At 40.1% G+C, this 236986-nt stretch overlaps 1 protein-coding gene across 2 annotated transcripts; it reads left to right on the top strand.

Annotated features, from left to right (window-relative positions):
* The first annotated feature begins 110357 nt into the window (after window positions 1–110357).
* PRKG2 (protein kinase cGMP-dependent 2) lies at window positions 110358–236352 on the top strand. 2 transcript variants are annotated; one of them, XM_025289840.3, is made up of 19 exons: window positions 110358–110577; window positions 122754–123227; window positions 150780–150946; window positions 156882–156995; window positions 158422–158527; window positions 162108–162171; window positions 170240–170317; window positions 172675–172769; window positions 175729–175797; window positions 179327–179425; window positions 180903–181056; window positions 182951–183087; window positions 185960–186049; window positions 188544–188685; window positions 213407–213570; window positions 219546–219668; window positions 220378–220440; window positions 231091–231157; window positions 233346–236345. In XM_025289840.3, exons 2-19 carry the CDS (start codon window positions 122767–122769, stop codon window positions 233439–233441), a joined length of 2289 nt encoding a protein of 762 aa, XP_025145625.1. In that variant the 5' UTR covers window positions 110358–110577; window positions 122754–122766; the 3' UTR covers window positions 233442–236345. The 2 variants fall into 2 exon arrangements, with proteins under 2 accessions (XP_025145625.1, XP_006068243.1); XM_006068181.4 differs by lacking the exons at window positions 110358–110577; window positions 122754–123227; window positions 150780–150946; ... (5 more) ...; window positions 175729–175797; window positions 179327–179425 and having other exon boundaries at window positions 180903–181033; window positions 233346–236352.
* Window positions 236353–236986: the final 634 nt, after the last annotated feature.

A 236986-nucleotide genomic window follows, 5' to 3' on the forward strand; every position in this document is an offset into this window, starting at 1 on the left:
GTGTCTCATTATGATGGTTATGGTTGCTCTGTACCTACATTTATTTCTAGGTTTAGGTTTATGGCTCAGACTGTAAAGAATCTGCCTGCAATGCTGGAGATCCAGATTTGATCCCTGGGTCGTGAAGATCCCCTGGAGAAGGCAATGGTTACCCACTCCAGTATTCTTGCCTGGAGAGTTCTGTGGACAGAGGTTACAGTCCATGGGGTCCCAAAGAGTCAGACACAACTGAGCAACTAACAATTTAGGCTTATTTACTCATCAAAATTAAATTTTGAAGTGCTGATGAGCTGCAAACTCCAGGAATATTACTGTGGTCCTTGAATTCAAACAACAAGGTTTAAATGCTTAATCAAAGTTTTAACTAAACTGTTACTTTGGAAAGAACTATCTTCATTAAGCCATCTAAACCTCACCAAGAGTGAGCAAGCATTAAGAATGAAGTTTGAGGATAACTTTGAAAGAAACCAAGTGGAGGGTATGGCTTCTTAACTTCTTCCATTTATTTTCAGTTTTTCTCTTTGAATGAATTCTAACTGCATTATTATGCACAAATGTTTACCAAAAAGTTATTCTATGGTTGACTGTGTTTGTCCAATATGAAATTCAACTCTTCCCAGGTTTTGGGCCAGTTTCCCAGATTTGGGGATATTTTTGTAACAGAGTGACTTTAGGATTTTTTTTCCCTCTCTCACATCTCACTGATTGTTTTTTCAAATTTAACTCTCTGCTGCCAGAAACACACATGCACACTTATATAAAATATTATTTTCATTGTATTACATAATTTAATACTAATATTATATAATAATATATATGTACTCTACATAAGTATGCCTTTTAAAAATAAGTTTTAAAAACATACTAGTGACAACATATGTGTTCAGCAGTGAAGTTTCTTTATGATGCATTAAACATCTATTGCTCAGTCGCTCAGTTTTGTCTGACTCTTTGTGACCTTATGGACTGTAGCCCACCAGGCTCCTCTGCCCATGGAAATTTCTAGGCAAGAATACTGGAGTTGGTTGCAATCTCTTCCTATAGGGAATCTTCCTGACCCAGGGACTGAATCCATATCTCTTGCATTTCCTGCATTGGCAGGCAGATTCTTTACCACTAGGGCCACCTGAGAAGCCCAAAACATCTATCATGAGGATAATTAAATAAAAAATATCATACTTAAACAAAGGTGTGACTCCAGAAGAAAGTAAAGAAATCCAGTTGTCATAGTTTACATTCTAGTTTCAAGTTCCAAGTGTTTGAACTAGTTTAGAGAGGCCTCTGATGTTAGGCTCTGATGGTAGGCTGATGTTACCTCTGATGGTAGGCTGCAGTCCATGGGGTCGCTAAGAGTCGGACATGACTGAGCGACTTCACTTCACCTTCGTGTTTCACCTGGCGGCAGCAGCGAGGTCCGAGGGCCTCTCCTGGAAGTGGGCTTGGGGCGGGACTCCCGGGGAGCACGTGGGTGGGGGGAGCGCACCGGGAGCGCGCCAGGGGCGGGGCGAACCCGGACGGCGTGCCTCGGGGCTCGGGTCGGGTCGGGTCGGGGTGAGGTGTCCCAGTTGTGCTCTCGGGGGTCACCATTGCGGCTGGGAAGTTGGAGAAGGCAATGGCAACCTACTCCAGTACTCTTGCCTGGAAGATCCCAGGGACGGAGGAGCCTGGTAGGCTGCAGTCCGTGGGGTCGCTAAGAGTCGGGCACATCTGAGCGACTTCACTTCACTTCACTTCACTTCTGATGTTTTCAGTTTCAGGTGACCTTTTAAAAATAATCTGAACCACGATGACCTTGCAGGACACTGTACCCTGACACAGCTGACAGCATTTTAGGATTTAGGAAGGCGTGTTGACTTCTGCAAAATAGATAAAATCTCCCATTGAGAGAAAGGGACTGCTAATCCTGCACATCAGTGTCCACCCCTTGGCTCACATGCCCTCCCCGTCCTGCTAAGGAATGGCATCAGCAAGAGGTCGAGGCCACCCACAGGGCAGGGCTGAGTCCAGAGCGGATTTGAGGCTCAGTGATGTTATGGAGGCCAATGGCCAGTCTTCTCACACTTGGTGTCTCAGGAGGGGACCTTGCATGTGCCCATGTCTACCCAGAGGTGTTTGAACTGAAACTCAGCCCTGTGATTCTGTGGTCCCAGACGATGTCTGTGAAACGACTGGTGCAAAATTGCTCTGAAAAGTCTGAAGTCCTATGCATTCTGATCCTTCTTGCGTTTAGTTAGGAGTAGGCAGATCAGAGACTTTCCCTTCTGCCCCTCCTCATCAGATTTCAGCATTCTATTTCTCATTTAACATTTTCCTCCATTCCTCAGATTCACTGGGGCTTTGATCAGTGGCCCTCTGCCTGCAGGGAAAACCACGCTAGCTCTGCAGGAAGCCCGTCCCTCACTCTGCACCTGGGTGCCCAGAGCTCAACTAGGACACCTGAACACTGCTTTGTATTATTTTGGGGGACCTAAAAATTTTTTTATTTAAAAATTTTTTGATTAATTTTTATTGGGGTATAGTTGCTTCACAATGTTGTATTAGTCTACCACACAGCAAAGTGAATCAGCTAGATGCGTATATATATATGTGTGTGTATATACATATATATATATCCCCTACTTTTTGAGTTTCCCACCCCTTTAGGTCACCACAGAGCCCTGGGTAGAGTTCCCTGTGCTTTACAGTAGGTTCTCACACACTGGTTTGTGATAACACTAATTAGTGGGTTTATTAACTAGTTCCATGACCTTCAAGTCTGTTTCTGAGAATTCTTCAGCCTTTTCTTCCTGAATGGCCCCCTTTCATCTTTCTTGGGGTTTTCAGTCTCCACCCTTGCCTGGAAACCGAAGCTGTTTTCCCATCACACTGTCGCCTTGGATTTGTTCCATGATCAGAGCTGCCTTCACGGGCATGTGACAATCACACACCACTGTGTGCTCAAAGAGCCCCTTTCTTGGTTTAAGGCCTTGCTGTCACTATCCTGAAATTCTTAATAATTTCTGAACAAGGATCCTGGGTTTTTGTTTTGCACAAGATTCCACAAACTGTGTAGTGTGTCTCGTCCATGACACGTGGCTGTGAGCCTACCTGACTCATTCCCTTGGTTTCTTTCCCCTGATTCGCTAGCCCCGCTTGAGGCTCTGTGCAGAGAGAGGTCCAACCAATGGGGATGAGGCGCAGTAGTTCTCTCCTTGACTGAATGGATCCAACTGTACCCCCAGCTAGAGGGACTCTGTGACACCAGCTGAGGTTGCCATGGGTAAGCCAGGATTTGAGAGCGTATTTAATAAGCTAATTTGAATGTGGATGTTGGAAGCTAGGACTGACTTAACCTTTCCTTCTCCCAGACAATATTTAATCTCACTTTCACTCTCACAAAGAGCAGAAAGAAGCAGCCAGTGCCCCTCCTTCACCTCCCAATCTTGCAAAACAGGTGGCTCAGTGGTAAAGAATCCTCCTGCTAATTCAGGAGACGCAAGAGATATTGGTTTGATCCCTGGGTTGTGAAGGTCCCCTGGAGGAGGAAATGGAAATCCGTTCCAGTATCCTTGTCTGGAAAATCTCATGGGCAGAGGAGCCTGGTGGGCTACAGTCCATGAGGTCACAAAGGGTCAGACTGAGCATGCACCACCAAAGGAGACTTAGTATTGTGGAGATTTAAATTGAATGTGAGTTTGGAGTTATGCGGTTATTACGTAACATTAACATTTTACTTATTTAATTGTGACTTACTATTTAATAGTAACCAGGGAAGCTGTGAGACCAGGTCAGCATTTATTCATGGACAGAGAAAGAACAAGTTGAGGAAGTGGGTTCTAAGAGTGAGGGGGAAAAAGAAAAAAAAAATGCATTTTGCTTGTACTCTGTGGAATCCAGCTTATTTAATAAGCTAGACATAAGAGCCTTATTGCCTTAAGGCCAGTGGGAGAATGAGCAAGTGAATCATAAGGACATAACTTATATTAAACCACAAGTCCTGTTCTTTTTATTCACGAGGCTGGCCCCTCATTGCAGGTGGATTAATGCAGGACTCATCTAGTCCCTACTAAAATAATAACTACCAAATTTTTGGTGTTTACTATGTGCCAAGCAAAGTAATAAGCATATTTTATGTATTATATAATTTCTACCTCACAATGAGGTCTTTTAATAACCACATTACATAAATGAGGAAATTGTATGTTAGAAAGATGACAGTCCCTAAGTCATACAGTGGGTAAGTAAAGAAGCCAGCATTTGATGGCACCCTGTATGACTCCAAAGCTCATGCTTTAACCACTAATTTATTCTGTTCTTAATGGAGCTAAAAAACTGAGTTATTCAGATTTTTTTTTAGTATGCCTTTCTGGACAGTCTTTTCTCCAGAAACTCATATATAGCAGCCTTTGAAATAGCATCATTTTCAACCAAACAAAAGCAATGTAATTCCTTTCTCACCCCCTTTCCCTATTCTCTTGCTCTTTTATATTTGTACATATAAACCATAAAACAAGCAAGAATACCTAAGTTGTTTAATTACGCTAGCATTACCATTCATCCATTTGTATAGCTTTTGTAAGTCCTGCTAAAATTAAAACCAGAATCAAACAAACAAACCCAGATCTTATCCTGATTTCTTGTCAATATCAAGCTTCAGATGATGAAGAAAACAATGAGAATCATTGTTCTAGATCAAAATCTGATCAACAAAATAGAGGACCTGAGTGCCCAAGAAGAGGAAGCTGAGCATGGTCAGCTGTATCCTCAGAGCTCAGCGAAACAGCATCAGGTGAGGGGCGTAGAGTTAGGATCTCGGATTTGCAAATGCCTGTGAAGATAAGAGGACAAATATAGCTGTACAGAATTCTTTCTAAAATCTTGGTTTACATAAAATCAGGAATAAAATGGAAGGGACTTCCCTGTTGGTCTAGTGGCTAAGAATTCCTCGCTCTTAATGCAGGAAGCTGGGATTTGATCCCTGGTCAGGGAACCTGTGAAAGTGTTAGTCGCTCAGTCGTGTCTGACTCTTTGTGACCCCATGATCTGTAGTCCACCAGTCTCCTCTGTCCATGGAATTCTCCAGGCAAGAATATTGGTGTGGATTGCTATTTCCTCCTCCAGGGAATCTTCCCCGCCCAGGGATCAAAGCCTCGTCTCTGGCATTGCAGGCAGATTCTTTACCATTTGAGGTACCAGGGAAGCTTCTCAAATGGTGCTGGTGGTAAAGAACCTTCTTGCCAATGCAGGAGACATAAGAAACATGAGTTTGATCCCAGGGTCAGGAAGACTCGCTGGAGGAGGAAATGGCAACCCAATCTAATAGTCTTGCCTGGAGAATCCCAAGGACGGAGGAGCCTGGTAGGTTACAGTCCATAGGATCAAAAAGGGTCAGACATAACTGAAGTCATCTAGCATGCATGCAGGGAACTAGGTCCTGCATGCCACAACTGAGATCAAAACTCCTAGGTGCTGAGACTAAGACCAGATGGAGCCAAAGTACATAAATAGTTTAAAATAAATAAACATATATTTTTAAAAAGTAATAAGATTGAAAAGGAAGAATATGCTTGTACAAGGAGTTATATGAACCTGAAACAGCAGTAAGAAATAGGCCACTATTCAGAATAAACAAAGGTTTATGGAACCACAGTGTATTAAAAAGCAGAGACATTTCTTTGCCACCAAAGCTTTGTATGGTCAAAGCTATGGTTTTTCCATTAGCCATGTACGAATAAGAGAGTTAGATTGTAAAAAAGGCTGAGTGCAAAAGAACTGATGCTTTTGAACTGTGGTGCTAGAGAAGACTCTTGAGAGTCCCTTGGACTGCAAGGAGACCAAACCAGTCAATTTTAAAGAAAATCAACTCTGAATATTCATTGGAAGGACTGATGCTGAAGCTGAAGCTCCAATACTTTGGCTACCTGATGTGACGAGCTGACTCATTGAAAAAGACCCTGATGTTGAGAAAAATTGTAGGCAAAAGGATAAGGGGCCAGCAGAGGATGAGATGGTTAGATAGCATCACTGACTCAATGGACATGAGTTTAAGCCAACTCTGGGAGATAGTGAAGGACAGGGAAGCCTGGAGTGCTGCAGTCCATGGGGTCACAAAGAATCAGACATGACTGAGCCACTGAACAACAACAATGGAACCACTCCCTAATCCTGGTTCAAGTAACTTTCACATCTCAACAAAAATATTTAAAGGACTCTATCTCCATCCTGGGACTGGGGTTGGAGAAAAGGCTACAGACTTTTGGAGGAGGGAGAGACCTGACTTACCTTCCCTGAACTGTGAATGGCAAGGATAGCAGGGCACCGTTCCCCTGCTAGGAACCTTGACTGGGTCCTTTGATATTTCTCCTACTACCTTCAGGTCCTCTGGGCCAGAGAAGGCAACACTTTCTACACAGATAGGATTTTAATAGCTTTTTTTTAACTGTTAGAAAAAGAAGTCTATTTCCCTCCACCCACATCCTTTGTTCTACAGCATGTGGCAGAAAAAACTGTATTTATCAGAATTTCCTTCTAGCAGAGAATGTGATCCTCAGAGAAAATCTTTAATGAGCCCATTTCAAGAAGATGAGATCCCAGAGGACCTGCCAGTGGGGATCTGAGCCGTCCTTACCTAGAGGACTGCTGTGAAGCATGAGATGTTAAGTCTTATAAAGCACTGAAGGTGATGCCTGGCATATGGCAACTGTAATATCGTGATTTTTTAATTACTATCTTTTCTAGAATCTTGCTCCAGATGAATCTCAAGATAAACAGTCTTTTATTAGTATCTGCCATAACTAGCTTCTTTCTTTTTTAAAAAGAGGATGACATTGGCAGATGTCTCTTCTCTCTGTTTTTTCCCTAGAAGACCACCCACCGTCCTGTAGGTATTCCATGCTCTTTTCAAGCAGGAGGATACAATGTATGGGGGCCAAGGGGATTTGCACAGCCATTTACAATCTCCTCCCCTTTTTTGGATTTTGCTCCAATAATTAGCCCTTTCACTGATAGAGAAACATAAGGGGAATGGGCAATTGGTTGTTATTTAAAATTTTTTTTTTTTAAATTGGGGTATAGTTGCTTTATAATGTTGTGTTAGTTTCTGCTGTACAATGAAGTGAATCAGCTATATGTATCAATATATCCCCTCCCTGTTGGACTCCCTCCCTTCCAATCCCATCCATCTAGGTCACCACAGAGCACAGAGCTGAGCTCCCAGCTGTATACAGTAGGTCCCACTAGCTATCTATTTTTACACATGGAAGTGCACATACATCAACCCCAATCCCCCAATTGATCTCATATTATCTATCTCCAGGGACTAGACCTATGTTTTCCTTACTCTTGTTCCTTCTCCGATATTTAACACTTTCACAGCTCTTAACGTCTTGTACAAAGCTGGCTAAGCTATACCTTTTCTGTCTGTCACTCCACTCCACCCCTTACCTCCCATGGTGGGGGCAGCATGGGCTTCTGCAAGTCTGAATTTGGGCAATGACACTGCATACTCATGCAGAAAGGTGTTTCCTTTGAGCAACAAGATAGGGAGGGAATAATACGAAGAGTTAAAGGAAGAGTCTCCCCTGGCTACGATTCCAAGACTAGTCCCTTCCTCAAACCCTACCTCTGTTTCTGTACTGCCTGAGCTTTCGCCCCCTACTGGAAGTGAGAGACATCCTGTGATGATGTAACAGGTGAATCATGGGTGAAAGACTGAAATACACAGAGGAAAGGAGATTTGTGAAAATCAAATGTAGAATGTGTGAAGGTATAAGCTATAGGAATACCAAACACACTGTTGTTGTTCAGTCACTCGGCTGTGTCCAACTCTTTGCGACCCCATAGACTGCAGCACCCTGCTTATTTAACTTATATTCAGAGTACATCATGAGAAATGCTGGGTTGGATGAAGCACAAGCTGGAATCAAGATTGCCGGGAGAAATATCAACAACCTCAGATATGCAGATGACACCACCCTTATGGCAGAAAGTGAAGAGGAACTAAAAAGCCCCTTGATGAAGGTGAAAGAGGAGAGTGAAAAAGTTGGCTTAAAACTCAACATTTAGAAAACTAAGATCATGGCATCTGATCCCATCAGTTCAGGGCAAATAGATGGGGAAACAGTGGGAACAGTGACAGACTTTATTTTTTGGGGCTCCAAAATCACTGCAGATGGTGACTGCAGCCATGAAATTAAAAGATGCTTGCTCCTTGGAAGAAAAGCTATGACCAACCTCAATATCATATTGAAAGTAGAGACATTACTTTGCCAACAAAGGTCCATCCAGTCAAAGCTATGGTTTTTCCAGTAGTCATATATGGATGTGAGAGTTGGACCATAAAGAAAGCTGAGCGCTGAAGAATTGATGATTTTGAACTTGGTGTTGGAGAAGACTCTTGAGAGTCCCTTGGACTGCAAGGAGATTCAACCAGTCTATCCTAAAGGAAATCAATCCTGAAAAATCATTGAAAGGACTGATGCTGAAGCTGAAGCTCCAATATTTTGGCCACCTGACGTGAAGAACTGACTCATTGGAAAAGATCCTGATGCTGGGAAAGATTGAAGGGGGCAGGAGAAGGGGAAGACAGAGGATGAGATGGTTGGATGACATCACTGAGACTCAATGGGTATGAGTTTGAGTAAACTCCGGGAGTTGGTGATGGAGACGGAGGCCTGGTGTGCTGTGGTTCATGGGGTTGCAAAGAGTGGGACACAACTGAGTGACTGAACTGAACCAACTGCAGCACACCTGGCTTCTCTGTCCTTCACCATCTCCCTGAGTTTGCTCAATTCATGTCCATTGAATAGGTGATCCCATCCAACCATCTCATCCTCTGTCGTTCTCTTCTCCTCCTGCCTGCAATCTTTCTCAGCATCAGAGTCTTTTCCAATGAGTGGGCTCTTTGCATCAGGTGGCCAAAGTATTAGAGCTTCAGCTTCAGCATCAGCCCTTCCAATGAATATTCAGGGTTGATATCCTTTAGGATTGACTGGTTTGATCTTGCTATCCAAGGGACTCTCAAGAGTCTTTGCCAATACCACAGTTTGAAAGCATTTGTTCTTCAGTGCTTAGCCTTGTTTATGGTCCAACTTTCACATCTGTATACGATTGCTGGAAAGACCATAGCTTTGACTCTTTGTTGGCAAAGTAATGTCTCTGCTTTTTAAAAGTTCTGTCTAGGTTTGTCAAACACATACACATTAAAACTTATTGAACATAAAGGAAATTCCCTAAGATCTTATTGGATAATGCAAATTTAGCCTAACAGCCAACTGAAAGTGACCACTTTTCCTGGGCTTGTCCTGTTCTCATCTCATTAACCTTGTCATAAGAACATTCATGTTTTACATGTTGAAAAAAGTTTCTGGAGCTCATTTCTTAATATCATTAGTGGGGTTGGAAGGTATTTGTTGATTTATGGATTATTTAATTTTGTGGCCATGCAGTAATATTCCTACATCAATACTGTACTTTCCCTAATGTAATACCTTCTAAGTAATATGTTTACATTTACAGATTGTCTTTCCCAAGGACCTCAGAATATACATAGTGGGATGAAGTGAAGGGGGAAAGCATGTTGCTATGAATTGGCACCTGGGTTCTGTAGTATGATTGGTTCATAGACAGTTGTATGATCATGGAAAAGAAATGCAAAAAAAGCAAAATGGCTGTCTGGGGAGGCCTTACAAACAGGTGTGAAAAGAAGAGAAACAAAAAGCAAAGGAAAAAAGTAGATATAAGCATCTGAATGCAGAGTTCCAAAGAATAGCAAGAAGAGATAAAAAAGCCTTCCTCAGCGATCAATGCAAAGAAATAGAGGAAAACAACAGAATGGGAAAGACTAGCAATCTCTTCAAGAAAATTAGAGATACCAAAGGAACATTTCATGCAAAGATGGGCTCTATAAAGGACAGAAATGGTATGGACCTAACAGAAGCAGAAGATATTAAGAAGAGGTGGCAAGAATACGCAGAAGAACTGTACAAAAAAGATCTTCATGAACAAGAAAACCACGATGATGTGATCTCTCACCTAGAGCCAGACATCTTGGAATGTGAAGTCAAGTGGGCCTTAGAAAGCACCACTACGAACAAAGCTAGTGGAGGTGATGGAATTCCAGTTGAGCTATTTCAAATCCTGAAAGATGATGCTGTCAAAGTGCTGCACTCAATATGCCAGCAAATTTGGAAAACTCAGCAGTGGCCACAGGACTGGAAGAGGTCAGTTTTCATTCCAATCCCAAAGAAAGGCAATGCCAAAGAATGCTCAAACTACTGCACAATTGCACTGATCTCACACACTAGTAAAGTAATACTCAAAATTCTCCAAGCCAGGCTTCAGCAATACGTGAACCGTGAACTTCCAGAAGTTCAAGCTGGTTTTAGGAAAGGCAGAGGAACCAGAGATCAAATTGCCAACATCCGCTGGATCAATGAAAAAGCAAGAGAGTTCCAGAAAAACATCTATTTCTGCTTTATTGACTATGCCAAAGCCTTTGACTGGGTGGATCACAATAAACTGTGGAAAGTTCTGAAAGAGATGGGAATACCAGACCACCTGACCTGCCTCTTGAGAAATCTGTATGCAGATCAGGAAGCAACAGTTAGAACTGGACATGGAACAATAGACTGGTTCCAAATAGGAAAAGGAGTACGTCAAGGCTGTATATTGTCACCCTGCTTATTTAACTTATACACAGAGTACATCATGAGAAACGCTGGGCTGGAAGAAGCACAAGCCGGAATCCAGATTGCTGGGAGAAATATCAGTAACCTCAGATATGCAGATGACACCACCCTTATGGCAGAAAGTGAAGAGAAACTAAAAACCCTCTTGATGCAAGTGAAAGAGGAGAGTGAAAAAGTTGGCTTAAAGCTCAACATTCAGAAAATGAAGATCATGGCATGTGGTCCCATCACTTCATGGGAAATAGATGGGGAAACAGTGGAAACAGTGTCAGACTTTATTTTTCTGGGCTCCAAAATCACTGCAGATGGTGATTGCAGCCATGAAATTAAAAGACGCTTACTCCTTGGAAGGAAAGTTATGACCAACCTAGATAGCATATTCAAAAGCAGAGACATTACTTTGCCAACAAAGCTTCATCTAGTCAAGGCTATGGTTTTTCCAGTGGTCATGTATGGATGTGAAAGTTGGACTGTGAAGAAAGCTGAGCGCCCAAGAATTGATGCTTTTGAACTGTGGTGTTGGAGAAGACTCTTGAGAATCCTTTGGACTGCAAGGAGATCCAACCAGTGCATTCTAAAGGAGATCAGTCCTGGGTGTTCTTTGGAAGGACTGATGCTAAAGCTGAAACTCCAATACTTTGGCCACCTCATGCGAAGAGTTGACTCATTGGAAAAGACTGTGGTGCTGGGAGGGATTGGGGGCAGGAGGAGAAGGGGATGACAGAGAATGAAATGGCTGGATAGCATCACTGACTTGATGGACATGAGTTTGGGTGAACTCCGGGAATTGGTGATGGACAGGGAGGCCTGGTGTGCTGCGATTCATGGGGTCGCAAAAAGTAGGACACGACTGAGCGACTGAACTGAACTGAACTGAACTGTGTGGTCTTGGATCAGTCAAATAATCTTTCTGAGTTTCTCTATACTTCATGCTTGTGCTTAGTTGCTCAGTTGTGTCTGAGTGTGTGTCTATAGTCTACCAGGCTCCTCTGTCCATGGAATTCTCAAGGCAAGAATACTGGAGTAGGTTGCCATTCCCTTCTCCAGGGGATTTTCCTGACCCAGGTATTGAACCCAGGTCTCCTGTACTGCAGATGGATTATTTACCATCTGAGCTACCTGGGAAGTCCTCTCTATGCTTACCTGTAAAATAAGAGGATTAAAGTACGATCTAAGATTCTTTAACTACAGTCATTTCATTGCAATGGCTATGTCCTTTCCCCCCATTTACATATATACCTTGATATAGGAATTCACAAACTTCACATTTTATGGCACTGGTTATAACTAATTAAAGAATCTTCTCACTTGATTCCACTCTTTCACATATCTCTTTCCTCTTGGAGGAAAGCTGATAGCAGCATTTATAAGGTCGTGTCCAACTCTTTGCTACCTCATGGACTGTGGCCCTCTGGAATCCTCTGTCCATGGAGTTCTCCAGGCACGAAGACTGGAGTGGATAGCCATTCCCTTCTCCAGGGGATCTTCTTGACCCAGATATCAAACCTGGGTCTCCTGCATTACAGGCAGATTCTTTACCGTCTAAGCCACTAGGGAAGCCCATTTATAAGGAAACAGATGATTTAATGTTATTCACATCCTGATGCATACATTATGCTTACATCATTGACTTTCAAACTATTTTATGGGTATATATGCACAGAAAACTGGATGTCTATGCACAGCATTTGGAAAACTCAGCAGTGGCTACAGGACTGGAAATGGTCCGTTTTCATTCCAATCCCCAAGAAAGGCAATGCCAAAGAATGCTCAAACTACCACACAACTGCACTCATCTCTCATGCTAGTAAAGTAATGCTCAAAATTCTTCAAGCCAGGCTTCAACAGAATGTGAACCGTGAACTTCCAGATGTTCAAGCTGGTTTCAGGAAAGGCAGAGGAACCAGAGATCAAATTGTAGGCATCTGATGGATCATCGAAAAAACAAGAGAGTTCCAGAAAAACATCTATTTCTGCTTTATTGACTATGCCAAAGCCTTTGATTGTGTGGACCACAACAAACTGTGGAAAATTCTGAAAGAGATGGGAATACCAGACCACCTGACCTGCCTCTTGAGAAATCTATATGCAGGTCAGGAAGCAGCAGTTAGAACTGGACATGAAACAACAGATTGGTTCCAAATAGAGAAAGGAGTACATCAAGGCTGTATATTGTCACCCTGCTTATTTAACTTATATTCAGAGTACATTATGAGAAATGGTGGGCTGGATGAAGCACAAGCTGGAATCAAGATTGTTGGGAGAAATATCAATAACCTCAGATATGCAGATGACACCACCCTTATGGCAGAAAATGAAGAAGAACTAAAGAGCCTCTTGATGAAAGTGAAAGAGGAGAGTGAAAAAGTTGGCTTAAAGCTCAACATTCAGAAAAGAAAGATTGTGGCATCCGGTCTCATCACTTCATTGCAAATAGATGGAGAAACGGTGGAAACAATGGCAGACTTCATTTTGGGGGGCTCCAAAATCACTGCAGATGGTGACTGCATCCATGAAATTAAGGAGATCAGTCCTAAGTGTTTATTGGAAAGACTGATGTTGAAGCTGAAACTCCAATACTTGGGCCACCTGATGTGAAGAGCTGACTCATTTGAAAAGACCCTGATGCTGGAAAAGGTTGAAAGCAGGAGGAGAAGGGGATGAGATTGTTGGATGGCATCACCGACTCAATGGACATGAGTCTGGGTAAACTCCAGGAGCTGATGTGATGGACAGGGAGGCCTGGCATGCTGCAGTCCATGGGGTCGCAAAGAGTCAGACATGACTGAGTGACTGAACTGAACTCCTTGGGAGAAAAGTCATGACCAACCTGGACAGACAGCATATTAAAAAGCAGAGAAATTACTTTGCCAACAAAGGTCCGTCTTGTCAAGGCTATGGTTTTTCCAGTAGTCATGTATAGATGTGAGAGTTGGACTATAAAGAAAGCTGAGCACTGAAGAACTGATGCTCTTGAACTGTGGTGTTGGAGAAGACTCTTGAGAGTCCCTTGGACTGCAAGGAGATACAACCAGTCCATAATAAAGGGAATCAATCCTGAATATTCATTGGAAAGACTGATGCTGAAGCTGAAACTCCAATCCTTTGTCCACCTGATGCCAAGAACTGACTTATTTGAAAAGACCCTGATGCTGGGAAAGAGAAGGCAGGAGGAGAAGGGGACGACAGAGGATGAGATGGTTGGATGGCATCACTGACTCAATGGACATGAGTTTGAGCAAACTCCGGGGATTGATGATGGACAGGGAGGCCTGGTGTGCTGTGGTCCATGGGGTCACAAAGAGTTGGACATGACTGAATGACTGAACTGACTGACTATGCACAGAAAGAGTTAACACTGCAGGCCCGATTCCTGGCTTAGCTGGCATTAGAGAACTTATATTTTGGGAGGGATCATGTTATTCTAACTAGTAAGGATGGCTTTCTGTTTCTCAACTGTATAAACAATTTGATTTATGTTGAACACCTGCTTACTTCTTGAAGTCTAGAATTTTGGTGTTAGGCGTGCATGTGTGCTCAGTCACTCAGTTGTGTGTGACTCTGTGGCCCAATGGACTGTAGCCCATATGCCCCTCTGTCCATGGGTTTTCCCAGGCAAGAACAAGAGTGGACTGACATTTCCTCCTCCATGGGGTCTTCCTGACCCAGGGATAGAACCAGTATTTCTTGCATTGACAGGCAAATTCTTTACCACTGAGCCACCTGGAAAGCCCAAGTGCTAGGCTGAGGATGTCTGTTTGCCCATCTGCCAACAAATCCGCTGGACACTGAGTTTCTAATGAGCTTTCTTAATAGAGAACATTTCACATATGCTGTCACAGCCTATAGCTGTGTGAGTCCTTTAGGAATGGACACTATTTTAAAATTTTGTTTTATTTTTTGGCTTCACCACATAGTATGTGGGATCTTAGTTCCTTGACCAGGGGTTGAACCTTTGCTCCCTGCATTGGAATTTCAGAGTCTTAATGGCTGGACTGGCAGGGGAGTCCTGGAAGAGGACTCTTAAAAGCCTGCTCCTGGTTTCCTCCAAGCTCTAATACATGGGCCTTTATCCTTCATTGATTTTGCCTTGTATCTTTTAGCTGTAATCATTATAACCATAAGTATTTCTATGTGCAGATCCTGTGAGTCCTCATAGGGAATCATCAATCCTGAGGATGGTCTTGAGAACCTCCAACCCAGTGTCCTTGAAATGTTTCCATTTCTCTGTGTCATTTCAGGGACTAGTGCATTTCAGAGACATTTCTGGTAGGAGAAGTCCTAAGTTATATACCAGTTTCCAACCCTGCATAGACAAAATGAATGTGGTAGCCATGTTAAGTGACTTGGGATGTAAAAATCCTGTTGCCTTTTTATTCAAGTGTTCTCATGAACTTAAGTATTCCAGAAAAGATTTTAAAACTTAACTTTTCAGTCGTAAAGTCTTTTGTGTATGAAAATATCTTATGGGGAAACCAGCATGTGCAACATTTGAAAATAAGGGTGTTCTGACTGGGAAAGTTCTCAAAGCCTTGACTGCTTGCTCTTGTCCCCCCTTCCTGACATCAAGCTAGGAAATGTGACTTGGAGGTTACTTTTTAATTTTTATAGCCTACATCATGCATGCGTATGTGTTCAGTCACTTAAGTCATGTCTGACTCTTTGTAACCCTATGGACTGCAGCCTGCCAGGCTCCTCTGTCTATGGGATTCTCCAGGCAAGAATACTGGAGTGGGTTGCTGTGCCCTTCTCCACGGGATCTTCCCGACCCAGGGATCAAACCTGAGTCTCCTGTGTTACAGGCAAATTCTTTACCGCTGAGCCACCGGGAAAGTCCGATACATACCATAAGTGTAAGTATTCCAAAAGTTTACTTCCTCGCAGAGGGAAGTAACTTGATGATAAAGCAGGTGCATATTTACCAGTGAAATCACTAAGTGGAATGACAAAATTAGGTTATGACAGCATCATGTTTATCTCTCCAATCCAAAAACAGTACCTGAGCACTGGGGGAGTCAGAGATGTCATAACTAAAGGCACAGCTGAAGTCCCACTTCTGTACTTGACTGTTTTCCCTCAGTATATCAAAGAGTAGAAAAGTGTAACTATTTTTTAAACCCTCTATCATGAACACGTGTTTGTGGGAAGTCACTTCAGTCATGTCTGATACATTGCAACCCTGTCAATCGGAGCCCATCAGGCTCCTCTGTCCATGGGATTCTCCAGGCAAGAATGCTGGAGTGCATTGCCATGCTCTCCTCCATGGGATCTTCCTGACCCAGGGGTTGAACCCATGTCTCTTAAGTCTCCTGCATTGGTGGACGGGTTCTTTACCACTCGTGCCACCTGGAAAGCATCATGAACATGCTACATATTATTCCATTTCATTTTTATAAAACCATTAGAGGCACTTTCTGTCCTTTTTACCAGCTAGAAAGCAAAGTCTCACACTGGTGGAGGGCTGGGATTTGAATCTACCACTGACTCTTTTGGGGTTCTCAGGTGGGACAGTAGTAAAGACTCTGCTTCCCATTACAAGAGATGCAGGAGACACAGATTCAATCCCTGGGTGGGGAAGATCCCCTGGCAGAGGAAAAGGCTACCCACTCCAGTATTTTTGCCTGGAAAATCTTGTGGACAGAGGAGCCTTGGGGGCTACAATCCACAGGGTTGTAAAGAATCAGACACGACTGAGTGACTGAGCTGACTCTTCTTGCGGAAGCACATTGCATTCCTAGGTGTCAGCCTGTTAGGTTGTCTACCCTCTGGCCCAATGCCACAGCTCACTAGCCTCATGTGCTGTGTTCTTTTCTCTTGTGACTGCTAAAGTCCTTTTACCTGAATGAGGGGTAGCTGCAAGGACCTCATTCTGTATGCCCTGTGAAATAGACAGGAAGATTAGGGGACAGCCATGTGGTCATCCTGCTCAGAGAGGCTATGTTGAAATCTGCATGAGCATGTACCAAAAATACCCTCAATGGTCCAGCAGTCCTTGCTAAACTGAGCACACAGGAAATATCCTTTAATTACCACTGGCCACAGTGCTCTGAAAGATATTTTGCTGTTTGTGATATTTTGCCAGCCTGATGCCGTGTTCCTGATAGCCACCTGTCAGCCTGAATGTCCTATTTGTCTCCAGTCTTTCTGTTTCTTGAAGCTGCGCTTCAGTGAATCTGGAAAGTGTTTCCTCTTCCTTCCCGGCTCGTGATTATCCCTCTTCAGCTTGCCATACGACAGCTGTCTGGAATCCAGCTGTCACCCTCCAATGCATGTGAGCAGTCCAGCAGAACATTACTCTGTATCCTGGCTTCACCCCAAGACTGTGGGAGGACATCGCTCCCCACAGAGGATGGAGAATTGAAGAACCAAGGAAGTTACAACAAAACACAGGGTTGGCAACACTCCATCAGTCAGCAAGGTATGGTTCCAGCAGGTGATACAGATTTAATCCTGAGAGATAACATGCATCCTTATTTTTATTCCATCTCTGCCCCAAGGTTTAAAGACAACATTGAAGTAAGGTATGCTTCTCAACACTGCCTAAGAAGCTGAAGGGAATAATGGGATCCAGCTCTAGGTAGCAAGTGGGGCACTAGAAAACCAACCTGTACGGCACAAAGGACGGGATTATAGGCAGCAGAAAGAAGTTCACCACTCACTGGCAAAGGATGAAATAATGCCATTTGCAGCAACATGGATGGATCTGGAGATTCTCACACTGAATAAAGAAAGTCAGACAGAGAAAGACAAATATCAGATGGTATACTTACATGTGGAATCTACACAAATGATACAAATGAGCTTATTTACAAAACAGAAATAGGCTCACAGACATAGAAAACAAACTTAATGGTTACCAAAAGGAAAAGGGCGGGGGGATGAATTAAAATTTGGTAATTAACAGATATACACTACTGTACATAAAAGAGCTAAACAATGAGTGTTCACTGTATAGAGTGAAGAACCCTATTCGATATTTTGTAATAATCTATAAAGGAAAAAAATCTGAAAAGAATACTTGAGTATGTATTAATATATGTATAACTTAATCAATATATACCTGAAACATCAAAAATCAGTTATACTTCAACAACAACAACAACAAAACCACAGGGAAAAAACCCACATTAACTAAATTTAAAAAAAGACCAAGCAGGAGCAAAACAGATTCGGTTTGGGTTCAGATTGGACTTAGGGAGGTCTGTGGAAAGATTGCTAAAAGCGTTATGAATTTAGTTACTATGGTACATTTTAATCCTTACAATTTAAGATGTATGTATGTAAGTATGTATATATGTATCATCAATTCTGTTTTGTAAATGAGACAGTCACAGCTTTGTGGGTTTAAGAAATGTGCCCAAGGTTAGTATCATTAGTTCATGGCAGAGCCAGGATATGAACCTGCTTCAGCTGAAGTGAAGCCCAGTGCCTATCAACTATGCCACAGTGGATTCAAACCAAGGCAGCAGTCCTATTACAGTGAAATGCCAAAGGTAAGCTCTTCATCTTCTCCCAGAGATGGGTCCTCCTTTGTTCATCCTCAACCTTGGTTAATGGCACCAAGATTCATGAACTTCCCGGGTCCGAAACTCCAGATTGATTTTAGTACCTGTGCATCTCTCACTCTTCAAGACTCAGTTCATAGGTCTTCTCCTGTATAGAAGAAGGTTTTCTCCTTCTTCCTTGACCTCTTCCAGGATCAACACTTCCTCTGCTCCATGCGCACCCCAGCCCTAGCATCCTGTAACATAATATGTGCCTGTCTTCTTCCTCCACTATAAATGAGCATCTACAGAGGGAAGGGACTGTATTCCACTCATCTTTATATGCCCAGTGCACAGCAAATGCCTGTCACATAGTTAGTACTTTGAATGAATAATAGAATGAATGAAGACCAGAATATCAAGAAAAGTATTTTTCTCTTTATCAGTCACATTTCTCCCTAACTGGTAGAGAATTTTCCACCCAGGAGTGTTGAATACCACAGCTGACCTTGTCTTTGGTGGCACTTTTACAAGATATGCAGGAGGGAAATGGCCAGTGTGCAATATGTTTGTGGTTTTAATGATCACTAATTAAGCACTTTGGATGGACACCAAATCTTATTAAAGAAAATGGCTTCTCCAAGTTAATTCATCAAGCATTCAGTTACAGAAGGCTATTTGGGCATTAAAACAGGATGAGAAGATTTACACTGATCATCTTTTAGAGGTAGTGTTCGTTCATCTATCTTTATCTATCTATCCGCCTGACACTGGATAAATGTTCATCCAGGCTCCTTTCCCTTCATTCGTACATAGCTTAGCAGAAGTCACCTGGCAAGTCTAGAGCTAACTGTGAGGTTGATCAGCTCCCCCATTAGAGCACTGTCTTATACCCAAGTCCCATGTAGTTGTTACTACTTGTCTCACAAGCCTGGGGAATAAAGATGGTCAAATCTTACATTTTTCCCCAGTAGTCATCTGAGAAGACCATTTTTCTTACTCATAAGAAGTCCAGCATCACTCTTTTAATTCTTTCCATATCTTACTAAATTGTCCGGCAACCTTGAGGGTTTAATGAATTTGGGACAGGATTCTGGGATTAACCCTGCTTCCAAATGTGAGCCACAAGGACAATTGGAGAAGTGGATCAGTCCGTGGCTGCCATTACTTCTGGCCGCTACAATTGTAGTGTCTGATGGTTGTGGAGTGACTTGCTCTCTGTTCACGGGCTCATTGGAGCCCTCTACTTAGAATGCTAGGCTAAGGCTCTTTTCCACTCATACCCACACAATCAGTCGTTGTTATTGTTGTTGTTCGGTCACTCAGTCGTGTACCCCATGAACTGCTGCAAGCTAGGCTTCCCTGTCCTTCCCTATCTCCCGGAGTTTGATCAAACTCATGTTCATTGAGTCAGTGATGCCATCCAACCATCTCATCCTGTCGCCCCCTTCTCCTCCTTCTCTCAGTCTTTTCCAGCAGCAGGGTCTTTCCCCATGAGTCGGCTCATTGCTTCAGGTGGCCAAAGCACTGGGGCTTCAGCTTCAGCATCAGTCCTTCCAATGAATATTCAGGGTTGATTTCCTTTAGGACTGACTGGTTTGATCTCCCCACAGTCCAACAGACTCTCGAGAAGTCTTCTCTAGCACCACAATACAAAAGCATCAGTTCTTCAGTGCTCAGCCTTCTTTATGGTCCGACTCTCACATCCCTACATGACTACTGGAAAAACCATAACTTTGACTCTATGGCCCTTTGTCAGCAAGTGATGTCTCTGCTTTTTAATATGCTGTCTAGGTTTGTCATACTTTTTTTCCAAGGAGCAAGCGACTTTTAATTTCATGGCTGCAGTCACCATCTGCAGCGATTTTGGCATCCAAGAAAATAAAATCTGTCACTGGTCAGAGAATGAGTGGCACCAAGGCCTGAGGATAGAATGAATCATGATTTTGTAATTGCTGCTGTTGCTGCTGCTAAGTCGGTTCAGTCGTCCAACTCTATGTGATCCTATGGACAGCAGCCCACCAGGCTCCTCTGTCCACAGGATTCTCTAGGCAAGAATACTGGAGTGGGTTGCCATTTCCTTCTCCATTTGTAATTGCTAGAGAAGCCTATTAAGCTGATTAAACTACAGGTCTACTGTTGATGAGCTGAGTATTCATGAGCAGAATATTTGTATGTGGTACAAACTTACTTTTCTTCAACTAGTTAGTGTTTATCTTACGAACACTATGAATGGAACATTTAATTGTATTCTTCTGGGCTTGAAAATTCAGAACTAAACAGATAGGACCTTGGGTATGCACATATTTATTCTAATACTCCCCTGATTTATCAAAAATAGTTTACCTATGCTTCCATATTAACTCTGCTTTCTTTATTCTGAGTGAATACATTTCCATAGTGTACCTTTCAACTTCTAAACATAATTGGATAGAGATTATGTTTAAAAACTGAGGAAGGATTTGTGGTATCTTCTTTTTTTTCAAGGGTAATTGTTAGTATTATCTAGATCAGATGCTATTTAGAAAAATTGTTATTGTTGTTCAGTTTCTAAGTCATCTCTGATTTAAATAATCAGTGTGATTTACACCCTGTGCCAGTTCTTAGTATATAATGTAATAATAAATCCTAATGGACAAAATCCCATTGACAAGATAATAACCCTATTTACATCTCTGAGGAATGCAGACAAGGCCATTTGAATTTAAATATAGAAATATCTTTTGCATTCACTAAAGAATATATTTTTAGGCTATTTAAAATATGCATTCATCAGAAGATGACAACTGATATGTAATGAAGTTCATTTGCTTAAGCACTTCCTAGAACTGGTCATGAAGTCATCTCTGTGTAGACAAAATTAAGAACCATTTAACTTTTAGAATTCTTCTCTCACATGCCCTATTAGGGACCTGTCTTGGACTATTAATTGAGATGTTAATTAACTAGTTAAAGGAATAAAAAGACCCTTGGTATTCTATCTGCTACTATTCAAGCACTGTTAAATAAAGAATTGAGAAGTTGCCAAAAAATTCAGTACAAATTTCCCTCCTAGTTCAAATGCTAAACACTGGTTGGGCTTGTCTCATAGCTCAGTCGGTAAAGAATCTGCCTGCAATGCAGGAGACCCAGGTTCGATTCCTGGGTTGGGAAGATCCTCTGGAGAAGGAAATGGGAACCCACTCTGATATTCACGCCTGGAGAATCCCGTGGACAGAGGAGCCTGGCAGGCTACAGTCCATGGGATTGCGAGAGTTGGACATGACTTAGTGACTAAACTAAACACTGGTTAATTCACTTCCTTAGAATATGGTGCATTTAATATCAAAACCAAACTCCGTAACTTCCAGGGCCAGATGACTGTATGGAAAGAAACAGCCACAGACTGTGTGCACAGAGCCAGTAAATGTCCAGGGCTGGAAGACACAAAGTACAAGTAAGGCAGACTCAGAGCTCATGGTGTAGGCCTGTGTTTGCGGGGTCATATTGTTACTGAGTCCAAGCTTGTTCTGGTTGCCACATGATAGGCCAATGAATCCAAGAGACAAGGTATTGAGGCAAGGAAAAGACTTTAATTGGGGAGCCAGCAGACCGAGAAGATGGAAGGCTAGTGCCTCAAAATAACCTTCTTATTAGGGTCTGGATCATCTTTTATTGATCAGAGATAAAGAAGCAATGAGGAACTAAAGTCAAAAGGCAAAATAGAGAGGGAGATGCAGTGGGGAAGTAAAGTGAAAGGGCCTTCAGCCTTCAGCAAAACATCTCCAAGGGAATGTCCAGTCTTTAAAAAGGGTATGTTAATGTCTTCTATTCATGAGCAGGCAGGGACAAACTCTCTCTCCATGAGCTGAGCAAAGGCACTTTAGTTTACCATCAGGCAGAGGGGCAGGGTCCTCCAGGTAAGCCACGGAGTATGATTATAATAATAAAACCAAATCAAAGAAACAGTTTCCAACATGGAGCCAGAATTGGCTTCCTCCCTGCAACAATATTTCAAAGACAGAATGGTTGTTCACTGGCCTCTTCACTTAAGTGCACAACCAAGAACCAGAGGCCCTATCCTATATGTGAACCGCTGTACCGCAGACTTTACGTACATTGTCTTATTCATTTATGAACTCAGAGCTGAACTAGGAAGAAGACTAGAGGCCAGGGTATAAAGAACAGTGCAAACTATAGGAACTATTGCAACTTCTTCTTGTGCTTATCAGAGTTCTTGTTACCTTTGCAATAGCTTCAGTTTCCTAAAAATGACAAGATCCTGTTTCTTTTTAGGGGCACAAGAAACTTTTGGAAGATTTGTGTGGAACAGAGTTCAGGGTTAGGGAGGTTGGTGGAAGCAATAAGGGACTCCCTGAGGCAGTGGTGAGATACTAAATGTTTTAAAGCTGACTGGGCAGCCCTGAGTTGCAACATTTGCTGGTTTGTTGGTTCCCCTGGTGTAAATTTTCTCACCACTGTCAATCAATAAATGTCATGGTGTCACTGAACATAGAATTGGGGAGAGAAACATACACCTTGCTTTGTGAGCTGGTTGAGAGCCAGTTCCAGCATTCTCCCAAAAAGAGAAGTGCTGGGAGTTCCCCTGGGCCCAGAGATTGGAGCCACCTGAGGCCCATTTTATGTTCCTGTCTTAGCTTCATGCTTCTTAAAGCTAAGACTGTGACTTATGATCTTTATGTCCTTAAGTTCTAGCACAGCATCTGACACATAGCGTACTCATGCAGGGTCTGAAAAGCAAGAGCCCAGATCCCAAATTTGACCTCTATTACTGTTAGAGTTTGTTTGTCCTAGAGGATGTCACTTAAACCTCATTTTCCTTATGTGAAATATTGGAATTTTAAATAATTCTGTTCCCATGTCATTTCTGGCTCTGAGATAGTATGAAAAAGTTATTAGTTTTCTTCAATTAAGATTCATGTAAAATCACTACTGGGCTTCCCTGGTGGCTCAGCTGGTAAAGAATCCTCCACCTGCAATGTGGGAGACCTGGGTTCAATCCCTGGGTTGGGAAGATCCCCTGGAGAAGGGACCAGCTACCCACTCCAGTATTCTGGCCTGGAGAATTCCATGGACTGTATAGTCCACAGGGTTGCAAAGGGTCAGACACGACTGAGTGATTTTCACTTGCACTTTCAAACTCACTACTGTATATATATATATATATATATATATATATATGATAGGTAACCAAAAAGGGTCTACTGTATAGCACAGGGAACTATGCTCAATATTGTATAATAATCTATAAAGAAAAAGAATCTGAAAAAGTATGCATACATATAAAGAATAATATATAAGAATATATTATATTCTGAATACATATATATCTCTCTATATATCTATCTATCTATATATATCTGAATCACTCTGTTGTACACCTGCAACTAACACAACATTATAAATCAACTATACTTCAGTTTTTTTTTTTAAGTTGCATGTGTACAGTGTTTCCCTGATTACTCAGATTTTTTTTTCGAATTGAGAACAGTGGTTAGTTTGATAGAAATTATAATTTGTAGACTCATGTGGGCTCTGGAGTGATGAATGCTTTCTTTTCTAGTGCTTAAAGGACACTGGATGTTTTTTCAGGTAGGGATTTTATCAGCCACATCTTTGTTGTACAAAAATAGCACATTTGTCTTTAAAAACTAAGCTGCACTTCATTCTTAAACTCCCATTCTTAAACTCTCTCTAAAAACAGATGTAACTGTACAAAATCAAAGAAAACTCCACTGAATTCTGCAATTTCCCAAGCAATTCAGGGCATTTCTCTCATTTTGGCTCATCCAGGTTTGTGAACTCTCATTTTCACTTCTGCAAGTGGAGGATTCAGAATTCATAGGAGCAGCATCAATTTGCTCTGAAGGCTGTTTGCAAACACATATGGGAATGGAACAGATTATCCTGAAATGACTAAGTTAGCAACTCCTGTCATCTCTCCGAGAAGAGACCCTGGGCCTTGGTCACATGTCAGGCTGAAACTGATGGGGGCTTCCTAGACTCCGGTTAGCAGCCTGTGTCTCTCCACATGGATGAGGTTGCTCTTGGAGAGGGCAGTGTCCCTTGTCTGCCCCGAGGACCTTCTGCAAGGATTTATATTTGGAGCAGGAGCCTCACACAGGATGTAGTCAGACAGAGCGGACTCAAATAGAACCAGCTCCTCCTGACTAGGAGAAGAGACAACATGGAAATTTCTAAAGTGCTCCCTAGGGCTTAGGATCAACCTCAAGGAGGAAAGAAAGAGAAAGAAAGCCTGAGAGAGTCTTTCTGAATCATCATAAACCTGGATGGGAAAAGGGCTGAGCTTCATACAGCTTAACTTAGGAACAAGTAGATTTTCTTTTCCTTTTTTGGCTGCACAGTGTGGCATATGCGATCTTAGTTTCCTCAACCAAGAATCAGTGGTGAGAACACAGAGCCCTAACCACTGGACAGCCAGAGAATCCCCTTACATTGTTTTCCTTATCGTCTAGAATTGTGGCTGATTGCCAGGAATCAACCTGGATTACTGAGTTGGTAATTCTTACTTGATGAAATAATCATTTATTTTAGCATTTTGTTAGAAATTTTCACTGAATATGTCTAGTTCCTCTTTTTTTGAAGTGGCCAACTTTTCCACGTCTAGATTCTCAATATTGCCTCTGTTTTCTGCAATTATGCAATGGTTACAAAAATGAGCAATAGTCACATTTGCAGTTCTCAGTTCTTTGGGAAGGAATTCATCTCTCTGGAGATTTGTGTTTATTTAAAGCCACTAAGAGCTTTATTGCCAAGGGCTTTCTATGTATCCTGAGTTTCCATTCCTTTGCCCTCATGTTGTCAAGCCTTTCCAGCTTGAAGATGACTGCTCCTTGTGGATTATGATGCCCTTTATACTGAATGAGCTTCTCTGGTGGCTCAGATGGTAAAGAATCTGCCTTCAATGCAAGAAACTTGGGCTTAGTCACTGAGCCAGGAAGATCCTCTGGAGAAGGAATGGTCACCCACTCCTGTATTCTTGCCTGGAGTATTCCATGGACAAAGGAGCCTGGTGAGCAATAATAGTCCATGGGGCCCCAAAGAGTCAGACATGACGAGCCACTAACACTTTCATACTTTATACTGAATAAATAGATAACATTAACACAGTTAGCATGAGCTGTGATTGATAAATAAAGAGTTATAATTAAATGAAGTCCTGTAGATCATACAACCCAAGCGAAGTGGGAAATTAATATAAATATGAAAATGAACTTGACCAAGAACACTTAAGTTGGTCTGGGTTTCATAGTTTTGCAGCTTCAATTATTTGGATACACTAAGTGCTCTGGTTTGTCCCTTTACAGTTCAATGTAGATGTTTGTCTGCAAAGAAAAGACAGTGTGGTCAGATCCTTAGACAGAATTTTGATTCCCTGCTAACTGGCCAAAAAAGTCCAAATCAAAGAATTACAGGAAGCTTTTATTTTTTTTTCTATTTGGATTTTTATGTATTAAGGACAAACTTCATAGGTTCTAATGTTTAAAAATGTACAGAGTGAATTCTAAAATTTTTTTCTATTATAAAAGTAATACATGCTCATTATAAAAAATTGATACAAGTATAAAGTGTTAAGAAAAGCAGTTTCCCAACAAGGTCCTCCTCTATAGCACAGGTAACTCTGCTCAATGTTATGTGGCAGCCTGGATGGGAAGGGAGCTGAGGGGAGGATGGACACATGTATATGTATGGCTGAATCCCTTCTTTGTTCACCTGAAACTATTCCAACATTGTTTGTTAATCTGCTATATCCCAATAAAAAATAAAAATTAAAAAAAAACATTTAATTAAACATTTGCTGCACTGATACTTCCAGAAACAAATAAACGAAATATTAATTTAAAATAAAGAAAGAAGATAGTCCCCCTACTAACCCTTAGTGGATAAAAATGGCTCTGACAGTCTGTACTGCCTTCTCTAAAGTTTGTCAGAGGGTTTCAGTTAGGTTTTTTAGCATCAAATCTCCAGCTAGAAACCAATATGATCATCCTTACAGAATATAAATACAAATTGTTGTCAATTGTCAATGGACAATACTGCAGCCATTTAAAATAATTTTGCCTTTATTTTCTAGTCACAAATACTTTCCACAAAGAATTACAGAAACTTTTGAAGTCCTAATAAATTTTCAATCTTCCTGCACACTCCTCCCTACAACCCTTTTCAAGAGGACAGAAGTAGTTCACCAGGATGCTGGGAAAGCTTAAACTTCAAGGTCTTGGAGGAGTCCAAGCAATGTCTTCCTACAGACACGTGTTTTTGTAAATTTCACAAAAGGATAGCATTTAACTGTAATCTTCCCAGACCATTGAGTCGTTTCTCTCTGACCTTCTCTGTTCATATTTATTCTCCTGTCAGGAGGCCTTGGAGTGTCTGTGAACATTTTGGGGATCTTGAGATGAGAGCAGATGTAGGTTGGTACTGTTGTCCATGAGCTTTCAGTTCAGATCAGTTCAGTCGCTCAGTCGTGTCTGACTCTTTGCGACCCCATGAATCGCAGCACGCCAGGCCTCCCTGTCTATCAACAACTCCCAGAGTTCACCCAGACTCACGTCCATCGAGCCAGTGATGCCATCCAGCCATCTCATCCTCTGTCATTCCCTTCTCCTCCTGCCCCCAGTCCCTCATGAGCCTTACAATCAGTTAAATGATAGCTGGCTTTGCTATGTGTGTGACAGGCACGGTGTGTGACACGAAGGTGCAGTTTTGCAGGCGTGTTGTGACACACCAGCACTTAGCACAGGAAGCAGGTGGGTCCTAAGGAGAAACATGGCTTGAAATTACAGACTCACAAGCTAATTTGTGGAAGATTATTTCCATCATTGAATGTGTACAGTTTTAAGCAGAGAACTTCATTCTTGTTGATTCCTCCGTCAAAGTAGAAGTTCTTATAGGTCCAGAATAGACTCAATAAAACAACATATACAATTATCAACCTACCATACATTTGATAGGAGCTACTGAAGTAGAATTTGTCAGAATTAATCTGCATTTACTGGACAAAAAGCTGCAGTCATTTTACAAACAGGAAGAAAGCCTGTGGCGGGGGCACAGGGGTGGTGATGGTTTATTCCTCTCAGTCATTAATTAAAGAAAACATTTCAACAGGTCTTATTAGAAGAATGAATTATCTCTTTTTTTTCTATGGATTGCTATTTTTGAAAATTATCAACATATAAAAAGCTGATAAAGGAACATGCAACCAAAAAATGTAGAGAAAAACTATTACAGAACTATGTTAGTAGTTATTTCCAAAAATCTTTTTGCTATTTTCTGGATTTTTGCAACCTCCTAGGTATTTTTCAGGTTCTGATAATTTGTAATTTATGGTGATTTATTTTCTCATTCTGAACAAATATTCACTTTGTTACCTAACTTTGGTATTGCGATCTTTTATTCTTTTTCTTAAAAACATCTCCCACAAACCCAAATCTCTCTTCAAAACCCACCGTATTTCTCACTGGGGCATTCTTTATTATTTTCACAGAAGAATGCATATCAAGTATTATTTTTTGAGAAGTTATGATGTACAAAAGTGTTTCATAGCTCTGGTTTGACTTGGGGAAATTTGCTCAGATTCCCAGAGCTGAAGATTATCTACAAAAGAAAGCACAGTTTGGCTCATAGCACTGCTTTCCAGATTCAGTGAGGTTAACTGATGCACATGGGAATATGTTCTAATCAACTGCTGTTTAAATAGTTGACCTGGCATATAGGCCACCATGAGAATGGACCACCCTCTGTTATGTTCTGGCTCTGTCTTAGTAATGACACTTTCTTGGATCTACTCATTTCTTCACTTGTAAAAAGGGAGAAAATGTATCCAATTCATAGGACTCTTTGTTATCAGCATTAAGTGGGTAATTGACATTGCTATTATTATTAATATTATTGAATTGGCGCTCTTACTAATTATCAAAATCAATGCCAAATAATGCCTCTAAAGAACTTCAGGGAATTATAGAGCCCTTTCAAAATCAGTGTATTGCTTTTTATTAAAATGTATTAATTATCATTTCTGTACTTTTCATTTGTATGAGATTCACTTATTTTTTCAGCCATGAATATTCTACCAGCTTTTAGTTTTGTAATTGATGGTGTTCTGACTTTTTAGCTTCAGCAATATGAATAAGAAATATAGTAATACAGCATGTAGCAAAGTCGTAAATATTTTGTCACATCACTTATATTGTGAAGACATATCAGGTCAAAGAGACAATAGCAGGCGCTATTAAGTATCCAGGGCCTTGTAGGCATCAAAACTTTTTGTGCATGATTTGGCAAGTCAAATTAATAAAGCATCTTTCTTTTCTACCAAAATTTTTTAAATGTTTTTTCTTATTTTTTCATACTTATTTCAAAATAATAGAATTCAAAAGTAACCTTTATAAAGAGAGGTTTCCAAACTTAGGCTCTTTTTCTTTCTTACCCTGTAGAAGAGATTTCTCCAACTGTCAATTAAAATTCTCCCCACTGATAGATATATTTCATATATAGTTAACCAGGGAAATTGTCTGAGAGCTATCTTTGGGGTGTCTAGTGTAGCATCAGCGATCAGACAACAAGATAGAGGCAGAGGATTAGGAGAAGATGAAAACATTTGCTAGTACTAAAAAAAATAAGGATAGGAGATGCTGTGTGTTTGTACACTAAGCACTTGAGTCTGGTTTCCTGGTAACAGCATCCCTCCATGCTTCTCCTTCGTACAGTATGTTTCTTTTTTGCAGTGAATTTCCACTTCTATGGTTTCATGTTAAATGTTCCAGTTACTACTACTGGAAAGCAAAGCACGTCTAATTCAGTGGTATAGAACTACTGTTTTATGCCTACAGGTTCTGGAGGCCAGGAGAGATATTTTATCTGCTCCATAGATTTAAGGCCTTCATTGGGAAGAGTGGAACAGCTAGTGATGATCTGCATGGTTGAGAGGAGGAGTCATCTGGAAGCTTGTTCACTCACATGTCAACTTCTGGGCTGGAGGAATTCAAGTTTGGCTTCACCTGGAACCACTGACCAGAAAGTGTTTCTGGCCTCTGCATATGGCAGGAGGGGTCTCCTCTTAACAAGGGTGCCACGAGAATTCAGGACCCCAAAAAGTGTTCTCTGGGGAGTAAGGTGAAAGATGTGAGGACTTTTATGACCAAACTCAGAAGTGACATGGTGTCACTTCTGTCATACTCGATTGGTCAAAGCAGTTATAAGCCCACCCAGATGCCAAGAAAGAAACATAGACCCCATTTCTCAATTGAAAATGTGTCAAAAATTTTCAGCTATTTTTTTAAAAACTGCCTCAGGGTACAGCTTCACTTTAACAACCAAGGATCAGGGGTAAATGCACACAATTGGCTTTCCTGGGCCACACATCTCAAGAGAGAAATCTTGGTGAGATATGTAAGATGTGATCTCTTAAATTATTTACTTATTTTTATTTTTTATTTTTTGGTTGGGCTGTGCAGCATGTGAGATTTTAGCTATCTGACCAAGGATTGAACCTGTATCCTCCGCATTGGAAGCATGGAGTCTTAAACGCTGGACCGCCAGGGATCTGATGCAATCTAAGAGAGGCAATACTCTGTACTAGAAAGGGCTTTGTGTGGAAGGGACTGAGGAGTCAAAACTTGTATTTTATGCTTGATGTTTTGCCTTGAAGGATCTTTTCTCTGGTCGGGGTTAATAAAACGTGTTAATATCCATGGTTGGCATGAAGGTCCACTGAGACAATGTGAAAACCAATGTGTGGCTTTTATTAGCATGCCTGATCTCCAAGGCAAATCTAAGGCAGAAAAAAATCAAAATTCAATAGTCCCTGAATATCCAGTCTGAGTTTAGGTTAATTAATCATAGATTACACCCAGAAGGGAAATGATGACAATCTGATGGACATTAAAAATTCAGCTTTAGGGGAAGCTTTGTTTCTGGCAGCTGGGGGTATGATCTAAGATCTAAGTTACCCTTTAGGCCTGCCATGCATTATGACCACATACCAGATTGATCAGTGACATAAAGGCATAATAACACAAAAAAAAATTTTATTAAGAGCTTTCGTGTTCCAAGTATCATGCTAAATACTTAACAACAGATTTAATCCTAATAACTGTATTATTAATATCTATGTGTTAGAATGGAGAAACAGATTTATGGGAATTATGTATTTGATGAAGTTCTGGAAGCATGTAAGATATGGAGATAGAATTTGAACCCAAATAGCATATATTGCACTGGCCAATGATTGGCTTCCCTAAAGAATCCACCTGCAAAGCAGGAGTCCTGGATTCAATCCCTGGTTCGATCCCAGAAGATGTGCTGGAGAAGGAAATGGCAACTTACTCCAGTATTCTTGTCTGGAGAATCCCATGGACAGAGGAGCCTGGCAGACTACAGTCCATGGGGTCGCAAGCGTCAGACACGACTGAGCGACTAAACCACCAACATACTGACTAAAGTGAAAGTAAAAGTCTCTCAGTCATGTTGGACTCTGCAATCCCACTGACTGTAGCCCTCCTTTGTCCCAGGGATCTTCCTGACTCAGGGATTGAAGCCAGGTCTCTTTTATTGGCAGGCAGATTCTTTACCATCTGAGCCACCAGGGAAGCCCAATGATACAAAGTCTTATTTATTTGATAGCCCTTTTTGAAATATCCCAATATGATATTCAATTAGGTTCTGATTCAATCTAATTAACTTAATTCAATAAATATTTATTGGTAAAATATCTTTTTTAAAGTTTAAGATGTGTAACAGAATGATTTTTAAGACAGATATAATTGAACTATAAAATTTTACAACTTGTTGATCTGATACCTATATGCTACAATATAATTACCATTTTTGTGTTAGCTAACACTCCATTATCACATAATTATCATTTTTATTTGGGGAGGACATTTTGTGATACAGTCTCTTAGCAACTTTGAATATACAACACAGTCTTGCTAACTCTAACCTCCATGCTGTGCCCTAGATATCCAGAACTTAGGCATCTTGTCAGTTTTCACCCCTGGACCAACAAACAATATAAGAAACAATATTCTTAAATGCTTCCTGTAAAAATGACTTCAGACACCAAGATACCCATCTTGTATTTTGACTGCTCCAAAATGATTAACTTTTAATTTTTTTCAAATAGAAAATAATTTACATTAACTTCCTTGATAGCTCAGTTGGTAAAGAATTCGCCTGCAATGCAGGAGACCCTGGTTCAATTCCTGGGTCGGGAAGATCCACTGGAGAAGGGATAGGCTACCCACTCCAGTATTCTTGGTCTTTTCTTGTGGCTCAGCCGGTAAAGAGTCTGCCTGCAGTGCAGGAGACCTGGGCTCAATCTCTGGGTTGGGAAAATCCCCTGGAGAAGGGGAAGGCTACCCAATACAGTATTCTGGTCTGGAGAATTCCATGGACTGTATAGTCCATGGGGTCACAAAGAGTCAGACACAACTGAGCGACTTTCACTTTCATTTTACTTTATGTTTGTAGCTAATGATGATTTAAAAAAATTACTTGTAAATGTATGTCCCTTAAAATTTACAGGCAAATGTTTACTATGGTGAGTACTTACAATTCCACAAGCCATCTTCATCTGCATTTGATTCTAGAATTTGATGTTGAAAGTATTTTCTCGGAATTTACAAGGCACTTGGCCTTTGTCATCAAGAAGTTCATGTTGCTATTGGGGTGTTTGCTTTCTTTCTTTTTTAAAAAATAATTAATTGATTAATTTGTTTTGGTTGCATTAGTCTCCTTCCTGCCTGCGCTTTTTCTAGTTTGTGGTGAGTGGGGGCGCCTCTCTAGTTGTGCTCAGGCTTCTCTTGTTGTGGAACTTGGGCTCTAGGTGCGTGGGTTTCAGTAATTGTGGCACGTGGGCTCTAGAACGCAGCCTCAATGTTTGTGGTGCATGGGCTTAGTTGCTCCACAGCATGCGGAATCTTTCCAGACCAGGGATTGAACCTGTGTCTCCTGCATTCGAAGATGGATTCTTATCCACTGTACCATCAGGGAAGTCCTTGGGATGTCTGCTTTCTTATCTTTGTTTTTGATCTCCTTTTCCTCTCTGGAAATGTTTTGAATTTCCTTTTTATTCCTGATGTTCTAAAATTTCAAAATAATTTTGCTTTGTGTGTTTATTTTCAACTCAACGTGCTGGGCATTCACTAAATCTTTCATTTTCCTTTAGCTTTGTTACAAGAGTTTCTTGACTTTATCAGCCAACCATGTTATTTACTGTTATTAAATTTCAAGAACCATATTTTTAAGTTTCTGAAATGTGTTTCCAAACCACTTTGTTTTAAATGTACCATATCAGCACTGAGTGGATTTTAGTTAATATCCAGAATGAGAATTTTTTTGTTATTAGAGCTGACTTTGAACCATTTGTTCATTGATGAGACATATATATTCTGGTCCTAAATTTACCCTTTTATTTAATGTTACTCTCTTTGCTTTTCATTTATTTTGCTAGGTATTTGATGGGATTCTTAAGGCTGAAAATCAGAGTGTCATGGGCAAAACAGCATGACATTGGAGTTTGTTAATTTCATAACCTAAGGACTAAATCATCCTTTATTTCTCTACACATTTCCCATCAATCCTACAGTTGTAGAATAATGCTGAGTTTATGTTATGTATTAATAGATATTGTTTATTTGACATTTCACAGTTGGTTATTATATAGAGCCTGTCAGGGACCAAATTTATTTAATTCTCTCCAGTGCTTAGTGTTATTAGGCTTTATAAAATATTTTATTGAATGAATAAGTGGTAAGAGTAACCCATTCAGAGAATAGTTTTTTAAAAAATAACGTGTTTTCTCCAAATTAATTTTTATTTGTGCACTATATGGTGCAAATACAGTAGAAAACTCAAATATAATCTACAGAATAGGAGAAAGACAGCAGCAAGCACTTCTTGGGTTATAGACCTTTTATGTATTACACTACTATTTTTCTCTGGGAGTCCTCCAATTTGTGATAGAAATCAGTAAGGGAAATTTTCCTTATAGAAACTTACTCTATGATCTCAATTGAGCCCATGTGTTCCATAAATAACAAAATGCCTATAAAAAAATAACATAAATGTCTGTTACACAATTCTCATACTTATCACATTATTAGATCTCTTTTAAACACTTGGGACTTCCCAGGTGGTGGTTCTGGAAAGAATCCACCTGCCAATGCAGTGATGCAAGAGACGCGAGTTTGATCCCTGGGTCAGGAAGATCTCCTGGAGGAAGAAATGGCAACCCAATCCAGTATTCTTGCCCAGAAAAATTCCATGGACAAAGGAGCCTGGCGGATTATAGTCCATGGGGTCACATGACTGAGCACATTCGTATCATATCTATTACACGATTTTCATACTTACCACATTATTAAATCTCTTTTAAACAAGACAGGTATTTAAATAGTTAAATGACACAGCTTAGAGTATAACCTAAGATTTTCCCAACTTAACCCCACTTCTTTTTTTTTTTTTTCTGTCTCCCTTTAATTAGCCTGGTGGAGTGAGTTGAAGATCTTAAGTCCCCTGTGAGCCTTGACCAAGCTCCTGGCTCATTAATGTTGAAGTCTATCCAAGTTTCTCACAATTTATCCTTAAATGTAATGCATATCAAACTCTTTAGAAAGGAGAGATCTAAGATTATTCAGATCTGGCTTTTCATGAATCCAAAATAATATGCTCTATAGAGTTTATTAACACTTCTTATGTGAAAGTTGATTAGCGCTTGTCACTAGACAGTTTCTGGGCAAAGTCCCACTCCATTGGCTCAGGTTCACTCTAGAGAGTTCTCTCTCTCCCCACTCCCTCTCCTTAATCTCTTGTTTCCTTCTTTCACATTTTATTCCTTCATGTTTAGATGAGAAGGAACAAATTCACCCCTGTGTTAGTTCTTGACAATACTTCCATTAGCCTTTCCTGGGTCTCCTGGGTATCTGATGAGCAGTAGAGAGGCAGGGAAGTTGGCTAGGAGGTAAGAGTGAAGAGAGTGGGGTACGTGTGTGCCAGTCCTTAAAAGACATCAATAGCCTGTGCCAAGCCTGGCATAATGTATTAGTCATTTAAGTGGACATTTCAGTCATGGGATCACCATTTGGCTCTAACAATAGACTAAAAGAGCTCTGAGAAGATCACATAGCTGGTTGCCCTGTCTGCTTCCTTCTTTCTCTTGCACCACCACTCTGTGCCAGACACCACCCTGGTGAACAAAACACACGGGAGGAGACTGTCAAAGAAACAATATACACACTAGATAATTTACTTATCTCAGATCCCTGGTGGCTCAGACTGTAAATAACTTACCTGCAATGCAGGAAACCCAAGTTCAACCCCTGGATCAGGAAGATCCCCTGGAGAAGGGAATGGCCACCTACTCCAGTAGTCTTCCCTGGGAAATCCCACTGACAGAGAAGCCTGGTGGGCTACAGTCCATGGGGTTGTAAAGAGTCAAACATAACTAAGCGACTAACACTTTCACTTTCTGGATCTTAAAAGGGGCTAAGTGCCAGGAAGAAAAGTTAAAGCAGGGAAGGCGACAAGGAGTGCTAAAAAAAAGAGGAGAAAAATTATAGACTTTACCCAAACCTACTGAATTAGAATATCCAAGGGTGGGAGGAGCAGGTATCTGAATTATGAACAAGCTCCCTACAGGTTCATGCTGCATTCCAAACTTTGAGCATCACTAATCTAAATAAAGCCATTTCATTCTAAAGGAGATCAGTCCTGGGTGTTCATTGGAAGGACTGATACGGAAGCTGAAACTCCAATACGTTGGCCACCTCATGCAAAAAGTTGACTTATTGGAAAAGACTCTGATGCTGAGAGGGATTAGGGGCAGGAGGAGAAGGGGATGACAGAGGATGAGATGGCTGGATGGCATCACTGACTCGATGGACATGAGTTTGAGTGAACTCCGGGAGTTGGTGATGGACAGGGAGGCCTGGTGTGCTGCGATTCATGGGGTTGCAAAGAGTTGGACACGACTGAGTGACTGAACTGAACTGAACTGATCTAAACAAAATTCTTTGTGTTGCACGATATGTTGTAAGAAAGAATAAATATAAACATTCTTCTCCAAAGGTTTCATAGATTTTGTAGTTTTTTGGAACTTTTTTTTGGTTTTGGCTGCTCTGGGTCTTTGTTGCAGTGCATGGGCTTAGTTGCCCCCTCTGAATGTGGGATCATAGTTCCCTGACCAAGGATTGAACCCACATCCCTGTACTGGGAGGTGGATTGTTAGCCACCAGGGAAGTCCCCACTGAAGCTTTCTTCATTTGCTTTTCTGCTGAACAATTTTTGAAAATTACAGCATCCTCGTGATCTTTTCCATGGGTCTCCTGAAGGTTGGTTTTCAGAGGAAATGGTGAAGGCAAGAATACTAGAAATCTGTATCAATAAGTAAGATATCCGGTCCCATTACTTCATGGCAAGTAGATGGGGAAAAGTGGGGAAAAAGTGGAAACAGTGACAGATTTTCTTGGGCTACAAAAAACTGCAGGTGGTGAATGCAGACATGAAATTAAAATATGCTTGCTCCTTGGAAGGAAAGCTATGACAAACCTAGACAATGTATTAAAAAGCAGAGACATCACTTAGCTGACAAAGGCCGTATAGTCAAAGCTATGGTTTTTCCAGTAGTGACATATGGATTTAAGAGTTGAACCATAAAGAAGGCTGAGGGTGAAAAATTAAAGCTTTTGAACTGTGATGCTAGAGAAGATTCTGAGGAGTCCCTTGAACAGCAAAGAGATCAAACCAGTCAATCCTAAAGGAAATCAATCCTGAATATTCATTGGAAGGAGTGATGCTGAAGCTGAAACTCCAGTACTTTGGCCACCTGATGGGAAGAGCCCAGTCATTGGAAAAGACCCTGATGATGGGAAAGATTGAGCCCAGGAGGAGAAGAGAGTGACAGAGGATTAGATGATTGTATGGCATCATGGACTCAATGGACATGAGTTTGAACAATCTCTGGGAAATGGTGAAGGACAGGGAAGCCTGTCATGCTGCATTCCATGAGGTTGCAAAGAGTCGGACACAACCTAATTACTGAACAACAATGTAAGACACACTGATTGGTTTTGATAAAATAACCCAGATAAGATGATACTTAGACAACAATGAGTTATCATAACAAAATAATTAACTGTCATATTACTTTATTCAATTACATAGAAGTGCTTTTCTTTGGACTCGAGGATGCAATTCAATTTCCTTTTGCTAAAAGCACGGGTGGTCATAAATTTTTATTATCTTTATCTATGGAAACAGACTACTCTGGATAATTCTAACATCATATGACCCATTGACTAAACATTTGGACAGCCCAGTAAATCTTGATGAACTTTGTCCAGTGTTCTTATTAGTGAAAGATTAAAAACTGAGATATACAGCGAATGATTTAATAAGTAACCCCTGCTCTTTGGAGACAGTGGGGTTAGGGCTTGCTGTAGGGAAACACAGAGGAAACATAATTCTTTTCTTTCAGCTGCCCTTAGCAACCTCAGGTTTCTGTCTTAGTGGAGCCTAGCATCTTCATATGAGCTGGATGTTTGTGCAGGACACGAGGAAGCATTTTCTCCTGACCTCTATCTGAGCCATGGGAAATAAGATAAAATGAAGACAGGAAATGAGTAGGACATTTTCCACTAGTTTTACAGTAAGAGTGGGTTGTCAGTTTAACTCTTTGCTTAAAAAATTACTGAACACCAACAATATTTTTAGATTTTAAGCATACAACTTGAATATACTCTGTTTTAACTTTGGTTCCAAGCAAAAAGGGCAGACTGGGATTTTAACTGATGAAATAAATATATTCTCTTTTCTGTCTAGAGAATCTGGCCTTTTAGTGAATGATTCTTACCTTTGAATTTGCTGGTATTTTGTTATAGAACTTGGGACACTAAATAAGTGAGAGGTATTTTGATAGTTGAAAAAAATCCTGATTAGAAAACCTGAGTTTGAAGTGATATTACTACCAATTACTTCTGTAGCGTTCATTTTTCATTGGCAAAACCTGGAGTAATATCTAAGTCCTAGAACTATTGGGAGGATTAAATAAAATAATATGCAAAGGCAGTTGGCATAGTAGCTAGCATATAGAAGAAGCTCAGCTGATGCTAGTTCATAAAATATGATATGACATGGCATGAAGTTTCATCCAATAACCAATGCATATTATTCAGTTGGTGAAGCTTTCTATACCTACCTGTAGGAGGACTTTCATATGGGAAATAAGGGGAATTTATTACCAACGATTTTAACAGAGATTTTATATTTACCTGTAACTTTTGAAAGCTGCAATTGCTGGACATAACCATACGAACTAAATACAAAGACCTCTGGGGCAACATGTCACAAAATGGCATCCATGCATTTTAATAATGCTCTTCGTAAAGGGAAAATCTGCTTCAAAAGACAAACCCAACACTCTGTATGCTTGATTCTACTAGTTCCCAAGAGAAAAGAAAATGCTGGTCAGCGTGTGCGCGTAGGTAGCAGATGAGGCTGGTGTGTATGTGTGTGTGTGTAGGGGTGGAGTGTTAATCAAGACTCTGGGTTTAAAGGTTTATAAATGTGCGGATAACAAGAGCAAGGTCACAATGTTGACCATTAGAAAGTAATTGCTTCGTGTTAACTCACCTTTTCAAGTCTGGGAGACTGTTAGCAACTCAGGGCCCTGCCCTAGAGAATGGGAGGATTGCTGCCATTAGATCTTTTTAGTTTCTGGCTGCCAGGGTACACATGCCAGCAGCAATGAAGTTTATCCCTTCCAGACAACGTAGAATAGACATGCGCCCTGGCTTTTCCTCATTGTTTGGTAATATACTTGATCCTGTGATAGAATATTTGTTTGCCTGTGAGGCAGAAAAATGAAATGCTCACCTTCCAGACCAACAGGACCTTCGTGTCACTGTGACTATCCAGCTGTGATGCGTGCCCTTCCAGGCTACAGATTGCTAAGCTTGGCACCTCACATTAGACTAAGAAGACAGAGTTTGGAGGATGAGATCAATTTTCAGACTGTCTCCTTGTAAAAAAAAAAACAATCTTGGAGGGTCTTTTATAAAACACAATTTCTTTTTTAAAAGTCTTATGTTGATATAGAATTGAGCCTGCAAACCTCTTTTAAAATCAGCCTTTACATTGATGTATGGCAAAACCAATACAATATTGTAAAGTAATTAGCCTCCAATTAAAATAAATAAATTTATATTAAAAATCAGCCTTTACTTATTAAATATTTCATAGCTCTTTCCAATGTGAGGATATAAACTTTAAAAGATTAGAAGTGGAAAATGAAGGAGTTCAGTTCTAACACAGTAACATTATTTCCAAATCAGATCATTTTTAAGACATCACTATTGTCTTTAGCCCATTAGTAAGACTGTTTTGTCCATTCCAATTTGGTTTTTAATTGCTCTTCAGGAGAAAAGTTTGTTAGATTTGGACTGTTTTATGAAAAATTTACCCTTGTCTACAGTATAGACTCCTAGTGTCAAAGAATCAGTTTGTCTTAAGGCATTTTTCCCTATAAAGGAATATGGATCTATTCAGTGAAGTGATTTAATTCAAGGCAATTCACTCAAATTGTACACAGGATAAGACACTGTGGGAGGGATGATGATGAAGAGGGGTAGACAAAATAATCCAAGGTCTTCTCCATAATTGACAGGCTCTCAGACTTATTGAAGAAGGTAATGGGTAAACAGCATAGAGTTAAATGGCTAAATCTCCACACTGCCAAAGCAGGGGCCCGGGTTCCATCTCTGGTCACGGAAGTAGATTCCACATGCTGCAACTAAGAGTTTGCATGCTGCAAATATTAATAAAAAGATCCTGCATGCCGAATGAGGATCAACGATCCAGAGTGCTGCACTAAGACCCAGTGTAGCCAAATAAATAAATAAATAAAAATTGTAAAATGGTAAAGCAATGCAACACTGTAGGATTCTGTGCCAGATGAGTTGTGCAGGCAGAAAGCATTCTAGGAATGGAAGTCCAGCCAGCCAGGTCAGGTTCCTGGGATAAGCAAAGTTTATATTACTCTCCCTGAGGCCTTTGGACATTGCTTAAAAGGAAAGAAGGATGGACTGAAGCAGGTGGAAAGTGGTGTGAGTTTTATAGACTTGAACTTGGCATAGCAACAGCTCTAGGGCTTGTAGATCCAAAATGCCATGGTGGAAGTTTTTCTTCTGTTGGGCTTAACAGTCCTGAGTCTCCCAGTTATCTGATACAATCCCTCCATCTACCTAAGTGGGGATCTTTTTTCTTTAGGAAAAGTCAAATTGGTATCAGTGATGAACAGAATAGCCCAGTGATTGTTTCTCTGCCCCATATTATTAATGTTTGCATGCTTAGTCGCTTCAGTCCTGTCCGCATCTTTGAGCTCTCATGGACTGTAGCCTGCCAGGCTCCTCTGTCCGTGGGATTTCCAAGGCAAGAATACTGGTGTGGGTTGCCATTTCCTTCTCTACATATTATTAATAGGGTGAAATTTAGTCTGAGTTGTCATAAAGATAAGCCATTTCAGGTCAGACAGGCTTTATTTACTGTCCCAGTAAGGATTTTGGATGTAATGTAGGCTCTGTCACTGATGACCATCCATATTCTCTCTTTCCACAGATGATGCTTATTGCTGGGACCAAAGCACATACTGGAGACTTGTGTCTGGCCCTCATTAGAACAAAGTATTACAGGGTTTGGGGTGGATGTGGGCTTACAGCTAAGGATGGCTTGAGTTAAAAGGGATTCTCAGAGCAAGCAGGGCAAACAAAATCTTCAGTCTCAACCCTTTTCACTAATGTTCTCTTCACCTGTAAGATTTCTCTTTCAGAAACAACGTGTAATTAAAAAATATGAAAATGATTCTTCGGCATGTTCCTCCTGTGCCAGCCATCTGGCAATGCTATATTCTTGGTAACAGAAGCATGTTTTTGCTATTATTTGTTAATGTTGTGGCCACATGTCACTATCTTCCAGCATTTTGGGGGGATTCAAGAGTGAAACAGGACTGAGTTTCTTTTCCTCCCATCTCAGGCCTAAAAGCAAGTATGTGAAACCATGAAGGGCAGGAGGATGCAAACATGGCAAAGTCAGGCTCTGGGAGAGTCCTTTAAAATAAATCAATCAACCCAAAAGACTCTCAAGGTAAAAAGGAAACTTCTCTCACTTCTTCTTTTGTTCAAAGAAGTTTCTGCAACCAAATCTGGAAGAAATGTGTCATTTCTTCAACTCCACATCAGAAAAAACAAAGATCTTTGGTTAGATCCATTTCATTATTAGAAGTTAAAACAAATGGATAAGGCATGTAGGATCTAAACAAAGTCAAGAATCCGAGGTTGGAACACCTGTGGTTCTTAGAAGACGCTTCTGCACACGCCCTTTCAGCAGGGGAGCATCTGCTGTTTATGCTGTTGAAACTTCATTCCTTTTGGTATCTGCACCTCAGGGCACAGCGAGAAAGCCAGAGGCCCCAAGTGCTCGGTCAGCTGGAGTCAGGTGGTTATGTATAGGGTTCCCTGACACCAGGTGCCAGAGTATTGCTTTCCCCTGTGATTCAGTCATGCACAACACAGTGGTTGGGGATCTGAAGAGGTATCACTTCTATTTTGGCCCTCCTGACTCTTCCTTATCACCAGCTCTGCGCATAGCCTGGCGCTCCACCACTTGGCTGGCCATCTTGCCTGGTGTTGTTGATAATATTACTAGAATTTATTATTTAAATGCCATCTAATACAAAACATTTTCTGAGATGATTTTGTGACTCTAGATCCTTATAAAGATGGCTTCTGCTGAAAGGAATGGGCAAGAGTCCTTTTTTCCTAACCTTAGAGTGCTTGCCTTCACCTCAACTCAGGAAAAGGCCACAGGTTTTGTTTTGTTTTTTTTTAATAATGTAGGGGAATGTGCTGCAAATGTCATTCTGGAATGACAAAACAAGGTGACAATGCTCCTAGTCACTCAATAGCAACTGAAATGAAGGAAGAGTCACTTTAAATAGCTACTTGCTGCATGAATGTGAGCTCAGTCGCTTCAGTCATGTTCAACTCTTTATGACTCCATGGACTGTAGCCCACCAGGCTCCTCTGTCCATGGGATTCCCCAGGAAAGACTACTGGAGTGGGTTGCCAAGCCCTCCTCCAGAGGATCTTCCTGACCCGGGGATCGAACCTGCATATCCTGTGTCTCCGGCATTGCCGACAGATTCTTTAAGCACTGAGCCACCTGGGAAGCCCAAGCTACCTTCTACAGTAGAGTAAAACTTTTAAACAGAGAAGTCACTATCCCCCTAACAGAGTCTGAAATGCTCTGCAGTAGTTTTGCATTCAGAACTTTTATTTAAATTCTTCTTTTGTTAGACATGGCTTCTTTTAAAAAAATTAATTTACTTATTTTTATCCTTGGATGCACTGAGTCTTCGTTGCTGCACTTGGGCTTTCTCTAGTTGTGTCAAGCAGAGGCCGCTCTAGTTGTGGTGTGCAGACTTCTCATTGTGATGCCTTCTCTTGTTGCAGAGCACAGGCTCTACGTATGTGGGCTTCTGTAGCTACAGTGCAGGAGCTTAATTGCCCCATGACATCTGGGATCTTCTTGGACCGAGGATTGAACTTGTGTGTCTTGCATTGGCAAGCAGATTCTTAACCATTGGATGACCAGGGAAGTCCCTAGACATGATTTCTATTAGAACACAGGCCACTCTGATTTACATTCATATAAAACTTAGTCCAGAGTTTAGTAAAGAAAATACTTTACTTTCTTATGTTTAAATGAAGAGATTTTCCCCCAAAGAAAGCTGAATAGAATTCAGCGTTCTGTCTGATAGAAATTTAAACATACATATATGTATTTTATACATATGTGTAGAAATTTTTAATATATATATATGTATTAGAATTTAGAAAGTGGTTTCCTGCAACTACATTCCAGGCCAAGTTCTAAATATTTTATTTTGCTCACAAGATTTTTGGATTCTTTCACCTTAAGATATTTGAAAAAAGCAAAAACAAAGAAGGGAGAGAGAGAGAGAAATGTCATTCAGTAAACTGTTGAAAGAAAAATCCGTATTTCACATCTAGTTATGTGAAGAAAACACCGAATTTCCCCCGTGGCCCATTGAAACAAATGGTTGGGAACAGGACCTTGCTTTTGTATGCAGAAAATATATATTTCACACTTGAGGTAGAAGCTGAACATGATAAACAACGTGTCTGGGGAAGAAGTGGGAAAGATTTTGCTGCTTCAGTAAGAAAGGCATGCATGCCCACAGAACAGATTGGGAGTGGGAGGAGGGAAGTATTGATACAAAAAGAAAGGAATTCCCTTAATAGGAGGAGTGAGACAGGCCCACAGGGTCAGAGGCATTCCCTGGATTTCTCTCTAAAGACATTTATTAACACATATAGTGATGAGGACATGCTGACTCTGAGCTATGCTTCCTAGTGAGCTCAGTGAATGAACCTTTTTTTAGTGTGCATTTGCCTGTAAACTTCTGGAAAGTTTACATCCAGACTTTGATGATATGTCACATAATCTGTCAGACCAATGCATTTGTCTTTTAGAGACCTGCTAGATGATCCTGATTGAAGTCATTTGTCTAAAAATCCTATTCAAAGCCCCAGGCTGACAACAAAGACAACCACTGCACCCCCAAATGGCTTCATTGGTAGCCTCCAAAGAGAAGCCCGGTAAGACCCCTTTCTCTGTCTTTGCTTTCCTCCACTGGTATCTCTAAGTGCTCTTTCCAGGCCTTCCAAGGACTGATTCTCTCTCACACTAATACACAGTCCAACAGACGGTGGATATCCAAGGCGGTGTGATATCTCAAACACTTACCTGTCATTTTATATTAATAACATTAGAATTACTGGTAATTCTATATTATTAGCAATGTTAGTCATTACTAATATTATTAATAACTTTAGTATGTTAAAATTAAAGGGAGCAGCCATGTTAGTGTTAGTAGCTCAGTCGTGTCCAGCTCTTTGCGACCCCATGGACAGTAGCCAGGCTCCTGTGGCATGTTAGATTTATTAGTAATATATTATCAATATAAAAATATATAGTATAAAATATTTATTTTAGTGAATATATTATATTTACTGAATGAATGACTAATCTATTACTAATAAGTCATGTCCAACTCTTTGAGACTCCATGCCCACCAGGCTCCTCTGTCCATGGGATTTCCCAGGCAAGAATACTGGAGTGGGTGGGCATTCCCTTCTCCAGGATATCTTCTTGACTTAGGGATTGAACCCAGGTCTCCTGCATTGCAGGCAGATTCTTCACAGTCTGAGCCATCAGGGAAGCCCAATATAACCAACCAAGATAGCATATTGAAAAGCAGGGACATTACTTTGCCAACAAAGTTCTGTCTAGTCAAGGCTATGGTTTTTCCAGTAGTCATACATGGATGTGAGAGTTGGACTGTGAGGAAGGCTGAGCGCCGAAGAATTGATGCTTTTGAACCGTGGTGTTGGAGAAGACTCTTGAGAGTCCCTTGGACTGCAAGGAGATCCAACCAGTCCATTCTGAAGGAGATCAGCCCTGGGATTTCTTTGGAAGGAATGATGCTAAAGCTGAAACTCCAGGACTTTGGCCACCTCATGCGAAGAGTTGACTCATTGGAAAAGACTCTGATGCTGGGAAGGATTAGGGGCAGGAGGAGAAGGGGACAACAGAGTATGAGATGGCTGGATAACATCACTGACTCGATGGACCTGAGCTTGCGTGAACTCCGGGAGTTGGTGATGGACAGGGAGGCCTGGCGTGCTGCAATTCATGGGGTTGCAAAGAGTCGGACACGACTGAGCGACTGAACTGAACTGAACTAAACTAAACTGAATATATAAAATAAAAATATTAGTAATGGATTTGTTTTTTGTTCAGTAAACAATTTTTGAATATTCATTTGGCAGACATTCTTTTAGATCTGTGAACAAACTGTTAATAAAACAGTTACACACTATGGATGCAGAAGGTTTCATTTTACTGCAGGAAAACGAAATGAACAATAACCATAATACATAAGTATATTAAGTGTCGATGACTGTGATGGAAAAATAAAAATTGCAGCAGGACAAGGGAAATCAGTAGCCCTGGGGGGATGAGGGGCAGGGTGCAATTTTAAATGAAGCAAGCAACATTGCAAAGTTGATGCTGAGCAAGGCTTGAAGGAGAAGAGGAAATAACTGGCAGACAATAGATCCAGGAGGTGGAAGCATCCGGTGCAAAAGGGCAGAAGGCAAAGAGCTAGCTAGCGTCTTCACCAAACAGCAAAGAGGCTACTGCAGCTGGCACAGAGGAACCAGGGAAGAGGAAAAGAAGATGAGGTCAGGACTTCCCTGGTGGTTCAGTGGTTAAGACTCCAAGCTCCCCAGGTAAGTGGCTCAGGTTCAATCCCTCGTCAGGGAACCAGATCCCATGTGCTGCAACTAAGACCCAGCCCAGCTAAATGAAAAAAAAAATATATTAAAAAAAGAGGAACAAGATGAGATTAAGAACCAGCAAACAAGGGGTGCAGAGTAGTCAAGCTGATCATAGTGCCCCATAGGATGTTACAAGCATTGGGGGTCTTATTGTGAGTGAAATTGGAAGCTACAATAGGGTTTTAGTAAAGGGGGTCATGGTCTCATTTATGTTTTAAAAGAATTGCTCTGGCTAATGGTGACAGAGTATAACAGGGAGAGTAGAGAGACTGAAAAAGCAGTCAGGAGGCTGCTCCCATCATCGGGTACAGGATGAGGTGGCCTGAACTTGGTGGCAGCAGTGATGGTGAGAGCAATTCTGAAGTGACTGCTAATAGGATCTCCGCATGAATTTGATTACATCAAATCCTGTAGGACTCCTGAATGGCCTCCTTTGGGGACCACTCCTCTAGTGCTATTTGGTTTGGGGAATGTCTGTCTGTGGACTTCCTCGGTGGCTCAATGGTAAAGAATCCACCTGCAGTGCAGGAGTCGCAGGAGATGTAGGTTTGATACCTGGGTCAGGAAGATCCCCCTGGAGGAGGAAGTGGCAACCCACTCCCATGGACCGAGGAGCCGGGCAGGCTACGGTCCAGGGGGCAACAAAAGAGTCAGACAGGACTTAGCAACTGAACACCAACAATTGAGTGCTTACTAAATGCCAGGCATTGTGTTAAACACTTTTATACAGATCATCCTATTAGACCCTCTCAACAACCATGTGAAGCTACTCTTATTATCCCTTCTTACCAGATGAGGATATTGAGGCTTAATAAAAGGGGAATTACCTACCTAAGGTTATCTCATAAGCAGCAGAGCAGGGAGTCAAGCCCAAGTTTGTCTGGAGCTCTCAAGTACTTTGCTTTCCATTTAATCCTCACTCCCCATCCCCCAGTTGTGGTGTTGGAGAAGACTCTTGAGAGTGCACTGGACAGCAAGGAAATCAAGCCAGTCAATCCTAAAGGAAATCCACCTTGAAGATTCATTGGAAGGCCTGGTGCTGAAGCTCCAATACTTTTGGCCACCTGGTGCAAAGAGTTGGAAAAAACCCTGATGCTGAGAAAGATTGAAGACAGGAGAAGAAGAAGGCGGCAGAGAATGAGATGGTTAGATACCATCCCTGACTCAAGGGACATGAACTTGAGCAAAGTGGGAGATAGTGAAGGATAGGGGAACCTGGCATGCTGCAGTTTATGGGGGCCCAAAGAGTCAGACAGCTTAGAGGCTGAACAACAACAACCCCATCCCCAAATGGCTGTGAGGAAAGAATTATTGTCTCCATGTAAGTTTAACAGCTTTCCATTCAATTTGCTGTTATTTTTTTATCGCTAGTATGTGTGTGTGTGTACTTGCATGTAGAAAAATTGAGTGTATGCCATAGCATCAAGTATGATGCCATGAGCATAACTGGGGTTGAATAAATACAAGTTGATTGATTTTGTGCTGTGCTGCTTCATGATGTCATCTTACACCATATTCAGGGTCAGATTCTACTGCTCGATGCCCGCAGAGTACCCATTGTATAGTGTGTGCTCCAGAAATCTTAACATTTGTTAATCTATTTCTATCTTTGTGATTCTGCTATGACTCTTTAAGTTCTCACCCAGACCCAGCTATTTTGTCTGCTGTGACTCTTAGGAGAAGAAGCAAACATTATTTTTTGTCTAGAACATTTTTATTGTATTCCTAGCTGGGAGGATAAAAATGAATCTGACATCAGGGTTCAAACAACAGCAGTGTTCACATGGACTTACTTTCCTTATCTTCAGCAATCCCATGAGATTTGTAAATGTATAGTACCCTCAGCAGCTTCAACAGGTCCTGCATGGGAATTGTAAAGAGCAATTTGAGCTAGATCAAGGAAACAAGGCCAGGGGTTAGTGGGTAATGTAAATAAGAGACATAAGCCTAGCTGCTAATCTAGGGGTCAGAAGCACAGGTTGGACTTCTCAAGAACATAGGAGATCTTGTAAAGAGTTATATGTCAATTACACACTGCTGCTGCTGCTGCTAAGTCACTTCAGTCATGTCTGACTCTGTGCGACCCCATAGATGGCAGCCCACCAGGCTCCCCCGTCCCTGGGATTCTCAAGGCAAGAACACTGGAGTGGGTTGCCATTTCCTTCTCCAATGCATGAAAGTGAAAAGTGAAAGTGAAGTTGTTCAGTCGTGTCCAACTCTTAGTGACCCCATGGACTGCAGCCTACTAGGCTCCTCCATCCATGGGAGTTTCCAGGCAAGAGTACTGGAGTGGGGTGCCATTGCCTTCTCCTCAATTACAAACTAGCTTCTTGCTTTTTATTGAATAATCTACTCTTGGACCATACAGAGAGCTCTACTTCTGAAAAACAAACAAGTAAACAATAAGAGCAAGAAGACACTGAAAAGCACATTCACCTACTATCAGTATTCTTCCCTTATCCTAATTTAAAAATGTTGATTTTCTTCACCCATGATAGAGTCTGTATTAGTCAACTCAGGCTGCCATAACAAATGCCATCGACTGGGTGGTTTAAACAGTAGAAATGTATCTCTTACATTTCTGGAGGCTGGAAGTCAAGATGAAGGTGCTGGCTGATTCAGTTCTTAATGAGGACTCTCTTCCTGGTTTACAGTCTTGCTATGTGTTCACAGGCAGAGAGAGAGAGAGAGAGAAAAAGAAAGAGAGAATCTGAACCTGAATTTCTCTCTTCCTCTTCTTACAAGGACACCAGTCCTATTTAATCAGGGCCCTAACCATATGAGATCATTTAATCTTACTTATTTCAGTGAAGGTTCTATCTCCAAATACAGTATCATTGAGACCTTGAGCCTCAACATACGAATTTTGGATGACCAGAATTCAGTCCATAGTAGTCTATCTTTGTTATTTATCTTAAGACTGGGGTCTATTTAATGAATAGTTAAATATAAATTTTCTTTATCTATAGAATAGTACTCTCACTAGTGATTGTTTAGGAGCAATAGATCTATTTCTGAAATGGCAGAGAATTGTATTATTCCTATTTTAAGATGATACGGACAATAATTTTAACAGTGAAAGCAAATGTTTAAAACCGGCCTTGGGAGCCTGAATGCTACTGTTATTATTGAGTCGTCCCTAAAATGATGAGAGATCTGAAGGATAGGGAAACCTGGAGTGCTGCAGTTCATGGAGTCGCAAAGAGTCAGACACAACTTAGCAACTGAACAATGACAAAAATGATGAGACACATCTATTCTCCTATTAGCTCTGGGATACAGACCATCTTTTTCAGGTATACTAATTTCCTTCATTGATCACTGATCATAAAGTAATAATATTCCACGCTAGCTTTTAATATCCATATTATTAAAAAAACCACTATATCCTTGGCTTTATACTGTAGTCAAAATAAAATCATGTCATCAAATCAGCAATGACAGGAGGAAAAAGAATTCTCTTGATCCTTGTTTAGGCACTAACTTACTAAAGCCATCTTCATCTTACTAAAGCCATTCTCACCCCAAAGATGTCTTCACTTAATCCTATGTCTAAATGACTTTCTAAACATCAGACAGGTTTAGGGAAATAGCTGGTCAATATAATCAGAGAGAAAATGAGAGCAGTCAAATTCATTTTTTGGATCACATATATGTAGTCACGATTGTAGTATATATTATCCCACTTGAGTCAAACATACAAATTGTGGTTTTTAAAGGCACTTTTGGAATACAGGCTGCCAAGTTTGGATTCTTTTGAAACAACTTTGAAAAAAAAAAAAAAAGAAGAAGCTTTTTAAAAGAGGTTTTTCCAGCTCAGCCTCTTTTTGGTGTCTGAAACAATTATTGCAGAAGGAAGGTAAAAATAAGAAAGAACCCACATTCTGCAGGATCTGGACTAGAATGAGATGCTAAGTTTTATCGTGTTATTTCAAGCTTCTCACCAATATCACCCCACTCTAGGTTTAGATTATTTTTGAAATATACTTCATATTCTTTCTCTACCCAATAAAACATTCCTCCACCAGTGATACTGGAAACTTTTGCTGATGAGAGTTTGAGATTCATAAATAGAGTAAGTCCCCTACATATTAAGCTTCAAGATGTGAACTTTCAAAGATGTGAACGGGCATGCCAGCCCCTGTGTGCCAGCTATTGTACTGAACTTTTCAAGGTACTGTACTGTAAGATTAAAAATGATTTTTTTGTTTCTTTGTTTTTATGTGTGTATTATTAGTCTGAAAATACAGTATAGTACTATTACACTACAGTACAATGTAGCCAATGGTGTTAGTTGGGTACCTAGGTTAACTTTGTTGGATTTTCAAACAAATTGGACTTAAGAACAAGCTTTTGGAAATGGAACCTTCCATAGGTAGGGGGACTTACTGTATTCTAAAAAGAGTATGAGAATTTGCTTTTACTTGATTTACTAAGAACTGTGTGGGCAAAATGTTTGAAATTGCTACATTCAGTTTTTTTCTCTTATAAACTTACAGCTTTTTTTAAAATTTATAATTTGTTGGGGAGGGGGGTTAAAGAATGTTCCTAAGCATCTTAAGTTTTTAGGTATTAGTTCCATTCCTCCATCACAACTATTTTGCTTTATGTTCCTTTCTTGAAATTGTGAAGCTGCATTTCCCTCACTCACTAGCCCAGAAGAATCTGTCTCTAACTAGATTTAGTGATTGCTGTCGTTGAGAAAATCACACGTGCCTCTGCGTGTACCTTCAAAAGGAATTGCTGAGCTGTCACTATTTGTTTTGAAGGCTCTAGAAACCCGAAAATATATCTGCATGCTGCTGCTGCTGCTGCTAAATTGCTTCAGTCGCGTCCGACTCTGTGCGACCCCATAGACGGCAGCCCACCAGGCTCCCCCGTCCCTGGGATTCTCCAGGCAAGAACACTGAAGTGGGTTGCCATTTCCTTCTCCAATGCATGAAAGTGAAAAGTGAAAGTGAAGTTGTTCAGTCGTGTCCGACTCTTAGCGACCCCATGGACTGCAGCCCACCAGGCTCCTCCATCCATGGGATTTTCCAGGCGAGAGTACTGGAGTGGGGTGCCATTGCCTTCTCTGATATCATATTTTAAAAAACATTGCAATCATTTCCAATTCCAAGTTACATGTGATGTTAAACAGCTCAGATGTTTCAAAAATGGGGCAGATGTATTAGAAAACATGTGTATGTGAAAGACTTAAATTTAGTATTGAGTTTTGATAAATAGCATGAGATCTTCAGAGAGTCTGAATATTTTTCCAATGTGTGATAAACTGAGGGTGCTGTCATATTTATGTGGCTGTTTGGTCAAACTCAAGCATGAGAAATAGCTTGGTTTTCTCATGCAAAGTGAGCACAGTCAGATCATTGTATTGTTGAACTGAATTAAGATATGGTAGATACTATATATATATACATACACACACATGTATATACATGGGTTTCCCAGGTGGCTCAGTGGTAAAGAATGCCCCTGTCAATGCAGGAGACCTGGCTTTGATCCCTGGGTTGGGAAGATCCCTTGGAGAAGGGATCAAGCTTGCGATTTCAGCACTAATAGGCCCAAGAAACACGAGTGTGGCAGTCACAGGCACATCACAGAGGCTCCAAGCTGACTTTACTGAGGATGAAAATTCACTTTCCAAATCAAATTGCAGAGGAACAGATGAGTTAACATTGTTTTATGGGCATTTGACGTTCTGACATTTGAGTCAGAAAGGAGAAAACAGCCAGCCTCTACTTTATATGTTATTTTCTCCCTTTTATCTGAGAACCACAATATTCCTTCTTCAGTCAGTAGGGATTTCAGAATGTGCAAACTGCTCCCTGGGCTATTGGGTACTTTTCGAAACAGCATTTAGGTTATTATAGTAAAACACAATGAGACTTAAAAGACAACAACAACAAATGGATGTGCTTTATAAGTAACTGTCAAAAAATTACTTTCTTTTTAAGATGTAAATTAGACATCTTGGACTGTTTTCAAGATTTTTTCTATAGAGTACTTTGAAAGATACAACAAAAACAACTCAAAACCCTTTCAGTAATTTCCAGATAAATGCCTCCAATAAAGTGTGTGTTTAGGTCTTTCAGGCTATGTTATTAAACTGGCAACTCGGGTTTTATTTCTCTGTCTCTCTCCGACTCTCCCTGATCTCTTCCTCCCACTCCTTACCTTAACATTTCAGAGTGAAGCAAGAGATACCTTTATGCCTTTTAGGTATTCAAAAGGCATATATTGTTTCTTTCCCTAGGAAGATACATTTTGTTTTTACTGATTAACATTTCCCTGGAAGAAGTTGTTGGGAAGGAGAAAATTTACCTCTTGAGTAATGATAAAATCGACCCAAGACAGACTAATAGGAGAAAAAGAAACAAATTTTATTTCATGGGAGTATAAATCTCAAAAAAAAAAATGGCACCTAAAAATTGGCAGGGGCTTCCCTAGTGGCTCAGAGGTAAAGAATCTGCCTGAAGTGCGAGAGACCTTCTGCAACAAATGGAACTCCATTTCGATGCCTGGGTCAGGAAGATCCCCTGAAGAAGGAAAAGGCAACCCACCCCAGTATCCTTGCCTGAGAAATATGGACAGAGGAGCCTGGTGGGCTACAGTCCATGGGGTTGTAAAGAGTCTGACATGACTTAGTGACTAAACAACCATCACCAAGGAGTGGCCAAAGTAAGCAGCTTTTATATTTTTTTGACAAAAAAATAAAAAAAAATTTGTCAGAAACTGACAAGACAAAGAATTGCAGGGTTTGAGTGCTCAATTAATGAAAAATCTAAACAGAGTTTGTGCTTGAGGTAATAAATCTTAAAAGTAACAATGCTTATATAAACATTTATGTATAGCCTTTAATGTGGATATATGTTTTATATCGGGATCGCAAGAGTCAGACACTACTTAGCCACTAATCAATAACAACAAAGGTTTTTAATACACATGTACACATGAAGTAAAAGTAGGTCCTTGAATTGTTGGTCATATGGTAAGGTTATGTTTAAATTTAGGGGGAACTGACAGATTGTTTTCAAAAGTCACTGCCACTGCCACTATTTTAAAATACTACCAATTAAACTGACTTCAGTAGTTGATGTTCTGCTGTGTCTGACTCTGCGACCCAAGAGACTGCAGCATGCCAGGCTTCTCTGTCCTTTACTATCTCCTGGAATTTGCTCAAATTCATGTTCATTGAGTCGATGATGCCATCCAACCACCTCATCCACTGTCACCCCCTTCTCCTCCGGCTCTCAATCTTTCCCAGCATCAGGGTCTTTTCCAATGAGTCAGCTCTTTGCACTAGGTGGCCAAAGTATTGGAGCTTCAACTTCAGCATCAGCCCTTCCAATGAACATTCTGGGTTAATTTCCTTTAGGATTGACTGGTTTGATCTCCCTGTTGTCCAAGGGACTCTCAAGAGTCTTGACCGGCACCACAGTTTGAAAGCATCAGTTCTTTGGTGCTAGCCTTCTTTATGGTCCAACTCTTATATCGGTACATGTCTACTGGAAAAACCATGGCTTTGACTGGATGGATATTTGTCAGCAAAGTGATGTCTCTGTTTTTGAATATGCTGCCTAGGTTTGTCATAGCTTTTCTTCCAAGGAACAAGCGTCTTTTAATTTCATGATTACAAAGTCACCTTCTACAGTGATTTTGGAGCCCAAGAAAAATAAAAAGTCTGTTACTGCTTCCATTTGTTCCCCATCTATTTGCCATGAAGTGATAGGACCAGATGCCATGATTTTAGTTTTTTGAATTAGATAAGCAGCCTTGATGAAATATACAATGTACAGCCTTGATGAAAATAGAAAATGAATTCATATAATTTCAGTCAGTTCAGTTCAGTCGCTCAGTTGTGTCTTTGCAACCCCATGAACTGCAGCACTCCAGGCCTCCCTGTTCATCACCAACTCCCAGAGTTGACCCAACTCATGTCCATTGTGTCGGTGATGCCATCCACCATTTCATCCTCTGTCATCCCTTCTCCTCCTGCCTTCAATCTTTCCCAGCATCAGGGTCTTTTCAAATGTGTCAGCCCTTCACATTAGGTGGCCAAAGTATCGAGTTTCAGCTTCAACATCAGTCCTTCCAAAATACAAAAGTAAATTAGAATAGTACCAACTATGAATGAGGCTTTATAATTTCTCTAAATTCATTCCAAATTTTGTTTTTTAAATATTTTAGCCTTTGTACTGGATGTGATGTGTGTAAAATTTTAGTCTTGATTGTGTTCCTTGAACAACTAATGACATTGGTCTTTTGTATACTTTCTTTGCAAGAAATGTCTTCTTACATGCTATGTCCATTTTCAATTGTATTATTTGTCTTTGTATTGTTTTTTTTTTACTGAAATATAATGCTTTATGCATTATCTGTAATATCTAAAGAGTAAAAAAACCAAAATATTCATCAATCAATGAATAGATAAGCAATTATTCATTGAAATATTACTCAAAAATAAAAAGGAATGAGTAATGATACATGCTAAATATGGATAACTTTTTTTTTAATTTTATTTTATTTTAAACTTTACATAATTGTATTAGTTTTGACAAATATCAAAATGAATCCGCCACAGGTATACATGTGTTCCCCATCCTGAACCCTCCTCCCTCCTCCCTCCCCATTCCATCCCTCTGGGTCATCCCAGTGCACCAGCCCCAAGCATCCAGTATCGTGCATCGAACCTGGACTGGCAACTCATTTCATACACGATATTTTACATGTTTCAATGCCTTTCTCCCAAATCTTCCCACCCTCTCCCTCTCTCACAAAGTCCATAAGACTGTTCTATACATCAGTGTCTCTTTTGCTGTCTCGTACACAGGGTTATTGTTACCATCTTTCTAAATTCCATATATGCGTTAGTATACTGTATTGGTGTTTTTCTTTCTGGCTTACTTCACTCTGTATAATAGGCTCCAGTTTCATCCACCTCATTAGAACTGATTCAAATGTATTCTTTTTAATGGCTGAGTAATACTCCATTGTGTATATGTACCATAGCTTTCTTATCCATTCATCTGCTGATGGACATCTATAAATATGGATAACTCTTGAAAGCAGTATGCTATGCGAAAGAAGCCAGTCACAAAATACCAGATATTGTATGACACCATTCATATTAAATGTTAACATGAATGTTAACGGGCAAATTCATTGAGACAGAAAACAGATTAGTAGTCACCAGAGGCTTAGAAGAAGGGAGAAAGGAGGAGCTGTTAATGGGTACAGTGCTTATTTTGGGGGTGGTAGAAATGTTTCAAAATAATGGTGATGGCTGCACACGTTGGTAAGTACAGTTGACCCTAGAACAACATGGATTCCAATTTCACGGGTTCTGAGTTGGGAAGATGCCCTGGAGGAGAGCATGGCAACCCACTCCAGTTTTCTTGCCTGGAGAATCCCATGGACAGAGAAGCCTGACGGGCTACAGTCCATAGGATTTCAAAGAGTTCTACCCGACTGAAGTGACTTAGCACACACGCAGTTATACTTGGATGTTTTTTGGTGGTACGAAAGAACTACATGATCCGTAATTAGTTGAATCCACAGGTGCAGGGCTGTGGACACAAAGGATAACTGTGAAGTTATATCTGTATTTTCAGTGGCAGTGGGTCGACTTCCCTAACCATTGCATTGTTTAAGGACCAACTGGATATGAAAAGTCACTGAACTATACAATTTTAAAAGGTGAACTTTGTGGTATGTGAATTACATCTCAATGAAGCTATTATTTAAAAAGTTAAAAAAGTAACAATGTTTATTTATCTAGACTTCTTAGACCTAACTCCCTATCTCTGGCAATTAAGGGTGACCTTCAAGACTTCTCTGGCAGCCCAGTGGTTGAGACTCCGTGTCTCTACTGCAAGGGGCACAAGTTCGATCTCCACATGCCACGCAGTGTGGCAAAAAAATAAAAGTGTCCTTCTACCTCCAGATGTGGAGGATGCCCCTTTCATTTGGGAGATTTACTTCCTGTTTCAGGAAAACAGAAAGGAAGGTTAAAGTGTGCCTTTTGCTTTGGCCATTTCTTAACCTACTTTAATTTAAAATAATCAATATGCCATTGTGGCACATTTTGGGGTGACCTGCCCAAAGCGCCAATAAAGTCTTGGAGGGAGGCAAGGTTAGGTGGACATTTGTACTTTAACTATTGGCCGAAATGTAATAGTTGATGTGAATCAACGGTGCTATCTTTCTAAAGTCGTAGGACACATAAAATCATTTATCCCATCAGCATAAAAAAAAAATGTGAAACAACAGTCTTTAAGTTATGAAGAAATAGGAATTCAGAGGTTTTGCATATCAGACTTAGAAAATCCGATTACTTGATGTTTAAGAGCACTAAAGTGCTTTGTGATTAAAATCGATAGGAAGAGAAAAATACTTGTATGTACTTCAGTGGTTCAAATACTTTGCCTCTTTGATTGATTACCAAATGGTTACTGCAACTGAGTGAGTTAAATTGAATAACTTTTCAGGGAAACAGCAACAGTCAATGTTCAAAGTGGTTGTGTGGATGTGTGCTCAGTCAGTAAGTCATGTCCAGCTCTTTGTGACCACATAGACTGTAGCCTGCCAGATTCCTCAGTCCATGGGATTTTTCTGGCAAGAATACTGGAAGTGAGTTGCCATTTCCTCCTCCACCGTATCTTCCTGACCCAGGGATCAAACACATGTCTCCTGCATTGCAGGTGGGTTGTCTACCACCAAGCCACCAGCGGGGCCCTTCAAAGTGGTTGAAAGTGAAAGCGAAGTTGCTCAGTTGTGTCCAACTCTTTGTGACCCCATGGACTGTTCACGGAATTCTCCAGGCCAGAATACTGGAGTGGGTAGCCTTTCCCTTCTCCAGGGGATCTTTCCAACCCAGGAATTGAACCCAGGTCTCCCACATTGCAGGCAGATTCTTTACCAGGAGCCACAAGGGAGGTCCCTCAAAGTGGTTTATTGCTGCCAAAATTTATTAAAATATATATGCTTATGAAGAAACTACATTTCTATTAGCTGACCTCCATGTGATATCTAACTGCATCCCAAACTCCTAACGGCATCCAACAGGGGTAGAAAAGAGACTCACCAGACCTATGCAACAATGCAGGTAAGTTTGCCTGAACGATCAGGTAGACAAGTGAGCCCGGCTCTTCTAGAAAGAGATACTCAGTGAACTAGAAGAACTAGAGGGATCTGGAAAAGAGCCCACATACAAAAGGAAGGTGAAAAAGGAAGCTGTCAGGAAAGACAAATTGACTTTTGTAGTAAACAACTTACCATTTCCACACGCCCAGTCCTAATTTCTAACTGTTGGCAGCAGCCTCCTGTGTGGGGTTTCTGACTGACAGGTGAGGCTGGAAGTCAAGGGGAATTAATTGTCCCTAAGAAAGGGGAGTTATTGCCCTCAACCAATCACTGATGGGAGTTTGTGGACAAAACACCCAGCTCCCTACAAGGATAACTCTGAGGATCACCCTGCACTAAGTCCTAGACCTCCCAGTGGGGTAAGAGCCTTTTGCTTGCAGTGGTAATGGGCTACATCTTTTCCTCTTCACTGACTTCCTTCTCCTGGTTCTCTTCTCTGCACTCTGCAGGGTTTCCTGGCACCATCTCCTAGCTAAACTACTTACACTGGACTCTTGTTTCAGGGATTGCCTCAGGAAGAACCCAAACAAAGACAACTCAGCCCAGCAAAGGACTTGGAGAAGAGGAGGATGCTTCTTGTCAGAAGGAAAATGGCAATGTTTATACATTTCCTTCTTTCTCTCCATAAAGGATGCCTATGAATACAGATTGTTGTTTTTCAGCCACTAAGTAGTGTCCAACTCTTTGCGACCCCATGGACTGCAGCACACCAGGCTTCCCCATCCTTCACTGTCTCCCGGAGTTTGCTCAAACTCATGTCCATTGAGTCAGTGATGCCATCCAACCATCTCATCCTCTGTCATCCCCTTCTCTTCCTGTCCTCAATCTTTCCCAGCATCAGGGTCTTTTCCAAAGAGTCGGCTCTTTGCATCAGGTGGCCAAAATATTGGAGCTTCAGCTTCAGCATCAGTCCTTCCAATGAATATTCAGGGTTGATTTCCTTTAGGATTGACTGGTTGGATCTCCTTGCTGTCCAAGGGACTCTCAGGGTCTCTTCAAATATTGCAGTCACAAGGTTGCTGTCATCTGAAGGCTTGACTGGGGCTATTGGATCCCTTCTAAGCCTAGTCATATGACTCTTGGCTGGAGGTCTCAGTTTCTTGCCACCTGGACCTTTCCATAGGATGGCTCATAACTGCTTATGGCTTCCTCCACAAGCAGTCATCCAAGAGGGACAAAGAAAAAGCAGAGAGCTGCATGGTAGCTTTTATGTTGTTTCCATTTTCAACAGTTATAAAATAGGCTGCGATGAACATCTATACAATTATGTATTTTATACTTTCATAGTTTCTTTAACATATAGTTTTAGAAGTAAAATTGTGTTCACATTGTCATCATGAGCCAAATTTCATCTCCTCTGAGGGGCCTACAGCAACCAGTCTCAAGTGGACCACTCTGCTGTCACTCTTCATCCGATTGTTCTATTTTATGTTCTATAAGATTATTTTTGTCTCAAAGTACTTTAATCATTTATAAATTTCTTCTGATGAAATGTAAGCTCCATGAGGATAAAGACTTTGCTTGATTCAATGGTTACTTTACTGTATTTCTGGCATTCGGAATAGTACTTGGCATATGTAACCTGTTCAATAAATTTCTGATACTTAAATCAACTCATGTGTTTCTTGTTTTCCTGCCATCTGTTTATTATATCGTTAAGAAAAAATCTTCAAAAAAGTAGAAACTGATATCTTCCTGATAGTAGCTTTTATGTCTTTGATCAATGTTTAGGTTGAAGCTTTTTTTAAAAAAATATGTTGACTCATGGCTGTAGTTCTAATTTTAAAAATTGTTCTTTCATATTCTTTTCCTAGCTCAAAACATGGAGGCATTGTTTCATTTTCTATTGATCTTTTCCAACTGATTCTTTTCCATTTCTTTATATTTTGACTCTTTGCCTGCCATTCATTTTGCCAGGGAAAATTGTTCCAAATTAATTTCTCTAGGCAGGTAAGATCACTGGCAGGCATTGACTTTTCAATTCCAAGATGCCAGTGACAGAGACTGATAGTTCAAATCAGAATGGCTGAAACAGCGCATCCTGTTTTTGGAAGGGCAGTTACAGCTGCTATTTGCAGAGTCAGAGCCTTTTGCTCACTTGGAGTTTCGTGCGTGAGCCTGAGGTCTTTAAAATTACTTCCCCATCTGACCAACATGACAGCGCTGGGCCTCATCATTTGAAGCTGTGCTTCAGGGAATCCTTAAAATAGTCCTCCTGCCCCATCCTGCTGGTGGCTGTCCTACTTTAACTCACAATTATGAAAGTTCCTTGAGTGTCTGGTGGTCATCTGTTTCCCAAACGGGGTCAGTTCCATAAAGCTGTGCCAAGATGCATGTCACTGTACCGCTGGAGTCCCTGGCAGGCCATTTCCTGTTCAATAGGCTCACAGGGAATTCCACTGGAAATGCTCATGCAAGAAGAGGCTTCTGAAGTCAGTATACCTCCCAATAAGTTCAGAGTTGGGCTCTAAGTCTTGAAGTCACACTCTGTCTGCTGGCATCTCAAAGGACTTAGCCTTCTTTGTTCAGGCTTCTTCTTCATCAATCTGTGCAATATTGGACTGACAACTTGCTGACACATCCTGGAGATTGATTTTCCCTCTGCATGGCTGAAGAAACTCTTTAAAATATGAGTATATTCTTCTGAGGCAGTTTCAGTTCAGTTCAGTCGCTCAGTCATGTTTGACTCTTTGTGACCCCATGGACTATAGCACGCCAGCCCTCCCTGTCCATCGCCAACTCCCAGAGTTTACTCAAACTCATGTCCATGGAGTCGGTGGTGCCATCCAACAATTTCATCCTCTGTCGTCCCTTCTCCTGCCTTCAGTCTTTCCCAGCATCAGGGTCTTTTCAAATGAGTCAGTTCTTCGTATTAGGTAGCCAAAGTATTGGAGTTTCAGCTTCAGCATCAGTCCTTCCAATGAATACTCAGGACTGATTTCCTTTAGGATGGACTGGTTGGATCTCCTTGCAGTCCAACAGTTCTTGCAGTCTGAGGCAGTTTAGCCTATCTTGATCTGCTCTATTTATCTCTTCCTCTCCCTTCCCTCTTTCTTTCTCTGAAGAAAAGGAGAATGGATTATGACAAGTGGAAAAATGCAAGTAAATATGGTCCAGTAACTCTGACCTATTCTTTAGGTGATGAGGAGTTATGGATAAGGAAATGGCAACCCAGTACAGTATTCTTGCCTGGAAAATCCCATGAATAGAAGAGCCTGGCAGGCTACAGTCCATGGTGTTGCAGAGTCGGACTGAAGCATATTAGCAGCAGCAGAATGGATTTGAAATAAAACCATCACAACAGTTCTTCTTTGAGTTAAAAAAAAAAAGCAGGAAAGTAGTAAGACGTTTAAACTTCAGCTCCATGCTAATCTTCCAGTTATTATAAAATGGGATAATTGGAGTTGGGCAAGGATGGACCAGGAAGTAAACAAAGATCTTCATGTTGCTGTTTAGTTGGGCTGACCTCATGATGCTCACTGAACTTTATAAGGGCATAAGTGGAATGTGTAAATGCAGCATTTCAAAATCAAAGTGAGTCTTCTATAAAAGTTCTGTGTAAAACTTCAAAAACTCTTCACTATGCTTTTATTTTTATTGACTTGGCCTTGGTTTAACTATAATTGAATCAGGCCAGTGATAGGCTCTTCTACTTATAGAAGATTGCCAAATTGTTCTCCTTGAATTGTTAATGCAGGTGTGAAATTGAGGTCAAGCCATTAATTCTCTTTTTGTTTTTGATTGAAAACAATATGGTTTTTGGTGTTTCTAAGAAAAAGCAGTATGAGCCATAATCCTTTGGTTTCCTTTTCTCAGAGAGTACCTTAACTGGGGCCATGGTCATGGTTATTTTCAACTCCACTTGGGCTACAGCTGAGAACCTGAATGGATGTAGAGCATAACTTCACCACATCAGACTCTTTTGGGACCCCATGGACCATAGCCCACCAGCCTCCTCTGTTCCTGGGATTCTCCAGGCAAGAATACTGAATGGGTTGCCATTTCTTCCTGCAGGGGATCTTCCTGACCCAGGGATCAAACCTGTGTCTCTTGCATCTCCTGCATTGGCAGCCAGATTCTTTACCACTAGCACCACCTGGGAAGCCCATAACTTCAGAGGTCCTGGTAGAAATCTTGTGTGGGAAATTACTGGCTATAAAGGATGCCTGGGCTTCTGTGGTTTACTGCTAGTATACCCCTTCATCAGCCTGAGGGAAACAACTTCTGTTTTAGAAAATGAACTGTACTAACTTTTTGACTCTGATCTTTTCTCCTTTGCAGAGAGCAAAGAGCTGTGCCTCCAAGTGTAGCTGAGGAGCTGATACCCCGCAGTGATAAGCTACCCCACTGTAGCTTATCTATCAAAAGACCTATGCTTTAAGACGTCCTGCAGTAGGGGCCATTACGGCAAGAATCTAAAACCAGTGCGGCTATGGTACTGTCTTCTTAAAAATGGGATTGTTGTGACTTTCCTGGTGGTTCAGTGGTTAAGCCTCTCAGCACTCCCAGGGCAGGGGACTTGGGTTCTATCCCTGGTCATGGAATGAAGATCCCACATGACACTGGGAACGGCTAGAGGAAATAATGAAAGAAATGGGATTGTTACCTACCATGCCACAGACAATTAGCTCCTTCATCTAGGAAGACTTCTTTGAAAAGCTGATAGTTTTCATGTCATTCTTGGTTGTACTTGAGTACTACAATTATTCTTTCTATGCGATTTGGAATTTTTGCAGGAAGGGCATTTAATATAAAGTGGAATGTAACAGCACAGCAGCATTTTAATTGGACCAGTGGTGCAGATTGCATGGCTCTTACCATCATACCACTTCAGCAGTGACCTGGAGATGACTTACACTGCCTTCTGAGAGCTAATTTGCTCTTCCCAACCCTACATTCAGTGGTGTTATGTTGGTAGCTTGAAATTAACCACAGTGGTGAGTCAGGTGTGATCGTGGTAGTGCTCAGTTGCTGAGTCATGTCTGACTCGTGTCGAACCCATGGACTGTAGCCCACCAGTTCCCTCTGTCCATGGGGTTCTCCAGGCAAGAATACTGGAGTAGGGGGGATCGTCCTGACCCAGGGATCAAACCCACAACTCTTGTGTCTCCTGCATTGGCAGGAGGGTTCTTTAGCACTGAGTCACCTGGGAAGAAGTAATACTCTCCCCTTCCCCCACCACAAGAGACCCAGTGGTTAAACATTTCTCAGCATATCTCCATTTCTGGTTCACAGATGAAAGCAGGAGGACAAAGGTAAATCGTGGAAATCCACCACCGGAAGCCTTCATGATGGGGAAAATGATGCAACTTTTTGCATTTGATGCAACATGATGCAACAGCTGCTTCAGTGATGCCACAGCTGCTTCAGAGATGGCCACAACCCATGGAAGCTGAGATACAAGGGCTGAGCACTGCTGTTGAACAAGCACAACAAAACAGGCAGATCTAACTGGGTTTCTTTGCAAAATTGCTACAGTGAAAAATGATGCATTTGTGCGCCTAGTTGTCACCACTCATATTAGTCCTGAAGCCTCTTGAAATCAGTTCTAGATAAATGTTTATGAAGCACATACACATTTTATTATTTCATAGTCTGAGACATACGTAAGATGCAAAATGCTAAAATATCTCAGTCCTCACCACACTCTGACATGTGGCTGGTGACATCAGCTGGCATTCCTCCATGAACTCCTGGGTTCCTATGCTGCTGGAGTTCCCAGCCAGACTGCCAACGTTCCACTATCCTCGCTTGAGTGGCATTGAGAAGATGAGCCAGCTCGGTTCCCAATCATATACGTAACCAAAAAATGAATCATCCGTCTCCACTTGCAGCAGTCTCCCAAAACCTCATCAGAATTCCTGTGGGGCTGCCCTTCACGGGATCCAGGGAGGAGAAGTCCTCTCTGCCCAGTAGGGGGCGCTGAAGGGAACACATGGTTTCTTTTCTTAACACTCGGTGCTCCCCTAAGAGATGAAGTCTTTCTGGTTCCTATTTCTCCTATTCCACAGTTGAGGGGTGAGTAGAGGGTGAGCAGAAATGCCTTGTCTTAACACCTCAGGCCTTGGAGAGGTAATTGGATCCGGCTTCTCACAGTTCTCTAAGGAACTTAGCACTTCTTTTCTCAGCCAGGGCCAGAACTGTTTTAAAAAAACCAGTCTCTTCAAGCACCTAATACCAAGAATCCTGTTGCAAAAATAGTTTGTTTTTTTCTTTCTTTCTTCTTTTTTTTTTTTTTACAGCTTTTATGCTTGGAAATCCAGTGTGTGAAAGGAATGGAAGCAATGCAACACATTAGATTTTTAAATGCTACAACAGGAGAGTAAGTGGTGAGGTAGGGGGGGTGGGGGTGTATGTACAAGCTTGCACATAGAGGCATCAGGACTTTTTTCAGCAGCTCTCAAAAGTCTCCTCAGGGCTGCTTGTGTTACTGTTCATTCATTGTTTGATCTATGATTTTATCATCTACTCCCTAATCTTTTGAGGGAGATCTATGATTTTGTCTACTATGTTTCATCGAATATGTTTAATCTATGATTTGATCTATTCCCTAATCTCTATCATATTTTACACCCTTCTCTCTTAGCAGTCTTCTGGCACTTGGGAAGTAAATGTGGAAGTTCAAGAAGAGAAGAAAAGCTTTGAGAAACTGTATGGTAAGGAACATCGGCTCATTTTTATCCTGTTGGGAGAATCACATTCATATAATGGCTGCCACTGATCCAAAACAGATGGACACAGTTTTAGAAAAATGGCAGGAATGTTAGAAATTTGGTTCTTATCACAATTTCCCTCTCTCTGTGGGGTCAGTGTCGGCATCTGAGGTGCCAGAAGCATTTCACTAAGAACTGGCTTGAACTGAGGGATGAGATCAGAGTTTCACTCTAGTAGAAAGACTAGAGTCAGGAAAGACTGGGAAAGAAGGGAGACAGAACTCCAGAGGATGGCAGTGGTGAAAGCAAGGGCAGGAGAGATGGACTTCAGGCTGACCTGGATTAAAAGGCAGGATGGGTGGAAAAAAGGGCACTGTTGGGAGGAAGATATCTAATTAAACCGAGTTCTACCGTAGCCAGCCCCTGGGAAGGGCTGACCCAGACTCCAAAATGATTGGCTTGGGGATGCAAACCACTGCATAAATTATATTCAATGAATAACACATGGGAAAGGTCTTAGATGCATACCTGATGCATAATGGAAATTCAACTGGTATTAGTTTTCCTTCCCTTCCTGCTCTTGATGATGCTACCAGGTGGCATAGAAAACACATTATGTGAGTCTGGGTCAAGGCATCACTGTGACAATATTGTCTCAGCAGCATTTCTAATGCAGGTAAAAGTTGAGCTCAACGTGTGAAATGCCGTGTGAGAAAAATAGCAGTCGTGTGTCAGGAGAGAAATAAAACCACAGCCTCAGCTGGAGCTGAGAAAGAAGTAATAGGGGTCTAGTTTCCCCTGGGGGAAGTGGGACGATCTAATATCCCTAAGGGCTCATCCATGCCCTCATGATCATGACTCTGAGTGGCAAGCCAAGCCTGGGGAAGAATGTTGGGAAGCCATAAAAAAAATCAGGTGATGTGGGAGTCCACAGATAAGGAATCTTAGCATTTGGAGACAATCAGAAATTAAATCCAGTTTCTTGCTAAGGAGGCAAGGATTCACAGGGCAATGAAAGGGGCAGAGATAGGAAGCTGCCTGCTTCTAGGTGCCCTCTGAGTAGGGTTTAGAAGTACTGAGGTTAGGCTCTTGGAATCTTCTGCTACCTCACGGGGTCTAGAGTGTCTCAATTGTTTGTGTTGCCTTTTTAGGGTTCTTTCCAATAAGGAAATTTACACTTACCTGAGAAAAAAAGCTTAAAATGAAACTTTCCTTTTTACTATTTAACCACCCACTCAATCTATATTTAGATATTTAGATACACCCCCCCCCCAAATCCTGATGCTGGGAAAGACTGAAGTAAAAGGAGAAGAGGGTGGTGGAGGATGAGATGGTTAGATAGCACCATGGACTCAATGGACATGAACTTGAGCAAACTCCAGGAGATAGTAGAGACAGGGAAGCCTGGTGTGCTGCAGTCCATGGGGTCGTAAAGAGCCAGACACGACTGAGCAACTGAACAACAAATTAAGTTCTTAATTTCCCACTACCTTGAAAACCCTTCATACCTACTTGATCAGATGTCACTTTATGAAGCCTTCTCTGACTCTTGCCCATAGGATAGTTAAGCTTTCATCATGCACTGAAACATTTTAACATTTAGACTTCAGAAAACTGGTTTGCATAATGGACCTGCAACACACTTTTGAAATAATGTTGAATCAATTTTCTTTGTATTCATTTGCAGAATAGTTGTTATTTTCTGCCACTCACAATCCACTCTTTTTTTTATAACGATGCCTTATTTAATTTGGAGACAATTCTCTCTTCCTTTGTGTATGCTATCATTTAGGGATGCCAGTCAACATGTCCTGCCACCTTCTAGTCGCGAGGTGGGTGTGTGAACCATGATGGCCAAGTAGACACTAATGGAATGCTCTCTAGCTATTGAAGCAGAAGATTTATTACAGAGAACCAGCCTTCCAGGAAGTACTGCCAGTATAAGACTGGAGTGAAGAAAGAATGTCTCCCACCAGGAAGCTGAGGAATTAGGAAGCCGCCGTGCCAACTTCTGGTGCCCACTGCCACTGTGAGCTCCAGGAATACGCCTCCTTAGCTGTGACTTGCCAGAATAGAAGCCACTGCCAGAGTTGTTGGTTCCAGAGCCATGACACCTGCTGGGATTGCACCAGCAATCCAGAGGGACCATGCCTCTCAACACTTAATAAGCTGTGGTTGGATATTGGGACCCTGGCCAGGGCTATTGCAGAAGAATCAAACCCCTTGATATTCACTCTCTGGAGTAGAAATTGCAGAAGCTGCACAATTGTGGGCTCCACCTCACTTCCGCCTTTCCAGGCACACACAAGTGTATGTGACTGGCTGAGTAATAATTATCCTCTGGAACACTGGCTGCAAGAGAGACTGCAGAATAGAGTTTTTAGCATTCTAGCCTCTACTATGAATAAAGGGACCTTGAAATGGGGCAGAATGAATAGCGAACATCGATCCATCATGTGAGCAATGTTCCGCCCTTCACGCTTGGACTCTGGAGCCTAGTGACTAAAGGACAGAAGAAAAATGCTTGGAGCCAATTACAGCCAGTGCAGGATCCTGGAGATCTGCCACTTAGATCCCCCCAAGACTCAGGTTCTTGTCTTTCCAGGCTTCTGCTTCTTTAGGTTTCCCCTTGGGAGCCCCACCCTGACCTCAGTATCATTTCCCTTTTATCTACAGTGACCCAAACATGAGTTCTGGTACTTATATTTTCAAGGCTGGGCCCCAAAGAATTTGATGCTTTCTAACTGTGGTGCTGGACAAGACTCTCTAGATTCCCCTGGACAGCAAAGAGTCCAAACCAGTCAATCCTAAAGGAAATCGACCCTGGATATTCATTGGAAGGATTGATGCTGAAGGTGAAGCTCCAATACCTTGGTTACCTAATCAAAGAGCCGACTCATTGGAAAAGACCCTGATGCTGAGAAAGATTGAAGGCAAAAGGAGAAGAAGGTGGCAGAGGATGAGATGGTTGGATGGCACTATTGATTCAGTGCATATGAGTTTGAGCAAACTCTGGGAGATAGTGAAGGACAGGGAAGCCTGGTGTGCTGTAGTCCATGGGGTTGCAAAGAGTCGGACACAATTGAACAACTGAACAACAAAAAATTTATAATCAAAGACCTTAACTGATACATGATTGGACATTGTTTTGCAGCATCTGCTGCTGCTGCTGCTGCTGCTAAGTCGCTTCAGTCATGTCCAACTCTGTGCAACCCTATAGACGGCAGCCCACCAGGCTCCCCTGTCCCTGGGATTCTCCAGGCAAGAACACTGGAGTGGGTTGCCATTTCCTTTTCCCATGCATGAAAGTGAAAAGTGAAAGTGAAGACGCTAGTCGTGTCTGACTCTTAGTGACCCCATGGACTGCAGCCTACCAGGCTCCTCCATTCATGGGATTTTCCAGGCAAGAGTCAACAATCCCCAAATTCTTGCTGAATGCATGTGTTAAACTCTGCATTTAGATCTGGCTCTTGGAATTCTAGTGTCCTAGAATTCAAAAGGCAAAGAAGTCCTCAGTGATAAGCTTATTCAAACTTTTTTGTTAAGAGATGAATTTGAAGTACACAGAGCAGCTTAGCAGACACAGTCCTTTATTATTAACATTATAAGGATTCTTCCCAAAATATTTTATCTCTATAACAACACAGCCTTAATTTTAATAACATAGAAATATCCTTGGAAGAAAAAGGTAGATAAACAACACTTTTAACAAAATTTAAAGTAACATAGGCTTTGGTTTGTTCTTGTCATTAGCTAATAATTTTATTATAAGATTTGTAGCCAGACTTGTGAAAATCTATAAACATCTTACAGAAGTTTCTTTGATAAAGAAAACCATGCTCAGTGGAAAGCTTTTGGGGTTTTTAATCCTCAGTGGGAAGGCTTTTGGGGTTTTTAATGCAGCCATTGATCTCCTATTCTTAAATTTGAAAACTACAAGGAGTCCATGTGTCAAAACCTACTGTAATATAAACTTTGCAAATGGTCCAGCCACAATCTTACATCCCATGAAGATTGCAAAACAGGCTCCATGTCCTCCCTGCAAAAATACTTTTGGATGAAAAATGTTTAACCAGGTTTTTTATAGTAGTGGCCCAAAGACTTTGAAAAACATCCTCAAGAAGCTACTACAGGAACTTCCAATTTAATGAATTTTAACAGCTGTTCTGCCACCAGACTTCCAAGTGGAATTTGATTTCCCTCGAGGAAATTCTATTAATTTGTTTTTATTATTTTAGGATAGCTAATACGGGTTAGCTGGCTGGGTTCTGACACTAGGTACGGTGTGGGTGGCAAGGCAATTCTGGTACTAATCAGTACTCCTCTGAGTCCTTCCCCACAAGACCACCCAGATGGTGGACTGTGCTAGGCTGCAGCATGAGCAGTGCCAAGTTGCCCTGTCTGGTACCAAGGAGTGTAGCAGTTCTGCCAAGCACTCTGGAGAGGTACTCAGGAAGATGGGATACTCAGCAGTGTCAGGAGATGATGGTGCCGCTGCTGCTGCTGCTGCTAAGTCGCTTCAGTCGTGTCCGACTCTGTGCAACCCCATAGACAGCAGCCCACCAGGCCCCACCGTGCCTGGGATTCTCCAGGAAAGAACACTGGAGTGGGTTGCCATTTCCTCCTCCATTGCATGAAAGTGAAAAGTGAAAGTGAAGTCGCCCAGTCGTGCCTGACTCTTAGTGACCCCATGGACTGCAGTCTACCAGGCTCCTCCATCCATGGGATTTTCCAGGCAAGAGTACTGGAGTGGGTTGCCATTGCCTTCTCCGAGATGATGGTGGAGGAATATTATTTCCTCTCTGCTTCTAAGGTGCCCGCCATCCCTCAAGCGTTCAAGCTTGACCTGTTGCAGTGTGCTTGTAACACAAGGTCCATAGAGCTGTGCTTGAATCCAACTCGGCTTAAGAGGACTGAACTGTGGCTTCCGAGTCTGTATCAGAAAATTAAGGATAATGATAATTGCCCTTCTGATTCTCAGTGCTATTGTATATGTAAGAAATAAAGGTGAACACATTTTTATCTTTTAAATTCATTCATTCAGTTTTTTGAGGGCCAACACTTTATTTATATATTTTTATGAGCTTTCCTCAATGCTCAGTCGGTTAAGAATCTCCCTGCAATGCAAGAGACCTGGGTTCGATTCCTGAGTCTGGAAGATTCCCTGGAGAGGGAAATGGCAACCCACTCCAGTATTATTGCCTGGAGAATCCCATGGGCAGAGAAGCCTGGCAGGCTACAGTCCATGTGGTCGCAAGAGTCAGACACGACTCAGTGACTAAACCAACCTACCATTTTTAATTGGAGGATAATTGCTTTATAATGTTGTGTTGGTTTCTGCAGTACAACAACGTGAATCAGCCATAAGTATATTTATATATTCCCTGCCTCTTGAGCCACCCTTCCTCCCACTGCCCCACCCCTACCCCATCCAACCCCACTAAGTCATCACAGAGTGTGGGGCTGGGCTCCCTGTCTTATATAGCAGCTTCCCACTAGCTATCTATTTTACACATGGCACTGTATATACATTAGTGCTACTCTCTCAGTTCATCCCAGCCACTCATTCCCCCACTGTGTCTGCAAGTCCTTTCTCTTTGTCTGCATCTCTATTCTTGCTCTGCAAATATGGTGAATACATTTTTAAAAGAAATGCTTCTATACACTTCACAAAAGTTTTCCTTAAGCAGGGATCTAATTTGAAGATTACCTAAGAACTTTGTGTCTTAAAGATCACTTCCTTTTCCATACAATAAGGTTGAGATCTAGTTTCTTAATTTTTTTTTTTCTTTTTTAACAATGTCATCACCAAAGGTGAAAGGGAAAGAAGTTAGGATATTTGGATATTTTCTCCTTTTTTTCTTTCTCTGCTGCATCACAAGGTTTGCAGAATCTTAGTTCCCTGACCAGGGATAGAACCCATGACCCCCTGCAGTGGAAGCAAAGAGTCCTAGCCACTGGACTACCAGGGAAGTCCCAGAATATTTCCTTGCAGAATCTGAACAGTTTGGTCAATAGGAATTCTCAGGGTGACTAATTTAATACTCTTAGTTCATTAAAAAAGTCTTTACATGATGGTATAAAGCATAGTTTAGTTTTCTTAGCCAAATTTACCTGTTAGCTTCTAACACAATCAAAGTAAGAATGATGAATGTGAATTGTTAACTAAATGTTCAAATGGTTGAAATAATGCATTTTGGCATAATAACATGGGCTTTGTATGTAAAATACATGCATACATGAGAGTATGTAAAGAAAGAATCATATTGTGCAATTGAACTGGCTCCTTGAGTTCGTGTTGGGTTACATCTCTATCACAACAAGTCATCTCTTAGGTTTGTCAGACTCAGCATCAAGCTTTACTCTACAATTAATTGAATTGTAAATGATTTCTCGGTGAGTAAGACAACTCTGATATTTTTGTTTTTATCGCCCTCTTTGTAAACCCAACGAAGAAGGCAATGGCACCCGACTCCAGTACTCTTGCCTGGGAAATCCCATGGATGGAGGAGCCTCGTAGGCTACAGTCCATGGGGTCGCTAAGAGTCTTATTTGATTATTGTTGCTTATTTTTGGAGTAGAGAGTTCTGAAAAGATATGGATGTAGCTGGACATTTTTAAACACATATTTTTTTAACTTTTTAATAAAAAGAGTGTTTTTTAATTTTAATTTCAAAAAGTGTGTTTATTTACTATAAAAAATTTCAAAAAATGTGTATATTTAATTTCAAAAAGTGTGTATATTTGCTATACACATTTTTTAATTTCAAAAAGTGTGTATATTTACTATAAAAAATTTCAAAAAATGTGTATATTTAATTTCAAAAAGTGTGTATATTTGCTATACACATTTTTTAATTTCAAAAAGTGTGTATATTTACTATAAAAAAAAAGTAAAAAATTCAGCAAAGCATCATCAAGGAAGTAGAAATCAGCCAAAATAGTACTATTCAGAGCCAGCCATTTCTAACATTCTGGTATAATTTTTTTTCTTTTTATTTCCTTGTATAAATACATTTTTCATTTTTAAAATATGTACTACTTTGTGACATGTCATCATTAAACTATATTTACCAGTCAATCCTAAAGGAAATCAACCCTGAATATTCATTAGAAGGACTGATGCTGAAGCTGAAGCTCCAATATTATGGCCACCTGACACGAAGAGCCATCTCACTGGAAAAGACCCTGATGCTGGGAAAGACTGAAAGCAAAAGGAGAAAAGGGCTGCAGAAGATGAGATAGTTAAACATCACTGACTCAGTGGACATGAGTTTAGGCAAACTCCCGGATATAGTGAAGGAAAGGGAAGCCTGGCATACTGCAGTCAATGGGGTTGCAAAGAGTTGGACACAACTGAGTGGCTGAACAACAAATAAGGATCAAGGGGAACAAGACAAGGAAGAGAAAGAAGCCAAGCAGGAATTCGGGCAAAATCTGACAAAAGGTAGCTTCAGCTTGCTACTTCAGGGGACTCAGGAGTGTGTTTGACCTCAGAGATGGCCTGAGTTGAAGAGCTGGGTTTTCATGCTCATACACTGGTCAGTGAGAGTCAGAGTGATGCCCTGAGGATGGGGTTGGGAGCTGAGGCAGGGCATAAACTCCCAAGCTCTCTGACCTCTTCCCCTTTATGCACAATGGCTCCAGTAGTTTCAGGAAAGTCCTCTGAAGTCATGGGTCAGTTCAGTTCAGTTCAGTTGCTCAGTCGTGTCCGACTCTTTGCGACCTCATGAATCGCAGCCCGCCAGGCCTCCCTGTCCATCACCAACTTCCGGAGTTCACTGAGACTCACGTCTACCGAGTAGGTGATGCCATCCAGCCATCTCATCCTCTGTTGTCCCCTTCTCCTCCTGCCCCCAATCCCTCCCAGCATCAGAGCCTTTTCCAATGAGTCAACTCTTCACATGAGGTGGTCACAGTATTGGAGTTTCAGCTTTAGCATCAGTCCTTCCAAAGAACACCCAAGACTGATCTCCTTTAGAATGGACTGGTTGGATCTCCTTGCAGTCCAAGGGACTCTAAGGAGTCTTCTTCAACACCACAGTTCAAAAGCAGCAATTCTTCAGTGCTCAGCTTTCTTCACAGTCCAACTCTCACATCCATACATAACCACTGGATAAACCATAGCCTTGACTAGATGGATCTTTGTTGGCGAAGTAATGTCTCTGCTTTTGAATATGCTATCTAGGTTGGTCATAACTTTCCTTCCAAGGAGTAAGCGTCTTTTAATTTCTTGGCTGCAATCACCATCTGCAATGATTTTGGAGCCCCCCAAAATAAAGTCTGACACTGGTTCCCCATCTATTTCCCATGAAGTGATGGGACCAGATGCCATGATCTTAGGGTACAGGCTATTAATTAGAAGCAAAAGCTGAGAGGCACACAGAAGCAGTAAAAGGGGCCTGAGAGGCTCTGGGTGGAATATTGATGGTATTCACTATAGTGTTAGACATCCAAAAGAAAGATGTAAAGTTTCAACAGATTTGGAAATAAGGAAGAACATTCTAGACCTGTGCTGTTCTATGTATCAGCCTTTAGTCACAGGTGGCTAGTGGCTACTGTACTGGTTCATGTACATACAGAATATTTTTACGAACAGAAAAAGTTCTATTGGACTGTACTGTATCTAGAATGAGAATAGTATGAATGAAATCATGGAAACATACATAAGCAACTAGTTTAACAGGGTCATAATGAAGACAGATGACTGCAATACAGGCTGTGGTCAAATTTTAAAAAGCTTTGGAAGTATTGATCCTATATCACCTCCATACCTGGCATTATGCTAGATCTCTTTGTGCCCCTAGCTGAAAATTTGGTCTCTAATTTGGTTTCTCTTTTCCTTTGGCTCCTTCTCCAACCATTTATCCATCATCACTTGTGCTACTGCCTCCTTTCAGCTCCAGGCTTGAATCTTAAATCATGATTCAATGGTTTAGACTTTTTATCTAGCATTTTAAATTTCCTTCCCTCTCATATAAACTACTTCCTAATTAGCTCCAATTTATATATAAAGCCAGACAATTTGTATATAAAACTATATATATATATGTGTATATATATATAAAACTAGGAAAGATAGGAGGTATGTGTGTATGCTCAGTCACTCAGTCATCCATGTGGTCACAAAAATAGGAGGTAAACTGAATCAAATCAGGTGAAAGGATTCAGGAATCCCAAGCATGTTGGATAGACTGTGTGAAAGACGCTCTTGAATTGGAAGAATTAGTAGTGTTAAAGTGGCCATACTCCCTAAAGCAATCTACAGATTTAATGCAAAGATTTAATGCAATACTTCTCAAAATCCCCATGACATTTTTTCACAGAAATAGAACAAATAATCCTAAAATTTATATGAAGCTAATAAAAGACCCAGAATTGCCAAAGCAATCCTGAGGGAAAGGAACAGAGCAGGTTTACCCTCCTAGACTCCAGACAATATTACAAAGCTACAGGAGTCAAAACAGCATAGTATTGGCATGAAAACTGGCATATGAATCAATGGACAGAATAGAAAACTCAGAAATAAACTCACACACCTATGGACAATTAATCTTTGATAAATGAGGAGAGAATGTATACAGTTGGGAAAAGACAGTCTCTTTAGCAAGTGGTGTTGGGAAGGTTGGACCTCTGCATGGAAATCAATGAAGCTAGAACACATCCTCACACCATATAAAAAAATTAACCCAAAATGGCTTAAAAAACTGAAGTATAAGACATGACAGAAGACACAATTCTCTGACATAAATCATACCAACATTTTCTGAGGTCAGTCTCCCAAGGCAATGCATGTAAAAGCAAAAATAAACAAATGGGACCTAATTAAACTTATAAGCTTTTGCACAGCAATGGAAACCATAAAGAAAATGAAAAGACAATATATGGAATAGGAGAAAATATTTGCAAATAATGTGACTGGCAAGGGCTTTATTTTCAAAGTATACAAACAGCTCCTACAGCTCAATAACAAAGCAAGACAGAACAAAAACAACCGAACTGAAGAATGGGTAGCAGTCCTAAGTACACATTTTCCAAAGGAGACACACAGAAGGTCAATAGGCACATGAAAAGATGCTCATCATTGCCAACCATTAGAGCAATGCAAATCAAAACAACAATGAAGTACTACCTCATACCTGTCAGAATGATCATCATTAAAAAGTCTACAAATAGTAAGTGCTGGAGGGGATGCGGAGGAAAGAGAACACTCTTACACTGTTGATGGGAATGTAAACTGGTGCAGCCACTATGGAAAACAGTGTGGAGGTTCCTCAAAAACTAAAAATAGAGCTTCCATATGATCCAGCAATCCCACTCCTTAACATATACCCAGATAAAACTAACTTGAAAAGATACATGTACCCCAACGTTCACAGCAGCACTATTTACAATAACTAAGACGTGGAAACAACCTATGCTCAGTTGTTCAATCGTGTCTGACTCTTCACGACCACATGGACTGCAGACCACCAGGCTCCTCCGTCCATGAGATTTTTCAGGCAAGAATACTGGAGTGGGTTGCATTTCCTTTTCCAGGGCATCTTCCCGACACAGGGATCAATCTGCCATCTCCTGTATCTCCTGCATTGCAGGTGGATTCTTTACCACTGAGCCACCAGGGAAGTCAATAAGTAAGACATGGAAACAACCGAAATGTCTATCAATAGATGGCACAGTAGTAAAGAATCTGCCTCTAATGCAGGAGACACACAAGAGATGCACTTTCAATCTCTGGGTCGGGAAGATCCCCTGAGCAGGAATGGCAACCCACTCCAGTATTCTTGCCTGGAAAATTCAATGGACAGAGAAGCCTGGAAATCTTCAGTCCATAAGGGCGCGAAGAGTCAGAGATGACTGAGCACAGCACAGTAGATGAATGGATGAAAATTTGGTATATGCATACACACACACACAAGATGGAATATTACTCAGCCACAAAAAGAAAGAAATAATGTCATTTGCAGCAGCATGGATGAACCTAGAGATTATCATACTAAGTTAAGTGAGGAGGAAAAAGATAAATATCATAAGATATCACTTAAATGTGAAATCTAAAATATGACACAAATGAACTTATCTATGAAACATAAACAATCTCATGGACAAAGGGAACAGATTTATAATTGCCAAGAGTAGGTAGGGGAGTGAGGGAGGGATGGATTGGGATTTTAGAATTAGTAAATGCAAACCATTATATATATAATGGAAAACAATGAGCTTCTACTATATAGCATAGGCAACTAATTTCAATATCCTGTGACAAATGAAAATGAAAAAGAATACAAAAAAGAATATATATGTATAACTGAGTCACTTGGCTGTACAGCAGAAATTAAACACAGTATTGTAAATCAACTATATCTCAACAAAATTTAAAAAATGAATCAGTGGGGATGGAGAAATGAAAGAAACAAATCAGACAGGATATAATTAATGGAAAAAGAAAACTTTAGGGAAAACAATCTCTTCCTTAATTTCTAGTAGATTTATTTCCTCTCAACACTATCCACATTAAAGGAGACCAAGGCTACTGTATTACTAAGTTCTTGTTGTTCCATATGCTTCCTGTAGAGTAAAATCTTAACTCCATGTTTTCCTCAACCTACATTTTTTTCTACATGTGAATTTATACGAGAGAAAATGACAAGACAACAAACTTCAATCATGGAATATTCTATCTTTAAAGATTTGATTGTGATAATATGCATGTAGCAAAATATACAGTCCTGACCATTTTTAAGTGTAACTATGGTTCAATATGTCATTTACATTGTTGTGCATAATTTTTCATCTGGCAAAATGGAAACTCTGTACCAAGTAAACAGCAATTTCCAATCAAACCCCGCCCCTACTCCTGGAAATCACTCTCCTTTTAGTAAAATTGACTGTGTACTCTCAGTATCTCATGTAAATAGAAGCACATAGTATTTGTCTTTTTGTGACTGGCTTATTTCACTTAGATTAGTGTCTTCACAGTTCATCCATATTGTAGCCTATGACAGAATTTTCTTCCTTTTTAAGGCTAGATAAAATTCCACTGGATGAATAAGCTGAGTAATATTTCATTGTATGTATATATCACATTTTGTTTATCCAATTATCTGTCAATAGATATTAATACATGGTTTGCATCCATATTCCAGCTATTATGAATTAAACTTCTATATTCCTAAATCATGGATTTTTTTACAAATAGATCTTTGAGAATATAGCCTTAGCTTGGTACCAGTGGGGCTTCTCTGAGAGCTCAGTTGGTAAAGAATCCGCCTGCAGTGCAGGAGATCTGGGTTCAATCCCTCTGTTGGGAAGATCCCCTGGAGAAGGGAAAAGCTACCCACTCCAGTATTCTGGCCTGGAGAATTCCATGAACTGTATAGTCCATGGGGTCACAAAGAGTAGGACACAACTGAGAGACTTTCACTTTCACTTTTTCACTTGATACCAGTAACCATCTTCTTTAACATCACTCAAAATATATATACTAATAATCATAATGGTTGGGCTTCCCTGATCGCTCAGTGGGTAAAGAATCCACCTGCAATGCAGGAGACTCAGGAGATTCAGGTTCGATCTCTGGATCAGGAAGATACCATGGAGGAGGAAAATGGCAACCCACTCCAGTATTCTTGCCTGAAATATCCCAGGGATGGAGGAGCCTGGTGGGTTACGGTCCATGGGGTTGCAGAGTCAGACATGACTGAGTGACTAAGCATACAGTCATTATGGTAACCTAAAAGCTGGCCAAGATATTTAAAGCTATTAACAGCATTGTCTTGAAGGTCAGATTCCTTATTCAGATATTTCTGTTTTTGTGTTAAATTTCCAAGGCCCTACATTCATAGTGATTACAAACTCAAAGGGCTATTTTAAAGATATTTAATAGCTTACTCTCTTTTAGGTTACCAATTTTAAAGAAATAATGAAATTATGTTCAGTACACTATGAGTTCCAAAGCAGAGAACACTAGTTTAACATGCTATGTGATTCTCAGGAAATAAGCATTTAAATAAAAATTGATTATGGGTAACATTTTATCTTACCAGAACATTCACTTAATCAGAACGTAGTAAGTATGCCAATGCTTATTGACAATACTGCAACCGTGAAGACTTGTGCTTCAAAGGATGTGAACCCTTGTTTTAATCAAATGTTGAAAGACTAAAAATGGCATTTGAGTGTGGTTAATTATGTCCTCAGCCACATGCAAGAGCAACATAATTTCAAATAGGTCCTTTCAGGACTGAACTTAATACAGGGGAAGAATCTTTTTAGAAAGATGAAGCATTCCTCAGCCAATTCAGCCAAGTTTCACCAACCGTAATTTTTACTGTTATGAATGCCTTCTCTCAGGATTTTTGTTCCTTTTTTTGGACTCTGTGAAATTGCATGGCAAGGTCTTTTTTGCACCACACACTCACTTGTGGTCCCAAGCCAACCAAAGGCCTTGCAGTGCATCTGTGTGGCTGATAAACAAGCTCACGGCACAGTCACAGGGGACAACAGAAAGCCCTGACTTTCTAAATGACAGTGTTCTCTTCAGCGTGGATGAAGGAATGTTTGATAGTGAATGAAACAGAAAATATCCAGGCATGTAAATGCATCATTTGGGGGGAAAAAAAATTTAGTCCATCTGTTAGTTTCATTGAACAAAAGTGAATCACAGTACAGCTTGATTCACAATCTTGTTTTTTCAGTCCTTTTTGGCTTGTCAAGGTATTTATATTCGACCTGTAAATCCCCCATAAATTTTTATCCATCAAGGAGTAAGTGCTTATTATCATATCCTGATCTTCTACCTCTCTGTTTAAACTTCTCAGTGTGAGAATCAGCAGGGCTGCCTTCCTGGATAAAAAAGACTTGATTTTATATTTTCTGTATCTCAGCATTCTTTAAAAAGAGGCATGACAGATACAAGGGACCAAGATGCAAAAATTGGAGCCTGCTGGCGAAACTTGTGCTCCTGGCCAGCAAGCGTCCATGATTTCCTACTAAACCCATCTCTGAGTGGGTAATATCTGTTCTCTTTCATTCCAGTTCCTTTCCAAGGCATATAATTTTGTCACATGGGCACTGTCCACTAAACCAGCCTGAACAGACGGTGAGTTGTACAGCTGTGTACCTGGGCAAGGGCCTTGGGAGGAATTTGAGGCTGTGGTACACAGTGACCCCAAATCGGGAGGGATTTCCTGGAAACTGAACTTTAGCTGAAACCCAGGAGTTTAAAAAAGGTAAGAAAGTAAATGTCAGCTTATACCACTGGAATAAGTTATTGACAGTGGATTAGGGGGGAAAAATCATAGTAATTATCTACATATCCCTATCAACTATGTCTTTTTTGTAATTTAATAATATTTCCACTGGGTTTTTAAATGGTTTCTCAATGTTCACATTTGTGTGTGTATGAAAACAGAATGTATTTTAAAAAATAAGTGAAAACATAAAATATAAAATGTTTAGTTGTCTGTCCAGTTTATTTTCCTGCTTACTTTTTTTGGGTTCACAAATCTCAATGGGAACTCTGTAGACTAATTAGTCACATGATTCTTACTGACTTGAAAACTGCAAAGGAAAGATATTTGCAAAAGATGAAGCATGTCATTGTGTTCCTTTTTTCTTTTCTCTACTCTGAAGCCATCTACGTGCTTTTAGAAAAGACTTTCTTTCCTTCACTTTGGCCAGTGTAACATATAGGGTAGGTGTGTGTATAACTCTGGGTCTACAACGTCTTAAATTTTTTTCCCTGAGAACATTCAGAAGAAAGTAGGGGAAATATGAAAAACTATCATAGATGCCTGTACTCAGAAGATCTGGATTCTAGTTCTGGCTCAATTACTCAGCAGCCCTGTGATCTTGAGTCCGTATTCTAAGAATAAAACTACCTGCCTCACAAAGTTATTTTCTGGATTAAGTGAGATGGTAGATGTGAAGCACTGAGTAAGCTGAAACATACCACACAAATGTCAGACATTATCAATAAAAGTTCTGGGCTCTTTTTGTGTGTGTTAGTCACTCAGTTGAGTACAACTCTTTGTGACCCCATGGGCTGTAGCCCACCAGGCTTCTCTGTCCATGGAATTCTCCAGGCAAGAATAGTGGAGTGGGTTGCCATTTCCTTCTCCAAGATCTGGGTAGGCAGGCTCAAAGGACACCAAGCCAAAGAATTCATATTCTGGACTTAAAAGTACTGCACTGAAATGATGAAAACACACACACATATATACAAATATACACACACATATTAATAATTTCTTGAATAGATACTATTCAAATCATGACTTGATTAATCTCATCTATAATCCTGCAAGGTAGTCACTATTATCCTATTATAAAGATATGGAAAAATGCTTGATTGGGTTCAGTTCAGTTCAGTTCAGTCGCTCTTTCATGTCTGACTCTTTGCGACCCCATGAATAGCAGCACACCAGGCCTCCCTGTCCATCACCAGCTCCCGGAGTTCACCCAAACTCATGTCCATCGAGTCGGTGATAGCATTCAGCCATCTCATCCTCTGTCATCCCCTTCTCCTCCTGCCCCCAATCCCTCCCAGCATCAGGGTCTTTTCCAATGAGTCAACTCTTCGCATGAGGTGGCCAAAGTACTGGAGTTTCAGCATCAGTCCTTCCAATGAACACCCAGGACTGGTCTCCTTTAGGATGGACTGGTTGGATCTCCTTGCAGTCCAAGGGACTCTCAAGAGTCTTCTCCAACACCACAGTTCAAAAGCATCAATTCTTCGGTGCTCAGCTTTCTTCATAGTCCAACTCTCACATCCATACATGACCACTGGAAAAACCATAGCCTTGACTAGATGGACCTTTGTTGGCAAAGTAATATCTCTGCTTTTCAATATGCTATCTAGATTGGTCATAACTTTCCTTCCAAGGAGTAAGCGTCTTTTAATTTCATGGCTGTAGTCACCATCTGCAATGATTTTGGAGCCCAAAAAAATGAAGTCTGACACTGTTTCCACTGTTTTCCCATCTATTTCCCACGAAGGGATGGGACCAGATGCCATGATCTTACTTTTCTGAATGTTGAGCTTTAAGCCAACTTTTTCACTCTCCTCTTTCACTTTCATCAAGAGGCTTTTTAGTTCCTCTTCATTTTCGGTAATAAGGGTGGTGTCATCTGCATATCTGAGGTTATTGATATTTCTCCCGGCAATCTTGATTCCAGCTTGTGCTTCTTCCAGCCAAAGATGGAGAAGCTCTATACAGTCAGCAAAGACAAGACCAGGATCTGACTATGGCTCAGATCATGAAGTCCTTATTGCCAAATTTAGACTTAAATTGAAGAAAGTAGGGAAAACCACTAGACCATTCAGGTATGACCTGAATCACTGATTTAATATTGATTTAATATAATCAACCTTATGATTATACAGTGGAAATGAGAAATCGCTTTAAGGGACTAGATCTGATAGAGTGCTTAATGAACTATGGACGGAGGTTCGTGACGTTGTACAGGAAACAGGGATCAAGATCATCCCCATGGAAAAGAAACGCAAAAAAGCAAACTGGCTGTCTGAGGAGGCCTTACAAATAGCTGTGAAAAGAAGAGAAGCAAAAAGCAAAGGAGAAAAGGAAAGATATTCCCATTTGAATGCAGAGTTCCAAAGAATAGCAAGGAGAGATAAGAAAGCCTTCCTCAGCAATCAACGCAAAGAAATAGAGGAAAACAACAGAATGGGAAAGACTAGAGATCTCTTCAAGAAAATTAGAGATACCAAGGGAACATTTCATGCAAAGATGGGCTTGATAAAGGACAGAACTGGTATGGACCTAACAGAAGCAGAAGATATTAAGAAGAGGTGGCAAGTATACACAGAAGACCTGTACAAAAAAGATTTTCACGACGAGATAATCACGATAGTGTGATCACTCACCTAGAGCCAGACATCCTGGAATGTGAAGTCAAGTGGGCCTTAGAAAGCATCACTATGAACAAAGCTAGTGGAGATGATGGAATTCCAGTTTTGCTCTTTCAAATCCTGAAAGATGATGCTGTGAAAGTGTTGCACTCAATATGCCAGCAAATTTGGAAAACTCAGCAGTGGCCACAGGACTGGAAAAGGTCAGTGTTCATTCCAATCCCAAAGAAAGGCTATGCCAAAGAATGTTCAAACTACTGCACAATTGCACTCATCTCACACGCTAGTTAAGTAATGCTCAAAATTCTCCAAGCCAGGCTTCAGCAATACATGAACTGTGAACTTCCAGATGTTCAAGCTGGTTTTAGAAAAGGCAGAGGAACCAGAGATCAAATTGCCAGCACCCACTGGATCATGGAAAAAGCAAGAGAATTCCAGAAAAACATCTATTTCTGCTTTATTGACTATGCCAAAGCCTTTGACTGTATGGATCACAATAAACTGGAAAATTCTTCAAGAGATGGGAATACCAGACCACCTGACCTGCTTCTTGAGAAACGTGTATGCAGGTCAGGAAGCAACAGTTAGAACTGGACATGGAACAACAGACTGGTTCCAGAAAGGAAAAGGAATATGTCAAGGCTGTATATTTTCACCCTGCTTATTTAACTTATATTGACTGGGTTAACTTGGTTGGGTTACCTTCCTTTTCTTTTATGTTTTTGGCCACACAGCACAGCAGGCAAGATGGATCCCCGACCAGGGATTGAATCCGAGCCTCCACCACAGGGGCGGAAGCACAGATTATTATTATTTTTTTAACTTTTTATTTTGCATTGGAATATAGCCAATTAACAATGTGATGATTTCAGGTGGACAGCAAAGGGACTCAGCCTTACATACACATGTATCTGTTCTCCCCACAAATTCACCTCCTCTTCAGGCTGCAAATAACATCGAGCAGAATTCCATGTGTTATACAGTATGTCTTTTCTGGTTATCCATTTTAACTATGGCAGTGTGTACATGTCTATCTCAAACTCCCCAACTATCCCTTCTACTCTGGAAACCATAGCTTTTTTCTCTTAAGTCTGTGAGTCTGTTTCTGTTCTGTAAATAAGTTCATTTGTATCATTTCTTTTTAAATTTCCCATATAAAGGATGTCATATGATATTTCTCCTTCTCTGACTTACTATGCTCAGAATAACAATCTCTAGGTCCAGCCATGTTGCTCACCACAGGAACAAGGGCACTGGCAGTGTTGATTCTTAACCACTAGACCACCATGGAAGTTCCTGTATTTCTAATCAGTGGTAGAAGGAGGATTCAACCACTGGTCTTGATGGCCTGCTGCCTAGGGCTTTCTACCAGCTATGTTATGATACTGACTGTGTTCCCAAGAACTCTATGAAATATTTTAAGAAAACTCCAGAAACAGTCTAATGATACTACCATAGATTCTGATGGCTCATGTTTGTGACAGATGTTCATAGGATTTTTGAGATTCGGAGCAGAAGATAATCAGGGGGCATTTGAGTACTTACTGTAAGCCAGATACAGCTCTAAATAACATTTACATATTGCTCATTTAATTCTTTTAACCCAACAAGGTAAGCTGTTTTTTAAGTCTATTCGCACTGTACTAAGGGCTGAGCTTCCCAGGTGGCTCAATGGTAAAGAATCTGCCTCTCAATGCCAGGTGACGCCAGAGACGTGGATTCTATCCCTGGGTCGGGAAGACCCCTGGAGAAGGAAATGGCAACCCACTCCAGTAGTCTTGCCTGGAGAATCCCATGGACAGAGAGCAGATTCTGAGGGTGAAAGCATTTTTTTACCTTATACTTAAAACACATAGACACACCAAATTTATGTGAATTTCTGAGGATATCTGAAGCCTAAACAGATTTTCAAGCCATTTTCAAATATAAGTGATCTTCAAGTTTCTAGTGATACAGGCAGTCACAAGATGGCATTTGATGCCCCAAAGAGTGGCCTCAGGACAAAACCTACCGTAAGATTATTCTGACCCTCACAATGACTGATTAGTTTAGCTGACATAAGTTACATTTATCATTATAACTGTCAAAATCATGCATTTGAATTAATGTTCTATGTCTCAGCCCCTGGAATCCTAGTGTTCACAGACTGATAAAGCTATTTTCCAAATAACAAACCAGGGAAAGGTAAAAGTACAATTCTGGCTGCTGTTACTGAATGTACATTTTATTTGTTTTTAGACAAACTGATATTTCTAGACAGAGAAACATTTCTCTCCAAATTTCTGGAAAATCTGTTGAGTGGGAAAGAAGTATTTTCTGAACAGGAAAGACTGCTAGGACTCTTTAAAGAGGGGGCGATTTTTTTTAAGAATATAGACATCAAAGTCTCTTCAACCTAGAACGCTCTGGAGAAAAAAATTGTCTAATATGGTCTGGCACCTAGACTTTCTGCTCAGGAAGGATGGCATCAAGCAATGCTTCCTTGTTGGTTCTGGCAAAAATCAAGGAAATTAGATAAGAAAGAGACCCCTGAGGGAGCAAGAGCATTTCCAGAATAAGGATGAAAGTAAAATGAAACTGGAGAAACTCTCAAGTCCTCTAATGCACAAAGATAAAAAGAAACTTCAGAAAAAGAAGAAGAAAAAGATAGAGCAGTTATTACACTACCAGGGATGAAAGACAGAAACGGTCCCAGTCAAAGTGATGGTTATATGCCAAAGCAACATTCCTCAGCTACAGACTGTTAAGACTAAAGGTCAAAGCACAAGAGAATTTCTGGGCAGCCTGATGCTGAAGGTAAGGCTCTTATCTGATATAGTCAATTGGTGAGCATAGATGAAATTATCTAAGGTTACTCTACGTCCATAAACCAGATAAACATTGTATATTAACAAACTGAATTAGAGTCAGGTAGAAAGCAGCGGGCTTCCTGGAACATAGGAAATAGCAGACACCCAGTGAAAGCCAATCAAGGAAGGAAAGCCATGTAACCCTCAAGGAGTGGCAAAACCTAGCCAAGTCCCCAGACAGCTGCAATGGGAAAATGTTGATCCTTTGAATCTGAACGGGCTTCCCTGGTGGCTCAGACAGTAAAGAATCAACCTACAATTCAGAAGACCGGGGTTTGATTCCTAGGTTGGGAAGATCCCCTGGAGAAGGGCATGGCTACCCACTCCAGTATTCTTGCCTTGAGAATTCCATGGACAGAGGAGCCTGGCGGGCTACAGGCCATGGGGTTGCAAAGAGTTGGACACGACTCAGCAGCTATTACTTTCATTTTCTTGAAGCTGAACAGTTACTAGCCCTCAACAGAGTGAGAAACTGTGGTGGTGGGAACACAATAGTACCTTTGAGAGCAGGAGTGTCTATGATTTTTCGGTAGAGAATCCCCAAGAAACTAAATTTTTGCAAAAATACTTTCAAAATAAAAATTAAGTGGCATATATCATTGACTCAGTTTAAATTGCATGTTAGGGCATGAGTAATGCTCCTTTGACAGCAAAAACATCTCAAGTCTCAACATTTCCCACATATGTGAGTGAGACTAATCCAGTTTAAATCAGAATCACAAAGGATCAGTTTCCAGCATGAGAGTAGTAAGGTTTCTTAACCAAGTACAACTTTAAAAACTTTTCTTGGTCACATTTTTAGCTATGCTTAAATATGTAGGAAATATTAAAACAGGAAAATACAGAACTCTAAGTAAGGGCAAATTAACTAGAAAAACTTCCTCCTGGGTGAAGAAACTGCCCTTCAAAGCAACAGTTGGCTGGGAGATTCACAAGAGCTTTGAGATATTGCCAAAAACATTAGGATACCCTGGAGAATACTAGGTCAAATTTGATGCCCAAACACATTTAACACTCTCTGTCAAAAAGTAGAATTGCTCATTTCAATATTTACTCAGTTGGGGAAACATTTCTGACATGCATGAAATTTAATTTCAGAAGACTGAGTTTCCTCTGGCGAAAATATTGGTATTTAGAGATGAACATAACACATAAAATTAAATAAAACATGCTTTCCACCTATGTAAGGTTGCTGTGAGGTGTGCTTGATGTGATTTTAAAGAAAATAAGCCCCGTCTTATCCCGTGTGGATAAGAACACACCTTGAAGAACATACTTTTGGCAGAGATATTGATTGGAAACTACTAAATCTGGGTTTTAAGTGATCACTGATATTGGAGCTCCCAAAGGAAAAACCTGAAAGAAAAACTTAAATAGTTGTGGTAGTTGTATCACGCTTGCCATATTCTATTGAGCAAAACAGAGCCAGTGCAGATTCAACAGTTAAGAAAACAGACTCTACTTCTTCGTGCGAGGAGATACAGGGTATTGTGGTCATGTTTGCCATCTATCATCATAGCCATCTGACATTATGGCACCAAAGCTTCCCACAGATCAGATGTGTGGGTCAACATTATGTTCCAATATCAATTCTGGAAACGTCTTGCACAGAACTGTCCATCAAAATTATATTGAGGCCAATGTCCAAAAAATAAGGACTAGGTCGTTAAACATCATAGATGCTTTTCAGTACATTCTATCCCTATAAACAAAGTTTGTTTCAAGTAGATGCTAATGTACAAGGCTGGATTCCATGATTGAAAAAACAAAGAAAATGAAATCTCTATTCAACAGTCTAGTTATATCTTAATTTTTACATATAGAATTAAGCAATTAGAGTAGCACTGACAATATATGCACTACCTTGTGTAAACTAGATAGCTATTGGGAGCTGCTGGAGAGCACAGGGAGCTCATATCTGTGCTCTGTGGTGACCCAGATGGGGGGATGGAGGGGTTGGAGGGAAGCTCAAGAGGGCAGTGAATATATGCATGCTGCTGCTGCTGCTAAGTCGCTTCAGTTGTGTCTGACTCTGTGTGACCCCATAGACGGCAGCTCACCAGGCTCCCCCGTCCCTGGGATTCTCCAGGCAAGAACACTGGAGTGGGTTGCCATTTCCTTCTCCAATGCATGAAAGTGAAAAGTGAAAGTGAAGTTGCTCAGTCGTGTCCGACTCTTAGTGACCCCATGGACTGCAGCCCACCAGGCTCCTCCATCCATGGGATTTTCCAGGCAAGAGTATTGGAGTGGGGTGCCATTGCCTTCTCCTGAATATATGCATACATAAGGCTAATTCATGCTGTTGAAGCAGAAACTAACACAATACTGTAAAACAATTATATTCCAATAAAAATAAAAGAAGCAATTAAAGAGTTATAGTAAGTCATTGGATTTCCCACGTGGTACTAGTGGTAAAGAATCTGCCTGCCAATGCAGGAGACACAAGAAATGTAGGTTTGATCCCTGGGATGGGAAGCTCTCCTAGAGGAGGGTATGGTGACCCACTCCAGTACTCTTGACTGAAGGATCCCATGGACAGAGGAGCTTGGCGGGCTATAGTCCCTGGGGTCTCAAAGAGTTGGACATGTCTGAAGTGACTTAGCGTGCATGTGGTAAGTCATTACTTGTTGAAACTTGCCTTTCCCAAGTTCAGATTATTGAAAGCAGAGTTTATCTGCCTTTTTTTTTTAACACAACAGACTGTCTGGACCCCTTAATATTGCCTTCTTAAAGTGTCCTCCATTGATTGCTGATTCTTTAATGCATTTACTTATTATATAAAAAACAGTAAGGGTCTTATTACTTGCAGGCTCCCAGTAACACATCAGTGAACAAAATGACCTTGATCTTTGCTCTTGTAGAACTTTAGTAAAGAAGAACAAAGTAAGTCAATAAAAGAACACATACAAATATAATTAAACTTGTAAAATTTTATATGAATATTACATAAAGTGTGTAATAAAGGATTACTCATTCAATAAATATATGTCTAGTGGCTTATTAGCCAGTTAATGTGCCAGGCACAGGGAATACCAAAGTGAATGAGTCAGAGATGCCTCTTTAAAAAAAAAAAATTTATTTTTTTAATTGGTGGAAAATTGCTTTATAATTTTGTGTTGGTTTCTGCTGTACAACTATGCAAATCAGTCAATTATGCATCTTTGCTCAGTTGCCCAGTTGTGTCCAACTCTTTGACACCCCATGGACTGTAGCCCAGCAGACTTCTCTATCCAAGTTCATTCTTAACTAGGTTTTACCATTTTTCTAGATTCCATATACATACATTAATACATGATACTTGATTTTCTCTTTCTGACTTACTTCACTTTGTGTAAGAGGCTCTAGGTTCATCCAACTCACTATAACTGACTCAAATTCATTCCTTTTTATGGCTGAGTAATATTCCATTGTATAAATGTATCACGACGTCTTTATCCATTCATCTATCAATGGACATCTAGGTTGCTTCCATGCCCTGGCTGTTGTAAATATTGCTTCAGTGAATATTGAGGTACCTGTGTATTTTAATAGTTACGGTTTTCTCAGGGTATGTACTCAGTAGTGGGATTGCTAGTTCCTATGGTAGATTTATTCCTAGCTTTTTAAGGAAAGAGATGCATCTTTTTTAAATGGAGCTCACTTTCTAGTATGAGAGATAGCCCCAAAGACCAATTATTTAATTAATTACGAATGAACAAAGACTTAACAGTAACTTGTGATGCATGTTGTAGGAAATCAAAGAAGGGGAAAAAAGTGAGGACATCTTTAGAGGCTGTGAGCTGATAAGATTTCCAAGAGAAGGTGATATTTAAGCTGAGATCTGAGAAGCTGTCATTTTAGGAAGAGGTAGAAAATGTTCAAGCAGAGAAAACAGGAAGTGCAAAGTCCCCAGGGTGAAAGATCATGACAGGATGAAGCAGGAGTCTTAGTGGAAATCTAATGACCAATACTGTTGAGGGCAGGGCAGGAGCCGGGTCATGGTGCTTTCATGGGACAGCGAGAGAAGTGTGGATTTTATTCTGAAGAAGTGGAAAGCCACTGAGGATTTTTAAGTAGAGACTGATCTGACCTATTCTGAGAATCGTCTGCTGCTGTGTGGAGGACGGACTGAAAAGACTCGAAGTAGGAGGAGTGATACCAGTGATGAAGCTGCTGCAGTAGTCTAGGTAAAGGATGATGGAGCCCAGAACTGGGCCACGGAATGCAGGAATAGAGGAGCAAGTGGGACACTAACAGGAAGGAGTGATATAGAGTACGAGAGTCAAGAAGTCATTCCTAAGGAAGGTAAACGGAAGAGGAAACACACAGGTGAAAGGTTGGGATACACCTCCCTTCACACAGTGAAGGCAAGATTAAATTAAGACCTAAGGAAGACTTAAATTCTAAAAAGGCTACTGTTATCCTCTTCCCTAAGAAATATGTAATGCTGATATAATTCAAGAGCAAAACAGAAGTAAACCACAAAATAGGTGGAAGTAATTCTACCAGACTCAAAGATTTCCCACCATGACTATGGGCTTTCCAGGTGTGCCAGTGGTAAAGAACCCACCTGCCAATACCGGAGACATAAGAGATGTGGCTTTGATCCCTGGGTCTGGAAGATCCCTTGGAGGATAGCATGGCAACTCACCCCAGTATTCTTGCCTGGAGATTCCCAAGAACAGAAGAATCTGGCAGGCTACAATCCATAGGATCTCAAAGAGTCAGACACAACTGAAGTGACTTAGCACACCCATGATTATGTTGGTGCTTTCACTTTTAAAATTTTAAGTGTCAACTAATTTCAAGGTAGCTTTGTTGATTGAGATCTGCTGTGTCTTTTTGTTTAATCTATCCTTTAACAAAGACCTTGGGAAGAACAGTTTTTTGGACTCTGTGGGAGAAGGCAAGGGTGGGATGATTTGAGAGAATAGCATTGAAATATGTATATTATCATATGTGAAACAGATCGGCAGTCCAGGTTTGATACATGAGACAGGGTGCTCAGGGCTGGTGCACTGGGATGACCCTGAGGGATGGGATGGGGAGGAAGGTAGGAGGGGGGTTCAGTATGGGGAACACATGTACACCCATGGCTGATTCATGTCAATGTATGGCAAAAAACACTACAATATTGTAATTAGCCTTCAATTAAAATTAATTAATTAATTAAATTTTTAAAAAAGACCTTGGGAAGGGTAAGTGCTTGGAGTGATTTTGACTGAAAGTAGGCTGCCTCCAGAGAAAGGCAATGCCAAAGAATGCTAAAAAATACCACAAAATTGCACTCATCTCACATGCTAGCAGAATAATGCTCAAAATTCTCCAAGCCAAGCTTTAACAGTATGTGAACTGTGACATCCAGATCTTCAAGCTGGATTTAGAAAAGGCAGAGGAACCAGAGATCAAATGGCCAACATCCATTGGATCACTGAAAAAGTGAGAGAGTTCCAGAAAAACATCTATTTCTGCTTTATTGACTATGCCAAAGCCTTTGACTGTGTGGATCACAACAAACTGTGGAAAATTCTTAAAGAGATGGGAATGCCAGACCACCTGACCTCCCTCCTGACAAAGCTGTATGCAGGTCAAGAAGCAACAGTTAGAACTGGATGTGGAACAACAGGCTGGTTCCAAATCTGGAAAGGAGTATGTCAAGGCTGTATATTGTCACCCTGCTTATTTAACTTATAGGCAGAGTACATCATGAGAAATGCTGGACTGGATGAGGCACAAGCTGGAATCAAGATTGTAGGGAGAAATATCAATAACCTCAGATAAAAAAATGAAACCAAGCTTATGGCAGAAAGCGAAGAAGAACATTCAGAAAACTAAGATCATGGCATCTGGTCCCATCACTTCATGGCCAATAGATGGGGAAACAGTGGAAACAGTGGCAGACTTTATTTTGGGAGGCTCCAAAATCACTGCAGATGGTGATTGCAGCCATGAAATTAAAAGACACTTACTCCTTGGAAGAAAAGCTATGACCAACCTAGACAGCATATTAAAAAGCAGAGACGTTACTTTGCCAACAAAGGTCCGTCTAGTCAAGGCTATGGTTTTTCCAATAGTCATGTATGGATGTGAGAGTTGGACTATAAAGAAAGCTGAGCACCAAAGAATTGATGCTTTTGATCTATGGTGTTGGAAAAGACTCTTGAGAGTCCCTTGGACTACAAGGAGATCCAACTAGTCCATTCTAAAGGAGATCAGTCCTGGGTGTTCTTTGGAAGGAATGATGCTGAAGCTGAAACTCCAGTACTTTGGCCACCTGATGCAAAGGGTTGACTCATTGGAAAAGACTCTGATGCTGGGAGGGATTGAGGGCAGGAGGAAAAGGGGACGACAGAGGATGAGATGGCTGGATGGCGTCACTGACTTGATGGACATGAGTTTGAGTGAACTCTGGGAGTTGGTGATGGACACGGAGGCCTGGCGTGCTGTGATTCATGGGGTCACAAAAAGTCAGTCATGACTGAGCGACTGAACTGAACTGAACTGAACTGTGGTGTTAGAGAAGACTCTTGAGAGTCCCTTGGACTGCAAGGAGGTGCAAGCAGTCCATCCTAAAGGAGATCAGTCCTGGGTGTTCATTGGAAGGACTGATGCTGAAGCTGAAACGCCAATACTTTGGCCGCCTCATGAGAAGAGTTGCCTCATTGGAAAAGACCCTGATGCTGGGAGGGATTGGGGGCAGGAAGAGAAGGGGACAACAGAGGATGAGATGGCTGGATGGCATCACCGACTCGATGCACATTAGTTTGGGTAAACTCTGGGAGTTGGTGATGGACAGGGAGGCCTGACGTGCTGCAGTCCATGGGGTTGCAAAGAGTTGGACATGACTGAGCGACTGAACTGAACTGAACTGAGGCTGTCTCCTCCTGAAGGAGGGATAACAGCCTAGGTAGACCATGCAGTGACCTGCAGGTTAAATTGGATACTAGAATTTAAGAACAAAAAAGGAGGAGGTGATTCACTGTGGGGTTCTGAACCAGGCTAACAGCAGGATGGAGATGACCTTGGAGCAGCACCCAGAGAATGCAATGAAGGAGCCATCAACTGCTGAAGTCCTGTGAACAGGCTCACAGGGATTCAGTTTGGGCTGCCTGGGACCCTGTAAGATGAGCATGCCACGTGATACCTGTTCTAGCCCAGCCAGCGGCTAAACTAACCTCAGATTTCAATGGTATTCCGGTGGTATGTGAGAATTAGGGAACATTGTGATGCAGAACACAATGGCCATATGGTGACAGAGCACAAAATGCCCTCTTGATGTCTCTCATCCCTTCCCCAGCAGCCTGTCATAGGGACCCAATCATACCTTGTGTTAATTATCTTATAGAACTATTAAGAGTTCCAGCAGTTGGGCCAATCATGGAATATGCATTCGATACTTTTCCATTAATTTTAGAGTAACCTGCTTTTTGACTATGGATTGACTTATCAAAATATTAGTTAAGAAAAGATCATGTTTTGAAGGTTCAGGTCATGTTGTAAAGAGAATTTTGTTACATTTAATAAATTTGGTTAGCGACCCCATGGACTATAGCCCACCAGGCTCCTCTGTTCATGGGAATTTCCAGGCAAGAACATTGGAGTGGGTTGCCATTTCCCTCTCCAGGGGATCTTCCTGACCCAGAGATTGAGCCCATGTCTCTTGCATTGGCAGGCAGATTCTTTACCACTATACTACCTGGGAAGCCCCCAACACACAAGAGGAGGGGCCATAAGAACATAGAAGGCTTCTAGACAGCAAGAGAGAAGCAGGAGTTCAGCCTGGACATGACTGCTCTGATCTCTAATCCCTGGTTGGGGGGCAAGGGTGTGGCTGGATTACAGGGGCTGATGGTAGTGGAACAAAGTTTTCCATCAGTTGGAAGGCAGGTCAGAGGATTCTGAAGGCCAGTTCTAATAAGAAAATGAATACCCTACCTACTCTACTATTTTTGAAAATGCATTTGTTTTTCTACCATTTCTTTATTTCGTCTGGAGCAAAGCAGGGTTGTGAGTTACTTTAGCTGGTGTGAATAAAATGTCAGAGGCAATGTATCGGTCTAGTGACTTCTTCAAAAGAACTGGAAAATGTCATTTTTATATTTGGAAATTCTTTCCTCACTTTGTTCAGTTTTTATCTGTATGGTTTGCTTTAAAGATAATACCGTAGCTACCCTGGCTTGTATGGCTTGCCATGGCTTTTAACCAAACCTGTTAAAAATTCCTACCTGTAATGATTCAGTTTTGATCATACCAGCTTTTTTTTTTTTTTTTTTTTTTTTACATTTTTATTTTCCTTTACTCTCCTATGAGGCTATAAGCTCCTTTTCAATATTTGAACTATCCAATTCTTTGGCCCACAGGTTTCAGAAACTTGGAGTGAGGAACCCGTTTGTCTTTGTAGCTTGAGCTAAAGCACAATGCATGTAACAAAACAGATGCCCAGTCTGCTAATGGAATGTAATTTGGACAGTCCTGCTCACAGGGAGATTTGGGGTGACTTGGGGAGTCAGCTGCATTGAAAATGACATACATGGGACTCCCTTGTTGGTCCAGTGGTTAAGACGCCAAGCTTCCAATGAAAGGGGCTCAGGTTCGATCCCTGATGGGGCAATTAAGAAACTACATGCTAGGAGGCCAAAACAAACAAACAAACAACACACAGTGTTGTTGTAAGTGGAACAGGGGAAGTATGTGATGATACAGAAGTAGGAGAGAGAAAGAGAGGAAGATGATTTATGTTTGAAAGTGTCAGGGAGAGTATGAAAAAGGAGGTGATTCCAGGGGAGCCAGTGGGGAAGGACTCCCGGGTGGAGGAAACACCATCCAAAGAAGAAGCAAGAAGTGTTCAGAGATTTTAATTCCACAATTCTTGAATAGGCTAAAAAATACTGAGAAGGAGCTATAAGAGGAGACAAAGTTGATATGCAGGAGCAAAAACATCCAACACTTTGTAGGTCATGTGACAGAGTTTGGACTTTGTCTGGCAGGCTGTGAGGCAAGGGGCAGGGAAAGCTCTTAGTGTGGATAAGCTAAGTCTCAGTAATATGAGCCTGCTAAGTCTCAGAGTGATACGATCAGACTTGCATTCTGCCAAGAGCACTTTGGCAGTTATGGCTGGAGTGAGTTCAAGTGCACTGGTGGATTGACTTAGGAAGGTGCGATGATAATAAAGTAGATGGGAGAAGTCTACGACTTTCAGCAAAGCAGAGGCCATAGAAATGAAGAGGCCAGGTTGATTCAAGAGATTTATAAGATGGAGTGGGCAAGATCTGATGACTAGATATGAGGATCTGGAGAGAAGGACTCATGGAAAAAGGGAAAGATTCATGGCTTAAAAGACAGGTGAAGATGGTCCTGCCCACCCAGGTAGGGAATACAGGACTGGTTGTGGGAGGATGAGCAAGCTGATAGTAGAGGGGACCAGCTGATCCTTTGGGCCTTTTAGAAAAAATAGGAATATTTTTCCATTCAGAATCGTCTCATTTCTTCTTTTTTGTTAATTTATGTTTATTTACTAAATTTATTTGTTTTTGGCCACACCTTGCAGCAGCACTTGGGATCTTAGTTCCCCGGCCAGGAATCAAACTTGTGCCCCTTGCATTGGAAACACAGAGTCTTAACCACTGGACCTATAGGGAAGTCCCTCTTTGGGACATTTTGAGCGTGCAGTAAGTAGAAGACAGTGCACCTCAGTGTCTGTGTATAACTGTCCAGACCAAGGGCAGTTTTTCATAAATATATTTCATAACATTCATGCCTTTGTTATCCCTGTATAGCATCCTCTATGCTGCTGCTGCTGCTGCTAAGTCACTTCAGTCGTGTCCGACTCTGTGAGACCCCATGGACAGCAGCCCACCAGTCTCCCCCGTCCCTGGGATTCTCCAGGCAAGAACACTGGAGTGGGTTGCCATTTCCTTCTCCAATGCATGAAAGTGAAAAGTGAAAGTGAAGTTGCTCAGTCGTGTCCAACTCTTATCGACCCCATGGACTGGAGCCTACCAGGCTCCTCCGTCCATGAGATTTTCCAGGCAAGAGTACTGGAGTGGGTTGCCATTTCCTTCTCCAAGCATCCTGTATAGTGCATTGTTATTCACATCACCTCTGAGAAAATCTACATTTTTTCCTGTGCTTTCCACACCCATTAATGGTGACTTGGTCTCCCCACTTAGCCAAGCTCATCCCCTCAGAGTCAACCTCAAGTCTTCTTTCTCACTAGTCACATCCAACAGGTCACTCAGAATGTCCTGATCACTCCCGCCTCTCCTCTTTCTGGCCACTTCTTGGTCCAGCATATCCGTCCACTGCCATAGACACCATATCCCCAGGCAGCCTCTTTCTCTAGACTCTTACAGTGATTTTCTAATTACTATTTCTGCCTTTAATTTTTGCCCTGGACCATTCACTACTCATACTATCACCAGAGCAACCTTTTTATAACACAAATCTTATCACTTTGTTACTTAGAAACATCAGTAACTGCTCAATTCCTAAATGGTTATGTGCAAATACCTTGATAGCTCAGAGTTGGGCTCAAATTTGTTTTCTAGACAGAGAAAATTAGTTCTCACTTCACAAATGATACCTAAATTGACTTTAAACATTGTGAGTAAAAAGCACTCTGATATATGGGTTTTATGACTCTGCATTATTTTAGGTAGGTATTGGCTGGGTGAAAGAGGGACTCTGCACTTATACGACATACCTAGAATAGTCAAATTCGTAGAGTCAGAAGGTACCTTGGAAGATGCCAGGGACCAGGGGTAGGGAGAGGGCTTGGAGAGTTAGTGTGTAATGGGGACATAGTTTCAGTTTAGGAAGGTGACAAATTTGGGAGATGGATGATGGTGAGGTTGCACAGCAGTGTGAATGTACTTAGTGCCATTGAGATATATGGTTAAATGTAGTTAAAATAGTATGTTTTATATTATCTAACTTTTACCACAATAAAAAGTATTTAAAGAAGAAAAAAAAAAAAAGAGGGACTCTGTCTCACTCCTCCCACCACCACCACCAACACACACTGTTAGATTTGGTTCCCCAATTAATTCATAATTAATTATGGGTTGAATTGTATCCCACCAAAAATATATATTGAAGTCCTAATCCCTGGTACCTGGGAATGTGACTGTACCTGGAAATTGGTCTTTGCCAATGGGATCAAGTTAAGATGAGGCCATTAGGGTGGGTTCTAGTCCAATATAACTTAAGTCCTTTTCAAAAGGGAAAATTTGGACAAGAGTCACAAAGGGAGAATGCTACCTCTTGATGGAGACACTGTAGCTACAAGACAAGGAATGCCAAGGATCAACGGCAACCCAAGAGGTAAAGAAGGATGGGACAAGTCAGTTCAGTCACTCAGTCGTGTCCGACTCTTTGCAACCCTATGGACTGCAGCATGTCAGGCTTCCCTGTCCATCACCAACTCCCGGAGCCTGTTCCAACTCATGTCCTTTGAGTTGGTGATGCCATCCAACCATCTCATCCTCTGTCATCCCCTTCTCCTCCTGCCTTCAATCTTTCCCAGCATCAGGGTCTTTTCCAATGAGTCAGTTCTTTGCATCAGGCGGCCACAGTACTGTAGCTTCAACTTTGGCATCCGTCCTTCCAGTGAATATTCAGGACTGATTTTGTGGGATAATAGAGTTCTCTTCTTTTAACCACCTGGTCTGTGGAGTTTTTAAAGGCAGCCCTGGGGAGCTAATACAGATACCAGATTTCATGGGAAGCAAAGTGGCCACAGAGTCCAGCTTCTCCCAGCCACTAGCATTTCTGGTGGGGACAGCCGCTCTCGTGGCTCTGTCCCTGCTTGGCAAAGGTGCCTTGGATCTAGAAAAATGCCACCACTGCACTTTCATGTGTAAACTGACAGCACCAACCCTGAAGAATTTACAATCTCTGTCTTCTGTTTAAGAGAATGTTTACAAATGTGACGTTCAGGCTTTTTTCTGTTTCCCTCCCCCCACCCCCCAGCTGCAAGGCTTGTGCAATCTTAGTTCCCAGTACAGGGATGGGACCCATGTTCCCTGCACTGGAAGTGCAGAGTTTTCACCACTGGATCTCCAGGGAAGCCCTCTTCTGGTTCTTGATCCAAACTCAACATTGACAAAGCCACGGCCTCCTTCATGGGGAGAAATGACAGTAAGTGTCAGGAATCTCTGAGTCACATCTTTACCCCCAGCTCACTGGAAAGCCCACTTCCATGCAGACTCACTTTTTGATTAAAAACTGTGAAATGTTACCCAGACTTATTCTCAGAAAGCTGCTCCTGTCTTTTTTCATCATCTTGATTTACTTCACCAAAGGCTTTTATATTTTTATTTGTGGTTGGTGCAAGGGATGATATTTATGAACGAATGCAAGAAATGAAAATCCTGCTCTTACCTCAATAAGGACCTGTGGTCCTTTTACTTGACCAACTTTATCAATTTTATTTCATTTGTTTCCAGGACACACTAGCTTTTGCATGTGTATTTTTCCTTATCCAGAATGTGTTTCTGATTCATTTCCACCTAAACAAAGTCTTCATTTCCCTAACTATGATGATCAACACTGTCCTGGGTATTACACAGACATGATCCCCTTAGTTTCACAACCTTGGGATTTAGGCTGAGAGAGGTTAGAATGACATGGAAGTAGCACTGGAACCTGGTTCTTTCAGATCACAGAATCAATGTTCCTGTTTCTTGGCCTTTTGTCAAGTCAGAAATCTTCCTTAACTTCCCTAGCCAAATATTCACTTTCTCCTCCAAGTTCCTATGGAGTCTTACACTGATTTTTATTATGATAAGTCACAATATTTTACATTTTAATTACTTATGTGGGTTTGCAGTCCCAGTTGATTGAATTTCCAAGACAGGAAATGACTCTTTTTCCCACCTGCTTCAATTATGGCATCTAGTAAGTGCCCCCCAAATAGTTGTTGAATGGATTAGAGCATGCTGAATAAAAACACACATGAATTATAAAGTCACAGCATTTTCTATTTGACCGTGAACTTCTAGACGATAGAGACCTGGCCTTTTTAAAATTTTGAGTCTCTGGAGTTGAATGAAAGTCTGTTGGCTGAATGATTTAGTCAGGGAATGATTTGGCTGAATGAATGATTAGAGCTGCCTGGAAGCCCAGCATGTGGCAGTTTTCCCTCCATATTTTATAAGATTTAGGAGCAAGTGATAAAAGAGCATACAAAAAGGCAAAAATCTGTCTAATCTCTATTAAACTCAGATTGATTGCAGCTAATCCAGCTTTGGGCTTCTCCAATGGCTCCAAGGTAAAGAATCTGCCTGACACTGCAGGAGATGTGGGTTTGATCCCTGGGTTGAGAACATCCCTTGGAGAAGGAAATGGCAACCCACTCCAGTATTCTTGCCTGGGAAATTCCATGGACAGAGGAGCCTGGTGGGCTACAGTTCATGGGGTCACAAAGAGTTGGACACGACTTAGTGACTAAACAATAACAACAAAATCCAGCTTCATGATGGGGACTGCAATCTAATGTCAAGATCAAGAAAATTAAAGTACTAAAATTGAGGAAGAGTTTCATTATTTCATTCGTGTATTCATTCATTCACTTACTTATACTTGGACATTGAGATAGCACCCCAGAGCTGAGTAATTCACAGGTCTGGTTTTTTTTTTTTCCCCACCCAGTTATTTTAAGCCTGTGCTTGGGAAGTCAAAGGCAACCACTGTGGTAAGATGCCTTTAAAACTATCCATGACATATAAAAGAGCATGGGGATTAGGAATTAGAATTGTGGTTCTCAAAGTGTGGCCTGGAGACCAATGGGAGTTCCCAAGAGCTTTTCAAGGAGTCACAGATCAGAAATGTTATTATGAAAATATGGAGCCATTATTTGCCTTTCTCATTCCCATCCAGTGCACTTTCCTAGGCACTACACAGTATGCTGTGGAATAACAGGTTGAATGCAGAAGTGGATATGCAAATCCAGCTATCTTCTATTAAGCCAAATATAAAGAAGATTAACAAAACCATAAAACAATGCTTCTCTTCACTATTTCTTTTATAAGTAGTTATTTCTCAAAAAATGATGTAATTTGTGTTAATATTTAATGACTGCATAGTAGTTATTTTAAGACAAATGCTTATAACCATTTCTCAGTTTTAATTTTGAATATGATAAATATTGATAGATATAACCCACATAAACAAAAATATGCTGGGAGCCTCAATAATTTTAAGACTGTTAAAGTCTTCTGAGACCAAAAATGTAAGAACCACTGACTTAGATAAAACATGGACTCAGAAGAAGTTTCAGACCCACTGCCCTCTCACTGCTAGAGAACTACCCTCTGGCTAGTGTGTAGGCTGGGTGCAGAGGCAGAAGGTGAACCATTTATATGGATCTGGACATCAGCCCCCTTCTCTACTTCATTCCTCTAAACCTCTTTTCTCAACAAGGGCAACGCTACTTCTGCTTTGCCAGGAATCTGCAACTGGAACTGGATATTGACTTTCTGGCCTGAGGCCAAACTCTGACGTCCATTCTTCCTCCTGTGAGTCTCTCAAAGCCTTCTTCTCCCAGCACCAGGGAGCCTCAACTCCTACGGAAAATCTGTTCAAGGGCGAGTCATTACAATCATCTCCTGGAGAGTGTGCTAATTATGTACTTTCTGAAATGTTCCCTCAATAAAGGAGCCATTCAGTGATGGAGAAAAAGAAAATAACTCTTCATCACAGTTGCAGAATTTCTAATAAAAATCTATAGTTAAAAAAGAAATTGATCCCCAAACATTTTCACTTTTATTAAATTGCCAAAAACAAAGTTGCATTCACCTCTGGTCTTACGTGTAAGTAGCCTAGCAACATGTATACATCCACTCAAGAACTAATTATCAGGACTTCCCTGCTGGTCCACTGGTTAAGACTTCGCCTTCCAATGCAGTGGGGTGTGGGTTTGATTTTTAGTTGGGAAACTAACATCCCACATGCCTTGGGGCCAAAAAACAAAAACAAAAAACAGAAGCAATGTTGTAGCAAATTCAATAAAGGCTTTAAAATGGTCCACATCAACATTAAAAAAAAAAAAAGAAGAAGAACTTATTATTAACCACCCACTCTGTGTTAGAGACTCTAGGAATGTTTGTGAGTACCTGGCTTAGAAGATACTGTGCATCCTCTGGTGAGCCTCTGATAAATAGTTAACAGACTCTTGGCCTTTATAAAATGAAGCAGAAATAAGAACAAATATAAGACCTGTGGCGGATTCATTTTGATATTTGGCAAAACTAAAACAGTTATGTAAAGTTTAAAAAAAAAAATAAAATTAAATTAAAAAAAAAAAGATTGTAATAACATAAAAAAAAAATAAAAAAAAATAAATGGACCACAGTGACCATTAAATTGGTGGTTTACTCCCAATTCGAGCCTCTAAAGGTAAACTACACATGTAAATTGCCAAGTCAGTAACAAATAGCGTGGGCAGAGACAAGGAGAGGGTGACATAGCTTAGGTTTATCTGTGGTGATCCCCATCGGCCAGATCATAATAAACAGTGACATCTGACAATGTGCTAAGACAGAAGACTATGTAGTCTTATTTTACTGGCTTCTTCATGCAACATGCTGGCTTAATACAGGCCTGAAGATGATTTATTATTTGCTGTCTTTGAGCAGATGGTTCTACCTGGCCTGATGGCGTCAAATGAGCTCACTTATTGGTAACTGTTTACACAGATCTGAAAAACAGTTTGACCCATTGAAGTACTGAAACAGGATTCTCAATTCCCCTTATTTCAGGGAAATATTATTGCTGACAGATTAAATGAAACCTTTCATGTCTGGAGGACTTTCTGAGAGGAAGTATCAGTTACAGACAGTCTGAGTTTGGGAAAAAGGACAACTTTATATCTCTACTGAAGTCCTAATGGATTTGGTTCCTCTTGAATGGTTATGTGGAAAGATAAATATAGTTCAAGCCGGGTTTCTGCTGTTTAAATGACAGGGTGAGCAAATAATAGCCCATATCCAATGGCACAATACTCTAAAAGAGCCAAGTGAAAAGCAATAATAACATTCAAGTTATCTTCATCTATCTTTAATTACTTTGGAAGCAAAGTAGTCACCACTTCTAAAACAGTTAGTGTATAACAGCATAGTAAAGAACAAATGAAAGAAACCAAAACAAAACTTGGATGTTATTAACAAACAGCTTATGCTATCCTGGCTATTGCTAGATAAGCATGGGTGTTCTTTTTTTAATTTATAGCTAGGACTGCCATTTATAGAATTGTTGCTATGTGTTATTTCCATTTGTTGGGTGTATGGCATCTGAGTCCAAAACAGCTAGCCCATCTCTAGTTACTGTACCCAAGGTTGTCCTATGGGATTGAATTATTTCCCAACAATCCAGAACAGTGTCGCCTTCTGGCTAGAAGTAATGCCTAAAAGGGTATTTAATGTTACTCTTTTATGAGTGGACTTCCACCCAATGGTTACATGAAGAGCTCATCTGGGCCACATAGAAGTTTACAGTTTAATCTTAAAACAGGTTTATAAACATAAGATGACACAGGCAAAGCCTCAACAAGATTCTAATGTTAGGGAAACAGGCTTAGGGGCAAACCCAGGGCTGTGTGGGTGTCCAGAGGACAAGCACAGACCAAGGTAAGTGTATTTGCTCCTCCTGTATTCCTTCCCTCGCACTCAGCTCCAACACAGCATATAGGAAAGCATCATGGTCTCTCATCTTTGAATCTTTAAAATCATCTTCTTCCACAAAAGTTTTCCATCAGGCTATAAGCATGTCTTAGCCCTTGAATCTCCAAACCAATTACCCTTCAGAGGTCTGAGTAAGAGAAATAATAGTATTACTAGAGTGGCCACCAAAGGAGGGCAGGGCTGCGCCCAGGAGTCTTGCCACTCTAAGTGGGGTTCACGGACCAACAGCTGTGCTATCACCTAGGAGTTTATGAAAAATGCCATGCAGCATCTCAGGCCCCTCCCACACCTGCTGAGTCAGAACCTGCATTAATAAGCTCCTCAGGTGATCAGATGCTGTGGTCTAGGGCTGCCTAAGAAGCCAGTGTATTCCTCCAATATGGATATCTCCCAAGGCAAGCTACAAAATACAGCCTGACCTGCTGCAAAGCCATGTTAAAGATTTGGGACTTTAAGGTAAGAGCAGGGGGAAGGACTTGGGGATAATGTTTTGGGATTTTTATAGGCCCTATTCACTCTGACTTTTAGATGCTCCACGTTCAGAGCATATTAAGTCAATATATTGGCATCTGATTCAAAAGGCAGATATTTTTGGAAAAAAAATATTAAAAATTTAGTGATTTTTAAAGTTGAGTTTTGGGGCTTGTTCAGTGGTAAAGAATCTGCCTGCCAATGCAGGAGATGTGAGTTTGATCCCTGATCCGAGAAGATCCCTCATGACACAGAACATCTAAGCCTGTGGGCCACAACTATTGAACCTGTGCTCTGGAGCCTGAGAGCCACCACCCCTGAAGCCCACGTACCCTAGAACCCGTGCTCCGCAATAGGAGAAGCCACTGCAATGAGAAACCCTCACCACGCAACTAGAGAGTGAGCCCCTGCCTGCAGCAACTAGAGAGAAGCCTGAGAACAGCAGCAAAGACCCAGCTCAGCCAAAAATAAATAAATATTTTTTCCTTTTTTTAAAGAATCTATCTGCCATCGCAGAGTTACAGGTTCAATCCCTGGTCTGGGAAGATTACACACACGTTGGGGCAACTAAGTTCATGGGCCACAAGTACTAAAGGCTGTGCTCCCTAGAGCAACATAATGAAGAGTAGCCTCTGCTCTTCACAACTAGAGAAAAGCCCACACAGTCAGGAAGACCCAGCACAGTCAAAAATAAATAATTAAACAAACAAATGGATAAATATAATTATATATTAAAAATTAAGTTGAGCTTTTATATGGCTAAATTACTCCTTTTGTTTTCTAACTTAAAATTGATTATACATTTATATGCATATACATATAAATATACACATATATTCACACATACTCTTGAGTTGCTAGTTAGCATAATGTCATGTTTTGTAGATATTTAATTCAACATTCTGTATTTTCCTCTTTTGTAGCATGTCAGGGAGGGGCGGGGGGGGGGGCAATGATTTTTTTTTTTCAGGTCCCATACAATTCCACAGGTCCTTGCTCACGTATGGCCCTAAGCACTGTGGCTGTATGCTTATTAGATTAATGGGCTTTGAGCAGAGAAGTGACAAAATCTGCTTTATGTTCTAAAAAGATCACTTCAACAGCAGTGCAGGGGATGGGCTGGGGGCTGGTGTGGGAGCAGGAATGGCCACTCGGAGATGATGAGGTGCCTTCCACGGCAACTTAGGCAAGAGAAGATGCTGATGGTGTTAATGGAGGGAGCCTCCTAACCTCAGAGAGCGGTGTGTGGCAGAACTGTCAGGACCTCATGATAAATCTTTTATGAAGAGTGAGAGAGAGACAGAGACAGGGATGACTCCCTGAATTTCAAACTAAGAAATCTAACTGGAAAATGGCTTATTCATAAAACAGACACTAAAGGAGTCATTAGTTCTTGGGGATGAGATGTTCCTTTACTTTTGGGCATGTTGATATTGGGTGACTAGTATCTGGGTGGAAGTATCATAAAGGCAGCTAAACAATCTGTTCTGGCTCACAGAAGAGAAGTGGGAACTGGAAATGTGGATTCGGGAGTCATCAGCAGGCAGAAGGGGATGGAAATGAGGGGCTCTCTTCACTTCTCTCCATCTTCACTGCAGAACTGAAAGGGGGCACTATTTTTAAGAAGTCAGTCACCCACAAAGAGGAAAGACAACCTTGCTAAGGGCAGCAAGTACTTTCAATATTTATGGTTAGAGACCGAGTTGTTGGCAAGGGAGACTAGGAAGGAGAGTCTTCTCTTGTGAAGAAGGAGAGAAACTCCAGAGAAAATGTCTTCCTGGAGGCCACTGCTGTGAGAAATACCTGCACCCAATGCCGCTGAGACGTCAACTAAGACACACACATTTCTAAGGAAAATAGAAACTGGTGACTTCAGGAAAAGTACATTCGGAAGGGTTGTGGGAAGCAAGATTACTGAGTGTGGTACACAAAAGAACAGCTCTCCCAAAAGTTCATATTCTAGAACCTGGGAAGGACTTTGCAGATGTGACTAAGGTAAGGATCTCAAGATGAGGAGGTTATCTGGATTACCTGGGTGAGTTGCATGTAATGACAAGGGCCCTTATAAGTGAAAGAGGGAGTCAGGAGAGTCAGAGTCAGAGACAGCTTTAAAGATGCTAAGCTACTGGCTTTGAAGATGGAGGGGACCATGAGCCAAGAACTGTGGAAACTTCCAAAAGCCTCAAGAGGGAAGGGCAACAGTTTCTCCCCCACAACCTCCAGAAAGAACACAATCTTGATAATACCTGATTTTGGCCTAGTGAGACCTATTTCAGAGTTCTGACTTCAAGAACTGTAAGAAAATAAGTGTGTGTTGTTACTTGGTTTAAACCACTAACTTTGTGATAATTTGTTACAGCAGCTTTAAGAAACGGATACACTGAGGGTCAAAGAAATAACTGAGGGAATTTAAGGAGGAGCTGTATGTAATATAGGGCTTCCCTGGTGGCTCAGACTGTAAAGAATCTGCCTGCAGTTCAGGAGACTGGGGTTTGATCCCTGGGTGGGGAAGATCCCCTGGAAAATAGAATGGCTACCCACTCTAGTATTCTGGCCTGGAGAACTCCATTGAAAGAGGAGTCTGACAGGCTACAGTCCATGGAGTTGCAAAGAGTCGGACACAGCATATGATATAATGGAAGAAGTCCTTGCTTAAGGTGAGAGAAATTACTAGCCATAAGGTGAGAGAGACTTTAGTTCCAAGCACCAAAGAAATGATGCTTTCGAATTGTGGTGCTGGAGAAGACTCTTGAGAGTCCCTTGGACTGCAAGGAGATTAAACCAGTCAATCCTAAATGAAATCAACCCTGAATATTCATTGGAAGGACAGATGCTGAAGCTGAGGCTCTGATACTTTGACCACTTGATTAGAAGAAACAACTGGAAAAGACCCTGATGCGGGGAAAGACTGAAGGCAAAAGGAGGAAAGGGTGGCAGAGAATGAAATGGTTAGATAGAATCACCAACTCAATGAACACGAGTTTGTGTAAACTTCGGGAGACAGGGAAGCCTGGCGTCTTCAGTCCATGGGGTTGCAAAGAGCTGGACGTGACTTAGCGACTGAACAACAACAGAAGTAGAATTGCAGGTGGGCTGTACATAATCATAATTTGAAGAAATTGTGAAAGACAGCCCTCTGGAATGGTTTTACCAGTCTAATATCCTACCATTGCCCCAGAATTTAAGTTCCATGAGAGCAGGGCTTGCTCCACGGTGGGTGTTCACTGTCCAAGTACAAGAAAGAGGAGGTGAGAAGAGGGCTTCCTCCAGAAGGGGGCTTCATCTGGCCATTTTAGGGTACCACCTTGGGGAGAAGTACCAAGAGTGTGAAATAACGGACTGCACGCTAAACTGAGTAAGAAGCAGGGTAAAGACAGGGCAAAAGGAAATTGAGAGTCAGAGAACTAGAGGTCACTTTAAGGTTAAATGCACATGAAGAGAAAATAACTGAGCAAATAAGCTTGAAGGGTGGAAAGTTGGGGTCACAGAGTATAAGAGCTTATCTTAGCCTGGGTTCTCTAGGAAACAGAGCCTGAGGTGATGCTCACATGCTAATTCGTAATAATGGGGTGTAATCCTAAGGGCACAGGAGTGAGAAAGAGAAATCAGGGAGAGAAGGAGAAAAAGCAGATTTAAGGTGATGTATTACCAGTCTGTTCACAGCCTCTCTAGAAAATGAAGCTGGTTGCTGAGTCATGCTTGGGAAGCCAGAAGTACAGAATCACAGCATCTCTGAACAGCTCCTGGGTGGGCAGGAAGGGTCAGCAATTACCTGTGGGCTTCTTCCTGGCTCCTGTCTCTCAGTGGTCAGAATCGGCTCCACGGGACATTCATCCTAGGGTGTGTTTGGGGCCCCTCCAGGCAGCTGCCAGGGCAGCCAGAACTTCTGTGGGTCCAGTTGTTAGGGGAAGCACACTGAGGGAAACTGCCCACCCTGGCCAGGCACCACACTAACCATTCGCATGAGATATTTTATGACAGGAGATCCTGATAAGGAACACGAAACTAATAAACCACCCCGCAACTGGAAGACTTCAGAAAAGGTCAAAAGGAGATGCCAGGTGTGCGACCACCTCCCAGAATCCTTCTCGCTGGCATCCATCTTGGCTGAGCACAGGGAAGGACCCTGAGTCAGAACGACTGGCCAAAGACAACCTGGAAATTAATCCTATCGCCATTAAACCTGAGACTTCAAGCTGTGTGGCAGAGCAGTTCTCCTGGGTTCCCCTACCCTCCTGTTCTCCGCCCGGCGCCCCTTCCCAATAAAGTCTCTTGCTTTGTCTGCATGTGTGTCTCTTTGGACAATTCGTTCCTGAGTGTTAGACAAAAGCCCACTTTAGAGCCCTGGAAGGGGTTCCCCTGCCTGCAATACAGTCAGCTCAGACCTGGGAGCTGGAGCCACAGAGGCACCCTGAGGTGGGTGTTAGGGTGGCCATGCTGGTCTGGTCTCCCTCCAGAGGAGACTGAGGTCCACGGCAGTGTTCACCGGGGCCTTACAACCAGAGGAATGGCATGAGACACTGCTGAAGCCACTGTGTCTGAGAAGACAGGCGAAGAGCTAAAGCCTTGGGGGCAGAGAGGGCCAGCTGATCTGAGGTGCATATTGTACCTCCATGATTTTAGAGGAGATTCCAGGTCTAACTGTGGCAGTGAATGCCTGAAGTTGAGCGGACACAAAGGTTATTAGAGGGAAAAAAGTGATGGATAAATATTCCCCATGGATTTTGAAATAGCACAGGACGTGGGATGCCAAACAGTGTGAGCCTGGTGCCTAGTTAGTGCACTGGTGACATCCATAACTAGAAAAAAAAATCACTACTGAGGAGCGTCAGTGCACGTGGGACTGAAACTCAGAACATGCAGATAAAAACAGAACATTGAATGCATTCATATGTTGGTCTTTTGTAGTAAAATTCATCATTACCTGTTTGTTAATTATGTAGGTCATTGATTTCTAAATTGTGCTATTTTTCCAAACAACTATCTTTATTCCAGAAGGAAAATCAAGAACACATTTCAAATTCTTTCTATAGAATTTCAGAACCTCAAGTACAATTCTGCTAGGTAATAAGTCACAACGCTCTCTATCCCTAGGATTTGGACTTTCAGCGAGTGCTGTGAGAGACTCAGCAGAGACAATCAGATGTGAACCATGCCCTCCAGGTGTTTACAGTCAAGTAGGAGAGATAAGAAACGCAGATAGACAACTGCAACCGAAAGCAGAAAGAGATACTTTGGCCACCTGATGTGAAGAGCCAACTCACTGGAAAAGACCCTGGGAAAGATTGAAGCCAATCCAGGTTCGATGCACAATACTGGATGCTTGGGGCTGGTGCACTGGGACGACCCAGAGGGATGGAATGGGGAGGGAGGAGGGAGGAGGGTTCAGGATGGGGAACACATGTATACCTGTGGTGGATTCATTTTGATATTTGGCAAAACTAATACAATTATGTAAAGTTTAAAAAAAAAAAGATTGAAGGTGGGAAGAGAAAGGGGTGTTAGAGGATGAGAGGGCTGTATGGCATCACTGACTCAATGGACATGAGTTTGAGCAAACTCTGGGAGATAGTGAAGGACAAGGAAGCCTGGTGTGCTACAGTCCACGGGGTCGCAAAACATCGGACACGACTGAGGGACTGAACAAGAAGAAAGGGATAAGTAGCCCTAGAAGGGCTGAGATAAAGTGCAGTTCTGAAGAAAGGATTCCCACCTGAGAAGGGGAAGTGGGATCACTTCCCCTGAGAAGTGATCATTGAAGCTACAAGAAGAGAGAGAGAGTAAAGAAGGAAGGGATGGAGGGAGCGAGGGAAGAAAGGAAGGAAGAAGGGGCTAAGGACAGAATCCGGGGAAAGCTCAGGATGAGTGGGACTAGGTAAAGGAGGAAGGGCTTTCAAGGAGGGCATGAGCAAGAGACTGGTCAGTTCAAACAGGGGAACACATGTAGGCTCTGGCTGCTGTCTGGAGGGGCCTGGAAATTGCCCTAATGCATGTGAGTCAACAGGCACGAGGCTCATCCGCCTCCCCACTGGCAATCAGCAGGGAGGCATCTGGCCAATTTGAAGCCATGGTCCTCTTGCAGAGGTGCACCAGGCCTGATTGTGTGATGTGAGTAATAGGTTCCCACAGGGTTCTTTCTCAAGTCTGTGTGTGTGTGTGTTAGTTGCTCAGTCGTGCCTGGCTCTTTGCAACCCCATGGACTGCAACTCACCAGTCTCCTCCATCCATGGGATTTTCCAGGCAAGGATACTGGAGTGGGTTGCCATTTCCTTCTCCAACTAGTTTTTGTGTTTTATTTTTTGTTGTTTTTTAATAAAGACTTATTTATTTATTTACTGGCTGTGGTGGCTCTTTGTGGCTGCTCAGGCTTTCACTAGTTGCAGACGGTGGGGACTACTCTTTGCTGCAGTGCTCGGGCTTCTCATTGCGGTGGCTTCTCTCGTTGCGGACCATGGGCTCTAGAGCTTGGCCTGAGTAGTTGCAGCTCCAGGGCTCTGGAGTGCAAGCTTAGTAGTTGTGGTGCACGGGGTTAGTTGTTCCATGGCATGTGGGATCTTCCCGGACCAGGGATCGAACCAGTGACTCTTGCATTGCAAGGCAAATTCTTAACCACTGGACCACCAGGGAAGACTTTTGTTTGTTTTTTAAGAAAACTGAGATAGTAGATTAAAGAGTAGAATTTGCGAGGTGGGGTGGGGGGTGGTGTTGCTTTTTGCTTTATGAAAAGACTTGAGCTATGTATATTCCAAAGATACAAGAGTTAACATAGAAAGTCCCTGCTCTGATGTTCAAGAAAGGAGAGAGACAAGCGGACAAGTCTTTACCACTTGGGGCAACACACTGCTGTGGTCATATACCCACTATTCTGCAGAATTAGAGCAAATTCTCAGACAGAAGGGCTTCCCTGGTGGATCAGCTGGTAAAGAATCTGCCTGCAATGCAGGAGGCCTGGGTTTGATCCCTAGGTTGGGAAGATCCCCTGGAGAAGCAATACTGGAGTGGGTAGCCACTCCAGTATTCTGGCCTGAAGAATTCCATGGACTGTATCATTCACGGGGTCGTGTCCATCCATGGGACGCAACTGAGTGACTTACACTTTCACTCGGAAGGAATAAACAGCTTTGAGGTGAAGAAAGGGATTGTGAGCTGCAGGGAGGTTTGCAGAAACACGATGTTGGAATCAACTGGCCCCGTTTCATAAACAGATCAAGGATGCTGGCCCCCGGAGAGCAAGAATGTCAATGGCAAATAGTATTTTTCTTGGGTTAAGCTTTGGCAATGCTGCAGTGAAAGAAGGGCACAGTGACCTAAGGTTCTGGCTTCTGTAACTGAAATGATTGCTCACGAGGTCAGTGTGGTGAGACATGCAATCATGCAGATGATTGAAAGAAGACGGAAGGGAGCAGAACCAAAGAGACAGGGAGAAATGAGCGGGAACCAAGATGGTGGCTGTACTCCCCTCATGTCCTCAGAAGGGCTTCATCTGGTGGCACATAGGAGAGAGCTCAGCTTGCACCAAGGGATGCTCTAAATTGAGCTCAAATATTGTGATCTGATGCGGTGGTCAAGTGCCAGGGCAACTACAGAGTCTCCAGTGAGGATATTTATCCCAAGAGAATAGGCCACTGGCTAGATGAACCTGTGTGCAGAGCCTTGGGAGTCTGAGTTCAGGAGAAGTAATCTGTTCCCAGCTCAGTTCCCTGGATGCAAGTCCATGAAAGAAAAAGAAAGTAGGAGAAACCGATTTCTCTAAAACACCGAAGCTGGTGAAGAGCTTCTCTGCATGTAACACAAAGATGGGCATTTTACCCTACCACACCTCAAGCCACCTCCAAGCTTTGACACCCTAGCACTCTGGTGACAGAGCTTGGCATGGACCGTGACAGCCTGCGGAGCAGAGGTACACTCAGGACTGGAGGGTTTATTCGTGAACACGTATTCTGTACTAACCAGTGGGCCCAGAGGAAACTTGCCAGAGGCAATCTGGAGCGGGTGCTGCTCCTCAGTCAATGGCAGGGTAAAGGCAAGTGGATTCTGGCATTTCATTGTCTCCATAGAGGCAGAAATCAAGATTTTAGGCTCTGGAAAAGGCAAGTGGATTCTGGAGTCTCATTGTCTCCATAACAGCAGAAATCAAGATTTTAGGCTCTTGAATCAGATCAGTTGGCTCTGAGATGTCTGAACTCTGTAAACTTGATCATGTTATTTAGCTGTTTGAGCTGGCTTCCACAGGTACACTTAATTTTTAGGGTTCACGTAGCAAATGAGAAATTGCATGTATACCTGTAACACGTGGCACAGTCACACTGCACGCAGGATTTCCATCTGCCTGAAGTTGTGTCCTCCTCACTCCTGGCTGACTCTTACTCATCTTCAGTTTTAAATGTCTTTTTTTTTTTCCTGAGACATCATTCCTGAGCTCCTGTAGCCGACTCTAGATTGGCTCCCCAACATCCATTGCCACGTTCTCCTTTTTATTTAGGTATCCTCAAAGAAGGCAGTCCTGAAAAGTTCAAGGGCACATCCTGAAGAGCCTCAACCAATCACAGTAATGTCCCCTCCACCCCCGGCCCTCTTCCCAGCATTCACACGTGGGTATGTGATTTAGTTTGGACTGATGACGAGTGAGAAGTCGGTTAGAAGCTTCTGAGAAAGATTTTCCCACTCTTGAAAAAATAATACTGTTACCATGGGGTACTGTGAGGACTGTCTGTCTTAGCAAGAGCTGTTCCGCCTTCCTGGGACCATAGGTGGGGCAACCCCAAGTACCAGGCTGCCAAGTTGGAGGTGGCAGCAGGGAATAACCCAAGAGGGCCTGGGGCCTTCCTGACAGCACTGAGCTGAACTTATCACAGAGCCTCTTGACCTTGGGACTTCTTGCCATGTGAAACAAATTTCCTTATCATTGAAGACCTTTTAAATTGGTTTAATTATTAATTGTAGCCTCCCACGTCTAACTTATGACCTCATCATTTTTACTCTCATATTTTCCTACCTAGCATGTATCACATATATAGCTAATCCAATGTTTATTTGTTTGACGTCTGGTTCCCTTTCTGGATTCTCAAGTGCTGAGGTTGCATGATGACTTTGTTCATCATTGAGTTCTCAGATTTTTGCACTGGACTGGAGTCATAGAAACTGCTCAAGCACATTTGGGGGAAGAATGAATAAAGAGCTCAAACATGGTCCCTTTTCTCCTCCTCTTCCTTACCCTCTGCCTTGTTCTCTACAATTCAGCATTGTTGACAGAGCCCAGGCTCACCAGGAAGGAACCTAAGCTCTCCCTCAGACTCAGGCCCTGGGCAGCAGCCTGCATTCCAACAGTACCTTTCAAGTTTTATCTCAAGGAACAGTAATAAAATACATATTACAGGGCTGAACCAGTACACACACACATTTACATATCTAACTAAAACTAAAGGTTTATAGAGCACATTTACTTGTACTGTGTATAATGTCCCTGATATTTTTATCCTATTCTAGTTCATTAAGAAAATGCAAGTTCTGGCCCCAAACACCAATTTTTAGACCCATTAACTAGCTACACAGCGCACCCGCCCCCCAGCCTCTCCCAAGAACTAAATTAAATGCAAGGACTTTGAAAATCTCTGATTTTCTCTTTTTTTGTTTAACTGTTCATAAAAATCCAGGCCATTGATTTAAATGGCCATTATTACAGTGACTTAATTCATTATTTTCTTTCTTCCTGTGGAATTCTTTTCCATCCCCGTGTGCTCCAGTTGGGCTATTTCGAGGACCTGCGTGAAATGGAAAGACTCTGGCTTATGTTCCTGAAAAACTACTCTGTACTTTGGCTGATTTTTTTTTTTTTTTTTCCAGTTAGCGGCACATAACACACACACACACAAACCAGGACTACATCTTCCCTTCTTTGAAATGTAATGGCCCAATTCAACATATTTTATGTGGGCCCAATTTCTCTATAAGTTTATGTATGTTCTAGTGCAGACCGGGGTTCCATGATTCCCACTGCCCTCACTGTGGTTTAAAGCCCAAGGGAGCTGGGTTCCAACATTCTCTAGAGGCGCAGTGAATAGACCCTCACTGTACTTCCCTTCCCTGCGCAAAGAAACTGCCCTTGTCTTCCGCGGATTTCACCAGTGAAATTCCTCTGGAGGCAGGAGCAAAGGGCACAAGCTACACAGAGATCTCACAACTCCAGGGCACAGCAAATAATGCGGTGGGGGCTATATATATATATATATATATATATATATATATATATAACCATAATGTGAGCCTCAGGGGGAAACAAAACAAAACAAAACATGTAATCGAAAGGCGACGGGGAGAGCATTACCAGCTTGGGTGATCAAGAGAGCTCCCTGCCAGGAGACCTACAGATTCCGAAGGTCCCTGGAAACTCGGTGCAAACCTCTGCCCCCTCCTCGCATCATGTAAACGGGCAAACTACAGGCAAGTTATATGGCTCCAGAGTCCGGAAAAGAGCGCGTGGCCAGTCTGCTCCGGGGTCACATGTCTTCTAGAAGGGCACTCGTGTGACAGCGGAGAAGAGCACGTCCAGGGTACGTGCGCCTGTTTGTGCTCTGGGAGCAAAGGCGAGGTGGGAGACAGCTTGCAGAGAAAACAGACCTGGGGATGGGGCTGAGGGGGCTGGTATGGGGCTGGGGGTGGGGAGGAGAGAGGGAGGAGAAGGAAAAGATGAACACCTCCCTGAACTTTCCTCTCCCCTCGTCCCACACACTTGAAATAGAAATAATAATAACAACATGAAATTTTTTTTTTTTTTTTTTTTTGCTTACAACCGCGATGTTATCTCCCTCCTTTAGTTGCCCCACTCTGGAGGGGATGGGTATAAAGTGCAGACTGCAGCTGTCGCTGCTGGCGTGTCTCGAGAGTAAAGGTTGGGCCGGTGCGGGTGCGCGCGCGGGTGACCCCACCTCCAGGGAAGCCGGCTCCCTGCTCTTGCCCGCCACCGCCCCGACTGACCCCCACCCCCTCCTTCTCCTCCTCTCCTCCCTCTTTCCCTCCCTCTCTCTCCCTCCCCGCGCGTCTCCTCTGCACCGGCCCCCGCGGTGGAGCCAGGAGGCAGCACCCGAGACGCCGCAGCTCCCGCCCGCAGAGCGCTCGCCGGCCACCCGGCTCCCACGTAGTCCGAGTGGCGGCGCCGGCAGCCCCGGGCCCGCGCCCCGCGCCCCGCGCCCGGCCGGGGCTGGCTACACTGACCCGCGACCGGCGGGGGCGCCGCGGGCGGCTGGGGAGGCAGGGCGGCGAGGGAGCGGACGCCGAGACGCAGGGGCGGCGACGGCGCCGAGGGGACCAGCTGCGCACCTGGAAAGTTACCCGGCTGTCTGGTGAGGCTGGCGGGCGGGGGGCTTGGGCCGCCGGGGGGCGCCGGGGGGGCAAGGGTCCGGGTGCGCGCGGGTGCCGCCTGGGCGCGCGGTGCGCCTGGGTTCCACACCCAGCGCTCCCGCGCCTGAGCTGCTGGCGTGTGGACGTGTGCACGCGGTGCGTTGGCTCCGGTGTGGCAGCCGGCCGCGAGCTCCCGGAGGCAGAGGGAGGCTACTGAATTTCCAGAAGCTCGACTGGGGAAGGGAGGGGCGCGCTCAGCCCGGGTCGGGAGTCTTCGGGTTCTCACGCCTTTAGCCCGGGGCGGCCGGCGAGACTGCTGCTCGGGGCTGGGGGCTTGGAGAGGCCGTCAGGGCGGGCGCTCCCGGCTCCGCTTCTCCAAGCTCCGGGGAGCGGCTGGGAGGTGAGGACTTGGGCGAGGACTTGTAAACTTGTGTGGGTGTCCTGTGTCACTCTCGGCACCTTGAGGCGCTTTCACATTTTTTTTTTTTTCGCTCTGTTTTTCCTGGTGAAGAAACAAGAGCGAACAAAAACGAATCTGTCGCTTTGGAGATGAGGAAAAAGCAAGGGGCTCAAGTTTGAGAAGAACTAGGGTACAGATGCATAGCAGTTGACCCTGGCTGAAAATACAAAGAAACCACGCAGGCAGAATGAACAGGTAGAAAGGATGACGCTCTGTTCATCTCGTCGCCTAAGTTCCCAGGGGCCTCTTTATGAAGGAAGCCAGCGGCAGACACCTACCTGCCTGCGCTCCCCTTCCCCCAACGGTTCCTCAGAAATCGTCTCTTTTCTTTGCAAGTTACTATTTAACTCTTGGAGAAGGCGAGCATCCCACATAACGTACAGCGGCTGTTGTCAGTACTACTGCTTAGCTTTTACACAGGAGGGTAGAAGATCATATGGTAGATAATTCTCTTTGTAGAATTAGATCGAGGCTACCTTTCCCATTGGAACATTGCGCAACTAAAGGAAAGGACATAAAAAGATGGTACAGAGAGATCTTTCTCTTTTACCTGAAATGCTGCATTTCACTCCTCTGAAATCCTTACAAGTAAGGGCTAATCCACCTCCCAGTGCAGGCATATGTTGTCTGGATGCTGCCCAAGTCTTTTGATCCCATATTGTCTTGCTTCCTCTAGGCTATTTTCCCTATCAATTATCTCATCTCTTCTGTTTTCATTTTCTCTGTATTCACTGGTTCATTATTTTGGTCTTACAGGTACTCTCAAGTTTTCACTTTTCTAAAAATCCACTGCATGAACCATGGTACCATTTTGAAGTCCCTACTCTCAGTGTCAGCTCTTTCCAGGGTTCTTGGTAATCTGGTTTCTATCCCAGGTCTTCTGTGAAAGACTAAATTCAGTATATTTCCTTCTGATCTCATTTGCTGTGATAGGTCTGTGGGTTGTCAACTGCAGCCTGTTCACCTCTTGGAAATCTTCTCTTTATGGCTTTATCTTATCTTTCTGGATTTCTTATTGTACAACTGTTCCTTCTCTGTCTTTATTTGCATCTCCTTCTCCTCTTCTATAAATATTATTCATGCTGCTGCTGCTAAGCTTCAGTCGTGTCCAACTCTGTGTGACCCCATAGACGGCAGCCCACCAGGCTCCTCTGTCCATGGGATTCTCCAGGCAAGAACACTGGAGTGGGTTGCCATTTCCTCCTCCAGCGCATGAAAGTGAAAAGTCAAAGTGAAGTCGCTCAGTCGTGTCTGACTCCTATGGACTGCAGCCTGCCAGGCTCCTCCGTCCATGGGATTTTCCAGGCAAGAGTACTGGAGTGGGGTGCCATAACAACAGAGGCATTTTCCCCCTTTTCCCTTAGTGATCTCATTTATTAATACTCGTGGGACTTCAGTTCTTCTACCAAGTATTCTTTTGCCTTGATCTTTCTTCTTTTTTTCTGCTCTCTGCTAGACATTTCCACCTTGATGACCCACAGGCACTTCAACAAACTCAACAAATGTATATATGGACTCATCTCCTTCCCCTTATAGCATGCTTGTTCTCTTGGCTGTGGTCAGTGTCACAGTGCCTAGCCCATAGATGGTGCTCTACTCGTTTTTAATGAATGAATGAGTTCATAGTACTGCCTTCCTTCCAGCCTGCCAAGATCAAAACATTGGAATCTTTTTTTGACTCCCGTCTTGTGTGCACCCATTTAATTACTACATGCTTCCCTGGTGGCTCAGACAGTAAAGAATCTGCTTGACCTGGATTCTATCCCTGGGTTGGGAAGACCCCCTGGAGAAAGGAATGGCTACCTACTCCGGTATTCTTGCCTGGAGAATCCCATGGACAGAGAAGACCGGTAGGCTGCAGTCCATGGATCCCAAAGAGTTGGACATGACTGAGCAACCAATACTTTATACTACTTTTATTTTAGAAATTCTGTCCCTGCAGTATTACTTCAACCATCTTTTACAGTTAATCCCTCTGCAACCTCTCCCTAACACAATAGTTTCTTCTTACCATGTCTAGTTTTCCTCTCATACTCCATATAGACCTAAACATTCTTCCTCTTTTCATTGCCTATCTTTTTGGCACCTTTATCTACTTCTTCAGCTTCAGCCTCTACTTATGATTGCTAAGTATTTTCAGCTCCCCTTTTTGAGTTGCTAGTTCCTCATTTCTTACCACCTACTGAACTTCTTTTTTTTTAAATTTTATTTTATTTTTAAACTTAACATAACTGTATTAGATTTGCCAAATATCAAAATGAATCCGCCACAGGTATACATGTGTTCCCCATCCTGAACCCTCCTCCCTCCTCCCTCCCCATTCCATCCCTCTGGGTCATCCCAGTGCACCAGCCCCAAGCATCCAGTATCGTGCATCGAACCTGGACTGGCAACTCGTTTCATACATGATATTTTACATGTTTCAATGCCATTCTCCCAAATCTTCCCACCCTCTCCCTCTCCCACAGAGTCCATAAGACTGTTCTATACATCAGTGTCTGTTTTGCTGTCTCGTACACAGGGTTATTGTTACCATCTTTCTAAATTCCATATATATGCGTTAGTATACTGTATTGGTGTTTTTCTTTCTGGCTTACTTCACTCTGTATAATAGGCTCCAGTTTCATCCACCTCATTAGAACTGATTCAAATGTATTCTTTTTAATGGCTGAGTAATACTCCATTGTGTATATGTACCACAGCTTTCTTATCCATTCATCTGCTGATGGACATCTAGGTTGCTTCCATGTCCTGGCTATTATAAACAGTGCTGCGATGAACATTGGGGTACTCGTGTCTCTTTCCCTTCTGGTTTTCTCAGTGTGTATGCCCAGCAGTGGGATTGCTGGATCATAAGGCATGTCTATTTCCAGTTTTTTAAGGAATCTCCACACTGTTCTCCATAGTGGCTGTACTAGTTTGCATTCCCACCAACAGTGTAAGAGGGTTCCCTTTTCTCCACACCCTCTCCAGCATTTATTACTTGTAGACTTTTGGATCGCAGCCATTCTGACTGGTGTGAAATGGTACCTCATAGTGGTTTTGATTTGCATTTCTCTGATAATGAGTGATGTTGAGCATCTTACCACCTACTGAACTTCTTGACCTTAAAGTTTCCACAGGTTCCACAAACTGTCCAAAATCACATTCATTGTCATATCCCTCAAATCTGCCCCCTCATTTTGCTTAATAACATCCTCTCTTACCCAGTTGCTGCAATGGGAACTACTAAATCTTTCTTCTTCTTCTTGTGCGTGTATAGGAAGTCGCTTCAGTTGTGTCTGACTTTTTGCGACCCTATGGATTGTAGCCCACCATGGTCCTCTGTCCATGGCATTTTCCAGGCAAGAAATACTGGAGCGGGTTTACCATGCCCTCCTCCAGGAGATCTTTCCGACCCAGGGATTGAACCTGTGTCTCTTATGTCTCCTGCATTGGCAGCCAGGTTCTTTACCACTGGTGCCACATAGGAAACCTATTGTTCTTATCATTGCTCAGATTCCATCAGCTACCATCTCTGGATCTACACCTATAAAATTGCATTTCTGTGTATTTACCTACTTACCTGAGACTGTGGCACCCCAAAAATAGCTGAATGGAATGCCACAACATATGGGATATGTCGTGTTTATACGATTCACTGTAAACATTCTGAGGGGTGTTTACATGGTGAGTGAGGTGGTTTGGGGCACTGCAAGATATAGCCTCAGGAGTAGCTGAAACTTTGGCACAGTAAGAAGCTCATATGACTGCCTGACAAGAGAAAGTAACTCCCCAATTTAAGATGCCATGCCCAAAGAAAACAAGCAGTAGATTCAAAACTGAGCCCAAGCTTAATAGTCACAAGGTCAGGTGCTTTTAATTGTGTAACTGATATGAAATTGCACTGTTTCTCACAAGGGCAACCCTTTGTGTTTGCTTCTGGCAGGAGCAGCAGGGTTTATATACTCAACTATGTTTAATTATTTTCTAAAAGACATTTGGTGAGACAAGTTGAGAGGAACACCGGATGCATCGGTTTCATATCTACTTAAAAAACTATCTGGAGAAGCCTGCATAATTCATGTGACTTCAGGCTAACCTGCCCATTTCATGAAAAAGAACCTTTTCTACTTTTCATGATTTATTGAAAGGAAGGCAATTGCAGAGTTTTTGCCTTTAGCCATATCTTTGGCCAAATACTCTATGATAGTGTTTTTCTCTTTTGGCTACCATGGAAATGGTCCATTTTTTCTTGAGTTCAAGATATTAGGATAGGGTTGACATTCTTCCTGATATTTTATCATCCCCTTTTTCTTGGATTGATGCAGTAGCCTGATTTTGCCTTTTTTCCTCTAAGCTCTTTTCAGTCTGTTTCATATTAATTGCCAGAAAATCTATTTATTTTTCTAAAGAACAAACCTGACCATATTACTTGAAAAAAGCTGCTGCTGCTACTGCTGCTAAGTTGCTTCAGTCGTGTCCGACTCTGTGTGACCCCATGGACTGCAGCCTACCAGGCTTCTCTGTCCATGGGATTCTCCAGGCAAGAACACTGGAGTGGGTTGCCATTTCCTTCGCTAGACCTACACTAAAATCCAGATACCATAAATGGCATATGACAATTTTCAGTATTTTATTCTGGTTTCTTACTTTTTCAACATTACTTCTCATCACTCTCCTTCACCATCATACATTTCAGCCTGGTCCCTGAATATGTTACTAACGTCCTTGCATTCACTCCTAGTACCTGTTTTGTTTTTTAATTAATAGAATTTCTTTTTTTTTAGAGCAGTTTTAGGTTTACAGAAAAATAAGGTAAAAAACATGGAGAGGTTCCATAATCTTCCCTCCCCTTCCCTATTTTTAACATCTTGGATCAGTGTGATAATTTTTTTTTTTTTACAACTGATGAGCAAATATGGAAAATTAACTGAAGTCCATAGTTTACATTAGAGTTCGCTCTTTTTGTTGTTCAGTTCTGTAGGCTTGGACAAATATATAATGACATGTATCCACCATAACAATATTATACAGAATAGTTGTGCCCAATAATTCCCCTAGACTCCATCTATTCATTCCTGTCTTCCTCTCTCCAGTCTCCTGGAAACCACTTCTTTTTACTGTCTCCAGATTCCATCTTTTCCTAGAATGTCATACAAGAGTTAACATCATACAGGTTTTATAGATTGACTTCTTTCGCTTTGCAATCTGCCTTTAAAATTCCTCCATGACTTTTCAGGGCTTGATAGTTATTACTTTTCACCACGGAATAATAGTCCGTGGTCTGTATACATCATAGTTTGTTCATCCATCCACTGAAGGACATTTAATTGCTTGCAAGCTTTGACAACTATGAGTAAAACGGCTGTAAACATCTGTGTACTGGTTTTGGTGAGGGCTTGTATTTTCATATTGGTTGGATAAATACCAGGGAGCATGGGTATCTCATTGTTTTAATTTGAGATTCTCTAATGATATTTGGTATTGAGCATCATTTCATATCCTTATATGCTACATGTGATATGTGTTTGTTTAAATCTTTTGCCCATTTTCCAGCTGGATTGTTTGCTTTCCTATTGTTGAATATAAAGAATTCCTCATGTATTTTGGATAGTAGTTCTTTATTAGATATGTGTTTTCTAAATTCTTTCTCCTAGTCTGTGGCTTTTTTGTTTCTTTCTTTCTGTTTTTTTTTTTTTTTTTTGCAGAGCAGAAGTTATTAATTTTAATCAAGTCCAACTTGTCAATTTTCCTCATCATAAATTGTGCTTTTGGTGTTTTATCTCAAAAGTCATCACTAAATTCAAGATCACTTCCATATTTTCCTATTGTCTACTAGGAGTTTTATAGTTTGTGTTTCACAAATTTTGAGGATTTTGATCCATTTTGAACTAATTTTTGTGGAAGATAAATCTTTTTCTAGATTCTTTGTTTTGGCATATGGATTTCCAGTTGTTCCAATACAATTTATTTAAAGAGACTATTCTTTCCCCATTGAATTATCTTTGCTCCTTTATAAAAGATCAGTTGACTAAATTTTTGTCAGTCTGTTTCTGGGCTCTCTATTCTGTACCATTGATCTATTTGTTTACCAATATGTTTTCTTGATTATTGCAGCCTTATGTAAGTCTTGAAGTCTGGTAGTACTAGCTCTCTGACTTTGTTCTCCTATGATGTCTTGTTGCTTTAGTATGTATTTGTTGATCGATAAGTTTTTCCACTAAAATGAGTTATTTTATTGGGTGAATAATGTTAACAGTAATAACAATAGTAATATTTAATGCTTATCAAGCACTCACTATATATCAAGCACTGTGCTAAATTCTTATCATGATTTATCTCATTTAACCCTCTAATGACTGTAAATGATATGCAGCATTATTTTATCTGTCCATCTGTCTATGTGTCTGTCTGTCTCTTCCATCATTCACACTCATGCCCAATATCATGGCCAAGGGCATATGAATACTGATTGAAAGTGCTTACACTGGGACTCTGACTCAATAACATTAGCGAGCACTGCGCCATCTCCTGTATTTACAGATATATATGTCAGAATCCAGATGGATAGAGAGAAACATAGATACTATCTCGATCAGAGCTGAGATTTTGGTTTCAAACTACTTTAGAGCTGGAGGGAAAACAGACAACAGAGGCTAATTCCTACCACGCTGGCTGTCAGGTGTTAATCTGCCTGCAGGAGCCTCCACAGTTGGTTTTCCTTTTCCTGTGTTTCTTCTAATTACCTCTGCTGCGTGGCATTTCCTACATCGCGATTAAATTAATGTAATAATAATTTATAACTTTATATAATTTTCCTCTCTTTTGCTAAATGCCACTGCTCATTATATTCCTCATTCCTGTCCCTGGCTGCAGAAGAATATCTCCTTCAAAGTGAACTACATTTTTTTGTTGTTATTGTTGTTGTTGTTGCCTTCAAAGACATTTAGATGGGCCCTTTTGGTTTAAGGTTTTCAGTGCAACTTGTGTAAATAGATAGAGGCTACATGAAGGAATTGCAGAGGAGGAGTCCTTGCCATATTAGAACCTGGGCTGGGACATTCATGAAGCTTTCTATTCTCCATCTTTCCGTGGGGCTTCTCTTTACTGGGAGGGTATCCCAGGATGTTTGTTCCAGAATGACTTTTTTCCTTAATCCAGACAGAGTAAGCACACCCCTCTCTCTCATCCCAATAATTTTCATCTTTAAAACCCTCTTGTCTGGAAGACATCCAGTCTACTAGAGTTCTTTCCCATTCAGTAATGATGCCCTCTGGACATTTCCTCATACCAAGTCACCAAGTTCCTTGCTAGTCACATCCTATAAAAGCTACTTGGTGCCTACTACACACCAGATAGGGCTTCCCTCACAGCTCAGTCGGTAAAGAATCAGCCTGCAATACTGGAGATCTGGGTTCGATTCCTGGGTGAGGAAGATCCCCTGGAGAAGGAAATGGCAACCCACTCCAGTATTCTTGCCTTGAGAATCCCATGAACAGAGGAGCCTGGTGGGCTCCAGTTCATTGGGTTGTAAAAATCTGACATGACTTAGCACCTAAACCACCACACACAAGATAATGCACAGGATACCTTACAAGCATAATCTTCATAATAAATCTATAAGATGAATATATCCACTTTCTAGATTAGAAAATTGAGAAATTGAAGTAATTTATAGAAGGTTACCCAGCTGGGAAAAGGCAGGTTGTTTTCTTACCCTGGCTGGCTTGATTCCATTGCTTATGTTAAATCCTAATCTTTGTCTCCATGCTTATTTCTTATACTTTGAAAACAAACAAACAAACTCATAGAAAAAGAGATCAGATTTGTGGTTACCAGAGGTGGGCAGGGGGTAGGATGCAGGCAATCAAAAGGTACAGACATCCAGTTGTAAGATAATTAAGTATTAGGGGTGTCATACACAATATGATAAATATAATTAACACTGCAGTGTTATATATGTTATATATGAAAAGCCGTTAAGAAATCCCAAGAGATCTCATCACAAGGAAAATTTTTTCTATTTCTTTAATTTTGTATCTGTGTGAGATGATGGATGTTCATTAAAATTCTTGTGGTAATCATTTTCTGATATGTATAAGTCAAATCATTATGCTGTAAACCTTACATTTATACAGTGCTGTATGTCAATTGTATTTCAATAAAGCTGGGAGGAAAAAATTCCTGATCTTTATCTCCAAGGTCATTTCTTCTTACTTTAACTGCTGTTCTCTGATTATAAGAATGATCTAAGAACCTATAGTTGCTAGATAGAACAACATCCTGTGGTTCAATTGTGACTAGTAATACATATTTGAGAAATGGCTTTTCTCTCTTAATGACTGAGACAGACAGGAAACAAAATGAGTCTAATTAGGTTTTATGAAGCCAGACACTCGAAGCTTTGGATTGAGAGACACCAAAATTGAAATAGGTGAACTAAGAAATCAGACTTAGTATTTATTGAGTCCTTTGGTAGCTTCCTTACATATCTTAAATTAGTGACCTGGAAGATGGGTTAGTTATTTCACTTTATTTCATCCCTCTTTGGAATTCTAAACTGCTCCAGAGATTTATTCAGTTTGCAAACTGATGTCTTTAAAGCCACAGAGTAGCTGGATATTTAAAATGGATAACCAACAAGGACCTACTGTATAGCATATGGAACTCTGCTCAGTGTTATGTGGCAGTCTGGATGAGAGGGGAGTTTGGGGAGGATGGATACATGTATTTATATATGTATGGCTGAGTCCCTTTGCTGTCCACCTGAAACGATTACAACATTGTTTGTTAATCCACTATACCCCAATACAAAATAAAAAGTTTAAAAACAAGCAAACAAAAACCAGAGAATAGCTGGTCTTTTGGGAGGATTTAACCACCTATACCTAATTGTAGTTCGAATTTGCAAAATTATTGAATTGGTACAGAATGTTTTGACTACCATACCTAGAGCAAAAATGATCCTAAGGCTTTTCATATTTAGAATGCTAGAACTCGTCTCTGTGTCAAATTTGACTTCAAATTCTTGGAACTGTGCCCCTGGTACAGAACATGACAGTTAGGTCTTAGGAAGCAATTGTTTCTATAAATAAAGAATGAGTTGTTAGTTTAGTTTAATATTAGGTTTAAAAGTTTTTGTGCTTACTTTTGTTCTTTATAAGACAATTTCTTTCCCCCCACCCATTCTTCTGCCTTTATCCTGCCTTGGATTAGAAATGCTTGTCCATGAATCAGAAAAGCACGTCTAGAAAATATTTCACTGCTGCATGTTAAAAACGTGCACACATTCATTTAAGGTCCCTTTGGGGCACCCTTCTTATGCTTGTCATTCAGAATCTCATTCAAGTTTATTCTCAAGTCCCAATCTAACATTTTCTTAATTGCTTATTCAGGTTACCTTGGTGTCCAGGGCCACATCTTTGAGTTCTAGTCTTAACCTTTTTATATATTCCTAATATATAAGAACAGTAAATGCTGCCAAGTCAACAGAAGCTTAAAGGTTAAACCTGCCACATCTCTGCAACATATTAAGGCAAGTCTTAGGAGGCTGATGTTTATTAATGCCTACTTTGAACCTGAGTTCTATAAAGAATGTCTGGGTATTGCAAGATTGCTTTTATAAGTATATTTATTTTCTGGTTCTACCATCTATCTTAGGTGATCTGCATTAGCTACTGGGATGCATCTGTTTGAAACTTAGAGGCTGTTTGTGTCTTTGTCTTTGTTGTCTTTGTTTTAGAGGTCACAGTGATTCTGGTAGAGCCAGTGAAATCTGTTTAAGCATTTCATTTCTCTCTGAGCTTGAAACTTGGAGAGAGAGAGAGAGTGAGGAAAGAATATGTGGGATTTATAACTTCAAAGTTCCATCATTTTATTCATATATTAGATAATGAGCGTCATTCAAACTTAGTTTACAAGTTTCTTGGGTAATGGCTGTCAAAAATCACACACACAAAAGTACGGCATTTCAATAGCTAGTCTGAAAAGACTTAAACCTTATGATACTTAATCAAAGCAGTATTTTCCAGTCTTCAGCCTTTTGAGTTCTCTTTTTTGATTTTGCTCATATGTGTTTATTAACCACAGATGATTTCTTTTCTGTTTTCATTGAATAGACTCAGAAAAGCTAAATACCTAACTAAACCTCAAATTTTTCTGGTGCCAATTATTTATAATTTGTAATGAATGTTAAAACAAATACATATCTATTGAACCAAAAGAAATGTTTTTGAATCAACTAAAATCTTGCCTCACCTTCCCCAATCTGCATTTTACCTCCTGAGACTTATTGGAGGAGTAACTAACTGCTTTGAGGCCTACACTGAGGATATTCTTTTCAGGAAAATAATAGAGCATTGGACCATAGGTGGTCATTTTTTGGGACAATCTTGGTTTGGGGATATAAAGTAAAGAATATGAAAGAATCCCCATCCTTGTTTTTACCTTCTGGTAACTGCCATCCAGCAGCTTCCCGGGTGGCCTTAGTGCTAAAAAGCTAATCCAGGAGATGTAAGAGACACAGGTTTGATCCCTGGGTAAGGAAGATCCCCTGGAGGAGGGCATGGCAACCCACTCCAATATTCTTGCGTGGAGAATCCTATGGACAGAGGACTAAGTCCATGGGGCTGTAAAGAGTTAGACCCGACTGAAGTGACAGCATGCAGGCACTCATGCACAAACTGCCATCCACATGTTTGTAATGGCGAGCATTGCCAGAAAAGCCAAACTCGATGCATGAGAGAGGGTGCTCAGGGCTGGTGCACTGGGATGACCCTGAGGGATGGGATGGGGAGGGAGGTGGGAGGGAGGTTCAGGATGGGGAACACATGTACACCCATGGCTGATTCATGTGAATGTATGGCAAAAACCATGACAATATTGTAAAGTAATTAGCCTCCAATTAAAATTTAAAAAAATATTAAAAAAATATATATATATATATAAAAAGAAAAGCCAAACTTAATAGGCACCTACAGCTGGAGAAAAGTGCTAATGAGGCAACCCCAGCTCTGCCTCCTCCCACCCCGAGGAATGCAGATGTGTTGCTTTCTAAATCAGGGGCAGCTTTCTCAGTGGAGCTGCTCAGGGAGCTGTAAACATTGTGACATTAACAAGCCTCTGCTGCAGTAGTTGCTCCTTGGCATTCTGTCTTGGCCATGCTGACATCCGAATGGCGGTTCTGTTGTGATGCTTTTGACAGCTGTCCAGAGAGAGCAACCAAAGAGAACAGCAGGTAAGGCAGGCCGTTTGTGCAAAATGCTTAGGTGTGATGCTTTTGCCAGCAATGGGATGGGAGAGAAGGAACCCAAGCACCAGCCCCTCCTCAGGGAGGAACCAATGAAGTCAATCCATGGCTTTCCTTCTGGAAGGGTGGGGAATTTATTGCTTACCGAAGAGCCATGAGTCCTGTGTTTCCATTTATGAAACAGAGTAGAACAAGAGGAGCAGTGGGGGCCGCTGGAAAGTGAAACTCCAAGGCATGCAGTTCTAAGTTGCTTCAGTCGTATCTGACTCTTTGTGACCCTATGGACCATAGCCTGCCAGGCTCCTCTGTCTCCAGGCAAGAATTCTGGAGTGGGTTGCCATGCTGTCCTCCAGGAGATCTTCCCGACCCAGGGATGGAACCCTCATCTCTTATATTTCCTGCATTGGCAGGCGGTTTCTTTACCACTAGCGCCACCTGGGAAGCCGGAAACTCCACTAGGTAACCTCCGATTCTGTGCCCTCTCTCAGGTCCTTGAGCAAAATGGGAAATGGTTCGGTGAAACCCAAACACTCCAAGAATCCAGATGGGCACCCCGGGAACCTCACCGCCAGCGCCCTCCGGAGCAGGGTGACAGAGCTGGAAAGAGAGCTGAGAAGGAAGGATGCTGAGATCCAGGAGCGGGAGTACCACCTGAAGGAGCTGCGGGAGCAGCTGTCCAAACAGACTGTGGCCATCGCGGAGCTCACGGAGGAGCTCCAGAACAAGTGCATCCAGCTGAACAAGCTTCAGGATGTGGTGCACCTGCAGGGAGGAAGCCTGCCCCGGGCGTCCCCGGACAAAGTGCCTCTTGAGGTTCAGCGGAAGACCTCGGGATTGGTCTCCCTCCACAGCAGGAGGGGAGCGAAGGCTGGAGTGTCCGCCGAGCCGACCACCCGAACCTATGACCTCAACAAACCCCCTGAATTTTCCTTTGAGAAAGCAAGAGTCAGAAAGGACTCCAGGTAAGACATTCCCCCAGCTTTTTGGCTCTGATGGCATTCATATGATGAAACCTTAGAGTGCTATTTACTGAGTCTCCTCAGTGGACAAGAGTGTATGAACCTTTTCAGATTTTGGATAGAGGGGCTGAGGAAGTGGTTTGCTTTGCAACAGAGTCTCCCTTGAATTGGGACTTCTCTTGAAAGCAGAACTTGTGTTGTACCTCGACTTTGATTCGTGATTTGTATAACCGAGGAGCTGAGCTTACAAAAGTCATTTCTGTGATCTTGAAAACCCTAGGGGAGTGAAAAGGTAGTTTTAGGAAGACTACCCTTCTCTCTTCTTGTAGAAGTGGACTTAACGGTATACACAAATCACACAGTATTAAGAGTATGTATAGCAAAAGCCACTTCTTAGCACTTTAGTCTTTAAGAGTCATGAAAAAGGGATAAGCTGGTACCTCTAAAGGGGATGAATTCATTCATTCATCCCACAGTTTCACTTGAGCACTGCCCTCTGCCAGCCTCCGTGTTAGATGCTAAGTATATATTAGTGAATAAATAGACACAGAGCCTCTCTCTTGTGGGGATGGTATACATAGAAACAAGTAAACACTGTGTAATTGTTAATTGAGACAAATTATATGATGAAACAGACAGCATAGTGGGTGGTATCTGGGGTTGGGGGTGAGAAGGGCAAGGAGGCAACAGAATTAGGATTGTCACTGAGGCCAGGCAGAGGAGGTGACCTTGAACTGAGACCCAAAGGAGAAAAAGGAACATAGACCAGGTGGAGCATTTCAGGCATGGGCAACAATTACAAGCTAGAAGTAATTTTAAAATTAAGGATCTTTAAAAGAAATGTAATTATTTACCACAGCCTTCTCCTGTGTGCATGTGTGTATGTGTGTGTGTGTATCTTTTTCTGGCTAAAGATTGAATTTCCTAACCAGGAAAGATTGACTAGAAACATTATGAATTAGGGTCTCCTTTCTGCACTATTTTTAAGTGAGTAAAATTTCTTAGTTGAAATTAGATATTTTGCCTTGATTGTCTTGTCTGAGCCTGGATCCCTCTTTCAAAATGCAAGATTTGTGAAATGAGAACAGCTTTTAATTTATTTACATATAAGTTATGTAAATCAAGATAAAACATCTAACTTAAACAAATAAGTGATTAATTTTGACAACAAGATTATAAAGGGAGGTTTAATTCATCAGTTTGTTGACCATGCTTGGCACATAGTAAATGATCGATAAATATTTGTTAAGGAAACAAGTCATGCTGGAGTATTAATCATAACACTGTGTGGCTGAAAGAATCTGTTTAATATTGGAGTTTAGAAGAATTTTTTTTTAAGCCAAGAGTTTATTTATTTGTTGGTTTACAAGTCTTATCTATTCCCATTGCAAACATAATAATTATTTATTTTTAATGATATGAATTCAGAAATTATAAATGCTGCTTACAAACGTATACTTGTTTTTCAATTGAACATCATAGTATTCTCTTTTGATGTATAAGGTATATATGTACATAATAATTATCATTATTATGCATTATATTGGGGCTTCCCATGTGGCTTTGTGGTAAAGAATCTGCCTGCCAATGCAGGAGACGCAAGAGACTTGGGTTCAATCCCTGGGCTGGGAAGATCCCCTGGAGGAGGAAATGGGAACCCACTCCAGTATTCTTGCCTCAGAAATCCCATGTACAGAGGAGCCTGGTGGGCTGCAGTCCATGGAGTTGCAGAGAGCCCGACTGTATAGTGTTTGTTGTTGTTGAAACACTAAGTTGTGTCCAACTCTTTGTATCCCATGGACTATAGCACACCGGGCTTCCTGTCCTTCACAGTCTCCTGGAGTTGGCTTGAACTCATGTCCATTGAGTCAGTAATGCTATCTAACCATCTGCATCCTCTGTCATCCACTTCTCCTGCCCTCAGTCTTTCCCAGCATCAGGGTCTTTTCTAATGAATCGGCTCTTTGCATCAGGTGGATAAAGTATTGGGGCTTCAGCTTCAGCATCAGTCCTTCTAATGAATATTCAAAGTTGATTTCCTTTAGGATTGATTGGTTTGATCTCCTTGCTGTCTAGGAGACTGCCAAGAGTCTTCTCCAGCACTGCAATTTGAAAAGTCTTCAGCACTCAACCTTTAACGTCCAACTCTCACATCTTCACCTGACTACTGGAAAACCCATAGCTTTGACTATATGAACCTTTGTCGGCAAAGTGATGTCTCTGCTTTTTAATATGCTGTCTAGGTTTGTCATAGCTTTCCTTTTAAGGAGCAAGCATCTTTTAATTTCATGGCTGCAGACATAGTCTGCAGTGATTTTGGAGCCCAAGAAAATCTGTCCCTGCTTCCACATTTCCCCTTCTATTTGCCATGAAGTGATGGGACTGTATCCGATGATCTTAGGTTTTTGAATGTTGAGTTTTAAGCCAGCTTTTCACTATCCTCTTTCAAGAATCTCTTTAGTTCCTCCTTGTTTTCTGTCATTAGGGTGGTATCATCTACATATCTGAGGTTGTTGATATTTCTCCTGGTAAACTTTACTGTATATACAAGCCTATTGCTATCTGGAAAAATTTCTCTGGGTAATTAATATATTGTGCTTATGTATAGTATACATAATTTTTGCAGGTAATAATTTTTGTTGGTAAATGATATATTGTGCTTATGTAAGGTATATATACCTTACATAAGCACAATATATCATGCATGTATACCATACATAAGCACAATATATTATTTACCCACAAAAATTCTTTCAGATAGCAATGTGCTTGTATATCTAGAAGTGTGAGAGAATGTAATAGCAATTCATCTTCTTTTACCATCTTCCTACATATCCCACCAGATTTTACCTCATGAAGGAAGATTATTTTCAATTACTTTGTTCCAAAGATTTATGTCCATTTGAGTATTTATACCACTATTTATGTCCATTTAAGTATATACACCAGAAGTATTTCTGGTGTTAGGTAACAAAACCGCTCAAGATAAATGCATTCCTCTTGATTTTTATAAGCTAACCCCACTCCAGTACTTTTGCCTGGAAAATCCCATGGACAAAGGAGCCTGGTAGGTTGCAGTCCATGGGGTCACTAAGAGTCAGACAAGACTGAGCGACTTCATTTTCATGCATTGGAGAAGGAAATGGCAACCCACTCCAGTGTTCTTGCCTTGAGAATCCCAGGGACGGGGGAGCCTGGTGGGCTGCTGTCTGTGGGGTCGCGCAGAGTCAGACACAACTGAAGCGACTTAGCAGCAGTATTCTAACAAGATAAAGGAAATCAGCAGCTAGGCACAGTTCACTGTTGGGCCAAAGCACCTCTGTAGTGAGTGGGACACAGAAGAGGAAAGACCTTATAGCCCTTGAGTAAGGATGAGCAATGATTCCCCTCAAACATCTTAAAGGCAAGCCCAGGAGTACAAGTTTGCATTAGGGACATGATGAAGAAACAGGATAATTGATTCTGTAATGATTAAGTCCTAAAGAGACCAGATTAAATCCTTTATGTCTTCATAATCCCTTTATGCTTTCATAGAGCCTTTTGGTTCTAAATGGAAAAATTAATTAGAATATGGGAGCTACTCTTTTTCATTGACTGGTCTTTGTTTTATTTCCCCTTGCAGACATTTATGCCTCAGTTTTCCCTTCCAAAAAGTCTTTCCCCGTAAGTCTGGAATAATGGGTTAAACACAGAGAGCTAACATCACCAATTCAGAGATTTAAAGTATTCCAGTTTTTTGAAAGTTCTCAGTATTACAATTCACTTTCCATTTTCCAGTAGTTCCAGCTTGAGAGAAAGGCTTTAAGTAAAGTTTGAGTATTTTAATTCATTAATTTTGTAAGAAATAACTTTCTAGAAGTTAGAAAAGATGGGATTGCCATTCACTGATACAATTATTATGGACAGTATCCATTGTTTTGGCTACTTTTCCAAGCAACTCCTATTAGACATTAGAGAATTTTCAGATATCAGTCAAAATGGTGCCTTCATTTATTGGGTTGGCCCAAAAGTTCATTAGAGTTTTTCTGTAAGATGGTTCAGAAAAACCCAAACTAACTTTTTGGCCAACCCGGTATTTTTAGGTTCTCCTGATTTATTTGTTGAACTTTATAAAGTTTTCTGGCTGAGTTCATGACTAATCTTGTCTCTGCTAATATGTGCTAACTACCTTTTGGATCAGGTCCCCCTCTACACCCTCAATCCAAAAGCCATTGGGTGTCTATTTTGTCTTTTTGTCAGAAAGGTGGTCTCTGATGAGTACTTAACAGTGAGCAAGAAAGTGAGGGGAGACTCCGAGCTCTCCTGCAATCAACAGCATGAGGGAGACAGGTAGTACTGGGATAAACCAGAGAACATCATCTGAGGGAAATGACACATGTGGAACTTGAAGGTTTGGATTCAGGAATTCATGAGAGACTCTCAAACCCATGTTACCACAGTCTGAGTTTGCTGAGGCCCCTGGGCTCAAATGTACTATAAATGCAAGTGAACCTAAGCGATTGCCAGGCAGCCCACTCATGCCATCTCTGTGTACTTGTAGGACCTAAGGGGTAGCTTACATGATATAGTTACAGCTCCCTGCTTTATTTGGAGGAACTTGTATGCTCTAGTGGCATTGGAGAACTCTTGAAATTTGTCTTCTGCAAAATTCAAAGGGCTACTTTTTAAGATCAGGTTCTAGAATAACCCAGTGCTGTCCCAGAGAATTTTCTGCAATGATGGAAACATCCTATAACCTGTGTTGCCTGATACAGTAGCCAATAGTATGTATGTGGCTGTTGAGCCCTAGACATGTGCCACGTGCCCTGAGGAATTGAATTTTTAATTTCAACTTATTTTAAGATTAGATAGCCACATGGGTCTAATGACCACTGTATTGGATACTGCAGTTCTGGCTGATGTGGTTTCAACTGTAACCGCTATCTCCTGAGATTAGAATAATGACCTAGTCATGTTTGGGAGAACTTTATAGACAAGCTAAGACCTGTGTTCAGTATCATGACAGAGTCATAGAAAATGCGAATGAGCTGGTCAAATTGGGGTGGATACCATGTCATCTTCAACTGCATAAATCTGCAATTTATCACAGTCTTTCATAGGGATGTGGCTGTGCGCCCACTGACCATTTGAGATCATCAGAAGCACACAGCCGTGTGGGCACATAGCCCATTTTATACGTCCTCAGCCTTACTGAACTATCATAAATCATGATGAGTCAGAGCATTACAGTATATCAAATACTCTGATCTCTGATTTAAATTTATTATGATAACTATAGAAGATTTAGAGCTGGAAGAACCTTAGAGGTTGCTTCATGCTTCTCCCCTACTGGAGAAGTGAGGAAACAGGTGCAGGGGAGTTGCAGAATAGGCTATGGTAAGTGTCAGAGCTGAGATTAGAACCCAAGATTCTTGACTTTGAAATCAGATTTTTTTCTCTCCAAAAGCCTGGTGTTACTTGAAAACTGGATTTTCCTCTTGGTGGATGTCAAGTTCAAAGACACTACCAAGCCAAAGAGTGGGAGAAGGAAGGATTTATTCCTTGCAGAGATAAAGAGAACACTGGGGATATTTCTCAAAGCAGTAGGTCCCTAACAGCAAAACTGGGCAAGTTTTAAGCTAAGAGTGCGTGCTTATTTATGAACAGATTTGAGCTGCTGCTGCTGCTAAGTCACTTCAGTCGTATCCAACTCTGCGCGACCCCATGGACTGCAGCCTACCAGGCTCCTCCTCCCATGGGATTTTCCAGGCAAGAGTACTGGAGTGGGTTGCCATTGCCTTCTCCGACAGTCTTGAGCAGTGTATGCCTATTCATGGAGGGCCTGGAGCAGGGGCAAATTCAGCACAGAGTTGGAGCAAAGACTGAGAGAGTCCTGGCTATAGCCGATTAAAATCAACAAAGGTCAGCAAAGGTCCACATCATCATTCCTTAGGTTCCAGTTAGTCTGGTGGTTGAGACTCAAGGGAGTTTTGGATCCTGCAAAATAGTTCAAGAATGTGTTTCAATCTGATCTTTATTTTTGAAATAGAACCTGGGAATCTTTACAGCTGATTTATTGTCTCTGATATGGTTAAGTTATATTCTGGCCTGATGGAGGGCAAGGATTGGGACCAGGCTTAGATCACAAAATGGTTTAAGGCTTAAAATGGCTTCTCTTATGTCAACAAAGTGATAGCTGGTTCGCTTCTCCTGGGGGTCCCCGACCCTATCTGCTTACACAAGTGTTCTTAAAGCAACCCACAAAGATTAAAGGCCTCTAGTCAGGTTAGTTTGGGCACCAGTCTGCTCTATTTTGATACGCCCTATTCGCTGGTAGGAAGAAAAATGGTGCTTCCTGGCTTCTTCCAAGCAGAGTTGAGTGGTGCTTATCTGTTTCATTAATATTCACCAGGTGCTGGATCCTCAGAGTTCAGGCCTGTGTGAAAAGGACACAGAGAATGGTTTTGATCTGGTGATACAGACTGTGATATATCTGGAGGGGCACGAATGGGTTCCAAAATGAGCACAGTGCTTCTCAAGGCTGCGAACTGAATATCAAGGGCAAAGGTGGGCAAGAAAGAGCTCAGATCGCATTTCTGTCCATGTTTGACCTGCCTTGAACACCAAGACAAACGTGTCTCCAGAGGTCAGACCTTTTACTGCAATTAAATTTTCTGTCTCTGTAGACGTTGTTTAGCAAACTTCAGCACTGGCAGAACAAAATTACAAGCTCATGCAGAATGTCTGGTGGAACACGGGCAGATTAATCAGAGACATCTGGCAAGTTGCTGGTATGACTGCCTTTCACTAAGAACACTTAGACTATCATTTGAAACTATTGTTCTTTGGAAAGGAAAGATAAAACAAAGACTTGCTGTTTGACTTCAGATGTTGACTCTAGTGTTCGGAAGGACAATTAGTCTCATTTGTCACTCCCACCCCAGGAGCAGAATAGGTAAAAGTGGGACGTGCTCGTGAGTCACCGTTTTAAACAAGATGTGGAAAAACAGCAAGGAAGAGTATGTTTGTTATCATTTGTTCTTCGTTTCTAAAGCAGTGCTGAACATTTCAATCTGCCTTCTAAAAATGTGGCTCTTCTACTGAGCAAAAGTATTTCCATGGAATGAAGGGACAGAGGAGCCTAGTGGGCGGCTGTCTATGGGGTCACACAGTCGGACACGACTGAATCGACTTAGCAGCAGCAGCAGCAGCAGCAGCATACATCACTAATGATATGCCAGACACCACTCTGAGTGCTTCACAAATATGGAATTATTTAATCCTCAAAGCAAACATATGAGATGTGTATTAGTATTATGACAATCATAATAGATATGATTATTATATACCATTTTATATATGAGGAAACTGAGGCATACAAAATTAAATAACTGCCTGAGGTTACACAGCTTTTACTATTGGAAGTGGGATTCAAAACCAAGAAATGTGCTATCTATTCGAGGGACTTCCTTAGTGATCTAGTGGCTAAGACTCTGTGCTCCCAATGCAGGGGGCCCAGGTTCGATCCCTGGTCAGGGAACTAGGTCCCATATGCTGCAGCTAAGACCTTATGCAGCCAAATAAATAAATATTAAAAAAAAAAAAGTCTGTTCAGAGCAAAGACTGTGTATCACAGAACTGTCTTCAATATCTCGTAATAACCTCAACTGGAAAAGAATCTGAAAAAGAACATTTTATATACATATTTATATATTATATATGTGTATATATATACACACATGCTGAATCACTTTTGCTGTATCAATTCAGTTCAGTTCAGTCGCTCAGTCATGTCTCATTCTTTGCGACCCCATGAACTGCAGCACGCCAGGCCTCCCTGTCCATCACCAACTCCTGGAGTTTACCCAAACTCATGTCCATTGAGTCAGTGATGCCATCCAACCATCTCATCCTCTGTCCTCCCCTTCTCCTCCTGCCCTCAATCTTTCCCAGCATCAGGGTCTTTTCAAATGAGTCAGCTCTTCGCATCAGGTGGCCAAATATTGGAGTTTCAGCTTCAACATCAGTCCTTCCAATGAACACCCAAGACCGATCTCCTTTAGGATGGACTGGTTGGATCTCCTTGCAGTCTAAGGGACTCTCAAGAGTCTTCTCCAACACCACAGTTCAAAAGCATTAATTCTTTGGCACTCAGCTTTCTTTATAGTCCAACTCTCACATCCATACATGACTACTGGAAAAACCATAGCCTTGACTAGACGGACCTTTGTGGGCAAAGTAATGTCTCTGCTTTTTAATATGCTGTCTAGGTTGGTCATAACTTTCCTTCCAAGGAGTAAGCGTCTTTTAATTTCATGGCTTCAATCACCATCTGCAGTGATTTTGGAGCCCCCCCCAAAATAAAGTCTGACACTGTTTCCACTGTTTCCCCATCTATTCCCCATGAAGTGATGGGACCAGATGCCATGATCTTCGTTTTCTGAATGTTGAGCTTTAAGCCAACTTTTTCACTCTCCTCTTTCACCTTCATCAAGAGGCTTTTTAGTTCCTCTTCACTTTCTGCCATAAGGGTGGTGTCATCTGCGTATCTGACGTTGTTGATATTTCTCCCAGCAATCTTGATTCCAGCCCTGTGTTTCTCATGATGTACTCTGCATATAAGTTACAGCCTTGACGTACTCCTTTTCCTATTTGGAACCAGTCTGTTGTTTCATGTCCAGTTCTAACTGTCGTTTCCTGACCTGCATATAGGTTTCTCAAGAGGCAGGGCAGGTGGTCTGGTATTCAAGTCAAGTATACTCCAAAAAAAAAAAAAAAAGTCCATTGTAACAAATATACCAAAATGAAAATTAGAGAGGGTTCTTTATATTTTAGTTGGTTGGCCTTATAAAAAATTAGATATATAGTTAGAAAGAAAGAAAGTGAAGTTGCTCAGTCGTGTCTGACTCTTTGTGACCCCATAGACTGTAGCCCACCGGGCTCCTCCGTCCATGGGATTCTCTAGGCAAGAATACTGGAGTGGGTTGCCATTTCCTTCTCCAGGTTATCTTCCTGACCCAGGGATCGAACCCGGGTCTCTCTCATTGCAGGCAGATGCTTTACCTACCCTCTGAGCCACCAAATAGATATATTTCTAATTTTTTTTGGTACGGTTGCAAACAGCTCCCTGCTATTGTTATTTCTTCCTGAAAACTGTGCTTCGAGAAAATGATGCCCTGTTATCAGTTTGCAGTGGAGGAAATTTTTGCTGAGTGTGGAAGGGAAACAAACCTTTTTTTCTTCCAGGAGGTAGTGACTTAGATGTTGCTGTTTTGAGAGGGTCTTTATTTACATTTTACATAGATTATTGCGGATTTTTAAGAGTGTATGTACAGACTCTTAATTATTAGTTGGACAGTTAACAACATTCATGCATATACTTGTGACTATTGTCTTAACCTATGTCTTCAGACAAGCAAAAAAAAAAAAAAAAAAAAAAAAGAAATGAAGCTCTCACTAAATACAAGGGAAGGAAAGAGAGAAAGGTCCAGTTATGAGGTGATATCATGGCCGTGAAGCTGTGAGTGAAGGGATCTGGATTCTGTGTCTGCTAAAAGTTGTCAGAGTGCTTGAAATCAGGTTATGTTTAATAGCAATAACGTGCATTTAGACATCCAGGTCAGAGCTGGCTACTCAGGAATGGGGTGAGAAGACCTATTGTTTGGCTAACTGCTAGAGGTCTGTAGTTTAATGTTCATTATCTCATGGAGACTGGAGGTAGGTGTTAACTTTAACCTTAGACCAAAGGTGAAATGAAAGGTCAGAGGCATTCAACAGCTTGCTCAAGGTCATCTGCTGAACCAAGTTGCCAGTGCGAGTCTGCCTGGTGGGGAAAGGTGTGTTCTCTAGCACTGTGTGCAGCCTGCAAAGTGAATGGTTCCCCTTGGGGTTGGGCAGTGGTGGGGGAGGGGATGGGCAGTGCTTTTCAACTTCAGCACCCAGCCCCTGTCACTTCCTACCCTGCCTTTTCTTCCTTCTCTCTAGAAGCCAAAGGGTGTGGGCTCTTCTCCCCCTGCACCCCACTGAGTCCCCTGTCAACCTCTCAAATTACCTTCAGCTTGGTTTATAGTTTCTCTCTGTTCCTTCTTGCTTTATCCTCACATCTCCCAGTCTATCAGTCGCTAGATGTTAGAGAAAATGTTTATTTAAGCCTCAGGAAACATTCAGGACTCGAGGACTAATCATTGTGAAGAATAAAAAATCTAAGCGCTTTTTGTAAGTACCGAGCTAACTCGGAGCCCCCCTGCCCTTGCCTGGCATTTGACATTCCTGAGTTATAGCATGTTCTGTGATATTTTTATATTATGCAAAACCCACAGCCATTTTTGACCCAATATCCTTGGATAATTCCCTTTACGTCTTCAGATGGACACATTCAGTTCAACAAATGTTTACTGAGTATTGAATTCTTTAATTTTGTTCTTTTCTTTCTTAGTTCTTTTTGTATTCTCTCCCTCATTTCTTTCACTTACATGTTTATTTTGTTTGCTTCTAATTTTCTTCCACTATCAGCATTAGACTAGTATCAGTGGCCATAAGTACCAATTTCTAGTACCTAATATAGGCCAGGCAAGCCTGCTGGGTGAGTGTTATTGTATGAGGCTTACCAAGCATAAGTACCCAGCCCATGTTGGTTTTCAGTAGTTCCTGAAGCTGGGTAACCTGTCGCCTAGATGCCAAGACAGCTGCCATGTAATCAGAACAACTCTGAAACCTGCACTCATTATATTTTGCCTGCTCTCTTTTTAATTTATAGGATATTTATAGCAGTTTGTGGATCTGCTTGCCTCTAAATAAGTTACTCCAGGTGAATATAGCAGGGCTGGCTTTGTTGTTGTTTTTTTAAATTTTTATTGGTGTATAGTTGATTTAAAATGTGTTAGTTTCTGCTGTACAGCAAAGTGAATCAGTTATATATATATATATATATCTCCACTCTTTTTTAGATTTGTTTCCCATATAAATCATTGAAAAAGTGAAGTGAAAGTGTTAGTTGCTCAGTCGTGTCTTATTCTGCAACTCCATGGACTATAACCTGGCAGACTCCTCTGTCCATGGAGTTCTCCAGGCAAGAATACTGGAGTGGGTAACCATTTCTCTCTCTAGGGGATCTTCCTGACCCAGGCATCAAACCCAGGTCTCCTGCATTGCAGATGGAGTCTTTACTATTTGAGCCACCAGGGAAGACCATAGTCATGGCAGAGTATTAAGCAGAGTTCCTGTGCTTTACAGCAGGTCATTATTCGAATCCTTTTATATCTAGTAGTAGGTATATGTCAGTCCCAATCTCCCAATTTCTCTCTCCTTCCCCACCACCTTTCCCCGTGGTAACCATAAGTTTGTTTTCTGTATCTGTGACTCGATTTTGGTTTTGTAAGTTCATTTGTATGATTAGATTTCACATATAAGTGATATAATTTGATGTTTGTCTTTCTCTGTCTGACTTAGTATGATCATCTCTAGGTCCATCCATGTTGCTGCAAATGGTATTATTTCATTCTTTTTGATGGCTGAGTAATATTCCATGGTATATATACCACATCTTCTTTATCTATTCCTCTGTTAATGGACATTTGGGTTGCTTCCATGTCCTGGCTATTGTAAATAGATAGGAGGGTTGGCTTTGAATGACTGTCCTGGGGGACTGGGCAGAGCCTGGGGGACTGGGCAGAGCCACTTATGGCTTTTAAGTGTTTTCTGAAATGAGTTACTCTTTCCTGACCCATTTTTTCCTTCACACACATTTCATGCCATTCCAGACACTGCCCATTTCCTTGCTAGAGTGCCAGGAGAGACTGTGGCAGAAATAGCGTGAATGAGAAGACAGTGGCCTTTTCTCCTAGCCTGTCCAATCAGAGGGAGGCATCATCACTGACTTCTGCCAGTGCAGTCAGTTTCCAGAGCTGCAAAGTCTGAGCAGCTTAGCGCCTATTGCTGACTTTTTCTAGCATTTTTAAACTGCAGTTGAATTCTCAAGAAGGGGGGAAAAAATCTAAAGCCAAGGAAAAGTTTTTAGACTCTGGAAATACCTTCTATGTGAAAGATCCATTTGTTGTAGTTATCTTTTAACTAAACCTTTTTCTTTTTTAAAGTCTTATTTTAAGATAATTTGTCTGCTCCCCTCCATGCCAACTTTCCTTAGAAGCATTGCTGAGTTGTAGATTTTTCATCATAGTCTTGCTTGACAGAGTATTTTTGTTCTTGTTTTTCAAGATCTATGGTCAAGAATGGCCAGGAGATAATTTATACGTAATTCATATTAAAGCGTGAATGACCAGGAACTGCTGATTTCCTTTTAACTCTTCTAGGAGTATTTGTCATGACACATTCATTGTAATTAGTAAATTTCAGGCACCAATTTTTATCAAGCTCTGAGAAATATGGAGGAAAAGATCGGTAGGTTCTAGTCTCTTGTCTCCAGATGAGGTGAGGAAAAGAAAAGTAAAACGTGAGCAGGGAAAGATACTATTTGATATTTCTTGGAACTAGAAACTCAGAGAAACTCTGGTGGGTTCATTTTCTATTGTTGGATAACAAGTTATCACAGATTAAGCAGCTTAAAGCAATGCATATTTGTTATCTTAGCATTTCGTGGGTCAGGAGTCAAAGCTATGAGGTCATCTGCTCAGAGTTTCACAAGGCTGCAGTTAAGGTATCCACCAGCTGTGCTCCTTTTCTAGAGCTTTCTCTAAAAGGAGGATGTCCTTCTTTAAGCTCCAGTGATTGCTGACAGAATTCAGTGCCTTGTGGTGGTAGGACTGAGGTGCCCATTTTCTTGCTGGCTGTCAGCCAGGGGCTGCTCTCAATTCCTGGTATGAGATCTGCCCACAGTTCCTGGTCACATATGTCCTACACAGGGGCCATCTCCCAACAAGGCCCCTAACTACTTTGGGCCACCTGGAGAATCCCTTATTACTGTTGGCTAAAAAGACGAAGTCTCATATAACGTACACTGGCCAACCCTACCGTCACAGTTGCCATATTCTGTTGGTAAGGAGCAAGTCCCAGATTCCCTCTCCACTCAAGGGGAGCAGATTACATAAGAGTATGACACCAGATGGATAGAGATCATGGGGCCATCTTGGAGTTCTGCACACCATACCAGCTCCTTTGCATCTCTGGTGTGAGATTCTCTGGCATAGAATGTTGGCCATGCTGGATATGTAAAGCCATATATAAAAAGCCCAGAGTCTTGTACATGCATATTCATAGTAGCATATTCACATGATCCAAACGCCCATTGATGGATGAATAGATAAACAATGGAGTGCATGCATATGATGAGTTATTATTCAGCCTTAAGAGGGTTATTATTATTATTATTCAGCCTTCCTTTTCATACTACAATATGAATGAACCTTGAAGTCATTATGCTAAGTGAAATAAGTCAGCCTCAAAATAATAAATATTATCATTCCACTTTATTTTAGGTACCTAGAGAGTCAGATTCCTAGATACATAAAGTAGAATGGGTTTCCAGGGGCTGGGAGGAGTTATTGTTTAAGTTATTGTTTAATGGGTACAGAGTTTTAGTTATTGTTGAATGAGTACAGAGTTTTAGTTTGGGAAGATGAGAAAAGTTCTAGAGATGGGCAGTGGCAACAGTTGCAAAATATTGGGAATGCATTTAATGCTACTGAGCTGTGCACTTAAAAATAGTTGAGATGGTTGTAATAGTTGTAAAATACACAACAGTTTGTGTTGTGTATTTTACCATAGTTGAAAAAAATTAATGCCTGAGGCTGATTTGACAGCATGTCCCTAAGTGCCAGGCTGTTTCAGATTCCATATAGGATGCTGGGAAGAAGGAATAAGAGTAATGATTGTCACTTTCCTGTATTTATTGGTTATCTTGTAAAGGACAATCAGATATAGCAAAATCTTGTGAAAAATGAACATCAATTGATTATTAATTAATCAGCTGCTAATTTCTTAATAGTAACTGATTGATTGCTTGTTGAACCTTCAATGGAGGCTTGTTCCCAGCACTGTGGGAAAATAGAGGGGAAAAAAGCAGCTTCTGACTCCCTTGTGTTTTGTTTACAGCTGTAATTCTTAAGTGCAAATGCACATTGTAATCACCAGGGGAGTAGTAAAAAATACTGATGTCCTGGTGCAACCCTGAAGGAATCTGATTAAATCCGTTTGAGGTGAGGACCCTGGGTACAGGATTTACAGACGGTCCCTTGATGATTCTAATGTGCAGTGACAATTGAGAACCATTTTGTTATAGGAGCAGGCTTTCCTGCAGCTGACCCCAGAAATATTCAATTTGACACTTTAAGAGCAATGCTCATTACTGACGTCTAAGAGAACTATTTACCATTTCTACCTAATTACCACGCAGCATGATGATGATAATGCCCATCATTGTGTGTGTCAGATTAACAGCCTTAGAAGCTGTGGTTGTTTTCAACATTTCATTGTTCAACTCTATTCTTGGATGCTCCCAGGAACTGGATCATCTGCACACATTTAAGAAAGGGAGAGAGAAATGTTGTAAGCATGAAGTAACAGTAAACATGATTAAATTACAACTATACTTAATTACATGGGCCATATAGAGTAAGAGGGTTGACAGGAGGAAGTCATGCTCATTTTCTGATTACCCATGGAATGACCTCAGCTTTTCATGCTAGCTTCTCAAATTATAAATGTATGCATTTGTTAGCTATTATTTCTTGCTGGTTTATTACTCAAAAAGTTTTGAAAGTGAAAAGTGAAAGTGTTAGTCTCTCAGTCATGTCTGACTCTTTGTGACCCCATGGACTGTAGCCCTCCAGGCTCCTCTGTCCATGGGGATTCTCCAGGCAGGAATACTGGAATGGGTTGCCATGTCCTCCTCTGGAGGATCGTCCCAACCCAGGGATCGAACCCAGGTCTCCTGCATTGTAGGCAGATTCTTTACCATCTGAGCCACCAGAGAAGCCTTATCTTGCTTATTTTCTGTGCCTGTTTTGTGGGTGACTGGCATTTCCCATTTCCACTCTTTTCTCTGTACCCAGATTTTGTAAGCTGGAAATTAAATGTGCTTCAGTGTTAGTTCTGTTGAGTCCCTACATTGTGCCAGATGCCATTCCGGATTTTAGGTAGAGGATGAGGAAAGGGTAATCACACCCTTGAAGATCACAGTCTCTTTGGGGAAATAAAATGTATTGCAGTCTTGTGTGATTGATGTCCTAAGAGATGGGTGTATGAAGGAAGGAAGGAGCACCATTTGCTTTGTGGGATCAAGGAAACCTGCATGGAAGAGCCGGCGTTGACCTGGGTTTTGAGGAGGATTGGATGGCTGGGAGACAAAGTAGCCTGGCACATCTGGAGATCTGTGAGCCTGGGGTACCCTGAGCATAGGGAGGCTGAACAGGCGAGGGGTCTGAACTATCAGAAGTTTTATTCACATCATGAAGAGTCTCCTTTAATAAATAGCAGTGGATCTCAAGTATAGTACTTTTAGAGCTGTGTTAACTCAGAGATTTTTAAGTTGCTGGTAACTTGCTGACTTATAATAGTACCACTATCACTTCTGTGATGTATTTTATGTGCCAGGCCGTATTCTTAGTGCTCTGTATGGTTAACTAACTTAATTCTCATAGAAATCCTGTGACCTGTGCTGCTACTGCTAAGTCACTTCAGTCGTGTCCGACTCTGTGTGACCCCATAGACGGCAGCCCACCAGGCTCCCCTGTCCCTGGGACCCTATGGACTGCAGCCTACCAGGCTCCTCCGTCCATGGGATTTTCCAGGCAAGAGTACTGGAGTGGGGTGCCATTGACCTGTGGACTGTGTTTATTGTCATTTTACAGCTGAGAAAACTTGAGATTAAGTGACTTGCCCAGGGTTCCACAACTCATAAGCGACAGAATTAGGAATCAAGCCCTGGTATTACAGCTTTAGATCTTGGGCCCTCAACAAATATGCCTTATCATATGCTTTCTATTTGTATATACGATTAAGCTATGAAATGCCACACAAGTAAATTTGCCTTGGCCTTTGTGCTCACAAGAAATACTTGACAGATAAGAAAGTAGGTGGAGGCCCCTGGTCTCTGCTGGGCACTGAGCTTTGTGCAAAGAAGTTTGCAAGACACATTCTATGACCTGACAAAAACAAACAGAGAGAACGCAGGCCTGTAGTAAACAGGACCAGTGAAGGAAGATGGAGAGCCTGGCTTAACAAGAACTGTCAGTGGACTTTGACAAATTAAACTTCCTGAAGCAACCGAGAGGACAGGAATTTATTGCTTCAAAGAATGTTGATTATATAAGTTGGGGGTATAAAAGGATTACAAAAGGATTACCAATGGACCTGCCACTGATGGGTATCAATTCGAGATCCAGCCCTATTGGAGGAACTTTGAATTGAGCATAGGGTCTTTGCAGTGCTTCTTTGCGGTTTCCAGAACTTTTCCCATCCCACTCTTCCCCACACAAAAGCATACTATAACTACTACTATTGCCAACTACAAGTATTACTGCCATTTATTAGGAATATATTGGCATCTTATCGTAGTTAATGTGCATAGCATCTGTATGACATAGGTTATGATTACTCAGCTCTGTTTACAGGGGAGAAATCTGAGGTTCAGAAAGGTTAAGCGACTTGACCAAGGTCACGCAGCTAGGAAGTGGCAGAGCTGGAATTTGAACCTAGGATCTTCTGCCTCCAAAGCCATATACGCATTTTAGCTTTTAAATGAATTTTTAATTGATGTGCTCAAATCGTAAAATGAACACACCCATGTAACCTCCAAACAGATCAGGAAATAGAATCTTCCTTACCAGTACCTCAGAAGCCCCTCTGCTCCCTTGCAATCCCTAAACATTATCTATTTCAAATGTGTATGTGTCATGCCCCACTCTTTGTGGCCTTATAGATTGTAGCCCTCCAGGCTCCTCTAGCCATGGGATTCTCCAGGCAAGAATACTGGAGTGGGTTGCCATGCCCTCCTCCAGGGGATCTTCCTGGCCCAGGGATCGAACCTGCGTCTCTTACATCTCCAGCATTGGCAGGCAGATTCTTTACCCCTACCACCACCTGGGAAGCCCACTTCAAAGGTAGCACTCGTATTATCAAAGATTACTATGCCTACTTTTTAACTTTATGTTAATGGAATTATAGAGTATGGACTGTATGGAGTCTGACTTCTTTAGTTTATATACTGAGAGTCATTTATGATGTTGTGTGTAGCAATGGTTCGCTATTATCATTGCTCTATAGTGCTTGTTGCATGACTGTGCCATGGTTTATCAGTTCAACTTATTGATAGACATTTGGTTGATTCTGGTGTTTAGCAAATAATGCTTCCATGAGCAGTTATGCACATATCTTTTTATTTATATATGATTTATGATGGGTGTATACCCAGGAGTGGGCTTCCCAGGTGACTCAATGGTAAAGAATCCACCTGCCAAACAGGAGACGTGGGTTTGATTCCTGGGTCAAGAAGATTCCCTGGAGAAGAAAATGGCAACCCACGCCACTAGTCTTGCCTGGGAAACCCCATGAACGGAGGAGCCTGGTGGGCTGTAATCAATTCATAGGGTAGCAAAGAGTCAGACACGATTTAACAACTAAACAACAATGAAAATGCTTAGGAGTGGAATTGCTGGGTGGTACAATTTAGCTAAGTTCACATTTAATATAGATTGCTAAATACTGTGAGTAGTTTTCCAAAATGGTTGAACAAATATACACCCCTACCAGCATTGTATGAGCGTTGTTACTCTCCATCATCACTGGCATTTAGCATTGTCAATCTTTCTCATTTTAGCTGTTCTGGTGGGTGTGTTTATGGTATGTTTATGTTGTGCTGTCTCATTGTGGCTTTGACTTGCTTTTCCTTGATGTTTAACAAGGGTGAACGCTTTTTAATTTATGTATTCTCCATTGACGTCTGCTTCCCCCCTGTAGCTTGTAGTACCGCTGTTCTCATAAATCAAGCATCTATGTATGTTTGGATGGCTTTCTGGTCTCTCAGTGCAGGTCCAAAGGTCTTTTTGTCCATCTTTGTGCCAAGAGTATAGTCTCTCAATTATTTTGATTAATAGTAATTCTCGATATCCATTACTTTAAGTCTTTTAGTTTTGTTATTGTTCTTCAGTGCTGTGATGGCTATTCTTGGGCTTTCACATGACTAAGAATTTTAGAAATTGCTTGTCAATTTTCATAAAAAATTTTTTAGGATGTTTACTGAGATTTCATTGAACCTGATCAATTTGACTACAATTGACATCATTAAAAACATTGTCTTCTCATTCATGATCTGCTAATATGCCTCCATTTATTGACATATTCTTTCATTTCTCTTATTTTGTACTTTGTATAAGGCTTACGCATTTTGTTATATATAATCTTATTTGGTTGATATTTTTGATCTTTTAAAAATGATGTCATTTAAAATTTTGCATTTTTACTTTGCTTCTGGGATATAGAAATACAACTGAATTTGCTTATTGACCTTGAATCCAGCAAGATTCTTGAAATCAGTTATTAATTTTGATGGTTTTGCCTGTACATTCTTTTGAGTTTTCCATTTATATAACTATGTTTTTTGGAGAGAAAGGCAGTTTTATTACTTCTTTTCCTGTGTTTGTATCTTTGATACACTTTTTTCCTTTTTCATTCTTTTATTCTCTTTGTATTAAATTTGCTCAGACTCTTTATTCAGGGTGAAATTGAAGTGTCCCATTTCTAATATCTGAAGCAAAGCATTTCCAGAAAATGATATGATACTTTCTGTTTTTGTTTTGTTTTACAGATTTAAAAAAAAATCGGATTAAGAAAATTCCCTTCTATTCCTAATTTACTAAGTTCTTTTTTTAAAAAAAAAATTAAAACATATATGGGTGTTTAATTTTATCAAATACTTTTTCTTCATTCAATAAGATTTTGCTGTGTATTTTACTCCTTTACCCTTTTCATTTGGTTAATTATGTTGATTTTTAGTCTGGTCTAGATGTGTTTGTTTTTGACCTTTGTACCTATCTTTATTAGGGATATTAACCTTTAATTTTTCTAGTAATATGTGTTTTTGTTATTAGGCCATTCTTGCTTAAAAAATAAGTTGGAAAAAATTTCTTTTTTCTATTTTCTGGAAAAGATTATATAAGCTTAATAATGTTTTTTCCTTAAATATCTGGAAAACTTAAAGATAATGTCACCTAGGTCTAGAATTTTCTTTGTGGAATAGTTTTTATCTGTTTATTGTTAATCAGATTTTTTTTCTCTCTCTCTCTCTCTCTTTTAAATTTCAGTGTGGGTATACTGTATTTTTCTGGGGAATTTTCTTTTAATCTAAATTTTAAAAATAGTTATTTATACTATCCCCTCATTTTTCATATCTGTAATATCTACGGTGATGTCTCTTTTCTCGTTTCTAACATTAGCAATTATTCTTTCTCCCCACCCTCCTAACCTTCCCCTCCACCGTCCCATTCTGCATGAATTTATCAATTCTATTAGACTTTTCAAATAAAGTATTTTGAGTTGTTTTGATTCTCTTCATTGCACTTTTTCCTTTTGTGTTATTTTCTGCTTCTTTTTTGTTATTTCTTTTCCCTTTTTTTAAGCTCAGTTGCTTTTCTTTTTCTAGTTCTTTAAACCACTTTCACTTAAGTTGCTCATTTTTAATCAGTTTTCTTTTGTAATCTATTTAATAATGTAAGTTTTCCTCTTAGTTTTGAGTTAACTGGATCCCACAAGTTTTGAAAAATCACATTTTTATCATTTATTTCAAAATTTTATCTGACTTCTTTATGATTTGATCTTTCTTAATCAGTGGGCTGTTCAGAAATATATTACTCAGTTGTCAAACATTTGAGGATTTTCTGATTATTTTTTATTGATTTTGTCTCTGATCTCTAGCTTAAATTTTTAGCTTCTATTGTTTTCAAAGAATATGCTTGTATTATTCAATCTTGTGGAATTTGTTAGATTTGCTTTATGATCCTCATATGGTCAGTTCTCATGAAGGTTCCACATGTAATTGAAAAGAATGTCTATTCTGAATTTGTTGGAATACAGCTTTTTAACATGTCAGTTAGGTCGTGAGATTAAGTAAAGTTTGATAGTCAAGTGTTTAGATCTTCTATTTTCTAACTAATTTTTGCCTGCTTATTCTATTAGTTACTTAGAGGGATATATTAAATCTCTCAAAATGGTTGTGTTTGTCTATTTCTTCTTTTAATTTTGTCAGTTTGTTTTTGTCAATTTGATGATATCTAATTAGATGGATAAAGATTTAAAATATATGTACCTTCCTGATGCTATCAATATAAAATATTGCTCTTTATTTCTAGAAATAATATCTTTCATTAAAGCCTACTTTCCTGTATCAAGGAAAATTTTCTTTACATAGGCGGAACTTGTTTTATTGTGCATCCACTTTATTGCATTTTAAGATATTGCATTTTTTACATATTGAAAATTTGTGACAACCCTGTGTCCATCAAGTCTATAGGTGCCCCATTTTTCCAACAGTTTGCTCACTTCATATCTTTGCATCACAGTTTGATAATTCTCACAGTATTTCAAACTTTTTATTACTGTATTTGTTATGATGATCTGTGATCAGTGATCTTTGATATTACTACTGTGAGTTACTGAAGGCTCAGATGATGGTTAGTATGTTTTCACAAGAAAGTATTTTTTAATTAATGTGTGGACATTTTTTTTAGACATAATGCTATTGCACACTTAATAGTCTACAATATACTGTAAAGATAGCTTTTATATGCTCTGATAAACCAAAAAATTTACGTGACTCACTTTGTTACAATATTTGTTTTATTGTGGCTGTCTGGAACTGAACCTGCGATATCTCTGTGGTATGCCTATAATTGGGCTTCTCTGGTGGCTCAGACTATAAATAATCTGCCAATAATGCAGCAGACTGGAATTTGATCCTTGGGTCAGGAAGATCTCCTGGAGAAGGAAATGGCTACCTACTCCAGTATTCTTGCCTGGAGAATTCCATGGACACGGGGCTTTGGCGGGCTACAGTCCATAGGGTTGCAAAGAGCTGGACACGACTGAGTGACTAAAACACACCCATGCCCATAGTTGGTGTTTACATAGTATATCATTTTCTGCCTTTCTATTTTAAAGTTTTCTATATCATTATCTTTAAGGTATACCTCTTATAAGCAACATATACTTGGTATTTTCTTTCTTTCTTTTTATCAATCTGACAACCTTGTCTTTTAATTGAGATATTTAATGTACTTATATTTAATGTAAATAAAAATGTTTGGGTTTAACTTTAGCATCTTGCTATTTGTTTCACTTTGATTTCTTTTTTCTCTACCTCCCATTTTCTTGAATTAAGTATATTTATTATTCCATTTTCTCTTCTGTTAGCTTTCTAGTTAAACATTCTTAGACTAATCTTGTCGGAGTTACCCAAATTGTAACATACATTCTTAATTCGTTCAATTTCCAATATAGATTAATACTTTTATCAATACCAAGACCTTAAATTTATATCAGCTCCATTTTCTGATCATGCAATTTTGGCTCTTGTTTTCATACATTTATCATGTATTGCAAACTCTACAAGGTATTATTCTTATTTTTTGAATATTTATTTTTATTTATTTGGCTGCACCAGGTCTTATGAATAGTTGTGGCATGTGAGATCTTTTATCTGTGCCATGCAAACTCTTAGCTGCAGCACGTGGGATCCAGTTCTCTGACCAGGAATTCAGCTCAGGCCCCCTGCATTGGGAGCATGGAGTCTTAGCCCCTTGACTACCAGGGAAGCCCCCTCTACAAGGTATTATTATTACTCTTTTATGAAGACGAGCTTCCTTTAGTCACCCACATTTTACTTTTCCCATTGTTTCTTTCTTCTAACATCTGGGATCATTTTGTTCTCTGTTAAGTCTGTTGCCAATGGAATTGTATTTGGAATATGTATTCATTTTCCTTTAATTTTTAAAGGCTCTTTTCACTGAGTAAAGATATTGAACTAGGCACTCTGAAGCACTTTGAAGATATTCCATTGTCTTTTGGTCTCCATAATTTATGTTGGCGAGTAAGTCAGTCCTATTATTGGTCATTTGAAGGTAATAACGCCTGTTTTCTCCAGCTGCTTTACAGATTTTTCTTTTGTATTGGTTATCAATAATTTGGCTATGATGGGACTAAACATGCTTTTTTATGTATATATTTTATTTGGCATTTGTTGTGCATCTTGTCCATAGCTTGATATATTTTCACTGGTTTAAGAAAATTCTTAGATATGATGCATTCATAGATTGTTTCAGACTAATTTTTCCCCTTTCTTTGGGGCCCAGTTACACATATACTCAACTTCTCTATCATACCTTATACGTCTCCTGTATTTTGCTTTTGTTTTTGTTTTTTTTTTCTTTTTTAAATTTACTTTTTATTTTATTTTATTTTTTTATTTTTAAACTTTACATAATTGTATTAGTTTTGCCAAATATTTTGTTTTTATTGTTCTTCTTTCTATCCTAGATTCCATCCAGTCTTCTATCTGGATATATTCTGCCTGCCCATATTCATTTTCTAATTTTTATCAGCTGTGATTTAATAGATTTTAAACCCATCTATTGAGTTCTAGACTTCAGGTATTGTATGTTTAAATTCTAGAATCTCTATATGATTCATAAAAAGATTCATTTTCTCAGTTGACATTTTCCATTTTGTTCTTGATTGTCTTAAACATAGTTATACTAAAGTTTTTACCTGATACATACAATTTTTAAATCTACTGTGGATCTGTTTCTGTTGTCTTTTTCCTCTTCATCTTCATCCATTTGATCTTTTCTCTTGGTGTGCCTGGTAATTTTTTATGTCGTGCCAGGCACTCCATATAGAAAAAAATGTAGAGAAAATTTGAGCCCTAGATTTTGTGAACATCTTACAGAAAGATTTACCTTTGCTTCTCATAGGCAGTTAAGCGAGGGCAAATAATTTTAGCCAAAATAGGATTTGTAGTTTTAAAGTTAGTTTTTTTTTTTTTTTTTATTCCTGTTTGGGTTAGTCTTTACTTCTATGTTACAGCTCTTTTGATGTCCCATCTGTAATCATAGGTTTACTAGGATCTGTCTTGGTGTGTCTTAAACACTGAGTTGTGTCTTCCAAACTCTTTGAGGCTGCCAAAACTCTGCTCAGTGCTGCCTACAAATCAGTAAATGCCTTAGAGGGAAAAGAAGAGGTGAATGTCAAGTTCATGTTCTCTTGTTGATCATCCTTCATCAAGCTGTTGCTGTGTTGATAGGTCTCCAATGCTATCAAGCAGGTTTGTAAATATAGATTTCAATCAGCTTTTATACTTGTTTTATGTGAGCAGGGAGAGCTGTGCTTATAATGGCTGGCCTATATCATAGTTAGAGAAGGAGTGGCAAAGTTCATACACTTAATCACTATTGTATGTAGCTTCATAAACAGATAATTCAAGACAAGACTCACTTGTCCAAGAATTTATGAATTACTTTGGAGAAAAACTCATAGAACTCTTTTCTGAAAAAAGTATATTACAATGTGTTTATGTACTAAACTAAGTTAAACGAATCTAGAAACTCTTTGAGGCTATGGACGATGCCTAATTGCTTTTTATGTCTTTAGTAAATGCTTTTTAAATTTGTTGAGGTGAATGGGCATGAAAACACATATTATAGGAGTTTGGGATAGAATAAAAGGGTGTGTGAGCTACTGTATGCAGGCAGCATCAGTCATAAGGGATTTCTTGTTAGATGTATAATATTTGGTAGGCCGAGGGGAAAAGAAACTAAAGTCAAGGAGAAAACGTGTGCCAAGTCTGAGGATGAAGCTGGCAGGCATAGGAGACCATGAGGTTACCAGTCTATCTGTAACAAAGGATTTGTTCTAGGGAGTAAGTACTGGATGTATAGAGTGGATGCATGTGATGAGAAATGTGGGAATACCACATTGTGGGGTGTTAATTTTCTTCTATGGGCAAAAGGCTTTTCATAATACTTCCATGCAATGTTAATAGAAGCTAAGCCAAACAAAGAAATACAGAAGATGTTGAGGTTTGGAACACATTGATTTAAACAGATTTGTTTACTGCAAGATTTCTTTGAAACTTTAAAGTGTGCATGGTGAATTCCCCAGATTGTCTAAACTCAACAAATTTTTGTTTATAGAGGAACAGTGCTTCTGGGAACATGTTTTGGGAAATGGGATGTATGGGCATTGAGGAAATCCTTGATGGAATATGACACTAGCGTGAAAGGCTTGTGAAAGCTGCAGCTTTTACGGTATTGTCCACAGATGTCCCCCAAGAAGAGCATCTTGCAAAAGTCTTTTTTCACTTTATATTAATTGAGTGAATTAATGGTTTTAGTGGATAAAGGAAGAATGAGATCAGAGTGAAGTCAGTTTTTTATCAAAATGAATCTGATAGAGTTGGACTATAAAGAAAGCGGAGCACCAAAGAATTGACACTTTTGAACTGTGATGTTCGAGAAGACTCTTGAGAGTCCCTTGAATTGCGAGGAGATCCAACCAGTCCATCCTAAAGGAAATCAGTCCTGAATATTCATTGGAAGGACTGATGCTGAAGCTGAAACTCCAATCCTTTGGCTACCTGATTTGAAGAACTGACTCATTTGAAAAGAGCCCGGATGCTGGGAAAGATTGATGGCAGGAGGAGAAGGGGACAACAGAGGCTGAGATGGTTGGATGGCATCACCGACTCAATGGACATGAGTTTGAGTAAACTCCGGGAGTTGGTGATGGACAGGGAGGCCTGGCGTGCTGCAGTCCGTGGGGTCACAAAGAGTCAGACATGACTGAGCAACTGAACTGACTGAACTAAATTTGATAGTGTGGTATAGGATGTGTTTTTTTTTTTTTTTTAACCAGTTTTTTACCAAAATTAATCTGATAGTATGGTATAGGATGGACTACACGGATAAGTAATTACCACTTACAGGGGTAAGTAATTACCATGAAATTAAAAGATGCTTGCTCCTTGGAAGAAAAGCTATGACCAACCTAGACAGCATATTAAAAAGCAGAGACATTACTTTGCTGATAAAGGTTTGTCTAGTCAAAGCTATGGTTTTTCTAGTAGTCATGTATGGATGTGAGAGTCGGACCATAAAGAAAGCTGAGTGCTGAAAAATTGATGCTTTTGAAGTGTGGTGTTGGAAAAGACTCTTGAGAGTCCCTTGGATGGCAAGGTGATCAAACCAGTCCATCCAAAAGGAAATCAGTCCTGAATATTCATTGGACATACTGATGCTGAAGCTGAAACTCCAATCCTTTGGCCACCTGATGCGAATAGCTGAGTCATTGGAAAAGACCTTGATGCTGGGAAAGACTGAAGGCAGGAGGAGAAGAGGCTGACAGAGGATAAGATGGTTGAATGGCATCACTGACTTGATGGACATGAGTTTGATTAAGCTCTGGAGTTGGTGATGCACAGGGAGGCCTGGTGTGCTGCAGTCCATGGGGTCTCAAAGAGTCAGACACGACTGAGTGCCTGAACTGACTGACATGGGTAAGAGATTAGAAGCTGAAAAACCAAAAGGAAGCTGTTAAAATCATCCAGACCTAAGAATTTTTTTCTTGGATGTTGTGACATCCTTGGAAGTCGAAACTAAAATGGATAACAGTGATATTTTGTAAAGAGAATTTACAAGATTTGGTGATAGATTAAATGAAAGAGGAAGGAAGTTTTCAAGGTACTCTGAGAGTCTGGATGACTCTGAGGCTGAGGGAGTCACTATAGGGAAGAAGGAATTTCTATAGAAGAGTGTTTTGTTTCCTTCATGGAGCCTATGACTTGATGAAGAGGATCATAAAGTACTGATTCCATGAACTTTTACTTTGGATTGGAGAACCTTCTTTCTTTCTTTCTTTCTTTCTTTTTTTAATTTGGCTGCACCATGAGGCATGTGAGGTCTTAGTTCCCCAACCAGGGGTTGAACCTTGGGCCCTGGCAGTAAAAGTGCTGAATCCTAACCACTGGACTTCCAGAGAAATCCCTTGAGAACTTGCTGTGTAGAAAAGATCACAATTTTTAAACACAAAGCTAGGGATGGGAGAGAGTTTGAATGAAAAATACAGGAAAAAACTCTGATTTAAAAAAAACAAAAACAAAAACAAAACACTGTATTTGAGTGAAAGCAAATATATTGTGTAAAGTTTCTGACTTAGCCCACAAGGCAACTTTTCTTCCAGCACATAATTCTAAGATAACTACCAATATAATATGCTAAGTAGAACATTTTAAATTTATGGTGACGATGATTAGGTAATTGCTTTGAGCTACTTCTTTTCCAAAAGAAACTGAAGTGTTCTAGGATTATCAACAAATGGACCTCTGATTTGGGGACTAAATATGCTGTGAGACTGTAAATGTAGGTTCTGTCTAGTCTAGGCATAGTAAGAGTTAAAACATAAGCAAAACCAAACTATCACCATCACCGTCTATGTCTGATCAAACCTTATGAGTCCCAGGGGAGGCGACTTCTCCAGCTCAGAATAAGAAAGAGATGGAATGGAAGCAGCACAGACTTCAGACTCATAGACTTAGATTTAAACCCTGGGAGGGGGCGGAAATAGTTGCTTTTCAACTTTTAGTCTGTGTGTGCATGCTCAGTCCTTCAGTCGTGTCCGACTCTTTTCGACCCTATGGACTGTAGCCCGCCATGCTCCTCTGTCCATGGGATTCTCCAGGCAAGAATACTGGAATATATTGCCGTGTCCTCCCCAACCCAGGGATCGAACTGCCATCTCTTAAGTCTCCTGCATTTGACAGGCAGGTTCTTTACAGCTAGTGCCACCTGGGACGCCCAGCTTTTAGTCTACTTTTCTAAAAGTAGAAATAGTCACTATCTCACAGAATAGTAGTGAGGGTTAAATAAGATAAAAATGACTAGCACCATAGGAATTAGGTAAGTACTGTGTTATAGTCTCTTACATAACCTTCTATCAAATAGACCTGCCCCTTTTCCATTTAAAAATCATATGTGCCTTAGTATTGCACCTAGAGTTCTTGAAGGTTGCTACATTTGTGATGATGACAATTAAGAGTGATGATGAAATTGATTTCATTATGATTAACAGAAAAATATTCAAAAATATTTTCAAAGGATTTCCACATAATGAATGGTAGTTATAAGGGTCAAGTGTTGGTGGAGCCAGAAAAGACTTTTTGTCCTTGCTGGAAAAGTTGTGAATTATTGTTTTTGTTATTCAGTTGCTAAGTCGTGTCTGACTCTGGTGCCCTGTGGACTGCAGCACACCAGGCTTCCCTGTCCTTCACTGTCTCCTAGGATTGGCTGAAACTCATGTTCATTGAGTCGGTGATGCCATCCAGCCATCTCATCCTCTGTCACCCCCTTCTCTTGCCTTCAGTCTTTCCCAGCATCAGGGTCTTTTCCAATGAGTCAGCTGTTTGCATCAGGTGGCCAAAGTATTGGTGCTTCAGCTTCAGCTTCAGTCCTTCCAATGAATATTCAGGGTTGAAATCCTTTAGGATTGACTGGTTAAAGTTGTAAACACATGGGTAGTAATATTAAGAATAAAGATGTTTTTCACTAATTGTAACTCAACATTTCCTTTCCATTACATCAGTGAGAAGAAGCTCATTACAGATGCCCTTAATAAAAATCAATTTCTGAAGAGATTGGATCCTCAGCAGATCAAAGACATGGTGGAATGCATGTATGGGAGAAACTACCAGCAAGGGAGCTACATTATTAAGCAAGGAGAACCAGGAAACCATATCTTTGTACTGGCAGGTGGGTTTCACAGATTTTTACAGTTATCATATAACAAATATTTGCCTATTGTTTAATGATTTTTTGCACATATTTATAAAAATGCAAAATTGGTTGTTCTATTTGTAGAAAATATAACAGATTGAGTTCATGAAATAATAATATTTGTTGGTCGAATCATCCTGATGTTAATAACTAATATTTATAGAATGCTTTCTGTATGTCTAGCATCCTACTGATTATTTAATAGAGAGATCTCATTTCAGCTTACTAATTCTGTTAGGCAAGTGCTAATATCTTCATGTTACTGATGTGGACTGTGTCACAGAGAGGTTAAGTAACTTACCGAAGGCCACGCAGCTTATTAGTGGTGGAGACAGAATGCAAATTTAACAATCTGATTTGAAAGTTCATACTTATTAATCACAGTGACACTTAACAACTTTAGAAAGGTGTTTAGAATATTCAGAATGCCACTGCTTGTGCTGACCTTTTACACTGTTGTACCATGAAAAAGAGAACAGTTATTTTTGTGGCTCTGTTAGATAGTTTGGTTATATACCAATGATTTCTTTTTTTTTTTAATTTTATTTTATTTTTAAATTTTACATAATTGTATTAGTTTTGCCAAATATCAAAATGAGTCCGCCACAGGTATACATGTGTTCCCCATCCTGAACCCTCCTCCCTCCTCCCTCCCCATACCCTCCCTCTGGGTGGTCCCAGTGCACCAGCCCCAAGCATCCAGTATCGTGCATCGAACCTGGACTGGCGACTCATTTCATACATGATATTTTACATGTTTCAATGCCATTGATTTCAAAAGATCATTTAGTTGCATTTAACCAACAGCTGGACTTCCTACGTGGTGCACACAATAGATAAGTCAAATGAAATGCCTTAAAATTAAGGCTGGTGTATTTTGAACCATTTAAAGGAATTCCTCCATACCCGATCACTTGAACATGCTTCCATGCTAGGTAGATCATAATAGTTAGAAGGAAAAGGATTTATTTTTCAGATGCATGTCAAATGCATATCAAATCTTGTAGTGGAATTCAACAATTTTTTTTTTTTTTTGGATACAGAAGCAAGAAATTATCTGAACAGGACTTGTCGTTATTGAATGCTCTGTAAAATTCTGAATTGCCTCAACTTTTTGAGTTTTAGGGAAAAAAGTTAACTAGCTTGCCCAGATGGACTGCTAACCTGGAATGTGCTGTGGCCTTTTATTTTGCTTCCTGGCCATCTAAACAAGGCTTTTTCAAATTTATAAATTTTTATTTATGGTCAAATATGATCAAAGCCCATATTTGGGCTTTAAGAGTTCTGAGGGAGACATATGTGAATAAGACATGATTTCTATATAATAGGCTCCAGTTTCATCCACCTCATTAGAACTGATTCCCAGAAAGAAAAACACCAATACAGTATACTAACTCATATATATGGAATTTAGAAAGATGGTAATGATAACCCAGTATGCGAGGCAGCAAAAGAGACACAGATGTATAGAACAGTCTTTTGAACTCTGTGGGAGAGGGTGAGGGTGGGATGATTTGGGAGAATGGCATCAAAACATGTATAATGTCATATGTGAAACGAATCACCAGTCCAGGTTTGATGCCTGATACAGGATGCTTGGGGCTGGTGCACTGGGATGACCCAGAGGGATGGTATGGGGAGGGATGTGGGAGGGGGGTTCAGGATGGGGAACACGTGTACACCCATGGTGGATTCATGTTCATGTATGGCAAAACCAATACAATATTGTAAAGTGATTAGCCTCCAATTAAATAAATTTATATTAAAAAAAAAGAAATGATTTCTATGGGAGGTTACATTCTGGTAAGCGGTACAAGTTTAGTGAGATCTGTGTTTAGCAAGGAGGGGTGAAAAGAATCACAGAAACTAAGAAACAAAGAGGAGCAATGCTTTTACGATTCTTGTTTCCTTGAGGCCTTAGGTGTGGAGCAAAAGTTGCCTATCCAAACAAATTAATATGCATGTATTATTCTATCAGATTTCCTGGTTGTGCTAGTGGTAAAGAACCCGCCTGCCAATGCAGGACACGTAAGAGATGTGGGTTCGATCCCTGGGTCAGGAAGATCACCTGGAAGAGGGCATGGCAACCCACTTCAGTATTCTCGCCGAGAGAATCCCCATGGACAGAGGAGCTGGTGTGTTACAGTCCACGGAGTCGCAAAGAGTCAGACATGACTGAAGCGACTTAGCATGCACTCACACATTTTATTCTATTGGTAGTGTGTAAAAGGTTGTTTTCTATATTTTGATTCTTTAAACTTGACAGTTTCATAGTTACTAGTATATTATTTGCCGTATACATGTTTGTAGGCACACTTAAAATTATAGTCATCCCCAAGTAATTATTCTACCCAAGAAGTGAATCATATTCTTAATTTAGCCAGCCTTTAAGTTTTAGGAATAGGTGACCCTAAGCAATTTCCCCCTCTTTCAGCTTTTCTCTTGGATATTTCACTTCTGCTTTAGCAACACTACAACACTCAGGAAAGAGTAGATAGGTGCTTAAGTCAACCAATATTTATGAAACCTGCTAGGAAGGATTAGAAACTCATGTCAGCTTGTCTTGTTCCTTGCTAGTGACTCTGATGAAAGGTTTGGGGAGAGAAGGGGTTGAAAAGATAGATGTCAGTATCAATATAGTTACTGAAGTCAGGGCTATAGCACACATGGAAATGAAAATTGGGTGATTTCATATTTGAATTAATTACAGTGTGATCTAAGCGTTGGATTGTGTGATTGAACTGATTCAGCAAATTAGTTCATTATTCAAAATCTCCCCTTTATAAAATATAGCAAGAATAGCAACTAGTAAAAGCATACTTAAGCTTAAACTTTTGGTATTCTGTATCATGTTCGGTGTGGTTCAAATCCCATGAGCCATAACCAGTTAGGAAAACACTTGAAATGCATAAAGATCCATGATAGCAACTCAGCAGTACAGCTAAGTGGTTTTGATGGAATAGAATTTGGTTATAATGAGAAATTATTAAATTGCATATCTAACTTATAAGATTTGGAGCCAAAATGGAGTTTATTTCTTACTAGAGTGTAAGTTCTAACAGAGTAAATATCTTCTCTGTTTTGTCTGCCCTATCTGTCTGGCATCCAGACTAGCTCCCGTCACAACATAGGTATTCAGATCAGGTGCATTGAATGACTGGGTAGACAGAGCTGACCCGGAGCTGTTGTACTTAGCTGTGAATTAGGAGAAGGAAAGACCAATTCTTCAAGGGAAAGAGAAATAACCCTGCCATTTTCTTCCTCTAAGAATATAGGTCTTATTACACATGGTTTTAATTAGCTAATGAGCTTCGCTGGTGACTCAGACAGTAAACAATCTGCCTTCACCGCAGGAGACCAGGGTTCAATCCCTAGGTCAGGAAGATCTGCTGGAGAAGGGAATGATTACCCATTCCAGTATTCTTGCCTGGAGAATTCCATGGACAGAGGAACCTGGTGGGATACAGTCCATGGTGTCACAAAGAGTTGGACAGGACCCAGCGACTAACACTTGATTAACTACGGGTTTGTTTGCATTTGTTTGAAGGGAAAGGAGAGAATTACTCAGGCAGAAGAATTGTGAGGAAGTTACCTCTCCTTCCCCCCAACCTCTGCTTAGCTAAAGATTGTTGTCAAGTGCTCTTTCTTTTTATGACTTTAATTTTAGAACAGTTTTAGGTTTACAGAATAATTGATAGGAAGGAACAGAGATTTCCCATATACCCTCTACCCATATCCATAGCCTCTCCTGTTATTAACATCACTCACTAGAAAGATATTGTTTTTAATAACCAAAGATGAACCTACATTGACACATTATAATCATTCGAAGTCCATCCTTGGTGTTGTGCAGTCTATAGGTTAAGACAAATGTATAATGATATATAGCCATCATTATAATATCATGCAGAGCATTTTCACTGTCCTGAAAATCCTCTGTGCTCTGCCTATTCATCTTCCCCCTAACTGTTGGCAACCGCTAATCTTTTAATTTTCTCCATCATTTTCCCTTTTCTCGAATGTTATATAGTTGGGTTCATGCATTATTTAGCCTTTACAGATTGACTTCTTTCACTTAGTAATATGTGTTTAAGATTCTGCCTTGTCTTTTCATGGATTAGTATCTCATCTCTTTTTAGCGCTGAATAGGATTTCATTGTCTGGATGTAACACAGTTTTGGGCTTCTCTGGTGGTTCAGGTGGTAAAGAATCTGCCTGCAATTCAGGAGACCTGGGTTCAATCCCTGAGTCGGGTGGATCCCTTGGAGAGGAAAATGGCAACCCACTCCAGTATTCTTGCCTGGAGAATTCCATGAACAGAGGAGTCTGGGGCCCGGCGGGCTGCAGTCCATGGCTACAGTCCATGGCTACAGTCCATACAGTCCATGGGGTCCCACCTGGTGGGCTACAGTCCATGGCGTCCCAAAGAGTTGGACACGACTGAGTGCCTAACACACACACACACACACACACACACACACACACACACACACACACTCCACAGTTTATTTATCCATTTACCTACTGAAGGACATCTTGGTCATTTCCAGGTTTTGACCATTATGAATAAAGCTGCTATAAACATCTGTGTGTAGGTTTTTGTGTAGACCTAAGTTTTCAGCTCCTTTGAATAAATACTAAGGAGCACAGTTGCCAGATTGTACAGTGAGAGTGTGTTTAATTTTGTAAGAAACCACCAAACTGTTCCAAATTGGGTGTCCCGTTTAGCATTTCCACCAGCAGCGTATGGTAGTTCCCATTGCTCCATGTCCTCTCCAAGACGTGGTGTTGTCAGTGTTCTCAATTTTGGCCATTCTATTAGGGGTAGAGTGATATCTCATTGTTGTTTTAATTTGTTTTTCCCTGATAAATGTGATGTGGAGCATCTTTTCATAAGCTTATTTTCCATCTGTATGTCTTCTTTGGTGAGTGTCTGTTAAAGTCTTTGGCCTGCGTTTTAATTGGGCTGTTTTCTTATTGAAGAACTTTAAGAGTTCTTTGCATTAATGTATTTTGTAAAACAGTTCTTTATTAGATGTATCTTTTGCAAAAGAGATATTTTCTCTCAGTCTGTGGCTTGTCTTTTAATTCTCTTGCTACTATTTTTCTCAAGCACTCTTCTTAGTGACTTCATTTATTAATTCACTTCAATGAATGAGGGCTTAAGCAATGAACAAGGCATGATGAGGTAACTTACCCAAGGTCACACAGCCAGTGACTAGTCAGAGCCAGGCAGGCTGACACCAGGGCCAGCACACTTCTCAGTTGTGACAAGTTAGTCTTTCCAGCAGTGTAAACACCTTTGTTGTGTTTTCAGGACATGCAGTGATTGTTCTGTTTCTTGTACAAAAGAAGTATCATGTGCTGCATTTTTTGGGGAGTAGAATGAATTTAAATGAAACACTTGCCATCTGCTGCTTCAGGGAAAGAGCTTTGTAACGATAATAACACTGACTATATATATATTTTTTTTGGCTGCTCTGCACAGTTTGCAGGATCTTAGTTCCCCAAGCAGGGATCAAACCCATGTCCCCTGTAGTGGAAGCACTGAGTCCTCACCACTGGACCACCAGGAAATTCCTAAGAGCTAACACTTAGGTGGCACTTGTGTGCCCTCTCTGGTTCTGTGATCCTACTTATAGTAACTTGTTTACTTATCACCACCATATGAAGTAAATGTGATTAATTTTATCTCTGTTATTGACAAGGAACCCATGCAGAGTGGGTACCTCTTAATGCTAATCAACTAATAGAGAGTGGGCTTCAGTCTGCATTCCTAACCACTTTATTACAATGAGAATCGTAAGATATCTCACCTAGATGCTTTGTGTACCTGCTGCTTGTTTTATTTTAATGTATGGAATCTCAATGGATTTTGCTTATTTGTGTGTTCTTGCATCCTACTTGATAGAGGGTCGACTAGAGGTGTCCCAAGGCGAGAAACTGCTGTCATCCATCCCTATGTGGACCACGTTTGGGGAACTAGCCATTTTATACAACTGTACAAGAACTGCCTCCGTGAAAGGTAACAGAAGAAGAAATGCTCTAGTTTTCAATTGCTACACAATGTTAAAGACAATCTAAGTCACTGTTGCATCCTGAGTCTTTTTTTCTCCCACTGTGCCCCTTATGCTCTTATTAATAGAAAGGCAATGCTCATAAAAGGATTTATATTGAAGCACTTGTCTGAAGGAGTCAAGCGTAAAGAAACCTTCCCATTGGATACCTGTATTTAAAATGTGAATATGGCTTTAAACATAATTGATTCTAGTGTTTGCCTTAGTTGCCAATGTCAACTTTTTACTATGTAGATATTTGTCTTTGGCTCATCCAGAATGTTTGCTTTCTATTCTCCATGAGGTGATGACCATATTATACATCAGAAAAAGTAATTATACCAATAAAATGTGTAAATATCAAAAAGGATATGAATTAATTAATGAGGGTTTTCCTGAGTGATTTTTGAGATTAGTTCAATTGCTTTTCCTTAGGGTTCTTGTTTTTATTGACTTTATTCATGGTCATATCATGTTTTCTTCTGAATTAACTTAGATCTAGTGTTTCTCAGTGTTTGGGACTAGGTTATCTGGGTGAGCATTGTTGCAGTATTTGATAAAAATGCAGATTCTAAGGCTCCACTCCAAACAGTCTCTGGCAATGGGGCCCAGGGATCTTTATTTTTAACAAGAATGTCAAAATAATTCTAATTCACTCTGAAGTTTAGTAAACCAGAGGTTTTGATTTTGGTTTATTCTATAGGCTCTCATCACTGCTATAAAAAAAAATCTCACTATCATAATTTCATATAGATTTTTTGGAGTGACTTCTTCTGCTTCTCTTCCTTTTTAGATTATATTCTTGCTTTTAATGTCTTTCCTATGAAAAGGCTGTCTCAAAAACTGTCTTGCATAATCTCTTTGAAAGTGATTTTATATATTTTATGTAAAAGTAACCATAGAGATTCTTAAAATATATTGGCTTTCGTTAGCAACGGTGTCTAAACAACATAAAAAGACATAAAAACAGACTCACAAGCAGAGACCTTTAACTTTCAATTATCTGCTTGTGAATTCTTCACTTTCTGGAATAGATGCAGGCTGGCTGGCTTTCTTATGTATCACAGCCCAAATCTAAAATACATCCTGATGATGCAGTGTGTAATTAAGAATTGCAAACTAATTTTAATATCATCCTAAGCAAAACATAATTAGAATGGAAATCTTTTGCTGCTCACTTCCAAATCATGGTTCATTTCAAAGCCAAAAATGATTTTATAAAATTACCTACTCTTTACATCACTACTTCCTTCCATTTTGCATGTTTAAATAATGCGTTTTCCAAGAAAGATAATTTTATGACAGTACATGAAAAATTGATTGATTAACATTTTGGAATGTTTTCTGAATATAAGAGCTCCACAGGGTTTTATTATTTTCTTGATTTTTCTAAAGCTATTACCAATGTTAAAACATGGGCACTAGATCGAGAGGTATTCCAGAATATAATGAGAAGGACAGCTCAAGCTAGAGATGAACAGTACAGAAACTTCCTCAGAAGGTAAGAGTAACGCATTGATGGCAGAAAGAGAAGGTGGTCTAGCCATACTGTGGGTATGTTGGTTTTATAAGAGTAATTATTTTACTATCGCTTTTCTTATTTAAGCATTTTCCACATGATTAAGCCAAAGGAACACAAGTATTTTCTTGCAGTAAGTGCCACTATATATGAAAATTTGTGTTTCATTTCCATTAGCCTTTTCACTGATTTATTTCTCTTGCTAATTTTGCCCTTGTGTTGATGGAGTCATTTCACATAGTATAGAATAATGTCCACAAAATTCCTAAAATATTCATTTGGGTTGCTCAGTTGACTTTTAAAGATATCTTATAATTTGGAAGTCAATAACAAAAGGTAATAATGCTTTGCTTAAAATAATATTAAATTATGTTACTGTCCTTATTTGCTTTACCTGAGACATTTTCTCATTGGCATAGAAACACTATCTTCCAAATTACTATTATTTGTAGCAAATTAACTTGCCAAAAATGTTATTATGCTTGCCATCATGACATGGAGCCTTGAAACATACATATTTTGTAAACTGTTCTGAACCCCCAACTACTTGGACCGATTAAATTATAAACAAGTACTTATTTAGCTAAAAAAAGTCAGAAACACATTAAAACACATTTTTTGGAAAGTATAAGTTTATTATTTAAAATCTTTCTGTGTGTTTTGGGGGAGATTTGACAGTCTCTGAAGCTGCAATGTATACTGTAACAATATGTAACCTATGATAAGTGATAACAACAATAAAATATCCTGCAGTTTCCAAAAACAAATTCTGAGTTCTTTTTAAGTATAATTAAGTTTATCTTGCATAACTATCCTGCAGAGTCAATGATTTTAGAAATGTGCAGTGCCTAGTCCCTAGTGAGGACTCAGTGAATACTGAACAGAGGCATTGTTAATCAGTAGAACATTGCAGGCATTGAGGTTTTTCATATGGACTCTCTCTGATGTTCTTTCCCAGACACAATAATGACTCCTGCAAGAGAGCTGCAGTAATGACAAGCAGATGCCTTACCTATATGCTAATCAACGCCTTATCCATCAGGTTGTGGGGTCTACCTGAGTATTTGTGTTAGTTGCTCAGCTGTGTCCGACTCTTTGCCACTCCATGGAGTGTAGCCCACCAGGCTCTTCTGTCCATGGAATTCTTCAAGCAAGAATACTGGGGTGGGTTGCAATTCCCTTCTCCAGGGGATCTTTCCAACCCCGGGATTGAACCTGGGTCTCCTGCATTGCAGGCAGATTCTTTACTGTCTGAGCCACAGGTTATCTCAAAATCCAGCAACTGAGCAACACAGGTCTGTATTTAAAACTAATGCAAGGACCAAATGGGGATACATAAATAAACCAGTGTCTATGGGTTGCATCATGTCTGAGATAAAACCTGAGCCATTAGGCAATAGTGGTTCGTTCCCTTGAAATCTACTGTGTTCTGCCTCAGTGGAAGGAACTCAAGAGAATTTACTAGTGCACGTTCCCTCCTTCCTTTTTACTTTCTTCCTTTTGTTATCTCATTCATACATTTTTTCAACCAATACGTATTCCAGGCCTAAACACTGTGAATCCAGTGGTGAACAAGATAAACCTAATCTATGCCTTCATAGATAGGAGACAGATTAAAGATTTTTCCTCATATTAATTTCCTTACCAACCCCTAAGGGTTGATAAGCTTATAGGACATATTTTTGACTAACATTATAGATCCCAGTTTGGACCAGAATTAGAACTTTCATGATTGGCATGTGTTAATCAATTAAACCAAAGGAATAAAAAATATTCCCTTGCAGTAAATGCCACTATACAGAAAAAAAGGTTCTGGTTAACCCTTTTACCTTTTCATCTGCAAGAAGACATATTAGAGAAATACATTTGTGTTTGCTTCATAGTATACAACAAGCTCTTTTTCCATTACATCTTCTTTCCTGATGGCTCAGTGGTGAAGAATCCACCTGCAGTATAGGAGATGCAGGTTCGATCCCTGGGTCGGGAAGATTGCCTGGAGAAGGAAATGGCAACCCACTCCAGTAATCTTGCCTGAAAAATCCTATGGACTGAAGGAGCCTGGCGAGCTACAGTCCATAGATTATAAAGAGTCAGGCCCTACTGAGTGAGCATGTTATGAAATATTTGACATATATCAAATGATGCGCACTACATATGTAAGTTATAATATATAATAACAGAATGAGTGTATCAAGCTACTGCCCAATATAAGTAGAAAGTTAGCAGTGCTGTTGGGGTTCTCATATGCTCTCCAGTGGTCATTTTCTAGCCTTCCTTGGGGTATCTCCTCTCCTTGGATTAGTCTATATTCTGAAGTTTGGTAATCATAACCTTGGTATTTCTTATTATTTTGCCTCTAGCTTGGTTTAGCCTACTTTTGAATTTTACAAAATTGGTATTATTTTTGCAAGTCAATTTTTTTTCTCAGTACCTTTTGTTAAGGTTCATCTAGTTGGTATTCCTTATTATTTTGCCCGTAGCTTGGTTTAGCCTAGTTTTGAATTTTACAAAATTGGCTTTATTTTTGCCAGTCAATTTTTTTACTCAGTTCCTTTTATTAAGGTTCATATGCTTGGTTAGTGCAGTCATTTCTTCTGTTGTAGAGTTCTGTCATCTGATTCAACCACAGTGCATTTACTTCTCTACCATTGGGGGTGTTCCAGTGTTTCGCAATTACAAATGATTCAGATGCAAAAGTTCTTAGACACAGCTCCTGGATACATGCCTCCTGAAGCACTGTGCGAGAATCAGCTTAGACCTCTCATTTTGAAAAATCAGACCCAATCGTGTATTTATGGAGGAGCATCATTGTTTTCCTTAGCGGTGTCAAATTTTAGATGGTAAGAAAAAAGTATTTACTTTACGGAAATTCTATCAACAGTCCTGGGTGAAAATAGGTAAAGTAGAAATTTCTTTAAAAGTACAATTTAAGCATATTGATTAGTTAATAATACTGAGTGGAATTTTTTTTTTGTTTTTTCAAATAATTTCAATGTTCTTTTCCTTCTCTGATTATTATTATTATCTGTAAAAATGTTCTTATTACATGCCTCTGGCTACCATTAATTTTAAAAGACTGTACAATATGACTAATAATCAAAGATGATTTCCATGCTAATTCCTGTGTTCCCCCTGGATTCAGTCTTAACTTAATTACAGGATTTAGATGAAACTCTGATCCTCCCCTGGAAGTGGAGGACCTCATTCATGCTAATAAAAGAGATTTTGAGATGTGGAACACATTTCTGAATGTGATTCACTTTGAAAGCCAACAATAAATGTAAACATTTTTTTTTTCTCTAAACAAAATTTGGTCATTTTCCTTTCATGGCATCTTACAATTTTTATTTGCCTAGGATAAATGTCTGCTGTTTTATGTGATTGTATAATTTCAGTGTATTTACAATATGATTTTGAAATTCAGTTACTTATGTATGATATATATGGAGGTTTACTTTGGAAAAATATTTGTTTAAATGCATGTATAAATCTATGTAGAGGTGTGTATTTGTAGTTTAATTCAGGAAGATAATTAAATAAAGGTTTCTTTTTAATTTTGAAGTGTATCCTTGCTGAAGAATTTACCTGAAGATAAACTAACCAAGATCATTGACTGCTTGGAAGTGGTAAGAAATTTTAAAGTAAAAAAAATATATTTCATTAAAAGATTGTATAATCTCATCATTATTAACCTTGTAAATGAATAAAAAGGAAAAGATGGTGATTACTGGTCTACAGAAACCAGGAAACGTTTTCACAGTAGAAAAACTTTAGGCTAACTCACACTGAATTAAGGGCCTCGATTGGGATTCAGGGACTCTTCTGAAATATATAAAAGAAAATTGGATTTGCATATGTAAAGATTGACATATTTTAATCTTTTTTAGTATGTTGTATAAAACTAATCTGCCTTACTCAAGATGCATTTCATTTTCACCAATTAACATCACAGTCTTTTACAGAGTATTCCTAGTATGAAGGAGTCAATGATGCATAAGTTGGTAATGGAGTAGAGAAAGGATATTATTGGAAATTTCCTGACAAGCTTCTGAATCAAGCTATGAAATATTCCATACTTGAAAACTCTAGGCTATGAAAAGACATTTGAAAAAAAAAAAATCCAAACAAACTCTGCACTTAAGAAGCACTTTACCTATTTTAACATCTAGGGAAAAGAGGCATATTGGAACGTGTTCAAAAACTCATATTAGGGATCACACAGATGGTTGGTTCTAGTCCAAGCCTAGTCAAGTCTTTTCGTGAATAATGCTTTTCTGACATGTACCTTGGATTCTAATAATATGCATTATAAGAAAACCTCTTCAGAGATTAATATTCAAAGTAAATAACTTCTAACTTTTTTTTGGTGGGGGGGGTAGTTAATTTCATTGAAACCCAAATCGCTTTTAGGGAATTTAAAGGTAGTACGGAATAGGAAAGGAATCACATGTCCACTTTAAGCTTTTATAAAGCTGCTCTCAGTGGGAGACAAAAAGAAAAAAAAACCCCTCCAGACTGATTGTTGACAGATTCATGCCTCTGTCAATCACAATATACAATGTAAACTAATATCTGTTGAGAAGGGAACACCAACCATTTCATCCTCAAGTGTAAGTGACACCAGTAATGTTTCCATTTACAATTCATGGAACCCATCCAGCCATTCATCAGGGACAGGCCATGCTGACACATTGCTGGCCTTGTGTCCCCAGAGCACTCAGATATGAAGTCATTTTCAAGAGGACTGCTTGCCTGCATCTCATGGGATTTTCCCAGTGTAACATAACCCAGTCACAGATGTTACAAATTAATAATTCATCCTAATTTCTGAGTGTTTTTTTTTTTTAAAGCTGGAGAGGCCATGTATTTTTTTGTGAACCGGGGAAATCTGTTTTTAATATAATACTAATAGAGTAGATTCACCAGAGGGGAATTCCATGCTGACAGCAAATATTAAAATTTAGTATCATTAAAAATAAATGGTAAATTAGACATATTTATAGCAGCCACAGGCAATAGCTACAGAATATATAGGGGGTGGGGGGAGGCTCCAACCTAGTATTAATTAACACACAGTTCGAGTTTGAAAGTCTCATCATTTAAAACACCCTAGAAAGGCTTTATTATATATTCGCCTTTGCAGACAGCAGCACGGTTTATAAAGGGCTCTTTATTCATACCTGGCAAACAAATGTGTCTCTGTAATGTGTGAAAATTCTCAAATTCGAAAGTGATTAACAAGGGAGTCATGGGATCTATTTAGCGCTAAGAAAAGTATATAATTTACCAGCATAGCTTGGACTAATAACCCATCAGCAGGGTCCTGACAGCAGCCAGTCACTAATGCACTGGAGTTATGACAGAGCCCCTGCTGAACTCCAGGGCCAGCTGTCCCACCAACTGGCTCCATAATCTTTGAGAAAAGCAGGCTGAATCTGGTGTGCTATTAAGGAATTGATTTGGGTGGTTTCAAGTTTTTATGCAGAGGGTACAGGGAGAGCATCGGAATTTCCCATCACCAACTAGTAGATCTTATGAGCTTGTTAAGACTTTGTCTGTTGAACTCCTGGACCAAATGGGCTGAATGTGCGGTATTCCAAAAGCATTTCTTGTTTTAGCATAAATCATCCAGAGCATTCAATTCTAGAAGCAGACATCGCCTTTAAACCTCTTCTCGTGTTCTAATGAGAAAAGGAGGGTGGAAAGAGTAGCAACATATTCATTGGTGTGTTTTAAGAGTTAACTGATGTACATCCTAAAAAGTGTCACAGATTCTGGATGCCGTGTAACTGTTAATGATGATGAAAATGACAAAGTGACTTCTGCACCTGGCAGTTGTGTAGTATAAAAGACAGGAGAGGGACAGTTTCTGCTTCCTCTGGTGGCAATCGATCCAGGAAGTTTGGGATTTGAGTGTGTGGTGGATGGGAAAGTCACCTAATTTTTTGGTATGGAGATTTGGTAATTTGACCCAGTGGCCCTGGCACTGCGACTCTGACATGCCTCTTTCATGACACGAGGTGTAGTAAGAGTGGGGTGGGGGTAGGGAGTGTGGACTGTCCTTGTCCATCATCAGATCCCCAGTGGTGCTGCTTCAAAGGCAGATTCCCTCTAGAAATATGGTACTGATGAACCTATTTGCAGAACAGGAATAGAGACACAGAAAGACAGAATAGACTTGTGGGCACAGCAGAGGAAGGAGAGGATGGGACGAATTGAGAGAGGAGCATTGAAATATACACTACCATGTATAAAATACATGGCTAGTGGGAACCTGCTGTATTACAAAGAGACCTCCACTTGGTGCTCTGTGATGATCCAGAGGTGTGGGATTGGGGAGAAGGGGGAGAGAGGGAGGCTCGAGAGGGAGGGAATATATGTACACATGTAGCTGATTCACGCTCTTGTACAGCAGCAGCTAACTCAACATTGTAAAGCAATTATCCTCCAATAAAAAAAGGCAGGTTCCCACATACTACCTCAACATTTACTGAATAAGAAACTCTGGGGTAAGGACTCAGATATTCACACTTTAGCCATACAATTTTTAGGCTTATTAAAGTTTAAAATTATGAAAAGAATACATGTATTTTGGGTTTGCCGCAGTCTTCCTCTTCATTCATAAGATTTCCATTTTTTATCATTTTTGGAAAGTCTAATCTTCCTTTCTTATATTTCCTGCTAACACTTGCATAAGCCAGTGAGTTTTTTCTCAATTTAATGATTACACCCAGAACCATAAGAAAGTTGAGATAATTGTGGATTTTGCCAGTTTATGGACCTGTTAGTTAAAGTCTGGGCTGCTCAGTGAGAAAGTTAACTAATCCAAAGTCTGGAGATTAGGGTTTGTGGTCAAGTGTCTGTTCATTGCAGACGTTAATTGTGGTGGGGATCAAGGTCTCCTCATCTATCAAATAAAGGCGTGGTAGACCACATCTCTAAGGGCTTTCTCAGTGTTTCAGTTACAAAATCCCATACTGTTCACCTAAATGGAGGAATTGCTGTTGGTTTTCATTTTGTAGGCTCTGATAGGCATCAGATACTAAATTATGCCTGAATGGTTGACAAGGTTCACCTGATCCAGATGTGTTTGATTTAAAATTTCTGAGATAAATAACTTGGACAAGCGAAAAAACAGCTGGTAACAAACCCAAATAACTGAATATAGTGTGTGTATTTTAATTTATCTATTTTAATTGGAGGATAATTACTTTACAATAATGTGATGGGTTTTGCTATTCTGTATACAGTTTTTTAAACAATCAACTTAGGTAAATGGTCACATGATGCAGGGTGTGTGTGTGGATAAGTGTGTGTGTGTGATCATACCTCTGTGCATCATCAATACATATTTGTAATGAAGATTTCAAGCCACACACTGAAGAAGCTAAGGCAATCATAGGCTTTCTTCTTTGTCTTTGCCTTCTATCAACTTGGATTTTAATTCTAGTTTCATATTTTCTATTTACAGACATTCAGGCTCTAGCATTTTGCTATCATAGAATGAGCATTTTCTTTACATAAAAAAACTCTTTCATCTTTAACTGTTGCTGTTTATGTTTTCTTCTGACCTCTGCCTCTCAGTTTGCCCTGGAATTGATTTCCTTTTTTTCCTGTCTTACCATAATACTAAATAACTACTCTTAGGGTTTTTAGACACCTTCTTTTAAAACATCTTTTTTAGACTGCGGGGCACAACTCATTAGTAGGTCATCAAATCAATTTAGAGGAACAATTTAAAAAAAATCCGAGTAGTAAGCATAAGTATTGTTCAAATATGTTTGTTTTATACAAATATGTGTGTCCATGCTCACATGTGTGTATGTGGGCATACATGTAAAATGTATTTAATTACTATAGGCCAGAGTAAAAAAATTACCAAAAACCACTGCTTCACAGGGTAGGGTCTACGGCTTCTTGCTCCTCTAAGGGACCCCTTTGCAGTGTAACCGCAGGACAATAAACCACAATGTTTGCAGTTCTCTTTTTGGTCTTGGTGACCACCCTGGCTAGACTGGCTACACTCCCCAGTTGACAAACACTGGCCAGTCTGGCATCGTAGCCAGTACTTACCACTATATATTTTTGGTCTGACCTACATCCCCAGCCTTTTCTGATCTATGAAGTTACTGTCAACACACTGGGAGGTATTATTTATCTTCCTCCCATGGTTTTGGATGACAAAGACCCATCCCTAGGAAAAATACTGTTAGGAATCTTGCCGCTTAGGAAACAACAAAGCTCTTTCTCAGTGTTCCCTTTCCAGCTTCTCCCTCTTAGCTTATCTGACAGATAGAAATTAAAGCTGCACATCCACGCAGACCAGAGGCTATATCATAACTGAAGGAACAGCCTATTAGCAATTCAGAAGCTCTCCAGATTCCTTCGATTCCTTTTGGGTAATAGGGGTTGGGATTGAGAAGGGAACAGGAGAGACTGAGAGCAGGCTGATTGAAACAAGAGTGTGTCCCATGTCACCCCTAAAACCAGCAGTTTCAGCAAAGAGAACTGAACCTTCGCTCTCTCATGAAGATGCCTGGACTGAGGTATCGTGGTCACTCAACCTTCCTGGATCACAGTCATCTCGACAGTAAAATCGTGCTTGAATGGAGTCAACATTTGTGATTGAGCTAAAATAAGAAAGTTGAGTAAGCAGCCTGTGATGTAAAAAAACTCAAAATATTATTTTCCAAGTAAAATAGAAGTGTGTTTCTTGTCCACATAGCAGTCCAGGGAGAATGGTCCTGGGTGGCTATACAGAATCCTTCAAGAACTTGAGCTGGTGGCTATTCTGCCATCTTTAACACGGTCCCTCTCCCAAGATCTCTCCTGGTCATGCCATTGCCACTGGGGCACAAGTATGAAGGCACATGTCTGCAACGGATCAGGGGCTTGGCATGGAAATGGCATGTGTCACTTCTATTCAGACTCTTACAGCTGGAAGTTAATCCCGTGGCTACAGCTAATAGCAGGGAGGCTGGGGAATGCAGTTTACCTGTGGAAAACATTGATGACCAACTCACAGCCTCTTTCACAGGAATTAACAGTCACCAACTTGACTGTCTCACCTAGTCCTGCACATTGTTAGGAGTGGTAGATCATACCATCTCAATTCGACAGAATAGGAAACTGAAGTCAGATTTAAGTAACAGCTAAGCAAACCATTCTCATCCTCCTCCTTAACATAGCAATCATTAATCATTTGCTATGTTTCAGGTGCTTTTAATTCATCAAAAATTATTATCTTTAGTTGACTTCTGGTGGTAGGCAAAAATGGACTTCCTCCAAAATAAGTGTCTAGACCCTGAATCCTGGAACATGAATGTGTTATGTTACATGGCATAAGCAACTTTAAATATGTAATTAAGGTTTCTAGTGAAGGAAAGTGAAGTGAAGGTCACTCAGTTGTGTCTGACTCTTTGTGACCCCATGGACTGTAGCCTGCTAGGCTCCTCTGTCCATGGAATTCTCCAGGCAAGAATACTGGAGTGGGTTGCCATTTCCTTCTTCAGGGATCTTCTTGACCCAGGGATCGAACCCAAGTCTCCTGCATTGCAGGCAGACTCTTTACTGACTGAGGTACAAGGGAAGCCCAATGAAAGTGAAAGTTGCTCAGTCCTGTCCGACCCTTTATGACCCCATGGACTATACAGTCCATGGAGTTCTCCAGGCCAGAACACTGGAGTGGGTAGCTTTTTCCCTTCTTCAGTGGATATTCCCAACTCAGGAATTCAACTGGGGTCTCCTGCCTTGCAGGCGGATTCTTTACCAACTGAGCTATCAGGGAAGCCCTGAGTACTGCCAAGAATACTGGAGTGGGTTACCATGCTCTCCTCCAGGGGATCTTCCCAACCCAGGGACTGAACCTGCATCTCTTAACGGCTCCTGCATTGGCAGGCAGGTTCTTTACCACTGGCGCCACCTGGAAAGCCCAATTAATGTTTAGGACCTTAAAATAGGGAGATTACCTTCGACTGTCTAGGTGGGTCAAATATTATTACACGAGCCCTTATAAGCAGAGAATTTTCTCTGGCTGGAGTCAGAGAGATGCAGCAGAAGTGGAAGTCAGAGAGATTCCAAGTGTATGAAAAATGCCATGTGTAACTGTTGGTTCTGAAACATAGCAGGCTCTATGAAAGGACAGGAAAGAAGTCTCTGGGTGCTAAGAGGCAGCCCCCAGCTCACAGCCTACAGGGAAATGGAACCATGTTCTACAACCTCCATGAACTACATTCTTCCAACAATATGATGAAACTTGAGAGCAAGTTCCAGAAAGGAACACAGACCTTCTGACACATGTTGAGTTCAATCTTGAGAGACCCAAAACACAGAAATTCTGTTGAGCCACACCATGCCTCGACTCTCTGACCTGCAGAAACTGAGATAATAAATGGAGGTTGTTCCAAGCCATTAAGTATGTGGTTATTTTCTTACAGATGCAATAGAAAAATAATGTACTTACATTCTCTCAATCTTTGAAAGTAAATGTTATTTGAATTTTGTGGATTGATGAAAGTGAAATTCATCACTTTGACTGAATATAGATTTGAATGTAGAATATAGATTTGAATCTATATTTCTATGGCTTGAAAGTACTTTTTCCCTGAAGATACTGTGCTTCCTACCACAAGACATTGAAATGTCTTGCAAAACGTACACTGTGCTAGGTAAATAAAAGGCATGTTTATTAGTATCAGGAGTAATACTTATTCTATAGTGTAAATCTGTTTTAAGTGTAAATAACCAAAAAAGGTACTGAAATATAGCAGACACAAAAGTAGTGTTGTTTGGATTTTATTTTCAACTCTAAAAGAAAAATAAGGGAGCTATTATGTTGTTCTTTATGCCTTTTACAAAAATTAAATAAGCCCATTTTTGCTTGTATAAATTAAGATATCCATCTTAGTTCTATGACTCTGAGGCAATATCAAATTAAAGGAAAGTAGGGATGGACAGTTTAATCCATCTTGTATTTTCTAAGAGACTGAATTACTCTTTTGGTCTGACAGGTGGATGAATTACTTTTCCCTGCCTAAAAATTCTCTGATTATACACACTTATATGAGGGAAACGAAGAAATAAGTGATAATTTGAGATTTTATGAGTTTAAACTTTGTTGAAGAACAGAATTTACATGTAAAAAATTCTAATGTCAACCTTTCATAATATAAATCTTTGGAGAGAATCTGTATGAAAGAGCTCCTTTCGTATAGATTGTGTATAATGTTTCCAACCATTCCTCTGGAAAGAATAAGAATTGAGACTGATATTCCTCCATACCCAGTAGGGATAGTATTTTCAATTTATAAGATAATGTTTGCCCTTTTTCTAAACTCTAGACCCGGTTTCAGATTGTTGCAGCTCCCTCAACAGCTTATATTTAGATTATTTGGGTGAAGCTCACTTGCATATCTCTCATAATTACCTCTCTCATTTCTCTTCATGTATTCCGTGTCCATGCCTGACAGTATTCCAGGTGAATATTTTTTGTGTGTGTGTGAAAGATAAACATAAATTCAGGTAAACAAGCAAAAGTCTTCTTACTTTTCCATGGCTTTTGACTACAATATTTAAGAAGATCAGTTACAATAAGCAAAAAATAGCAGAAATGGGTGTGGAATGTTCATCTCATTTATGTCTTCATCTGTATATCTCTGCTGCATCTAACCTTTTCTTTTTCTTTCATCCCAATAGGAATACTATGACAAAGGAGATTACATTATTAGAGAGGGTGAGGAAGGAAGTACGTTTTTCATTTTAGCAAAAGGAAAGGTAAATATTAATGAAAGCTTGCTTAATATAAATCTAAAGAAGCATTTCAAATCTGTTTGCCATAAAAGCAGCAGTGTTGTGCATTGCAGCCTAAGTTGTCTGTCTGCGTTGAGCAGGTAATGGAGCTTCTGCTCAGAAGACACCTGGGGAAGTGAGGGTTGGAGGAGGGGGAAGGGAAGGCGGTCTGAGCACTGGGTTTGGGGCCACAGGAGACTTATCATGGGTTCCGGCTGCAATAGTAATTTCTTGGTGACCTTAGTCAGGTCACTTGACTTTCTTTGGACCTCATTTCATTGTGTGTAAAATGACTGGATTATTTCTAAGGGTCCCTTCCAGCTATGATTGTGTGATTCTCAGCCCAAGCGTTCTAGATTGAGGGCTGTGATATTTTCCCATCCCACAGGTAGACAAACAACAGGTAGAGAATGAACTAGATAACTGACAGCACAATCAGGCATCATGCAGTAGAACAATATGATTGAGAACTTGAATTCATACACAGCAGCTCAAGTTGATTTAGATGCTGATGAAAAATTTGCACTAATATATGCAACATATTTACACTAAAGTGAAGAGGAACTAAAAAGCCTCTTGATGAAAGTGAAAGAGGATAGTGAAAAAGTTGGCTTAAAGCTCAACATTCAGAAAACGAAGATCATGGCATCTGGTCCCATCACTTCGTGGGAAATAGATGGGGAAACAGTGGAAACAGTGTCAGACTTTATTTTTTGGGGCTCCAAAATCACCGCAAATGATGACTGCAGCCATGAAATTAAAAGACGCTTACTCTTTGGAAGAAAAGTTATGACCAATCTAGATAGCATATTGAAAAGCAGAGACATTACTTTGCCAACAAAGGTCCGTCTAGTTAAGGCTATGGTTTTTCCAGTGGTCATGTATGGATGTGTATTGGACTGTGAAGAAGGCTGAGCGCCGAAGAATTGATGCTTTTGAACTGTGGTGTTGGAGAAGACTCTTGAGAGTCCCTTGGACTGCAAGGAGATCCAACCAGTCCATTCTGAAGGAGATCAGCTCTGGGATTTCTTCTGGGAAGGAATGATGCTGAAGCTGAAACTCCAGTATTTTGGCCACCTCATGCGAAGAGTTGACTCATTGGAAAAGACTGATGCTGGGAGGGATTGGAGGCAGGAGGAGAAGGGGACGACAGAGGATGAGATGGCTGGATGGCATCACTGACTCTATGGAGTCTGAGTGAACTCCAGGAGTTGGTGATGGACAGGGAGGCCTGGCGTGCTGTGATTCATGGGGTCGCAAAGAGTCGGACACGACTGAGGACTGAACTGAACTGATGAAATATATTCCTTTACCTAGATATTGAGTGGATAATATGTTGCCAGTTGTTCCTAGGTTGACTCTTTGCAATGTTCCTCAGAGACAAAAAGCATTTGTGAAATACTGAAGAAAAGGATAAAATCTTAAGCATCTGTGTCTCTGAAGGGTCAGCTTTTTACTGACACTCTTTCTTCCCCGGAAGAGTTTACCATCATAGCGTTAGACACTGCTCTTTGTAAACTGCTTTGATGTTCCACTTTGGACGGAGCCCCCAGCAATGGAAAAAAATTGACAAAATAGTTTCAGAAACTCTTGAACACTCTGCACCACTTTTCATCATTTCTCCCCAACCTGGACCTCATGGTTTGAAAGAATTCTGGTTAATAAACAAATTGCATTTATCATTTAAACGTTTTGAAATTTATTAATAAATGTTCATCAGAACTTCAAACCAGCACAAAGCAACACTTCTTAGCATGTTGAACTGGAATAATTCTAGCTGCAAAAAGGAATATTGACATTTTTGTTTGACTCTGGCTTCCTGGACTGTGGATCACACTGAGACTCTCATGAAAGTTGTGGACTCTCCTCCATATACTCATTTTTCTTTCAGTTTTAGAGGGTACACAGAAATCAAGTTAGTCAGGAACATGAGATTCAGAATTCCTGATATTCAGTCTTATTCTTGATTGATTTGTAAACCCCGTTTGATTTTTTGAAAAAATAAATTTCCCATAGGGCCATTATTATTTTCCTTGAGCATCCCTAGGAATAAATAACTGGATTCATGTAAAATACTTTGAGCAGTGAGATTTGAACGAAACCTTCCTCTTACAAAAGCTGGAGTCATTGTATCGTGTTGAATCACAGGATTTCTCAGTCCACCCAAATGAAATGACTATAGTTAGATGATTGTAATTACTGCAAGAATAAAGCAAAGACTTGTCTTTTTTTCCTTGTTGAGTCAAGTATAAATGGCTCAGGAGAGTCTGGTTGAATGGGTATGTGTTCAGATTCTCCTTTTCTTCTCTCTCTCTTTTCTTATATTGTTTGACATCATTTAGGTAAAAGTCACCCAAAGTACTGAAGGCCATGATCAACCACAGCTCATAAAAACACTGCAGAAAGGAGAATATTTTGGAGAAAAAGCTCTTATCAGGTGAGTTCATGAATTTGTATACCACATTTAAATAATTCTTTGGTTGTTTTACATGTGTACTTCTTACCCATGTAGAGTTGTCAAATAGAGCTACCAATTATCAAGGAAATAAACAGCAATTTTACTGACTTCTTAAAATTTCATTGTTAAGCAGGAAATAAGTGTACTAATTTTCCAGAGGAAGAAATTCAGGAAGTCTTCTAAGTTTGCTAGTGAAAATATAATTGGTGTTCTATTAGAATTTTTAGTTTAAAAGAGAGAAAGAAATTGAAAATTTTAATTTTCCTGTAAGAACGTGTTTTTATATATTCCTGTTTTACCCTTTAAAAATGATCAAATAATGACTTCCCATATTTTTGTGATTTTAAATCATTATGTCAAAAGTAATATTTTCTTAAGGATTTTTATAGGCTCATTTTGCAAGTTTTAAAAACAGCTCAAAATAGTGTATTTGACATTTCTACCTGAACCTTTGGCCTTTTGAGATATGAGTTTATTTACTGTTGACCTAACTTATGGAAAAACATTTGTAAAGATTAATCAAATGTCTCAGAAGGCATTATGTGCTTCCTGAAATTCAGAAAACAACCTCAAGTCTAAAAAAAAAAATTTCTTAAATAAGATAACTTTATAAAAGATCAAGTTAGAATTTTGAACAGCACACTTTTTTTTTAATTACATGTTTTTAAATGAATGCTTGAAATTAGTTAAGAAAACACTTAAAATTTATGTTATTACTAAATACTTTTTATTTCATCTTTATGCTTATAAAAATGAGTAGCATTTCTGCTCATATTTCTTCCTTTTTAATTTTTGTCTGTGAAGCCTACAAGTTCTGCTGATTGACATGTTAGGATTACAAGTACAGAGCAATGAAAAAATCTTCATAAATTACCTGAAAACAAATTTGATTCTTTAAAAATCATAAAGCTCTTAGTTTTTAAAGAAAATTAAACTACTTAAAAACTTAGTAAGCTAAGTTATGATTATTTTGTAAACAATTTAAAAATTGAATTTAAAGACAAGTTAAATTTTTGTTTTCCGTTTTCTAGCTGGTAATGAACTTGTTTCAATAACAGGGAAATAATCCTTTTCTTGTTTGCTTTTTTATGACAGAATATGAATATACTCGTAATACAATCATGTAATATTATTCAAGACTTCAATGTGTTTGTTCTTAACATTAGCACATTACTTTTGTCATACCCCCAAGCAAAATTACTAAAGTCTAAATTACTAAAGCAAAATTACTAAAAGTGCAGAGAACTTTATAAATACACCATAGACTCAAAATAACTCTTTGAAAGAAAAAAATGCTGTCTGTTTATGCTGGATCTGAAATAACTTATGCTCTCTGTTGCAGCCAGCCAATTATAGTATTTTCCCATGAGAAACATGGGAATTTATATTTAATAAAGACACTCTGCTCCCCAAAGCATTTAAAACGTAAAGCTAGAGTCAATGAGAAGGAGAGTTGGATACATATATTTTTTTCATTTTTGTGTATTTTTATGCTGTCTCTCTTTAGGGCCACTGACTGATTCAGTATTCCTTATATTCTGTGTATTTCCATGAATTAATGTTAAATAGCCCCAGGAGTTCCTTCAGCATTTTATGTGCAAAAATAAATCTATGACACTTACACAGTTATTATGAAAGAAACATATGTGTATTTGTAAACATCTAATATTTATAAACTTTTTGTAGAGGATATTCCTAGTCAAAATCATGACACTGACAAGTGAAAAGGATGCCATGCCTCTTTTTTTTTTGAACTTACAAATCAAATAATTGACCAATATCCAGGATCATATCTGTATAGATATCTACACACATACAAGTCGAGAATAAGCTACCCAGCTCCCAACTCAAAAGCACGTTAAGATGAAATGTTTTCACCAATGTTTTCTACCTAGGACCCTGTAAACTTGGGAGGGGCTGTGGGTTATGTCTGAAGGTCTCTGGAAGCCAGTGATGTGGATAGGGGACCTCTGTGGAATGAGAGATAGGCTGTCAAAGTTTTCCCTGTCCTGTCACTAATGGAAGATGAGGGGACTCTACTTTGTGTGATGCCATTTTTGGTGAAGTTGTTAAAAGCAGTCTTAATATGCTTGCTGCTATAGGCTACCTTAAATACAATAACTTTCAGAGTACTGGGTATGATATGGATGTACCTTTCCTCGGGGTCTCTAGTTTGTGATTAATAAAGGAAGAAAAATAATATAAATAAAGGTACCTACAGAAATACTTTCTCTGATGCTTGACCCTTGGTATTCATTAGTAATTAAATTTACCATCATTAGATCATATGCCATAACTCATTGTATTTAAGGGAACAACAGTAAGAGTTACTAATATATTGTCTACCCCTGAGAAAGAAAGACAGAGCTATTAATTACACTCTGACTCACTGTCAGTTGTAAGACATGTTTTGATTTCAGGGATTTTCATGGAAACTGTACATCTTAGACTATAAAACGAAAGGTTTTAATGTTTCTTTAATTCACTGGGTGATATGGCACTTTCTTTGGGTTTTCTTGTTTGGTTCATTATAAGTTACTCACTCAAGGGTTTTCTTATAAATTTCTTTGATCAGTTCATTTCAATTTTGGCTGCTTATTAATTAGCAGTTCCTGTTTGATCATAGGAGAGCTTTTTTAGTTGCGCTGGCACAGAACACAGAATGAAATTCCATACATGGTTGCGCTCACTGACTCCTTGACGTTCCCAGAGCATTTATCTTATTCTCCTCTGGATTCCTCGTGCACATCATATTTTTAGGACACATTTCAAATCCTTTTTTGGGGGGAAGGGGTGGAGTGTAAATTATGATGTTACAGAAACACATCATCTTTGGAAGGTTTAAGTGATGGTGTTTCGTATCAGTCGCAGATTCGCTAATAAAAATAGATGTCTAATTTCTCACTAGAAAATTGACTTTTCCTGTTTTTGTCTGCAGTGAAGATGTCAGATCAGCTAACATTATCGCCGAGGAAAATGATGTCGCATGCCTGGTTATAGATCGAGAGTGAGTATACTGATGTTGTTAGAGAATGCCGGCAATTGCCACCTTTGAAGACTCGGCCTTCTGTTACTCCAAGGGCCCATCTGTCTTCCCATTCATCACCATTTGGAAACGCTGGCCAATCCTCAGCTGCGAGGACATTCTATTAAAATTCATGGGAAGGAACCAGGCCTTCTGATCTGAATCTGTCTGTGGCAGCGGCAGATGCTGACGGGCTAAATATTTTGTGAGCAGAGTTTGTACATAAATATCAGCAATAGACTGATTTAAATTCTGCATCTTCCAGAGAAACAAGCTTGTTAGGACTCATGGATTTTTCCACACACCACACACTGATGAGTTTCATAATTTATTTGTAAAATGCTCTAAGCAGTCAAAAATTTAACAAAACCTATCTCTCTCAAAATATGAAATGCTTATTAGCTAGATGTATTTCCAGAGAAGTTTTAACATTTGTAGTAATTTGGAAGAGATGTGTGTCAACATTAATCTCTAAGTGTCTGAGGTAATTTTTTAGAATATCTCAGTTTGTGTCCTTAACTCACTTCAAATCATATTTGAATCTGACTCCTTCAATCTGTCATTAATCAGTTGAATATTTGTTGATATAAATCTAGATATAAAAAAGGAAATTCAAGTATACCAGAGCTAGGCCACGTGTAGTCAAAGAAACAGGGCATACTGTTATGAAATGCTGATATGAAATAGTATAATGATGAGGGTCACAGGAGTATGTAATTGATTGCTAATTAAATACACTATTTATTGAACATAGCATCATAGAGATTTAGAGCTGAAAAGAACTTTGGATTATTTTATAAAATCTTTTTATTATGAAAAGTTTCAAACATATTAAAAAATAAGATGATATTGTGTCCTGCAAGTATAGCGATTATCATTTAAAACCTTACCTGTACCACTTTGCCATATCCTTCCTATCTTCTCCATACTATTTTCAAGCAAATCAGAAGCATAAAATTATTTCCTCTATGAATTTTAGCAGCATCTCTAAAAGCTAAGTGTTATTTGTAATACATGACCACAATAATATAACATGCCTAAAAAATTAACAATTTTTATTTAATTATATTTTAATTGAGGTATAATTGACATATAACATTATACTAGTTTCAGGGGTACAACATAATCATCCAATATGTGTATATATTGCAAAATGATCACTACAGTAAGTCTAGTTAACATTCATCTTTACACATAGAGTAACAATTCTTAGTATCACTTTGCGTTTCTTTAATCTTTCCCTAACAGATAAGGAAAGTGAGTTCAGGTCAGTTCAAGAACTGCCCCAACAGTGTCATCTGAAATGGAGCAAAGCCTCCTGCCCAGGTCTTCTAGTTCCTTTTAACAGTCTTTCCAGCATGCCATTAGGTTCCCACAGCATGTGTTCAGAAAGAAAAGCAGTCACAGTGTAGTGAAGCGGGAAAAGCTTTACTTTATTTTTTAAGTGTGAAATTGGGGCTTAAAATTCTAGGCAAAGAGGAAATGTAGAAGTCTTTCCAGGTGAAGTAAAACTTAAAAAATAAAAAGGCATGGGGTTAGAAAGTGCAGGTATGTTCAGATGAAGGTAATCTTTGCTGCCAGCTCTCAAATACATTGATATGGTATTGCATTGTTTTCTGTATGAATTCCTTAAAAATGTGTGCACTAAAGAGCTTTAGCTGTGTGTATATGGTAAGATCTTATGAATTGCTCTGAAATGCTAGGATTAAAAATTTATTGTAATCACTTAACCAAATGTTTGTGCAATATCTCATGTATTCATAATCCATATAAAGGATTGAGTGGTTTTTATAGATTTTATCAATTATTTGGAAACGTATACTTTTCAAATGCATAATTTACATATGCATGGTTGAGATTCTTATAACATACAAGGTACTGACCTGTTAGACACAGTAAGACATTAAAAGTTACATGAGTTTATTCTGTGTGTGAGAGAAACTGGACGTCAGGTATGACTGTTGACCTACATCCTGAATTTCCTGGGACAGTTCTGGTTATTATAATATTTTGGCCGTCCCATTCAGTCTGAAAAGCATTCATTTTGGATGATAAATTGTATGATCATTGTAGTTATCACTTATAAGGCTAGATTAGGATCCCATGATAATTTTCCCATAGTGCCCTCACGCCATGGTTCACACTTGATGTGATGGCTTTGTTTAGCATCTGTCTTCCCACACTTCAGCTCCTTCATGAGAACAGAAGCATTTACTTTGTTCACTGCTGCTGCTGTGCCAGCATTTGACAGAGTCCTTGGCATACAGGAAATGATCCAGATGTTGTCTGAATAAAGGGCACCATCCTTGCAATGCAATGTAGTGGCTGAAAGCCAATGGCTCTTTATTTCTTCTTTTCTAATTCATCTCTTTTAAAAATACATATTTGAAAGTTACAACGGGAATGTTGTAGCTGTTTAAACTTGGTTTTAGTTTGCAGAGATTTTCTAGAGAACTCTGACACCGATGTCACTTGCAGTTAAAACATAAAATTTGTTTACAACAATCCTTCAATTAGTTTCATAGCAAGGTAATGGTGACATATACAAGAAGTATTTACTTTTACTTGAAAATTTCAACCCTTGGAAATTTGAAATAATATTGTTTTGTTTCTCACTTCTCTAGTAGCAAAGGACAGTTCACAGAGCAGGGTAGAGAAGAGAGTAGATTTGAATGGGGAATGAAAAATATCCAGACTTCCATAGTGGTCCAGTGGTTTAGACTTCACTTTCCATTACTGAAGGTGTGGGTTCGATCCCTGGCTGGGGAACTAAGAGCCCATGTGCCTCACGGCCACAAATCCAAAACATAAAACAGAAACAGCATTGTAACAAATTCAGTAAAAACTTTAAAAATGGCCCCCATCAAAAAATCTAAAAAAAAAAAAAGATATACTTAATAATGTAAGTATAGGTTAAGTTCAGTTCAGTTCAGTCGCTCAGTTGTGTTGCGACCCCATGAATTGCAGCATGCCAGGCCTCCCTGTCCATCATCAACTCCCGGAGTTCACTCAGACTCATGTCCATCGAGTCGGTGATGCCATCCAGCCATCTCATCCTCTGTCGTCCCTTTTTATTCCTGCCCCCAATCCCTCCCAGCATCAGAGTCTTTTCCAATGAATCAGCTCTTTGCATGTATCCATTCTCCCCCAAACTCACCTCCCAGTAAATAAATCATGTAGCCTATTTCCTTTCCACAATCTTCTTAAAAACAAAGAACAATATTGATAAACCTGAACCACAAGGCAGAAAATTACAGAAATGTTGTCTCTTCTCACTGATAGCCTCTTTGCTTTCAGAAACTCATGGTATCAATTATGTAACTTCCAAAACTATCCTATCTACATGTGATGGCAACTTGAATGTAAATAAGTTATTGAAAAATAGTTTGCAAAGTTTTCAGTAATCATACAAATAGGCTTTCATGAGCTTAAGAAGAATGGCAAGTTGCAGGGGTTAACTCTCAGCCCTGAGCTTTTTATTTTTATTTTTTTTTTCTTTTTATTCATTTAGAACATTCAACCAAACAGTGGGGACTTTTGAAGAACTCCAAAAATATCTTGAAGGGTATGTGGCAAACCTGAACCGGGATGATGAAAAAAGACATGCAAAGTAAGTGGAGATATTTTTCTAAGCTGGATGTGACTTCTGGCAGTTGATGAAGAAGGGGACTGAAGGGTGTGATTGGTAACTTTTTTGTCACTAGAAAATTTGGGGGAGTTGTTTTAAATTATTCTTCCACAAAAAGGATACCAATTACCTCTAGTGTAGATATTATTTTAGTCTATAAGTATTTTCTTATTTTTGGTGATGAGTAGTAATGTTTGGGAGAAATTTCCTGATAGGAGGCCTTGGGAAAGAGTTCTTTACGTTGACTGGTGACTTGGTTCAAAAGGATATTAATTCAGAAAGGAAGTCTCTCTTGCTTATAGAAATCAAACAGGAATTCCAAGGAATAGCATAGCATTCAGCACCTGGCTTATTTCAGAATATAAGGGAGTGGGACTTCCCTGGCAGTCTAGTGGTTAAGACTTCATCTTCTGATGCGAAGGGTGCAGGTTCAATCCCTGGCCAGGGAGCTAGGATCCCATATGCCTTGCGGCCAGAAAACCAAAACATAAAACAGAAACAATATTCTAATAAATTCAACAAAGACTTTAAAAATGGTCCACATCAAAAAAATATTTTTAAAAAATTAAGAGAGCTATTTATTGCCCAAGTGGTTTTGTGTTGGGTTCTAAATGTAGTAATACTGATGAAAATTGTTTTTGGTTCATAGGGAAAAAAATCTTTGTAGAATTAAAATTATTTGAAAATCCTTTGCTAAAACATTTTGCAGAATGAATACTTAAGCATGTATTCACCAGACAATACCATTAAAGTTGAAGAGTCAAAAGTTCTGGAAGACTGATATTTGAGTTAAATTAGAGCATTCAGGCAGACTGCATATATATTTTTTTTCTTGCAGGGAATATGTTTGCAGTTTTTGTGCCAAAGGTCTTTTGTAGTAAGAATGGTTCATGAATATATAACCCAGAGCAGTAAACTTTAATTAAGAGGGGAAAATGAGTATTTCCAAATAACAATACTTAGGCGTAAAGTAAGAAATGTATTTTTCATGTTTCACAAAGCAGTTATTCTGGTTCAGCCAGAGAAATCTTCAAAATCTAACAAAAATAGCAAAATATGGCAAAGCTTCTCAGTGCAGTATCCTCGTGTAGGTGCAGCAAAGGAAATGGCTCTCTTTTCTGGTTTTCTTTTCTCTCATTGACTCTTTGTTTTTTAAACGGCTTTATTGAGATATATCTCAAATACCACACAATTCACCTACTTTTACCACTCACTGACTCAGTCTGACATTTATCTTTTTTATTGTGTGTGAGTGTATCTGTTTTTTTATTTGTATTTTCTGTGGATTCTCTCCCCAGATGTACTGAATCTGATCCTACAAAAGTTGAGATAAGTTCTATGGCAACTATGGGCAGTAATTACTGGCAGAAATAAGACTGTTGTAAGGGTGGATTTGTGTGTGCCGTGACCCCTGCTTTGCCTAAGGGATCATTTGTAAAGTTTCGCTTTTCTCATACAGGAGATCCATGTCTAGCTGGAAGCTGTCCAAAGCACTCTCTTTGGAGATGATTCAACTGAAGGAGAAAGTGGCCAGATTTTCCTCATCATCCCCCTTCCAGAACCTTGAGATTATCGCAACACTGGGCGTTGGTGGGTTCGGAAGAGTTGAGCTTGTAAGGGGTTTACGTTTCAAGCATCTGAGAGAAGCCTTTTGACTTTTGTTTTGTTTTGTATTCCAGTGTATCTTGGAGGAATATATGCATTGTTATTGCTATCCAAACGTTACTTTGGACTAAAATTGAGAGTACAGTTTTCACTCTTTTTTATAATAGTGGGTGTGTGCTACTAAATAACTTGTAGTAATATAGCTGCTATTTCAGTCTACTTATGCCACATCCTTTTGTGATTTTTTTTCTTGAGGGCAGCTATTAGAGAATGTACCAAGTAACTTTTCCCATAGGCTATAAAACATAAAATGTGTATTTCTTAGCAGTAACATTTATGTATACATATACTCACGATGCATTAACTCTATATAAAGCAAACAAAAATGTGTCCAGTGAAAGGGTCACAGAAATGAAATCTTTAATACCGTGGTTTCATTTCTTAAATAATTCCTCTGCCATGTCTGTATTTGGCTTTCATGATCCTATTTTTGGGTTGTTCAAAATTTTCTATCCAAATTAAAAAAAAAAAAGAAGTTGAATGCAAGGAGATGTTTGAAGAGCAGCCTTCTGTAGTGCTGATCAAGACAGCTGGGAATTTATAGTCTGATTTCAGCTGCATCTTCCATATCACACCCTTCTGAGCTTTATAATCAGCTTCCAAAGAGTAGCAGAGCCATGCAGTCAGATGCTCTGAGGAAACTATGGAACAGTGACCTGTGACTTTACTGGGTAGAGATGATGCTGAACCCTTGGTGACTTCTGAGCCCTTCCTTGCCCAGCAGATCTGTAACCATTCACTGTCCATTAACCTTGGGAACTATGATGACACCTCCATCTGCTGGGTGGCCTGGGTGTGAGCAGATCTGAAATGCTGCCAGGAGACTCCAAATAGTACACTCTACACCAAGTCAATACTTCATCTCTTTTGGTCAAAGGGGGGCAGAAATAATTTCTTAATAGGCCAGAGAGTTTGTAGTGTTTCTTATGCCATATGGAGGGATAAGAGAGCCATGTGCTGTATTTTTCATCAAAATCATGGCAAATGATTGAATTAACAATGCTGAGGTTTGTTTTGATATGGTTAGATAATAATAATTGAAACAATAATCCCACCATTGATTTGAAAGTCTGGGCATCAACTAATGGCAAACTCTGAGCGAAATTGAGGGAACAACCAACTCTGCACAATTTCATTATTTGTCTAAGATAGTCTGCTTATGGAATTTTAAGCCTATCTGAATAAATACTTATTAAATTTCTAAAATTTCCTTTTAAAAGAAAATCCTATTTGTCCATCTAAAGCATGGTCTCCAATAGAACTTTCTGCGCTGACGGCAGTGTTCTGTATCCACGTGTCCAATAGCATAGCTGCTGGCTAGATGTGACTAGAGAGCTTTTGAAATGTGGACAGTACAAATGAAGGAACTGAATTTTTAATTTTAATCAATTTAAAATTAAATAGCTTTTTGTGACCAGTGGCTAGCAGATTGGATCATACAGATATGAATCTTGGATTAAATAGGTTTTATTTGAAACTCAAAACAAGTGACTATTACAAAAGAGCAGTTTTTGGCAATTCTGGACCAAGCTTTTCATGTCATATCCTCAAAACCAAAGAGATTTCTATACACTCAAACTTCTAACTAGAATATTTTTCTTGTTTCAATACAAACATTCTAGAACCATGTTCCAACTATGTGAATTCTTTTGGAAATTACAATGAAAAGGAAGCGTGTACACCTGGATAAAATTCAGCTCCTAGAGGGATAAAGTGGTGAAAAGCTTCCATGCTATTTAACTGTGAAAGGATTTGAACTCCTGCTGGTTTACATGTTTTACATAGATATTGCAGATCTTTCCTAGTAAGTTCATTTTGAGGGCTTGTTCTCTTCTCCTCTAGGTTAAGGTAAAAAATGAGAACGTTGCTTTTGCTATGAAGTGTATAAGGAAGAAACATATCGTTGACACGAAGCAGCAGGAGCATGTCTACTCAGAAAAGAAGATCCTGGAAGAGCTATGCTCACCCTTCATTGTGAAGTAAGTGAGCGTTTCACTCCCAGAATTTTAGCATCTTAGGTTCTTCTTTGGAGTGCTTCTACGCAAGCGGACAGAGGAAGAAGAGGAGGCCCTTCTCTGAATTCTCCAGCCTAGTCACAGGGAGGATACATAAAATATTGGAAGTTTGAGAACTGAAGTCAGAATCCAGATTTTTTTATTCTTGAGTAAACCCCAGGAAAGTATGTGTGGGTGTGTACGTGTGTGAATATAAAATTACTGTTTTAATAAATTGATGACTTATTTAATCCAGACCTAATGCAGAAATGGGAAGCAAGGATTCATTTAGAACCCCTCAGGGGACGTGCTGAATTTCTGCAAAAAGTGGCATTTGGACACATTTAGGCTGCCCGGGAGCCGGTCCCTGCAGTTGTCAGGTGCTTAGTGGTGCCTGACTCTGCGAGCCCATGGACTGTAGCCAGCCAGGCTCCTCTGTCCATGGAATTCTCCAGGCAAGAATATTGGAGTGGGTTCCCATTCGCTTCTCCAGGGGATCTTCCCGACCCAGGGATCAAACCTGGGACTCCTGCATTAAAGGCAGATTCTTTACCATCTGAGCCAACGGGGAAGCCTGGTCCTTGCAATGCCAGATGCCAGAAGAAACACTTCCCTACAGTTCCTGTTCTTTCTGTAGCTATCCCAGAGTTTGGAACAGAAACATATTCTAAGCCATGGCTCTCTTGTGAATTCATGGGTCAGTGGTGTAAGCCAGTTAAGGCACATATTTTCACACCTATTTTCATGCCCCTAGAGTGTAGTTTTAGAGATTTCTGGGTGAGGTAAAGTGCCTCTGTAATGAGGAGAATTTATGCTTTTTGATCAAATGCCTTGAGAGAGTCTTCCTGCCTATCCATATTCTCAGACCCATATTTTTTCAAGATAAAAAAAAGTCTGAACCCAGGCAATACTGGCAATAAAGTCATCCAATCATTTTTATATAAACTATGTGTCCCTCCCCTCTTTTAATCAATAATTCATTAAAAACTATCATGAACAGCTTCAGGGCATGGATTAGATTTTATTCATTTTTTCATTTCCTGCCCTTTGCAAAGTAGCTGGCATAGAGTAGGGCAATAATCATATTAAGAATAAATGTTAATGACAACATTTATTATTGAGAAAGTAACATGTGCCAGGCAGTCTTCTAAGCAAAATTTTAAAATATATATCTTATATAATATATTTAAAGTGTATATTATATTATTATTATATTTATATTGAAGGTAAATGTGAATGTTGCTCAGTCATGTCTGACTCTGTGATCCCATGGACTGTAGCCAGCCAGGCTCCTCTGTCCATGGAGTTCTTCAGGCAAAAATACTGGAGTAGGTAGCCATTCCCTTCTCCAGGGGTTTTTCCCAACCCAGGGATTGAACCCAGGTCTCCTACATTGCTGGAAAATTCTTTATCAGTTGAGCTACTAAGGAAGGCCATATTTACATTATATTATATAATTTATATGTATCTTGTAATTTATTTATATTGTTTATATAAAATAAATAATATAACTACATATAATCAATATGTAATCAAATGAATATATATATTTGTTGTGATCCTCAAAATAAAACAGATAAATGTTATGATTTTCCTTGTTTAACAAGAGCAGTAAGAAAACTGATGTCACTTAGCTAACGAATGGCCAGTCAGGGACTCAAGCCTAGGCAGCTTGGATCCAGAGCCCATACTGAAACACTTACTCGATTACTTCTGCTGTCTGTACGTGGTATGGCTGTCCTGCTGTATGCATTAGCCTGGTGCTATGGTACCCTGCCCACATCCCACATCCGGATTGAGACTGTCATTCCTCCAGCTTCTGGGAGTCTTGCCAGCTAGGGACTCTGACTAATTCTCTCTCCAGCCATTGCTCCAAGGTGAAGAGACCCACCTGGCCCCATACTCTTTCTTCAGGTACATCCTGCATCGAGTGATGGTTCAGGTCCTTGAAGCTGAGGCTTTTGTGAAATTACAGGCCAGCTCTCCCTCTGCCCAAGTCTGCTTTCTTCCTCCCCCATGGGTGTTGGTCCCAAGAGCATTCCCCAGTAAACTGACTGCTTACAAATTTCTGTCTTAGAGTCTGTTTCCTAATACCAACTAGAAGACGTAAAACACAGGCATGAGTAACTGTTATGCAAAGTGAAAATGAAAGTCGCTCAGTCGTGTCCGACTCTTTGCGACCCTATGGACTGCATATTCCATGGAATTCTTCAGGCCAGAATACTGGAGTGGGTAGCCTTTGCCTTCTCCAGGGAATCTTTCCAAGCCAGAAATCGAACCCAGGTCTCCTGCATTGCAGGCGGATTCTTTACCAACTGAGCCACAAGGGAAGCCCAAGAATACTGGAGTGGGTAACCTATCCCTTCTCCAATGAATCCTCCTGACTCAGGAATTGAACCAGGGTCTCCTGCATTGCAGGCTGATTCTTTACCAACTGAACCATCAGGGAAGCCCTGATATGCAAGGCAGATCTTAAAGGAGACCATGCCGAGATCTCAGGATTTGGGGGGGAAGGAAAGGCTGTATTTAGTAGGGGGGTTAATGAGCTACTTAATCAGGAAAGTGGCCCCAGAGCTTGGTCTTGAGGGGTGGATAACACTTTTATTACCATGGAACTGAGATTAAGAAAGTCTGTGGGTAGTGTGAAGGGGAGTCCAAGTAAAAGGATCAGCAGATGAAAAACCAGGGGAGCAGTAAGGATCAGAGTGTTCAGTGAGCATCCAGTGTCTTTGAAAGATGTTTGAAAGGAGATGAGGACCATCCTTCAAAAAGTTATTGATGATGCTTTTAAGCAAACTTGAAGATGTTTTAAAATGGGATTTCTAATAATAATCGTGTTTTTCTTTTATTTTCATAGATTATATCGCACCTTCAAGGACAATAAGTATGTATACATGCTTCTGGAGGCCTGCTTAGGTGGGGAGCTCTGGAGTATATTAAGAGACAGGTAAGGAAAAGAATTATACGTAATAACTTTTGTCTATTCCTGCCTGGCCTAAAGGATGCTGTATTTATGACCATTTAAAGAAACATGAAGAAAGTCACTAAGAAATGAGTCTAAGGGACTTCCTTGGCTCTCCAGTGGTTAAGACTTTGCCTTCCAATGCAGGAGGCACAGGTTTAATCCCTGGTTGTGAAACTAAGATCCCAAATGCCTCATGGCCAAAAAAACCAAAGTGTGAAACAGAGCAATATTGTAACAGATTCAATAAAGACTTAAAAAAAAAATAGTCCGTATAAAGAATCTTTAAAAATGTCTTAAAAAAGAGAAATGAATCTAAGAACAAATTGATAAACAAGTAGTAATAGTGATATTTTATGAGCTGACATTGTAATCATGTAATAGGCCCCCTGTACCAGTAGTCACTGTCATTCTCGTATTAGAGATTAAAGAAGTCCAGGCTTACAGTGTCGACCATCCATATCACATGATTAATATGAGGCAGAGTATAAATCCAGATGTTACTGACTCTGAATCTTGAGAAGGGAGATGATGAAAGGGGTGGAGAGTGATGAAGTTGGGGCTGAAAAGTGGAGTGACATGTCTGCAAAGATTCAGCTTCACAAAAGCAGTGATTTCCACACAATCAAAATCATAGGTGTTCACTGAGCTCCACCTACATACAAGGCTTCAGAGTTGACGGTATGGGGGTTTTCTAAACAATGCACACTTTTCTAACCCCAAATCATGTAACATTTTCCTCCAGTGAGTTTGGGTTATATTTTGGGAGATAATGTAATATACAATTTTAAAACATTCCATTATTTAATGTGGAAAATAAATATGATGAAGAAGTTGGCAATTCATAAGTAAATGTCCAGTAAGTGTTGTGGGCACTGAGCTCAGAATAGAGGAAAGAGAGAAAAATGTGATGGCCGTGAAAGGCCTTGAGCTAAACTCTAAAGACAAAATTTGGAAAGACAGTAAGGATGAGAACTGATTTAAGAATCAGGAAAGTTGGAGTAGGATTAGGTCTTTTACTTGCTGAGTGAGAGCAGAGTTTGAATAGAAAACAGCAACAGAAGAGGTAGCTTTGCATTAGGTTGTGGTGGTTAATGCCAGGTCAGACATTTAGGCAGCATTCCCTGGGCCAGTGGTTCTCAACCTGGCTTCACCTCACAATCTCACGGGAGCTTTAACAAAGTAAAAATGCTGTGCCCTGATGCCAGACTTATTTGGTTCATCTGCAGTAGGGCCAGAAAATGATTTTTAGCTGCCTTTCAGGCAATTCTAATATGCATTCACGGTTGAAAATCACATACCTACGTAATAACAGACTTTTGAGCATCCAAGCAGAGATTTATCTGTTGTACTAGGAACATACTGATGGATGGATCAGGATGAGGTAAGCCTGGATGTGTTGAGGAGACTTGCATGATACCTACAGAAGCATCTGCATCTCCCATCATTGCTTTAACAGGCAAATCTTTTTAGAATATCTAAGTCTATTTAGTGGTGGCAGTTCTTAGTACCCGTTAGGCACTTTGCCATATCCATAAAACAGCCTCGTTAAGTCAGTAGTAAACCCATTTTAAGACAGGTATCTGAGGGTCAGAACAGCCGAACAACTGGCCTGAGGATTCAGTAAGGGGAAGAAGCAGGACTTGAAGCTGGTTTCCTCCATTCCAAAGCCACAGCTTTCTATTATGTGCGGTACTTAGTCGCTTCAGTCATGTCCAACTCTTTGCAACCCCATGGACTGTAGCCCGCCAGGCTCCTCTGTCCATGGGGATTCTCCAGGCAAGAATACTGGAGTGGTTTTCCATGACCTCCTCCAGGGGATCTTCCCAACCCAGGGATTGAACCCATGTTGCCCACATTGCAGGCAGATTCTTTACCATCTGAGCCACAAGGGAAGCCAAAGTGTAATAGCTTTCTATTATACCATGAAGTAAATCAACACCAAATTTTAATAATTTAGCATGTAAACCTACACACAGTGCTGGCACAGGGCAAGTCTGGTATCATCAAGGTGCACCAAAGAGGAAAGAGTTATGACCCTGTTTCTACATGGATTATATTACAAAGTATACAAACAGGAAATGGAAATGAACACTGGACTCAATTTAGTCAAGCAATCAAGTCTGGTTCAACCTCTCCATTGAAATAGTTGCATTTTCTCCAGAGTTTTCCATAGTTGTCTTTAAAAAGTCTTGTTTTCTTATCCTTTCCATTTTGTATGTTTGGATGTGATTACCAGAAACAATTGTTTGAATGTAGACGTTTTAATTTTAGTAAATTTTAGTAAAGTGGTTCTTGTTGGCATCAAGCATTCACCTAAATTTCTTTATGATCTGATTCATTGGCGCTATGAAGTACTTTTTAGTGCTAATGCCTTATAAAACATTTATATTGCATAAATATATAATATTATAATTGACACCTAGAATCTGCAACCAGGATGTCTAGAGTTTTAAGAAGGAAAATGGTTTCGTTGCAGAGGCAGCTTTGATGAACCCACCTCCAAGTTCTGTGTTGCTTGTGTGACAGAAGCATTCGATTACCTGCATCGACTAGGTATTATCTACAGAGACCTGAAACCAGAAAACTTAATTCTAGATGCTGAGGGCTATCTTAAATTGGTAAGACAAATTCTTATCCTGTGAGATATTTCTAAACATAGAGTTGTGCTCTGGTTGCAATTCTCTTTTTTTTTAAAACCTTTATTTTAAATTAAAAAATGTTTATGTTTAATTGGTGGGTAATTGTTTACAATGTTTTGTTGGTTTCTGCCATACAACACTGTGAATCAGTCATAAGTATACGTACATCCCCTCCCTCTGGAGTCACTCTCTCACTCCACCCCCCGCACCCCCAGCTGTTCCCATTCCTCTAAGTTGACACAGAGCATCAAGCTGGGCTACCTGTGTTATACAGCAACTTCCCACTAGCTCTCTGTTTGGCACATGGTCATGTGTATGTTTCAAATGCTAGTTTCTCAGTTTGTCCCACTCTTTTCTTCCCCCGCTGTGTCCACCAGTTGGTTCTCTGTTCCTCCATTGCAAATAGGTACATCAGTACCCTTTTTACAAAGCAATTATCTTTTAATTTTGGCTCACTTGTTATTTTTACTTTTCGAGATATGGCCTTTTAAATCAGCGTACTTAACACAGGGAATGATGTTACAAGTACATTCTTTCTAGCCTAAGAACTGAATGTTTCAACCCGCCCCCCGACTAGGATGCAGATAATAGAATTGCTTTAAAATTGGATTTTGCTAGCATATTAATGTTAGCATAAAATGTTACCATTTTAATGTTTGTTAGCATTCTTAATTTTTTATTGGAATATAGTTGATTTACAATGTTGTATTCATTTCTGCTGTGAGTGAGTTATACACACACATATATCTACTCTTTTTAGATTCTGTTCCCGTATAAGTCATTACAGAGTATTGAATAAAGTTCCCTGTGCTATTCAGTAGGTTCTTATTAGTTACCTGTTCCACATATAGTAGTTTGTATGGGCTTCCCTGGTAGCTCAGACAGTAAAGAATCTGCCTGCAATGTAGGAGACCTGAGTTTGATCCCTGGGTCAGGAAGATCCCCTGGAGAAGGGAATGGCTACCCACTCCAGTATTCTTGCCTGGAGAATTCCATGGGCAAACATGACTGAGCAACTAAAGCTTTCACTTTTTTTTTTCATCTGTCAATCCCAGTCTCCCGTTTTATCCCTCCCCTGCTTCCTGCCATGGTAATCATGTTTGTTTTCTACATCTTTGACTAAGCTTCTGTTTTGTAAATATGTTTATTTGTACTGTTCCTTTAGAGTCAACATACAAGCAACATAATGTGATATTTGTCTTTCTCTGACTTACTTCACCCAGCATGACAATCAGTAGGTCCATCCATATCACTGCCAATGGCATCATTTTGTTCTTTTATATGGCTAAGTTATATTCCACTGTATATATGTACCACACCTTCTTTATTCATTCCTCTGTTGATGGCCATTTAGGTTGCTTCCATGTCCTGAATACTGTCAATACCGCTGCAATGAACATTGGGGTACATGTATCTTTTTGAATTATGGTTTTCTTTAGATATATGCCCAGGATTGGGATTTTTTGATCATATAGTAGGTCTGTTTTAGTTTTTTAAGGAATCTTCATACTGTTCTCCATAGTGGCTGTACCAATATGCACTCCCACGGATAGTGTAAGAGGGTTCCCTTTTCTCCACACCCTCTCCAGCATTTATTGTTTGTAGATTTTTTGACGATGACCATTCTGACCAGTGTGAGATGATACTTCATTATAGTGTGATTTGCATTTCTCTAATGATTAGTGGTGTTGTGCATCTTTTCATGTGCTTCTTGGCCATCTGTATGTCATTAGCATTTTTATATAATGATTTTAAATAGGTTTTAATGGATTTCTGCTACATAGAGGGATTGGCTGTGAGGAATAAGAAAAGAAGATAGTATGGCTTCTGTCTCAAGATAGCTATTGTCTGAAGAAGGAGAAAAGATGTACATATGAATGTTGGTAGTTTAAAAAAATATTTTTTAAAATGATTCTAAGGTCAAGCAGGGTCGAGAATCAGAACACAAGGTCTGATTCTATAGGTCCCTTAGGTATAGAGACTTTCCTTGTCATGCATCTTTGTAATGGATACAATGCCTAATGTGAAGCCCCTTGCATGTCACAAGACAAAAAAAAATGCTACCATTCATGTAAACTGCTTTAGGTACAAAACTATAAGAGAACTGCATGCTCATTTGCTTAGTCATATCTGGCTCTTTGCAACCCCAGGAACTGTAGCCCACCAGGTTCTTCTGTCTATGGGAATTTGGGGGACAAGAATACTGGAGTGGGTAGCCATTTCCTCTTCCAGATAAGAGAACTGGGTTGTCATAATTGAGGAGAAACCAGGCATTTTGGACCTCAGGAGGGAACCCCATTAGAAGGGGGAACCCAGGCTGATTTTAACTGAGTCCATCTTGTCAGGAGCTCAAGGACATTAAACCATGCCTGAACTTAACATTTACAAAGATATTACAAAGATATTAAAAGGTTCTCATATCAGAACATTAATAATAGCTTAATGTATAAAGCTACTGTGCTGAACATTTTGCAGTTAATATGTTTAACAATTGATGAGATAAGTTTTATCATCCACATGTTATAGTGTGCAGTTTAGCCTTAGGAATTAAATTTATTATGTGTAGTTGCTAAGTGATTTCTCTCCATAGGAAAGGAGTAAAGTAAGTTCTTTCCTGTGAAATCTGGCTAACTTCCAAGAAATGTTTTGATCCATTCAAGCTTTACTTTATCTATGAAAGACAGCTTTGAGAACTGGTGAGGTACTAACTCAAGGCCTTGATCACTTGTCTTCTCCACAATTCCTTCATTGGCTATGCATCTTACAACTCTTTAGAGAAGCCTTTTGGAATATTCTAGAAGTAAAATAATCATGAGGGATGCAGATATCCATTAAATTCATTCTTTTTTAATACCTGTTTTTAAGAAATCGGGCATCATATTCTGCCTTTGTAGGTATAGAGGTCTATAAGCATCTCTTCTGTAGCCATTGTAATCCATCCATCCAGCTAACTCATTTGCTAACCAGCCAAATGAAGAGTAATAACTAAAGCTTTTAGAGATTAAGAAATGCTGAATATTTCCATTTCTACCTATATATCAAGCTAGATATAATATGCTGATTTTCTCTTACTACAAAAAGTCTCAAGTACTGGAAGAAACATGAAAAGCAGTATTATATGCGTGGCTGAGTTTATAAGACAACATTTGGATTCCCCTGAGGCTGAGAACCAAACTTGGTCTGTAGTGAAGGGTGGAACTCAAACACTGAATCTCCTGTCTTGCGGTCACCCAGCGATTCTAGGTGGCCTAGAGAGGTTTTATTTTAGTTTCTGTACCCTCTGGGAACAGGAGACCAAGTTTTGGACCTGGGCAATGTGGGAAGTTGAATCAGAGAACATTGTCCAGAGCCAGGGATCATACAGATTGTGCTCTCAGAAAAACAGGAAAAGGAGGCAGGGGGGTATCAAATTTCTAAAGGCAGAGTACATGCAAGAAGACATGCTTTTCTCATTATTGGTCTCTTGGTAGAGGAACCAAAGAGTCTGCTCTAAGGATACTTGGCCATAGGCCGGCTTTCCTGGAGTTTTGGGTGCCCAGTCTTTCAGGATGGAAATGCCCAAGCAAAAATTTAAATGAAAAGGGAGCCATGTTGGTAGCATGACCAAGTTTCCAGGAATCAAAGTATATTTTCTCTGGAAGAATATTTTTTCAATTCAAGTTACAGAGAATTCCCAGAGATGAACTTCCAGGGAATATAAACTCATGCCAATAAAATAAAATAAAAATATGTGTGAGGCGATAAAGTGCCAGGAGCATTATTTGGCAGGAATGTAAGAATCTCATAAATTGGAGTAATCAGATACAGAATGTAAAACAAATGTGTCTAAGTCTTTTAAAAGTAAGAGAGGAACTAACAAATGAGTAAGGAACAGAACCTCTCAAAAAAGATCTAACCTGTTTAGAAAAAACATCACAAATAAAACTTCTATTAAGAAATTCAGAATATCATAATTGAAATTAAATATTAAATGGAATTTTCATTAATGGTGGAAAAGCTTGCATTGGACTAATCTTGCTGAGGTTAATTATGATACATGTATAAAAGTGTGTGAAAACATTATAGAGCAACAAGCAATAGACATTCAAACTTTGAAAAAAAAGAACAGCACTGGGTGAAATCCACATTAATACAGCTGTTCATTTCAAAGCACTCGTTGGTGTATAAGATATGGAGGATAAACCTTTAGTTAACATTGTATCTAACAGTGAAATATTGAATATTTTCTATTTAGATTGTGAACAAAACAAGATTATTTTCTTTCACCAGTTTTTTCAGCATTATAACAGAGATCTTAGCAAAATAAATGAAACACAAAAAAGAAGTGAAAGGCCAAAAATTAGGAAGAGTCTACCTGTTTTTATTTGAAGACAACACAATTGTTTATGTAGAAAAGCATGAAAAATCTACCAACAAATTCTGGAAAGGAAAAATAAATTAAGCAGAGTTACAGGTACAAAGTCAATATACAAATAAAAATTTATTAAATAATTTTTATGTGCTAGCAGTAAATATTCAAGAATGAAATTAAAATGCCATTTGTAATATCAAAAATTATAAAAAAATTATGAATAAATTTAATATGTAAGACCCCTACATTGAAAAATACAAAATTTTGTTGACAGAAAACTAACTAATGGTAAAATATACTATGTTCATAAATTGTGTAACTCCATAGTTGATAAGATGTTCAGTCTCCTCCAATTGATGTACATATTTAAGACCATTGCAATAAAAGGTGGAACAGCCATTTTTAGAAACAGAGATATTTATTCTAAAATTTACAAAGAAATGCAGTTTAGGAAAGTCAATAACCACTTTGAAAAAAGAAGAATAAAAAAGGAATTTATAATAACTGATGATATTATAAAGCTCACTATAAAGCTGTAGTAATCAAGGCAGTATGATAAATGGCTTAATCTAAGAATAAAGTCCAGAAATAAACATATATAGTTAAATGATTTTTGGAAAAGGATGAAAGGCTAGTTTTCTCAACAAGTATTGTGGAAACAATTGGATATACATGGCAACAGAAAAGGAACATGACTTGCACTTTACATTATATAAAAAAATTAAATCAAGCTGGATCATGGACCCATAAAGCATCCAGAAGTATACGTAAACATAAGATGATATATTTACAACATGGGATAGAGATTTCTTAGAACACGAATAGTACTAAGCATAAAAAGTTCAGGTTACTACAACAAAAATACCATAGAATGGGTGGCTTAAACAACAATTTATTTAGTTCTGGAGGCTGCAAAGTTCAAGGTCAAGGTGTTGGCTGATCTAATATGTGGTCAAGGCCAACTTCCTGGCTTACAGACAACTGTCCTCTGTCTTCTTTGCATGGAGGAGAGAGAGAGAGAGTGCTCTCTTCTGTCTCTTCTTACAGAGCTACTAATTTCTTCATGAAGGTTTCACCTCATGACTTAATTAGCTCCCAAGGGCTTTACCCTCAGATACTATCACACTGAGGTTTAGGGTTTCAACATACAAATTTGCGGGGAGGGGCACAATCATGTAGTCCTTAATAATTAAGCTTCATCAAAATTAAAACATTATCAAAATCAAAATACATTGTAAAGAAAATGAATAGTCATGCCACAAGCTGGTAGAAAATACTTGCAATGTATCATTACATGACAAAGGACATGTATCCAGAAATATATAAAAAACTCGATAATAAAAGACAATCCAATTTGTAAAAAATGATCAAAGATCTTGAAAAATTACAAGGGAAGACATAAGAATGGTCAATAAGTAATATCAATAGTCATTGCTGCTAAGTTGCTTCAGTCGTGTCTGACTCTGTGCGACCCCATAGACGGCAGCCCACTAGGCTCCTCTGTCCCTGGGATTCTCCAGGCAAGAATACTGGAGAATTCCTTCTCCATCAATAGTCATTAGGAAAAGCAAATTAAAACTATAAGGATGTGCCATTTCACACCCACTAGAATGACTATAATTTTAAAGATTGACAATACCAAGTGTTGGTGAGGAAGTTTTCCTAAATTTCTAGTAGGAAAACAAAATTAGAAAACCATTTGAAGAATAGTTGGTCAGTTTCTCATTGAGTCAAACATACTCCTATTCTATGACAAGAAATTCTATTCCTTGGAAGAAATTTCACTCCTTGGTATTTATCCCCAAAAAATGAAATAATGTTTCAAAAATTTTGGACAAGAATCTTCATAACAGCTTTTTCCTGAAAGTCCCAAATCAGAAAGAGCCAAAATAATCATCACCAATAGAAGGTATAAATGTATAGTAGTGTATTCATTAACCGAACTCTTCTCAATAGTATAAAGCAATGAATTAGTATGGACTTCCCTTGTGGCTCAGCTGGTAAAGAATCCACCTGCAATGCAGGAGACCTGGGTTCGATCCCTGGGTTGGGAAGATCCCCTGGAGAAGGGAAAGGCTACCCACTCCATATTCTGGCCTGGAGAATTCCATGGACTGCATAGTCCATGAGGTCGCAAAGAGTTGGACACAACTGAGTGACTTTCACTTTCAACTTTTCAACAATAAATTAGTATAGGTAATAACATGAATAAATTTTAAAAAGCATGTTGAGCGAAAAGAAGATACAGAAGATTAGCCTCTACTAGCCTCTTTATGATTACATTTATTGAAGTTGTAGAATAGATGGTAGAAATTAATACAATGGTAGCCTCTGGGAGGATCATTTGACTGCAGAAGGGCAGGAGGGAAGTTTCTGAGATAATGGGAATGTCTGTCTCTTGACCATATGGTGGTTGTGGTTACAAGACTATAATCTGCATCAAAATTCAATGAATTGTACTCCCCAAGTCTGTGCATTTTATCGCTTATAAATTATACATCAGTTTGAAAAATGGAAAGGTTAAATATTAGATGATTCACAAGTAAAGAGAAAAATCAGTGAATTGAAAGATAAAATTTCAGAATAAAGCATAGAGGCTCAAAAAAGATTGAAAATAAGAGAAATGAAGAGACTTGGAGAATAGAGCAAGAAGTTCTTAAAATGTTCAGTTGGAGTCCAAGGTAAAAATATAGAGAATGAGATAAAAATACTTAAAGAAATAATGGCTAAGAATTTTCCAGAAAACATTTAAAATAAAAAAGCCCATTCAGGTAAAGGAAGTCCAACAAATCCCAACTGAGACAAATTGTATTTATTGTAGATTCTGCTTTTGTGTAACAGATCACTCCAAAATTTAATGGCTTAAAACAGCAAGAATCCTGGTTGAACTCTCACAGTTTCTGCGGATCAGGAGTTTGGGAGTGGTTCAACTGGATGGTTCTGACTTACGGTCTCTCAGGAAGTTTCTGCAAAGTGTTGGCTGGGGCCACAGTCACCTGGAGGCTTGACTCAGGCTAGAGGATCCACATTCAAGGTGACTCACTCCTCTGGCTGGCAAACTAGTGTTGGCTGTTAGTTGGAGACTTTAGTTCTGTTCCATATGAATCTTTCTCTTTCTGGATCAAACGTCCTCAAGGCATGGTGGCTGGCTCTCCCCAGGATGAGTCATTTGAGAGACCTAGGAATAGCTACACTATCTTCCAAGACTCAGAGTCACACTGGCACTTCCCTGTGTCTTCCATTGGCCATGTCGGGCCAGCCTGATTTACTGTGAGAGAGGTCACCTCTGAATACCAGGAGAAGGGGATCATTGAGGCTATCTTGGATGTTGGCTATTATAATATGGTGCAGAACCAAAGCTAAGAGAAAGTTTTAAAAGCTATCAAAGAGAAATAACAGTTTGCACATAAAGGAGTAAAAATTATACTTTCAGTTGACATCTCAACAGCAACCATAGCAACCAGGATGCAATGGAATAATATCTTAAAATTGTGAGAGAAAATAACCAACAAACTTGACTTACAAATCTAGAGAAATTATCTTTCAAGAGGGGTGAAATAAAGGCATTTTTCAACAAAGATAAAGCGTTAACCACTTACATCCAAAGCATGTGCTTAAGGGAGACGGAAAATCCCTGATGAAAGGTTTGAGATGTAGTAGGGAGTGGTGACTATAGAAAAATGTAAACATGTGGTTAGATTTTTTCCAAATTATGCTATAATGTAATAATTATCACTGCTGCTGCTGCTGCTAAGTCGCCTCAATCGTGTCCGACTCTGTGCGACCCCATAGACAGCAGCCCACTAGGCTCCTCTGTCCCTGGGATTCTCCAGGCAAGAATACTGGAGTGGGTTGCCATTTTGTGAGAAAATGCTAAATAACTGAAAAACAGCATCGTGTAAGCTGAGAGTAGGTGTAATTGGAATCAAAGTGGAAGAAGATGTCAGTCATTTTAAAAGAAGGCAACAAAGGAGAACAGGAAGCCTAGAAAAAAAAAAATCAAAGAGAAAACACAATCTGAAAGGAGAAAGAAATCTAATGTATGTAAATAGACTTCACTGTTCAGATAAAAACCAAACACTGCCAAATAGATTCCAAAAATAAAAATCAGCTACATGAGGTTTACAAGAGACAGACCAGAACATGAGGGTGCAGACAGGTTGAAATGAAAAGGATAGAAAATAATACGTCTGGGAAATATTCAACAAATTGAAAAGCAGGTTTCATTATGTTGGTATCAGGGAAGAAGTATTTCTAGAGATAGAAAGGGTTACCATATGATGATAAAGGGTTCATTTTACCATGATGATGTAAAAATCCTGATCTTTCAATTACCTATGAAAATCCTTCAAAAGTAAGAAGCTGAATGACAGAACTCATAAGGAGAAATGAACAACTGTAGGAAAATATGACTATACCTCTCACAGAAATTGAAAGAACATTCAGACTGAAAATCATTAAACTTTAGAAGATGTGTACAACACAGTTAATCAACTTGATATAATTGATTTGTAGAATATTGTTGCCAATATTTACAGGATGCCATTTACCACATTTGATCATATACTGGATCATCAAGCAAGTTTCAGCAAATTAAAAAAAAAAAAATAGAAATTGGGCTGGCAGTCTAGCAGCGCTTCTTCTGCTAGAAGGTCCTGAGGGGGTCGCAGTAGAGATAAGGGCAGTGCAGTCTAGTGGCGTAGTGCCCAGCATGTCAGGAATGCACATCTGGGTGGACACTGGGCAGCCCAGACTCAGACATTAATGAACTCGAGGATGAAAGACTCCTTAAAGGATGACCTTGGCCTTATTCTTCAAATTTTAATGTGGCATTTTCATCTCCCTTTATCATTTCTTAGCAATATCAGTGAGAGGTCAGATATCTAAGGACTATAGTAAAGAAAGGCTTCCCCTCACCCCCAGCAAAGACTAACCAGCTAAAGCCTGGAGAAAAGACTTAAGTAGGAAGAAGGTCTGGATTTTCAAAGTGTCTCCTTAGAAACTACAGAGGCTTGCTCTTTGGTTTTAATTACAGAGAATGTGTTTGTATGAGGGATGAAGACTTAACTCTACTCTTCTTCCCTGATTCATGATTGAGAATGCCACACTGGTTCAGTCCCACAAGGAGCCCATGTGGTCCAAGCTGTCTCCATCGGGAAAAATACTAGGTTGGAGATTAAGGATTAGCAGATACTACTAATGGACCAAGGAGATTCTCACATCACTAACTCTTATCTGCCCATCCAATATTTTCCTAAATTTTTCTTTCAAGGCCGAAGGAGAGCTGTTGAAGGCAATCATGATCAAGTCCTCCTTCTGGTTATCATGAATGAATCAGAGTTGATACTAAGATGTAGGACAGTATTTAAAGAATTAAAAAATGACCTTGTTCTCAACCCAAGCAGAATTTATACAGTAGCTAGCCTTCTGCAGGAAAAACTTTGTTGTAATACAATAAATCTCAGTTGTCTTTCATCAATAAATGCTCTGTATGATTAAGCTATTTAACTCATTTGAATAGTATACCTCATGTGAACACAGAATACCTTAATCTTATTTCTATTGAGTATGGTATAAGAAAACACATTAAAAAAAAGAAAACACATTAAATGTTGGTATTATTACCTATTTCTTTATGATCTTTCTGCCCCTCTACCCTGATTGCCTCATAATATCAGACTGTGCTGCAGTATTTACTGCTAGACTTAGTACACTGCTTAGCATAGAAGAATGAATGAAAGGCCGATGAGGCAGTTTGCTCCTCACCCCCAAAATAAGAACGTAAAGGTTTTGTTCAGTGACATCAAAGTATGTAAGATAAAAATCAATAACAAAATTTAAAAATCAGGAAGAAACTACTAAAAAGATTCATCTTGTTGGAATGTTAAGGATATTTCAAAATAATTCAAGGATCAGTGAAGGAGAGATTTTAACAAGATTATAGAACTGAGTTGCACAATAGAGAATACAACACATCAACACATATGTGTTGCAACTAAATGATAGTGGGAATAATGTTTATAACTTTTCATGTTTCAAGTAGGAAGTAAAGAAGGCTAAAAATGAACTAAATATGCATTCAACTTAAGAAGATGGAAAATGGGTAAAAAGAAAAGAGAAGGAAAAAATAAAGAATTAATTAAACATAAAATAAAAGGATACAGAACCAGGATGTTTTGGAAAGACTAATAAAACTAACAAACTGTGAAAATACTGAACAAAAGAAAAAGAGAAGTATTATAGATAAATGCTGTTATGAGTGAACATGACTATGGTTATAGCAGAGATTTACATGGATTCGAAATTATTTGAGCAGCTCTGTTGCTATATATAATGCATTATAGGTGTGTGTATATGTGTGTGTTAAGTTACTTCAGTCGTGTCTGACTCTTTGTGACCACGTGGACTATGTACCCGCCAGGCTCATTTGTCCATGGGGTTCTCCAGGCATGAATACTGGAGTGGGATGCCATGCCCTCCTCCAGGGGATCTTCTCAACCCAGGGATCGAACCAGCATCTCTTTTGTCTTCTACATTGGCAGGGGAGTTCTTTGCCACCTGGGAAACCCTAATATAGTATACAGTATATATATATATCAATGGTTGGGGCCTGTGAGAGTTCTCTTCCTGGTTTGCAGATAGCCATCTTCTCTGTGTCCTCATATGGCAGTGAGAGAGAGAGAGAGAGAGAGAGAGAGAGAGAGAGAGAGAAATCATCTTTCTTCTGTTTTTTTTTTCCTAAGGGCACAAATCCCATTCATGAGGGCCTCACCCTTATGACCTGATTACTCCCCAAAACCCCTCCTCCAGATATCATCACAGTGAGGACTAGAGTTTCAAGAGGAGTTTTAGAGAGACACAAACATTCAGTCCATAACACGTGAGATCTAGAAAATTTACTTCAAGGATTTTCAATATGAATTTTATGCAGACTCTTTAGAATACAGTGCAAGATAATTTCCATCTTATTCTATAAAACTAGTGTAAACTTGATTCTTCAAACAAAATGCCTAAGGAAGGCAAATTAATGTCCAACCTCACTCATGAATTAAATGTAAAACTTATAAGCAAAATCTTAGCAAACTGAATAGTACAATTAATGCAAATCATAACTAAGGCTGGCTATATCTCAGGAAAGCAAGCATTGCTTTTAACATTAAAAATTTTATCTAACCAAGTCACCACTTAATAGATTAAAAAATAAAAACAATTACATATAATAATTACCTCAATAGCTACAGAGGCAATTTTGATGTTTTTACATTCAGTCATGATAAATTCTCTTAGCAACTAGGAATAGAAATAAATTTTATTAATCCATTGAAAGATACCTAACAAAAATTTAGAGTAACCATAATGATGAAACATTTGAAGCTATGCTTTTAAAAGTCGTGGTATAAGTACTTCTATTTTACCAGAGGTTCTACCCAATGCAGTCAGATATAGATAAAATTTAAAGAAAGATCGGAACATAAACAACAAAACCTCTTTTCCCATGTGACATGATTAACTGTAGAAATCCAGAATATAACAGCAAATTATCAGAATTTAGCAGAAAGTTCAATATGGTTGCTAAATGTGAGATTAATAAAGCAAGAACTCAGTGTATTTTTAAATACCAGAAGCATAGTTGATAAATAGGAATACAGATGCCATTTACAAAAAGCATACATATCATATAAATAAACTATGTGTCTAGGAATGAATCTGGCAAAATGTGTAGAAGCTTTATTGAGAAGCTTATACAAAGTTATAGAAAGATACTAAAAGACCTAAAATAATAGATTCATTCTCTCTTCTTTAGGGCACAGAGCTAGAGTATCCTCCCCCATCCCCCACCTTTTGTATGGCTCATTGTGATGGTGTTTCATAGTTCTATCTCATGAAATGTGAGCTGACCTGGGCTGATGGTGTGTGGTGCAGCTGACTTCTATTCAGTCTTTCTGGCTTATGGCCAATGAACACAGCCGACTGGAGGTCGTAGAGCCCTCAGATGGAAGGAGTCTGTGTCCCTGAGCTACTACTTGGAGATTTCCCCACTGCTCAGGAAAACCCATTATGTGAGGAAGAAGGAAATTAATGTAGAGTTTAAGGGTTTATACTTTCTTGATGTTTGTTGCTGTGGCTAGCATTACCCTTACTAACTCAGAAAGATGTACTGAGTTTAAAAATAGGAGGAGTCAACATTCTAAAGGTATCAATAATTTCCAAAAGGATCTGCAGATTTGATTCACTTCCAGTGGAATTCCAGGAGAGCTTTCCCTGAAGCTTGGCAAAAGCTGATTCTAGAGTTTATACAGACTGACCAAGGGCCAAGAACAGCCAAGACATTTCTGAGGGCAGATGAGAACATGGGAAAGGGGAACTCTCTCTGATATCAGAACAAATTATAATGCTTTAGCTCAAATTACTAGCGGGGCAGCAGTGCAAATTAAAATCACAATATAATATGGTCTATAAACCACTAGACTATTCAGTTCAGTCGCTCAGTCGTGTCCGACTCTTTGCGACCCCGTGAATCACAGCACGCCAGGCCTCCCTGTCCATCACCAACTCCTGGAGCTCACTCAAACTCATGTCCATTGAGTCGGTGATGCCATCCAGCCACTTTCCTTCCAAGGAGTAAGCGTCTTTAAACTTCATGGCTCCAATCACCATCTGCAGTGATTTTGGAAAAATAAAGTCAGCCACTGTTTCCACCGTTTCCCCATCTATTTGCCATGAAGTGATGGGACCAGATGCCATGATCTTCGTTTCCTGAATGTTGAGCTTTAAGCCAACTTTTTCGCTTTTCTCTTTCACTAGAGATCTCTAGTCTTTCCTAGGTATGACCTAAAGCAATCCCTTATGATTATACAGTGGAAGTGAGAAGTAGATTTAAGGGACTAGATATGATCAACAGAGTGCCTGATGAACTATGGAATGAGGTTCATGACATTGTACAGGAGACAGGGAGCAAGACCATTCCCAAGAAAAAGAAATGCAAAAAAGCAAAATGGCTGTCTGGGGAGGCCTTACAAAGAGCTGTGAAAAGAAGAGAAGTAAAAAGCAAAGGAGAACTGGAAAGATATAAGCATCTGAATGCAGAGTTCCAAAGAATAGCAAGGAGAGATAAGAAAGCCATCCTCAGTGATCAGTACAAAGAAATAGAGGAAAACAATAGAGTGGGAAGGACTAGAGATCACTGCAAGAAAATTAGAGATACCAAGGGAACATTTCATGCAAAGATGGGCTTGATAAAGCACAGAAATAGTATGGACCTAACAGAAGCAGAAGATATTAAGAAGAGGTGGCAAGAATACACAGAAGAACTGTACAAAAAAGATCTTCACAACCCAGATAATCATGATGGTGTGATCACTGACCTAGAGCCAGACATCCTGGAATGTGAAGTCAAGTGGGCCTTAGAAAGCATCACTACGAACAAAGCTAGTGGAGGTGATGGAATTCCAGTGGAGCTATTTCAAATCCTGAAAGATGATGCTGTGAAAGTGTTGCACTCAATATGCCAGCAAATTTGGAAAACTCAGCAGTGGCCACAGGACTGGAAAAGGTCAGTTTTCATCCCAATCCCAAAGAAAGGCAATGCCAAAGAGTGCTCAAACTACCGCACAATTGCACTCATCTCACACTCTAGTTAAGTAATGCTCAAAATTCTCCAAGCCAGGCTTCAGCAATACATGAACTGTGAACTTCCAGATGTTCAAGCTGGTTTTAGAAAAGGCAGAGGAACCAGAGATCAAATTGCCAACATCTGCTGGATCATGCAAAAAGCAAGAGAGTTCCAGAAAAACATCTATTTCTGTTTTATTGACTATGCCAAAGCCTTTGACTGTGTGGATCACAAAAAACTGCGGATAATTCTGAAAGAGTTGGGCATACCAGACCACCTGACCTGCCTCTTGAGAAAGCTGTATACAGGTCAGGAAGCAATAGTCAGAACTGAACATGGAACAACAGACTGGTTCCAAATAAGAAAAGGAGTACATCAAGGCTGTATTTGGTCACCCTGCTTATTTAAATTCTATGCAGAGTACATCATGAGAAACGCTGGGCTGGAAGAAGTACAAGATGGAATCCAGATTGCTGTGAGAAATATCAATAACCTCAGATATGCAGATGACACCACCCTTATGGCAGAAAGTGAAGAGGAACTTAAAAAGCCTCTTGATGAAAGTGAAAGAAGAGAGTGAAAAAGTTGGCTTAAAGCTCAACATTCAGAAAATGAAGATCATGGCATTTGGTCCCATCACCTCATGGCAAATAGATGGGGAAACAGTGGAAACAGTGGCTGACTTCATTTTTGGGGGCTCCAAAATCACTGCAGATGGTGATTGCAGCCATGAAATTAAAAGACATTTACTCCTTGGAAGGAAAGTTATGACCAACCTAGATAGCATATTAAAAAGCAGAGACATTGCTTTGCCAACAAAGGTCCGTCTAGTCAAGGCTATGGTTTTTCCAGTGGTAATGTATGGATGTGAGAGTTGGACTGTGAAGAAAGCTGAGCACCGAAGAATTGATGCTTTTGAACTGTGGTTTTGAAGACTCTTGAGAGTTCCTTGGACTGCAAGGAGATCCAACCAGTCCTTCCTAAAGGAGATCAGTCCTGGGTGTTCATTGGAAGCACTGATGTTGAAGCTAAAACTCCAATACTTTGGCCACCCGATGCAAAGAGCTGACTCATTTGAAAAGACCCTGATGCTGGGAAAGATTGAAGGCAGGAGGAGAAGGAGACGACAGAGGATGAGATGGTTGCATGACATCACCGACTCAATGGGCATGAGTTTGGGTGGACTCCAGGAATTAGTGATGGGCAAGGAGGCCTGGCGTGCTGTGTGGTTCATGGGATGACAAAGAATCAGATACGACTGAGCAACTGAACTGACTGATATAATACTTAATGGCTTATTCGCTCATGTCCGACTCTTTGCAACCCTTTTGGACAACAGCCTTCCAGTCTCCTCTCTCCATGGGGATTCTCCAGCAAGAATACTGGAGTGGGTTGCCATGACCTCTGCCAGGGATTTTCCCAATCCAGGGGTTGAACCCAGGTCTCCTGCACTGCCAGCATATTCTTTACCAGCAGAAAATCTTACAGGTGGCAAAAAATAAAAGTTGATGTCACTAAAGGATGGTGAGGATATATAGCAATAGCAACTCTTAATCACTGCTGCTGGTGAAGGAGTTGCTTATATAGTACCTAAGGAAATTAACTTGAAAATGTGTAGTGAAGTTGAACATACCATATCATTGACTCAGAAGTTCTACCTTACACATGTCCAGTAAGCAAGATGAGAAATGATGCTAATAGAAACTTTTCTTTGTGATAACACACTAATAGATATAAGACAAATTTTCATCTATGGCATCATGATGGGAAATCATTTTTCAAAAAAGTTTAGAACATTTATAGCATATTCTTTCAATGGTGTGTGATACAGCAGTATAAACGTACTCCAATATGGGCTAAATTCAAAAATATAGTTTTAAGTGAAAAAAAGGCAGTTTGTCCAAGAATTGATAAGATTTATCTAAAAATTTTAAAAATTGTAACTATATAGCATTCTCCAGTATTCTAGCCTGGAGAATCCCATGAACAGAGGAGCCTCGCAGGCTACAGTCCATAGGGTTGCAAAGAGTTGGACATGACTGAAGCAGCTTCTAGAAGTATAGACTGGATCATGTAAGGATAATTAAATATGTGGGAAAATTAGAAGTGAAGGCAAGCAAATGATAAACACAAAAGTCAGGGTAATGGTGACCTCTTGGCAAGGGGTAGGAGGACAGTGTGACAGGAGAACAGTGTGGCAGGAACAAAGCATGCTGCTGTATCAGTTCTGTTCTAATTACTAAACTGGAGGTGGACACAGGGGTGTTTTTATTTTCATGCATTAAAATTTGCATATATGTCACATTGTTTTGTATGTGTCAAGTATTTCCTAACTTGAAAACTAAAAGTAATCATTGATTCTAACTGTGTACTTTTTTGCCAGACCATTATTAACTGTACTTATTAAGTGACAGTGAAGCTTATCCCACCAGTGTGCTTAACATATGTTGTTCCTTTTCCCTTAAAAATCTACTTACTCATGAATTTATGTATAATGGGAAGGTTACTTTGGACCCTCATTACAGTCTCATCTCCAGTTTCCATAATCTCCCTAGACTTTCATTTTGTCATCTTTAACATCGGCATATAGTTGCTAATTCATTTTTGGTGAAGATTATAGATGATAGAATGATAGAATACAAAATGATAGAATACTGAAAGAGAAACTTCCCAGGTCAGTAGGTGCCCAATATGCTACTGGAGATCAGTGGAGAAATAACTCCAGAAAGAATGAAGGGATGGAGCCAAAGCAAAAACAATACCCAGCTGTGGATGTGACTGGTGATAGAAGCAAGGTCCCATGCTGTAAAGAGCAATATTGCATAGGAACCTGGAATGTCAGGTCCATGAATCAAGGCAAGTTGGAAGTGGTCAAACAAGAGATGGCAAGAGTGAATGTCAACATTCTATCAATCAGCGAACTGAAATGGACTGGAATGGGTGAATTTAACTCAGATGACCATTATATCTACTACTGCGGACAGGAATCCCTCAGAAGAAATGGAGTAGCCATCATGGTCAACAAAAGAGTCCAAAATGCAGTACTTGGATGCAATCTCAAAAACGACAGAATGATCTCTGTTCGTTTCCAAGGCAAACCATTCACTATCACAGAAATCCAAGTCTATGCCCCAACCAGTAATGCTGAAGAAGCTGAAGTTGAATGGTTCTATGAAGACCTACAAGACCTTTTAGAACTAACACCCCAAAAAGATGTCCTTTTCATTATAGGGGACTGGAATGCAAAAGTAGGAAGTCAAGAAACACCTGGAGTAACAGGTAAATTTGGCCTTGGAATACGGAATGAAGCAGGGCAAAGACTAATAGAGTTTTTCCAAGAAAATGCACTGGTCATAACAAACACCCTCTTCCAACAACACAAGAGAAGACTCTATACATGGACATCACCAGATGGTCAACACCAAAATCAGATTGATTATATTCTTTGCAGCCAAAGATGGAGAAGCTCTATACAGTCAGCAAAAACAAGACCAGGAGCTGACTGTGGCTCAGACCATGAACTCCTTATTGCCAAATTCAGACTGAAATTGAAGAAAGCAGGGAAAACCACTAGGCCATTCAGGTATGACCTAAATCAAATCCCTTATGATTATACAGTGGAAGTGAGAAATAGATTTAAGGGCCTAGATCTGATAGATAGAGTGCCTGATGAGCTATGGAATGAGGTTCCATACAGGAGACAGGGAGCAAGACCATCCCCATGGAAAAGAAATGCAAAAAAGCAAAATGGCTGTCTGGGGAGGCCTTACAAAGAGCTGTGAAAAGAAGAGAAGTGAAAAGCAAAGGAGAAAAGGAAAGATATAAACATTTGAATGCAGAGTTCCAAAGAATAGCAAGAAGAGATAAGAAAGCCTTCTTCAGCGATCAATGCAAAGAAATAGAGGAAAACAACAGAATGGGAAAGACTAGAGATCTCTTCAAGAAAATTAGAGATACCAAAGGAACATTTCATGCAAAGATGGGCTCGATAAAGGACAGAAATGGTATGGACCTAACAGAAGCAGAAGATATTAAGAAGAGATGGCAAGAATACACAGAAGAACTGTACAAAAAAGATCTTCATGACCCAGATAATCACGATGGTGTGATCACTGACCTAGAGCCAGACATCCTGGAATGTGAAGTCAAGTGGGCCTTAGAAAGCATCACTACGAACAAAGCTAGTGGAGGTGATGGAATTCCAGTTGAGCTATTCCAAATCCTGAAAGATGATGCTGTGAAAGTGCTGTACTCAATATGCCAGCAAATTTGGAAAACTCAGCAGTGGCCACAGGACTGGAAAAGGTCAGTTTTCATTCCAATCCCAAAGAAAGGCAATGCCAAAGAGTGCTCAAACTACCGCACAATTGCACTCATCTCACACACTAGTAAAGTAATGCTTAAAATTCTCCAAGCCAGGCTTCAGCAATATGTGAACTGTGAACTTCCAGATGTTCAAGCTGGTTTTAGAAAAGGCAGAGGAACCAGAGATCAAATTGCCAACATCCGCTGGATCAATGAAAAAGCAAGAGAGTTCCAGAAAAACATCTCTTTCTGCTTTATTGACTATGCCAAAGCCTTTGACTGTGTGGATCACAATAAACTGTGGAAAATTCTGAAAGAGATGGGCATGCCAGACCACCTGACCTGCCTCTTGAGAAACCTGTATGCAGGTCAGGAAGCAACAGTTAGAACTGGACATGGAACAACAGACTGGTTCCAAATAGGAAAAGGAGTACATCAAGGCTGTATTTGGTCACCCTGTTTATTTAACTTATATGCAGAGTACATCATGAGAAACGCTGGACTGGAAGAAACACAAGCTGGAATCCAGATTGCTGGGAGAAATATCAATAACCTCAGATATGCAGATGACACCACCCTTATGGCAGAAAGTGAAGAGGAACTCAAAAGCCTCTTGATGAAAGTGAAAGAGAAGAGTGAAAAAGTTGGCTTAAAGCTCAACATTCAGAAAACGAAGATCATGCCATCCGGTCCCATCATTTCATGGGACATAGATGGGGAAACAGTGGAAACAGTGTCAGACTTTATTTTTCTGGGCTCCAAATTCACTACAGATGGTGACTGAAGCCATGAAATTAAAAGACACTTACTCCTTGGAAGGAAAGTTATGACCAACCTAGATAGCATATTCAAAAGCAGAGACATTGCTTTGCCAACAAAGGTTCGTCTAGTCAAGGCTATGGTTTTTCCTGTAGTCATGTATGAATGTGGGAGTTGGACTGTGAAGAAGGCTGAACACCAAAGAATTGATGCTTTTGAACTGTGGTGTTGGAGAAGACTCTTGAGAGTCCCTTGGACTGCAAGGACATCCAACCAGTCCATTCTGAAGGAGATCAGCCCTGGGATTTCTTTGGAAGGAATGATACTAAAGCTGAAACTCCAGTCCTTTGGCCACCTCATGCAAAGAATTGACTCATTGGAAAAGACTCTGATGCTGGGAGGGATTGGAGGCAGGAGGAGAAGGGGACGACAGAGGATGAGATGGCTGGATGGCATCACTGACTCGATGGACATGAGTCTGAGTGAACTCCAGGAGTTGGTGATGGACAGGGAGGCCTGGCGTGCTGCGATTCATGGGGTCTCAAAGAGTCGGACACGACTGAGCGACTGATCTGATCTGATACAAATACATCATACTGAAACATGTTAAGGGTTATCGCTTCATTCAGATTCTTTCACCAAACACATGTGGAACATCTGTTGTGCTACAAATGCTGTAGCGGGTAAAAAATTATTAGGATGTGATGCCTTTCCCCAAGGAGCTAGATTTATTCCCAGGCAACTAGAAGATGGTGCCAAAGGGTAGGTCATTGTGGAACAGAATCTGTTAAAGAACTGTGTAAGAGAAAGGAATTAATTTTGTAAATTCAAGGGTTTCAAAGAGGCAGCATCATGTGAGATGAACCTCCAGTGATTTTATTTTTATTTGGTTGAGTCAGGTCTTAGTTGTGACACAGGGGATCTTAGTTGCGTAGTGCAGGATCATTCATTGTGCCCCACGGACCCTCTAGTTGTGGCATGCAGGCTCCAGAGCACTGGGGCTTAGTTGTTTCGAGGCATGCAGGCTCTTAGTTCCTCGACTAGGGATTGAACCTGCATCCCCTGCATTGCAAGGTGGATTCTTAATCACTGGACCACTGAGGAAGTCTGCAGTTTGATTTTTTTGTTTGCTCTTATGTATGCAAAGCACCCCATTATCCTTTCTACTTTTGACTAAGCACTCTAAGTCTTTCAGGGGAGTCACCAGAGCTCCAGAAAGAATGGGATGTTGCTGTGAAAAACTCATGCATCCCATACTTTTGCCTCTCTCACCCACTGTTGCCTCAGTGGAAGCCATCCACTCTTGTCCATTTCAGTGGATGGACCTTAGTATCACAAGAACACAAAATCCTCTTTGGTTATTGGTGGACAGAATAAACAGATTCCATTTTACCCTTGTCTAGACTTGGGCAAAGAAAGTGCCCTGAAAATGCCACATAAATATTTTTTTTGGAATGTTGTGTCCCATGAATCATCTGGCTTAATTAGACTGGTCATTTTGTATCCTTTTTTTATATGACCAAGAGAACCAATATCTGACAAATTTTCTGTCCCTGAGAGAAACTTCTGGGAAAAAGCTAGCATTTACTGGATACCAGCTCCATCAAGCCACAGTGCTAATTTTTTTTTTCTTTTTTTCTTTCTGAAAGAACCAATCATTGCTATAAGTATAAAAACATCCTAGAACCTTCTGGTTTATTAAAATCTTCAGAGGCAATGTTTTTAAGATTTCAGCATAATATTCAGTTGACTTTCATAATGAGAATTTAATAGTGACAAGGGAAAACCTGAGTGTAGCTTCTCCAGAGATTCTTCTTAAAAGCTCAGTTCTGCTAAGAAAAAAAAAAAAAAGCTTTTTTAAAAAGAGGAGGTCTCTATTTTCTTTTCTTCTAGAATGATCCTTTTGAAACATTAGTCATGTCATGCACACCTCTTCTCTTAATCCTCCAATGGCCTCCTAGAAAAAAAGTCTGAAGTTCTTTCTGTGGTTTACTGGGCCACTCCACAATTTTGGCCTCACTTCCTGCCTCTTCTCCTCACACACTATGGCCCAGCCACAGTGGCCTTCTTGGCAATCCTTGATCTTCACCACGCATGTTCCCGAAGGCTAGGGCCTTGGTGCTAGCTCTTTATCTGTCAGGATCACTCTTGCTCAGATTTTTTACAGAGCTCTTATTTTTACATGCAGATTTCTGCTCAAATCTGCGTAAATGCTACCTCCCCAGAGAGGCTTTTCTGATCACCCTGTTTAGAGTGTAATTCATATTGATCTCAGTACATGTTTATATGTTTCTCCATAGCATATGTTAATATCTGGTAATATTATGTATGCTATTGTATATTGTCAAAGTTTTAATTGAAGTATAGTTGATTTACAATGTTGTGTTAGTTTCAGGTGCACATCAAAGTCATTTTGATTTTTTCAGATTCTTTTCCCTTGTGCAGTTCAGTTCAGTTCAGTTGCTCAGTCATGTCCAACTCTTTGCGACCCCATGAATTGCAGCACGCTAGGCCTCCCTGTCCATCACCAACTCCCGGAGTTCACTCAAACTCATGTCCATCGAGTCAGTGATGCCATCCAGCCATCTCATCCTCTGTCATCCCCTTCTCCTCCTGCCCCCAATCCCTCCCAGCATCAGAGTCTTTTCCAATGAGTCAACTCTTCGCATGAGGTGGCCAAAGGACTGGAGATTCAGCTTTAGCTTGTAGGTTATTATAAAATACTGAGTAGAGTTCCTGTGCTACACAGTAGGGAACTTACAGAGAACTTGTAGGGAACAATAAGTAGGTCCTTATTGGTTATATGATAATATATTTTTATTTATTTTTTCTTTCTTTCTCGTAAATGTAAACTCTAAGAAGATTGGGGGCTTTGTCTGTACCCTAGTGTTTGGTACATAGTGGTTTTCAATAAACACTCATTGAATAAAGGAAAGAACTTACATTTCTGTTGCCTAGAAGAGAAAGGGTTAAATAAAAGTTTGAAGCTTTGTAGTGGTATCCATGCTGGTTCAAGACAGAGGTAGTGTGGATTTTTATAGAAAATACACAGAGCTTCACATCAGAAGATCTGGGAACTTCTATTTGGCACCTCACTTTACAGAGGTCTGAGTGTTGATTTTCTCCAACCAGATGGTTTAGACTAAAGCTGATAAGATCAAAGGAGATAAAGAAAGTGGGAAATTTTCATAAGTCTTAAATTTTAACGTAATTACTGCCATCTCTTTCAGTTAGTATGTAAGTACAAAAGCAAAACCAGATACTCAAATTAAAATGTATCACTTTTAAAAATGTATCTTCAGTATCTAATGAACTTTCAGTCATCATTAAAAGGAAAACTTACTTGCAATTTAAAAAATGAGTTGAAAGGCTGTTATAAAACAACAAAATATGATATTTCCATTTGCATTCATGAAAATGCAGGTATAAGCATTTTTTTCTTGTCTCCTAAATTTGTCTTTAAAAAATTAGCTAGGATTTTCATATTGGTTCTTCCTCTCAGGAGTAAGTAGATATGCTAGTCTCAGTAAGTTGCAAATTTTAATTTCATAATATTCCCAGCCATCTCTTAGGTATAATCATTGTGAGTCCTTTTGGTAGATGAAAGAAAACAGTTAAAACCTGCTTCAAATTAGGTTGTTTAAATTCCCTCTTTCTAATAAGGAAATGTTAGGAAAAATTTCTAATACATAACAAAAAGCATTAGTAAAAAGATCAATTTCTAAGAGATTTTTAAAAGTAAGACAAATATTTTAAATATTAATACTTGAATAAAGAAATGAGGGCTGGATTTTATAGTTGACTGATTCATGTTTTTTTTAGATGAGGGCCTATTTTGATGTTAACCTGATTTATTTAATTTTTTTAGTCAAGATTACTGCCATATTATTGAGATAGTCCATGTGTAATAAAGCTATTAAAATGTGCATGTTGAAGCCCAGGTATAATTTGTGTGTGTTTACTTGAGGGAGGTGGAGGTTGGTTTTACTAAAATAATGTCTGTATGTATTTGGAGATGAAAGGTACACGCGAAGTCACCCCGTGGAAGGAAACCAGCTGTTTGTTTTGCAGGGCAGGACTTCAGTCATATACACAGCCTCGATTCAAAGAGTGGGTCTTCTGTGCTCCAGTCTTATTTCCAGTCTCTATTCTGTGCACAGAATTCATTGAATAGAGTCTCAGAGAAGTGGAGGGACCTATTCTGAAGCGACAGATGAGGGCAGTGCCCATACATCACCCTGGGAGAGTTCCCAATGCTCAGTCAGCACTGAGCTCAGCTGTCAGCTCCTAATGGCATCTTCCCCAGCCATCTTCTCCCTGATGTGCCAGAAGTCCATGTCTTTGGGCTCTCTGAGTTTATACTTTACATCATCTTCTGTATCATGCCTCACGTGGCATTTTATTATTCTCACATGTCTGTTTAAGCAATCCCAGTACTCCAAAGTTCTTCTAGTCCACTTTGTATCTATAGCACAGAGCTCGGCCAATTGTAAGTGCAGACTGTATTTTTTCAGAATAAATAAGTTAATCCAAGTGCTACCCATCGCCCACCACCCTGAGAGGGACTGAGGGTGTCAGAGTCCAGCCAAAGTTGAGATGGGATGATCCTAGCTTTTACTTCTGACTCCCAGCCTTGAGAAGTTTTTGCAGGCATTGTGCACAAAGGTTTTTCAAGACTGTTTAGAATTTTAAGCCCTTTTTTCCTCAACAATGGTTCCTTTTCCAAATCCTCAATTTCCTTTTATGATATGAAGTGCAAAAGTGTCAGTCACTGTCCCCTTTTCTTTTCCTAATGAATGCCACTGTTGATATTGAAAATTACTGGTCTGCTTGTCCTGAACTTCACCTTGGTTGGAAGGATCTCCCCTTCCTAAAGGGCTTCCCAGGTGGCACTAGCAGTAAAGAATCCACTTGCCAACATAGGAGCTGCAAGAGACGCAGTTTCGATCTATGGGTTGGGAAAATCCCCAGGAGAAGGAAATGCAAACCAATTCAATATTCTTGCCTGAGAAATCCCATGGACAGAGGAGCTTGGTGGACTACATACAATCCATGAGGTCTCAAAGAGTTGGACACAACTGAGTGACTGAGAACAGCACACAGCCCCTTCCTAAACCAGCCCTCTAGTCCTCTAGGAGTCCTGGGTGTAGAGATGTGTGCATGGGACTTTCTCCAGTGTAATGAGGTTTACCCTTGGCCCTGAATGAGAGAGTCAGTGTTTGTGAGTATGTGTGTGTGGTGTGAAGGGGAGGGTGGAGGCAAAGAAAGAAGACTGAAGAAGTTAAAGTGAAAGTTGCTCAGTAGTGTCCAACTCTTTGCGACCCCCTGGACTATGCAGTCCATGGAATTCTCCAGGCCAGAATACTGGAGTGGGTAGCCTTTCCCTTCACCAGGGCATCTTTCCAACCCAGAGATCGAACCCAGATCTCCCACATTGCAGACGGATTCTTTACCAGCTGAGCCACAAGGGAAGCCCAAGAATATTGGAATGGATAGCCTATCCCATCTCCAGTGGATTTTCCCAACCCAGGAATTGAACCAGGGTCTCCTGCATTGCAGGTGGATTCTTTACCAGCTGAGCTATCAGGGAAACCCTTAAGAAGTTCAAGGGAGATTTAAAGAAGAGTGTGAGTTTTATGATCTCTGAAGATTTCTTTGATCTTCTTTTCTAGGTTGACTTTGGATTTGCTAAGAAAATAGGATCTGGACAGAAAACATGGACGTTCTGTGGAACTCCAGAGTATGTAGCTCCTGAAGTCATTCTCAACAAAGGGCATGACTTCAGTGTGGATTTTTGGTCCCTGGGAATTCTAGTATATGAGCTCCTCACGGGCAAGTAAGTACCTTCAAGTTGTGTTCAGCCTCTTCTTCAGAGAACTGCAAAAATAACTTACTCATGATAACACACACACACACACACACACACACACACACATATATATATATATATAAAAGAATTTAACATTTTGGAAGTGTTTTTGATTAAGCATAATGCCTTTTCCTCTTCACGTTATGTCCTGTATAGCATGCTTTCTAGGTTATAACATGGTGAAAATATTCAGGAAGGTACAGCAAAGGAGTACAAAACTGCTATAGTTTATTTAGAAGGGCTCCCCAGGTGGCACTTGTGGTAAAGAACCCTCCTTCCAATCCAGGAGACAAAGAGACATGGGTTCGATCCCTGGATTGGAAGGATCCCCTGGAAGATGGCGTGGAAACCCACTCCAGTATTCTTGCCTGAGAATCCCATGGACAACAGAGCCTGGGGGGTTACAATCTGTAGGGTTGCAAAGAGTAGGACACAACTGAAATGACTTAGCACTCATGCATGCACCTAGAGGGGCAAGGCCTGTTGTTATAGATACTATATAAAGTATAATTAATACTTTATATACTTTTATATTAAGTATAATTTTACTTAATATATACTTCTATATAGTATGTATATATTAATGCTGCTGCTGCTAAGTCACTTCAGTCATGTCCGACTCTGTGCGACCCCATAGACGGCAGCCCACCAGGCTCCCCCGTCCCTGGGATTCTCCAGGCAGGAACACTGGAGTGGGGTGCCATTTCCTTCTCCAATGCATGAAAGTGAAAAGTGAAAGTGAAGTCGCTCAGTCGTGTCCGACTCTTAGCGACCCCATGGACTGCAGCCTACCAGGCTCTTCTGTCCATGGGATTTTCCAGGCAAGAGTACTGGAGTGGGGTGCCATTGCCTTCTCTGATATATATTTATATATATACTAATGTGTATATTATATATATATATATATATATAACTATATACTTTTATATTAAGTATAATTAATACTTAACTATAACTTCACTATACTAAGTGAAAGTTTTGGGACTTCATAATCAAAATAAGAAAGAGAATTGAAGTTGTGGGCTGTTATTATTTCCTCATATATTTTTTTCAGTTGAGAAAATAGCAGATGTATTTCCATTAAATCCATTGATCAATTAAATTTAACCATATTCTTCCATCATCCCAATAAATCATTAACCAGAAATGCTAAAAGAAGAAAGCATTGCTGGATTTAAATTTTAATCCCCTTGTCAACTGCTTTCTAGAGGTGCTGATGACCAGAGACAAAACACAGCAGGAGTTTTACAAGTTAAAATTGGATTGTCATTCCTGAAGTGATAAAGAGCTGTATATTAATGAATTCAGGATCCCAAACAGTCATGCCCACACACACACACACTTATACACATATGTGCACAAACACATATTACCTCACATTTGTAAAGCCTTTGCCAGCTTACAAAGCACTTACATCTGTTTTATCTAGTTTTGTTTTCACAAACTTATATGGAAGTTAAAGCAGGAATTTTTGTTATCTTAAGGTTTAAATTTGTATTATGATTATTTTATGATTTAAATGTTATGGATTAGAGGACTGGGTCAGAGATTTACCACTAAGACCTGGGATTTAATCTCAGGTCTTCTGACTCCAAATGAGACACGTTTTTTATTAAACACATGTGCCTTATACAAATGAGTTTTTAGTATAATGCATGGATGTACCCACAGCACTCAGGTCAGTTTTCTACCTCCATTTGTCATGAACTGATTTGGTCATCCTTTTAAGCCTTTACAACCAAATATCCTCAGTCTTGATTTCAGGGAGGATTTGCATATGGAACTGCATAAGAAATGCTGGAATGAGCCCAGTTCAGGGGATTCAAGGCTCAGCACATACTTTACCAAAGGAGAGTTTCTTGAACTTTATACACTGCAAATTTCAGTATTGGATTATGTGTGGCTCTGTTCTTTATCCTTGTCCACATGAAAGATTATTTGATATTATCTGTAATATCAAATATTTTCAAATATTCATTGCTTAAGATTTTGAAGGAAAGAAAAGAAAAATGTCCTGCTAGTCATTTAGAGAGAAAATTGCGTACGGTCTCAGGACACAAGGATTTCTGTTTCAAGAACTGGTTTTCTTGTCTCTGGAAAATAAGTCAGCTGCATTTCTAACAGATACGTGACAGCTCTTGTAGGTGCCTGGAGAACATACATTTCTGTCTTCATCAGCTGGAATACATTGTTACGTGAAGTGTGGAAATAAAGTGAGGGAATAGGAAAGGGGAACGATTCTTTGCCAAAATGGTCTTGAGTTGTCCTAAAGAAGTTAAGAGTGGGGGATGGGTGGGAGGGAGATTCAAGAGGGAGGGGGATATAAGTATTCTTACAGCTGATTCAAGTTGTTGTACAGCTTGTACACCCAGCACAACATTGTAAAGCAAGTATCCTCCAATTAAAAATAAAATATGAAAAAAAAAGTTGAGAAATCATTTTTATAAAGGTTTCCTGGGATAGGGTATGGGGACAGTTCATTTTATTAAAAAAAATTTTTTTTTCATTGATTTATTTTTATTTATTTATTTTTTTTACTTTACAAAATTACATTGGTTCATTTTAAATGCCCTAAAGTCAGGAGGTAAATGAAGATAAGAAAAGAACTGAAAAACCAAACCAAAACAAAACACTACCTACTTGTAAATCCATAAATAAGTTGAAGATGTTAGAGCGATGTTTTTTGTTTCCTACCTCTTTTTATTTATGAGTGAAACATAGATTATTGAAAAGTTGGTGCACCAAACTTGTTTCAAGTTTATTACAAAGAGTGGGAGCTCTCAGTATCCTCCCGTCTGCAGCGTGACTAAAATACGGCAGAGTTGTTTGTGAAAAACATCTTTAATTTTCAAAAATTAAATGACACAACAGTGTAGGTATGAAAGTGATTTTAAAAGCAGAGTCTATGCATTAACATGTTACTCAAATTCAGTGGTTCATTCCCAATGCTTTCTTTTTTTTTAAAATTAGCTTATTTATTATAATTAGAGACTAATTACTTTACAATATTGTAGTGGTTTTTGCCATACAGCGACATGAATCAGACACGGGTGTACATGTGTCCCCTCGTGTCGAACCCCCTCCCACCTCGCTCCCCATCCCGTCCCTCTGGGTTGTCCCAGTGCACCAGCTTTGAGTGCCCTGTTTCATGCATCGAACTTGGACTGGTCATCTGTTTCACATACGGTAATATACGTGTTTCAATGCTATTCTTTCAATCATCCCACCCTCACCTTCTCCCACAGAGTCCAAAAGTCTGTTCTTTATATCTGTGTCTCTTTTGCTGTCTCACATACAGGGTTGTCATTACCATCTTTCTAAATTCCATCAGATCAGATCAGTCGCTCAGTCGCGTCCGACTCTTTGCGACCCCATGAATTGCAGCACGCCAGGCCTCCCTGTTCATCACCAACTCCTGGAGTTCACTCAGACTCATGTTCATCGAGTCAGTGATGCCATCCAGCCATCTCATCCTCTGTCGTCCCCTTCTCCTCTTGCCCCCAATCCTTCCCAGCATCAGAGTCTTTTCAATGAGTCAACTCTTTGCATGAGGTGGCCAAAGGACTGGAGTTTCAGCTTTAGCATCATTCCTTCCAAAGAAATCCCAGGGCTGATCTCCTTCAGAATGGACTGGTTGGATCTCCTTGCAGTCCAAGGGACTCTCAAGAGTCTTCTCCAACACCACAGTTCAAAAGCATCAATTCTTTGGCATTCAGCCTTCTTCACAGTCCAACTCCCACATCCATACATGACCACAGGAAAAACCATAGCCTTGACTAGACGAAACTTTGTTGGCAAAGCAATGTCTCTGCTTTTGAATATGCTATCTAGGTTGGTCACAACTTTCCTTCCAAGGAGTAAGCGTCTTTTAATTTCATGGCTGCAGTCACCATCTGTAGTGATTTTGGAGCCCAGAAAAATAAAGTCTGACACTGTTTCCACTGTTTCCCCATCTATTTCCCATGAAGTGATGGGACCGGATGGCATGATCTTCGTTTTCTGAATGTTGAGCTTTAAGCCAACTTTTTCACTCTCCACTTTCACCTTCATCAAGAGGCTTTTTAGTTCCTCTTCACTTTCTGCCATAAGGGTGGTGTCATCTGCATATCTGAGGTTATTGATATACTGTATTGGTGTTTTTCTTTCAGACTTACTTCGCCCTGTATAATAGGCTCCAGTTTCATCCACCTCATTAGAACTGACTCAAATACATTTTTAATAGCTGAATAATATTCCATTGTATATATGTACCACAACTTTCTTATCCATTTGTCTGCTGATGGACATCTAGGTTGCTTCCATCTCCTAGCTATTGTAAACTTTCTTATTCATTGTTGCAACAGTGGCCTTGAAATACTCTCTTTTCTGTCCCCATGCTAGAGTCTCCAGCTCAGTATCTGTTGCTGGATCCTTCTTGTCCTCCTGACCTCAGGTCACTTCAGTGCTTGACCTGTTTTCTACCTATTCATTCCTTGGGTGATAACGTCAAGTCCCCTGGCCATAAATGCTGTCTAGAATTCCTCAGAACCACACCTCCAGCCCTAGGCTCTTCCCTGAATGCCAGACTCCTAAGTTCAACTGTTTGCTTAGCATCTCTATTTGGATGTTCAAGACATAACTCTTGATTCTCTTCTTCATAACCTGCTCTGCATCCTGTACTCCTAGCCCACTCCAGTCTTAGTAAAAATAGCTCAGTTCCATAGATCAAAACACTTTGTGCTTAGTCGCTCAGTCACTCAGTCATGTCCGACTCTTTACGACCCCATGGACTGCAGCCCGCCAGGCCCCTCTGTCAATAGGGATTCTCCAGGCCAGAATACTGGAGTGGATTGCCATGCCCTTCTCCAGGGGATCTTCCCAACCCATGGATCGAACCCAGGTCTCCTGCATTGCAGGTGGATTCTTTACCAGCTGAGCTACCAGGGAACCCCCCAAAACACTTTAGCATCATTCTTGAATCCTTGCTTTCTCCTGCATACCACATTCACCCCATTAGCAAATCCTGTTGACTTCCTTGGAAATAATCTGGAATCCAATCACATCTCCACCTTCACCACTACTGTTCTTGTCTAAGCTACCAGCCCTGCCTTCCCCCACCACTAGAACCATCACAGTTTATTTTCAACACATTTTTTTTTTTGTTTTGTTTTGCTTTTTGTTTTTTTTCTACCTTTTGGTCATACCACCTGGCATGCGGGATCTTAGTTTCCTGACCAGCAATTGACTCCACGACCCCTCCAGTGGAAGCATAGAATCTTAACCACTGGACCACCAGGGAAGTCCATCAACACATTTTTAAAACCTTACTTTGGGTTTTGTAAATTAGAACACATTCCCAGGTCCTTCCCATAGCCCACCGGGTCTACAGTCATGTGACCCTCATCTCTTATCCTACTGTCCTGCTTACTAACTCCACCAGCAACACTGTCCTCCCTGTTCCAACAATAACCCACGTCCACTCCTGACTCCTTGCTGTCTTGGAATTCTTTGTCTACAAGAGAACAGTGTGATTCATTCTCATCTCTGCTTAATTGTCAGCATATGAGAGAGGCTTAGTGGGTTGCCATTTTCTTCTCCAGGGGATCTTCCCGACCCAGGGATTAAAACCATTCTTCTGCCTTGGCAGGTGGATTCTTTACCACTGAAGCCCTTTTACTATCCATTGTGTCTAAAAACATCACACCTCTCTCTCACTCTCTGTCCTCCCCTTTATTTTTCTTTTCAGTGATTATCACCACCCGATAGATTACCTGTATGTCTATGTGTATATGTGTGTATTTTAAGTGGTATTCAAGTAATGAGATTATTTTCTAGCATATGTGCAGATTTGCTATAAAACAACCTATGAGAGAGAGGGAAGGAGGGAAAGAGGGAGGGTGGAATATTAGCTGTAAATGTGTCTCAGATGTGGGTCCTAATGTCCTATTTTGGCTTTTCTCTAGCCCTCCTTTTTCTGGGATTGACCAAATGATGACCTACAATCTGATTCTCAAAGGCATTGAAAAAATGGATTTTCCCAGAAAGATAACAAGACGACCTGAGGATCTGATTCGGAGGCTTTGCAGGTGAGAATGACTATTAAAAATCCTTTGTTTTTAAGGAAAGTGTGAAGGCTTCTTATTTCTGCTGCGATTTTAAAGTTAGATATGTATTTACTTATAGTACTTTTCTATGTAGCTAGAGTATATTTAAAGAAAATCATTTCTACTTTGGGCTTCCCAGGTGGATAGTGGTAAAGAATCCGCCTGCCAATGCAGGAAACATAAGAGACACGGGTTTGATCCCTGAGTTGGGAAGATCCCCTGGAGGAGTGCATGGTAACCCACTCCAGTGTTCCTGGAGAATCCCGTGGACAGAGGAGCCTGGCTGTCCCTAGGATTGCAAAGAGTCAGATATGACTGAAGTGACTTAGCATGCACCTACATGTTTTCTATTTTATGGTGTGTACTAGGAGTTTGAATTTCCTTCATATGATAGAACCACAGTACCTTCTTATAGTTTAAAAGTTATCCAGATTATTCAGGGTATCTTTGAGAATCATCTTTGTCTGCTATATACTGGGATATATAGATACATATATTCATATTTCTGACTGTAATTGGACTGTGGCTCCTCCAGAGAGGGCATATGTTTTCTGTCTCCCTATACACAAATGTGCCTGGTTTATACATATTACTGACAAAATGAATGAATGGATAAAGAAAAAGCATTAAATTTTAATGTAAAATTCACTCAAGCATAATTATTATAAGCTGACTTAAAATTTTTTTGTAGGCAAAATCCAACAGAAAGACTGGGAAATCTGAAGAATGGAATCAATGACATTAAGAAACACAGGTACATATTTCTCTGCCCAGAAAATATAGAAATATTTTTAAAATGTGGTCATCTTGAAGCTTTTCTCAGTATGCTGCAAGAGCCCTCCCCAGACACTCAGTTTACCCTTTCTGGTGCTTTACTTCTCATCTGTGTTGTACTAGCTGCAGTTACAAAGATCAATATCAGTGTGGTTTCGCCAGTGCTGGAAGTTCCTACCAAGTACGGATAAAATTACAAAACAAATCACAAAATTACATATTGAGGTTATAGCAACTTCGCTTTTTATCTGCTGCTATCTTTATTATTTTCCAATATTATCTTGGGTTCTGTAAAGGAATCAAATCCTAATTTTGACATTTGATTTGCAGTTAAAGTAGGATACTATCATTGTTATCCATATTCAAGAGAATGGGTTAACTAAACCAACTATTAAATAGCCTTCTATTTCAGTTTAATTGATTTTATACATTAATTTTAAACATAATTTTCCTTTGACTAGCTCTCCACATTTTATTTTATCATTATTTTTAAAATTTATTTCTTTTAGTTGGAAGCTAATTATTTTACAATACTGTAGTGGTTTTTGCCATACACCGATATGAATCAGCCATGGGTGTACATGTGTTCCCCATCCTGAAGCCCCCTCCCACCTCTCTCCCCATCCCATCCCTCTGGGTCATCCCAGTGCACCAGCCCTGAGCACCTGTTTCATGCATCAAACCTGGGTTGGCGATCTGTTTCACATATGATGATATACATGTTTCAATGCTCTTCTCTCAGATCATCCCACCCTTGCCTTCTCCCACAGAGTCCAAAAGACTGTTCTATACATCTGTGTCTCTTTTTCTGTCTCACATATAGGGTTATCGTTACCATCTTTCTAAATTCTATATATATGTGTTAGTATACTGTATTGGTGTTTTTCTTTCTGGCTTACTTCACTCTGTATAATAGGCTCCAGTTTCATCCACCTCATTAGAACTGATTCAAATGTATTCTTTTTAATGGCTGAGTAATACTCCATTGTGTATATGTACCACAGCTTTCTGATCCATTCGTCTGCTGATGGACATCTAGGTTGCTTCCATAGCCTGGCTATTATAAACAATGCTGCGATGAACATTGGGGTACATGTGTCTCTTTCAATTCTGGTTTCCTCGGTGTGTATGCTTAGCAGTGGGATTGCTGGGTCATATGACAGTTCTATTTCCAGTTTTTTAAGGACTCTCCACACTGTTCTCCACAGTGGCTGTACTAGTTTGCATTCCCACCAAGAGTGTAAGAGGGTTCCCTTTTCTCCACACCCTCTCCAGCATTTATTGCTTGTAGACTTTTGGATAGCAGCCATTCTGACTGCTGTGAGCTGGTACCTCATTGTGGTTTTGACTTGAATTTCTCTGATAATGAGTGATGTTAGCTCTGCACATTTTAAAGTCTCATATTGTACTTTACTTTTTCGGGTAAGGTACATTGATTTCCACAAAACCTCAAACCATGTTTTATCCTTATGTAGTAATCTAATATGCACCTCTTCAGGTCTGTGAATTTCTAAAACTGGCCTTTAAAACCATCAATAACCTCCACAACATAAAATCTCTGATTTGTTTGCATGTGTGGAAGTTCAAGCCTTGGAGTTGTTTGTTTGTTTGTTTTTAATCTATGCCTGGCTAAATCCTGCCATCCTCAAGATGTTTTGCTTTTGTGCTTGAATTGCAAATAGAGACTATCAGCTCTAGATAGTACAAAAAAAAATAAATTTGAGAATTTCATTTGTGAAAACCTTTGAGCACACTGCTGTGTTCACTTTCAGAGAGGAAAACACCTCTCCATATTTTATTTCTCTCTGGATGTTTTTACTGAAGAATTAGAGGCAAATCACCACAGGGTGAAAATAAAGGGAGAGATGCTGCTGAATAGAAACACTGTCCATTTTTCTGAACAGTAGTGGTGCAGCTAAAAAAAAAATCCTGGGCTGCCAACCCTGCTCTATCTATTCATGAGCTCTCTTGAAATAAAGCCATGTATTCAACATTGTAAATTCATATTGGGCTCTTCCATAAGGAGTCAGGATATATCAGGAAGAGGGTGGGGAGCAGGGAAGAGAGGGAGACAGACAGACACATCTGTGGATTTCAGAGACATCAAAATGCTTAGAGTGTTTGACTGTTCTTTATTCTTAGAGCCTTTGGATTGTCTTCAGTGTAAAGTTTATTATTTATCTTAGATTCCAATTTCTCTCTCTTCCTACATGCTGTTATCACAGTTTCTTCTCTCATGATAAAAAGACACATAAATATACCATTCTTATTGAACAAACAAAAGTCCTGCCAATTAAAGTCCCTCTTCCAGTGTATTGTCCTCTTTTGTCTCATTAAAGAAGCATCTTCATGGCTGCTCTGAGGTAGTTGGAAAATAGAAGTGATATAATTGTTAACAGGTTCCAGTTTTATCTCTTGCTTCTCATTTACCTGAGGCTCATTTAAATGTAACTGTCAAATTGGAATTTTATGCACATGCAAATTGATGCTAAAGGACTTTCTCACTTTAGTGTGGTAATGAAGAATTTTGAATTCCCTTCCCCATAGGGATTAATTTGCCCATGCTTTTTAACAGACGGTGCTTTTTGCCAAGTAGCTGAAGCATCCGTGTGTAGGGCAGAGTTCACTAATAAGATGCACCAAATTTACACAGTGCCTTCTGGTGAGCGCAGGGAGCTTAAAACCATTATTTCATCTTATTTTCATAGTGATTCTTAGGATACAAAGCTGGGGCATGTGGGGCTGAAAAATAGATCTCTCTCTGCTTTCAAATAGGAGTGTTCTAGAACCTTCTATAGGAGAAGGCAATGGCACCCCACTCCGGTACTCTTGCCTGGAAAATCCCATGGATGGAGGAGTCTGATGGGCTGCAGCCCATGGGGTTGCTAAGAGTCGGACACGACTGAGCAACTTCATTTTCAATTTTCACTTTCATGCATTGGAGAAGGAAATGGCAACCCACTCCAGTGTTCTTGCCTGGAGAATCCCAGGGATGGCAGAGCCTGGTGGGCTGCCATCTATGGGGTCGCACAGAGTCGGACACGACTGAAGTGACTTAGCAGCAGCAACAGCAGAACCTTCTATAAGTCTCCAAGGCATATATAGCTTCTCTACCCAGGATATTCTTGGATTTTTTTTTTTTTTTTGAGAAAACATTCTTTCTGGGCTTCCCTGGAGGTCCAGTGGTTAAGACTCCTTGCTTCCAATGCAGGGAGCACAGGTTCAATCCCTGGCTAGGTAACTAAGATCCCCACATGCCACACATCGCTGCCTAAATAAAGAAATAAAACAAAAAAATTTTCTAAAATTTGCTATCAGATTTTCCAGCTCCTCTCTAAGGTAAAACATTTTTTTTTCTTAGAAAGCCGTTTACTTCAATTTTGTTTTTAAAAACAATACAGTTAAACATGTTCTATTGTCAAATGTTTGTCCAGTCTGTGTTAAATCGTCTTTCCTAAAAATAGAGTTCCTCTCTCTCCTTTTTGTGAGTTAACTTATTAACTAGGTACCAGTCATGCCTGTCTAAAAAGAGGGATAATATATTTGTAGGGTACAATTAAATCTTTCCTGCTAGGTCCAGGAGTAATTTTTTTCCAGTCTCATAATGTTACCTTTAATATTTCGAGTCTCTAGAATTTTGCTCTCAAGAATAGCTACAAGTCTTCTAAAAATGAAGAAGCAATTTATGTACAGTTGCTGCTAATATTTCTTTAGTGAATATTTTTCACACACGAGTGCATGCTGGCACTTGGATTACTTAAAATGTGGTTAGTGTCAAAAAGGCCAAGTGTTAAGTGAATAACCACTCATGTTAAGTAAATATTGCCATAAGTCAAATTGTAACAAGTACTCAACAAGAAATGCATAGGCTCTTTGATTCAGTGGAGTAACAGTAATGATTTTTATTAATATTTATGGAGTAGCTTCTGGGTAGAGAGCATTGTAAAATATGTGAAAAGGAATTGTGGCAGACTTTGGTGGTAAAAGAAACGAATCCACAGAACTGTGTGCCCAGAAATCCCTAAAAATGGAGCCTCAGTCTGTCCAAAGAAGCTGATGGGTGGATCAAGCAGAAGATTTCTGCGGTTTTGCAGCAAGGACAGGGGAAGTCATACAGCTAGCACTGCTGTCTGACTCCCACTCTTTGCTTAAAGACTCAGCAACTTAGGCAAAAATGGCACTTTGGGTGAAGAATGGCATGACATCTGAAATGGAATGTACTAAAGCCTGCCCTCTGTTTCTAGTACTTTTTCTCTTGCTTAGCTTAGACTTAGGATGGGAGATCCAGTCAAGGAGTGACCCCAAACCGTTCTACGTGGGAAGAGATTGAAAAAGGTAGAAAAACCTAACTGTGGGTCCAGCTGACAGACAGAAGAATGTGAAGGTCTCATAAAACCTCCCAGCCTGCCTTCTCACACCTCCCACCACCCTCCCATTGCACAACCCACCCCCCACCCCCGCCTGTGGATATTCTTCACATAGCAGCCATAATTGTCTTAACATGCTTAGATCGCATCACTTCCTTCTAACTTTCTGCTGGTTTTCCCCTAAGCATAAAATCTTGATTCCTTTCTATGTTCTACAAGACCCTACAGGATCTGGCCTCTGACTGGTTCTCAGACATGATATGTTTTTCTAGTTTTCCCTCCATTCACTACACTTCTGCTCATTTCATCACTTTCTTCCATTTAGAAAGCCGTTAACACAAATCTATCCATGGCTTCTCCATTCTGTTCATTATGGCTTTAATTCAGATATCACTTCTTCAGATATCAGTCTGGCTAAAAAGCAGTACCTCCAACCCATCCCCATCCCAGTCAACCTCTACCATTTTATTCTCTTATGTCTTCTCTTTATTCTCTATTACTTATTAGTATGTGAAACTAATGTAAGTATTTGTAGTACTTACTTGTTTGTTTACTTGTGACCTCCTACCAAAATAAAAATATCTTAAAAGCAGGGTCTTTGTTGTTTTTGATTCCTGGGACCAAATCGACTTTCTGTACTTTTATTTTTAAGCCCTGGATTGGTGCTTTTTCTTTTCTTTCTTCTTCTTTTTTTTTTTTTTAGGTTTTTATTTTGTATTGGTGGTATAGCTGATTAACAATGATGTGGTAGTTTCAGTGAACAGGGAAGGGACTCAGCCATACGTATTCATGTGTCCATTCTCCCCCCCAGCCCCCTCCCATCCAGGCTGCCACATAACATTGAGCAGAGTTCCCTGTGCTATACAGTAGGTCTTTGTTGGTTATCCATTTTATTAATAAGTATATAGCAGTGTGTACATTTTTCTTGACTTACTGAAGTGACTTCAGTGTCCCAACAGAAAAGATCAGTATTATACAAAACAGTATTACTCCATGTGCTTCATAAGATTCTAAGAGACAGAGTACATTTTTTTTCTGTCTGAGAGAAGCAAGGTCTCCTCATTTCTGGTGTTGAATCTCCAGCTCACCAAGCCTGGTATGTATCCCAAAAACCATATCAGTCCTTTTAGATTAATGATTTGGAAGCAATAAATGAAAGAACTTCATCTGGCCTTCAGATTCATCCCATTACAGATAACTGTAAGATACTTTTTCTCTTGGAGCTTTTTAAATACATTTCATCCAGAGCATCACAGTATGGCAATGTGATGCTGTAAGACATGATAGTTAGAGATCCTGTGTAAACGTGTCCTCTTGTTGTAGACTCATTAAGTTATTCAACAGACATTTATTTGAGCACCTGTTTTGTTCCAAGTGGGCTTCCCATGGCGCTGGTGGTAAAGAAGCCACCTGCCAGTGCAGGAGACATAAGAAATGCAGGTTTGATCCCTTGGTTGGAAAGATCCCCTGGAGAAGGAAATAGCAATCCACTCCAGTTTTCTTGCCTGGAGAATCCCATGGACAGAGGAGCCTGGCAGGCTGTCATCCACAGGGTCACAAAAAAGTCAGACACAACTGAAGCAACTTAGCATGGACTGTTCCAAGTGTTAGTGATGCTTCTTTGGAAACGAGCTTGCATCCCTGCCATCGTGGAGCTTGCATTCTAGTTGGGGAGAAAGAAAATAAAGAAGATATTATAGCTACGTAAAGTGTATAGTAGAGATATTACAGAGCGTTAAGTACTAAGGAGAGAAAATAGAGAAAGGATGGGATGTAATATGCAGTGGGGTTGGGGGTGGTGGTGTGGGGAATGGGGAAGGTTTGCCATGTTAGACTGGATGGCCAAAGAAAGTGAAAGAATATGAAGTCACTCAGTCATGTCTGACTCTTTGCAACCCCATGGACTGTAGCCCACCAGGCTTCTCCATCCATGGAATTTTCCAGGCACGAGTACTGGAGTGGGTTGCCATTTCCTTCTCCAGGGGATCTTCCCGACCCAGGGATTGAACTTGGGTCTCCCAAAGAAGGCCTCTCTAAGAAATGACCTTTGAGAAAATATCTGATACTGTTGAGGGAGCAAATCAAGTGGAAATCTGGGGAAAGACTCATTCATTTACAGGGGCTCACATGCAAAGGCCTTGAATTGGGAGCATCCCTAGCTTGTTGGAAGAATGTTGAGGAGACAAAGGCACAAAACAGAAAGAAAGAGAAAAGTAGGACAATCGTAAGGTGGGGGAAGGGTGGTGGTTGAAAGGATGATTTTGTACGTCTTTGGGTTATAATAAAGACATGGTGAAGACTTTGCCTTTTACACTAAGTGAAATTGAAAGCATTGGACAGCTTTGAACAAAGGCATGATGTGACCTGACTTACATTTTCAATGATTGCCTTTGCTGCTGGGTTGTTTCCCATGGACAAAAGTAGAAGGACCTGTTTGCATGCATGTGTGCACTCAGTTGTGTCTGACTCTTTGCACCCCCATGGACTGTAGCCCTCCAGGCTCCTCTGTCCATGGAATTCTCCAGGCAAGAATACTGGAGGAGGTTACCATTTCCTAGTCCAGGGGATCTTCCTCATCCAGGGAAGAGACTCCCACATCTCTTGAGTCTCCTGCATTGGCAGGGGGATTCTTTTACCCCTGAGTGACCTGGGAAGCCCAGAGGACCTGTTAGGAGGTTATTGCAATAATACAGGCAAGAAATACTAATGGCTTGGTGCATGATGGTAGAATGGAGGTATTGAGTATTTGTAGGGTTCTGAATACCAATGTATTTTGAAGATAATGCTGACTAAATTTGCTCATGAACTGAGACAGGATGTGAGACAAAGGATAACTCCAAAGTCTTTGGTTTGAACAACTGGAAGAGTTGAGACAACTTTATTGAGGAAAATTTGGAGCTTCAATGTGTACCTGATTGTTGCTAGATACCCATTAGGCATTCTTTGGGGTGATAGTGAATGGCAGTAATGGATATGAGCCCTTAAAGCAATGGGGTGGGGAGATCTTGAATGGAAATAGAAATTTGAGAGTAATCAGTTCGTACATGCTATTTAAAGCCATAAGACTGAATGAGATTACCTACAAAGTGAGGGTAGTAGAAAAATGAACAGGTCCAATGACTGAGCTCTAGGGCACACCAACTTCATATGGAAATAGCAGTGGAAAAGGAGAAAAAGTACTCAGGAAGGTAGGAAGAAAGCCAGAACAAGAGTATGTCTCTGGAGCAAAGCAAAGGAAGTGTTTGGATAAGTGTGAGTGATGGGTAAGTGTGAGTGATGAGCTGTGGCAAATGCTGATAGCAGTGAAGTTAACCGAGGCAATGTCATGGAGTGGAGAGGGTGAAATCTGACTGAAGTATGCCTAGGAGAATATGGGTAGTGTCGACTGAAGCAAAACACACAACCTAAAAGTTGCAAGTTAGGTTTTATTCAAAGACCTTATTGAGGACGATAGCCTGGGAGGTAGCCTCTCAGCTATCTCTGAGAAACTGCTCCAGAGAGGTAAGGGAGAGCTGGGACATATAGGAGTTTTTGCTTAAGAAAAAAGCATGTAGTAGGACATCAGAAGATTACTGCTGAAACAGGGTGGGGCAATCTAGGGGTAAAGGAGTAAGAATTTACCTACAAACTATTAGGTATTAGGTAAAGAACAAGCTACAAAGATATATTGTACAACATAAGAAATATAGACAACTTTGTAATAACTATAAATGGAGTATAACCTTTCAAAATTGTCAATCACTGTATTGTACATCTGTAACATATAATACTGTACAGCAACTATACTTCAATTTAAAAAAGAGAGAAAAAACATTTATGGCTAATCACAAATAAAAGACATCACAAGTCAATGATTTTACTGCTTTTCTATATATGAGAAGAAGCAAGAGTCTAGGCATCTTCTTGAAATTATTATTTTGGTATATATCTCAACTATCTAGTGCCAGTATTATGTTTTACTCCACCCCAAATTCCTTGCCAGGTGGCTACAGTGGCTGATGGCTTCAGTGCAGGCAACATTCAGCGTTTACTGGAATCAGTTCAGTTCAGTTGCTCAGTTGTGTCCGACTCTTTGAGACCCCATGAACTGCAGCATGCCAGGCCTCCCTGTCTATCACCAACTCCTGGAGTCCACCCAAACCCATGTCCATTAAGCCGGTGATGCCATCCAACCATCTCATCTTCTGTCATCCCCTTCTCTTCCTGCCCTCAGTCTTTCCCAGCATCAGGGTCTTTTCAAATGAGTCAGCTCTTTGCATCAGGTGGCCAAAGTATTGGAGTTTCAGCTTCAACATCAGTCCTTCCAATGAACACCCAGGACTGATCTCCTTTAGGATGGACTGGTTGGACCTCCTTGCAGTCCAAGGGACTCTCAAGAGTCTTCTCCAACACCACAGTTCAAAAGCATCAATTCTTCGGCACTCAGCTTTCTTTATAGTCCAACTCTCACATCCATACATGACCACTAGAAAAACCATAGCCTTGACTAGACAGACCTTTGTTGACAAAGTGATGTCTCTGCTTTTTAATATACTATCTAGGTTGGTCATAACTTTCCTTCCAAGGAGTAAGTGTCTTTTAATTTCATGGCTGCAATCACCATCTGCAGTCATTTTGGAGCCCAGAAAAATAAAGTCAGCCACTGTTTCCCCTGTTTCCCCATCTATTTGCCATGAAGTGATGGGACCAGATGCCATGATCTTAGTTTTCTGAATGTTGAGCTTTAAGCCAACTTTTCCACTCTCCTCTTTTACTTTCATCAAGAGGCTTTTTAGTTCTTCTTCACTTTCTGCCACAAGGGTGGTGTCACCTGCATATCTGAGGTTATTGATATTTCTCCCGGCAATCTGGATTCCAGCTTGTGCTTCTTCCAGCCCAGTGTTTCTCATGATGTACTCTGCATATAAGTTAAATAAGCAGGGTGATAATATACAGCCTTGACGTCCTCCTTTTCCTATTTGGAATCAGTCTGTTGTTCCATGTCCAGTTCTAACTGTTGCTTCCTGACCTGCATACAGGTTTCTCAAGAGGCAGGTCAGGTGGTCTGGTATTCCCATCTCTTGAAGAATTGTCCACAGTTTATTGTGATGCACACAGTCAAAGGCTTTGGCATAGTCAATAAAGCAGAAATAGATGTTTTTTCTGGAACTCTCTTGCTTTTTCCATGATCCAGCAGATGTTGGCAATTTGATCTCTGGTTCCTCTGCCTTTTCTAAACCCAGCTTGAACATCTGGAAGTTTGTGGTTCACATATTGCTGAAGCCTGGCTTGGAGAATTTTGAGCATTACTTTACTAGCGTGTGAGATGAGTGCAGTTGTGTGGTAGTTTGAGCATTCTTTGGCATTAGCAGGCAGCAGTTTTTTTGTCTGCAGTCGATACAGGGATTAGGTTACTCTTTCAAGTTTTCTTCCAATGAGAAGAGAGAACTGGAGTGAGAGTTGGAGAAAAGTTCAGATGAAGGGAGAGTGCTTTGTGGTTGCAAGAATTTCATTGTTTCCACACTGATCTGAATGCACCAGCAGAGAAAATTCAGGAGAGGTGAGATTTTAAGGAGCATGTTTGAATAAAGAATGTCTACAGGATCAAGTACACAGTAGAGGGGCTGACCTCAACTGGAAGCAAAGGCAATGCATTCATGGCACAGGAGAGAAGGGAAACACACAGATGTGGGTACATAGGCAGGTACATAGGAGAAGGAAATGGCAACCCACTCCAGTATTCTTGCCTGAAACATCTCATGGACAGAGGAAGCCTGGCAGGCTACAGTCCTTGGGGTCGCAAAGAGTCAGACATGACTTAGCTCCTGAACTTGCATGTAGCATTATGCTGATGAAAAATCGTAGGAGTTCCCTTTTCTGCTCCAATTTTCTTCATGAAATAGGAAGCCAGGCTATCATTTGGGAGTGAGGATGGAGAGGAGGTTCTGAAAGTTTGAGGAGAGAAGACAAAGAATGAATTTTGAGTCTAAAAGGGTGTGGCAATGAGTGGAAAAACAGGGAGATCTAGACTGACTGCTGGAGACACTAAAGCCCCCTCCCTGGAAGTTAGTGGGCATGGATTTAATGTGAGATACACACGCACGTGTGTGTGTGTGTGTGTGTGTGTGTGCGTGTTTGTGGGCACAGTGAGTATTTCTCTCTGATTACTTACAGCTACACCATTCTAGGCAGGAAGCAGGCAACAGAATGGGTTGACAGATAACATGACATGCTAATAGTGTATCAGATCAGTAATATTTCTCTGTGCTTTTCTCATTTCTCAGGTGGTTAAATGGTTTTAATTGGGAGGGACTGAAAGCACGAAATCTTCCATCACCTTTACAAAGAGAGGTATGGTAGCTGATATTGCTCTCTTGATTTTTTTCTAGGTGTTTTTGTAAACAGATTTTAAGTGTGTGATCATGTGTGCACACTCAAGTGTATGTGTATAATAGATCTTAAAAATTTTAAGTTTTTAAATTTAAGTTAAAATGTCATTGCAGTTGTGATTCTATCCAAATATGATTCTATTACCTGTTCAATGGACCTTAGCTCAACTCTTAGGGATGCATTACATGTGAATCTAAGTAATGAAGGAGACCAGGTTGGATCCCTGGGTCAGGAAGATCTCCTGGAGAAAGGAATGGCTACTCACTCCAATATTCTTGCCTGGAGAATTCCATGAACAGAGGAGGCTGGTGGGCTGTATAGTCCATGGAGTCAAAAAGAGTCAGACACGACTCAGTGACTAACACTTTCATTTCTAAGTCCCAAGGTCATCAGTGTTGGTCAGGCTGAAAGATGGTTCTAGAAATATAATATGAACCTATATGCAATTTAAAATCTTCCAGTAGCCATATTTAAAAGGGTTAAAAGAAATAGGTGAAATTAGTTTTAATTATTTTACTACATTAAGGATTATTATTTCCACATGTGAAAACGAAAGTGAAAATCAGTCGTGTCTGACTCTCTGTGACCCCATGGACTATACAGTCCATGGAATTCTCCAGGCTGGAATACTGGAGTTGGTAGCCATTCCCATATCCAGGGGATCTTCCCAACCCAGGGATTGAACCCAGGTCTCCTGCATTGCAGACGAATCCTTTACCAGCTGAGCCACCAGGGAAGCCCTTGGTAGCACCAGGGAAGCCCTTACATGTTATATTTCAAATTGTAACCAACACAAAATATTAATGAGATCTTTCTAAATTTTCAAAAATCTCAAGTGGATTTTCCACTTCTCATCACATCTTAATTCCGACTAGCTACATTTCCAGTGTTCAGTCCCTGAGTGTTGCTTTTTGGACAGAAATAATTATTTTTAAAATAATTTTAAAATACAGACAGAAATATCATATCATTCATTTTTCTCTCTGAATGCCTATCTCCATATTTCCGTTAGATGTTCCCTATAAAATTTTATCCTAATATAAAAGATTTTTATGCTGGAAAGCCTTCTTGCTCATCCTTTAAAAACTTTAAATTTTAATTTTTTTTAATTTAAAATTTTTGTGAGAGTAAAGATTTTGTTGGCAACACAGATATTTCTTCTGAATTCAGTTATAATTACATTTTTGTAAGATGCAGTATCAAACAACATAAATACATTATAAATTTTAAAGTAATTATTAAGCAAAATGCTTTGAAAAGAAATTATTTAATGTACTTGAGGATAAATATTATTTATGAATAAGTGGAACCAGATTCCACATCAGTTCTATTTCTCTTAAAAATTATTTTTATATATTGGGTTGGTCAAAAAGTTCATTCAGGTTTTTCCATACCATCTTCCAGAAAAACCCAAATGAACTTTTTGGCCAGTCCAATAGATGAACATGCTAAGAGTTGTGTTCACGTAAATAAGTAAATGAGAGTGGAGGGTTTTGTAATAAAATGTCACTTTGAACACCTGAGTAGTCTCCTTGTCTCTCCAAAACTCATTATGATGGATTCTAAATAGTATTTTCAATTATCTACCAGCTGATAATTCAATTAGATACTAATGAAAATTGAAGACTAAAAATTGGAAACCACTTGATTTACAGAGTAACTGAACACCAGAGTCATTTCATTCTTTCAACGAAGTCATTCAAAACAAACATTTTGAATTTTCCCATTGTTTGAACTTCTGGAGACTTTATATGGGTCAATTAGCCATATAAAATTTCGATTGATGAGAAACATACAAAATGGAAGAAGGATTCTGACCCATTTTTAAAGAAAAAGTATTTCCTTTTAAAATGTTTTCCAGTTTGAAAAATAGATATCATTTTTTTCACCTTTTCTTTCAGAAATAACTTCTCAGGCCAGGTAGCTCCTATCAAAGGTAATTCTGGAATCCAATCCATTGTTCTAAAGGGGAGATCTCATGAGGTTGAGAGTGTGATTCAAAACTGATAACTGGTCATCTTTTCCTTATGCGTACCTTACAAGTGGCTGCAGTATAAAATCAGTGTTCAGATACAGGGAGCATTCCCATGTGTTCTAGCATGCTTTGTCAACATTATCCTCACCTTTGGTTTCATCTTTTCTCTACTAGCTCAGTGGACCCACAGATCACAGCTACTTTGACAAGTATCCTCCTGAAAGGGGGGTGCCTCCAGATGAGCTGTCAGGCTGGGACAAAGACTTCTGAGAGAAGGAAAGATGATCACTGCCTACAGAATCGAGAGGACTAGAAGTCCTAGCAATCCAACACTGATCATTTCTCTTTGGAGTTTGACACTATCTTTTGGAAGACCATTAGAGAAACGAAATCCCTACCCATGATCTGGGGGTGGGCGAGAGTGGGTGCAGAGGTGGTTCTGAATTATAATGTCTCATTTAGATGCTGTGAATTATTCATGTGTTCCATTCTTTGCTTTTCTCAAATGTTGAAGGCTGTCTTAGTCCCCTCTTCGAAGTCAGAACCATTTTTGTTAAAGGGACATTATCTTCTCTGCAATCTATTGCTCCATCCTTATCATTCTTGTCTTGTTTAAGTCCTAGTAAGGTTTAAAAAATGTCTTGTCCTTGAGCAACTAGGTCATTCAAAGAGAAGGAAGAACAAGGGTTAATTTTGGAAAATTTCCCTTTCCCAACAATCTCACGTAAGCATCATGGCATCTTGAAATTGCGGTTTGCAGGAAACGTGGTAGTCAATAGAAATTCTTGATTTTCACCTGCATTCAACCTAGAAATAAATTAATATGCTTCTGAAAGTAGTCTGGGGAAAGGCAAATTTGAATATTAGTCCTTGGTACCACTTCCTAACATAAATGAGTTAATTCTTCCTTCCAGGTAATTATATTGTATTGGAGAACTTAGAAAAAATAAACAAAGCAAAAAATATTTTTTATTTTCCTGTGACCAGCTGTGGTACCTCAGAGACTTTGCAAAAGTCTTGTGAGAAGTGGTTGTAACGTGTGGTTAATTGAGGGGCCTTTGGAAAAGTTTTATCTTACATATTAAATATTTTCACAATCAACTTAGAAAACATACAGAAACTAGATTGTGAAGGCTTTTCCTTCCCCTTACCTGTGGAGGAGAAAAACTTCCAAAAGGTCAAAATGTTGACTCTTTGAGACTCTGAGATATTTTGGCCAGTTCTGTGACTGTTGCTATTAATAAACCAAGACTATAGAATAAACACAGTTAATTTTTAATGAAAATCCCATTGGCAAATATTGATGCAAACCAAAATCACTGTTGCATTAATAATTTTTTAAAAAGATGTGTGAGTCATGGGACTATTTATAATTTTAGATATTTAAGGCAGGCCAGCCGCTCGAGAAGTAATGCCCAGTAACAAGGACACCCAGCATCAAGTCCCCTCCTGTCTCCTCTGTAGTCTTCCAAATGATGGGTAGATTTGTTTCAATAGTGTTGGATACCAGTGCCTAAGAACTTTGCTAGTAGAATGTTTTTATGTATCAATCATGATTATTCTCCCTCCCTCCTTTCCAAATGGATAGGAAGCCGACTTTCCACCTTTCTCATCTAGCAGAGTAAAAATAACGTTTCTTCTGCATTGAAAAGTTCCATTAATGAAGCTTCTGCATTGTTCAAGCTCCTGGTTATATTTCCATATGCTGATGTTCTATAGGAAAAGCAACCTCTACCCACACTCCACCCATATTTTCAGCATTCGGAGAATCAGTTATCTGCTTTCTGAAGTGTTAAAACAGATGAGTGAGGCCCCACCCAAGAAGGTGCATCCTTAACAAATTATATTTCCACATTTAGAATCTTTTTGCTGAACCAAAGAATTTTTGTTTCCTGGAGTAGTATTTTTAAAGTTGTACATAGATGAAGCATTTTTAATAGGATTGACGTAACCCGCTTAATGAATTTCTAAGATTTTTTAAAGAGTTTTATTTGCATTTGGTTTGTAAGCACTGTATGTTTTTCCATGTATATATTTTTCAATTACCCACCTATAAATGTAGGAAATTTGTGTATTAGGTTAATATTAGAACTGTACAGTTATACTAGCAATGGTATTCTCAAAGGTGATCAGTAGTTGTAATTCAAAAACAACTTGCATATATACAAATAAAAACCAACTTAGAGTACTACAAGTTTACTTTGGCTATGACTGGCCATGCCATTATATAATCTCCACATGTGATTTTATTGGGTTTCCTTTAGAGTACTTTATAAAGATGAAGAAATGAGAGACCTAACCATAATATAAACCCAATTCTATTTTGTAGCTGGATGACCTTGGGAAAATGACTTCACTTTTTTGAGTACTAGCTTTCTCACCTGTAGAAAAAGGCACACTAAAATAATACCAACGTTAGGGACCTGTTTTGGGGAGTAAGTTGATAGAGAGTCCTTTACCAATTTCAATGAAATAATCAATGCTGCATAGATGGAAAGTACTGTTACTATCTCTGTTAGAATTAAAGGGGCCTTAATAACCATTTAGTCCTGAACTCTGTGTATCATTGGTATCTGTATGCCAACCATATCAATTAAATACAATGTTAATCTTTTCTTTTTGTTTTAAATCATGAAGTAAAGATAGTTAAGCTTTAGTGCATATGAAGAGTTAATCCTCACCAAAATGAAGTGCTTATTAAGAGCTCACTGCGCACCTAAGTTTCTAAATTTTAACTTTTTATAAATTAGATATGTAGGTATTCTTAGAAAATACAGAAAAGTATTCCCCTATATACAGATCCTTCATATTCCTAATCATTAAATCATTCCTAATCTGTCTTTTCTGGGTAAAATGTTGATTTTTCATTCTTGAGCCTCTTCTCTGTGGGGTCAGCTTTTCACAATGGTAATTTCCTATTTTCTCTAAATATTAAAATGTCTGGGGTGAGGAAAATGTTGTGATGAAAAGGAAAAAATTGGGAGTAAAATACTATGGGTTTGAATTCCTGCTCTTCCTAGATATGTGTGACCTTGAATAACAAACCACATATTTATTCATCTATAACTTAGAGGTGGTACATGTAAAGTTTTGGAACATTGGGCCAAAATATTATTTCTTGTAGGTCATTGATAATAACCATTTGGAAATAAATATATACATATATATCTTTTGGTATAATAATAAACTCTTATTTTTTATTGCCAAGTATTATACTAGGAGTATTTACATCATTATTTCATTCACACAAGATTCTAAAATAATTATAAAACACTGATTATTAACTGCCTTGAAAGCTAAATATTGGCCTCAAATATGCCTTTCATTTTCAATTTAGCTGTGATGGTTTTTCATGGCTTAGTTCCAGTTGCTATAACAATATAACAGATTCACCCACAACTTCTTAGTTGAGCTTCCCTGGTGGCTCAGACGGTAAAGAATCCACCTGCAATGTGGGAGACCTGTGTTCAGTCCCTGGGTTGGGTAGATCCTTTGGAGAAGGGAATGGCCACCCACTCCAGAATTCTGGTCTGGAGAATTCCATGGACAGAAGAGCCTGGCAGGCTACAGCCTATGGGGTCTCAAAGAGTGGGACATGACTGAGTGACTTCCACTCACTCACCTCTTAGTTGCTTGGATTCTTCTTCTAGATTCGGTGGGTCAGGAATTTGGACAGCACATGACAAAGATGGCTTGTCTCTGCACCACAGTGTCTGGGACGTCAGGTGGAAAGACTGGGGTGACTCAGTGGCTGAGAGCTATAATTACCTGAAGCCTTGTTCACTCATGTATCTGGAGCCCAGGCTGGGACTACT

The sequence above is a fragment of the Bubalus bubalis genome, chromosome 7 (genome assembly GCF_019923935.1).
Source record: "Bubalus bubalis isolate 160015118507 breed Murrah chromosome 7, NDDB_SH_1, whole genome shotgun sequence".
Classification (NCBI taxonomy): domain Eukaryota; kingdom Metazoa; phylum Chordata; class Mammalia; order Artiodactyla; family Bovidae; genus Bubalus; species Bubalus bubalis.

Excerpts from the sequence above, each read along its gene's own strand:
- PRKG2 (XM_025289840.3), top strand. The coding sequence starts at position 122,767 with ATGGGAAATGGTTCGGTGAAACCCAAACACTCCAAGAATCCAGATGGG. Across the intron at positions 181,057-182,950 it reads GGTTCGGAAGAGTTGAGCTT|GTTAAGGTAAAAAATGAGAA; the intron begins GTAAGGGGTTTA and ends CTTCTCCTCTAG. Across the intron at positions 231,158-233,345 it reads CATCACCTTTACAAAGAGAG|CTCAGTGGACCCACAGATCA; the intron begins GTATGGTAGCTG and ends TTTCTCTACTAG.